At 44.4% G+C, this 223,835-nt stretch overlaps 1 protein-coding gene across 2 annotated transcripts; it reads right to left on the bottom strand.

Annotated features, from left to right (window-relative positions):
* Nucleotides 1-28,123: 28,123 nt before the first annotated feature.
* CYFIP2 (cytoplasmic FMR1 interacting protein 2) lies at nucleotides 28,124-219,586 on the bottom strand. Of its 2 annotated transcripts, none has more exons than XM_069199646.1 (31): nucleotides 219,454-219,586; nucleotides 204,554-204,718; nucleotides 198,829-198,918; nucleotides 183,878-183,955; nucleotides 182,818-182,919; nucleotides 182,407-182,588; nucleotides 181,094-181,190; nucleotides 180,528-180,656; nucleotides 133,575-133,679; nucleotides 128,562-128,653; nucleotides 124,527-124,644; nucleotides 123,419-123,538; nucleotides 118,733-118,858; nucleotides 115,713-115,879; nucleotides 113,567-113,714; nucleotides 105,907-106,060; nucleotides 105,663-105,819; nucleotides 105,237-105,333; nucleotides 103,573-103,649; nucleotides 99,639-99,747; nucleotides 99,353-99,472; nucleotides 97,540-97,739; nucleotides 88,563-88,650; nucleotides 77,389-77,532; nucleotides 72,439-72,529; nucleotides 66,194-66,324; nucleotides 64,615-64,687; nucleotides 59,168-59,262; nucleotides 54,439-54,677; nucleotides 53,604-53,751; nucleotides 28,124-29,183 (listed from the first exon to the last, which is right to left on the bottom strand). In XM_069199646.1, exons 2-31 carry the CDS (start codon nucleotides 204,668-204,670, stop codon nucleotides 29,016-29,018), a joined length of 3,762 nt encoding a protein of 1,253 aa, XP_069055747.1. In that variant the 5' UTR covers nucleotides 204,671-204,718; nucleotides 219,454-219,586; the 3' UTR covers nucleotides 28,124-29,015. The 2 variants fall into 2 exon arrangements, with proteins under 2 accessions (XP_069055747.1, XP_069055745.1); XM_069199644.1 differs by having other exon boundaries at nucleotides 28,880-29,183; nucleotides 54,439-54,707; nucleotides 219,454-219,570.
* Nucleotides 219,587-223,835: the final 4,249 nt, after the last annotated feature.

Raw genomic sequence — 223,835 nt, 5'->3', positions numbered from 1 at the left:
AGCAGCATGTTCTCTTTTTTGTGGCATACACTTGTAATAAAAAATGACAAAATGCACCCATCACAGCAGCTTACCAAGGCCAGACCTATTGGCTTTGCTAATACATATTTATTTACCCTACAAGCAAGGGAGTTCATACCTGGGATTGGTACTTTAGCTGGAAAGACAAAATGTGGTCAGGGAAGCGATGAGGCTGAACCATTGCAAAGCGTATTCGTACTTTGCAATAAGGGGGCGCCACTAAATTGAAAATAAACATTACATCTTTTTGCCCTATGGTTCAGAACAGTATGCATCACCCCACATGTACCCTCTCACCCAGTGACTTAATCTCTTTATCTTTATTGCTTTCAACCAGCAGCCCCAAATCATATAACTACCCACTTATACACAAGGCACACCCTCCTCCCTGTGACAACCTGAGTATCACGTTTTTGCCATTTCTTTGTGTTTAAAGCATCTTAGAGTGCTTTGAAACGGCAGTTATTGCTGGTACCTTGGGCTAAGAGATCATATTAATTCAGGAGGTGAGTCTTTCAGAGGATTTAGGAATTACTTGCACGCCATATCAAAGTTGCGCATACCTGGCACACAAAAGCTGGGTGACATTAGTTCCAATTCAAAGTTTGAGTTTGTCGCATGGAGACAACAGTGGGAGTTTCGAAACCGAAAGCCCTCTTGGCAGCATTGTTTGGAGATGAGCCCATGCACTCCACTCTGTACCGCTCCACTCTACCCCAGTGCACTCTACGCCAATCCACTCTATGTCACTCTAATCTACTCTGCACTTTATGCCACTGTACTCTACCATTCACCACTCCACTCTGCTCCACTCCCCTCTGCCATTCCATTCTACAAACACTGCACTCTACGTCCATGCACTCTGCTCTGTACCACTCCACTCTATGCCAGTACACTCTACACAAATCCACTCAACACCACTCTAAACTACTCTGTAGTCTATTCCACGCCACTTTACCGTATCTCACTCCACTCTAGTCTGAAACAATCTACTCTACACCACAGCACTGAGCACCACTGCACATGGCAACATTGCATTCTGCTCCACTCCACCATGTGCTACGCCACTCTACTCTGCACGCCTTGACTCTGTGCCAATGCACTCTACATCACTTTACTCAAAACCAATGCACTCTATGCCACTGCCCTCTGCGTCAATCTACTCTGCACCATTGCACTCTACTCTACTCTGCAACATTGTGTGCCACTACACTCTACACCATTGTACTTTACGACAATGCACTCTACTCCACTATCCTCTGCGCCACGCTGGTGATGTTTTATATAGATTGATACTAGCCATGGAATGCAGCGATGTCATGAGAAGCTGCATTCCATGTGTGTCAGTTACTCCCTGGGTCCCCTGCTGTATGGATGGTACCCAACGAAAATTAAGTGTGCGTTTACTTCAGCATTTTGGCGATGAGCGGTGAATAAGGGGCATGGGACAAGTGTATGCTGTTAGCAGGGGCCACAGGGCAACATATGGTGAACTACAGGGTCGGTGACGGAGGGCCAAGAATTGTAAAAAAAAAAAATTATTCAACACCGAACAGACCTTGAGACGACGGTACTCAACAGCATCTGGATAATTAGAGTCATACTTAGACTTTATATTGTAATACTATTTCATGGTATTTTGCAATGTCAGCGGCTGCCGGCGCACAATGCATGAAATCAACAGCTGCTGGTGCGCAGTGCGTGAGAGCCATGCATTTCTATCACAACACCGAGAAACTCCGTACTCGCCTAACATAAGGTATTGCACATGTGCAGCCGCCACGGTGCTGGCTTAATAGATTTTTGTGTAGGGAATAATGAGAGGAATACTTGTGATTTTAAGATACTTTGTACATGTTGGTCTAGAGAACTGCCTTTGTCCTCTCTGTGCTTTACAGGAACATAGAAGTAAGACTACAGTATTAAATAGGTTCAGAAGGAACATAGAAATAGGACCATGCTTGTCTCTGATTTGTGACTTCAATAATAAATGGAGAAAGAGATAGGAGACTCTCACAGTGTTCTGTGAGAACAGCATTTTGGCAACGTACTTCAAATAGTACAACACTAGTTGTCAGTCTGCTATTGGCAATTCTCCAGTCAACATTTTACACTTGGAGAAAGAAACTGACATAATAATGTAAATCTTCAACCAGAAGTTTGCACGCTTAAGTCCCCGCGTGATAACATTGTGCATATTTGCATTCCACAATTTGCATGCTTATATAATAACTGTCAAGTGCAAATCTATTTACAGCAATTCAAATGCTTTTAAAAGCTATTTGCACATTTAATTCCCTGGTGGCAAAATTGTGCAAGTTTGCGTTGAGCATGCTTTTATATTAACTGTACAGGTGCAAATCTATTTACTGTGATCTGCATGCTTATAAAATTGGGCATTTAAACTTATGCCAGCTTTTTGTGCATTTCACACACTTTTCTCATCTTGATGCACATTGTTGGTACATCATATACTTGTAGATAGTTCTATACCAACCTTCTCAGGGAAAAATGCAAAATGAATCACGCTCTACTCATTTTCTCCAAGAATCTGGTAATCCTCCTTTGGAGTGGAAAATGTGATTAATATCTTTTAAAGCATATTTAGTGCAATTGATGCACGAAAGTTCAGACCGGAAAGAAAAAAAAGTTGAATGTACTACTACTTGGGGGTTGAGGTTCATAATGTGTATGATAATCTACCTGAGTATGAACCCATAGGCGATGAGGATCTTGACGAGTTTGATACAGCTATGGCTCGATTAGACAAGTACTTTTCTAAAACAAAGCACATAGTAGTACCCAGCTTTACAATTTTCACAAGCGTGTAAAAACCCAGTGAAAGCATTGACACTTATGTCACCGCATTGAAAATGTTGGCAGCTAAATGCAAATTTGATATTTTCACATCAGAACTAAATAGAGATCAATCAGTGGTGAGGTGTAGTTCTAAGAAGATACAGGAGAGTTTATAAACATGTAAAAACCCTTCTTTAGATAAATCCATAAACATCGCTAAAGGTATTGTAGGAGCCTGTGCAGATAGAAAGCAGTTGGAGGAATCTTTTGAAAAACCTACTGTTTCAGGAGCTGTAGTTAGTAAATCAGTTTAAAAAATCTAATCAGAGAGAAGGTTCAGAAGGTCGGGCAAGCCACGTTTGTTGCATCAAATGCAAAAAGTAAGTTGTTTTAGACGTGGTTCCCCAGCACATATATCTTTATACAAGAACTGCCCAGCTCAGGGTCCACAATGCAAAAAAATTGGAAAGACTGACCATTTTTTCAGAGTTTGTAGAGGAGGAAAGAGCAGTAGTCTTCACTGCACAGTCAGTGTGGAGTACGAAGACAATGAGGATAACAAACAAGTGGAATGCAAAGAGTTAGTTTTATGAGTAGGATGTGAGGATGTTAAAGGAGAAAAACAAATTGCTGACCCTGAAATTGGGTCTAGCATTGAGGGAAAGATGATTAGGCTGCTAGATGACACAAGTGCACAAATCCCAATTGTGTCTCAAAATCAATTTGAAAAGATGTGTCCAGAAAAAAAATTCCTATCACCAGATATGCTAACAGTAGCTTTTGAGAGAAGCAAGGTGGACTTAAGAGGTTACTTTTTGGCTACCATTGACATGTTAGGGAAGTCCAGTAAAGGAAAGGTGTATGAAGTAGAGAAAGGTATCAACGTTTTGGGATGGGTACATCAAGCTGCATTTAAGATCACTATAAGACCAGGTATGAACAACCCCATCACAGTTTAGATCAGTGAAATCGGGTCTGTCTGTGACGCAAAAGAGTGTTGGGAAGAAATGTTCAATAAAGTATTTCAGGAAAGGTTAGTTAAAATAACAGACTTCACATATACCATACAAGTCAAGCAAAGTTTACCCCCTGTGATCCACACGTTATGTAACATTCCTTCAAGTGTAAGAAAAGACCTTTCTGAAATGTTAAAGGACATGTGTGCACAAAAGATTATTGAAAAGTAGAGGCAACTTTATGGTTGTCCCCATTTGTGTTACCTAAGAAAAAGTCAGGTGAACTCAGAATGTGAGTGGATTTAAGAAGTTTTAATGTAGCCATATGGGTGGATAACATTCCTTTGCCAAGAATCAAAGATTTAATCACAAAGATAGGACAATCTAGTTGGTTAACCAAACTGGACGTAAGGGCTGCATACTATCAAATGGAACTTTATAAAGATTTTAACTTCCTTAATAGCATTTAACTGCCTTCATTACACCTGAAGGTGTTTTTTTAGTTCTGTAAGATTTTTAGGATGCCGTTTGGCATAGCATCTGCTGTAGCAATGTTTCAAAGGTTAATGTCAAGTATGTTTGCTAACCTTCTACAAGTGGTGGTCTTCAAGATGATATTCTGATATTTGTAGACAGTGAAAGTAAGCATGACTGAGCATTGAGTGATGTGCGGAGAATACTAGAAAAGTAGGAAGCTGCATTGAGAAAAGACAAATGTTTAAAAAATAAAAAGAGAAATTGAGTACCTAGGTCATGTTTAATCAGAGCAAGGAGTGAAACGCAAACCTAGTTTGGTTAAGAGTATAATTGAAGTTTTTGAACCTAAGAAAAAGGAGCAATTGTTGTCCTTCCTAGGACTGTGCGAGTTCTATGCTAAATTCTTGCAAAACTTTGCAAATGTGACTGAATGCTTCAAAGCACTGCTAAAAAAAGGTGTAGAGTTTGTATGGTTTGAAGAATGTGAAAGTATCTGTAGAACAGTTAAGGAAGAAATTGTTAAAGCACCTGCACTACAACCATTTGTGGAAGGAAGAAGAACCATTGTGACCGTAGAAGCTTGTGAGTATGGACTGGGGGCAGTTCTATCTAAGTGGAATGCAGACATGAGAACACTATTGGTTTTGCTTCTAGATGGTGCGTCTAGAACACTACTCCAGGCAGAACAAAAATACTTTTCAATTGAAAAAGTATTACTGGTGTGTGTAGAGAAGTTTAAACTATATCTTTGGGGAAGGCCATTTGTATTAAAGACTGATCATTGCTCTTTGGTAGACATTTTGTCAGGAAGGAAACTGAAACACTCATCTGCTAGAATTGTCAGGCTATCAGCTAAATTATTAGAATTCACATACACGGTACAGTATAATCTATGTCTTTCAGTATTACCTATTGAAGACCTTGATTTTCAAGATTACCTATTGGAGACCTTGAAAATTATGAGTGGGAGACTGAAATAGAGGATTGTTTTGTAGCTCATATTGAAGATGTAAGTATTTGTAAGAGAGAAGAAGATTAAATAAAAGGCTATTAGTGAAGATAAAGCATTGAGTGATGGGATCTCACTTGTGAAAACTGGTTGCAAAAAGAAAACAAAATGTTTGAAGGTTTACAGATGTTTTGGAAAGTGGCAAATTAATTGTCTGTGGAAGATTATAAAATAGTGAGAGGAGACAAACTAATTCCACCATTATGTTTTTGTCAGAGCATTGTTGAACTGGTACATTCGGGACATTTGCGGTCAACAGTGAGAAAAAGGAAAGCAAGGTGTGATTTTTGGTGGCCAAAGATGGATGGTGACATCGAGAATTTTGTTAAGAATTGTATTACTTGCAAAGTGAGTGATAAGGATCTGATGACATAGTTGAGTCGGTTATGTACTAAGTAAAGCTTGCCAACCTGTGGTTCTAGATCTTTTGGGTCCATATCATATTTTGCCTCATTACTTTATAGTTATGAGTGATCATCTTTCAAGATGGGTTGAAGTTGAACTAGTTAGTGAACCTACCACAAAGAAATTGATTGAGTGTTTTCAGAAGGCATTTGCCAGAGAAGCCATGACGAATAATGATGTTCAGTTTACTTCGGTTGAAATGACGTCATTTTTTAACAGTTGTGCTGTCAAGCATTTTAGAACACCATTATATCACCACCAAAGCAATGGTAAGGTGGAGCGGTTCAACGGGGTCTTAGTTGAATGTGTGCAGTCTATCTATAGGTGCAATATGGTTTTGGCTAAAGCAGTCAAAGAGTTGGTATGGTCATTTCGTACCCCACCGCATAGTGTTACTGAGTAAACTCCTTTTGAACTCATGAGAGGAAGAAAAGCTGCAACAGAATTGTGTCCTTTCTGGATGGTTTGGCTATTTACAAAGGAAGGAGGTGTATGTGATTGGTAGAAACTAGCTGAAAGGAAGTAAAACATAGTTAATTTGTAAAGAATAAATGTTGAGAAGAAAAAGAAAGTTTGTAAGTTGAAAGTAGGAGACTGGGTGCATGTTAAAAATCCCAACTTGGTTGGAAAAGAGCTCTCAAAATACAAAGAGTCAGCATGAATAAGTGAACTGCAGAAAAATTCTGTGAAATTGTCAGATAGCAGTTGGTGTAGCACATCTCATCCTGCTTTAGATCCCAATGTACACAATGGTAGAACAGTGGATTACCAAGTGTTGAATGACAAATCAAGAATGGATAAGAATGATGGCTGTGTTTGAAGAAGTTCTCATTGTAAGTATGCAACTAAAAAGTAGTAAGATTTTGTCAAACAGTGAATACAAAAAAACAAGAATATTACTGTATTTTAATTTTGACTCTGAAATTTACTTTTTGTAGATAGTTATATTTCATATTATGTGTTAGTATTGGCGGGTATGGTGGTATCATTAGTTTTGAGTAAGAAAGAGTTCATAAGGCTTATAAGTAAAATGTTGTTTTTAAAAGGGGAGACGTGGTGAATGGTGATATATTAAGTAGATAGTTAATAAGGTTATTAATGCTTAAGTTTATTATGCTAACAATGTAAAAAGTTGCATTTTATTATAAGGAAAGGGAAGATGTGTGGTGATGTGTTATATAGATTGTTAGTAGCCGTGGAATGCAGCGATAAAATGAGAAGCTGCATTCCACGTCTGTCAGTTACTCCCTGCGTCCCTGCTGTATGGATGTTATCCAACATGATAAATAAAATATTAGATTGGAGAATTGAGTGTGAGTTTATTTCAACAGCTAATCTACTCTGTGCCACTGTACTCTGTACCGCTCTACTCTATGCCACTGCACTCTACGCCACTCTACTCTGCAAGACTGCACTCTCTGCCACTGAACTTAATGCCACTCTACTCTGCACCACTTCACTGTAATTCACTGCACACTCCTCCACTCTACAACTTTACACTCTGTCACTGCACTCTAGGTCATTGTATTCCACTCTGCACCACTTTACTCTACGTCACTTCTCTCTCCACTACTCTACTCGACACCACTCTACTCTGTAATGCTCTACTCTGTGCCTATGCACTCTATGCCATTGTTTTCTACGTCACTGCACCCTGCACCACTCTGCTCCACTCTGCACCCCTGCTTTGTACTTCTCTCTGCTCTGCACCACTCTGTGCCACTGCACTCCACGCCAGTGCATTCTGTGCCACTTTACTATACACCACTGCATTTAACATGAGTGTACTCTGCAACCCTGCACCCTCTACCACTGAACTCTCCACCACTGCACTCTTTGCTGCACCACTCTATGCCACTCTACTCTTCTCTATGCCATCGTCCTCCACGCCACTCTATGCCAATGCACTAAACACCACGTTAGTCAAAACCAATGCACTCTATTCTACTGTGCCACTCTATTCTGTGCCACTCTACTCTGCGCAACTCTACTCTGTGTCATTCTACTCTGCACCACTGCACTCTACAACACTTTACTCTGCAAGACTGCACTCTCTGCAGCTGAACTCAAAACCACTCTACTCTGCACCAATGCACTCTATGCCACTGCACACTATGCCACCCTATCACCCTATACCACTGTGCTCTACGTCACTGCACTCTACACCACTCTAATCTGCACCACTGTACTTTACGCCACTGCTCATTGCTCGACTCTACTCTACACTACTATACTCTGCACCACTCTACTCTATGCCACTGCACTTTACAACACTCTACTCTGCAAGACTGCACTGTCTGCCACTGAGCGCAATGTCACTCTACTGTGCACCACTGCACTTTGCGCCATTGCACTCTATGACACCATTGGGCTCAACGTCACTGCACTCTATGCTACTGTAGTCTACTGTGCACCACTGTAACCAATGCCATGGTTCTGTGCACCACTGTACTCTATGCCACTGCACTCTATGCCACACCACTCAACTCTACACTACTCTACTGCTCTCTACACCAATGCACTCTATGCCACTACACTCTGCATCACTCTACACCATTGTACTCTCTCACTGCACTCTATGCCACTCTATTCTACTCTGCATCACTGTACTCTACACTACAGCTGTCTACACCACTGTACTCTGCACCACTCTACACCACTGCACTCCACACCAATGCACCCTACGCTACTCTACTATACACTACTGCACTCTGAGAGTCTACTCTGCAACCCTGCACTCTCTGCCACAGAACTCTACATTCCCCCACTCTATGCACTTCTGCTCCACTTTGCTCTGTGCCACTGTCCTCTACACCACTCTACCATAAACTACTGCACTCTATGCCAGTGCACTAAACACCACTTTACTAAAAACCAATGCACTCTGTGCCACTGCACTCTATTCCACTATACTACACTCTGCAACTCTCTATGCCACTGCACGCTAATCCACTCAGTCCTACTCTGCAGCACTGTACTCTGGACCACTCTACTCTGTGCCACTCTACTCTGCGCCACTCTACTCTGCACCATTCTATTACACACCACTCCACGCCACTTTAATCTACAATACAGTACTCCCCATCACTGATTTCAACCCCTCTCAACTCTGCACCACTGCACTCTTAGCCACTGTTTAATACACCACTGGACTGTACTGCGGTCTACACCATTGCGTCCTATGTCACTGCTGTCTATGCCACTCTATTCTACTCTGCACCACTGTACTCTACCCCGCTGCTTTCTGCACCACTGTAATCTACACAACTCTACTCTGCATCACTCTAGTCAATGCCAGTGCACTCTGAAACACTCTACTCTGCAAGACTGCCCTCTCTGCAACTGAACTCAACACTGCTCTGCACCACTGCACTCTATGCCACTGCACGCTCTGCCACTCTACAAGATTCCTCTCTATGTCACTGCAGTATACAGCACTCTATTCTACTCTGCACCACTGCACTCTATGCAACTGCTTTCTGCACCACTCAACTCTGCACTATTCTATTCTGCACCACTCTTCTCTATGCCACTGCACTCTACAACACTCTGCTCTGTAAGACTGCAGTCTCCACCACTGAACTCAATGCCACTCTGCACCAAAGCACTGTACACCACTGCATGCTACACCACTCTACACCATTGTACTCTATGTCACTGCACTCTACACCACTCTAGTCTACTTTGCACTACTGTAATCTGTGCACTGCTCTCTGCACCACTCTACTCTGCATAACTCTACTCTATGCCATAGCAATCTATGCCACTGCACTCTACATCACTGTACTCTATGCCACACCACACAACTCTAGGCCACGCTAAAGCACTCTACACCAATATTCTCTACGTCACTACTCTCTACATCACTCTTCACCACTCTAATCTGTTCTGCACGACTGCAGTCCACTCCACTGCACTTTACACCCCTCTCCTCTATCCACTTTACTCTACAACTCTGCAGTCTAACGTGCAGCACTCCACTCTACCCTACTTCACTCTACTCTGAAAGAATCTAGTCTACACCACTGCACTCCAAGCCACTGCACTCACCACTCTACTCTATTGCACTGTACACCACTCTACTCTGTGCCACTCTACTCAGTGCCAATCTATTCTGTATTACTAATCTTTATGCTACTTCACTCTAGGTCACTCTGCTCCACTTTATGACACTAGGCTCTACACTTCTCCACTCTACGATACTCATCTCCATGACGCTCTACTCCATTAAATTCTACTCAACCTATGTCACTCTACTGCACTCTATGCCTCTCCACTCTACAACACTCTACTCCACTCTATGCCACTCTACAACACACTATGATGCTCTACACAACTCCCTCTATGACACTCCATGCCACTTTACTCCACTCTATGACAAACTACACCACTACACTCTGTGCCACTCCACTGTACGCCACTGGACTCTACAACATGCTAATCCACTCTATGCCATTCCACTTTCCTACTCCACTCCACTGTATGCCACTCCACTCTACAATAGTCTACACACATTCTATGCCATACTACTACATTCTACTACACTCTACAGAACACCCTCTACGCTACTCCATTCTTCTCTACACCACTACATGACAATCTATGCTACTTCACTGTACAACACTCTACTCCACTGTACACCCTTCCAACCTACAATACTCTACTCCCTCCACAACACTCTACACCACTCCACTCCACTCCACTCCAAGCCAGTCAAGCCTACTCTACACCACTCCACGAAACTTAATAAAACACCATTCTACAACACTCCACTCCATGCCACTCTCCTTCACCCCCCTAACATTAGCCATGCTAAACAGCAACCACTCTGGTGCACAACATGGCTAAAACATATTGACAAAGCCAATAGCTCTTGTATAGGCAAGACCTACTGACCTTGCCAATGCGTGTTTTATTGGCTCTTAATTGAATTGTTTGAGGATGCTTTCAAAGAGCTCTTCAATATATTTTGTTAGTTTGTTGCTGCAAATTTCCATAGATTGCTTTCGTATGGGAATATTGTTTGGTCTCCATTCTCTAGGTCATCACTTTTTTTCTGAATGATAATGTATTGTTCCTCGAGGGGGGCGACACGCTGTTGCAGGCATTCACAATCATTTACTTGTGTGTGAAGGCCTTTCTTCACATCATTCACATGGCCTCCAGGCTTTTTTGTTATGCAGCTTGTGTCTTGTATATCTCTTCGGAGATCTGCAATGATTGCTTGGATGTCCTGTTTAATCTCCCAAAAGGCCTGTAGAAGGTAGTCTCTGATGACCTCTTGGTGTGTTCTCTCTTGTGGTACCACATTCTCTTGAGGGTTCTTGTCAGGGGCACTTTTATTCTTGTTATTGGCACTTTGCCATTTAGCTTGGGTCGCATGTCTTTTATAAATGCTTTAGTTTTTCTCCTTTCCGTCTGTCATGTCCATGGTTGTTCCCTTCCAGTAAGCAGACTGGAGTTTCCCTGGGACTTTTAGTTTGTACTGTTGTAGAGCCTCCAGCTATAGTAATGAGACCACTGGATTTGGGCGGTAGCACCACTGAATGTGAGGCACTGAGTCGGATCCTGCGCTGTGTGACAGCTGTCGGCCTCATCCTTCTGGCCAGCCAGCAGCACCTCACCAGTACCCAAGAGTAAAAGGTGATTTGTGGCATCCCATCACATGACATCTGGATTTCTCAGGGAAATAGTGGAGGAACAGATCTTACCCATTTCTCTCAGTCATATACGTCTCATACATACAAAGGCAAAACAGAAGCAGGACTAGGTTCAATTTGTTTTATTAAATCAACTGCATTCTATGTAAAAAGGCATGTATTGCAATTATAAGGATAATAAAACATAAAAACATAACATAAATGCCCTCCCAGGGACCTTCTAGGCAGATTATTAAGTGCTTCTGGACTCCATATAGGTGGTTAAGCCAACTACGTCCCGTACCTAATACTCTCACAGTTAAATATCACCTTCATTGAATGTTACATATGTGAATCCGATGGCACCAATAATTACTCTGATGACAAAATTTGTTTTGTTATCACATGTGTGTAAATGTTTTGCTTCAAGCATGTCCTGCTGCAATGCTCTCAGAATGCGTGTGTGCTCGACTGTCCAATATTTACAGGAAAAGTCAGGGTGTACTAAATCATACAGTGGTTTTATGCGTGCATAGTCTGGAATGTAAATTCTGCCAAAGTTGAAAAAGCCCGATAGTGATTGCAGCTTTTTAATGATATTTGGTGATTGTAACTGTGCACATTTTTCTAGAAAGTGGGGCGCCAGGCTCTTTACTTCATCTGATAACTGTATCCCAGAAACAGGACACTGAGAAAGGCAATTCAAAGTGTTCCTGAAATTTATAGCCTATTTCGGCAAATCCCAAAACGATGTGGGATCCCCATCTTAAATGTTCCAAGAGATTATCACCCGTAAGGTATATATCATCTATATAGGACAATGCCTCTGGGTCAGTCTCATATAAAATTGATTTTACACGTGCTGAGACCAGTCCAGGACTGTTCGTATACCCCTGTGGGAGACTACTATATTTTCTTTGCAAGCCTAATGCGCTAAATGCTGTTAAATACCTGCTTTCAAGTGCTATATTTTGGCAGAAAAAACATTGGAGATATCCAGGGTTGTTTTGTATTTTTTGCACACTAAATTGTTAATCAGTGCTGTGTACATTTTGGATAGCAAATGTTTGACTATTTAAGTGCCTGTAATCTAAGACTATTCTATAAAAATGGTCCGGCTTAGATACAGGAAATAAGGGGTTATTCATCGGAGAGACACAGGTCTCAATTCCACCCTGTAACTCATGTTGTGTGAGTGTTTCTCCCACTGGTGCTTTAGCCTCATGTGTAATTGGATCTTGAGGATGAGGCTGTGGTTGTGATCTAATAGGTATTATGTGGTATGGAGAGTCTCTGTCCCACCCCACATGGTTGCTATGCAGCGCAGGAGCTTGTGCAAATGCTCAATCTACTCTGTAGGTTGTCCCCAATTTCCTAGGAATGAGAAGTGAGAAAGAAGGCACAATAACCTCTTCCCCAAACTGAAGATTGCAGGCAAATTCTGGTGGCCCATCCTTTTCTGCCAATAGGATATCATAGCACAGTGTAAATTTTTCCCAGAATATTACTTTAATTGTACGCTCAATGTCTCTGAGTTGCAATTTCAGTTTGTAAACTCTGCCGGGGGGGGGGGGTTGCGCATGTTTACAGTTTCGACTTCTAAATAGTCGTTAGTTGCTGTCACATTCAGTAGCTCTTGAAGATTCCGGCAAACTATTGTGACCTCTGCCGCGCTGCCTAGCAGAGTCAGTGCCCACTTTCTGCTCTTCATTAAAGTTCTCAACATGCGTGGCATTTCGGGTTGAAATAGCTGCCACCTTTTTATTTTTAAACTGTGCTTTCTGATGGGGAGGTTTCTCTTCCTTTTTTATGGATGTTTCAGCTGAATATTGGGAATCTTTTCTTGGTTTCACATACTCATTTTGTTGTTCGGAATGCCCATCTCTCTCACTGTGGTGAGTCCTGGAAGGAATGAGATTGGCATGTATCAATATATTGATATCTATTGGGAGTTTTCAAACTATTCCTATTTTGTTAATTGTATCATTTCTCAGAGGTCTCTGAACGTTGGGATTCTCCTCTCTGTTTTACATTGTCTTTATTTTGTTTTTGTCTATCCCAGCGTCTTTTAGAACCACCAGTTCCTTGCTTGGTAGAATTGTTATTGGATTCACCTTATAGTTGTTGTTTACTCAGTCTGGCTCCCAAACTACCCCGACATATACTAGAATAAGTCTTGTCGATAGTCTTTGGCAGCTCGCGCTCCTGATCCTGTACAAGAATATCCTGGAGCCGCATGTGGACTGCCAAAGGTACTGCTTCCCCTTTAAGGTTACTTAATATTATTGAGGATACTGTGGCAAAGTTGCCAATTAATAGCATCTCCAAGTCAAGGGAAGGGGCAGCCCCATATTCATCCTGAATCTGTTTCAACACTTTCAGAAGATTTGTAATTGTCGGTGTACCGTGTGTGGTAGTGTAGAGTGCAGCAAATAATGCACCCCATGTGGCACAGTTATCCACTGAGGTAACCATCCTGAATGGCAAAGCACATTGTGAGAATTCTTTGTTTATCTTAGGGTCTCCTATGGTGAAACACTGCTTCCAAAGTGCTTATTTTTTGTGCTAACCAAAACTAAATGTCTTCACGTTGAGGTTGCACCTTATCTATGATAGAATGCACTGTTGCAGGATTTATGCCTGCTGTGACAATATGTGGTTGCGCTGGAGCAGCACTTGCTGGGGCAGTATTTAATGTGTGCATTACAAATTGAATCAAAAGTCTATATTTTTGTAATTCATTACACAGGTGGCGCACTTCCGCTACCGCCATGGTGTTAGCATTAGGGTGTGGTGTAAATGTTGCCAGCTGTGGTCATGTATGACCTTTGTTACTCAAAGGACATAAGCCCTCATCACGACCCTGGTGGTGTGAAGACGGCCAGGGCTGCTGTGGCAGTGTCACTGCCGACTGGCCAACGGTGAATACCGCCAAATTAGAAGTCTGGCGGTTTGGCCAAAGCCAAACCCCTGAACCTCCACCCGACCTGCCACATTACCGTGTTCCCCCGGGCTGGAGGAGGGCACCGCGTTCCCCCGGGCTGGCGGAAGGCATGATACCGCTAGTGGTATCACGAGGCGGAAGACTGCCAGCATTTTTCTACCAGTCGCACCGCCAGAAAAAGCTGGCGGTCTTGCACCCTGCCAACAGGATACACTCGCGCACACATCCACATACCCGCACACATGCACTCACATACACCCACACACAAACAAACACACCCCCACTCACCCACACACTCACGTCATACACCGCATTCACACTGATATACATACACAAACACCACACTCATGCACACATTTACTCCCCTCTCCCTCAGAACATACATTCATTCACGCCCTTGTCCCCCTGCACCACATACACACACTCAACTGCTCTCCCCATTCTCTCACACAAACACTCACCCCCTCCCCATCCACTTACACAAACACTCACCCACTCCCCGTCCACTTACATACACATGCACACGCATACACGCACTCATCCCTTCCATCCGCTCAATGGCACTCACGCACTCAATTGCTCACAGACGCACTCACCCCCATCCACACTCACTCACCCCATTCACAATCACTCACTCACCCCATCCACAATCACTCACTCACCCCATCCACAATCACTCACTCTCCCATAATCCACAATCACTCACTCTCCCCATCCACAAACACTCACTCACCCTATCCACAATCACTCACTCACCCCTACCCCTATCCACAAACAACCCCCTTCCCCTCGCATTCACATTCACACATGCACTCACACACTCAGACACAAACACACCCTCCCCCTCATTAACAACATTCACACACGCACTCAAACACGCACACTTGCACACACCTCCTCCCCTGTCGGAGGATCCACTTATCTCGTTCAATGAGGAGGTCATCCGGGATGGGACGGGTCCTGGCGCTTCCACTGCTGGCAGCGCCTTGCCATCTGGACAGCGCCACCCCGTATTACAGGTTGTAATATGGTGTTCGGTCTCTTTTTGGCGTTGCAGTACAGGTGGCGGTACCGCCTCTGCACCACCGACTGCCAGCACGACTGGTCTCGATATTCCAAGTTGATTTTGGGTGGAATTCGGAGATCAGTCTTATTAGGGCCAGCACTGGTGGTATTTCAGTGCTAGCAGCTTTGGCAGTCTGTGGAAAAGACCGCTGAAGTCGTGATGAGGGCCATAGTCTAAAATTTTGTGCAATGTGTGGTAAGGTGCCATCAAGTCAATTTTGGTGTTCATGATAAGCTAGGGGTATTTCTAAGTATGCATATGCTCTGTATTTTGCGAGTGCGTTAGCAGGACTGGAATGATGAAAGGTGAGCGTATTCCCATCCACTGCTGGAAAAGTGACCCAAGAGTAGAAAGTTTCGGTTCTATTTGCTAGATTTGCCTTGACTACAAATGTAACTGTTCCTTCCTTCTCTGTGAGGCCATTATTTAATAAATGATTTGTGAGGGAGAGGCTCATGTTTGCTGGAATTACAACCCATTGGGGTTCCACCAGCTTTCAATATTTCAAAGTTGAATAGTTCAGAGATAGGGACACCAACTGGGGATTTAATCCTTTCAAAGGTTCAAGCTTGAACAACCTACAGTGAAATATAGGTACTACGTATCTTAGCTGAGCAGGATATCCCTAATAGCACAGATGTTTCCATACAAAGTAATTATGGTGTCGTTAGCATGCTGTGAGACAGCGATACTTGGGAGATCTGTAATTCAGTGTCTAGCCAATGTTGAAGGTACCATGACATAGAGACTATTGTTATAGTAACGAGACTGCTGGATTTGGGCGGCAGCACCACCTAGCAGGAGGGACTGAGTCTGATCCTGTGTGGTGTTACTGCTGTCGGCCTAACCCTTCTGGCCAGCTAGCAGCACCTCACCAGTACCCAAGAGTAAAAGGTGATTTGTGGCAGCCCTTCACATGATATCTGGATTTATTAGGGAAATTGTGGAGGAGCAGATTTGACCCCTTTCTCTCAGTTACATACATCTCACACACAAAAAAGGCAAAACAGAAGCAGGACTAGGTTCAATACGTTTTATTGAATCAACTGCATTCTATGTTAAAAGGCATGTGTTGTGATTATAAGGATGATAAAACATATTAAAAGCAAGGCAGTGTCAAGGAAAGTGAAACATAGGAAAAGTCCCACCGTTTGGTCACAGCAATAGTTCCAGAATACCTACCTGCACTACTAAGATTCTATACAAGAGCACTGCAGTGTAAGCCCTAATCTCCCATACCTTTGATTGTAGGTAAAGAAGAGGTCTGTTGGTCTACTGAGAATCCTCCCACATGAAGGGAGAGAAGGTGTCAGATCTCAGCAGAAACTGGAAAGGCAATGTGCAACTTGTTGGAATTCCTCTCTGTGGTGTAGGGGGCAGTGAGGTGTTTTATTATAAAACATCTGGTGTTCCGATAAAACTGCCCTGATGATGGTGACAACACGTATATTTCTGTCTATGAGAGTTGGGGACATGATGAATGCTTTGTGCCAGCAGTAACTCATAACTTATCACATTCAGCCCTCAGTGAAGCACAGAATGAAAATGTTGTGCAGCGAAAAGAATAACAAAATTCTGTGCAAGAGAACAAGCTGATAAAATAATAAAAACATATCCACTAAAATAAAGCTTTTGCTAAAGCAATAATAAGAATAACAATGCATGTCTCAGAGTGAAAGTGCACAAGCTGCAGCTCTAAGCTAAATTAACGTGCCTGTCTAATTTGCATAATAGATAAAGTAACCTGACAACAGTACCTCCCATAAATTACACTACATGGATGATCTCGCTGGCTGCTTTTTGTGAATTTTCTTGGGGGCATGATGGTTTCATGAGGCACTTCCTAGTTCATCCTCTTTGTCGCTTAGCTCAACCTTGCAGGGACCCTGGCGGTCTCTCTCTGCTGAGATCTTGGGGTCATGTCCCAGGCATATGCCCCAGAGTGTTGGTACCTCAGGGTGTCAAGGGAATCATACACCCATAGTGGGCCAAGGGATTTGTAAGCGTGGCTGAGGCTTTTAATTTTGGGAGGCGACCATCGTGGGTGCTGTTTATAGAATGTAGAGAAACTGCCTCTTGCTTTATCCCTTGAGCCTCCCAGGTGCCCGAGGTAGCTGATCCAGCTTGCAGGTAGCTCTTTCCTGAGGCTTTGGGCTATGTTTTGGGTACACCCAGGAGGTTTTGGGTCTAACACAAGCTCCTCCTCTGGGGGTTATACAGTGAGGCGCTGGGTGCTCATCTACATCTCTACTGTGTTTTCAGGTGCCCTGGCATGGATTCACATCCCACATGTGCACGATTTCCACACTTCTCAGTGCCACTGTAGGAAGTTGGCTCTGTATGCACTATTTCAAAGTAAGGAATAGTATGCACAGATTCCAAGGGTTCCCCTTAGAGGTAAGATAGTGGCAAAAAGAGATAATTCTAATGCTCTATTTTGTGGTAGTGTGGTCGAGCAGTAGGCTTATCAGAGGGTAGTGTTAAGCATTTGTTGTACACACATAGGCAATAAATGAGGAACACACACTCAAAGACAATTCCAGGCCAATAGGTTTTTGTATAGAAAAATATATTTTCTTAGTTTATTTTAAGAACCACAGGTTCAAGATTTACAAGCAATACTTTAAATGAAAGGTATTTCACTTAGGAACTTTAGGAACTTTGAATTAGCAAAATAGCATATACAATTTTCACACAAACGGCAATAAGCTATTTTAAAACTAGACTGCAATTTTCAACAGTTCCTGGGGGAGGTAAGTGTTTGTTAGTTTTTGCAGGTAAGTAAACCACCTACAGGGTTCAAGTTTGGGTCCAAGGTATCCCACCGTTGGGGGTTCAGAGCAACCCCAAAGTTACCACACCAGCAGCTCAGGGCCGGTGAGGGGCAGAGGTCAAAGTGGTGCCCAAAACGCATAGGCTTCAATGGAGAAGGGGGTGCCTCGGTTCCAGTCTGCCAGCAGGTAAGTACCCGCGTCTTCGGATGGCAGACCAGGGGGGTTTTGTAGGGCACCGGGGGGGACACAAGTCAGCACAGAAAGTACACCCTCAGCGGCACGGGGGCGGCCGGGTGCAGTGTGCAAACGAGCGTCGGGTTCGCAATAGGAATCAATGGGAGACCAAGGGGTCTCTTCAGCGATGCAGGCAGGCAAGGGGGGGGCTCCTCGGGGTAGCCACCACCTGGGCAAGGGAGAGGGCCACCTGGGGGTCGCTCCTGCACTGGAGGTCGGATCCTTCAGGTCCTGGGGGCTGCGGGTGCAGTCTTTACCAGGCATCGGGTCTTTGAAGCAGGCAGTCGCGGTCAGGGGGAGCCTCGGGATTCCCTCTGCAGGCGTTGTTCTGGGGATCAGGGGGGGTAAACTCTGGCTACTCACGGTCTCGTAGTCGCCGGGGAGTCCTCCCTGTGGTGTTTGTTCTCCACAAGTCGAGCCGGGGGCGTCGGGTGCAGAGTGCAAAGTCTCACGCTTCCGGCGGGAAACATGTGTTGTTTTAAAGTTGCTTCTTTGTTTTAAAGTTGCAGTCTTTGGGGAACAGAGCCGCTGTTCTCGGGAGTTCTTGGTCCTTCTAGATGCAGGGTAGTCCTCTGAGGCTTCAGAGGTTGCTGGACCCTGGGAACGCGTCGCTGGAGCAGTGTCTTTAGAAGTGGGGAGACAGGCCGGTAGAACTGGGGCCAAAGCAGTTGGTGTCTCCGTCTTCTCTGCGGGTTTTTCATCCCAGCAGTCCTCTTCTTTTTAGGTTGCAGGAATCTAGTTTCCTAGGTTCTGAGGAGCCCCTAAATACTCAATTTAGGGGTGTGTTTAGGTCTGGGGGGTTAGTAGCCAATGGCTACTAGCCCTGAGGGTGGCTACACCCTCTTTGTGCCTCCTCCCTGAGGGGAGGGGGGCACATCCCTATCCCTATCTAAAAGTCAGAGTCACCTCAGCTCAGGACACCTTAGGGGCTGTCCTGACTGGCCAGTGACTCCTCCTTGTTTTTCTCATTATCTCCTCCGGCCTTGCCGCCAAAAGTGGGGCCGTGGCCGGAGGGGGCGGGCAACTCCACTAGCTGGAGTGCCCTGGGGTGCTGTAACAAAGGGGGTGAGCCTTTGAGGCTCACCGCCAGGTGTTACAGTTCCTGCAGGGGGAGGTGAGAAGCACCTCCACCCAGTACAGGCTTTGTTACTAGCCACAGAGTGACAAAGGCACTCTCCCCATGTGGCCAGCAACATGTCTGGTGTGTGGCAGGCTGCTAAAACTAGTCAGCCTACATGGGTAGTCGGTTAAGGTTTCAGGGGGCACCTCTAAGGTGCCCTCTGGGGTGTATGTTACAATAAAATGTACACTGGCATAAGTGTGCATTTATTGTGCTGAGAAGTTTGATACCAAACTTCACAGTTTTCAGTGTAGCCATTATGGTGCTGTGGAGTTCGTGTATGACAGACTCCCAGACCATATACTCTTATGGCTACCCTGCACTTAAAATGTCTAAGGTTTTGCTTAGACACTGTAGGGGCATAGTGCGCATGCACTTATGCCCTCACCTATGGTATAGTGCACCCTGCCTTAGGGCTTTAAGGCCTGCTAGAGGGGTGACTTATCTATACCTATAGGCAGTGTGAGGTTAGCATGGCACCCTGAGGGGAGTGCCATGTCGACTTAGTCGTTTTATCCCCACTAGCACACACAAGCTGGCAAGCAGTGTGTCAGTGATGAGTGAGGGGTCCCCAGGGTGGCATAAGATATGCTGCAGCCCTTAGGGACCTTCCCTGGCATCAGGGCCCTTGGTACCAGGGGTACCAGTTACAAGGGACTTACCTGGATGCCAGGGTGTGCCAATTGTGGAACAAAAGTACAGGTTAGGGAAAGAACACTGGTGCTGGGGCCTGGTTAGCAGGCCTCCTCACACTTTCAAATCATAACTTAGCATGAGCAAAGGCAAAAAGTCAGGGGGTAACCATGCCAAGGAGGCATTTCCTTACAGCCACCATTCGCCTTTATGGGCCCATTAGAGTGTGTTATAGGAGGTCAGGGATGAGCTGTCTCCTTGGGTCACCAGCTCCTTTTCAGGAGTCAAGATTGTCTTGATCTCTTGTTGCTCCACAGTTATACATTTGCAGAGTGTTTTTTTTAAATTTGTTTTGCTTAATTGACATAAGGTTCTCTTATACCTAGCATCCCTTTCTTATTGTGTTCCTAGGGGCTCCAGACACAGAGTGCAGTCAGTTATGTTGCTTATTAACCCACAATGGTGTTTGGTGTATCCTTCAGTTGATGCACAGGGTCCTCTATTGAGTGATTGGTGAGGGAGAGGACCACCAGGCTCCTGCCCACCTCTTTGTCTGCTTACCATGCTGGCTGCTACAGTAGTGCACCTCCGCTCAATCTCCCCTTTCCTTGGTTACAGTGGTTCAGACACCATGGTTGTCTGCTCCTTCTGCATGTCTTCTCCTCCAGTTGTTCCTCCTCTGACCATCCTTCTAAACTCTGGTGGCAGACATCTTAAGAATACTGCATAGTTGTGATGTTTCATCATCACCGTGTTCTCAGGGTACCCCGGAGCTGATACCTTCTTCTCAGTGTCCTGGTCGTGTAAGGGATGCTCCCAACTCTCATTTGTGCCCCAAAAATCCCCACCTTATTGATGTTCGTCATCTTCTGCTCCTGGCCACGCTTCCCTGTACTTGTTATTATTGAATTTGCATGTGTACATGGTACATTTGTGTTTGGTGTCTTATTTCAGCTGCAGTCATTGCCATACCATTTTTTGTGTTGTTCCTACTTTTAAAGTCCCTAATTGTATACTTGCTAATGAATGACCTATTTATTTTGAAAGCTATAGCTTTGAGAGGCCATTGAGGTAATACGTTCTAAACCCTCTGCCACCTCCTTGTGTTTGCCTTGAGCACTTAAATTAATTCCTTTACACAGCCATTTGGACAAAGGGGTAACCTATTTATCTAATTAGAATGCAATATTGTCTAAGGCCCTGGGACGCCAGAGGAATACAACAGTACCCACCACAGATACTGTTGAGTAACCACCAACTGACAGAGAACCAGAAACAAAGGCTCACAACACAGGGGCGGCTCCTCCACTGGGATGTGAACGGAGGGGGAGTGCTCAGCACTCCCCCTCAGTGTGCAAGTATGTCTGGCCGGCCATCTGGGGCCGGCCAAACACACATGTGCACATGGCTCTCTCCAGCCCAGCAACATGGTTGCTGGGCTGAAGAGAGCCTGCACAGGCTTCCAGTCTGCCTGGAAGCACCGTGGCTGGGCGCTCCCCGCCAATCCTGACGCTGCTTTGAGTCAGGATTGGCCGCAGGGCAGGCTAGGAGCCTGTGCCTGCCTGCAGCCTGCGACGGAGAAGTAGAGCAGAGCTGCGCGCCGTGGGAAAAAAGGTAGGTTGAATTTTTATTAGTATTTTTTGGCCCCCCCACCCTCCCTGCCACACACCATGCTGCCCCGCCCATTCTTCCTCCCGCGAGCCACGACAGTCACAACAACTGATGAACATCATGAAAAAAAACGATTGCTGTTAACCTTATTGTTACTAATACCAACCCCTGAAAATTGCAACACCTTGGCTTCTACAATGCCATTTGCATACTGATTTGGTAAATCAATTTATATTATTTGAGCAACTTTAACTCCTAAGATTTTTTTGTTTGTCACCCTCTGATTACTGGGCTTCTCCTAAAGTTGTGAAGTAAGTGAAAGTATCACAATTGCGATGTTGTCTTCAGTTCCTCTGAGGTATCTTTCTTTTGTGCATTTATGTATACAACAGACACAATGTACGCTGTTGTTACATCATAATTACAATTGTAAAACAGAATCTTGATCTGTGGCTCCGGTCTGATGAATTTGTTCTTTGTCTAAATTAAGGAAAGGTGTACTTAAGAATAATCCTTAAAATAATTTCCATACCTGTCTTGTTGTTCCTTCAGATTTGCATATTTGTTTTTTGTTCCTTGTGCAATTCATCCTTGTAGTACTAGAGGGAACTGCATTTATGTACATTGTTAAGAAGCATTATTCATCGCCCTTGAAAAGTGAATTTTGGAATATTTGAGAGGTTACAGGTAATTTCTAACTTGGATCTAAGTGGATCCAATCCCCAGTCAATGAAATGCAGACTTTAGAGCAGCATTTCTCTGGCTATATTTCAATGATTTAAAAGGTTTAGGTTCATCAACTATTTTGAATATTTATTTTACACCGTGTTGATATTTTCTTGTTTAGTAAAACATTTTGATTATGTTTGAGAATTTACCGGATGTTTTATTAGAAACGTGGGAACCCAGGAGGAGACATCTGAATTTGAAATACACTAAATTGAATATTTTAGAATATAATTATTTTAAGCCAGCTTGTATCCGAAGCCTTGCAATATTCCATATATACTGACTGGGCCTCTCAAATGGCATGATCAGGAAGGACATTTATTAGTTTATATGATTTTTAAAATTTTACAATGTCTAAGGATTATTCCTGCTAGGTATGTGAACCTCTTTTGTTGTTAAAGAAGTAAAGTTTCCTGTCTAATTAATTGGCAGATAAAGTGTTTGTCAGTTTGAATAATCCTTCTATTTGTTATATACTTGATCCTAACTTTGATCATGATCATTTAGAGAGAGCTATTAGGGTTGCTCTGTTTCAAGTACAAGTTGACAGTCATTAAGGACACCCTTTTTCTTCTTCTCTAATAAGTGTCTATGAAATAAATGTTATTGGTGAAGAAGTTTGTGTGAATGCTTCCTGGTCTTAGTGGAGACATTTATTATTGGGAACCTTCTTTTCTTTTTATTTACAAAATACAGGACTTTGCAAGTGCTCTGCAGGTATCAGTGTCATGGAAGTCAAAAGACCTTTTTTGACATATTCTCCCCATTGTATTAATTTCCCACTGCCCAAACACCAGCAAACAGTAATGGTGTGAATATCTCAACTTTACTCTGAAGTGTCTCTTTTATTAATGAAAAGCCTTTGGTAAGTCCTGAGTTGTTTACTGTATCATGTGGTAGCACCTGAGGCTGTTATGTCAGAATTAATGTACCGCCTACTGTTTTTAAGATAAGGTATATATTATAAGGCAAAACCTTGAATACTTCTACTAAGGCATTTCACAAGCAAGCGTTGCCTGTTGTCAAGACTTCTTCCCAGCTGTTGTAGTCGATTTGTTTCGCATTAGTCCAAATTCTCCTTGGTGACCTGCTGCATGTGTGTATTTTAAATCTCACGTTCAGATTTGTCCAGGTTGTACAAAGCCAAAACCTTCTTATCAGCAAACAGTGGGTTTTCCTGAACCTATAACTGTACTTCCAGAACCATGGCAAAATATGTCTGCTGAATTGACTGTAGGTCCTCTACAGTCTGAGGAATGAACTACCATTCTGGTAAGTGTCAATACTTTTTATAATATGGCCATATTTTTCAGTTCAGCGATCCAGAGTGTTTCTTCAGTTCTAATTTTCATTTCTAATAGTTTTCATCTTAATGGGTTACCTCAAAAAATCATACTTTATCATAGATTGCAACACATATGTAGATTTGGAAACTTGTTTTTACTCAATATGTTATAGTATTAGTCTTAATATCACAAGCATCCTCAATCCAGTGGTCAAATGGACCTTTTGAGTCTGGTTTTGAAGAAGGATGTATAATCCTTTGTGAATGTCACATTAACAAAGTTTAAGTTACAGTTGCCTACGGGGATTTATGCCAGAAATGTGCTGTCAAACATATTGTCTGACATAAAAATGGTGTTCTAAATAGCAATTAAAATATATTAGGTGCCCATTTTCAATTATTACATCTAATATGAGGCGATATTTTTAGACATCATGGGTGCACATTTATCAATATGTGATGCAGTGCGGTGCAGCAAGCCACCTTGCTACTAAGCACTTTGTGACAGGGAAAGGGCAGTAATGTGCTGTATTTAATATAATAGGGCACATGTCTGCTTTTCCCAGCTCTGGCACACAATTTGCTGCCTAGCGCCAATGCAGAAACTCTTGAACATTAGTGCAAGGGTGCCTGCGTTGTATGCAGGATTGTTTTTGTGCAGAAGGGGCACCTTCCTGCACAAAAACAATCACCTGAGGCATTTTCGTCATTCTATGTGTGCTGCAGAATACAGAAACATATTTCTCCTTATTACACCTCCCCTGGGGAGGCGTAGCAGTTTTGGCTCATTCCCACGTCTACCACTTATGTTAAATCTGGGAATGCATTAAAGTGCATGGGTATTGCGTGAGAACACTCATGCACCACCCATGGTATGCCTCCCTGGGACAGAGTAACGCATTACAGCGATTTGCGTTGCGTTGCATTTCTCTGGATTTATCAAGACTCTTAGGGCCTTGCAAAGGTAGCCTTGTATGGCTTGATAAATCACACTTAAAAGTTGTGTCACATTTGCACCCCGTTGCGTGGTGCAAAAGCGGTGGAAAAATATATTGTGACAACAATACCATTGTACCATAGAAATTTGTATATAAAAATACTTTCGTCTCCAACACTTATTTTTCACCATTCCTTGACAGTACGCCATCAAGTGTGTTTCTGAACGTTGCCTACATACACTTTCACTGCACCCAAACCTGTTACTGACTTCAAAACTCAAACATGGTCTTTGACTGCCTATGCTGGTAGACTGTGAACCCATCTATAGCTATACTTACAGAGCACTTGTCTACTTATGTGTGGAGTTTATGTTGGATGCTTGGGCGGTGTTTGCCTCCAGTTCTGTTACCACGTGTTATTCGCACACAAGGTGCTGTCTTTCAATTCAGAATCCAGTACCTGTTCCTATATAGTCCTTATAGAAAATGAAGTTGTTGCAGTGGAACAAGAACAATCTATTATGCCTGCTGAGCAGCCTTCTTCTGCTAAGTGTTTCAATAACTGTGACTTCAGAGGTGAGTCTCAAATAGACCATCCCTTGTGTCACAACTCCTCAAGTTTGCTCCTCTGAGCCATCTATTGAACTCATCACTCCAGGTTAATTCTGAATGTATTTAGGTTTATAGCTATTGTTACAGCTCTAACCCTCGATACCGCTGAGTCGTCTGTTTCTGGTTCACTTTGTTCTGCCATTCGGGTGCAAGCCTGAAGACAATGGACATGGATTGGCACCCAGGAGTTTTTTTATCCCTTTGTGGCTTTGTTTTTTTTGTACACTTGGCATCACATTCCAAGGGGTGTCCTCATGTGACTTGTGTTACTATCTGGGCAAACAGTGTGGTCCCCTGTCCTTTTAAAAACACAGTTAACCGAGCCCACTGATCTATATATAGTGTGTGTGGAATATCACACTTAACTACATGCTTGTCTGCCCCACAACTGAGCCTTTACACAGAATCTGGGTCCCCGCTTACCAAGACCCCACTCAATTCCACAGCCACTGAAAACACTTTACACAGAGCAAAGTTTCATTTTTTATACAATAACAATAAAACAAACATATCTTTGTGGTTCAAGCACATATTATTTGGGGTCAAGGGGGAATCCTGAGGTCCCGCAGGGTCCCTCCATAACACTGAAAAACAGAAATAGGATCCTGAACAAACACAGTTTGCCAGGAAGCAGATTTCAAATAAATACTCATGAAATATACAAACTGAAATAATGGGCAGTGTCTGAACAGTACACTGGCTCTGGAACGGTGGGCTGGGACCAAACAGTGGCCTGGTTTCAAACTGTGGGGTGGAATGGAACAGTGGCCTGAAATAGGAGAGCTCGAATCCTATGGATAATGGATACCAACAGTAGGGAGGGACTGAAATAAAGAGCTGGATCTGAATGGTGGGCTGTAACCACATGGTGGTCTGGATCTAAATGCTGAGTAAGAATGTTGGCTTGAATCGAATTCAAAACAGTATGCAAATGGTGGCCTGGATCCAAAAGAGGGGCTTTGTTGTAACAGGGTGGCCATTGAAGGACATGATGGTTTGGGGATAGTGGATTGATCAGAATAGCGTACTGAACCCAAACGTTGGGCAGGTAATGAATCGTTGAATGGTTTTGGAAAAGAAGAATGAGTGTGATCAGGGTGTCAGGGCTGAACTGAGTGGTGGATTGGAGTGAATAATGCAGTAGACTTATACAGTGTGCTTGTCGGAGCAGTGTGATGTGCTCTATTGTTGTGAGTGGGTCGGTATTGTGCAGCAGATCTAGACTAGTACAGTGGGTCCGGTCCAAAGACCTATAACATTACTCTGAAATAACACACTGAGGGGCATATTTACACGCCCCGGGCGCCACCGGTGCGTCACTTTTTCCCTTATAAAGTGTGACGCACCGGCGGCGCGGGTGGCTGGTAACTAAGCCCCTGAGTTCTACGGTGTGCTGGGTTTGGAACACTGCACTGAATTTGAATAGTGAGTTGGATCTCAGTGATAGGCTGACTGTGATCAGTTAAGGAGTTGATATTGAAATAATTCCCATCTTCATGATGTTTCTCTCGAATACTTACCCCTTCCTCTGATACAGCTGGAGGGGGTTCTCCCGGTGCCACTGCTGCAGCATGCGCCACACCCACGGGATGAAGGTCAGAGGCAGGGAACAGGGGTAACTGTTAGCATGTGACTCTTGCTGACTCCCTGACACAAGAAATGCGAGGAGTTTACACTGCCAAGATAGTGGGGCAAATTTACTAAGAAGACACACCACACAGTACAACAACCAAAGTTGCTGCACAGCGTTGCAAGAAAGGGTGAGTGTGGGACAGCACCATATCTACTATGATATAGCGCTATTGCTCGATCCAATAGTACTGGTGCACTTCAGGCTGCTTTCCCCGCAGTATCGCTGTGACCACTGACTTCACTTCTCTTCGGCACTACAGCACACTACTGCTATGTCCTGGCACTCATACTGCCCTTACCTGACTGCTCATGCATGGCACAGCCTTATCTCACTCATGTACAATGCATGCACTTCTCTTGAATTCAGGGGCCTAGCCATCAATGGTGCAGCCAGTACAGTGGCACCGCGCCCAAAGGCCCAAGGGGGACACATAGCTCCTATCAGAGCTATATTTTCGTACTTAACCAGGGCCTGGATGGCTCAATTTCCTATCTCTCACTAAGGCTCTTGGCCCTTGCAACGCCACTGCTTGAATTCAATCTATATATGCATATTTTCTCATCTCCTCTGCCTCTCCACGCTCCTTACAACCCATCTCTGTCCCTGAGGAACCTTCATTGTTCCTCTCGTTCCTCAACCACTTTCTTCTTTTCAGTCCTTGTAGTCTTCCCCACTCCCGAAGGAACCTTCTTCACTGGCCTTCCACTCTCGCACATTCTATTCAACTCTGCCCCTGCACTCCACTTGCCACACGTATCTCTGTCTACTCACTCACGCGTACCTGCACACTAAGGGAGTCCTCGGCCAAGTGTCCTCTCAGCTCATTCTCCTTCTGCACCTGCTCCCTTCCAGCCAAATGTTGGAACACACTTTAAGAGATCCCACTTTCACACATTCTCACTCCACTCCCTTTCTGAAGCACAGCTGCTGCACCTCCTCTCTGCTCCAACCACCCTGAAAGCGTCACCCCAACATGCCCCCTCTCCAATACACTTGATACCCCTCCCCTTGATACTGCATTCCTTCTTGCATGTACACTCCCCTCAATACTTCTGCATTAACCACTGCAAAACCCCATTATGTACAGCGTTTTGAAATAAGGTTTGTACTAGATAAGTTTATATATATATATATATATATATATATATATATATACACACACACATAAATATATATATGTCTATATATACGTGTATATTTATGTGTGTGTGTGTGTGTATATATATATATTTTTTCTTCCAATAATTGTTGACTAAAACCACTCACTTCCCTCCTGCATGCCCATATCCACAATCCCCCTCCTATTGCCCCCCTCCCTGTATGACTGCACCCCTCCTCTTACTCCCCTCCTTTGGTCTTGTGCCACATCCCGCCCCTCATCCTCTCTAGGCCCCACTTGAAGCTTTTTGGTCACCTGACCCGCTCTGTAGTTGTGTTCCTATGTTCTTTACCTCTGTCAAATAATCATGGTAGTACTTACCTTTCAGAACAAACGCAACTTCCTAAATAGTAATTAATCATTAATTTTTCTGAGAAGCCATGATGTACATGGTGCAGTGAGGACAACATTTGAGACAACGGACCAGCCTGGTCTGCAGAAAGAACCCCGCTGGTCACTAGCACCGCCGACTGGCTGCTTTAAGCATCAAGTGTTCCAACTCAGAGGATGACACTGTTTCAGGTGGCTTTTTTGAGAGCTTTGAGTAATTTATCATTTAAATGACAGACCTATGAAGCTAATGAAAGCTGTAAGGAGCTTTCAAAGCTAGTTACACCTCATGGTCGGTGTAACTGAGCTTAACATGGGCAAAAGGGGAGGGCAAAGTCTAAATTGGGTGCTAGAGGAGGTGCTTGGTGTGATGAATATGCAAGTGATGTCAGAACTGGTACGTGGTGTAGGCAGGTTACAGTATACACCTGAATTTGCAGGCCACTCCTATCATACCACGTCAAATTTTCCAAGGGGTTGTAGATAACAAACAGAGCAAAGGCATAAGTGTTTGTGCTCCAGGCCTGGTCAGTAAAAGATATCTGCATTTTTGATCATGTGCATTTGATGCTGATGAACTCAAAGTCTAGCTCCTGTTGGTAAGTTCCAATGTGACACCAGCAGCAAGTGAAGGGGCCCCCTCAGCAGGTCGTAGCCAATGATTGGTGGATGGGAGGCTGGAAGCAGCGCACATGTTCCACAGTTGAGCTGTCCGTCTCCACAGACTTCATATACTTATTGAGAATGGCAAAGATCTCGTTATTGAGGATCTGGTACTTGCGGATGCGGTCAGCCATCTTCTTAAGGGGCTATAGGAGGAAAAAATTAGAAGGTGAGCGCACATTCTCTGCTCATAGGCCAAAATGGCATAACTCAGGCCGCCCTCCTCCAACTACCCAAACCACAGTCACAAATTCACTAAAACCGGGCATACATTAAAAGTAATTTCTATTATTTTTATAACTTTTAGAACGTACTCATTCTGGCAATAAGTCAGTTTGGTTGCACTTGAAATACAGTTTCTGCTTCTTTGTCTTCAACTACAAACGAAAAACCTTGATATTGAGGGTCCCTGGTGCACTCTAACTGAAAGGTCTTACCATGGAGGGACCCGCCAATGAAGATTCCTGCTACTGAGGCTCAGAGCTGCAGAAAGGTTCCTGCCACTGATGATCTATGCAATTCGGTGACCCTGCTGCTGACGGTTCTTGATGCTGAAGGCCCATACTTCCTAAAGCCTCTACCATTCAGGGTTCTATGCTGCTCAGGTTCACAGTCATTAAGTATCTCTGCTGCTGATAATTCCTATCACTGGTGGTCCATGCTCCTTGTTTACAATGCTGGGCTACCTATGTTGATGAGGATTCCTGACACTGAGGATCTGTGAGGTTTTTCAAGTGCTCCCTGTATTGTGAAGCCCATCTTGGCTCCACTGCACTTTGAGTCTATTTGAGCCTTATTTGTATTTATATGAAATGTTGCCCTTCGATCAAAGGCGTTGTACATAGTGTGGTATACAGAAGAAGGAGTTTAGGTGGTTACGTAGTGGTGAATGATTGGCACTAGCTTATTAACGCATGTTTACTTTTTGGGGAGCAGACTGTTTAGTATAAGATGTAGATCTAGGCAGTAAAATTACAAGTGATTGCCAACAATATCTACACATACTATATATTACATTTTGGATGCAGAGTGTGAAAGATGTGATTGATTGATTGAGTGATTCATTCATTTACCACCCTTATGTAGTGAACAATATAGTTAGAATGTCTCTTGGTGTCTAAAGGAAAATTGACTTTCCCTCTAACTATTGGTTCAGAGTGTGTACTGATGTGGATTCACATGCTCTGCATACTCCTTCCATCTAGTGTTGGGACATTTGTAACTTTTTTTTCTTCAATGAAGTTCGATTCACAACACCTGTTGTAACTCCACCCTCTGTCCACAATGCAACAGCACATTTGCTCCACCTCAGATTGTTTTTGATGCTGAACAGGTGAATTGTGTGCATGGAGTGCGAAGTTGAAAATATAGGGCCTGATTTAGATTTCAGTGGACAAGTTACTCCATCACAATGATGAAGGATATCCCGCCCACTGAAATATAAATCCCATAGGATATAATAGAATTTATATTTTGGTGGATACGATATCTGTCACCATTGAGACGGAGTAACTCATCCGTCAAAATATAAATCAGGCCCAGAGTGTGTTATACATAAGATGATGAATTGTAGATATGCATAGGAAAAAAGACAACATCTTTGATCATATATCATTTCCAGGAAGGAGGGAGTCGTATGTGACTCTAAAGCACTACACACTACAAACAGAGGGTTACAGGATAAGTATCATTTTCTGTTTGTAGCATGTTTGGCTGTATATACACATACTGTGCATTGACTATAAATCAGTGACTCCAAAGCGGTGGCTACTAAGTAGAAGATGCTGACATTAGAAAGATGTTCTTAAGATTAGTTGGCCGACTAAAGATAGCTGATCTTGGGGAACATTAACACAGTAAATGTAAATGTTGTACAAACCATGGTGCAGATTTACCTATATTAATTTAAGGGATGCTACCCAAAAAAGCTAACATGGCCCCCTTTTTGTGTGTAGAATCATTTCTAGGGGGGAACTGAAAGTACATTTAGTCGTAAAATAGCAAGTATGGATGCACTTAACTGTCTAACTGTCAATGCCAGCTTTAACAAGCATTGGCAAAGCCAATAGGTCTTGCATATGCAAGAGCTATTGGCTTTGCTAACATGTTTTAGCCATTTTGTACACCAGCATGGCTGCTGTTCAGCATGGCTAAAGGTTAGTGGGGCAAAGGAGAATGGCACGGAATAGAGTGTTGAAAAGTGAAGTAGAGTGTTATAGAGTGGTGTAGAATAGAGTTCAGTGGTGTGGTGTGGAGTGAAGTGGAGTTTCATGGAGTGAGTAGAGTGTCTTAGAGTGAAAGGGCCTAGAGCAGAGTGGTATTGAGTGGAGTAGAGTATGCAGGGTGGAGTGGCATAGAGTTTCGTGGAGTGGTGTAGAGTAGAGTGGAGGGTCATAGAGGATGCTGCCTAGTAAGTAGAGTGTTGTAGATTAGAGTGGCACAGAGGAGAGCAGATTGTTGTAGAGTGAATTGGCATAGAATGGAGTATTGCAGGAGAGTGGAATGGCATAGAGTGGAGTAGAATGTTGTAGAGTGGAGTGGCATAGAGTGGAGTAGTATAAAGTGGAATGCAATAGAGTAAAGTGGCATGGAGTGGAGTTTCATGAACTGGAGTAGAGTTGAGTAGTGTGTATGAATTGAGTAGAGTAAAGTAGCATGTAGTGGTATGGAGGGAGTTGCGTAGAGCGATGTAAAGTGGAGTAGTGTTGTAGAGTGGCATAGAGAGTATAGAGTGTTGTAGAGTGGAGTGTTATAGAGTGTCATAGAGTGGAGTAGAGTGTCATATAGTGGAGTAGAGTTTAATGGAGTAGAGCATTAGAGATTGGAGTATTCGAGAGTGTGGTGTTGTGGAGTGGCCTAGAGTGAAGAGGCGTAAAGTATATTGGTGCAGAGTAGATTAGCGTAGAGTGCAGTGGTGTAGAGTGCATAGGTGTAGAGTACAGTGACATAGAGTGTCGTGGCACAGAGTAGATTGTTTTAGAGTAGAGTGAACTGGTGTGGTGCAGTGTAGCGTGGAGAGTAGAATGGCTTAGAGTGCAGAGGCGTGGAGTGCAGTGCTGCAGAATAGATTAGAGTGGCATGGAGTGATGCAGAATGTAGTGACGTAGAGTACACTGGTGTAGAGTTCAATAGAGTGGAGTAGAGTTCAGCGGTGAAGTGTAGATTGCCAATGCTTAGAGTGCAGTGACATAGTGTAGAGTGGTGCAGAGTAGCAGCGGCATAGAGTAAAGTGGTGTAGAGTAGAATAGAGTGGCGTAGAATGCAGTGATGTAGAGCACAATGGTGTAGAGTGGCATAGCGCGCAGTGGTGTAGAGTGCAGTGGTGCACAGTAGAGTGTCATTGAGTTCAGTGGCAAGAGTGCAGTCTTGCAGAGTAGAGTGTCATAGAGTGCAGTGGCACATAACGTGCAGTGGCATAGAGCGCAATGCACAGAGAAGAGGGGTGCAGAGTAGAGTGGCATGGAGAGCAGTGGCACAGTGGCATAGAGCGCAGTGGTGCAGAGTAGAACAGAGTGGAGTAGTGTGCAGTGGCACAGCGTGAGTGGCTTAGAGTGCAGTGGGGTAGGGCATTGCAGAGTAGAGTATAGTGCCATAGTGTGCATTGGTTTTCGGTAAAGTGGTGTTTAGTACATTGGTGTAGAGTGCAGTGGTTTTGTGTACAGTGACGTAGAGGGCAGTGGTGTAAAGTACAATGGTGCAGAATAGACTGTTGTAGAGTGCAGTAGTGTATATTACAGTGGCATAGAGTGCATTGGTATGGAGTTAAGTGGCATAGAGTGGTGTAGGATAGCGTGGCCTACAGAGTAATGGTGCAGAGTACAGAGGTGCAGATTAGAACTAAGTGGAATAGAATGCAGTGACATAGAATACAATTGCATAGAGTTCAGTGGCATTAAGTGTTGCAGAGTAGTACATAGAGGTGTACAGTGCAGAGTAGATTGGCCTAGAGGGCACTGGCATAGAGTGCATTGGTTTTGAGTAAAGTAGTATAGAGTGCAGTGATGCAGAGTATAGTGCAGCGGTGCAGAGTAGTGTGCAGTGGCACAGAGTAGAGTGGAGTGTAGTTTCACTGAGTGGTGTGAAGTAGAGTAGCATAGGGAGCAGTGGAGTACAGTATAGTGGTGCATAGTAGAATACAGTGGCACAGAGCGCAGTGACTTAGAGTACAATTGCGTAGACTGCAGTGACATAAAGTGTTGCAGAGTAGAGTGCAGTGGTGCAGAGTAGATTGGCATAGAGTGCAGTGCTGTAGAGAGTGCATTGTTTTTGAGTTAAGTGGTGTAGAGTGCATTGGCGTAGACTGCAGTGACGCAAAGTAGTGTTCCAGTGGTGCAGAGTAGAGTGTAGTGGTGCAGAGTATATTGGACTTGAGTGGCGCTCAGTGCAGCTGCACCAAGTGCAGTGGCACAGACTGCATTAGCATAGAGTAGATTGTTTCAGAGTAGAGCGGAATGTTGCACGATAGAGTAAAATGGTATAGAGTACGGTGGTGTACAGTGCAGAGCAGATTAGAGTGGGGTAGAGTGGGCTGGCATAGAGTGCACTGGCATAGAGTGAAGTGGTACGGAGTAGAGAGCATTGGTGTAGAGTGCAGTGGCATAGAGTGTCATGGCACAGAGTAGATTGGAGTGAAGTGGTGCTGAATGCAGGAGCGCAGAGACAGTGGAGCAGAGTGCATTAGCATTAAGTAGCTTGTTTCAGAGTGTTGCATTGCAGAATAGAGTGGTTTTGAGTGCAGAGTAGATTAGAGTGGGGTAGAGTGGGCTGGCATAGAGTGCACTGGCATAGAGTGGCGTTGTACAGAGTAGAGTTCATTGGTGTAGAGTGCAGTGGCATAGAGTGGAGTGGTGCAGGGTGGAGTGATGTAGAGTGCAGAGGTGAAGAGTGCAGTGGTGCATAATAGAGTAGTGTGGGTTGGGGTGCAAAAGGAGTGAAGTGGCAAAGAGTGGAGTGATGCAGAGTAGAGTGCATTGACGCAGTTTGGAGTGGTGTGGAGTGGAGTGATGTAGTATGGAGTGGGGCAGCGTAGAGTTTAGTGGAATATGCATGATGTGGTAGCACACTGCATTACAGACAACAAATCTTCAATTGAAATATTCATTACATCTGCAAATACATACAGTTTTACTGATAAAAGTATACAGAACAAAAATGATAGTGTGTGGAAATGTCATCACCTAGTTTATTGATCGTATTAAAATATTTATTTCCACCATACTGCAGAATTACCAAAAATTAGCTTCATTTGTGCTTTTCTAATTCTGATATATCTGCACAGTTCCCCAATAGCCTGCATGATTGACACTTAAATCCGCTCACTTTGAAGTCACAGAAAGAAAACTAAACACCTAGACTGGAAGCACTATCATCCTCTTGTATAAAAAAATGGCATTGAATCTCACGTGCTAATTATCATCAAATTGCCCGGCTAGACACGGTGGGAAATGGGCTGAAAGTAGTATGATTATTCCTGTAGTGGAAACGGGCTTTTGGAAAAATCATGTCACACTGGACAATATTGCTGCCCTGCAGCTCATAAATGAAAAGTATGTTACCTTCAGCGGCTTCTCTGTTTATGCCGCGTTTGTTGAGTTCTCCACAGCTCTTGATAAAGTTGATCAACCAACTTTGTTGGGAAAGTTATCAAACCTCGGCATTCCTGGAACCTGCTGCACTTAATTATAGCCCAACACTCTTCAGCTTGGTGTAAAGTCTTGTTGCGTAGCGAGTGGGGGCTATCAATGGATATTCCAACTAAAAATGGTCAGAAGCAGGGATGCTTACTTGCTCACTTGCTGTTCCTATTGCACAGACACGATCTTCACAGTTTCACATCTAAAGGCCCGGGTTTCAACCCTAGTATCGGATAGTGTGCTTTAGCTTGCCTGCTTTATGCAGACATAATTCCTGATTTTACTCCAAAACGCTTAAATAGCCGCTTGGGGACCTCCAGCTATTTGTAGAGTCAGACTATTTAAAGATAAATACATCGAAAAGTAACATCTTACACTTTTAGGGAAGAAGGGGTGTAAAATGTTTCGCTTTACATGGCATTTGGGTTCTCAAAAACTGGAGTGGGTCAAATCGTATTGTTTTCTAGGCAAAATTTTAACTAACTCCCTCAGCAATAGGGAGCATGTTGCAACCAAGGTAAGTAAGGTGCAATCCCAGACCAAGGGATCAGGGGCCAGATGTAGGAAGCACTTTGCGAGTCGCAAACTGCAAAATTTGCCGTTTGCGACTCGCAAATGCGTGTTTCCTATGCAGAAATGCATTTTGCGAGTCGTTACCGACTCGCAAAATGCATTTCCGAATCGCAAATAGGAAGGGGTGTGCCCTTCCTATTTGCGATTCGCAATGGTATGCAATTCCATTTGTGACCGCTTATGCGGTCGCAAATGGAGTCGCAGTTACCATCCACTTGAAGTGGATGGTAACCCATTCGCAAACGGGAAGGGGTCCCCAGGGGACCCCTTCCCCTTTGTGAATGGACCCCAAAATATTTTTTCAGGGCAGGGAGTGATCCAAGGGACCACTCCCTGCCCTGAAAAAAACGAAACAAAAGGTTTCGGATATTTTGAAATGCAGCTCGTTTTCCCTTAGAGAAAACGGGCTACATTTAAAAAAAAAAAAACTGCTTTATTGAAAAGCAGGTCGCTAACATGGAGGCCTGCTGACTACAGCAGGCCTCCATGTTAGCGAGTGCCTATACTCGCTATGGGGCCGCAATTTGCGACCCACATCATTAATATTAATGAGGTGGGTCATTGCGACCCCATAGCGAGTTGCAGTCGGTGTCTGAGACACCGTACTGCATAGCAATTTGCGAGTTGCAAATTGCGAGTCGGAAGGACTCGCAATTTGCAACTCGCAAATTGCCACCTACCTACATCTGGCCCCAGGTGCTTTCTTCAACGCTGTTGGTAGAAGACATTTCTCTCACCTTCTTACGGTGTATCGGGGCTAAATTCCCCTTACTCTACTGTATGCGGTGGAGCTAATTGATGTGGCAAGGTGGGGCTTTCTAGATAAGACTGAAGACCACATTTTGAGACAATTATCCTCTTATAATACTTTAGCATCGGTTGCTGCTCTAAGGCTTGATCTAGGGATTAGAAGTGTATTTGTACAAGGCCTGGCGGGAGTGTTATGTTGGGCCTCTTGTTTGTTAAGAAGTGAAGCTTCGACATTAAGGTACTATTTATGTAAGGAAATCTTTGATTTAAAGAAACAACAGTCATTGTTTTTCAGAATGTTAGGTATGCACTTGATCAATTTAAGATGGATCAAATCACATTAACATTTCTATCTCCAATTCAATTAAAGGTCTGTTTAAAACATGCTTCAATAATGTTAAGTCAGCACTGGGATATTGATCCCTGCAGTGAAAAAAACAGAGATATAAAGTCTTAGTGAAAATTGCTATTTCGAAAAATTTGCAACCATATTTGACATGGAATTTCTTGCACAGGGTCAGGCGGTTTTGAACTCTATTGAGGTTAGACATTCTGCTTTAACCACTAGATTGTATGGTACCCCCAATATTTGTAATCTGTGTCAATATGATATCCAGGACTTGAAACATGTTTTGTTTGGCTGTCCTGCTTTATCGTTATAATGACATAATTTGTAACAACCTCTTTTTCTGAAGTTTAGTGTGCAAACAGCAGCTGAGGCACATCTCTTGTTGTATAATCTGCCAAATGAAAGGTTCTGTTTTCAAATGCGTAATTTTTTCAAATATTTTTTAAACTTATATTGATATTTCTCATATGTAATTTCTTGATTTTTTTTTTTTTTTATAGTTTTGGGAAAAAGTTGATCTTACAATAAGTTTTAATGTTTTCTTTTATATATCAATGAACCTGTATATTTGTATCTTTTTTATTCCGTGTGGATCTCTTTGGATTTCTGAAACATGAAATAAATCTTGAAGTAAACACCAAGCTCCCTCGAAGACTGAGCATGACATTTGACCTCTGTATTTGAATGCACAGCAAATGTGGCAACATAAGATTTAAAGGCCCGTTTACAGAAATCCAGTACTAGTGGAAGAGTACAGTAAAATAGGGTTTGGGCAAGGGAAGGAACAAACTCAAGCTGGACAGCCTAAAACAAATAGAGCCAAAAAATAGAAAGTAGGAAGAGGTGAATTACAAACCACAAAGCCAATGATAAGTGAGTGGAATCCATTCCTAGAGAAATACGTTTTCCGAATGTCCCCAAGATGTCATTAGCAAACCCGACTGCTGCACTGCTTCTGTATGTAAAGCATGGCTGTCATTATTTCTCTTTCAACAAAACAGTCTTTCCCTGAAATATATTTCCCTTACGATACAAAAGTACCCATTAATCAGAAGTAATGTCTTCCCACTGATGTAGGAAGTGCCTCAATCTTCCCTCGACAGGTGTTGTGTGATCGAAGGGAAGGGAAGGGGAATCAGTGCTTTAGAACAGAGCAGCCCCTAGAGGTACCTATTCTCGGTCTGCCACAGTGGTTCATGTGGCCTGTAAGAGGGCTTCCACTCAGACTACGAGAGAGGCTTCCCCATTCAGGAGGCTCTAATCAAAAGTCTTCTTACCAGACATATCAGCAGTCCTTTCAAGACCCACAACAGCTCAAATACCCTCACAGGGACTGCTGATGCGTTTGGTAAGAAACCTTTGATTAGAGTCTGCTTGCTGGGGAGGCATAGGGGGTAAGAAGCAGGTTGGATCTAGAGGAGGACCAATAGAGAGAGGTGAGGAATGTGATACCATGGATGGTTTTAGAAACTAGAAGAATTAATTTCTTTAAAGCCCTGTTTGTTTAAGATAGTCATCCAAATTGTCCCCTCTATGATGCACAGAGGTGGAGGGTTGGACACGGTGTATACTGTGTATTTGACAAAAAGAACGGTTTTGTCAAAAGGAGCAAAGGAGGTGTCAGGGGGAGTTCCATGAGCAGGTTCTGACACTAATGAAAGGTGCTCAAAAGCAATGCAGTTTGCACTTATTATGGGGAGAGGTCCACAAGCATTGTTTGAGACTGGTCGAGGTTGGTCATGACCAAGAGCTTTACTCATAGTGACGTCCCACAAGCATGTTGGCTGGTACAATAGTGAACGGTTGCTCATGACCAATCTATTTATTATGGTCTTGACTGTTTGAAAGCAAAAAAGCAGCAAGTTGTTTCTGATTATAAACTGCTGGCACCTAGAAGCCGTGGTTGTAGCACCCATGTGCTGTAATTAAATTGTACTTCAAGGTTTCAGTATGTAAAGGAGTGTAACAAGGGTTTCTATTGAAAAGGGGCTAGAGCAGATGAGGCTGAAAAAGTAGGTTATTTCAGTCTTAGATTAAATTAGCTTCAAACACTAGTCTGCCATTGAAAGTGGAACTGGGGCAGGTAGAGGTTTTTGTGTAGATGAGGCAGGCAAAGGAGAACATATTTGCATCATCACCATAAAAGTGGAATAAGAAAGGGATCTAACTGTGCACTGGAGTGCCTTCGGCAAGGGTGCATATGATACTACCAGTAAACAAGCAGGTGTTTTGCACATAAGGATAAGGATATTAAACTTTAAAGGGGTGTCCGATTCTTATGGCACTATTTTAAGACACAAAGGGCATACATAGGCACCACCCATTCACAGTGTACATTTCTATGTGGCTAAGGTACAATTTTCAGGGTGTATGAGGGCTAATAGTGGAATTACTGTTGTACAGGACATAGGGGGTCATTATGACCCCAGCGGTAGGTGGTAATGTGTCGGTAGTACTGCCAACAGGCTGGCGGTACATACCGCCAAATTATGACAACCTGCCAAATTATCATTCCTATCGCCATGGCGGTAGCAGCGGCCGGGGATAACAATCTCCAGCCCGGCATGCGCTATTGTACCACCGGCGGCATTTTGAGTCTGCCTAACGCCATGGTTTTCGTGGCGTTAGCAACGCCACAAAAAAACATGGTGGTAGGCCCTACCAGTGACAGGGAATTCCTTCCCTGTCACTGGTAGGAGGCTCACCCACCCCCCCAAAACACTCCCCAGATGCTCCCCATCCCCTCTCCATCCATGCTCCCCCCTTCCGATCCCCAACCCCCCATACACGCACACAGTCACAGACACACACTACGCTAACACCCACTCACTCACACTGGCATACATGCATTCATTCACGCATATTTCAACATATTTGCGTCATCACCATAAAAGTGAAATAAGAAAGGGATCTAATTGTGCACTGGAGTGCCTTTGGCAAGGGTGCATATGATAATACCAGTAAATAAGCAGGTATTTTGCACATAAGGGTAAGGTTATTAAACTTTAAAGGGGTGTCCGATTCTTATGGCACTATTTTAAGACACAAAGGGCATACATAGGCACCACCCATTCACAGTGTACATTTCCATGTGGCTAAGGTACAATTTTCAGGGTGTATGAGGGCTAATAGTGGAATTACTGTTGTACAGGACATAGGGGGTCATTATGACCCCAGCAGTAGGTGGTAATGTAGCGGTAGTACCGCCAACAGGCTGGCGGTACATACCGCCAAATTATGACAACCCGACAAATTATCATTCCTATCGCCATGGCGGTAGCAGTGGTCGGAGATAACAATCTCCAGCCCGGCATGCGCTATTGTACCACCGGCAGCATTTTGAGTCTGCCTACCGCCATGGTTTTTATGGCGTTAGCAACGCCACAAAAAAACATGGTGGTAGGCCCTACCAGTGAAAGGGAATTCCTTCCCTGTCACTGGTAGGAGGCTCACCCACCCCCCCAAAACACTCCCCAGATACTCCCCACCCCCTCTCCATCCATGCTCCCCCCTTCCGATCCTCCAACCCCCCATACACGCACACAGTCACAGACACACACTGCGCTAACACCCACTCACTCACACTGGCATACATGCATTCATTCACGCATAAATCTATTCATGCTTGCACACATCCGTACACACACTCACACTGACATGCAGACACACATTCACATTTCCGTTCTTGCACGCATTCACACACATGCATACACACACGCAAACAACACTACACATACAGACGCATCCACACACACACTCACACATTCATGCACACCCCCCCCCACACACACACAACACACAACACCCCTCTCCCCTGTCGGAAGCCCAACTTACCTGCATCCAGGTGGTCTTCCGGCAGGGAACGGGATGGGGCGCTACTACCGCCAGCAGCATCCTCCAGGAGAACACCGCCAAGCCGTATCATGGGTCATGATACAGCTGGTGGCGGTCTACTGGCATGGCGGTGCTGGTGGTAGCAGCGCCACCTTAACCATCATCCGCCAGTACAGCCACTGCCAGATTTCCGCCCTTCTTGTGGTCATAATCTGGCGAACAGATGGTAGCCGCGGTGACCGTCCTTTGGCGGCCTTCATTGAAACGGTAGGCAGGTTATACCGCTAATGTCTTAATGAGGGCCATAGTCTTATCAGGGCCCAGAGGGCCACCAAACTCTCAGAGCACAGTTCGTAAGGTGCACAAAAGAATCACATATATATTGAAAAATGAGTTTGGAGGTGCAAAGATTTAGTTCACTGGTCTTGGGGGTAATCAGTAATGAATAGCGAAGATTTGAGGGCATACATGGCTTAACAAATCTCAAGGTGAACTTGGGCATCAGATTTACAGGGCAATACCCACAGGACACTCAGAAACACTAATCACTAAGGGTATATATCTTGGGGAAGCAAGAAGTACCAATTTCTCAATAGGGTTTACCAGAGTCACAGATTTCTAAGGACACAGGTATCAGTATGTACAGGGCCATTCATTTGTCAGGGCACACCACTGAGGATGCTCACACCCACCAATTTTTCAGGTCAATGTCGCCAGAGGGCACTGGGGTATCAGCTTAACAGGACATAATTTACATTGAGATCAGGTGTACCAGTCACCGGGGGGCACAGTGCTAAGGAGGGCACTGTGGCACCAATCGCTCAGGGGAAACAGGAGAACTGAATTCTCAGGGTGCAGTTGTTGGTGGTGGACAGGGCAACAATGTCAACTGGAAACACATGGGCACCAACCATTCAGGGCATGGTTTATAAGATTTCAAAGGCTAAGTTATTCAATTTCTGAGTTTGGAATTTGGGAGTAAAACCGAATTTTTAATATATTTAAAAAGTCATTCTTATTTCCAGGCCATCATTACAAGTGGTTCAGTCTTGCATGTGATAATTATTGCATCCAATAGAATATGGGGTTTCACTCGTGTACTGCCCTTTCCAAGAATGCGCTTTATCGAGTGCAGTTATTAGCACATCTTACAATTTTAAATTAAATGAGACATAACATACAGATTTTAGTGCTTACAGCAGCAAACACTTCATGTCTCAGTATCTTCCGAGCTTTTTTCCTCTTTAAATTCTGACAGGTGTTTGCACAGCTATCATAATTTATCGAGCGGCAAGTGAAGCATTGTTAAGCAGGGAAAAATGGAATATACATTTGTATCTATTTTATGTAAAATATGCTTTATTGTTTGTACACAGCTTGTGATGTCACTGATCTAGATGTATTTCTAGAGTGGGGCAGGTGGAAATTTGGGGAGAGTTCTTTCTATTTGTTTCTCCTATTTTGTCTGGTGGGAGTGTCTGCCCAATCATTAGGAGCAAAACAGACCTTTATGTTGCTTATTCAGTGAGCTGGAGAGAACCAAATTCTATGGCCACAGTTCTTAGTACAGTTTGAGACCTATCGATAGAAGATATCCTGGATATTTAACAGTCTATATATTTTTATGATAGCAACCGCTTTCCATAAAAACTGACCTTCCCCTTGAAGTGCATTACACCCCTACAACATCATTCTTCTGTACAGTTTCTGACTTACAAATCTCCTGAGGAACTCTGGATCCCTCCTTGAAGAGCATGCTACCTTAACTTGATAGTTCTCAATTTCCTCTAAATCATATAATAATCACATAATAAGACTGCTGAGTACAATATCATTACTTATTGATCTGCTATAGATGCAGTCCTAGATTCATGTAGCATTTCACGAACTCAAGTATACTGAATTCAGTGCGCAGACAAAATGCACTGAAAACTCTGCAAGAAAGAACTCATTGCTTTGAAAATACAATGCATATCTAGGATGTGAATGATGAAAATGGTGGGGTGAGGAGAGTAGACTTGTGCTTCAATATATGGAGAATGAAAGTACCAAAAACTAAATGATAATTGGTGAAGAACTAGGTTACAGAAAGATGTCCTGTAAGTTTTGTTTGGTACACTGAGCTCATATTAGTTAATGGAGCATGTTGGAAATTGGGTTGTTAGTTGCGTGGCCAGCACTAGTAATAAATAGTTCCTCAGCTGTCCTCAGTGGGAGCCAAACTCCCCATTGTAGTGCTTGACTCTTATAGGATAGCGACGGCCTACTCAAGGGAATTGGTGTTGGCTAATAATCACCAAGCACTGGCACACAATAATAACACTCAATAAATGATTGTCCAGTCAGTACCTTTTCTTTAGAAAAAGCAGCACATTTGTTACGCACACTCTACTAAATAATACGCAATAATTTACAAATATACTTTGGCAGATCGATCATACCATAGATGACATTGTGTAAACACTGGGGGCCTAGAGGTGCCACCCAAACTTATTAAGTGGGTTTCAACAGTCATTGTGTAATAACCGTTTTACTTTGGCATGAATAATTGTCATAATTCGGATGAGGATGTATCAATAAAACCAGTGCAATTATTATGAAAACCCAATAAAACACTTAGGGCTTGATTTATGAAAAGTTTGCCCCACCTTTGCGTCATTTTGTGATGCAAAAGCAGCGCAAACTTACAAAATATAATTATATAATTAATGACGCAAAGGCAGCGATAACTTTTCATAAATCAGGCCCTTGTTGTCTGTGCATCCTTTCATATACATGGACATTAAACTGTAATGATCAGAACTGCCCCTAGAGGGAATCACAGTAAAACAGCATGATGAAAAAGCATTTTAGTGTAACCGTACAATCAGCCCCTAGAGCGCATAACCACATGGAAGCAGCATGGTGAAAAATATTGCACTGTATTCACACTTTCAGCCCCTAAAGAGGATAACCACATGAATTATACATTTTCAAGCCTTCCATGTCTTTTAAAAAGTTACCATACACAAGGCCTTTAGAGGGTAAACTACTGCAAGCTGTAGAACTGAAGCTCTAGCTATGGAAGAGCTTGAAAATGCATTCAAAAGCAGGGAAGGTGATGATTATGGCGTCTCCCATCTTCGAGTGAGGACACAGAAGATGATCCAAGGGAACAAGAGCACGTCACGCTGAGCAATTTGGTTGTGGTCCTATTGTCCTAGAACCACCACAAGTTGAGATATGGGCAAACTTGATTTTTAAAGAAAAGGCCCCACAAAGCATTATGGGTGAGTCTCCGAAGTGCAGTGAATATTATAGCCGTGGTTCTCCCGCCGTGCCAGGGAGAGCTGCAATGAGGTTTTCCTATATATTTTTTTTTTTAGGATGCAGTCTAACACAACGTTTGCCACTTTCTATTGTGGGATGCATGATCCTACCTGGGTACCCCAGACCTTGAACTGATTAGAGGGTGGCACAGGGAGCCCACACCCGGCTGCCCTTACTTGGTCCCCACGCAGCAGCATGGCCATGTGCTGCCACAGGAGCTGTCAGCCTTCCTTTGTGTGTGCCTGCTCCATTGGGCAGACTTGCACAGTTGGGTCAGCCTCCTGCTGCCATACCAGGGCCCAGGGATGGGGTCCTGGGCCCCCTTCTGTTTATTGACAGGGAAGCATGATGGCGCTTCCTCGCATCCTTGAGGTGTTGGGGGTCCGGAGAAGGTCCTGGCTTCTGCAGTATGAACGTGCCCAGGGGATGTGATCCCCTGGTGAGTTAGGAACACAGTGACGGTGCCCCATACATGCCTTCTCCTCAAACTGGGTAGATTTAGCTTTCTTGCACCATCCCCTGGGCCCAGGTCCACCCTCGGGGTAATTGAACAAACGGCGGTGGAGCCCTACTCACTCTGAGGACAATTACGTGCCATAACTCGGGCCCCGTTAGCCCGATTTGGATGATCCTGGGCTCATTTTACTCCTGGTGGTGAGAGCTATCCACCAGAGGCAGTATCAACAACCCTACTCACCTCCAAAGTCCTCCTTGCTCCCTGCACCAGTTCTCCTTTGTAGCTTTGCTGGTGGGCGCAGAAAAGTCCAGCGCTTCCCCCAACTGGTCCTCAGGAGGAGTAAGGGGGGCATCCTCACTGGCCCCTTGGGGAGACCCACTGGTGCAGGGGTCCACTAGACAGAGTCCTGGGTCCTGGGGAGGTGTCAGGATACATCCTTCCATTTCTCCATGGCAGTCCCAGGATCCAGCAGCGTGGTAGGTAGAAAATCCAAAGGCAAGAAGAGAGTCTTCCCCTTGTGCAACAGTTTATATAGGGGAGAGAAAGGTTCCAAAAGACAAGCACCCCTCACCAATCATAGGGTACCACATCATCTCTCCACCACTTCCCATTCTTCCTGCACAATGTGTTGGGACAATCCAAAATGGTGTCATCCAGGAGCCACTGGTCACATCAGCTCCTGGGGTCTCAGCTCCACCCCTCACTAACATCACTGCCAGGGACTTTCACAGTAGAATTTCAAAGGGGACCCCCCTGTGACTTGGCTCCAGTTGTCTAGGCACTCTCCTTTGTTCAGTGGACTTGGGCAGGCCCATCCCTGGGTGCAGTGTGACAACTCGGTGATTGATACAGATCACCCTACCCCATCCCTTTCCTCCTCAGGAATTAGGAGAAGTAGTACTAATTGCTCCTTTAGTGTGGGGGCAGCCTTTGACCCGGCTGCTGGAGCAAATGTAATTACTGGACACAGCAGGGTGACAAAAGGCCTGGGCTCTGATCTGAACTGAGCCAAGAAAATATGTAAACTCTGAATGACTCACAAGATCTGCAACTATAATTTTGAAAGTTAGAAATTTAATTTTCTTGCACAGGTTACACTCTAATTCAAGGCGTCAATGTTCTCTGTAGGCCAAGGAGAAAGGAAATTACACTATAAGGCAGTTCCCTCCCCATCTGTATAATGGAGTGTCACTAAAGTTAAAACAGTAAAGCACCCTGACTTTTCCTAAAAGTGTAAACTACCCTCCTGAGGCCTATCCCAGGTGAATACCTATCCCTGCAGAGTCCCCATTGCTCCGAGCTACCTGTACGCTGTCACCGGGATGCACACAACAGTCGTCTCCCAACGCAGCCCGCACACGTGTGCACACATGTTCATGTGTAACCAGAAAGTGTTGGTTATCCTTGCTGCATCAAAACGGCCTTATCTTAAAAGGCGGACACTGGCGATAAACATGTGCAGTCTGTTTACCATGTGATTACCTTGGGTGACACACCAGTATTGAGGCTCACCCACAGTGAAAAGTCCAGAAACTGGGTAATCAGAAAAGAAAAAAATCATGGTGTACTGCTAGCCAGAACCCAGTGTAACAGAGCACAAATGGCTAACCGAACGAAACCTATATTTTTATATGCAGTGCACATTGTGTGCACAGCTAGTTGACCGTCTGGGTAGTTGTTCACATTTTTTTTTTTTTAAACGCAGTGGGCATGTTCCCGAGGATTTATCTGTAACCAAAACCTTCTTTGGACATTTCGGTTTAGCACCACAAGACTCCTTTTAAGTGTCATTTTTAGATTGGTTTGGGTAACCACATAACAGCTTAACTGTCGGTAAACCACCTTATTGTCATTTTGGGTGAGTTGCAGATGAATAATCCATAATAGCAAAAGTAGTGGAAGTAGCTTTTTCTCTGAAGTATGAATCTTTTATAGAGTCCTAGGCTATGTGATGGGGATTCATGCATACTTTAGGACATTCGGAAAGGGAACGATTCTATCCTAAAAAAGGAATAGCCCCACTTCAGAGTTCATCCTTGACTCTTGACGGACACATTTCATTGAGAGTAGAGTTTTGTGAAAGCATGAAAGGAAATACAAGTTGTACATCAGCAAATTTACTGAAATTGTATTTTCTCCATAAATGCCACCATTGTCACCTGTTGGGAAGTGAATGGCTCAGAACCACTGATAATCGGATGAAAATATAACACATTCTACCTTAGGTCACAACTAAAGGGGCCGACAGAGCACAAGCTGAGGAAAACAATAAGGTCCAGCTGAACTGCCATTCCTGGTTCCCTCTGAACAGAAACACAAGCAATTTCAGATGTGTTTTGTCAGTGAGGTACATCTTGATTCCTGTGCCACAGTGAGCATGGATCTGATGTCAGGGTATATCGGTCATACGTAGGATGGCCCATTGAGGGAAACAGAAAGGTGATCAGTGAAATATTAGAAATAATACCTGCCTCTGGTAATTACTCTGGGCTGCATTCTAGGGACTTTTTTATTGCCCAATGTGCCACTCCAGATATCCTCCACCCTCTTGAAAATCAGGCTTCATCTGTCTGCAGAAGGAACAAACCAACACAACTGCCAGACCAAGTTGCCGATGAATGGGAAATAAGCAACTCCAAACCGGTGTCAGCCTACTGGTCCTCATTATTGATGTGTAGCTTGAATCCTTTGGCACAATGAGCATCAGACTCCCGTCTGTGTATACCCGTTGCAGTGTGCCATAGGGTTCAAACTACAGCTCACTGACAAGGCCTATGTAGGCCAAAACCAGTCTGTGGTTGCTTGTATTCTTAACTGCTTGAGAACCTGGTCTAGCAATTTGTGCAGTCCTAGCTGTTTTGTATACGACTGGTCTCTCTCTCTCTCTAGAGTGGTACGTTGGTTAAACAATGGACTGGAATGCAACATCACCCAGTTGTGGGGGGCTGAGATTAATACAAGCATTCCTTCCATCACTTGGTTGTTTTTGCATTAGTCAGATCAAAGGCATCTTTATTTTGAGGTAATTTGGATTGCAATTGGATTGCTTATCCAGATTAACACTACGAGGTCGGGATTGGCAAAGATAAATGTCCTCAGTTCTGGGTGTTTTTTTTTTGTTAAAAATATTCTGTTGTTTTCCATTTCCCTCATGTTTCCATTCTTTGAGGGATGCTTCCTTGTGGCTCTTCCTCCTGGATCTTTTTTGTCTTCACTTTAGAGACTGCACCAAGAATGTGTTTCTTCGTTTTTCAGACATAAGACATTTATCTGATTAACATATCTTTCCACTTGCCCCTGCTTTGGAGGTATCCAACATTCCATCAGGCCCAGGAGCTAGTTTAGCTGACTACTGCCAGGTGTAACTGTCAGACCTTACTGAAAAGCCATATCCTTTCCTCCGATTGTTTAGCCAGTGCTCTTAGATGTCTGAGATGTCACAACAATAGTAACTTTCTGCTACTTTCCCACGGTAATTTGAAAAGCTACTGGTTTCACAGCTGCATTATGACTTCTTCTGCCTGAACACAAGCTGCCCTTGTGCATTACTTTACCGGCCTTTCCTTAGGCATGGACTGACAGCTTTATTTCTTTGGACCTCCATCACTGAGAGGCACATTGTTACAGCTCCAGGCACTGGTGGTATAGTGAATGTCAGGAACACGAACACGGAATGTGTTCAGCCAGTAGCTAAACAGGAGTTTCTGGTCGCACTGGAATGAGGGTCTTTATTTCTCATATAATCAATTTGTTTTATGGGGGAGTTAAGCATTGCACTTTTAATGATCTGAGTGTGCCTTTCTGTATCCATTGCTCATCATTCAGATATGTCCTACCTGGTTCATTGTGATAGTTTCTTTAGGTGTCATAGTAACTATTCTGAATACATTAATTTTCCCTCCTGGAGTGTTGCCACTGGATGTAGGATGGATCTTCCTGTTAGTGTTTGGAATGGGATTGGTGGATTTCTTTCTTTCTTTTGCAGTTGGAAAAAGTGTTGCAGCTCTCAACATCAGAGATTTACTTTTCGAAAGAGCTTATAAGCAAAGTATTTTGTATAGTGTGAATCCAGTGGAGCGTAACGAAGATATCTTTCAGTATCATCGGTTGCACATCCCGAGTCAAATGTCAGTATGAACAATTCTGTTTTTAGATATTTTATGAACTGCACGTGGGTCGGCTCCGAACTTAGACAGAGCCTAGAGTCCAAGGTTTAGGGCAATTATTCTCATACACTTGCCTCCATTTTGTTTGCTTGAGAATTGGTAGTTGGGTGAAATGTGAGGTTTAACTTGAACAGGTGATCCACGATATGATCCGCATACATAAAAGCAACATTAGTTTGCTGTCGACAATTTAAATTGCATGTGTGCGTGTGGGAGGGAGCTTGGAGGGAAGTGGGGTGCATGTCTCTGTCTTCTGCGTAGAGCCCCTCACTACTCTGCTGCAATCTTCTGCTTCAGAGCTTCTCCCTGGAGCCTCTGGTAGTTTCAGCGGTCACCAGCGGCCACAGTGCCTGTAGAGGTGCCTGCTGGCCTTTACAGCTTCTAACTGACCATTCTTCCATATGTTTGCCTCAACAGCATTATTTTTATCCCAGGTCCTGTACTGTTTGTTCCCACCAAATGTTGCCCCCTCTGCTCCTCCCTGGTCCCTGCGGCATCGCTTGTTTGGTTGGCAGCTCTGCTTCATCATCTGGCCCATGCTACCATGTGTTCACCCCTGCTTGCTGTCTGCTGTCATTTATTTAGTTCTTTCTTTCTTTATTTGATTTTATATAGTTCGGACATTATCCAAAGGTGTCATAGCACTTTGCCCCCTCAATAGGGATCACCTCTACTGCTTTCTCCTGCCACCCTTCCGGGCACCCAGCTCACCTCCAGTGCTAGTAGCATACACCCCTTTCTGGTCCCAACTCACTCTGAAGACACCTAATGAACCACGATACCGCAAAATCCCTAATATTTGCTCTCTTTCTGTCATTACTAAAGGCTCATATTATGTGGCCATACCACTAGATGGCGGAAAACGCCACCTTTTAGGGTCGAGAGCACAAGCTCTTCATCCCTGTTGCAATCTCTCTTTGGGCTTTCAACCATGCCCATATCACAACTGTCACTTTCATTGGTTCGTGGGCTTGCCTTTTAAAATCCGCTTGATTTCATTAGTGAAAGGCATGCATATGTCATTCTTTTTCTGGTGTTTAGCCCTCCTCGAGTGCACCGGCCAACTACTGAAAACATATGAAGCTGCATGTTTTCAGCATGGTTTCTAGACTATATTATCTTTTTATTTTCCACACAGCAAGATCGTGCTGGGTTTTACATAGAACGATCACGCTCGTTTTTTTGTTTTTCAATTTCAGCACATCGTGCTGAGTTTTACATAACGCGATTGTGCTTGTTTTTTTCCTTTCAATTTGTGTGGCAAGAAAAGTCCGGTTAGGAGTTTACACCACTAATAGCTCTAACTCAAGCAAATGCAAGACCCGTTGCATTGCAAATGCTTGTTTAGGTTGAGCCTGCGAGAGCATGCGATGTCGCTTGCGAGATTCTTGTATTCACTAATGGGCTTGGAACCCGCCCCTACCTAACTATTAGTTTTTATTGTTGCTCTTCTTTGATGCCCTCTCATTGGACAGTGCTTGGCATACCTCACTTCCTTTTTGTTAGGTTGTGTATGCACGGACAAGGTACTGAGTAATTTGTTTTGATTAGTGCCCCTCTGCTGGCTATTTGCTGCTCGCGCTGTGAGTCATAGCTCTTTTTGGCTATGGTCTAATTTCCTGTCTGATAAGCATTGCTGCGCCTGCAGAGAGCTATGTGTCTCCCTGTCATTTTGTGGAACACAGTCAAGGAAATGTGACATATATTTAGCAGGACAGGTAGCAGTGCCTAAAAGTTTAAGATTGCCTCCTCACGTACCCTACTTGATAAGCGGTAACCACTCCTCACTGCTAGCCAGCCTCGGACAGATTAAATTTTATGCCGCTTGCCGCTCATTAGTGAGAACTGTCTGTGCGAGTGGATATTGCTGATGTTGAGCCGTGTTTACTTACTACAAGCAAATGATCTTTTTATATGTGTCAGTTCTGAGAGATCGGGAGCATTATGTATGCCCCTCTCGTACCACTCTCATGCCATCAGGGCAAGCTATGTGCAGCCATATACCAACAGGTTTATGCCTCGAGGGGCGGGGCCTGGAGATGCAGTGTAAAATGTTCGAAACATGGAGCCAGAAGAGTTACAGCTGGAAAATGATGTTCGAGGAATTGTATTCCTGATATGTAATTCGTATGTCCTCACTCTGACAGCACCTACTGCCATGAAATAGGGCTATTCAGCTGTTTTGACAGACAAATACACAAATTTCCACTGTGACCTTAGAAAATAAACCTGCTTATTTGTGTTATGGTAAATTTGGGAAACTTGCTGTCTTGTGTTTCAATGCCTTAGGTACAACACTGTATGTCCCAGTTCATCTCTAAGACTCCACAACCATATTGTGAAATTCAGAACTTTTCTCTGTTTTCGAGACCCACTGCCACATTACTGCACAGTGCAAATAGGACTCTCCAAGTTGGCACTCCTCTGGCAGCTTAAAAAAAACAGCTCTGCCACTGCCAATGGGGTTACTCCGTTGTCACCAGCATCTCACATGGCAGTCATTCTTCTTGCTGGGGGTGAGCTTTAAAGGTGGATGCAAGTAATGACTTCAGGTAAAGCATAACCCTATTTATTGGAATTTTAAAAAGATTTAAAGACATTGTATCAGAATAATTAGTTTTGATTAGTGCTCCTCTGCTGGCCATCTACTGCTCGCACTGTGAATCAAGTACTATTGCTGTTTTTAAAAATTATCGCCACCTCCCCGTTTTTTTCTTTGCTCGTTCTTTCTTCTTCTCCCCCACCATTGTTTCTTCTCTCTCTCTCCCCTCGCAGTCTCTTTTTATTTTAAAGTTTTCTCCACCCACTCCCTACTTCTTCCCTGCCCCTGTCTTCTCCCCCTCCCTGTGTCTTCTGCCCCTCCAACCTGCCTTGTCTCTGTTTCTTCTCTACCCCGTTAGCCACCCCCACCCGATTCTCAAAGCCAATAGCTCATCCATGGGCGAGACCTATTGGTTTTTTTGCTTGTTTCTTTTAAAGGCTCTAAAAAGGTACTTATACCACATGCTACAAATGGAAGATGGGCCCAAAGGGCACTGTATTGCTTTAATCCCCGGTCACAATAAATTCTGACAAGACTTCGATGTACAGTAAGGGTGCCTTGGATCTAGAATACATGGTTGACATTGTGGGGCGGAAGGACTGCGGTGGTATGAGGGGTATGATGGCGTGATCAGTGTTGTTGGGCCAGGGAAGGTGGTTTCCAACAGTTTTGTGGCTCACGCTTCCATGCACAGGCTGCAGGTCGGACTAGTGCATGAGACATATCCCATCTAGAGGTCCCCTGATTGGAGACTCTGGCTTTGGAAGACCTTGGGAGCAAAAACGAGGCTGTGTGGTGTGAGGCCCTGATCAAAGGTGGCCTCTCTCAGGCTGGAGGACTGGGGATGAGGGGTTATGCAAAAGGTTGCATAGGTGGTTCTGCTCTTGTTACTAACTGTGAATGTGAAGGGGTGTGAATAAGTGCACCCAGAAGAGTGAAAAGAGGGCTCTGCAGACGGAAGAAATGAGGTGTAAGATACACAGCTGGACGAGATGTGAAGAGAACAAGGGCGCAATTTCTGAGATAGAGTGAACATAATAGGAGTGTTACTCTCTGAAGACCACTAGCCCTCAGTAATGTTGAATACAGAGTCTCACAATTGCAGAATTGCAGTATTTTGATTATTATAGCGGAAAGCTCAGAGAGGAACCAACATACCAGTCAGGTGGCACACTCGGTAAATCACAGAAATGTAGTTTATCTTAATTACATAGGTGACACATCTTTTGCTTTTTCCATGCAGCTTAAAACCTGCCCATAAGCAAATGAACAAGACATGTGACCTCTCTGACATCTAAATCATACACCCATACTACAATGAACATCACACAGGGACCCTCTGATATCTAAATTATACACCCATACTACAATGAACATCACACAGGAACCCTCTGACATCTAAATCATACACCCATACTACAATGAACATCACACAGGAACCCTCTGACATCTAAATCATACACCCATACTACACTGAACAAGACATGTGACCCCCCTAACATCTAAATCATACACCCATACTACAATGAACATCACACAGGAACCCTCTGACATCTAAATCATACACCCATACTACAATGAACATCCCACAGGAACCCTCTGACATCTAAATCATACACCCATACTACAATGAACATCACACAGGAACCCTCTGACATCTAAATCATACACCCATACTACACTGAACAAGACATGTGACCCCCCTAACATCTAAATCATACACCCATACTACAATGAATATCACACAGGAACCCTCTGACATCTAAATCATACACCCATACTACAATGAACATCCCACAGGAACCCTCTGACATCTAAATCATACACCCATTCTACAATGAACATCACACAGGAACCCTCTGAAATCTAAATCAGACATTCATACTCAATGAACACCACACAGGAACCCTCTGACATCTAAATCATACACCCATACTACAATGAACATCCCACAGGAACCCTCTGACATCTAAATCATACACCCATACTACAATGAACATCCCACAGGAACCCTCTGACATCTAAATCATACACCCATACTACAATGAACATCACACAGGAACCCTCTGACATCTAAATCGTACACCCATACTACACTGAACAAGACATGTGACCCCCTAACATCTAAATCATACACCCATACTACAATGAACATCACACAGGAACCCTCTGACATCTAAATCATACACCCATACTACAATGAACATCCCACAGGAACCCTCTGACATCTAAATCATACACCCATTCTACAATGAACATCACACAGGAACCCTCTGAAATCTAAATCAGACATTCATACTCAATGAACACCACACAGGAACCCTCTGACATCTAAATCATACACCCATACTACAATGAACATCCCACAGGAACCCTCTGACATCTAAATCATACACCCATACTACAATGAACATCCCACAGGAACCCTCTGACATCTAAATCATACACACATACTACAATGAACATCACACAGGAACCCTCTGACATCTAAATCATACACCCATACTACACTGAACAAGACATGTGACCCCCCTAACATCTAAATCATACACCCATACTACAATGAACATCACACAGGAACCCTCTGACATCTAAATCATACACCCATACTACAATGAACATCCCACAGGAACCCTCTGACATCTAAATCATACACCCATTCTACAATGAACATCACACAGGAACCCTCTGAAATCTAAATCAGACATTCATACTCAATGAACACCACACAGGAACCCTCTGACATCTAAATCAGACATCCATAACTGAATGAAGAGGACAATGTGACTCAATTAGAGTTGTGCCACTGCCAGCCTATCCTTACAGGGAGACCCCGACTGGCCTCTGATGGAAACACTGGAACCGCACGCTGAGGAACTCTGAGACAAAAGACAACAGCACTGCAAGAGACTGTGAGCAATACTCGTGCAATAACCTAATGTAACAAACTTACCACATTCTTTATGATCTCGTCTTTGCCATCCTGGCGCTGCACCTTCAGCAGGTGATAACAGAAGTCAAACAGGTCGAAGCGGCGCTGCTGTCCCAGCAGGACAATGATGGCGCAGCCTGCCCAGTTCAGACCATCCCCAAAGCACTGCCTGCCAGAATAAGATGGAACACAATGGTGAACTATCTACCAGTGAAGGGCAGAGGATGGGTTTAAAGACAGCAGGTGCAGGAGAGCAGGATAATGAGTGAGGGAATGGTAACTGAGGAAAGAGACGGCCAGAATGGTGAAAAATGTGCAGGGCTAAAGTAGAACGCTCCCCTTGGCTCAATTAAAACCTCTCACTGAGGCGCTCGGGCCACCCGCCCCACTTATAGAAGAAGGCTCTGTGACAGGGTCAGGCGTCCTGCGCGAGGAAGAATGCAGGCCCTGCTCAGTGTGGCACTAACTCAGAATTTGCGTCCTGTGCATCACTGAGTGACAGATGTGGGCAATGATATGAAGTACTTGGTCAATGATGTTTGCCACTTATGGCAAGCGGTATACTTTACCCAAAGGTACTTTAAGGCCATACTTCACCGATAGCCCCTTTGAGTCCCCAGCTTGTACCACGTGACTGGACAAGGGGCGGGGCAACGAGGACTGCTGTGCAGTAATTTGTCTATGGTTTGGAACACGTGATAAATACCGAATGCAGTAAGTGTACAGAAACTAGGCCGTGCTGAGTGGCACATACCGCAGGCGGGCATGTTTACTTGGCAGCCCGCAGGGAAGCAGCGTGGGCAGAGAGAAGGTAAAGCAGTTAGGATTGGCAGATTCTGTGGTCTGACACACTTACTCGGCTGTGAACTCGTTGGTCCCCACTGGAATGCAATAGACAAACTGCATGGCACTCCAGAGGCGGTGGAACTCCACACACTCGTCCACGTGCATGACACCATTTGTGGGGGGTGGGCCCCTCCAGATGGCGTCCTGCAGGTAGCTGCGGATGCGGGTCAGGATCACCTCGAACATTGACAGCCCACAGCACAGGCGCTCCTTGGTCAGCAGGTCCCCTTCTCGTGCAATGGCGATTTGCTGAAATTGGGGTGACCGGGAAAAGAAAAACTGAGCTTTAAATCCAGACTGTTTCTGCCCTTGTGATGGTGCAGGCAAAGACCAGAACACTTGTACATTCATGCCACACCCTACCCCAACGCAAACACTAAATCATATACATGCATGCGTTCCCACCCTCTACACACACCCACAAACCCACCCACCCTCACAGAGGCGGTTGTGCTAGAAATGGATCTGTGTGGAAATGATGAATGCTATAATAAAGAACACCAGAATAACTGTCTTGTTATGAAAGAAACCACAGCGAAAAACTTGTATTTTTCATTTTGCAGCCTTAGTGAAAACGCAAAATCAAAGAAGACGTAATGACAGCAACGATGTCTCTTGCCGTTGTCCCTAGGCCTAACCTTGAATCTTAACCGTGTGCCTTGCTGCCTTCCATTTAACCTGCTGCGAACCTTAATCCTTGCCCTAATGTAACCCTTACCTGACATTAGCCCTTAATTCTTCTGTATTCCACGTCCACTTTAAACACTAATCCTAACCATACACCTCACATTTCTCCCCTAAACATTTTTTAATTGTTGCATTGTTTGCTTTTTAATTTCGAAAATTTACATTGCATTAATGGTCGTTTTTTCTTCATTATTGACTTTTTTTCATTTTGAATTCATATGTATTGTGTTTCTTTTGTTTCGGCACAAAGTGCATAAGAGGAAAGTGGGGCAAGGGCTCCGAGTCTGATTGTGCAAGAGACAGGCATGGCGCGAGTACTTTAATCATAAGAGACAGGCGGAGAGCGGACAACAGCATCTAAAGAGGCAGGGTGAGGTGGATTCACGGATGTCACAGGAGCATGCCAAGGTAAACATTGGATGACGTGTTTGTGCTGCCGGATCGTGCAGTCCACAGAGCCTGATCTGTAATAATCAACTACGAGTAAATAAAGAACACACGATAAAACCAGACAGAATCAAGCACTGCTCCTTGTAGCCCAGCTTGGGCATATCAGAAGGGAACCAGGCACCAAATTGAGAGAGATTGTGAGTCAAGCCGGAACCAGGCATCAGTTTCTCTGCTCCCTCGAATAACATACGATTGCTGTGCTATGTAATGCCAGCCCCAGGCCAGGACAGACACTCACATAGGACCAAACCAGGGATCAGCCGCTCATTTCAGAAACATGCAGCAGCTCTTAGGCACCCGCCGATGATATCAAACAGTGCAGCAGCTCTGTGCTGCTCTTAGACAATGCCTGAATCGGACTCCAAGCCCCTTGGCCTTCTCAGGCCATATTAAACACATCTTCTCGCCCTTCACCACATTCCAGATCATATAACTAAGAGGCACTAAATCCTTTGCATTAGACTCAGATCATGCCAGAACGAGAAAGTGCCTTAGCACAGGCAAATCCGAAGAGAAGCAAACACCCATTCCATAGTGTCCCAAAATATATAAGACTATATCAGAATCAGGCATCAACCCTTTTGTGGAATGAGATCATATTTTGAACCGGACCCAACCTATTAGTGATCTCAGTTTATGGCGACTCAGATACCAGCTACTCAGTGCCCTTAAGGTACGCCATGAATAGGTACCGGTCTCTAAATGCCATGGAACTATGCCAGGGTAAGGCACAACCTCTTAGAGTCTCACTTCTGGTTACAGTAAACTCACTGAACAGGCCTTTCTAACTCTACAGACCTGAGCTTAAGGTAACTATAAGTAGAAAAAGGTTTCAGATACACAAACCTGCCCCATCCATATATCCGTAAATCTCCAAGGTGACAGCAATTTTTAAACAAAAGACTCAGGAACTCAATTTAGAATTTGGCAGAGTGGAAGGAACACCGTGACCCCCCACTCTGTTTAGATCCAGGGGTAACACTGGGTTTCTGATGGAGGAGCTTCTTCTGGCTCCCCAGTTGGAAACAACACACCTGAGAGCTCATCCGCCTGAGAGCTGTCAGCTCATACTTACAGACTTACGTAGGCTGGGGTGATCATCGCCGGATTTCCATATGAGCCACGGCAGTCCATAGCAGGGAACTAACTGAGTGGCTCCCAAAAGCAGGAAGAAAACTCCCTGCATGTTGAGGTCATTGAATTTTTGTTTTTGAAGAATAAACTTCTGCTTTGGTAATTTATTTTTGAAAAACAAAACACTTTTCTGAGCATGCTTATCAAACATGGTGCCTACTCGGCAAAGCTTCACTGTCTTGATTTACTCCCCAGGAAGGATCCCTTCCTGCCTGGCAGGGATATCTAAGTATGATGTGTAGTGTTCTATGGACCATCTACCAGTCTTTGCATGCCCCCCTAACTCACTTGCTTCTAACCCTTAACGTTAGGGATGCTGTGGCACCCACCAAAGAGCTGTGGGTTCATTTTACCAGGGAGATGGTCTTTATAGTCTTGTACACAACACTGTCTAGGCTTTTCTAGGGTTAATCCGCTGCTGGTGCTACCCCACTCCCACAGCGCTGGAAGGATGGCAGTAGGATGGACAAGAGCACAACAGATACCCAAACTAAAGAATGAGTCCAAGTAGAGATCTGCAAATAGCTAAAGGCGTAATAAGCCGATCGGGCTCTGAAAGCCCTATCTTAGCAAACAAATGTTACAAATGGGCTAGAGAAGTGCAGATAACAATAAATAACATAAGATAAATACAACTAAAAGGAAAGTATTCACCATGTGATCAATAATCCATATAAACATAATTGATTTGATTCGTATGGGTCCGTATATTGAGAGCAAGATATATCAGTTATGGAGAGGAGCCGTACAACTCAATGCCTAACATGTTGGAAGTAGATTAACTTTATAAAAGTCCAAATATTTTTGTGTCTAAAAATATGTGTGCCAAAGACTTCCACAATAAACACATGGAAGGTAATAGTTTTAAGAGGTGGAGATTCGTCCTGATTCCACTTTTCCATTTCTGAAGGCTAAAGAGAAGGTGGACAGTCAACGGGATTTGTAGAAATCACTGTGTTGATAAATGGGATTGAGGAAGTGACCGTTCAAAAGTATTTTGGAGACTCCAAATATGGAACTCATTGAAACATAATACTATTGGCATAAGTGTTTTACAGGTCATATGTATGGTGTTTGCTGGACATTAGAATGCTCAAACATGCCTTAACTTAAGGAATGGTCATTAGAGTTTCAGTACATGCTCTCGCGGACCAACCAGAGCAGTGCTTTACTCTGCATGCATCCTGGATCTTTAAAAAACCTTGAACATCACAAATGCAAAACTAATTATCATACGCTTGTAATTTTAAAAGAAAAATATCTAGTATAACTGACAAGTCAGATAAATTGAGTATTATATTATTTAGAACCTGTATGTAGTTTGGGTTTCTAATATCCCTTATGTTATTTGGCTGCAACATATTATAATTTTATGAACAGATTTCATTCAGTACTCTCATACATAAATCACATATATTCCAATGTGTGCTACACTTTAATGGAAAGGGTGCTATTGGAAAATTATTTATGGAAATAAAATCAATAATGAGTAATATATTGTGTATTTGGGAAAAATCAAAATGTGCCTTTCTTATCTTGCCGACTCTTTTGGTTTTATTATGAACATATAATTTCTAATTTGATTTGGATATCTTTTTGTATGATTGCTAAATATTGGCTGATTACAATAACATATCCCAACATTTGATATAGTTCAAGAGGTTGAGTTGGTATAACATACGTTTTCCATTTGGTAAATATAGCAGACCACTTTCTTACAATTAAATTGTGTGCATTTTATCACGATACCAACAATTACATACAGTAATTGTATGGCTTAATGTAATCAATCAATCTATCTATGATATACACATATTTCTGAATTTGTAGAGCTAAGTTATTTACAAACATAATGACTTCACTTTCACAGATGAGTCAACTCATTAAGCTTATATCAACTGATTAATTTAATGTTATAAAACTTATGATTAAGTCATTGGTTAACACTTTCTTACTGCACAGCACTTTGAGAAACCATGGGATTTCTACAACCTTGGTGTTAGAGAACACATGAAGTAATGTGATGTCATTGTTTTGGCCTTTAATGTAGTTTGCGGTTACCCCAGGTCTAGTGCTACCTGCTGTCTCAGGAGGCCACAAGTACCTTGCATAGCAAAGAATAAGCAGAAACCTTTGCTGCTGGTAGCCCTAAGAATGATGTTTTTTCCAGTGTTCACAATTTATGGGAGGGGGGGAGCTCGAAGGAAGTAGGACATTATTTACCATTCTACTGGTATCACCGAAGTCAATTAGAGCTACTTCAACCCAGACCTTTCAAGGAAGATAGAAGAACATACACTACAGACTGCCCTAACCCAAACTATCGAGTTGTAGAGGACATAATGTGTGAGGGGGCACTGTATGCAAGTCTTACAGATGAATCTGCTTTCTAGTGTCAAATGCCTACAGCGTTTAGCATTTTAGGCCGTGGCAACACCCCTTTTGAGCCCCCACATCTCTTTTCTTACCTGTGGTGTTCCCAACCTCTCAATCAGTGGAACTAAGTGCAAAGGGGCATATTTTGCTTCCAAACGCTTCATCCGGACCTCTAGACGCTCACCTTCTACCAAGAGAAACAAGAATAACACAAAACATCAGAGGCAAAACTGTGGAGCACAACCAAACAATACACAAAATAGCACTGTCTAATATTCTATGAACTCAGGGGGTCTGCAGACCCAGGCACCAAAGAGCTACCATTTACTGACCGCCAACCTGCTTCTGCCAGGGGTTCTGTGGCCAGGAGCACCATGACCATGGGACTGTGGCCTACTGAACTAAGTGCTGCCCCTGATCAGTAAGTCTCCAGATAGATGCACAATTGGCAAAACTCTAGGACATACCAGCAACTTCTCAGTGGGTTCCATGGTATGGGAGCATCGGCCACAGATATAGGAGGTACCAGTCTGTACACTCGGGATATCTATGGACAGGAGCTCCACACCTAAAGGCCTAGAATCTAACAGACCACACACTTGGGGTTTAGGGACAGTGGACAGGAATGCTGTCAACAATGAACCTTAACTTGTGATGTGAGAACCTTCAGAAGGGACTCTATCAGTGAAAATCGTTGACAGACAATGAGGTGAAGTGAGTAGCTGTGAGAGGATATTAGAGGTATGGAAGCAGGTTAAGCCACTGAGTAAGTAGTAAGGTGTGGTCAGAGGTGTCAGCAGTTATCGCTTGCACTGATAAGTTGCAAGCTATTGAGACAATTGTTTAGAAGATGAAGTGAATGCCAAGGTAATATATTTGAAAGGAATTAGCAAACACCACTAACATTAGACTGGAACACAGTTTATTAAGGGGTTCACTTAAAGCATAGCAGATGGTTTGCCAAGTCGGAGGAAGCCATCGCCTCTGTCTTTCTAAAACTTAAACAGGCTTTCCCTGTAGTCCAACAAAGGACACAACATGAACACTTGAAGTTGCTACCCTAAATATAATAGACCTCCTGATATCGATTGGCACAGACCATCGTTGTCAACATGGGCATTTCTGCCAGCAGAGCAACCTGAGGGTCACTTGATCAACTTTAAATGGATTGGGCAAAACTCAGGTTCGGTTGATGGGGAACCCGCTGCTTTTTGGTAGAACCCCGTTATCTGCCAAATTCTTAATGATTCCCTAAGATAAGGCAACATTTCAGTGTTTCAAAGTGTCACAGATGAACCCTGTTCGGATATGTAATTAAGTTTCGTGGGGCTGACTGACAAGCAGAGAATTTACCCTGTCTTTTATTTTCTATTCATTAGTCTTGAAACTAATACACATCATTCATAAAAGAAGCACCATGCATTCTCTAAACCCTGTTTGTGTTTTACAGTCAGTATGTAGTATGTGAATCTGTAATGAAATACAAAATTTGTGTATTTATGTTGTATGTGGCACAGCCTGCTGACGTTCTATGGGACCACAGAGGAGTGTTGAATTACATGACTTTTGTTTATGTCTACAATGTTGTTAGTTGAAAGGTATAATCTTGCTTTGATGGATTGACGAATGTAGGAAGCTAGCTCTTTATATGGTATATCAAAATGAGATATACCATGCAAAGAATACAGAGGTACCCTTACTAGTGGACAGGGCTTTCTCTAGCAATCCCAAGGCGCTCTTTTAGGGGTAGTGTGTTTGAAACTTAAGGTCTTGGTCGGAGCCCAGGTAGAGGTCCTGGGATGTACCTGCTGCCTCAGTCATGGTTCTAAAGTAGTTGGGACCTTTTTAGAAGCCTAAAATACACTCTAAGAGTACTTCTAAGGGGCCTAACTTACAAAAAGTATTTTAAATTCTAAACAGTTTGAACTGGGAATCTCAACACAAGGCCCTAACACTTAATTTTTAAACAATTTAGAAAAATCGAAAATTGGAAAAAAAATCCCTAAACTAAGGACAATTTTGGATTTCTTAGTGGTATCACTTATCAACTGAATAGTATGGCAGATGTCAAGTCTTGTATCCCACCACTGCTCCACCAACGTAAGAAGCTGGCTATTTATATGGTATATCAAAATGAGATATACGGTGCAAACAGTGCAGGTGTTCCCTTACTAGCGGACAGGGCTTGCTCTAACAAACCCAAGGTGCTCCTTTACGGGCTAGTGTGGTGGAGTAGCCTGAGGCTCATCAGAGAGAAGTGTTAGACATCTGCAAATACACACACAGTTGATAAATGAGACAAACGGCTCAATAAGGAGATCCACACCAATTTACAAAAATAACATGTATCTTTATATAGGTTGTATAATGGACCAGAGCATTCCGGAACAATAAATGCCTTAACAACACGGTCAGAACCACGACATGTCGTTTTCATGAATGCCTTTACTACGCATGCCTTTACAACAAACTTTGTTGTAAAGGCATGCCTAGTAAAGGCATGTGTGGAAACACATGCGAAACGGCACGTGTGGTTCTGTCATGCAACACCCGCACCTGCCCTGAGGCCCAAAACTACCCCCACCCCTAATACCTAAACTACCCGACCCCACCAACCGCCCTGAGCTCTAACAAAATATTATCCCACCCACCCCTATAAACTAAAGTACCCTGACCCCCCCAGCCGCCCTGAACCCTAAAAAAAAACTACCCCGGCCCCCCACCCCTGCCACATAAAACTAAACTATCCTGACACCCCCACTCGCCCTGAACCCTAAAAAAAACTACCAACCCTCCACCCCTAAAAACGAAACTACCCCATTACCCCCACCCGCCCCGGGCCCTAAAACCTTCCCCCTCTTATAAATAAACTACCCCAAAAAACTCAACAAAAAAAAAACCTAGCCCGACCCCCCAGCCCTGCCTCTAAAAAGTAAATTACCCACCCACCCTGAGCCCTCAAGAAACAAAACCCATCCACCACCCCTGACCATACAAACTAAAGTACTCTGACACCTCCCACCCACACTAATCCCTAAATCCATCCCAAACACTAAAAACTACCCACCAACCCTACTTACCTCACAGCCTCCTCTCCCGATCCTTCCTCATCTTCTCTCCTCCCTCCTCCCGCCCTTCCTTAAAACTTCCCCCACCCCTTTAAAAATAAACTACCCGCCCCCAAGACCTAAATAAAAAAAATACCCACACCCGCCCCTAAAAAAAAAAAGAATTGTCCGACCCCCCCACCCTAAGCCCTTAAAAAATACCTAAACCCCACCACCCCTGCCCTTAAAAAAAATAGCCCGCCCCAACCAAATCAACCACTCACCACAATCCCTTAATCCACCCCCCAGCCCCACTTACCTCACCGCGTCGTCCGCATCCTCTCCCGAACAATGCATGGCTTTTTCTGTGCGTTAACCATGCATATGCATAGTTCAGGCAAATGTGGTTACGCTTGCATGGGAAACAGCTGCATCCTTAAGGACGCATTGTTAAGGATGTTTCCTCTTCATATGTGTTTTGGTACCAGAATCAATACAAACAGGTACGTTTTGCAAGAGAAATCTTTACAGTTGAGAAAAGTCGACAGTGCACTTCTTAAAAGCTGCAATGTTAACTTTTAGAGGAAAAGCAAAGACGGCATACAGGTACAGTACAGCAACGTACGGGACCAATCTCCTGGACTTAAGGTAGGTACAGGACAAGGTCTAAGGCCACACCAACATGTCACACCGGACGGCAATAGGGGGGAAGGGGCAGGTGCAGAGGTGCAGTACAGCTTTGGGTGCCCAATGCCAGTCTACGGGGATCAGTCTGGCAGAAAAGAGGATGCAGGTTAGGACCGAGGGGCCAGTCAGGATGAACTAGCAAGTGGGCTAATATCTTGCGATGCATGGGGATGAAGGGAAACCAACGTCCCTGGTCTTTGCTCCACTGTAAAGTCCTTTCCCTGCAGGAGATGGACCACCTCAACAGTTTGGGTTTTTACCATTCATTTGCATCAGCCATCTGAGAGGCCTGTGGTCAGTTTGAAAAAGGAAGTAAGAACCAAACAGGTATGGCCTCGACTTCTTCAGAGACCAGACCACAGCAGAGGCCTCTCTCTCAATGGCACTCCAATGCTGCTCTCTGGGGAGTAACCTCCTGCTAATGAAAGCAACAGGTTGGTCATGGCCATCATCAGGCCTAACAGATTACTAATTTTCCCCCCTGTCCAGGTGCCAAATTGGTCCTGGAATGTGGGTGGGGGGGTAGGGGGGGATGTCAGCATCCTCTCTCTTGAGGGAAGCCAGATTGACATTCAAGGACAGTGGGCTTCTTTGAAGCACCCTGCCTTTGAATGTAGATTTGCAGGTCATTCTGTTGGGTGGGTGTGCTAGCACCCCTGCCAGAACAGGCTTAGTTTCTGTCTGCCCAAGAGTAAAGGCTCTCCCCCTGGGGGTCAGAAACATATCTGATGGTGGCAGGCTTGTGGAAACTAGTCAGTCAGCAGATGCTAGGTTTTCAGGGTGTACCTCTAAAGTACCCTCCCGGTCCATGTATTAATAAATCCAACACTGGAATCGGTGAAGGTTTATTAATGCAAGATGTTTGATACCAGACATCCATATTTTCAGTGAAGCCATTGTGTAGCTGGGGAACTCACAGTGACCAGTGTCCAGCACATGTACTTAAAATGGCTTCCCTGTTCACTGACTATGTTTGAGAATCAACAAATTCATAACAGGGGCATATTTGCTCTTCCAGACATTCTCACATGTAATATTGTGCACCCCCTGCCGTCGGGGTGACTCACATATACTGCATGCAGTGCTAGGGGACATGGCACACATGCTGTGTGCCATGTCGTGTTTTCTCTTTTAGCTGCACCAAGACACGCAGTTTGCAATGGCAGTCTTTCTCTGCTAGCTGAGGGGTCCCAGAGGGTGGCTCTATACATGCTGCAGCCCTTGAGGACCCTCTTTGGTACCCAGGCCCAAGGCACTAGGGGTACCGTTTACTAGGGACTTACAGGGGTGCCCAAGGTATGGCCAGTTGGGGAACAATTGCACACTTTTTGGGAGGGAGATCTGGCACTGGGGACCTGGTTAGCAGGAACACAGAGCACTTTCAGTCAAAATTGCATCAATTACCGGGCAAAAAGTGTTGGTGAACATGTCAAAAAAAGCATTTTCCTACATAGAATCATCCATTAGTGTGGCTAAAAGGGTAACAGTAGCAATGTTTGTTGACAATGAAATGACTGACAGACCGTAATAGTTTTATGAAGTCACAGTGAAGCACCTCAGGAGAGATGTGGACTTTCTGGACTGTGTCTTGGTCAAAAGGGAAGTCTGATGATCCCAAGTATTTTATCAATGTGTGTAATGTTTTTGTGCATTAGCAAGTACATATTTTAGGGAGGAGGCTCACTTCAAAAGCTGAAGAATCTTTCTAATATATATGGTACTCTGTACAGAAGAGTAGGAAAGGGTAGTGGCAGTATGAGTTGTAGCTAGCATCAAACACCTTCTGTAATGATAGGAACTCTTACCTTTGATATAGACTCTGGGTAAAATGTTCTGGAAAGGAGCAGCGTGCAGCAGATCACAGACTTCCTCCTGGGACTATGCAAGGAGAAGAAAGGAGATTGTGTGTGGGTCACACAAGAAGAGCCTGTACAGCAATTCTATCAATACCCAGCACATAACATGAGTGGCAATCTACAGACTGCCCAAGGACTGTGCCCTGCATCAGATACCCTATCACTTCCTTTAGGAAAAGCAAGGCAACACATCATAGACCTATTGTTCACTTCAGGACTTGACGCATTACCCTGCTGAGAAGTCAGTAGGACCACTGCAACATGCCTGATAATTGAGGAGGTGGAAGCACCGCTACTACTCCCCTATGTGCTCTGTTAGGGTACACTTTGGTTGTACCCACGTTAGTACAGCTGAGACTGTACTGCCCAATGCAAAAACCATGGAGCACCACTGGTTGTCATGTCTACAAGAGTAAATCATAAGACAAGTCACATGAAAGGAGGAGCATAAAGTGACACAGTTTTTCCAATCAATGCTAATACTTGTGATCCTACAGAGCTACTTCTGGGTTGGCCATAGCACTCTGGGGTCTATAAATCATACTTATGGTTGTGGAGTAGAACGCTGAGCTGAAGTATGTGTGTCTGCCACCTTTAGTGCTTAGCTTATAGAATGAGTGCCGGTGTCCAAGGCTTTGCTCAGAAGCCTGCGGCTGTGATATTACATGTCAACGCACTGAAGACCAAGAGTGCTTAGCCATGAATCTGCCTCATGTCTCTTTAATCGACTACCAGGCACTTCCTGCCCCTTTATCTCACTTTAGCACAATCCTGTTTTGTCCCTTTGTGATGAGTTTCCTTTCTTTTTCTCCTTCATTCCTCTTTGCTTTTCCCTGTCTTTCCCTTGGTAAATGTCTGATCAGGAAAGTGATGGTCCCCAAACTGAGTGCGGGTGGGACCCACCAGTACCCAATGGCTCAAGTTAAGCACTGACTACCTTACTACCTCCATAACTCTGATACTAATCCATGCAGGATCTTCATAGCCAATTATCTGCATTTATCAAAAATTACTGAGTTCTAGTAATAAATCATTCTGTGGAATTTAAACAACAGTGTTCATGTGCACCAGTGACAAACAATCCTATACCCAACCAAGAAATGTACCTCTCCATCTCTGGTGCTGCCCCAATAATGCTTCTTAAGGTTAGCTAATAAAGGTGAGATTTTTTTGCCTTTGGTAGAGACCAGACCTGGTTTGTAGTTTCGCAAGTAACTAAGATGGAGCTTGTTAGGAAACACCCTTACTGAGGCGTCACAATATGAAGATGGTTGGATGTTGCATTGTCTTCATGGTGGCAAGAGGACAGCTCCACCAAGATGACAGGACAGCAGCTACACCATCCCTGTCTTATAAGAGATAAGGACGGTTGCACCATCTACGCTAGCATAAAGAAACATGAGGACCACAGACCCATAGCAACTGTGTAGGAATGCAGGACAAGCTTTGCATCCTGATGATCTCGGCACATGTGGGTTGATGCTCAGTGCCTGTTCTGTGAAAAGAGGGCATAAGAGGTTTTTCTTACCAGCGCTTGCTCAATGAGGAGGCAGAAGAGGACAGCATTACCCACTTCCCTCAGACTCTGGAACACATCTGTCTTTAGCTCTGCATATTCTATAATATCTTTCAGCTGGTGGTGGAAAAACTCCAGGATACCTGTGAGGAACCAATAGATAAAAAATGTGAGAGGAATCAGAACAGACATAAAAAACAAGAGGGACAAGAAAGAAGAGTGGAGATGAAGCAGATGCTAAAAACAGAGAGGAGGTGAAAAGAAGGAAACATAACATAGTACAAAAATCAGTAATTCCTTAGAGACAAGGCAGAGGAGGTGAGAGAAAGGAAATACAATAGACTACAACAGCCAACCATTAACTGAGAGACTAGACAGAGGCGATGAGAGGAAGGGCCATTAGAGACTGAAACAATCAATCAGCCCCTGATAGACAAGACTGGGGAGACTGGAGAAGAGATTACAGACTACCACTAGTCAGGCTATTTAAAGGAGACAGGAAAGAAACAATGGATTATTTCAAACTATACTGGTGTGGATTGGGGGAAGGGTATTGGAGAATCTGAGAGGAGACATCAAGACCTGACACAGCCCATACCAGGGGAAAATAGCTGAAGAAGTAACTAAAAGCTTCTAAACCATTGGTAGAGGACTGGAGAGAGAATGTAAGACAAAACAATTAGAGGTGCCTTGGGATAGGCCATTCAAGGAAGATAGAAAAGAGAACATCAAAAAGAGATACTACAGACCACTTTAACTAAAACTATCTTGGGATAGAGGGCAAACGTAAGAAGAGATACTAGAAGCTGTCAAACCTTAGACCACCCAGTGGATGTGAGAGGGGATAGTACAAACTAATGCTAAAAGTAAGATCATCAGACGTGGACAGGTCACAGAACATGAGGTAAGCCTCTACAGACTTCTACAACTCCATCCACTATAGGCATCTACAACTTTGACAATCTCACAGATCATAGAAAGTCCTTCTGTGTTGCAGCAGTCTTACAAGAGGGGCTGAGTGAGCATGGCACATGCATTTGGAGCCATCATTCACAAAGGCAGATTTCTGCACACTCATCCAAACACAACTTGCAGTGTGACATACGTGCAAGAAGCTGCACTCAGTCATACACCCTGTGATCCCACAGGTATACAGCCATGTATTATGTGATCCAGCACAAGTGCTGTCATTCGAACATTCACTCTTGTAACTTGAATCATGCAGTAGTGTGCAATCCCAACCACTCCGACAATATGCAAACCTGCACAAACACAGGCTCAATCTCCCTTACTCATAGAATCTGTGCCAAAACATAAGCAAATTCTTGCACACTCACTCATGCAGTCTACAATCCTACACTAATGCTGGTACATGTACACCTAGGGCCTCATTTACAAGAGACCTGCGCTGCCGGAGTGCCACTTTTCATGATGCTCCGGTGACGCAGGCCTCTCAATCATATCTATGTGGCAACGCAAAGCCACCCTGTGAGGCTTTGCATGGCCTCATAGATACGGAGTACGGCAAGGCAGCGCAAAGCACTACGTTGGCTTACTCTGCATCAAGGAGGTGTTCCATGGGCATTGCAGTGGGTTTTCTCACGGATCACCCATAGGTTTTGACACATTCCCAGATATTCAAGAATCTGTAAACCTGAGAATGCGTCAAAACTGTTCTCCTCCTCAGGGGAGGCGTAACAAGGAGAAATAACTTCCTTCCAGCACAAAAACAATCATGCCAACAATGCAGACACCCTTGCACCCTGGTGCGAGGGTGCCTGGGTTGGCGCTAGGCACCAATTTTGCCCTGCTGCAGGCAGAAAGGACAGGAATGCGCTGTGTCATTAATACAGCACAATCCTGCCCTTTCTTTTTGATGCAGAGCAGTGCAGCAATAAGGCCTGAACCAAAAAGTTGTAAATGGGGCCCTCAGTCAGGAAGTTGATGATCCAAGGCTTACATACACACACACACACACAAAACCTCTCACTCGCATACACACACACGCACATTGCTTCCATGCCGTCACTGATCATTCGCTTTTTAATTAAACATTTTCACTTCATTCCGATGTTAACAATTTTAATAAACAACTTTTTATTAATTCTATACTTACTATATTTGCAGATGCACAGAGCATAATTTGCTATTTATTAACATTGTTGAGTGTGGAGAGGGGCCATTACTTATGAGGGGTGAAGCCTCGAGTGAGCCAGGCTGCCCATCCCTGCTCTCAACAATGATATCTCAGCACGTGCAGGCTCCTTTCTCGGAGGAACAAGACGTGCATCAAAAATTGCCTATGGTAACATCTGATATCTGGGATGATCCTCTGGCATCATCAGAAAGTTGCACAGTGTTCTGAACATGGCGGTCTGGTCTGTTTTTTATCTCATTAAAATCAGCTTTGTTTCTGAACCCATTATCAAACTATACTAGATATTGTGGCACTGCACACTTACTTTAAGGCATTAACTTTAGTCCATCAAGCCTTTTTATGGGCTTAGACCGAAGTGCATCCCGGGGCAATTCCAGTGACGTGTATACTCATGCTCTTTTGGTTCAGGCCTTTTTACCATGTTCATTGTTTCCCATGACAGTCTTGCATGTCTTGGCGGGATTTTTTTTATTGTCAATATTCTACAGCTCTGGAACAACCTACTTCTCACACTTTGACGGATCTCCAAACGTGAAATATTTTGTAAAACCTTAAAGTCATGTCTTTTTTTGCTAAGTTTGTCAGGTTTGCTGATATGGTTAAGTCTTCCATTATCTCTATCTGCTAAGCCCTAGCACCAAGATTTCTTTGTATGAATGGTGCAGGACTCACTCACTCCCCTACTCACCGGAACATTATCAATCACTTTGTTTATAAAATGCTTGGAAGCATAAATATTTAATCACAACATCACTTTGCATGGGTCCTCATTCATAATCTAGCTACTAAAACAGTCACTAAATTTCATATTTGTTGTTTAATAAAGAAGGGACTGACAAAATATACAATAATTAGGATCTTTATTTTGTTTAAATTTTGTTATAGTAGAGTAAAACATGCATTCTTCAGTTAGAGCTATTGGCATTGTAAATCCATAATTGGACTTTTCTTGCCACATAAATTGATCAACCCTGCCTCATAATTCGGTCCTCTCTGCCACATAATTCTAGGGGCCCTGCACATAACTAATGCCCTTCCATTAAACTTCTTCCTCTATCTGCAGCAAAAAATATTTTTTTTGCCACTATTTGTTATATTTTTTATATTATTATTTGGGGTTCCCCCCAGCCTAGTGTGGGGACCAAGAGATGACCTTAACAGAAAGAGCATGTCATGCAGTGAGTTATGGGCAAAAATGTTTTGTAAAAGCAATGCCTCGCAAAGCATTATGGGTTGAGTTACCAAGTGCAGCAAACATTGTAGCATATTGGCTGTAATGCTCAGAACAGCCCCTAGAGGGCACCACTATAAAAATGACATTTGTATGAAACATGGTCATGTTATAATATAGTCGGGCCCTAGAGAGCATAACCACATGAGAACAAAATGACAGAACATAATGCAGTGTAACCATATATTTAGCCCTAAAGGGCGTAGTGCATTACACATTTTCAGGCCTACTAGCAGGCCTACTAGAATAATATTACAAACAGCCCTTAAAACACAAACTACTCCCAGCTGTAAAACAAATATTCCAGCCATGAGAGAACTTTTTGGGGTCTCCCAACCTAGTGAGGGGACCTAGAAATGCCCTACAGAGAAAAAGTGTGTCGTGCTGAACATTTCGATGGTGGGCCCATTGTCCGAGTACCACCACACTGTGAGTTATGGGCAAAAATATTTTGTCAAACGAATGCCCCACAAAGAATTATGGGGTGATTTTCTTAATGCGGCCAGTATTGTAGTACCTTGACTGTAATGGTTTGAACAGCCCCTAGAGGACACCATAATAAAAAAGCATTTGTAAGAAAAATGCTCATGTAGAGCATTTGTAAGAAACATGGTCATGTAGCCATATAGTCAGCCCCTAGAGGACATAACGATATGAAAACAGAATGGTAGAAAGTAATACAGTGTAACTATAAATGTAGCCTATAGGTGCGTAGTGCGTTACACATTTTCAGGCCTAGCAGGCCAACTGCAATACTATTACAAACAAGGCCCGTAAAACACAAACTAGTCCCAGCTGTAAAACAAAAGTTCCAGCCATGAGAGAGCGTAAAAAGACATTGAATGGTGGGAGGGGTTACTTTTTTGGGGTTCCCCTAACTTAGTGTGGGGAGCCAGACATGCCCCACACAGAAAGAGTGTGTCATGCTGAACATTTTGAAGGTGGTTCCGTAAGGTCACCACACTGTGAGTTATGGGCAAAAATGTTTTGTAAAAGGACTGCCCTGCAAAGCATTATGTGGTGATTTTCTGAGTGCGGTGAATATTGCAGTATCTTGACTGTAATGGTCAGAAGAGCCCTTATAGGACACCATAATAAAAATAGCATTTGTAAGAAACATGTCATGTAGCCGTACAATCAGACCCTAGAGGACATAATCACATGAAACAGAATGGCAGAAAGTAATACAGTGTAACCATAAATATAGCTCATAGAGGGCGTAGTGCCTTACACATTTTCAGGCCTGGCAGCCACATCGACTGCTATTACAAACAAAGCCTTTAAAACACAAACTACTCCCAGCTTTAAAACAAAAGTTCCAGCCATGAGAGAGCTAAAAAAGACATTGAATTGTGGAAGAGGTTACTATTTTGGGGACCCCAAACCTGGTGTAGGGACCCAGAGATGTCCTAGACAGAAAGTGTGCGTTGTGCTGAACGGTTTTGTGGTGGCCTCATTGTCTTAGGACCACCACAGACTGAGTTATAGGAAAACAAATTTAAAAAAAGAAATGCCCCGCAAATCATTATGGGGCGAGTTTTTTGAGTGCAGTGAATATTGTAGTATCAGCTCTTCCGCTGTGCCCTGAGAGCCGCTTTGAGGATTTCTGTGTTTTTTCTGTTTTAAATGCTCCAGTTTGTATATTTTTCAACTGCAAAACTTGTTTGTAAGTGGTTCTCATGTAAAGCTCTCCACAGATCGAGGTTGCGCAATATGAAACTTCTAGTTCTCATGTAAAGCGCTCCTCCGATTGAGTTCACGATATATGAAACTTCATGTCCCCCTGTACAGCGCTCTTCTGATCAAGTTTGTGTTTTTTGAACCTTTAAAAAAAAATCATTAAATAAAAAATAATCCCCTCCCTCCTCCAGCTTGCAGCCTTTGTGTGCAGACACTACAAAGAAACAGGGGCATGCCCAAAACAAGGAAGAGGAAAAAGTAACATTCGGCCATGCTCCGCAAAGCGGCAAGGCAAAAGAAAAAAGTAGTAGGCCACACTAAGGTATATGGGGCCTGATTACAGCTTTGGAGGAGGTGTTAATCCGTCCCAAAAGTGACGGTAAAGTGACGGATATACCACCAGCCGTATTACGAGTCCATTATATCCTATGGAACTCGTAATACGGCTGGTGGTATATCCGTCACATTTGGGACGGATTAACACCTCCTCCAAAGTTGTAATCAGGCCCATGGTCTCCAAGGCGGTAACAAAGCAGCGTCAAGGCAGGACAAACGTAAAGCTACGAAATCAAGGGAATTTTGAAAGGCAGACCAAGGAACAAATGAAAACAATGGGCATGAGATGGGCATGGTGCAAGCCCACAGATGTAGATTACAACATGTCGAGAGACAGCGCTTGCGCACTGCCTAGACTCGACCTAAAAATGATCATGTTAAAACATTTACTGTATTTTTAAGATACATTTTATAATAATATTTATGGGCGTTTTACTATAAGCAGGATCTTTATTTTGTTTAAAATTTGTTATACTAGAGTATAAAAATGATCCTGTTACTTCCTCTATAGTCGTACATAGTCATTATATGACAAGTTAGATTAACATTTTTTAAGGTTTTTAATCAAGGTCAGTAATTAGCAAAATCATTTATCGGGTTTTAAATTTACCAGTAACAAAAATATTTAAATTTTACTTCTTTCCTTTTGTACTTAAAGCAGGTATTTCTAGTTCCCCCAAAGCATGAGCATTTTTACCCTAACTCCTGCCTTATTACAGCTAGAACCCTAATAATTGTGCCAGGACCTCTTTTACTGTCTCTTAACTCTCATGGTTATAAACCAATATTATAATCCTCTAAACATTTTTCTGTTCATAATTGGTGCATTTGTACAGCCTCCTGTACACTCACCTGGAGAACCATACTCATGTCTGGGCAGACGGCAGATTTTCGGCATCACCTCAATTAATGTTTTCACATATTGTAGAACTGTTCCCTGCAGCTGGCGAAGGGAAAAGAGAATTATCATTCTGACCTGAATGCAACAACAGTAAAGCAGGTGGTTACAGACCACCACAGCCATACATCAAAGAAAGAGTAGAGAAACACCGCAAGATGTGTAAATATTAAAAACAATTCAGAGAGCAGCTAATGACTCACTCATACTGAAGCCAACATTACGATGGCATTTTGTAATAAAGATAGGCAGTAGAGGCACGCTAAGACCACCAGGCGATGGGTGTGCTCAGTCCAACCTCTGTATTAAAGTTAAAACACCTGTGGTTAAGGATCATTACAGCAACATAAGGGCATTCACATAATATTACAGGAGCCCAAAGGCAGGTGCTGAAGATGTTACTGTGACCCATGGCAGTATGTAGTAATTACATCATCACAACACAGTACAGAAGCCTCTTAGCTCATGTTACTTATACGAATGTTTGCATCCCCAATTTTCTCAGCTTTGTGCAGTAATAGGAACAGTGGTGAGCCAATATGCAAGTGATTTTAGTGAAAGGGTTACCACTTCTGACTGTGATGGAGGCAGGATGCCTCTTCGATATATTTCTTAGAAGACTATCATCATTATAAGGCGATATTTTCTTTTGCCTTTCGATGTACGGTGTGGATTTGGGCCAACACCTTGCCAGCACTGCACTCAAATCAATTCTATGTAGGGGATTCTGGACTAAACATAGGTTCTACCTATGAGGAGTGCTTTCACTTCATCACAGCAGAAGTCAGTTTAATGTAAAGAGAGGAAAGAAGAACACATAAACATTACTGATAAATAAACTTCAGCTGTTTCCTGTCCGGCGTTTATTTAAACTGCCTATGTGTCTAATTCCTTTGCCTAGGATCGAGAGGACGGGTTTAGAAAGGTCTGCTGGTGTTCAGATTCCAGACTTGGGCATTCCTACAAAAACACTGTCTATCGCAAACTTACCCCAATATTATAGAGGTAGGGCCAAGAATATTGTTTCATGTCTGCTTTGGTCTTTCCGTGTTGACAACGTCACACGGGAAGCTTGCTTTTAAGGCAAAACGTTCTCCGCAAAGGAGGAATCAATTTAAAAACACAGAGCTGGGGCATGCATGATCTACTTTCACTTTCTCTGTGTGTTATAGAGTAGGGGTTCTGTATATGTCCTACTGATCGGAAAGTTCAAAAGGCAGAATTAATTTTTTGCCTCCTCATTAAACCTAAAAAATAATATTTCTAGTAACAAATGAAACGCTTATCCTTTGCTGGGTATATAGAAGGCATTCCACACAGGTCCATATACACCAAATAAATCACCCTAACTTTCCTTCCCTGCCTATTATCGACAACTGTGTAGGGTGGATCCCCGCAGCCCTCGCGCCGACCTTCTTCAATTTGTGGCAGACTTGCCCATGCCCTGCCTGACACCGGAGGACCAGGAAGTGCTGGAGGCTGATGTTTCGTGGGATGAGTTGAGAGCAGCTTTGGCTCAGCTTCAAACAGGTAAAGCCCCAGGTCCCAACGGTTTCCCAGCCCAGTTCTGGCAGCTGGTTTGGCCACAGACAGGCCTGTTATTACTGGAGACCTTCCTTGAGGCCTTAGAGCGGGGGCAGTTATCCCCGATCTACAGACGGCAGAGATTGTGGTAATCCCAAAGTTGGGCACTAATGGAACGCATTGAGAGGCTTCAGATTGATCTCCCTCTTCAACTCAGAAGTGAAATTCTGGGCTAAAATGCTGGCCGTCTGTCTGGCTACTGTAATCACCCATCTTGTCCACCCCGACCAGTCTGGGTTTTTGCTCCATCTGGCTACCCGGCATAACTTGCGGAGAGTTAACAATGCCATAGCCCTGATTGTGGCCTTGGGGCGCCATAGAGAGCCCTCTTTTCCACTGATTTCCAGAAGGCCTTCGACTCAGTGGACTGTGTGTTTTTATTCATCCTCCATACTCAGCCCCAAATTTCTGAGCTATGTGCTTCTTCTTTATACAAACTTGGAGGCATGAGTGCGGGATGAAGGCATGACATCGGAATGGTTTCCAGTAGAGCAGGGCACAGACAAGGGTGTCTCTGTCGCCCCTGCTTTTTGCGCTGGTGATTTAGCTCTGGCAGCCTGGGTGCAGGTTGACATGCTCCTTAGGGGCTTTCGATGGTCGGAGGGGTGGACGACAGAATATTGTTGTATGCCAATGATGTCCTCTTATTTCGGGGTCACCCCGAAGCGTCAGGCTCTAGAGTGCTTCAGATTCTGGGAATCTTTGAATCATACTCAGGCCTCTGGATGAATGCCTAAAAATGTGCATTATACACTTTGCTCGGCGGATATGCCGTGGGCAGCAGGGTTACGGATCCCACCCCTAGGCTTCCAATACCTTGAGGTCTACGTCAATGGTGATGCAACTCCACCTTTTAATCGGAACTTGGCTCCACCGCTGGTTGCCCTATGAAGGGATGTCAAACGCTCCAGAGAGGGATCGCCGTGCCGGACTTACTTCTTTATTACCAGGCAGTGCAATTGCTGGTAGTGAATGAGTAGTGGTTTGGGGGCTTTACGGATCCAGCGTATGCAGCGGAGGGATGCATGATCGGCGGCAGAGACCTCTCACACTTATTGTACGGAGAGAAGATATTGATGGCTCTCCCCCGCCACGCATGTGGATTTTCAGGTGTGGAGGGCAGCCCTGAAACACATTAGGTGGGCTGATCGTATCACGCAGGTGGCCCTAAAGGGATTCTTGGCCTAGGTGTCTGTAGGCATTTCAGCGCTGGGCAATAGGCTTCATAATGGAATGCTTTAGTACTTTCAAAATCTACAAGAGGAATATGACATGGACCGCACTTAGTTCTTTAAGCACCTACAGCTTCATCACGCCCTCCCCTGCATTGTGCAAGTAGAGGAGGACATCCCTGAATCCTCCCTGATGGAGGCCAAAATACTCCATACAAACCTCAAGGATCGTAAATTGTCCAAAAATTATAAAATGCTTTTGTGTAATGCACCAAACCCCATAGGGGCGTGCATCAGGTGTGGGAGGAGAAGCTGGAATGACTAGAGAAGGTGATTGAAAAAAGGCGGTTGAAGCCCCCAGAGAAGCAGTGATAGCCGCCCAATTCAGAACAATTCAATTGAAACTACTTCACAGGGTATACCTCACCAGGTCCTGACTCCATCGCACTGGCCTGATTCCAGGTGGAAGTCAGGGCCAAGGGCATGGACCTTGAATATCCAACTTACTCATCACAGGCTATCCCCAGAAACATTTTAAGATTTGGAAGAACTGGGCGGAAATCAGGGGGCTATGGATAGAACTGTGCCCGTACAGGACAAGGTCAGAAGGCGGACCCACAGGAAGATGGGAAGTTGACATATGCACTGTACAAAGGGGTTGAATGGGATCTACCCAGAATATATGCGGTCTGTAGCTGAGGAAAGGTGGATTTGATGATGGTACCCTACCTATTTTAAGAATAGTAATGTGGTATTGTATTTTATGTTGGTATTACGCTCAAGTTGCTGCCTTTCATTGGTAACTGTAAAATCAATAAAATGCTTTAAAAAAAAAGATAGCCAACACAAACATGATCATTGTACTTCTCTGAATTATTTTTTATTATAATCTACGTTGACATTTTTCCTCAAAGAACTGTCTTTGGCCATTTGGTAGGAAGACCACACCTGCCCAAGCTCAGCTGGCACTGCCAGTCTTGTTGAGGGTGGCTTGTCTCTCCTTACACACATGGGGATGGAAGAGAGGTGCAGAACATTGTGGGCCTGCAGTTATAGTGCATGAATAACTAGTGTGTGCCCGGTAATACAATTACTGGCACTGCCCACTGTCTACAAAGGACTTTGTTCTTCCTTCTCCTTTTACTAAGTTCTGTGAGGCCCTCTTTCTTACTATCCTGGTGCCCACTGAAAACAGGAAAGAGAGTCCCTGCATAATGTATTGTTAAGTAATTGCGGCACTCTGAAGGGACTGAATTCGGCACTCGTAAGTTGTTATAACTTTATCAGCACTGAAAATGTCCCTGCTCAGCCTCAGGTGTGGGCGAATGCACACACATGCAGCTTAGACTTAACATAGCCTAGTCTATCATGACGCCCTACACTGTCCTATGAGGAGAGCACTACTTAAGCACAAAAACGTGTGGTACCATAGGTCTCAATGCTAAACTAAAGTATAGCACCTTGTGCTAATAAGCAGCAAACGCATTTGGGTCATTTTTTCAGCTCCGAGGGTGCTTGGCCCTTTTGGTTTTCAATAAATATCTCTTTTTAATTTAAATGTTTACTTATCTGAAAATGAATTATTTTTTCATTTATAAATAAAAAACTGACAGACCACCCAATTTATTAAGTTCCTGCCTATCCGAGCTACTTTAGGTGTGTAACCCATACGACATCTGGGAGTGCATTGATGGCTCGACCCCTCTACCAGGAGAAAGTCAAGTGCTAGAAGGCAATATCTGGTCATAGTGTTGGAGTGCAGCAGTATTGTGGTGTTCAAACCACAACAGAGGAAGTGCTTTATAGAAAAGTAAAAGTAAAAAAATAGGTGTGGTTGACAGCTCTGTGCCCAAACACATTTCAATTCCAGCAGCCCTTTCTAGGGTCCTTTGACAGTGCTTAGGCTCAGGCTCTTCTTGTTTAGGACAGCTTGGATTAAATGAGACAGGCCTGACCACAGTCACATGTCATCAACAACTGTAAGTCCAGAATGTGTTGGCTGGTCTATGCTTTACTTATACATCATTGGTCGGTGATTGCTGGCACCACTACATTAGGCAGAGCTGAAATGATAATGGGAAAACCATATTTGTAGTTCAGAAAATGCTGTGATGAATTAGTTAGAAAAAGGCATCTCTACTCCCATACCAGGCTCTTGACGATCTTCAGCAGCTCCTCCATCACCACAGCAATGCCCTGGTAGCCCAGGAGGCGGCAGATGGTCTTGAAGTGTGGCGGACCAACAAAGTTCCGATAGGAACTGTAGATGTGACTATAAGCAATATTCAGAGGCTAGAAAACAGAAAAATCAGAGTCACTGCATACAGAAGGAAGCTGAGATCAGTTTGTGCAGAACTAGATTTAGCCCCGCTGCCTGCATTAGTGAGTGGAGATTTGTGCGCACAGGCTTTCCCAGAGAGAGCTCCTACTTGCTGTGTGAGCAATCAATGCGGGTTCACCACAGGTTAAGGAGCTCAGTCCCTGGAAAGTTTACAGGGGATGCCACTGTGAACTTGTTATGTTGCGTACTCATGTTTCTCAATGGAAGATTTCCAGGAATAAAGGATCTACCCCACAAGTGAGATATTTTTCTTCTACCTCTGACTAAAATTCAAGTAGTCCGGTTTTGGTAAATCACTCGCCCTCATGTATGTAGCCTCCAGTGTTTGTGTGTTTGTGTGTGCATGCGTGTGTTTCTGAATTCAGATGGTACACTGTAGCGTTGTATTGCTAGCATACACTTCTTCATCCTAAACAATCATATTCGCTATGCATTGTCCAGCCATGAAACCTTTGGGTTTGCACTATTGTATAGCTATTTTAGCCATATTTTAGACACGTTATTTTAGCAGACTAGGCCTGCCGTTGTACACTTTAGCCCAGGTACATTTTATCAGCATCGCTTTATTTTTCTAGCATTAGCCACATTTGCGGTGTTGTCTTATTTTCTCTATCTATTTGTTCCTTTGCCTAGGAAAGCATCATGTTCTAAGCACTGCACTTTGTGCTTTCCTCAAGGATGCAGTTACATAGGGTTGCCAGCAAAAGTGGTACGCATTCACAGAAACATACATATCCTTGCGTGGGGGAATTTTTCCTAGAACATCCATTGTTTTATTATAAAAACACTTCTCTGTCCCATGCACATTAGAGAGAGATTCTAACCAGGTGACCACGACTGCATGCTGATTGCTGATTGCCTTCGCTACAGCTGCTTGCTTAGACTACCAAATCCCTGACTTATATGGGGATGGTGTCTTTCTAGACTAGAGGCTTCCTTGCTCAGGTATGGGGGATGATGTCTTTCCGGGGGGGGTCTGAAGGGCAGATTAGGGCTTATTATGCTGTGCTCAAACATAACTTAGGTAGGAAAGGTATATATCACTCCTTGTGACAGTATGGTGGGAATGTTTTTGTATTTCACTCTCCTTGTCACCCTTTTGCTTTTAGTGTGTTTTATCATCCTAGTTATTGCAATACATGTCATTTTATCTAAGATGCAGTTACTTCAATAAATCCTTATTGAACTATATTCTGCCTCTATTTGTCTTTGCCTGCGTGAGACTAATTTGACTGAGAGAAAAGGATATGATCTGACTGACCATGATTCCCCTGAGGAGTCTTTCTTGTCATGCGCCCAGTTGCCACAATCATCCCTGCTCTTGGGTAGAGATGAGGCACTGCTAGTTAGCCAGAAAACCCAGATTAGGCTGACAGGCGTCACAGGATGTGGAAATGTACTTAGTACCCCACAATTCAGGTGATTCTGTCGCCCAAATCCAGTAGCCTTATTAGGATAATGAGAACCTACGGAACATGGTGCCACCAACATTTGGTCAGGCACTAATTTCTGGATCCTCCTAAGGATCTATGTCTCACTAAAGGCTAAAGACACCTCAATACTATATTAGGAGACGCCCATGGTATTGAGGGTTTCCTTTTCAACTAAGTAGGTAGTACCTATCTAACGCTGTAGGTTGTTCAAGCTTGAACCTTAAAAGGATCAATCCCCACTTGGTGTCCTTATCTCTGAACAAACACCTTTTTACCATTACAATGGCGAACCCGCAACGGGTAGCAATTGCAGTAAATATGCAACCACCCCTTACTGCACACTTATTGGCAAATGGCATAACGGCCCGGGGGGAGGGGGATCAAGTTACATTCATTGTTGAGGCTCATCCAGCCTACAGAACAGATACATTTTATTCTTGGGTCACTTTTCCAGCAGTTGATGGGAACACAAACACATTTCATCACTACACACATGCAAACATACCAGCACAATACAGAGCCTATGCATATTTGGAAATACCACTATCTTATCAAGACCGTAATAATTGGCTTGAAGGCGGCCTACCACATACAATACTATACGTTAAGTTAGGTCCTCTGAGCAATGACGGCCGACCTGGCCTTTATTGGCCACATATACACTGCCCCCTGATGCAGCAACCTTGGCGGTAGCCGAAGTTTGCCGCTTATATATAGAGCTCACTGGAATATACAGACTGTTAGTACAGTTTGCAATGCACACATTAAATACAGACACAGCACGTATATAGAATCCTCACTATGTGGTTGCCATTTGGGATGGTTCCCACAGTAGATAACTGCAACACATGGGGCACGGTATTTGCCACGTTCTATACTACCGCACACGGTACACCAAACACTTGCCAATCTTCTGGAGGTGTTAAAACAAATTCAAGATGAATACGGGGTTGCCCTGGACCTGGGGATACAATTAATGGGCAATTTTGCCACTGTGTCTCTTAAATAATATTAAGTAACCTTAAAGGGGAAGCAGTTGCACTAGCAGTGCACATGCAGCTCCGGGACGTTCCTGCACAAGATCAAGAACGTGAGCTGCCAAAGATTATTGCTGAGACCTGCTCTAGTATTGGTTGAGATAGTCTGGGGGCCAGACCAATTAAACACAATTACAGGATAGATCCAATAAAGACTCTGCCAAGCAAGTGCCTGCAGGTTTTAAAAAGAGCTTTGAATAAAAAACAAAAAACACTTAAAAACGAATGGGGAGAATCTCAGCATTCGGAGACCCCTCAAAATAGATATAATCTTAGAAATAGAGACAATATAAAAACACCTGACAGATATCAATATACTGATACATGCCAATCTCGTTCCTTATAGGACTCACCAGAAAAATGTAGTGAGGGAGGTGGGCGGTCAGAGCAGCAAACAGAGTATGTGAAACTGAGAAAGGACTCACAACGCTCATCCGAAGTTTCTGTTAAGAAGGAAGAAAAACTTCCCCAACAAAAACCCCAGTTCAAAAAGAAAAAAGTGGCAGCAGTTGCAATACAACATGCCACTCAGGAAGAAGGCTTTACTGAAGAACAGGAAGTGGACACTGGCACTGCTAGACAGTGCGGCAGAGGTCACAAAGGTTTGCCGGGATCTTCAAGAGCATCTGGAGGTGAAAGCAACTGATGACTTCCTACAAGTTGAGACTGCATACATGCGTTTCTTCATGGCCGACAAGGTGTATAAAGTCACTGTACAATTAGAGGGAGACATTGAACGCACAATTGACGCTATCTTTTGGGACAGCGTCGTCACTATTTATGATATTTTAATGGCCGAAAAGGATTGGGCACCAGATTTTGTCCGTGATCTCTCCTATGGAGAAAAGGATATGGAGAAATCTTTCTCACCCCCTGTTCCCAGAAAGCTTGTAGAAATACACGCCATTGATTGGGCAGTGGCGCAGGCACCTGCGTTATATTGCAACCATATAGGGTGGGCTAAAGATTCCCCCATCATGTAATAAAAATTAAATCCCAACCTCAGTCTCAACCCTAATACCCAATAAAGCATGAAGCAAAAGCACCCGTAAGGGAAATCCTCACACAATTAGAGTACCAGGGCGTAACTGAACCCTGTATCTCATCAATGAACAATCCATTGTTCCCAGCAGCGGAACCCGACCATTCGTACAAACTAGTTTTAGACTACAGACATTTAAACAGTCACACACGCACATTTGCTATACAGAATGCACACAGCACAGCACTTATGAACAACATAGTGCACAAAAAATACAAAACAACCCTGGATATTTCCAACTGGGTTTTCTGCCGAAATATAGCACCTGGAAGTAGGGACTTATCAAGTTTTAGCACTTTAGGCTGCCAGAAAAAATCCTGTAGACTCCCACAAGGGTACAAGAACAGTCCAGGACTGTTTTCAGCTTGTGTTACATCTATTTTACACAACATTGGCACTAAGGCGTTGTTATACGTGGATGATATCTACCTTACAGACGACGACCTCATGCAACATATAAGACGAGTAGCCTACGCTGTTGTGGGATTTGCTGAATTCGGCTACAAATGTAATTTAAAAAAAACAAAAATAGCCTGTCCTATTCTTGAGGTATGAATTATCAGATGAAGGCCCTATTTCTAGAAAAAGTTTCACAACTACAACCTCCAAACACCATCAAAAAGCTCCAGTCTTTACTGGGCTTTTTTTATTTTGGCAGAACATATATTCCAGACTATGCACAACGCATTAAACCTTTATATGACTTGATACATCCTGACTTTTCCAGCAAATACTGGACAGTCAAACACACATGCGTTCTCAGAGCATTACACCAAGACATGCTTGCAGCAAAACACCTACATACAAGGGAGAACAAAAAACACCTGGTCATCAGAGTAATAGCTGAGTAATAGCTGATGCCATTGGACATTCAATGAGGGTGAGACCGTTCCAATAGAATACAAATCACCATTGTTGTATTCCCCATCCCAGCCCTTGAGGCTGTTACCAAAGCTAGCGTTCCTAACGCTAAAGCATTATATCTACATTGGATCCAATGGGGGCATGTCTCCGACAGCCACTGATGTTGACTTTATTTTTGAATCAAAATTACAAACTCAAGACTTTTTTGCAATATGAACTTGAATATCCAGTTCCAGCAAACACATTGCCCATTGAACAATATCAAACAATGATATATACTGATCGTTCAGCCCCACCAGCAATAGGCACAAAACAACAATACTCTGCTGCTTGTGCAGTCGTGAGTGGCTATATGAAGGATGGTGAATTCCCTCCACAACACACCTACACGCAGACCTTAGAGGACTGCACTGCACAACTAGTAGAGCTCAAGGCTCTGGTGATGGCATTGGAACACGCGGACCCTGAACAGCTGACGCTGATTGCCTGTGATTCGTATTACTGTGTCCAGTCCTTCAATGAATATCTGCATTACTGGCACCAGAATGGGTTCGGAGATTCAAAAGGAAACACCATTAAACACAGCCTTCTATGGGGGAAAAGTAGCGGATCTGAAGAAAACGCTACCTAATGTCCATGTTGTACATACACTAGGACATCAGGGTGTTGGAACACACATTTCAGGCAACGCCTTGGCTGATGAAGCAGCCGAATCAGCAGTAGCTACGGCTTCTGTTGCTGCAGTAGCTCATTCTAAAACAAAATTGGATGATGAAACACTGGCTGCTTTGAAATCTTTGGCTGACAGCTGTGAAAGCTTTGGCTGACGGCAAGCCCTTACCAAAAGCATATCCTGCTAAATATTCCTACTGCATATCATGCCTCAATACAGCCCTAGCAGTTATACCAGGGGTGGGTAATTGTGTGATTCCCAATAAAGATCAAAGACCAGAATTGATCAAAACAGCGCATGAGGGAGTTGCTTCTGCCCATGCTGGTGTGGTGGATACAATATCATTGCTACCAGCACGTTACTGGTGGCCAGGTCTTTACAAACAGACCAAGCAGTGTGTCCTTTGTTGTGACATCTGCCAGCAAATAAAAGGATCCACCGTCGAAATGCCCACCGCAGACACCTCTCCTCATATACAACAAACCATTACAATGTGTGTACTTGGACCACTGTGGTCCCCTGACACCTGATAGTGCATACAACTACATTTTAGTTGCTGCTGACTCATGCTCCAGATTTCTATGAGTTTGGCCACAATGCTCAGCTGACGCTCAAACTATTATTAAAGATTTGCAAGTCTTTATCAGCACATATGCTGTTGCGGCTTTTCACTCGGACCAGGGCCCTGCTTTTGCCTTAAGGGCTTTCATGGATGCTATGGCTTCATTAAGGGTCCAACTGCATTACTCATCTCCATTTCATCTCGAGGAAAATAGTGTTGTGGAGTGACGAAACCGAGATTTAAAGCAATCCTTAACAGCCAGGGTACTAGGCTCGGATTGTAATTGGCTTACACATTTGTATAGAGTCCAGAGAGGGCTTAACAATCTGCCCAGAAGGTCCCTGGGGGAGCCATACTTCATACAAATGCCTGTTTGGAACACAAATGTATGTTCCAGATCTTGATGGTCCTGGCGCGGAGGTGACAGATACACCTTTTGACATAAATGAACGTGCCACTGTCTTACAGGGCATACAACAGTTCACTGACGACAACGCATCTGCCAGTGCTGCCTCCTTGGAAATAAGGGATGTACCAATAACATCCACCGGCTAGATTCCAAAAGTTGGGGATCAAGTGTGTGAAAAGATTGCTGTGAAAAAGGAGTTTGGCCCTTCCTATCGTGCGCTTGTTCCACCAGTCCTGGAAATACACGGTAACAGAACTGTTATTCTGCCTGGTTCCAAAGAAAATCGATTTGTCTCCATCGACAATGTCAAGCTACACCATATGGCCGATCCTGCACAGCAGATCTAGGGGACTCCTGGGTAGTACCTGAATCCCTCTCACTACAGACCAGGATGTTCCTCTACAGGTTTTAAGCAGCAACGCTGACACCTCTCCGAGCTTGGGGAGGGTGGAAAATTAGCTTTCATTGGTTCCACTAACATCTACTACTACCTATAACACCAATAATATTGATTGGTTTTATTCAAATTCTACACAAATGGATGGCATAGTCTACTATGAATTACCGAGGGAGACTTCTGCAAGTTCTTCTCTTAAACACGGCTCCAGTTTTTGCACGAACTGCTTCTGGATATTTTACCCACATCAATGACACTTTCACTGACTCATCTGCCTCTACTGCAACAGAACTGTAAAGAGCACGTAAGCTGATAATTTGGCTAAAAATTAACTATTTCATTCTTCCAGGAATTATCTATGGCTCATATTAACTGTACTTGCCTTTGTTCTTTGGATTGGGGTTGTCATAGTTTTTTTCTTACTGATACATGGTCATTACCTTCCTGAACGCTCTACAGTTGAACTGGTGGATGAGGTCCTAAAACCACATTTTTCTTTACACAAAGTTCTCAGAGACTTGTCCCTAGTGGACATTTCTGCTATACCAATTCCTGATAAGATTGTTTGGGCTAAAGTAGTATTCAGTATATATGGCCTGATGGAGGTCATTCAAATTCCATATGTATTTAAACTTTCCATGAATTATGTAATTACTCCCGGAGTAGTTTCTGATGATTGGGATGTGAAAACAGTTGATTCTATGATGTCTGATTTGCAGTATTATAACACATTTGAAAATGAGGATGTTTATCAATCCAAAGAAAAATATGGAGCTATGTTCTGTTATAATTATTATGGACATAATTTCATTCACAGAGCAATTACCCCGAATTACACACAGTGGGAACACTGTCTAACTCCACCAGTGGAGAGTTCCAAATCATATACTGAAAAGTTTGCATATTTTAATGGGCACAACGTTAAAAATGCTGAGTCGTATTATTTTAAATTGCCATTAATGGAAAGTCAACATCTTTTATTGGCCGATACAAAATAAATTTATTCTGTTTCCATTGTTTCCCGGTTAGCTATTGAAGGCTATGAATATTGGTTGAAGTCAATAGACTTGAAAAGTGTGTGAGAAACAAAAATTGTCTGATAAGGTGAAAGGAAGCTTTATGTAGAGCATGCCTGATACCTGTTCAAATTATATTTTAAAATGAAACTGTACAACAAACAAGTTGTTTAGGCTTGGCAAAAATGAAGGAATTGAATGCGCCCAGTATTCCTGCCCCTGTAAAATTTTATAAATGGCAAAAGTATATAAATGCATCTGAAGATTAGCTTGATGAACAGGTCCAGAACGGAACATTTAACATATCACTTTCACGTCCAGGTGAGTGGTTATTGTAGCCAGTAGACACCAATGGGTGCCATACATGTTTTGCATACTCCACTGTTTTTTTTTAGAACAAATAGGCCAGACCCTTGCTATGTGTCCTCAGAACACTCGGATATAGTGACAACATATAGTGTAGGGAAATTATGCCAGCAGTGGTTGAAAAGTTCCTCACTAGATGATGTTAAAGAACACCTCAGTCTCCTGTTTAATGATACAGATTTACAGGACTTCCTGCTAGGCCCCAGAAGACAACGCAGAAAACAATGCTTAGATGCAGTATATAATGAGATTTGGAAAGTTTCCCAACAAGAAGTGGCTGCCCGGTTAAGGCAAATAGATCAGGAAAACAGAAAGCATTCACTGATGTAGATAATGGGATTAACACCTTGTCCGACCAGATATACACTTTAAATAACATTGTATCTATTGCAATAGACATAGTACAGAGTGACATGTCATCTTTACACCATGGACAGAGTCAGCTAGAGTCCATTATGCAGTTAGGTTGGATACTACAAACACTGAAAGCTGGTCGCGTTCCCTGGCAACACGCTGGCACAAGGGATATATTTTCAACATTTAATTTAACACAACAGCAACAAATAATGGCTAAGAAGGAAGCGACTTATGCCATGCTAAACATTGAGAAATTAGAAAAGTTGCCTTTTACTGTGGCTGAAATCCCATCTGCTGAACGGCTAATACACAGGGTTATAAATCTGCCTAGTTCAACACTTCAACTCACATCCTGCTTGAAACACATTCCAGTAGGCAGATATGAAAGGCTAGTTACACACATGAGGTGTGGGAGCTTCGCTTTATGTACAGATGTTTCAATGGCATGAAAGAGGTCTTTCTTAGCATTAATGAATGCAAGACTTCTGTGAGCCTTTCGATGGTTTGTAAACAGCTGTCCTTGCACGGGGCATGTAATGCCTCAGCAGCGAGCTTGGCTTGTTATCTGAAGGGAGTTCCAGTCCCCTTGATTGAACCTGCGTTCCAGGGGCTCTCAAATGGTAGCTATGTGCTCCTTAACAGTGAGATCTATTGTGGAAAGCGAGCTGGAATAGCTTCTGTCGTTTCGGTCTCCCAAATTGTCACATGTTGTGGGAATGTCCTTTTCCCCCCACACAACAACCAGAAGTAGATGAGATTTGGCCTCATATTTCTACTTCCGATGTGAATTTTGACTAGTTCAGCAGACTCAAGGCTTTATTGCTTCAAAACAATGTGGTGCTTACGTCTGCACGTGAGACCTTTGTGCGTCGTTGAGAGGTCATCTGCAGAGATTCAGTCACTTTTAGGTACAAACTTTCCGAGACACTTTGTTGAACTCGTGGAACGAATATTCAGCCGTTCAGTACTACTGGAATCACGCATTTCCTTAAGGCTGTTGATTCTGGTTTTGTTCACACCTTCTCCTCTATGTTTGGCTCAATACCTTCAGCCATACACTCAATATTTTTGAGTGTTTTCGTGGGATTTCTGATTACTTTGGTTATAATAGGTGGCATCTTGCTGTTGTTCCTTTTCTGCACAATGGCTATTCCTTTACAACAAGGAGGACTGAAAGCGATTCCACCAGCTCAACTGTGTCGTGAACGCATGATGCAGCATTTCGGAACACCACTCCTGGAACAACTGGAGTGTGACTGGTCTCTGTCATTCCGACCGGTTTTGGATTGTGTTTAATCGCCTTTGGTGTCTTTTCGAATGTGCACTGAAAGTCTGTCTTTCTAAGGGGCGCTTACTTTCATTGGATGCTGATCTGTTGATGTTCTCGATGAGGGCTCATTACCAGGCATGCACGTTTAGGGTGCATTTGCTACAGAAAGCCATCTATGAGGTGCCCTTTGTGGACAATGTGACTCTTAACATTTCGCACAACACAGAATGCTGCTGCCTCAACTGGGAGCTCAGGCTTTAGAACAAGAGTGCTCTATGGTTTTCCTTGGCAACAGTTTGGATATTTTACCACCTGCCGAAGTGGAACATTTCCTGGCTTCAGTTGTCCCTGACATAATTGTTAATTAAAAAAATTACAATGACTTTTCAATTTGGCTTTATTGGCGCCACTATTGAAGTCTTCTTTTTAACTCCTGCTCAAGCGCCTTTTAACGTGACATTCATGGTTATATGTTTTTATAAATAGATTTAGTGGCTTTTATTCATTTTAGGCTTTTGAACCACCTTTGAACTGGCAAGGGGAGGGTGTTGAATAGCTATTTTAGCCATGTTTTATTATTTTAGCAAACTAGGCCTGCTGTTGTGCACTTTAGCCCAGATACATTTTATTCAGCATCACTTTATTTTTCTAGCATTAGCCACATTTGTGGTGTTCTTTTATTTTCTCTATTTGTTCCGTCGCCTAGGAAAGCATCATGTTTTTAGCATTGCACTTTGTGCTTTCCTCAAAGCTGCAGTTAGATAGGTTTGCCGGCAAAAGTGGTACGCTGTGTCTCCGACATTCACAGAAACATACATAACCTTACGCGGGGACATTTTTCCTAGAACATCCATTGTTTTATTATAAGAAGACTTCTCCGTCCAATGCACGTTAGAGGGAGATTCCAGCCAGATGACCACGAGTGCATGCTGATTGCTTATCGCCTTCACTACAGCTGCTTGCTTAGACTCCCAAATCCCTGACATATATGGGGATGGTGTCTTTCTAGATTACAGGCTTTCTTTCTCAGGTATAGGGGATGATTTCTTACCAGGGGGGAAACCTGAAGGGCAGATTAGGGCATATTATGCTATGCTCTAACATAGCTTAGGTAGGAAAGATATATCTCACTCCTAGTGACAGTATGGTGGGACTGTTTTTGTGTTTCACACTCCTGTTTTATCATCTTAGTTATTGCAATACATGCCATTTTATCTAAGATGCAGTTAATTCAATAAATCCTTATTGAACTATATTCTGCCTCTGTTTGTCTATGCCTGTGTGAGACTAATGTGACTAACAGAAAAGGATGGGATCTGATCGACCACAATTCCCTTGAGGAGTCTTTTTTTGTCATGCACCCAGTTGCCACAATCATCCCCGCTCTTGGGTAGAATTGAGGCACTGCTAGTTAGCCGGAAAACCTGGATTAGGATGACAGGAGTCACGTAGTGTGTAATCGTATTTGGTATCCCACAGTTCAGGTGATTCTTCTGCCAAAATCCAGTAGGCTCATTAGGATAATGAGAACCTATGTGACAGCACTTTCACTGACCTTTGACCCGTACAGGTAGTAGGGTTGGACGTTAGCAGGTTTGTCCCGCTGTGGCTCTTGGGTGAACGGTATGGCAGTGCGGACAAACCTAGAAGGAGAAATAAGAATCTGGTTGTAAGATGAGAATGTGTTTGTACAGGTCATAAAGCAGAGTAAAAGCAGATAGAAGACAGGGGAGGACAAGTGGTTTCACAAATTCCAAGCAAAAAGCCAGAATGATGCATAATGGAAGCAGTGTCACCTACTACATGACATTGTCACATGCTTTTGCCTGACATTTCTGGAGCCAAAAAGTAGGCATTCTTCTCTAGGCCCATTTGTGATGCCACTTTTTATGCAGGATAAAATACCATTTGATTTGCAGCCATAACAAGAAACCGTTCAGTAGTGTACACCTTGTCATTAAAGGGCACATATAGCTTTCCTTCTTAGCTTGTCACATTATCAACCATTTAATTTAAACATTAATTAAATGTGCCCTATTTGAGAAAGAAATCAGAATGCATCACCGTATACATGGTTGTTAAATCTTATTCGCTTCGGGCCATCCATGAATTTATAATTAATTGTACTTTGCACTTCCATAAAAAATGAGAACATTGTTCCTCCAGTGTACCTATAAACAATTTATAAAAACTTAAAAATCCTTTGTTCTCAATTAAGTAAATAGAGACCCCATGGAACTATGTGGGCTGTTTACCTGACCCATGTACATGCTCCTGAATAATAAGAAGCTGTGATTCCCCACCCCACACTCACCGTATCCAAATCATACTACCGATCTACAACTCCCCCAAAACACAATTCATAACCCACTAACACTCACAAACCACTCTCCAACTAACCCCAATTTACCTTCCTCACACACGCTCATCTGTAATCACTATGTCCATGGTAGGCATCTTAAACAGATTACCTCACTAAAACACTCCAACCTTGACATACTCATAATCACCGAAATATGGCTCACACTTACCTCTGCTATGATATTCAACAAACACTTTGCTAACCATGGAAACACAATATTGGTGATGGCCTGTTGTTACTTATAAGCCAACAGTATATGTTACTGGGGTACCCAGGGCATGTAAGGTAAAATGTCCCACCAGGGCTGTAACACTTATTGTGTCGCCCTGGATGTGAAAATGTGAAAATATGTCTCAGCCACCGCAGATTGGCAAAGTAGTTTAAAACTGCTAACCAGACTTTGCCTTCTAAACTAATGGCAAATTCTAAATCTCCTGTTATCATATATATATATATATAAGTCAACCCGATAGTAGGCCTATCGAATCCTAAGGCAGGGTGCTGTATATTAAAAAGTATTTTAAATGTATTTTAAATGTCCTAACAGTAAAAGCCCCAAATTGTTGTTTTCACTGTTGAAAGGGTAGTAACCCATTGGCGAGTACAGGGTTACATGTTGACAACTCAGCTGTGTTAACTTCTGAATGATGTTACTTCAGGTTATCAAAATAATTGTTGCATTAAACCTGAATTGATGCCCAAGTTGACTTTAGTGTAACTTTTAAGTAAAAGCAATTTTTAGAAATTTGCCTCCCTGGTATCCAAGTTTTCCAGTGGACCATGATACTGAACCCTGACACCCAAAATTTGCACCGGAGTCTGCTGGACCTGTGAGAGTCATCAGAGTGTGATTTGGTCACCCAAGATGTACATTAGCCTTCACCAAAGGGAACTGCTAGTTTCGCTGTTATCGAAGACTAGTAGTCCAGTGACAATTAGAATTTTGCTGAACCAAAGAGGACTTGAGGGACAACAACCCCTGAGGTCAAAGTCACCCCACAAAGACCGTAGACCAAGGTGTAATCCCCCCCCCCATCGACTGCAGAGCATTCTTAGCATCTTACAGCATCCTCAGCATCATGCATCCCTTACGTCAGGACCACTCCATTGACGTCTACTGCAATTGACCCACAGAGCTTGGAACTGGACTTGGGAATTCTTTGATGACAAGGTAACTCCCCTCATCCCCCGCTGTAATTGGTCACCAAAACCAGGCAGAAGTAGACAAACACAACTTTATAATAGTTTTACAAAGTCTCCAAACTTTCTGCTTACCAATGTTGGAATTTTGTGCACAAAGCACTGATTTATGGTTTACTTAAAAGGAAAATGTTACTTACCAAGTAAGCATCTGTTTGTGGCATGCAGTGCTGTAGATTCACATGCTTTTCCTGCTCCTGCCACCTAAGTTTGGGTTCAGCGAGTTGCAAGTTCTTTTTCTTCGAAGAAGCATTTTCGGGATCAAGTGACTCCTCCTTCTCTGTGATACTGCGCCTGGGCATCGAGTCCTTTGATAGATTGTTTTCCCGCAGGCAGATTAGAAAAGGAGTGTAGATGAAGTATACAGAAAAGAGTTGTCCATGCAAATGTATCTACATTTGTACAACTATATACAAATATATAGCAACTGAAATGGTCACAGGTGTCCGGAGAGGAGAGGGGTGCATGTGAATCTACAGCACTTTATGCCACAAACAGATGCTTACTGGGTAAGTAACATTTTACGTTCAATGGCATGTATGGCTGTAGGTACACCTGCTCTGCATAGACTGTAAAGCAGTCCCTCCATGAAAGCGGTGGCTAGCCTGTGGGAGTTGCAGTTGATTGGAAAAGTGTTCTCAGTACTTCTTGGCTACACTAGCTTGCTGACGTGCAAATATATCTACACAATAATGTTTTGTAAATGTATGTGGTGTAGACCATGTAGCTGCTTTACAAATGTCAGCTATGGGTATCTTTCCAAGGAAAGCAATAGTGGCTCCCTTCTTCCTGGTAGAGTGTGCTCTGGGAGTGAAAGGAAGTTCTTGTTTTGCTTTAACATAAAAAGTCTGAATACATTTAACTACCCATCTAGCTTTGCTGCTTTCAGATATTGGATTGCCTTTGTGTGGTGATGAAAAAATTATAAACAGCTGTTTAGTTTTTCTGAACTCTTTTGTTCTATTAATGGAGAACAGTAATGCACGCTTAACGTCCAGAGTGTGAAGAGCTCTTTCAGCAACTGAGTCAGGCTGCAGAAAGAAGACTGGTAACTCAATGGATTGATTAATATGGAAGTGAGAGACTACCTTGGGAAGGAACTATGGATTGGTACAAAGAAGCAGTTTGTCTTTATGAATCTGAAAGAATGGTTCTACCAAGGTTAGTGCCTGGAGCTCACTAACATGCCTGAGAGATGTGATAGCAACCAAAAAGGCGACTTTCCAGGAGAGGTACTGAAGAGGACATGAGTGAAATAGCTTGAATTGAGGACTCATAAGCTTAGTGAGGACAATATTGAGGTTCCATGAGGGTGCAGGGTGCATTCTTGGTGAAGTCACCTGTTTAAGACCTTCCTTGAATGCTTTAATCACCAGAATCCTAAAGAGGGATTTGTGGTGTCTGTTTTGTAAGTATGCAGCTATAGTTGCGCGATGTAAGCGAATGGAAGTATAAGCTAAATTAACTTTTTGTAAATGAAGCAAGTAACAGATAATGGGGGTCATTACGACGTCGGGTACTGCCGTGCTGAAGACCGCCAGTGGGGGCGGTCTTCCGCGCCGCGTATTATGACCGCTGGCAGGCCGGTGTCCCTTTTCGTATGGAAAGCCGCCAGCAGCCATACTGGCGGACGACGGGAAAGTGGAGGTTACTCAACAGAACACCGCCACGTCAACAGAACACCGCCCACTGAATCACGTCCCATGATTCGGTGTGGCGGTGTTCTGGTGACGGTGTTCCCGTCCCCTCCCGGAGGATCAACGGACAAGGTAAGTTGATCGTCCATTAGGGAAGGGGGTGGGGGGGTGTTGTGTGTTGTGTGCGTGCATGGGGGTGTGCGTGTGAGAGTGTAGAGGGGGTGAGTGAGTGAGTGTATGCGTGCAGGGGGTGTTGTGTGTATGGGAAATGTGTGTGGGTCGAACGGTGTGCATGTCTGTTTGTATGTGTGCGGGTATGTGTTGTTGGGGTGTATGTGTGCGTGTAGGGGTGTGTATATGTGCATGTTGGGGGTGTGTGCATGTAGGGGTGTGTATATGTGCATGTTCGGGGTCGGAGTGGGGAGGGGGGTTGTGCCACCTTTGGGGGATGGCAGGGGGGTGGGAGGTGTGGGGGGAGGATTCGTGGGGGGCAGCGGGGGTGGGGGAGACCCCTATCAGTGCCAGGGAAGGAATTCCCTGGCACTGATAGTGCCTACCGCCATGGATCTCATGGCGGTTCCCAACCACCTGAGATCCATGGCAGTATGCAGGGTCCTGATACCGTCGGCAGTCTAGTGACGACCGCCGGGCTGGAGACCGCAATTTCCAGCCCAGCGGTCTGCACCGCCATGTCGGTCGGAATGGTGAAGTGGCAGATGACCGCCGCGGTCATAATGAAATTTTGTTTTCGCCCGTCTCTTTGCGGTCTTACCGGCGCTTTACCACCGACCGCCAGGGTTGTAATGACCACCAATGTCTTGGACAGTAGCTGTGATGGGATGAAAATGTTTGGGTTGACAGTAGTAAACAAAACATTTCCACTTTGCAGCATAACATGCTCTAGTAGTGGGTTTATGGGCTTCCCTTGTCCATGCACGCTGCAGGCAGATTTAGGTAAACAGACTCCATGACTTCAGAAGCCATATCCCAAGGTTGAGCGATTTGGGGTCTGGTTGTCTGACCCGACCTTAGTTTTGAGTGAGAAGGTCCAGTCTATTGGGAAATTTCACATGGGGGACTTCTGAGTGATCCAGTAGTGTGGCGAACCAGGGCTGGCGTGCCCACGATGGAGCTACAAGGATCATCTTGAGAGATGTTTGCCTGATCAGCTGAAGTAGAAATAGAATTAGAGGGAGAGAGCAAAAGCATAGGCAAACTTTCCTGACCAGTTCATCCATAGAACATTGCCTTTGGATTGAGGGTGTGGGTACCTGGAGGCGAAGTTTAGGAATTTTGTGTTTTCTGCTGTGGTGAAAATATCTATACGTGGTGTTCCCCATTTTCGAAAGTAACTTTTAAGGACTGGGTGGAGGTCTGCAAAGTTGTTGTCTGTTCCCAGGGGATACTCCACTACTATACGAACGCAATGGGGGAGAACCCATTTCCATATTGTCTGAGAGAGTTGTGACAGTTGGAGTGACCTTGCCCCCGTTTCTGAAGGTAATAGATTGCTGTCATATTGTCTGTGTGCACTAGGGCAACTTTGTGAGAGAGGTGATGAATAAATGCTTTCAGGGCTAGAAATACCGCCTGAAGCTCCAGGAAGTTCATGTGCAGTGATTGGTGATGAGAATCCCAATGGCCCTGGACTGACAGGTTCTGAAGGTGAGCGCCGGAGCCTGTGTGTGATGCACCTATTGTGAGAGTGATCTGAGGCACACGGTCCAGAAAAGGCCACCCCTTTACGAGATTGATGGTGTTCCTCCATTGTGGAGAGTGATGAGTATGGTGGTCTAACAACACTAGATATACCCCCTGACTCCCTGACTGAGTACACTGATGCGAAAGACATCGTTGAAGAGGACGCATGTGGAGTGTGGCATGGGGAACAATTGTAATGCATGAGGCCATCATCCTTAACAGGTGCAATATGATCCTGATGGCGTATGAACAATTCTCTCGAAACTGAGGAAGGAGAGACTGAAAGTTGCGAAAACGTTCTGGAATGGGGTTTGCATCCCTAATTCTGCATTGAGTATAGCTCCAAGACATGTCTGTATCTGGAGAGGTTGAAGGTGGGATTTGAGGAACTTGAGTGTAAAACCTAGGTTGTGCAAGAGGTTCCCTCTCATCTGAGTATGGTGTTGGCATCATGACAATGTGCTGGCTTTGATGAGCCAGTCGTCTACATAAGGGAATATGTGTACATTTTGTCTCTTGAGGTACGCTGCTATTACTGCTAAGCACTTTGTGAAAACCCTGCGAACTGTAGTGACTCCGAAGGGTAGAACCTTGAATTGATAGTGTTTTCCTGCAATCTGAGGTATTTGCAGTGTGTAGGGGGAATACAGGCGGGTGCAGACTTCTATTTTTCTGAACTCTAGGGGTGATAAATCTAGACGGAACTGGTTCCTTGAATATGTTGTTAGCATGACAAAGCATGCCAGGGAGCATGGGGAGGAATTGAAGATCCCTATGTGTTGATATTAGGGTGTCAAATATTAAGGGGGTCATTCTGACCCCGGCGGTCTAAGACCGCCGGGGCCAGGGTCGGCGGGAGCACCGCCGACAGTGCCCCGCAGGGCATTCTGACCGCGGCGGTTCGGCCGCGGTCAGAAGAGGCAAACCGGCAGTCTCCCGACGGTTTACCGCTGCCCTTAGAATCCCCCATGGTGGCGCAGCTTGCTGCGCCGCCATGGGGGATTCTGACACCCCCTACCGCCATCCTGTTCCTGGCGGTTCGCCCGCCAGGAACAGGATGGCAGTAGGGGGTGCCGCGGGGCCCCTGGGGGCCCCTGCCGTGCCCATGCCAATGGCATGGGCACGGCAGGGGCCCCCGTAAGAGGGCCCCGCAAAGTATTTCAGTGTCTGCTAAGCAGACACTGAAATACGCGACGGGTGCAACTGCACCCGTCGCACCCCTGCAACTCCGCCGGCTCAATTCTGAGCCGGCGTCCTCGTTGCAGGGGCATTTCCTCTGGGCCGACGGGCGCTCTTTTGGAGAGCGCCCGCCGGCCCAGAGGAAATGTCTAAATGGCCGCCGCGGTCTTTTGACCGCGGTGCGGTCATTCAGCGGCGGTACCTTGGCGGACGGCCTCCGCCGTCCGCCAGGGTCATAATCAGGCCCTAAGTCTTGTTCAGTGGGGTCCCTATGAAGGTCAACATTATGAAAGGCGGCTGCTCTAGCAATCACCTGCTAGTAGGATGTAGTATCCTTTGGCAGTGAAGGTCTTTTGGGGTATTGATCAGGATCCATAAAGATCATAGGATCCAGGTCATGTGTATCCCAAGGATCGGGGTCCTGGTGTGTGTCACCTAAGTCTCCCCAGTGAATAATGGTGAACCCTGTGGTGTAATGTCTGCTGCAGTAGGAGAGGTGGGTGAATGAGGAGGGGTTGAAGGTGAAGGAGAGGTAGGTGGAGGATGTACTGAAGAAGGAGGAGGAGGAAGAGGAAAAGGCATGTGAATGGAGGTAGCTATTTCCTTCTTTGGAGGTGGTGATATGTCCAGAGCCTCCTGGAAAGATAATTTTCTCTTGGATGCAACAGGGGGGAGGCAATGATGTGACCTGTACCCTCTTGGGTTTGTAGGTGATGCTGAAAAGTGTCCATAACCTGTAAATTGGGTTCAACTGGAGATTAGTGGCAAAGATTGACTAGAGCCTTTCGATGTTGAAGAAGTTGAATCCCTTGTTTTCAGCACTGAAGTTTTCAGTTGGTGCCTTTTGTCAGTACTAAGCTGAGGTGGTGGTTGTTCGGCTCAGTGCCAAAGTGGTTGTTGCTGAGGTTCAAGGTGGAAGGAGACCGCTGTCTCGAACCGAAGATGTAGCGGTCGATGCCAACGCCAAAGACATTGACTTTGTCTTGGGGATTTTCGGTGCTGAAGCCGTCAAGCGGGGCATCCGAGCCAGTTTTTCAGATCCAACCATGGCCCCACGGCAGTCCGGAGACCTCTGTAAAGGGTCTCTTGGAAGTCTCAGCACAACTTGTGAGTCATAGTACTCACAGGTTGTGCTGGCGTGACTTCTTGACTTTCAGTGTCCCACTGGACATCGGAGTCCGAGTCCTATATCGAGAAGGCCTTCTCTTGCGCCAGCTCCTCCTGGGCGTGCTCCTCCCTGAAGATGTCTGGAGTGTCTTCCGGAGACTTGTGCGCCATCTGTAGTCATCGAGCCCTCCAGTCCTGAAGCATCTTTTTCGACCGGAAGGATCTAGAGATGTCGAAGATGGCTTCTTGATGGTCGGGGGAGAGGCACAGGTTATACACCATATGTTAGTCGTGTGCGTGAATATAGAGTGGCACCGAGGACAGAATCCAAATGGTGTCAATTCAGTCAGCATGGTATGCTGGTCAGTGCCACACGGTGAAGTAGGCCTGAATGACTGAAGATGCCCCAAAGCATGGTCTATCGGTTCTCAGACTGACGGAGTGAGACAAACACAATAGTAAGAAATCGCAATCGAAAACAATACGGTCGATTTTAGGAAAGATGTAAGAAAGGTTTCAAAACTGGAGCAAAGGGAGAACGGAGCGAAGAGACAAATGTCCAAACCTGACGGCGGAGAGAAAACAATCTAAAAAAGGACTCAATGCCCATGCGCAGTGCAGTATCACCGAGAAGGAGGAGTCACTCGATCCTGTGACTCAAAAATGCTTCTTCGAAGAAAAACAGCTTGCAACACGCTGAACTCAACACTAGATGACAGGAGCATGCAGAGCATCTGTATCTACAGCCACACATGCCATTGAGCATCTATATTTCCAGAATGATCCGGTGGATTGTGTCAGTGTTGGTGTCTAAAACTTCATACAAATAAGATCTATTTTTGTGAATTGGTGTCGAATTTGTTTAGTGTTGTGTGATTTTCTTATTTCCTTATTGTGGTACTTCTAAATGCTTTACACATGTTCCTTTCTTTAAGCCTTGATGCTTGAAGCCACAGGGTTGAGTGAAAGGTTTTCAAACAAGCCTGAGTGGACCTAAGAAGGTTATTTCAGGGTACTACACGGTGAAGGCTCACAACCACACCATATAATACACCACATTTTCTCACACTCATCATCACCATGGGCACTGCAGAGTTTGTCTTTGTAGCCCTCCTGAAACATCTGCGTCATCTGCGTCTTGTGGCACTATTAAGTGAGTGACTGCTCTATGCCTGATTTCCACCAGTAGTCCTGTGTTTGGAGAACTAATCTCAGTAACAGGACTGAGGGCCTGTTTGGGGTACCACTGGCCTACACAGGAAGTCTTGAGCTTCGCTGGGGTCATGGGTCAGTGTTGAGTGGGTGTCTGCAGCACTGCTAGTCTTGGTGGGCAGCTCTACACCCACCTGTTGGTTGAGCCATTGTAGCAGTAGTTCGGCAGAAAGTCGAAGTTGAGCTCCCAGAAGACATGCAGGGTGTTGCGCCCATAGGGAGCAGAGACATTATGATTGGCTTCTCGGAACATGGCATCAAAGCTGTCCAAAGTGAGGTGTTTACAAAGAAGGCGGTGCGTCAGACGATTGATCTCCAGCAGCCACTCCAACTCCTGTGCATGAGTGAGAACCAATGCCATGTAAATCATGATAAACGTTTGACACTTTCAGCACCACATATAGAACTATTCCATCAACTACCCACAGACCTGCTTCCCACTACAGAGTCAAAAATCACCCACACCTTATATCCATATGGGTCTGTCCTCAATCAAGACACTGTGTCACCAATCTGTCCCAATTAGCTACGATACCAACAATAACTATCATCACTGAATAACATAACCACCGCTGAAAATGCAAACTGTGTTACAGGGCCAGATCTTACAAATGGAAATTTACAACTGTAGATCTCCTTGAACTGATTCAAGTTACTGAGGTTTGTATATACTGCACATTTTGCAATTAGTTGGCCTCTTAGCACTGTTCTATGCGGAGCCCATAAATGACTGTGGGTTTCCCAAATGGGTCTTCCAAGTGAGTGTCACAAAAAAACCTGGCCTTGTTGAGTAAGAGTGGTTTGGAGTGGGTGTTGTGTTTTACCTGTGGTTGAAGTCCATGGTGAGGCACGTGTCTTGCTGTGCTCATCGTAATATGAAGAGTGCCGTGATTGGTGTTTGTTGTGTTCCGGAGATCAAAGCTGTTCTATATTTTGTTCTGTGATGTTATACAGAAAACAGTCACCAGTTTTTTGTCCACTTAGTGCTTTTTGATGCAGAGGCATCTGGTTGTGAGTTTGCACACAAAAGGACTTCTGTGTGGGACGTATGATGGCTGAACCCGAATGAGTATGTGTGATTTAGGCAGGTTCACTGTGGGGGGATCAGATCTTTAGACCCTGAACCGAATATGTTTCAACTGTGGTCATGTCTTTTGGTTTGGAAATCCAAGTGGGTGCCCAATAAAAAGTTTGTCAGCTCTCTGTTAAGATATTGCGAGTGTGAATTAGACTAGTCATGCAGCTGTATTTTTTAATAAACTGATTTGCCTTTGTGTGTTAGGTATGTGAGCTTATGTCAGTGAGGACAATGCTGATCCTCAGGGACTTATCTGCTCCCGAAAGGTGGAGAAGATGCTTCTTCATAATTAATCTGGTGGTATAGAATTGATCCCACTGTTTTTTGAGGTGCGACCAGCCAATATAGCCATGACTAAGTGCCCTTAAAGTAGCCACCCACAAGACTTGTTGACCAGGTGGGGTACAGTGTTTGCAAATTAGTTTCAGCCTCATGATTAATTGGAGAGGTGGTTTGGTGCTTAAGGTGTCATATCCTGAGCATGTCTTGGATTGTGTTGTAAGGAGTAGTGTGAGCTGGTGTAGGAGTGTTTGGTGTTGTGCTGTGGTGGTAGGTGATATGAAATGGTGAGGGGTTGTTGTAGGGAGTAGTCCGGGGAGGCCTGTGGGTTAAGCTAGTGAGATGAGTGGTATTTGGTAGGGTGAATAGGGGGTGGTGTTCTGGTGTGATATTGTATTATGGATAGAATCACACCACCAAGAGGAACGTACCAGGTCTGACAGCTAATTCACTGAACCTTTTCAAGAACTATGCAATGTACTGGGCTAGCTGCTCCATCAAAGGGCCACGGTTAAAAAGCTAGTGAGACAGATATATGATCATGTTTCCTTGTGTTCATATGCCCAAGTGATATTCCCTGGCATTCATACCACAATAGATGTCAGATCTTCACTCTCAAAGCGGCTGATGGCCTGGTCCAGAGACTTGTACATGGCAGCAGAGATTCTCTGGGTGATGAGTCGGTTCAGGTCAATCGATCTACCCAGCAACTGTAGAAATGAATGTCAAGAAACAGACCAAAAGAAATTAAGGAAGACAGGTACAGCCGAAAGAGGGGACGATAGAAAGAAAGAAGGCAAAGTGAATGCGCAGAGACAGTGTGAAAGGTTAACACAAAGGCATGTTCAGTACCCTTGGGATGCTATCCTGCCATACCTGAACATGTCGCTGCTTCAGTAATGTCTCATAACGGTTGGATGGTGGGTAGGGGATGATCACTCCATAGTTTTTACACTCTGCTCGGAACCGTTTGTCCAGCAGGACACTGTGGTAAAAGGAGTGAGACAATCAACACCAGGATCCAGGCAAAGTCAGAGGGTCTTAATATACAGCTCATTCTTTTGAACACTCAGGCATGAACCACTAGGCCAAGGCTATCACACACTGCATTTCAATATAAGGCCTAGTGCCTTATTGCACACAGCCATTGTTACTATCATCCCCAGGGCTTAACATGTACAGCTTTCACCATCACCCCACAGTCTTTTTTTTAAAACAAAATTTTATTGTTTTTCAACCTTAGCATGTTCAGCAGACATTGTATAGATTAAGTACTTAACAGAAATGTAAACAAACGGTCCAATTCTCAAATGTTTAGGTGTGTCTGAGCATTCTTAAATTCTTGAACATTGGTGAAGTCCAACTAGACCCCTCCCTATCCCCCTCAACCCACTTCTGTCATCAATTATATGAGTAAAGCCATATGGATCGCAAGTATCAGTGAGCCTCTCGGGGTACATCTCCTAGAAGGTAGGGCCGACGTATGTAGTCCGCCCAAGAACAATACCACCCTTTATGATTCATATGTGGGGAAGGTAAGGATAAAAATCTCTTGGGTCAGAATTTGTCTAAACCTCAAGCTTTTTACTCTCTCTCTCTGGTCACAGCATCATTTTAGGGACGCTGCTAGCCTCAGTGCTGTTATTCTTGTGTCTCATTCTGTGCCCTAAACGCTTCCACTAGTGTGTCCCACTGTAGGGATATTGGTTTTCTTCTCATCTCTCTGTATTCTTCTTTCCTGAGTGCCAAACTTTCAGCCTGGCCCCAGCACAATACTTCTTCCCTCCACGAGGGAAAGGATGGGGCACGGGAGACTTCCAGCGCCTCATCAGCTGCTGTTTCGCCAAGAGCATAGCCAGGTCCATAATGCGTGGAGTTACCTTAGAGACTCCTGTTTTAGGGTGTAGCCCCAGGAGGAAATAAATGGGCTGTCTCCTCCGTGACCTCTATCAGAGTGGCTCCTATTGTGGCCCAGTACCGTGAGAGGGACGGACAAGTCCAGATCATATGAAGAAGGTCGGCGTCAATGGTATGACACCGAGGATATTGTGCTGTTGTCGTGTGATATCTCATATTGAGCCTCTGCGGAGTGAGGTATGCTAGTTGAAAAAGGTAAAATTGTATCAGTTTGAATCCAGTGTTGTGGGATACTTTTTTAGCATATTGTAATAGGAAGGTCCACTCTTCAGCAGTAATGTCTTAACCTATATCAGTTGCCCACTTAGTTTTTAGCGTATCCAAAGACGTGTGGAGATATGCTTGGATCCCTCAGTATAGCCATCTAATAAGATGCCTTCTGTGTTCCATTGTATGAAGAGCCTGAAGGGCTTCTTGTGTTACTGGTTCAGTGCCCTGTGGTGCCCAATGATTGCGTACATAGGTCAGTATTTTAGCATGGATTAAAAAGAGAGTTTCAGACAAAACATGTACTTGCACAAAATCTGAGTGCGTCATTAACATGCCATCTTCAAACAATCCCCTAGTGTAAGTGGTTCCTGCTGTTTCGATACTCTGAGCATAGCCACTGTGATAGTCCCTGAGGTGGTAGGGTGCCCGCACTGTGGTATGTTGGGTGCGTAGTGGGTTGATGAGGCTCTGTAACGTGTAGGAAGTTTCCAGTAAGCCAACGCCATACATATTTGCAAGGTAGCCTTGAGGGGTAATTTTGGGGACCCAGGATAAAGCAATCGATGAATGAAGCCTTTTTTTCCACCTCGCTACTGTACAATTTATCTCATCCAAATTATGGCTGGGTAGCCGGTACGACAGTCATTGGAGTTGGCACACTATACAGTAGGCTTTGGAGTCTGGAGCTCCCAGGCCGCCCATGTATGGGGGTAACTGTATTTTCATTAGGCCGACGTGACAGCAACCCTTCCTTCATATTAAATCAACCAGTAAGGAGTTCAATGCTCGAAATATACCAGGTGGAACCATTAGCGGCAGGTTCGCAAAATGGTATACGACACAAGGCAGCAGTACCATTTTTGCCAGTGCTACCCTCCCTGCCACCGAAAGAGGAAGAGGGATCCAGAAATCGACTTGGGACCGGAGCGATGTAATGGTCCGGTTTAAATTACCTTTTAGCAAATTTGCTTGGTCCCGGTATATATATGAATTCCAAGATAACAGAAGGATACAGGTGCTACTGCAATGGTCATGGGTCCAAATCGGATCGAAGGTTCCGAATAGTTGCCCTTGAAGGTGTATGCATAGGATTTATCGGGATGAATTTGAAGCCCTGATAGAAGTGCAAATCGAGAAAAAATATGCGCTGCTCTCTCTGTGCCCTACCGCAAATCCCTATAATAGAGTATCATATCATCTGCATATAAGGAGCAAGCGTGGGTAGTGGGATTAAGCACAATTCCCCAATCACTCTCGCTGTTGCGAAGGTGTTGTGCCAGGGGTTCCCATCCCAATACAAATAAAAAGGGGGGCAGAGGACAACCCTGCCTAGTTCCACAACATATAAGGTAAGAGGTGGAGATATGAGCACCGGTCTTGGCCCTAGCAGTTGGAGCCATGTATAAGAGCTTCACCCACTGAATAAAAGCTGGGGGTGTGCCATAGGCCTCCAGTGAGGCCAACATATAGTTCCAGCTGAAAGTATCGAATGGTTGTTGCATATCTAAAGAAATGCAGCCAGCATGTAGATATTAGTGTTTCGTCTCATCTATCAACTGTCATAGATGGCAGATATTCATCTATGTACCGTTGCGTGGAACAAATCCACATTGGTCCATGTGTACTAGCCTCGCTAGAAGTGGGAGGAGTCTGCGCGCTAACACTTTACAAAGGAGCTTATATTCTGTATTTAATATAGACAGGGGTCTATAAGAAGACATCTGTGTAGGAGATCTATCCGGTTTAAGAAGCAAAGTCACTACTGCTTCTTGAGTTGTGACCGGAAGCATTCCTTCTTCGAGAGACCTATTGGCGTATGTGGCATAAAATTCCACCGGCAGTCCATCTTATTACGGGCCATCTCCTTCAGTGCCTCGCGGATCTCAGTGATCACGATTGGAGCTCGCAGGCCTCTCTCTCTACTGCTGTCACCAGCGGAAGCGGATGTTGGTGCAGAAACATGTGTATGGTGTTGTGGTCTACAGGCATAGGCACGGCATAGAGGTCAGTATAGTGTTCACAGAAGGCGTTGTTGAATCTAGTCTGATTATTTACTATTCCCAGCAGTGGAGATTGTATCGTTAATATAGGTGTGGGAGATTGCTGTGGACTGATTTGTTTGGCAAGAAGGGTGTGAGGTTTGTCCACATCTGCATGTGCCCTTAGGGTATAGGATCTGTAATCCACAACTCGCAAGCGCTTTAGGAGTTCCACATGGCGTATCCGTGCTGTTTGTAATTGTGCTGCCTTGGTGTCATCTAGGGTGGCCTCTTGTTCCAAGACACCCAGATTATTTTCTAGGTGTGTGAGGTCCTTCAGAATTTCCGCCCGTGCTACCCCCGCATAGAGATGGAGGACCCGCGTATTGCCACCTAGAAAGCCTTCCCCTCGAACAGTGGGGAGGAGGCAGTATCTGTGTTTTCTGAAAAGAATGTGTCTATAGTAGTAGCTAGCGTGTCCCTACACCGCTGGGTCTTTAACACTATAACCCAGTTCATGGTCCACTCTATACTGTCTGGTGCCCTGTCCCTATTCACATAGTCTGGGCTCAGGACAACCCCTTCCCGATCCCCCATAGTGAGAAGGTTCACTAGTCCTGTGGTTCCCCTTACAAAAACAAACTGCACTTTCTCCCCACACTTTACTCATCTCTCTCATACACAAAACGCTAGGATAAACTTACCTGCCAGACATAGCTTTGTAGTAGGCAAAGATCTGATCTGACAACTTGTAAACAAACTGATCGAAGCACAGGTTTACCTATGAGATTAGCAATAAATAAAAATCAGTTGAAACAAGCAATACAACATTCTTTTCTTATGCTTTCCAGAGGGCTTGTAAAGTGCACCAACAAAGGGTCAAGGTCATAAGGTGCCATCAGACACATCTTTGAGCTTAGGAGAACAGTGGAGGAGATGTCACAATATACTGGGGAAAGATGAGAACAAAACTCACATAAAAAAGGGAATGGCACATCTTAGTAAATAAAGGAGGGGAGAATCACAATCCAGGAACCCTACAAAAGATTATGGTTAGATTAACCAAAGCATCGAAAAACTAGAGAAAAGGGCAATCAATAGGAACATACAACAACCTAATTACACATGAGTACTCGAAAGAAGATAAAAAAGCACTACCCTAGAATCCAAGAAATGGCAACGGAAATCCTGCAGTAGAATCAAAGAGAATGTGTAGGACACAGGGCCCTGAAGAAGAGAGAAGTATACAACACTAGTCCCTAGATGATGCTGAAACATACAGCCCACTACTACTAAATTACACACCACAAAACACTAGAAAAGCCATGTGAAACATCTCTAGTCATTAGAGGAGGCAGATGGGTGCAGTCCTTCAAGCTTTAAGAGAAGAGAAAATGACCTACTTGAGGACCTGGAAGGCTAAAGGACCAACCCATGAAATAAAGAAGTGTTAAGAAGACAAATGACAAGGAGAAGTTCAAGGAACACATCCACCAGTAGCTTGGAAAAAGTGATCCACCTCTCTGCAGGATCTAAGGAAGGCCTAAAAACACATCACAGGACCAAAAGAAGGCTAACATATTGAAGGACAGGGAGAAAACTGAAGAACATATTCTAGATCTGCAGAATTCTGTCAACATATTGGAGGACATGAAAAAGGCTAAATGACACATCTGAGCAGCTTGAAAAAGGTGCAAACATATCCCAGGACATAGAGAGGGCTAACACACATCCAGAAGCTAAAGAAGGCAAAAACAAATCAGTAAACATTGAAAAATCTGAAAGACATATCCCTTGGCCTACAGGAACCTAACACATCAGAGGACTTAACGAAGGACACGTCCCAGGGCCCGGGGAAGCCTGATAAACACCTCCAGGTACAGAGAGTTCTACTAAAACATCAGACGGCAAGGAGAATTTTTAAGGACCCAGCCCAGCAGGAATTATTCTGGGAAAAAGTGAGGAACTCACACAAACCTGGGTGAAGGAAAAAATGCAAAACACAAGAATTTGGCTTTGCATTAGGGAGCTAGCCCTGGAGCCAGGTGATCTAGATTGTGGCTGATGTCCAAGATGCTAAATAAGCACATAAAAACACTGGACATGGCTGTATAACACCAACCAGGGGAAAACATAAGGATGCACTCAATCCTAGAGCCAGCAGACAAACTTTCCTTTAAATTCATCAGATTAATTAATCTCTTTCTAAGGCTACATCACCAGACGTTTTCAACTTCTTTCTGTCTTTACTGTGTTCAAGAGTTTCCCATTCTGTCTTCCTCTTGTATCTACCCACTCTTACTCTGAAAACTAAACATCAGATATCTGTGGCTGGAATTTGGATTTTCTGCCATTGTGGCAGACATACCTCTGCCTCAATCTCATCGTAGAGGAATTGTTTCTTGAACTTGGTCAAAGCATAGTAGGCACTGTCATTGTACAGGTCCAAGGGGTACAAAACATACCTTTGAAAAGGAAAACATATTATTGAGAGCCTGTCATACAACAACATTCTGAACTTCATAAAGAATATCCAACCTGAACATCACAGTATTTTACACTTACTATCTATGCTATACCAAATGTCAGGACTACAACAGCAGTGTTGCATCGTGCTGCCCATAACTGCTACATTGATGACATATCCCCAATTACCAGAGAAGTCCCCATCAATAAACCAATAGCTTTGTCATCTTGTTTCAACTCTAAAAGATGCACCAACTATTAAAGAAGCAGGATCTCACTTGAGATCAAAGCCCCCTCATCCACCAGTCCTCAGCCCCGGAGAACATACTCCATCATAGAAGGCTCCTTGGTCTCCAGTATGTGATCGGTCAGAATCCAGGGCATGGACATCTCAATGGGAAACTGAATCCGCCGTCCCATAGTCAGCTCAAGGAAGAATTCTCGAAACCAAAGCTGCGAAAGGTCACAGCACTGCTGCAAGGCCTCTGAAAAGACACATAATAGTCATAGACTTGAAGAAAAACTTATAGAGGGGAACAGCTCTGAGGTAGCAAAAAATGCACCACACTTACCACTGCAGTTCAGCAGGTGTGTGAAGAAGAAGGAGTGCTTGTGGAACTCCTCAATAGCCAGAACGATGGGTCCATCAAGGCTGCTCCTCAGAGTCTTCTTGGAACCACTCTTGTCAGCGATGAGAGATTCCAGCATTGTCCTCACCATGTACAGCTAAAATTAAAAGTAATTGATTGCAATAGATCAGACATTAACCGAACTGTGAGTCAGACACAATCCACAGAGCTCTTCTCTAGTGGTAAGAACAGACGGCTCTAGGCACAATCTTCAGTACTCCAGGGAGTAAAAGCCACAGATTGAGGAGGCAGGCTTGGCACTAAAGGCCTGATTTAGAGTTAGGCAGATGGATTATTTATTACTCTTCGGGGTGATGGAGTACATTTCTCTATCACCATGATGGACACCCAATCCACAAAATTTTCAGTTGTTTGCCAGCCCTCCAGATGAAACTGTACATAGACAGGAAACACAGTCACATCGGTTCCTGTCAATGTATGAAACATTTGATGGAAGGTACCATCAACCATGACGACTGGCTGTCAAATTTCTCATAATTTTGTGTTAGAAAAATAAAAACGTTTTTTTTTTTTTATAAAGATATTTTTATTATTTTGAAGTACAAATAGAAAATACACAACGAACATACACTATAGCAATACCTGAGAAACACCGATTTCAATACTATAGCACTCTTATCATGATGTAACATCTGCCACCTTTGTCTCAATCTTCCTGTGGAGTCCGGGGACCTGTTAAATTTAGGTTTTCAAGGTTTGCGGGATTCCAGAGATTATGGTCCTGTCTTTATGACTTTAGAGTAAGTGACCGTCTCTCCCTGAAACTACTCCAAGGGAGTCGGTATGCTCTCCCCTTTTATGGCCAGTGTTCGGTCACCCCACACACAGAGCAAGGACTTCAGCCATATCTGCCCCATGGACCCTGGGTGACTTTTATTCGGGTGTGTATGGAGCTTCTTGTCGTCATAGTTTAATCAGTCAGTCAACAAACCCACCCATCTCCCCCATATTCTATTATATTTTTCAGGACACCCTCTCGCTTCATACACCAGTTTTTCACAACCTGCACACCAATCCACTCCTCTTCTCCACTTATTAAGGGACGGCGCTTTTACGGCCTTCCATGCCGACATAATGTCCCTTTTTGCAACTAAGCAGGCCACTCCCAGAAACGTACGGCTCGATCTATTTAGCCCTGTCTCGCCCAGTGCCCCCAGTAAAAGTGGTGTTGGGGATACCTCCATCGTAGACTGCATTACCTCGGAAATGTCTTTTATAACCGCCCTCCAGTATGACTCTATAATTGGGCAGGCCCAGACCATGTGGAAGAAATCAGCTCCTGGCTGAGAGCACCGGGGGCATTCGTCTGTGGTTCGAAGATTCGCCCGGTGGAGCCTCTTAGGCGTAAGGTAAGCTGCGTGTAAATAAAGGGACTGTAACAATTGAAACCGTGTGGATATGGCCAGTGTTCGGGGAGCCATTAGAGCCTCTCTCCAATCTAAATCCTCCATGGGACCCACCCATTCCTCCCATTTCCGGCGCAGTTCCCCAAGGGGAGGGGATGTATTAGTGAGGATGGAGCGGTATATTTGGGAGGTTCCCCCTTTATTTAGATGTCCCATCATAATCATAGCCTCAAGCGGGCTATACTCTGGGATGCTGTCTCCTGGTCGTACATGCACCCTTAGAGCATGCCTGAGCTGCAGATATTTGTGAAACTGGGTGTTGTGTAGAGAGTATGTTTTCTGGAGTTCTTCATATGATCGAATGTACGAGTTGCCCCAGATGTCGCCGATCGTAGTTATTCCAATATTGTCCCAATTTCGAAAGCCCTCCAGGGTGGAGACCTCCTTTAGCCATTTCCCCTGCCAAAGAGGCGTCTGGAGAGTTAGGCGGCCCCACCACCCCGTGGCCTTCTGTGCTGTGCGCCATCCCGTGAGGACCAGCTTGGTCACCTCTGGAGTGGATTTCGGAATCGCGCCTCCATACAGGGCGTTGAAAACCCCGTTGTAACCCATCTCATGAAGTTCCAGTCTGTATGCGGGATCGGTCCAACCCCCGGCTAGCCAGTCGTTAATCACTAGTAGATGCATAGCTAGGTAGTAGAAATAAATGTTAGACATCCCCAATCCCCCGTCATAGACGTTTCTTTGACTCGTGGCTAGAGCTAGTTTGGGGCGCGAGCCATGCCACAAAAATTGGTGTGCAATAGCCTCGACCTCGTTGAACCATTTCCGAGGGATTAGGTGCGGGAAGTTTTGTAGTTGGTATAGGAATCTGGGGAGTACCATCATTTTGTATAGAGCTATTCTCCCCAACGTGTTGAGTGGTAGATTCCGCCAGCGTTGGAGGTCCTTCCTAGAGTTTTTAAGAAGTGGTGTGATGTTCAGTTCCCAGGCTAGCTCTGGGAGCAGGGCTATGTGGACGCCCAGATATTTAAAACTATTGCGGCGGATTGGGATGTTGTCCTGCCAGCTAACACAGTCTCTCGAGGGGTGTAGTGGGATCAGTAGGGATTTGTTAGCGTTCAGGGTAAGCCCCGAGGCTTGTGAGAAGAGCTCTAGGAGTTCTAGGACCCGCGGGCCGCTCATTGTCGGGTTGGAGAGGTAAAGGAGGAGGTCATCAGCATACAATGCCACTCTGTCCTCTGGACCCGTAGGCCATACCCAGCCTGTTATCAGTGGGTCTTCTCTCAGCAATTTTGCCAGGGGCTCAATTGCCAGGGCGAAGAGTAACGGTGATAGGGGGCAACCCTGGCGGGTCCCGCGACGGATGGGGAATGGATCGGATGACACCCCGTTCACCTGAATACGAGCAGTCGGGTCGGAGTAAAGTAGTTTTACTAGGTTTCGGAACTTAGGTCCAAAACCGTTTTTCTTTAAGACGTGTTCTAGGTACGTCCAGTCCACAGTGTCAAAGGCTTTCTCAAAATCTATTAGCAGGAGCACAAGGGGGGACCTGGTCAAGGTGTCACGTCGAGCTAGGGCATTGTGCAACCTTCTAATGCAATGTCTAGTGCTGCGTGAGGGCATGAAGCCGCACTGGTCTGGATGTACTAGCGAGGGGAGCACTTCCCTTATCCTATTGGCCAGTAATGTTGAGAGCACTTTAATTTCCGCATTTATCAGGGAGATGGGCCTATAGGCTGATCGGTCGGGCGCCGGTGGGCTCGTCTTCGGAATCACCACTATTGTGGCCTGGTCTATTTCTGCGGGGAAGCGTCCTTTTTCTGTTGCTTCGATAAACATGTTAAGCAGATGAGGACCTAAAATGTCCCCACATTTGCTGTAGAGCTCGGCTGGAAAGCCATCCGGCCCAGGAGTTTTGCCCGATGCTAGCCTGGACATGGCCGTTGTTATTTCGGCCAGAGTTATGGGTTCCTCCAGGACCTCCTTGACTGTCTGCGGGATTTTAGGGAGGATTATGTCGTCTAGTAGGGGAGACTCCCTTTCAATTTGCGGGCGGGGGCGCTCAGCGTATAGCTGGGCGTAGTATGAGGCAAAGCTCTTAGCGATTTCCCAGGGGGTCCTCGCAATTGAGCCCGCCCCGTCCGCGACCTCCGGGATAACTCTGTCGGCTAGCGGCCGTGAGGCCAGCCAGTGCAGGAGTTTGCCATTTTTATCGCCCCATCCATACACACGAGCCGCCGACGCCCTCCATGTGTGTTTCGCGGCTTCGAACACCAGTTGTCTTATTTCTTCTCTAACCATTGTTAAACGCCTCAAGGCAGATGCTAATGCCACTGTAGTCCCTGACTGCTCCAGGGCCAGGGCTTTGGCTTCAAGGGTTGTCACTTGTAATTCTCGAGCTCGTTCGCGAGCGCGCACACGGTACTTGGCATAGCCTCTGAGTGTGGCTTTACAAGCCGCCCAAACTATGCCTGGGGATTGTACAGACCCCAGATTTTGCGCAAAGTACTGAGTGAGGTGGTCTCTTATTTCAAGAATGAATTTGTTATTCTGCAAGTACCATGCGTTCATGCGCCACATGGGATGCTGATTTGGGGCTATGTCCCCTATTCGGATTCTGACTGGAGAGTGATCCGAGACTCCCCGAGATAATACCTCAGCGCCAGTGACTCTAGGAACATCCAGGGCGGGCATGAGCACCAGATCAATTCTTGCCTGAGATTGGTGAGCCGCTGAAGTGTGTGTGTATTGTCGTGTTTTGGGGTGCCATGTCCTCCAAACGTCGCACAGGGCTAGACTCGTTGCCCAACCTTTTAATTTGGCTGCTCTCCCTACTCGGGTGGAAGAACTTGGTCCAGATACGTCTATCTTAGGATCTAGGACCGAATTAAAGTCCCCTCCAATAAGTGTGAGCCCCTGTGGGAGACCTACAATCGTCCGGCGGAGAGTTGATAGGAATATGTCAAAGCCAGTTGGGGGAGCGTACACACATATGAAATTTATTGGTGACCCATGTAGTATACCGGTTACTGTTACAAATCTACCCTGTGGGTCTGACTGTGTGGCTGTAATCACTATGGGTAATGAACGATGGAATAAGATGGCCACCCTTCTGGAACCTCTCGAGAAACCTGCATGGAAAGCTTTGTCAAACCCTCCCCGTGCTAGGATAGGGCATTTAGTTCCCAATAGGTGGGTTTCCTGCAAGAGGACCACTAAAGGGGCATACCTGCGCAGGGTGTTGAACACTGCAGATCTTTTGATTTTATCTAAGAGGCCATTAACATTCCATTAGAGAATCTGTGTCAGTGCGGGGACCATGTGTGCCATAGTTGCGTTACAGGGATTCGGAGAACTGACCAGAGGGCCAGAGATAGGCACCTTGAGTGGAAGGGATCTATGCGGTGGGTGTATGTATTGCTATAGTAACTTATCACAAACCATTCACTAAGCCCTAACGTGAGCTTTAAACTTCCCAACTCCCCCCCACCCATACTTCTACCCTTGAAGCATCTGTCGCCCTACTGCCCAACGGGGCCAACGCAGCCGTGCAGACTGCCATCGAGTGGAGTGGTGGACCCCTCCTGTGTCGGATCAATTGCAGTTGATTAATGAAAAGTCCCTGTCCGTAATAAAGTTGTTGGGGTGCTTGGCATAGTAACGCCGCGGGCGTGCAGCGCACCAATCACGTGGACACCATCTAGTTCTGTTAGTGTTGACCAATGCAGAAGAAGCTCAGTGCACGAAGATTAGAGTCAATCAAGTTCGGGAGACTGGCTCAAACGGTTCACTCGCTGCTCCTCCCTCGAGGTCTGGTCTCCAGGTTGAGCCGCTGGTCCCTCCCCCGGTGTGGGGGTCAGGATCGGATCATTATTCTCGACTGTTTGGGTATTAGAGCCTTCCTCCTCTGGATCTAGTTCGCTTTCGACCTTTCCGCTCGATCTCCTGCATGCTTGGACGTGCCGTCCGGAGGCTTCCAGACGGGTTAGTTGGACCCCTTTGGTTTCCGATACCTTCTTCCGTCAACCAGTCCCATGCCTCCTCAGGTGACTCGAAGAAGTGTGCTTTGCCGGCAAGGATTACTTTCAGGCGAGCTGGGAAGAGGAGCATATAAGAGAGCTGCATCGCTCTCAGTTTTTGTTTCACCTGTTCATACGATCGGCGTTTGGTTTGAACTTCTCGAGTGTAGTCCGGAAAGACCAAGATTTTCTGGTTGTCCCAGAGGAGGTCAGGGGAGCGCCTGGCTTCCCTGAGGATTGCATCACGGTCTTTAAAGTTAAGGAAGCGCGCAATCATGGGCCTTCGGGGGCCACCCGGGGGGGGGCGCGGGGCCAGGGCTCTATGCGCTCTCTCAATCGCGAACCAAGGTGAAAGAGTGTTCTCCGGCATCCAGGATTTAATCCAGTTTTCTAGAAACTCTGTAGCTTTGCCATCTTCCGCCCCCTCCGGGACACCCACGAAGCGTAAGTTGTTGCGTCTGGAGCGGTTCTCTGCGTCTTCCGCTCTGCGGTGGAGTTCGCCGGTCCTAGTCTGCAGCTGAGCTACCTTGGTTCTAAGGTCAGCCAAGTCATCCAGAAAAATAAAAAAACTTAATGGCCTCCACATTCTGGGAGTCTTCTCTCAGTGTGTGGAGGTCTTTTTGGCTCCTTTTTCCTGTCTCTTATTGGTAGGTGTTCCTGGATAATGACTGGCATAAAAAAAAATAAAAAACTTAACATCCACACCAAAAAGGATGGATGGTTTAAGTGCTTCCTACGACGGCCTCTGCTCCATCGGAGGAAGCATCTCATCAACATAGCTAATGGGGGCTCCATCGACGGAATACTTATGCTCCACCTGACTAAAGGAGGTGGGCGGACAGTCAGTTTTATAGACAGGGTATTCCATTGCGTTTGTGGTAGCCTGTCTGCCAAAATCAAATTCAGTCCCTAAGTTATTTCTGAGATTCCTCCTGTGGAATCACAGCATTAATTGATGCAGTTTGAACATGAGCAACCTATTTGATGTTTCTATTTATTTCTATTAAGATTTGACCTCAAGCAGGGGATCTGGAGTTTGTATGGCAGCACCATTCTATAGGACATTCACCTATGGTGGCAACTGACAGGGATGGAACAGCTCAAACAGAAATAATGCTCTGTAATTGATTTTGTCTGCTGTACCTCTGTGCCATTCTACATAGCGTTTGTAGATTTAGAGAGCGGGCTAGAACATGTTAGATGCAATCCTTAGCTAGCACCATAGGCTAGTAGAAAACCTTCATGAAAACCACTGTGCAAAACATCTCTCTTTTGTCTGCACTATAACTGCTGCTGGGGTGACTGTATGTCAGAATATCATTTACAGATAAACTCTCTGACATACATATTGTATCCTTAATATTGTTTACATACATATTGTCCCATTGGGGGTAATCTTGATATTATTAACACCAATGGAGCAATAATATTGCAAACAATATTAAGGACACAATATTCATTTCCGCCTTCATTCTGACACCGATATTCTGGTACCTTACTAACATCCATTCTGCCCACCTCTTTTTTCCTTGAATATCCTTTCTGTTGGCTTTGTCTTATCATTGTTGATGTCACTTTGTACTTGCCAGTGAGTGTGTGATCCCAAAATCTTTGGGGTATACATGCCCCTCTTTACTATTAACAAAAAATACCTTTGAAGGAAGAGTTTTTAAAGGGGTATTTAGTCGCCTGGGCTGCATTGTTGACAGTAAGAATGGCTCAGTGAGTTAAATACTTATGACTGAAAAATGTAGTAATCTGCAGAACAATGTAGTAATCTGCAGAACATTAATTTGAATCTAGGCAATTTAGTAAATAGTTTTTCATAAAATGCTGAATTCTTACTTTTCTGGTTAATGCTTTGTGTTTTTTCATTCTCTGAAAGATTTATTAACTATACTTGGATACCTGTATCTATCAGGATACGCTTTGCTTGTGCTACATTCTACCCGGTCGATAGAAGACAACAAAGCTTCAGATTCCACTCTTTACATCTTGCTCAGTTCCTCCTATATTTGTTTAGCTTCATAAGCGGAAACAGATTAACTCCGGAGTATGCAGTGATGAACCCCTTTATTATGATCACTGTTGACAAGGATTTAATTTATCAAGATAATTTCCACTGCACTTGTTACCACAGTACTTTGTTACCCACCTTTTCATTCAAAGTTGCTTACTCTGCTGAGGGCCCATCGATAGATGTAATGGTCATACCTGAGTGCTCGAGGGTCCCACTGCTCGCCGTGGGACCTTAATTTCAAATCCTCCCTTGGGGTCCTTCTCTCCTCTGAGGCATGGGTCATTGGAAGGCTCCCGACTCCCTTCCCAGTCACAGATTGTCTTCCGAATTGCTTGGAGGACACTATGGGAATGGCAGTTATTGCAAAGCTTTCAGTCACCACAAAAATAAGTTACAGAAAAGTATCAAGGCATTATTTTATAGCTTAAACATGTGTACCCTATCCTAGTATCTCATAACTTTGTTTAGTGGGACGTAATTCAAAACCCCAACGAAGCAAACCTGCCAATTCCTAGACACAAGGAATGTAATATCCTAACCTCTTCCAGTGTTTTGGGAACAACACCCACATTTAATTTCTAAACACTCTAACCTGTTTAATGAAAAATGTTAGTCTTCTTTAGCTGGAATTGCTGCTTTTAGTGCTTTCCAAGCAATGTGGATCCCTGCATTTCTGAATTAAGTCCTGTGTCCTCAATAACATCCACTCCAGTGTCATCCATAGAGGTAATTGTAATCCTTCATCATTTCCTATTTGATGCCTTCTACATTTTCACGTGTAATGTCACTCTGCCTTAGCCAACCCATCCAATTTGTCCCATTTGAATGCCACCACTTTGTCATCCTGTCCTGTTCAATGCACTTCACTTTTCTCTGTCTCCCATGAAAGTGTCACTCCACAACATTTAAGCGCATTTTGTGCCCTTCTGTCCAATGCTAATCTCTTCAAACATTGTTTCGTCCGATGTCCCTCTGACGTATCCAGCACACTGCCAATGCAATTCAGCTGGTCTTCAACCAGTTCTACACATCAAAAAAATAATTTTAGTCTCAATGAAACGTTTGACAGTCTTTCACACCAGAGATCATCAAGTCCTACAGGACACCCTCGAAACCTACATGGGCATTTCTGAAACAGTACTCCTCTTTTCTAAAAAATAAATAAATATAAGACATGAACATTTCAAAATCACCCCCCTCTCCACCAAAAATGGAGTCCCCTAAGGCTCAACTGTCACCCAGTGATAATTAACCTCTGGTCACAGCCCTTGGGGAAACTTCAGACTGAACAACACACCTGCTTACACCAGTACAGCTATGGCACACACATTTCTCAAAGTGTAATTGGCAACTGCCTACACAGCATGCAATCGTGTCTGTTGCCATTCTATCACTAAATCATAGAATTGCTCAACAACCTTCACAGAATAACTCTCCTACACAATCTTACATTTTGACCCATGCCTCACTTTCAAAGATCAGCTAAAAACATTCCCATACAGCATGAGACTGTGTGAGCAGTGAAGAACAACCATTCACACCAAAGCACACATCATATCCAATGTAGAAACTTTTGTTATCACTTATTGGTGTGAGTAATACCCTACTAAATTATCTCCCTGACATCACCCGTTCCACTCTATAAACTGACTTCCCTGAAGCCAAATGCTTGATCACCTGTCGGTAAAGTTTGAACAGCATCACCCCATACTCGGGATCTGAACTGGCTTTCTTGTCTAGTATGAATTAAATGTGTGTCTCTAAGTATTGTCTAAACACCTGTCCCACCCGTAGCTCAAACCTACTTTTACTAGAGAACCCCAAGAGTAGGAACGAGGAAACAAGTTTTCTTAATGCTGCCCTCACACTCTGGAAAGGTCTCTTCCTCCACCTGAGGCTGTCCCTCTCATACCTGACAACCAAATGCAAAGCTTAAGCCCCTTTTTCTCAGTTGCACAGGCAAATCAGTCAATCTTCACAGAATATGTGTACATATAGGTAACAGGAATGTAGGACCCACCCCTTGTTATTCTTGTGAATGTATGATTAATCTTCTAATGATCAAACTATAATATTTTAAATACTCACTTTTGTAAATGTCCATTATAGATATTTAACCGGCATGTGACATTGCACAGTGTCTGGGTCTAGTTCCCCACAATGTAGATACCCACTAGAAACAAAATAATTAACACCTGCATTCCATCATTGTGTCTGCCTAACTCCCAGTGATGGACTCTATCAGATGTAGTAGGAACTGTCACACTCTCTTGTTGGCCATTCCCCACCTTCAGATCCCAGGAACCCCATCTTTCTGCAATTCCCATTCCTTCTGTTCACCTGATCAGAACATTCTTCTTCTTCCGTACAGCTTGTCTGAGAGGCTCCCTCAGGGTCACCTGGGCAAAGTCCTGCAGTGCCGCGTAGATGGTGTTTCTGATGGCCTGGTTAAAGACACTTTCCATCCGACCCATGAGCACCTGCAAACCTTTGATCATGGCGATAACCTGGAATATGGAGAAATGGGGCCCAATGAGGGGGCACACCAGCAAACGAATAGCACAGGACCAAGGTCAAGAGACCATTAAGCACTCAGACGCCAAAGCATAACGTAGGACTTTGCAGACCACTCTTGCAGAAACTACAGACATTAAATAATTTACCTGCTGGGCACCTTGAGACATGACAGAGCTCAGAGTGGCAACTGAAAGACTGTTTATGGCAGAAACAGAAGAAGAACAAGGGGCTTGTAGGCCACCCAATGTAGGGAAGACTGAGGCTCATGAAAAAGTTAACAAAAAATGTCTGTAACAACCATTTTGCCACTACTATACTAGATTCACTGCACAAAGAAAACACAATACCAAACATGCAGAACAGAGAGACAACACAAAAGGGTGGGTTATCAGAGGAGGAGGAGAGACAGGAGAGAAACGTGAGACAGAAAATACTGGGAGTCACAGAAGGGAAGGAGTGAGGCAACAGAAAAAGGGAGAAGCAACAGTGGATGGAAGAGAAGAGAGATGTCATAGTGGGGAGATATCAGAGATTTGGAGCAACAGCAGAGAAAGAGAGAAAATACAGAGAATATGTGATTGTATAACAGGAGAGAATGCAGGGTAAGAGAAGCAGCGCAACAGAGAGACATCAGAAAATTTGAAAGACAATAAACAACAGGAGAGATAGAAGACAGCAGAATAGATTGCGAAGACATGAAAAAGCACATGGAAAATAGTAAAGGACTGAATGGACAGCTAAAAATAGGTGATGCAAAATTGTATACAGACATTAGAATAAAAAGGTATCAGAACAATATAAGGACAGCAACTGTATGCTATGGAGTGGAGATGCATAGGCACAGCAAATAGAAGACACTAAGGGCCAGATGTAGCAAAGGTTTTTACCCATTCTGTGCCTATGGGAAAAAGTGTTCGTACATATGGCCCTAGAAGACACAGCACGGAAAAGGTGTGGCACAGGGTTAAGATAAAAGAGAATGGTAGAGGCAGCCGAGAAAGCAAGAAATGACACACAAGGGGCAAGATAACCAGAGAAGGTGTCAGGCAGCAGAGAATGAAAGAGACCACAAGGAAACAAAAAGATAACAGTGAGGAGTATGGGCAGAAAAGACAGGGTGAGACAAAAAGAGGATGGGAGAGAAGGTAGAAATGTGTGACAGCAGAGAAGAGTAGAGGTGACAAAGAACAGATAGGAAAGCAGTTTTCAGATAACTAATGTAAGATGCAATACAGACCATGACAGACGTGATAACAACAAATCTAAGGGAACAATTGCCTTGTACATCCCAAAGTTGTGAGATAGGCTACAGAAGCTAGGCATGCAATCTGACTTCTGCACTAAAGATAGATTAATAGTCTGGCCCTTACACTATGGAACAAGGTGTAAAACATACCCTTTACATTTCAGAATCAATATGTAACGTGGCCCTTACTCAAAAGTACGTTGGCAAAAATAAGTTTGCAGTTTGCAGTTTGCACCTTGCACACCACAGCTAAGTGTGTCCTCCTTACACTACTTTGGTAAGTGTGTAATCCACACTTGCAGGCAGGCTATTGAATGTAGCCAAACATAACCCTAAGCTGAGCGTGGAAGCTGACCCAAAGATCAGAGAGTTAGGTTTGCAACCTTCTCTTTACACTCCAAAGTTAACTGTGTGCCCTACACTCTAGAGCTTAGTGTGTAACCTGTTCCTCACAATGTGCAGTCCTAAGTGTGTGATCCACTTATACACTTCATGGTTCAATTCCAAAATATCAAGCCCCAAAAACATGCTACAAAAATATCATATCCAAAATATCATCTTCTAAATTATTGTGAAGTTAAGTAGGTTTAGGTAAGTACAAATTTACTATTCTTAATTCACATCTACATACCGTAAAGATATATATCACCGAGGTACATATATGTGGAGTTAGGAGTAGGAAATCTATGCTTACCTATATATTTTAACCTTCACAATATTTTGGTAGTCTATAATTTGGGTACAAAATGTTTGTATTTTGCAGTGTGATATTTCAAACGTAGTATCCTGGTACTATACAATACTGCAGACCTTACAGTGTAACCCAGCCCCTATCGTTGAAAGCTGCAGGTCTGTAACACATCTATGAAAGCGTCCAAACAAAATGTTCAACCAAATCCTCCAACTACAGAGGTCAGTGTGGAAACCCCCCTTACACTTCTGCCTTATTGTGCTAAGAACCCTGTAGCATGATAGTTGTTCTCATTCATTCATTCATTCATTCATTCAGCCAACCTAGCCATTACACTCCAGAAACAGGGGTTCGGCTAAACCATTACACTCATGAAAAAACAGTGTAACCAAATCTCACACTTCACATCTTAATTTGCAACCCACATATTGCACTCCAGAATCAGGTGTTTAACCCATTCCTTTCACTCCAGACCTAAGCATGGAACCTGAACCTTAAATATAAGAGGCGGAGATGCAACATGGCCCTTACACCACAGAGGCCAGAGTAACCCATCTTTATATTCCAGAAGTTATGCTTAGCTTAGTGTGAAACATGATATTCATAAATCAATGCCACATATGTGAAACCAAACTCAAACCTGACATCAGCATTCCAGGCCAAAATGAGTAAACAGGACATTGCATTCCTGAGGTAATGCATATAAATTCCCTTCGAGCAGCATAATAAACATGTAACCTGCAGCTCTTAAACGATAACAATGATGGATATTCATATGAGGTACGCTAGAACTGGGATGAACTTTTATATGTGAACGTTCTTGTGTCCAATTTTTTCGAGGACACTCCTTGTCAATTCATTGTCTACAGGGTCATGACTGGGGCAAAGCAAGGGGCACACACCAACCTCTACAAACGCAAACTTCTCCTCGCTTGTGTAGTTGTAGCGTGTGGCTCTCTCGTACTCTTCGGCTGTCCCAGGACAGTCTTTGTTACAGAACTTATCCGTGGGATGGACAAGCTTCCAGGAATACTGCAAGGAGAAACACACACAAAGCAGCAAAGGAATTAGATATACCTACTGGGAAAGGGAATCACAAAACCTCACACACCCTACTGATATCCCTGGTAGAGAACAGGCTTTATTAAATGTTTGCCTAGGAACTTCCACACAGTTCTTCTTGCCAGCACTGCAGGACAAGAGAGGATCCCCACCTGCTGACAGTAATGAACTATGGGAAAGGCAGATAACTATTACTTCTTTCCATTGGTTGTCCCCAAAACATCAGCCATTAGGGTACCCATCCGTTGGCACCACTGAAGAGGTCTTTATGTTTTCATTTTGTGTACCATGTGAGTGTAACCCCATATTCCTTATCTGGATTTTATTTTTGCATACTGTGCATTTACTTCAATAATGTTATGTTATAAAACTTTCTTTAAACTGTTCTAGGTAAGTAAATTATAGGCAAGCACCAACATGCTTTGAAATGCACTGCATTCAGAATGGAGCTCATCGATGAATGGATAATGTAAATTATACATGTTCAATCAACTTAAAAATACAAGAACATATATTGATGATATCACAATCATTACATATTCTGAACAAGGGTCCCTCACTGTTTTCAGTCTGGTTTTCCTATTTTCACAGCTTTCTGAAGGTTCTGAATACACAGAAGGCTGAAGTTTGAGTCATGTTTTGAGCTTGCATTTTAGCTCATATAACACTAACACAGACAAATAAAAGCAAGAAACCATATCACACATTTGATACAACAATCTCCAGATACAATGTAAGACAGCTTGTGTTTTACTTAAATAGCTCACTAGCCATGGCAGCTGTGTGAAGAAGCAGAGCATTTTGATGGAGGACGACTGTTATGCGAGAAATAAGAGAACTGAGGCTTCAGAGAGAGGACAAGATGTTATATCCCTTCAGGAGACATGTGCAAACTTGACACCTCAATGTCATCACGGCCTGGGGCTGGTGATGTCATGTGTGATACTATAACTGATGTTTCAGGCCATGTGATTGGTGCATTTATCACAAGACGCAGCTGCAAACTGCACACATCAATAATGTGGGAGGCGATGTCATCTGTGGAACAATTTTTTGAGGTAAACTGTGAGGATTTTGTTTTCAATTAGGTCAGTAAATTAATGTAAGAAAGAACCACACTGAATGTTTACTGCTGTGACCTGTAGAACTGTGAGTAGCACCCATAGGGCCTACGACCATTCTCTCTGGTTAGTACAAGTGACCTTACTGCAAGGTGTATAAGCCCTGGGCATAGCAAACCTTCAAGTGCCAATTGCCTTCAGTGTGAAACTTCATACTGAATCCTCGAGACCAAAGGAAGTAGGTTTTGAGACACCCTAACTGAAACAATATGACCTAAAATGTGCTTAAGTGCACCTCGGGACTGTAACCCTGCAGAAAAATGTGGTATTCTGCAAAATGCCATTTTATGCACTTTTTGGATATTGCTTGTTCCAATCGGGGGCTGTGGTATGGCTGACGTGCATGAAGATAACAAAGTTACAGCATGTGGTTTAGTGCTGTAAAATTGCCTTCCTATCAAAAACTTTCAGACACTCACAGAGTATCAAAGAGCCAGTTTGGATTTAAAAAGGTAATTTTATAACATGCATTAGATTCATATATCTTTTTCATTTTTATTTTACATGTTCTTAGGAAAATTTAATCAGTTTCTTAAGAAATCACAAAAAGATCAAATGTTGAAGTTTTGCGGAACTACTCAGTGTTTTTGCTTTCCCAAAACAATTCCTATTTAAAGCTGAGTGGAAAACACAACTTCTGGAGTTCCCTATGACCTCTCCCCCCTGCAGCCTCTACTTCAATTATGTCCCGATAAAACCTAGTAGAACAAACATTTTCTTTGAAATAGTTTAAGCTGATTGGTCAACTAAAACAAAATTCTAAGTAATTCATAACGTCATTGCTAAAGCAAATAAACTTAAGCAATAGTTTCACTCTTAGCAACTCTGTGAAATGTACTTACAGGCATTTGTGTGTGAGTGCTTGTGTATATGCATATATGCAGCTGTCTATTGACCTTTAAAATTAAGAACATAAAGAAAAGTAGCAAGTGAAGAGTATTTAAAGTAAAAATACAAATGCTTAAAACGAGCAATGATCATTAGATGACCAATATCTGCTTCTGGAGTTGATAAGTTGATGTATGGTCTGTTAATCTGTTCAATGCACGGATCCTCATACATTTTGAGATTTCCATATTTTTACATATTCATGCTAAAGTCCCAGAGTACTGATAGAAATCTAAGCAAGTTGTAGAAGTCAATGAGTACTCCACCTTTGCTACAGGCACCACTGTGTACTGTCCAGCGACCAAGCAACCATCTGGATTGAGTGTGGTAAAAATGTGCTTTAGTACAGGTTAAATACATCTCGTGAAAATGTAGGAGTGTTTGTGTTCTTTTCCGTCCAATGTGCATACTTATTTATTAATGCAGTTTTTATACTAAAGAACTCACATGTGGTGAGAAGCGAATTGGAAAAGTGTAAGTATACCTAACAAGGTTATGGCATATTAGTTGTACACCACTTTCATAATGGCCACGTTAAGGATCACCCATGGTACCATCCTAACTAAGGATGGATGAACTTGCGGAGTTTCACTCTGCAGAATTCCACAGTTACAGAAAAACTCAGTGAGATTCCATGGAATTCCGCCAATGGGTGGAAAATATGCAGCTCAACTGCTTGCACTGCAATTTAATACCAGTAATGCGAGCAGGGCTGAAGATCAGTGCAAACGGCACAATGAGTTGTGCAACAGTGTGCGGCCATTTGGGTTGATTTTGCAGCAAATCTACTCGAACAGCAGCCCTCTGACTGCGACCACTCATGCACACTGGTCACTGCTCAAGTTACAAAATGACACTTGCGGATGCTAAATCTCGCTCTCGCTCACACTTGCCAGCTCGCATATTCTAAAGCCTTGCAGAAGAAAAATTTCGGCCTTCAGCGAACGACAAAATTTAGCCACAGCCTTCCGTTAAAGAGTAAAGTGAAGTGACTGAAATTCTTCCAATTTACGGGCGGAATGGAATATTTCACCTACTCCCACTCCTAATCCTAACCTAAACCTAATAGAATGGAAAATGTGTCCCACTGGCACACTTCTAAAGTACTAATGATGATTTAGGGTCAGACAAGTGCTTAAATATCTTCGCTGCTGTTACAGCGGTTCCTCTGAAAGCACAGAGATCACAGCTGGGCTGGCGATGATCTCTAGATTCGACGGGCGGTAGTCAGTCATGCTGGAGGATGAGATGTCCTCCGCCACCCTGATAGAGGGCGATCTGTCCACCAAACTTTTACCCGATCCTCTTGTCTTTTTCACTCCACCCAGTAAGGAGTAACCCGTGCCTTGAGAACAGTGCATTAATGAAAGGTGTAGCACTCTTTGAATCAGCCCCTCTGTCTTCCATAGTGCAGGAATGTACTGTAAGTCACTGCACCCAGGGCCGGTTTTAGGGTGCTGAATCGGGTGCAGTTGCACCCATCGCTGACTTTGCTGGGGGCAGTGTATCTAAAAATAACTTATGGGTTTAAAAGCATGCTAACTTCCTTGTACATCCAGCAGTTTTCAGACAACAATAAAAATGTCAAGGTAACTGTGGTGATTAATGTTCCTGCTGGTAAGACATCGGAATTTCATCAGGTGGCAGTTTTGACTCATCATAGTACCACAAATGGTTAATGTGCCTGCCACAAAGAATGTGTACCTCAGAACTGATTGTGAGTGAACTATGCGTAGCGCTATAAAAAATGAAATCTAAAGATGAAGGGAACTGCTGGTAGGTGGTAGTGAGGGAATTCGTGGAGAAGGAGGTTAATGGGGGGCTGCCAAGAAAGACTGTTGCACCGTGCTCCGTCAGTACTAAGCCAGCAGTGACTGCAACATCATGCAGGAGAAGGTCTGCCCATTTCAGAAGGTGCCCTCAGGTGGTGCATAGACTGTGCACCACCACTTTGTGGCACAGACAGTGCACCCTATGAAGGCCATTTTTCGCCTGCACCTGTGCCCATAATATGGTGTGGGTGCACAGGCAAAGTGTTTCAGTTTTTTGCATGAGGTCACACACACATGGAAATGAGGGAATGTCCCCTTCGGATTGCACAAGCACTACATGTGGGCCTACGCTATCTGCATTGCAGAAGCTGATGGGTCGGACTTTTTGGTTTCTTCTGTAATACCAAAGAACCCTGGGGGAGAAAATAGCAGGTGCAGGATTCTGTGAATCAAAATTTTAGAATTATGATCTATGTTTTTGCAGTTGTAAATGTAATTTGTGGCCACATGAACGTTTGTGATGAGTATGAAAAGTTTTAGTGTCATTCTAAGTAATAACACATTCTCCTCTAAATGTATACGTTTGTATATAACCCCTGATCCTACAATCCACACATTTTTAAATGCTCACTAGTTCCTTGCTATGAGGTCCACAGAAATGTGTAAGTAAAAGTTTCGAGGCCACACTACCTTCATCCTGCATATAATGAGGGTTCTCCCCACCCCACCGTCACATGCCTACTACTTACCACTTCCATGACATGGGCGCTCCACTTGGACAGTAGCTGAAGACCACGTAAGGCTAGGTCAAAGAGCTCTCTGTACTCTTCGTCTGACTTCTGGCTGTCAAGCCCAGAGCCAGTCACCACCTGTGAAACAATGACATAGGACAGGCCAAAGTGCAGAGCAAGAATTAATATTGAATTAGCACACATCTCCATTGCGGCTCACTTTTGGATGGACACATGTTGACCGCGGAGTTACACAAGGTCTAAGGGAAAAGGAAAAAAACTACACCTTATAACTCCAGGTTGGATAATTGTTCTCCTTTTATGGGACGTCATTAATTCACTGTTGTCCTCAGAATTCTTGCTACTATTGTCATTCTGTCTTCCCTAAATTGGCCATGGTTAGCTTTCCTTTGCCTACTGTTTATTATTTTTAATAGTTATATTACTGTGGCCCTTGTGCACCTCCTTACCGCCCTCATACTCCTTCCTATATGGGGGGCATCCTCGTGCCATTCTTCTCCCTGCCTCTTAACTGCCCTCTTAGTATCATCGCTTTAATATAGCTTTCTTCCACCCACTTGATTTCCCATCTTACTTGGAATTTCCTTTTCATAAAATAATCTTGCCCGTTTCTCAAGCATCTCCTTGTCTTTCCCCTTCTCTATACACACTCATTTCACCCACAGGACCCACTAAGCTCAATGTTGCTACAGAGCTCTCCTCTATGGGATCTGCTGTCATCTCACTGATACTGTCCCCCTTCCCTTTCAGCCCACCACTCACTTGCCACATACTGTCCCTACGTAACCCTTTCCTCACTGTTGCTTTATTACTTTTACTCTCGAGGCTCTCCCTTTCCCATGTTCTCCTCCCTTTAACTCCACTGTTACCTCACAAGAGCTGAAGGTCTTTCATCTCAAGACCCTTTTTTTCTTTAGTGTCAGCTTTACCTTTTGCTACTGTAGCCCCTCAATGGTTCCTCCTCCGCACCATGACTTGCTGGTGATGAGTCTCTTTTCATGGGCAATAAGTCATCTTTCAGTGCTGAGCCCTTCCAGACCATGGCTTATCACTGTCGATAAAATCCTTACCCCCATGCACCATTGTGTCCAGGGTTCAGTCTTACCTCACTGTTGCTGTAGCGAGCTAGCTCAGAGATGAATCGGATGTGGTCGTCTCGGATCTGCACCATCTGCTCACAGATGTTGTACTGGGGACTGATACTGCTCTGGGTGCAGGTCCACCTGGGCAGGAAAGCAAAACCTGTAAGAGAGGCTGAGAGGCATAGGGGCTGGGTGGGAGTCGCCTGCTAAAGGGAGAAGATGGTCCAAGGGAACAGCAGCCAGAATACCAAATTAAGGTTGGTCAGGAGATCTTTCAAGTGAAAGGGCAGAGGTATCGGACATGAAGTTCAGTAAGTTGAGGAAAGAAGTTATAGAGTAGAAAAAACACTTGATGGTAGGGAACACAAACTGAGATATGTTGAGGGGGCTCGGGGCAACTACCAAGATTAATTAGGAAGGCAGAGTTAAACCAGGTAATAAGTAGAGAGGGTGCTGTGGATCACTGGCGAAAGGTATGTAGAAGTCACTGGGCAAGGAGGGGGCCCAGAGGTACGTTTCGCCCCACAATGATTCCATGTAGGCAAGATGGTTGTCAAATAACCTTCCATGTTAAGACAGAAACCTCCTGGCCTACATCTAGTGATGACTCTGCCGTTTCACTATTTTTGGCCAGAACCTGCTGCACAGCTACATCACTGGTTGCATCTTGCCCACAATGTGAGTTAGCTGGTCATCGTGCCACATAGCAGACCAAATTCTACTGGAAATCACTCTTCCTTTAGTACACTACTCAAGATAGTGCTCCCAGCTATTATATCCACCCTCTCGAATAAACAGCATCCCCGCTTTAAAAATGTACCCCACCGCCCAAACCCCAGGGACGCCTTTCTGTCTTTAAAAGAGAATAAGAGTACTCACACCTTTACTAGATCCCCCATACCTCACCTCTCTCTAGAAACATCATCCAACCACTGTCCATGTGCTCACATATTAACATGATTATCACTCCTCTACAGTGTTTAGTAACACAATTAGTCAAGTCCCTTGACAAGCCATGCTCTGCCACCCCCTTCTTCTAAACAAATTCCCAGGAAAACAGTTCTGCCATGTGGAAGCTGCCTCTGGTCTCTGCTCTGAGCAGTGTCTTAACCAGGAGTAAATGGTGGAGAAGAAAAAACTCAAAGCAGTAACAAAGGCTTGGTATGTGTACACACAGATGCACGAATATGTACACACATATACAGGTATATACAGACACGAGCACGAATATGTACACACACACCCAAAGACGAATGAAGCGTAGTGTAGCAGTGACAATTTTATATATATATATATATATATATATATATATATATATATATATATATATACACACACATATATATACACATATATATACACATATATATACACACACACACACACATCATTATCTAAAGTCATGAGCACATACACTCAAGGATTATTTATGATGCAGACACATAAGAACAAACAGACATGGACACCCAAACACACACACACACATGCAAGCACATATACATTATACATACACCACACACAACACTTACACAAACACGTTCACTCTTGGAACAACAAGCATGTACTTTGTGGACACATATGCTAGCAAGCATACGTCTAAAACCTCACTCTAGATTTTGTGTCATTGTTGTATTCGCAGAACACAAGACACCTCTATTACTCACCTTCAGACAATTGTATTAGACCTGTACACAATCATAATGAAGCTGACGCCTCACAGAAACGTGTGTGCAAGTCATGTACAACCCTGCATCTCTGAAACAGATATTGTGCAGCATATGGTATTTCACTTGAGTAGATTCTCCAAAGTGCGATTCGAATATATTTTTCTTGTATTGCTCTCTACTCTGTTAATAGGGCTGATGTGTGTTGCAGCTGTTTCAGTTGTTGGGCTGCTAACATGGATAACTGTACTTGTGGGACATGACTGTTCATGTGTGTTGTATTTTCTCTGGCATTTTGTCTGTCTATGGATCACTTGGAATTGGCCTTGGAACCTTTTATAGATGCTGTCAGGCACTAGGTACCGATACCCCCTCAGGTGCAAAGTAAATCACGTTTACCAAATACCCTGCAAAACTGTTTTTTTCTTTTATTTCACACTATTACACAGTGCTTTAGTGCTTGAGGTGAGGACCACTGTATTTCTTCTGCCCCTCTCTTTTAATACACTGTATAGCCTGCTACCCATGTAGGCAAGCGCTTCAGCGCCCCAAATAGGGATAGTAAGTGCTATATAAACATTACAATACAATACAATACTGACAAACACCTCATTCCCCTTTTGGCTCTGCCTGGATATTTCTGAGCCTGCACTGTTTACACAGGTTTCCAGTGAGACACATTCAAAGTATTCAAGGGATGTTTATGGAGCTAGGCAGTTGCAGACTCTAAGGCCAGTCCCTTCCCTTCATGGTCCACTGCGTGTGTTTCTTCTCATGGGCCAGGGGTGATAGTCAGCCTGTAGAGGTGCTTCTCACCCCAACCCCTGAACCCCCATATATTAGTAACCAATTAGACTGCACTGTGTGCGAGTGTGTCAATTTGTAGTGAATTGTGATGCAGATCGTGCTGCTTTCATCTATATCAAAGCACTCTTAATGGTTCTTGAGACTTACAGCTTCATCACAAAAACACCTTGCATCAAAAGATACCCCTGAAAATACCTTGACTATTATTACTTAACACATGTATCTGGTTAATATTATTTGACTGGAGGTGTTCTCTATGGACCTGATTTATAATTTGGAAGTTAGGGTACTCAGTCACAAGTGTGATGGAATTCCCTGTCCACCAAATCCTCGATCAACTCAGTGTATTCTGAGTCAGGCAGGCTGTCATTTTTCGATGGCGGTGCCCTCACTAGCTCTACTGTCAGAAACCTTGCTATTAAGACCTGGCAGAGTAGGGGGCATACGAATAAGGGCATAAAACTGCCCATCCTATTTAGAGCAGACAGTCTGATGTATTGTTTTGTGTCCGTCACCATGTGGCAAAACATGGCATTCACAGACAGAAAAAAACAAAGGTCCCTCACACCCTGTGCGAAAACACCCAGGATGTGGAGTGGTTGGTTTTTGTGTTTTGTGTAAACAAACTCCCAGTTTGGGAGTTTTCTTCTGAAAAACCAAAAGGTTTGGTAAATGCCCCCTAATGGACAGCAGTTAGCCATCATACTTTTAGTATTGCAGTGGTTCCTCTGAAGGCTATCTCTAAATTTGGTGGGCAGTATTCAGTCAAGGTAGAGGCGGGACGCAGATGGGTAAGCTGCCCACTAAAATCTTACCTGATTCCCTAGTCTTGTTCCCTCCAACCAATAAGGCGTGACCTGTGCGTAGAGGGCGGCACATTAATAAAAGGTGGAACACTCTTTGAATCAGCCACTCGTCTTCCACAGTGCAGGTGGCACACAGCCTGCTTTTGAAAGTAATACAGGGATCCCTCTCTAGGAAGGTAAGTAAGTGACTGCACCAGCATGCAGGGGAATGTCTGGGGTTGGGTGTCTAAGGGATGCTCTTTTCCCCATTTCAGAAGATGCCCTTTGGTGGATCACTGACTGTGCACTGCTTTTTGTGGTGCACAGTCAGCGCACCCCATGACAGCCCCGTTTCGTCTGCACCCATGACCACATGACAGCATGGGTGCAGAGGCAAAGTTTTCCCATTATCTTCAAGGGGCTACACCTACATGCAAACCTATGCCATCTGTATTACAGAAGTAGCTGTGCAATCCACAGTGGCCCCTTCTGTAATACCAAAGTGCCCTGGGGGAGCAGAAAGTGGGTACACATGCCTGTTGAGTCCCCGGGTCACTTTATGTACATACCCTGGTCTTTTACACACCTTTATCTTACTCAGTTCCAGGCATCTCACACACTAACCACTTATCTCAACTCAGCCTTACACTCCACACCTGCAGGCACCTCACATACAAAACAAAGGGCTTGTGCACAGAAATGAGTCCTTCCACTCATGACACAGCTACTCACAGCGGGACATCCAATGGCTGCCCTCCCTGAGCTCCCAGAGAAGCCAAGAGACATTACGGCAGGCACTCACTTGGACTTGTTCTCCTCATAGTGAGCACTGGTCTTAATGTATCTGGCCAGCTCTATCTGCATATCCCCGAACAGAGGCACCACCTGCAACTGCTGCAAGAGAGAAGAAAAGCACCTGTCAGCACTGAAGTTCACCTGTGAGAAATAGGTGTTCCCTATCTCAGACATACTGGGATATGAAAATTCACTTAATTATGAAATTATCCATGCTCTAAAAATGTGATCCCCTTTTCAAACATAAAGCCTGATGAAGAGCAGAGCGATCACCATAACATCCAGCTGCACCTGGCAGTAAGCTTGAGATGCCCGACTCCATATCATACATTCTGGCTTCCCAAGGGCGAAGAGTGCCCCATTAGCCCAGAGATTTACCTGACAAGAAAAGAGAGAGCTTGACATCTTAGACACTGTCTTCCTCAGTGCTGAAAAATACCTTTTAATGCTGATTTCCTCCCGGTAGTAACTGGGAGTCCCCATTTCAGAAAATGCTTCCCCCAGTGCAGAACCACATCAATAGGTAGAAAGGGGTATACCCACATTTCTGACACAGTGCCTGCCTCCCTTAGAAGCTTTCATACTGAGGCATCCCCCTCTGTATGAAATGAAGGAGGTCCCCCTCTCCTGGACACAATACCTGACCAAGGGCACAGGGACTGCTTCTTAAAACAAACCTCCACTAAGGAGAAAGTGGGGGCCCTGTCGCAAGAATTCAGTACATTATGCATACATGAGGACTGTCTGGATTTGACTTAAATTTCTGAAAGCTGGGTCCAATGATTGGATATGTTTCTGACGAAATACATACCTAAAAGCGTGGTTCTGATGATTTTTTTTATCTAACCTTTTTTGACAATTTTGTCTTCATTAATGGTTTTCTCCAGTTTGACTGAACCAATTCATTTCTTATTTTTTTGTTTTTTAGAGGGGGTTACAACCTTCAACCTTGTTTTTTAAGGGCTTCCCTTCTTAACCCCTTTACCTTCCCTTCCTTTTTTTATACCATGCAGTCTTGCACCCTCCTGTTTTACTCCTTTTTTGCTATTACTTTTAGTACTTTACCCACCCCAGCTTTATCTATCCTATATACCATCCGCTATTACCTCCCTCCTTTCACTTTCTATTTGTTTACCGCCCCTTCCCTTTCTTTAATATCATATATCTTCTACTCTCCTGCTTTACTCCATTTTTGAATTTTTACTTTGATAATTTTCGTCTACTGCTTCTATGTTCACCATCCTATACTCACTGCCTAAGCTACTTCTATTTCTCTTTCTTTAATTCCCATCCGTTTTCTACTCTCCTTCTTTATTCCTTCTTTAATTTTACTTTTACTACTTCCTGTTACCCTATCTATGTTTCCTCCATCCTATACACCCTCCTCTCTTACCTTCTAACCTTTCTCTTGATGACTATTTTCTTTTCTTCATGTTGGCAAATTGTCAAAATGATGGCATTACTGGTCCAATCCCATGGCCTCAGAGACAGAAGCATCTTTCTCTGGATCCTCACATTTCCTCAGTACTCCAAAAACTAAACTATTAACTGTATTCTTCAGTTCATCTTTGTGACAATAGAAAGAGTGTTTAATGGAAACTACACATATGAATAAGCCATAACCTTTGCAATGACCTACATCAATGACTGACGTCACCGTTATTTGAGGATGAGAGGCCTATGTGTGAAAGCTGAATTAATTAATAATAAATCTGCATTGATTAGTAGCTAAAATTGGACATGAATCATACTAAAATAAAGAAATCGAGTGTTTGGATAATGTGCCCATCTAGGTGGCAACAATAACGTGTGCGACATTAGTAAAGAAATAATATTAAATGTTTTGAAATAATATGCACATATGTAGAATTAAAGGTATTATTGGACCATACTAACATGTTAAAGAAATGCGTTTGCTTAATTTTACTAGGCATAGAGTCGACAAAGCCTTGTGTTAAGCTTCATGGCATAAATAAATGTTCGTAAATGTTTTCTGTCGCAAGCAGAATTTACACTTGTTCTTTGTTCACACAGTGCTGACCAAATAGATCTGTAATGATGCAATGTTAAACTGGATGATGTCTTAAACTTTCTTGTGAGAACTGTTTGCTGTAATGTGATGTACTACTTCCAGATACATTTGTATCTTTGTTGCGTAAGAAGCTAACGTTCCCAGGACATGACAATGACTTCACTGACTGGAGTTATGAATTGCAACTAAAAGTTATCTGATGAAAAGTGGTGACAGGAGCCAGAAAAGAAGAGCCAATCATCGACGTGTGAAAGACTGTCTAACCATATCACAAAATTAAGAAATAATGTTTATTGGTTCTACTGTGAACATCCGATGTTCTGTCCAATGACGACATGAGAAATCACTTTATGGATTTGACTTATACCGACTTCACTTACCAGGAGCAGAGCAGTTACAGATTCTCTTTCTTTCTAAGTGTAGTTATTGCTTTATTGAACGTTAATGCTATTGATGCTGTTTCCTTAGTTTGATGCCCGTTCTAAGTTGGTTCAGTTAACCTAGAGCCCAATCGTGGCTGAGCCTGCCCCATTCACTTTCCCCCGACAATGCTGACCGGACTGATGTCCAACTGACGAAGAAGTCTCTGCTTGCTGATCCATTCAGGAGAGGTATAACAAAATGAAATTGTCTCTATTATAGATTTTTTACCTTTCTTTTAGGTACCAACTGCTATTTTTAGAGCCATAGCTAGATGTTTTTCAAATTAACTTTTGGCTAATTTTCTTTAGCATGAAAGCCAAACATGCCATTCAAATTAGAGGGATAGTTATGAGTCCATGTTTAAACAAATGTTATTATCAAATAATTGCTTTTATTCACCTGTCAAAGTCTAGATGTATGTCATTTCTACTGTTCAGTTATTGTTGTTTTTAATTTGTATGGTAACTCTTAAATGTTTAAGGTTAAATGCCTTGGTTAGATTGAGGTTTTTCTGCCGTTTTGGCCAACCTGTGTTGTTTGTATATGTTTATCAGCTGGTTTTAAGATTATTTTATGTGATATTAGCATTGTTAATCTAGGGAAATACATTTTGTAACTTTACCAAAAAGGTGTGGTTATTCATGGTCACATGGGCCATGGTGTGTAAAGTTTACTGACTCGGAGTTTCTGATAATGAGTTGTTAAGCCAAGTTGTACTCTTGTAAGTTTGGTCATGAGCAAATTTTTGTCCATGGTGGATCGCCCTTAAGCGAGTCAAAAGGCCCATTGAACCTCTAACGCGTCCTCTTATAAATAAATTGACAAAGACTAAATACGGTGAGACGCGCTCACATATGTGATGCCATTCCTCAACCAGCTCAGACCTGTGTCTATTCATGGCTGTGAAATAAACCCTCTGGCAGATCTCGGGGTGATAATACTTTAATATTTCCCAGTTATGGAAGTCTGCAGTGGTCAGTGTCATCATTGAAACCAATCCCTATCTCTTAAATATACTTTCCACTGAAAAACAGGCCTGGAGGAGAAGGGAGGGGGATACAACGGCATTCTCAAGACACATTTTATTTTGGGACGGGTAGGTTGTTAGTGAAAACATCTACTTTCCACATTCTGATAATTTCAGGACTTATACCACACTTTACTTCAATAGCTAATATCAGGTTTATCTGAAGATTAATGGGAATGGTGAGGGAGGGTCTCTCAGTTTTCTAGGCATCTGTTAAGCCTGAAGCTCAAAGGGTCAGATTAAAAGACAAAGTTCATGTGACTGCATTTATATTGTATTGGCACTTACATTGCTCTTTCCATAGTTCATATTAACCATTAGGTATGTATTCAATACAACGTGACATGAGGACCCTGCAATAGAAACATTTTACAACAGACCAATGGACATCTACTGACATTTATTTTGGCAAATTGTAGCATCTTAGCTTGAAAGTGGCATAACATCACATCATAGTCATTGTAGGGAGGCTTTCACTAAGCACCATAAAGGAAAGGGTGTACGCAAGCCATTGTCTCTTGGAACAAAAATGTGACATGCAAACATTAGACACTTCTGCAGGTTTCCATTCACGTTCTCATAACTGTTCATCATCTGGAATCATCTGGAATTGCAATCCATTAACTCCTGATAGCCTCTCTGTCTAAAGAAGGACTAGGCCAAGGCGATAGTTGGTAATCTACAACAAGAGTAATTTTTATCTCCCTAAGCCTGAGGGCCATGCCGTTTGTTCACTAAACATCCAAAAGAGATGCCAGCCATTTGGAATCTTCACCTAGGATGATATTAGAGCCAGCAATGGGACCTACAACTACCACCACTAAGGGGTCTTAAACATTCGGAGTGCTGTGAACTCAGAAGAGGCACAGACACAGAAGACGGTCTTTGCAATAAATGCACCACTGGAGAATTCGGATCAGAGGTCCATTGTCTATAGGGCGTGCAATTAAAACAGAGGCATAAAATGTTGTTGATCCTGGATTGCAGGCATGCACTGAACTCTGACATAAAGTGGGAACCACCAGGACTTAACCGTTCTGTCTGAAGGAAGAACACCCCTTTGTAAGACATAACCTTCATAGGGCTGAGACATATCGAAAGTATCAAAGCTCCTAAGCAAGAAAGATAAGCCCCCTTCCCCCAGACACATGGCCCACACTAGAGATCACAGGATAACTAGAACAGTGCATCACCTGCCAGAAAGACAAAAATTGCTTTCACAGATATATGTTCTGTCTATGCTCTGCCAGAGTGGAAAAAAACTGCCAGGAAGACAATGCCACTGACAAAACCTAACATTAATACACAACCCACACTGGGGCTTAATACTCAACAGCAGGAGTGGAGACAGGCAGTGAAGGGTCTGGAAAGGTTTGATGAAAAATTGCAGGAGTAGTGGAAGAGTCACGAAAAAGTGAAGGACGAAATATCAGAAAATACCAGCGGAAGAGAGAACAAAAACACAGGAAGCAGCTACAGCACAGTAAGAAGTGTTTTAAAACCTGGTTGGATATGAAATAGAGAATATCATGCCTGACCTTAAAGAATTTATCGATCTTGCTGAGATTAATGCGCTTCTTGGCATCCAATTTGTAGATATTACTGATGTTACCATCCATGAGATACAATCCGAAGCCCATCACCTGTAGAGGAAATGAGTGATCCATGAGAGTTTTCTTAAAAACCTTCACATTCACATAGAGTGATGACCTTACTTAGACATCTACTCACATTCACACAAAAATGAAGTGCATTTCTCAAATGGGGTTGCACTCAACCTCACGCTCAGACCATGCTTATTATTTCTTATGCTCACATGTGAAGACTCATCTTAAGAGAACCAATACTCACGGAAGCCCACTGGAAGAAATGCAGTTAAGCAGTGCTAAACTTACTCATAATAAATAACGTGCTAAAGTTCATATCACATAGGTTCACATTCACCTACAGAAAGCTAATTGAACAAGAATAGCCACACTCTCCATGAAAACACACACAGTGCTGAAATAGACTCATGCCCACAAGAAAATGAGTGAATGGCCACCCAATCTCACCTCATCTCAACACTGAATTTGAGTGAGCTAAATATATGCCAAGTGATTAACACTTATCTTCTCTTAGCACACACTTGAAGCTTGCACTCCTTTGAAATTAACTCACATTCAGCGTCAAAGAACCCAGAGTCACCTTAATGGTGTCCCACCTATAGATAACTACTATCATCACCTCAAAATGACTTCATCAAAATCATATGCTTGCAGAGGTCTTCAGTTAATGAAGGCTCCTGTATCAGAGACACATTCACCTTGAATGAAGTTACACCTCTCACTCTAAATCCTTGCATGCTCATCTCAAACGATCTACTGCTCACCCTGAGGGGAGTCACACTCAAAATGAATGAGATAATGCTCACCTAGAATGGGCTTACATCCATCGCTAATGGGAATTGCCTAACTTTCAATGTGCTTACACTCATATTTTAATGAATCTGCTTTCAGCTATGATAATTTCACACTCAAAATGCCAGGAAAACAGATGGACTTTTAATATCTAGAGCCAGAAATATCCTTCCATCCTGGGCTATCCTTCACACTCTGAGGCAGAAGAAATCCGCCCTTCCACCACACGTGTGCATTGATGGTTTGGCATCTATTTTTGGTGTATCATATGCATCCTGTTGTTGAATCCATCTGCATATTCTCTCTGAGTCTACAATTCTGGCTAGTTCTACACGAGGTTGTTCTGCAGGCTCAGATCAGGCTTGTAATCTTGCTCAGAAACTTATTTTGTTATCATCTGACAGACGGAGGAAATTGTACAGAGGTCACCTGGCATCTATTCCTTGTGCGTGATCAGACAGACTGTGTATTGTGAGCAGCTTGTTTCACTCAGGTGATATTGTATTTAGTGTTTGCATTTGTATTTAACAGTTGTTCCCAATGGGAATGTAATTGCCTTTGCTTTTCTTTCATCGCTGTGTGGGGTAACAATGTAGGCTGGGAGAGCACTGGGTTGAGTAGAAGGACAGAAAGAAGAGTACAGTGTGGGGGATTTGCTGTGTATCAGGTGCAAGAAGGGGGTGGGTGATGGTATTAGAGATGACAGGTGGATTAGCATAGGGAATGAGAGGTTGTGGGAACAGAAAGATGGGTTGAATGTCAGGGGCTACAAGGGAAAACATAGGCACAGATACATAATTCTTCTTGCTAAAAATCCTAAATCAAATCACACAGTTCCCTGTTAATATCTGGATATTATGTAGTGGACATGGAAAGGGAAAGAACTGGCGTATGATCCTAAACCATATCTTAGCATATGTAGATACCAAATCTTATTCAATTCACAGTCATCATTGTTCGTTTTGATTGGAGTATTCTATATCATGTGGAATGTATATTCCCTATACTCGTTTACATGTCTTCCATGCCCCACTGATGTTGAGGGCCATGTGGAGTGTTCAGTATGCACACTTACAACTCTGTTCCACTGTTGCAGTGCTCCTTGTTCTAGAGAGTTTGAGAGAGAGAGAGAGAGAGAGAGAGAGAGAGAGAGAGAGAGAGAGAGTGTGTGTGTGTGTGTGTGTGGCTGCGTGAGTGGGTGTGCATGTGGCTTCTTGTCCTATTGCTAGTTCTCATGCTTCCAGATCATTTTTAGCTCCTCCTTACTCTCTTGATTGTCTCCTCTGAGGTAGAATGTGTGTTGGTGCCCCTCGTGTGTTCTTGTGTAGGCATGAGTGCAAGATTATTGTGAGGGTGCCAGAGTACGTTCATAGTGATAGTTACCCGCCTTCATCAACAGCAGGGAATACAAATGACACTGAAGACTAAGTAGGTGAGGTAACCCTCTTTTTTTAGAGGAAATACACCCATGAGCTTCTTAGCACTATAGAAGTAGCTAGCATAATGGCTATGTTGCTTAAAGGAAACTAAAAAGGTCTTTACTGTTTTCCTGAATGTAAGGGGGCCATTTGCTGTCAATATGGATTCAGCTTTGTTTACCTGCCTAGTAGATTGAAATGAGGAGGGGAGGGGGTAAGGCAGAAAAGATGGGTGCAACATCTGACTTGAATGGCAAATGGAGAATTGCTGTATACAAGACGAGAAATTAGAATAAATAGCTTTATAGATCAGACTATGTACTTTGCTGACTCCTGCACAAGATTTGTCCAGATCCTTCTACTCCACCCTACCTCCACTCACTCTGAATTTCCAAATTCCTTCCACTGTGCCTTTTTATTACTGCTCCTACACTGTCCATCCCCAGCTACTCCCACTATGGCCTCCCTTCACTCAAAATGCTATGGATTTTGTGACTCCTCCTGATTTATCTTTCCAAGTGTACTGCTACACTCCTTTACACTTGCTCAGCCCATTCTCCCCTCTCCAACTCCTCTGACTCTGTACTTACCTGACCACTGTCACTGTCTCTCTCTGCCTTCTCTTGCTTTGTCCTTCATCAGCTACCTCCACTCTTCTTGTCTAGCACCTTCCACCCTGCCTATTTGTGACTCACGGCATTTACCTTTTTCCTAACTCTTTCCAGTTTGTCCACCCCATGCTCCTTGGCTATTGCCTTCCATGTCTGCTATTCCTACTGTGTATTTCCTTGACTCATATGACTATCCTACACTGTTGTGTCCCACTCTGGCTTTCATGGACTAACCCCACACAACGTAATTTCCTTATCCCTTCCCAGTTGGCCCTTCGTATGCCTCCTGTCCCTATTTAACTATTGCTTGGGTCAACCTATTTTATCTTTCCATTATGTTTTACCTTTCTAAGAGTTCTCTGACTTTGGCTTTCTGTGCTGCATTAGCTCCACCCTCCCCACCCACACTTTCCTTTCTACCCCTGTCAATCTATGCTCCTCCCAATATCTCACGTCTTGACTCCTTCCAGCCTGTTGTTCATGATTTTTAAATTTTCACCTAGCCACATTCTCCCACCTAGTCTTAAGGAAGTCCATTCGTTGTGTTTTTAAAGCCTGAGTTTCCCGGTATGTTTGACATTTTCTGCTTTATTACTTTCCACCAATTGACTTGAAGACCTGTGAGACTTCTGAAAGTGGTTTGCATTCTCTTCTGATGTGCAAGTGTAAAGCCTAGTGTCTCCTCAGTAATGAGTGCCCACAAAGTGCACCCACACCCACTGTCGATGGTAATTACTGCCAACTTGTGTCAGATTGATGAGTAGCAACATACGATTCTAGTTAAATTGGCACAGGCCTTTTTGCTTGTAACTATGGACAGGAGAGGAACGGACCAGCCTGTGTTTCCATCGTAAAACCCCTGCAGTCTCCTAAAATGGGGTTCTTGCGTTTCCTCTATGGTTTGGTGTGGAAAATTTGTACTTCACCAGTGTACAAGATTAGGTGAATGTGCAGTATGAATGGTATTCATGTCAAACACAGCAAACAGTTCTCCTGCTAATGGATGTTCCCCTGCACCTTCTCTCAATTGCTGTTTTTCTGTTGATGTGCTAGTCCCCACATTCTTTGTCTTGGATCCCTGCCTCAACACTCCAGAGGCATCTGCTGGCCTAAGAAAATCGACACTCTTTCCCGCACAACAAGTGTATGCCTCGTATATGCCTCAAATGCACCTAAAATTCCATCTTGACCTTGTGCATGGCTAAGGGAGTTAAATTGCAATCAGAGGGACCTGCCTGTGGTCCCTGGGAACAATCCACTAAACACCCTGACCAACTGAAATCAACTATTTCTCTGAACCCCAGCAAAAGCTAAGGGAAGAGAAAAAAACATGCCTTTTTTCTGATTCTTGATTAGAACACTCCTAGAAGCTTTGAGTAAGGGTGTTTTTTTATTTGGTTGAAGCTTCACAGAAAAACACTGGTCCCACTTGACCAGTATTTTTTATTTCATTCAGACCTAAGAGAATGCTTATGCATTCACCAAGACAAGAAAAGCTTGTCCGAAACACGTGATCTAGGAGCATGTTCTCACCAATCAAGGACAGAACTAGACTCCGAAAGAGGCACTAATTTGGAACCTCTACCCTAGAAAAAGAGGAAGATGGGATGCAATGGCCAAGAGAGGGGCAGGCCACTACAAAGGAGGCCCAAAAGCAATTTGCCATCCTGCTGAGTGAACGACACATCAAAACACTGGACCAACCAGGAGCCATGAGGGCACTGCTGCACAGTCAGATAGAATTGCCACAAGAAACAACAAACTGCAAGACCAGTGGTCATGGACCTGAAAAGATGCATTCCTATGCTGCAAGTCTGATCACCCTGCATTATCCCCATCCAGCCTGGGACCATCTTCTAACCTAGTGGAGGTCTTATCACAGCATCACCCAGTAGCAGAGGAACACAGAGGTACATCAGTTCACCTAAGATTTTGGGCATAGTATATTGCTGACTGAAGCCAGTCACCCGATTGCAGAATAGCTTCACAAATGCTCCAAGCCCTATCTGTTCCACAGATATCTAGCATGTTTAAGATGGCAGGTGATCATAGACTCTTTTTTCCCAGTTCACAGTCCATATGGATTATGCCTTTTAGTCCAGTTGGTGACCTGGTCTTGTAGGCGCTCTTGCCAAATGAAAATCTTTCCCACAACTAGCCAATTTGCAGGAAAGAGGCTGCTGAAGTATAGTCCACCAGGAGACATTGTTGCATCTAAGCAGCACCCAGACCGAAGTCAGATGAAGTCAGATTAATTTGAGTATCCAATTAGTGAAACAGAGCTTGTAGCCCTGGGGCACCAGAGTTTAAGGACAGTTCACACCAGGGATTTAGCCCAGGAAACGCTGATTGCTCTAGAGCTAAAAGAACAGGCCTTTCCTAAATCTTATCATTATGTTTTTTCCTGACTCCCCAATCAACCTTTCCTTGTTACTATACCTTGTCTTCTCTATGGATTGTCCCACAAACATATTTAGACTGCTCATACTATGTCAAAAACATTTCTAGAAGTTATTTCCTGTTTCCATAACCAATGTTATTGGAATTTGTGGACAATAGTAACATGCAAAATACAAAAAGTAAGCAGCTTAAATTACCAGCAACTTTAGGTAATACACATCTGCCACTTATACCCTTATCAACACCAAGTATCACTAAACATTTGCTGTAATAAGGCCTAGCCCTTAGTAATCCCCCATGTACCAAATATTTTGGATTGTTTCTGTTAGCATCCCCTTGCTGCGCATATGGGTTCCTCTTGTTGTGTGCACCAATCCACTCATTTGTGCCATGAGGTCAGGTGGGTGACTGAAAGCTGTTCCAAGTTCGAGCTATCTCTCTTTTCGCTTCCAGGGTAGGCATGCCCACCGTTATCCTTCCTCTCCTGTCTTGTTCCCTAGGTCCTCCAGGATGCCCTGTAGGGCTATCTTAGGTTTCAAACTGATCTGATATCCTAGTACTTGAGAGAGGGAGTCATCAGTCCAGTTCTAGACGTCCTCAATACGGGTCATTACCAGGTCACATGGTAGAAGTCAGCTTCTGGGTAGTTATTTGTGGACAGGCAGGGATTGCTATTCGTCCGGCATGCCATAGGCATTGGGGAGTAGGGGTGTGGAGGAAGTGGAACTGAATCTGCTGAAGACGGGAGGGAATTGCAAGTTTGCATGAGCCATACACGCTTCTTGCTAGTCAATGTCCTTGAGGGGACACATCCAGCTTTCCCTTTTCGGTCTGAGGGTTTCCAGGGGTCAAGGGCATTCAGCACTAGTGTCAAATAGATTTGAAAGACCTCTTCCTTGTTGATGTTCTCCATGAGTTTGGCATTTAGAGGATTATACTCGGGCAGGTCCACTGAGTCAATTTTATATTCTGCCAGGGCGTGTCAGAGTTGTAGGTATTTGCGGAACTGGATTTTGGAAAGGTTAAATTGTGCCTGCAGTTCCAGAAAGGTGCAAAGATGGCTTCTCCACCAGACGTCCCCTAGAGTTGAAATTCCGATCTTGTCCCAGTTGGCAAAACCCTTTCAGTTGCACTGTATGCTGGAGGTATCGGATGCGCCAAAGGGGGTCTGGCAGGTCAAACTGCCAGCCCAACCTGTGGAGTGCAGTGCTGCCCACCAAGATACGAGCATCATTCTTGTGCCCTCTGGAGGTCCCAGAGGATTGGGTCTTTGTGTAGCAGTCCCATCACCTTGTCCAACCCTAATAAGGAGAGTTATGAATGGGAGTCCGGGTTGCTCCAGCTTCCGCATAGCTAGTTGTTTAACAACAGGACATGGTAGTCCTTGTTAATCGAAATTATAACTGTATGTTGGCCATTACCATTCTTCCATCATATGGAGATAGTTGCCATTTGGTCATGATGATATGAGGGTGTTCATTAGCCCACAGGAAGCAATGGATGTTCTAGGATGGGGCAATGAACCAGGAGTCAGGGATCATCAGTGGAAAGTTTTAAAGGGTATACAGGAAATAAGAAAGGACTATCACTTTAAAGAAGGAGACTCACCCCGGGATGGTGAGTAGTAGAGATGCCCACTACAAAAGTATTTTTCTTTCTTGGTAAGGAGTGGCTTGAGGTTCTGGGTCACGTGAACTTGGGTTCCAGGGCTATAATGATGCCCAGGTAGCTAAAACTAAGGCACTGGATCGGTATAGCGCCCTGCCAGGAGACAGATTCTGTGTTGCTGCAGACTGGAACCAAAAGGGATTTAGCTTTATTCAGTTGGAGGCTCGATGCCTCTTCATAGAGCTCTAGCAGCCATAGGCATTTGGGTCCTGAGAGAGGGGGATTAGTTTCACTGGCGGCAGCCACATATGTCAAGGGGGGGTTGGTGGGGATGACACCGGGGATGGGGGAAACAGAAAAAAAGAAAACCCACTTACCTGTTCTCCTCATTGTCGTTGTCTCCCACAGCATCATCCTCGATGGTGTCCCAGCATTCACTGGGAGACCAGCACAGGTTCCCCATTAAACCTGGCACTGCTGTCATCCTAAACATAGCATGAAAGCATTGTCAGAATTGGTCTGCGCTGCACAAGCCTGGGGTATGTGTTGTTTCTCCAGCCCAGCTGTGTATACAGCCGGGATGGAGAAACCTAAGTGCGCATGTGTGTTTGGCCAGCCTGAGACGGCCAGAAAAACACATATGCGCACTTAGTGCTCTCTCCCCTCATTCCACCTTCTGTGGCCCAGCCCCACCCCGCTCCTCCCTGTACATGTCGCTGGCTGAGCCAGCAGATGAAAAATTATGGTAGCAAGCTATCATTTTATTAACCATCTGCTGGCTCAGCCAGAGGGGCAGTGCCCCTCTGCCACTGGGGAGGAGCCACCCCTGATTAGTTTGGAACATCAGAACATCATCAGGGAAAATTTCGTTTTTGTCATCAAAGCCTTTGTCTTTTCCAATCTCAGACAGAAATGTGGGTGTTGAGGTGCACCAGACTGGTCAACAATTCAATGGCGAGGGCAAAGAGGAGTGGAGAGAGTGGACACCCCTGGCGAGTTACCCTCTGGATAGGGAAGGGTTCTGACAGGACCCCTTTCATCTGGACCTGGGCTGTTGGGTAAATGTGGAGGACCTAAGACATAAGAGTAGAATCTCAGTTCAAACCCTACACGTTCTGGAACACCATCCAAGAAGGACCAGTCAATGGAGTTAAATGCCTTCTCAAAATGCAGATGTAGCAGGGCACATGGCTCTTCGGCACGAACAAATGCTATGTGTGCTTGTCTAATACAGTGCTGAGTGCAGCACCCAGCATAAAGCCGTGTTGGTCTGGGTGGACCAGAGGATCAATGACTTTGGTGAGTCTGAGAGCTAGGGGTGTTGCAAAAATATTAAGTTCCTCGTTTATCAAGATACGGGCTGGAATGCCTCACACTGAGGATATGGGCTATTTGAATTAGGAATGACCATGATGTTTGCTGAGTCCAGCTCCGGGGGAAAAGTTGGCCTCCTGGTATATATCCAAATGCTATGGAATAAGAGTGCCACAGTATTTGTGGTAATATTCAGAAGGGAATCCATCGGAGCCTAGCGCTTTCCCTGTGTTCAGTGCTAGGATAGCCTCATCTAGTTCCTCAAGATTTAAGGGTGGTCTCTGGGGCCTTCCTTGATGTCGCAGACAGCAAGAGTTCCTGGTTGCTGGAGTAGACCTCTGTATCTTGTTAGACAAAATTGGGTCTACCAGTGAAATTTCAGTGTACTAAATATTATGTTTTTAATTTTGTGGCAAGACATTTTATTCACCAATCTGAGCATCGACTTGGAAGAACAATAGAATTAGAACACTGAAGCAAATAGAACACTGCAGTCGCATATAAACCCTTTGACCACCTACTTCTTTCTCTTTTGTTTGCTGCTCTGATAACAGATAAATATAACTTTTTTCATTGAGCCATATAATTTAATAGTATTTAATTTACTGTTATAATTGTTATTCCTTCTACACGACTTATGGGATTCATTTTAGTGGTTTAAAATAAAATATTTTAAAGAAAGGTTTTAACTGTTATGGTGTTCTCTGGTACAAAATGACATTAAGTTAGAGAAAAAGATGGCTACTATAGTCTGTATAGTTCTAGCGTTTAATTAAAATTCTTTATGAAAATGTTTAAATACCTAGGATATATGAAGGAATTCTTTGGACGGTCGGTACTATGTGAGTGCTTGTGCACCTAATTAAGCGAAATACAGGGACATTCATCATTCAAGTTGCCAGGAGCATATATATATAGGAGAACAAAGGAAAGTGTAGAGTTTGAAGCACAAGTCGCAATTTTAGCTAATGGCATAGTGTAACCACCTTATGCAGAGACTCCCTAGTTTCTGCAACAGATAGGGCACAGTTGATAACTCTCTGCAGTGTACATCTCTTCAATGTAGGTTACGATTCTATCTCGATGTTCAAATAACTGGAGGTTTACTTGGTAAGATGGCTAACAAAAGCATATCTAAACCATTTTAAATAGTTAGTAAGGGAAATAACATCTATATATTTTGAATGTTTAATTTCTTCAAAAATGAATTAAGATTTTTTACTATTATGTCAGAGGAAGTTAGTAACAATGGACAAAAATTATTAGAACAGGACCCCCTGCTTTACTTTCCAGTTCCTGGTGCATGGCTAAACTATCATTAGAGACAGAGTCCCCCAGCAACCTTTTCTTCACCTACTAGCTTATCAGTCTCTCATTCACACGTGAATGTACAGCCCAAAGGGTTATGTTTCATCTTCATTTTATCCTTTTATTATCATCTTTCATCGTCTATTCTTAAAATCTTAAATCCTGGATTTGTAAAGAACAGAAAATCACCTGTGAGGGTCTCAAGGCGCTGAATTGTAGGCATGGGGAGATTAAGTGATTTGTCAGAATGACAGGATGCTGAGCCGATGCCGGGACTCGAAACTGGCTCCCGCAACTCCGAAGTTAGCAGCCCAGGCAATTACACCACACCCAAACATGGTTACCCCAACTCTGAAGTCAGCAGATCAGACTGTTACGCCACACCCTCTCCCCTATTTCATTCCTCAAAAATATATAGATTATTTATATAAACATCAGCATTAGACCCAAGTGTTTTCAAGACAGGTCTAAATTGGGAAACTTATTACTCTCTCTAAAAACATATACACACCATACTAACTCATCTCACTTATATCATACATCCCTCCACTCATCAATCATTCCTCTACATCCTAAAACCTTGATCTCAAGAATTTCTCAACATGTACTTTAGCATAAAATGATATAATATTTCAGCATTTCACACAATGGCCCTCATTCTGACCCTGGCGGTCGGCGGAGAGACGGCGGTCGGACCGCGAACAGACCGGCGGTATTAAAAATGGCATTCTGACCGCGGCGGTCCCCGCCGCGACCGACCGCCACTTCTCCACTCCGACCGCCACGGCGGTCATGACCGCGGGGCTGGAGTTTGCGCACTCCGGCCCGGCGGTCGTCCCAAGACCTCCAAGGGTATTATGACCCTGCCTACCGCCGCGGTTTCTTGCGGGCGGGAACCGTCGTGCGAACCATGGCGGTAAGCACTATCGGGGCCAGGGAATTCCTTCCCTGGCACTGATAGGGGTCTCCCCCACCCCCCACTACCCACCCGAGTCCTCCCCCCACACCCTCCACCCCCCTGCCACCCCCCAGAGGTGGTACGAACCCCCTCCCCACCCCCACCCCGACATGCACATACATGCACCCCGACATGCACACCCCCCCAACATGCACATATACACACCCCCTACACACACATACACAACGGGGACACATACCCGCACACATACATGCAGACATGCGCACCTGCCGAACAGCACACATTACCCATAGACACAGCAGCACCCCCCGCCCGCATACACGCACTCACACACCCCCTCTACACACTCACACGCACACCCCCATGCACGCCCACATCACACAACACCCCCCCACCCCCCCCCTCACGGACGGTCAACTTACCTTGTGCGTTGGTCCTCCGGGAGGCGACGGGAGCCATGGGGAGGTGACCGCCAACAGAAGACCGCCAACAGAAGACCGCCACACAGAAATGTGGGTCGTAATTCTGTGGGCGGTGTTCTGCTGGCGTGGCGGTGGAGGTTGACCAGTCTCCACTTTCCCGCCGACCGCCAGTGTGGCTGCTGGCGGTTTTCCGGCGGAACGCTCCCAGCGGTCAGAATGCGCACAGCGGCATACCGCCGCGGTCGGCGGTCTTCACCGCGGCGGTAACTCGGCGGTCTTGCGAAAAGACCGCCAAGGTCAGAATGAGGGCCAATATTTTGATACATCTTTTCCTTTATATGCATTTATATGTTTTTCCTCATTGTGGCTTAGATTCAGTCTCTTTGTACTTAAGTACTTTGCACAATATTTTAACACATCTTTTCCTTTGTATATATTTGTTTGTTTGTTCTGATTGTGGCTTAAGAACAATCTCTTCAACATGCGGTTCCTCAGGAATGTCACAACTCATAACCCAAATACACTTCCCATCGCCTGTAAAACAACATAATCCCTACATTGGCACTTGGCATTCCTGAAGAACGAGTTTCCAATTAAACACACATTGAAGAGATTGAACTTAAGCAACATTAAGAAATTAATTAGTCAAAGAGTGGGACAGCTGGCCAAAACACGGTATAGTGAGGCAGATAGGGACTCTTGTTTGGAAAAGGAATGGTAAAATCCCTTGGGAAATACATGACCACATTTACTACCTTGGATAGAGCACAAACATCTGTGTGGAAGGTATTTGCAAGAAAGTGACTGTAAAAGAATGAAAATAAAATATATATTTTTTAGAGATGACAGCATGTTATTTTGCATTTCACAATTTCAAGAATCAGGTAGGGCACCTATAGACGTGGATTAGCTTTCCATTTGACTTTCAGTTAGAGAATTTCATCAGTTGTCACCCAGGTACGGGCTTTGGCAGTGGATGCTTTCAGTCAGAACTGAAAAGGGATGAAAGGCTGTGCATTTCCACCTTTCTCCATGATTCAGAGAGTCTTATTGCAAATGAGAAGGCAGACTTGTACGACAGTTCTAGTGACCCCGTTTTGGATAACCCAGGCATGGTCCTTCAGCTGTGAAACTGGTAGTGGAAACTCCTTTTCTGAATCCACCTCGCAAGTGGTTGTTAGTCAGCATACAAGAGGAGGAACATCCACTAATATAGTGAGGTGTGCTCAGCCTTCTAGTCTGGAAAATTTCAGAAATTCATGAAGACTCACAGTTCTTTCTAGAGAGGCTTCAGAACCCCTCAATGAATCTTAGGCTCAGGGGGAAAAGAAGAGATACCAGTGTGCATGGAATGTCTGGTTACGTTGGTGCTTGGAAACAGATTTGGATTTTGTGGAGGTGGATGAAGTAAAAATAGCACTTTTTTGGCAGAGTTATTTGGGAAAGCTTTGAGCTACTGGACAGTTAATTGTTATCAGTCGGCAGTAGCAAAAGGGAACTCTTTGTTAAATGGTTATCTGTAGGTAGAAGTCCTTTGATTTACAGTGCTCTGAAAGGAATTTGTCTGAAAAGACCACCAACAGCCAGGTATGACTGTCTTTAGAATGGTGAATTGATTTTCAAGTTATTCGAATGGTGGCAATTAAATAAGTTTTTAGCTCTAAGAGACCATATGTGAATCACTTTGGTATCCTAAATTTGACACCTATCCTAATTTACATGTGGTGAGATGTATTAAGGAACATGGGAACAAGGTTTAAGAGAAATAAAGGACAGGAGTGGACTAGTTGTTAATTTTGTTTGTGAAACCTTATGGTCCAGTGGCAGCTATTACAAAAATGGATTAAGGCAGTTGTGCAGGAGGTTGGAGTGAAGTTGTCTATATATCAAGCACATTGTGTGAGGGGTTCTATGGCCTCCAATGTTTACAGTACATGGCGTACATTGGAAGGGATTCTGGAAGCAACAGATCAGTCAAATGCTGTTTTTTTTACTGTTTTATTTTAAAACCAGTGGGCACGTGTAAGCTTTGATTTGAAAGGCTTTGAACATACGTAATGTTTGACTCATATTGAGACATAAAGGCCCATATTTATACTTTATCAGCACAACATTTGCGTCATTTTTTGACGCAAACGTGGCGCAAACTTACAAAATAAAATTAGATTTTGTAAGTTTGCGCCGCTTTTGCATAAAAAAATGATGCAAATGCGGCACTAAAAAAGTATAAATATGGGCTCAAATGCCTATTCTCAGAGCTACTGTGTACAGAGAATCATGATTTTAGTAGAGACCATGGGCCAGATGTACAAAGCCATTTCGCATTTCTTAATGGACCAAATCGCTATTTCGGCCCATTAAGAAATGCTAAACTGGCTTTTCATATGTACAAAGCCCTTTAAGTGGTCGCAAATTGCGATTTCTACCCAGTAGAAACCGCAATATGTGATTCCCTAAATAGGAATTTGTAATTAGGGATTCCCTATTTGTGATTTCCTATGCAGATGTACAAAGCATTTCCTAAATGTGAATTTGGCATTTAGGAAATGCAATTGCCATCAGATCCGGTCCGATGGTAACCATGTGCAAATTAATTTTTAAAAGTGCAATAGAGCGTGCACATGCCTCAAGGGCACATGTGTGCTCTACATGGGCACCACTATTATTGGAGTGTATCATAGCCATCCTTGGTTTAACATTTCTAAATTAGCGATTTCCTATTAAGGAATTGCTATTTTGGAAATGCTAAACCAGCCCATTGGAATGAATGTGGGAATGCAGAAATTGAATATTTCATACATATCACTCTGCATTTCCTAAATATTGATTTTTATGGAATCATGGAATCGCTATTTAGGAAGCGCAAAATAATAATTTTGTACTTCAACTATTGTGGTTATCAGTGGATTAAATACATTTATGTGGCACTCTAAGTCTGCAAGGGGTTTGTTTTGATATATATATATATATATATATATATATATATATATATATATATATGGAAAATGTCAGTTACCCAGTGTACATCTGTTCGTGGCATGAGACGCTGCAGATTCACATGCTGTGCATTATCCTGCCATCTTGTGTTGGGCTCGGAGTATTACAAGTTGTTTTTCTTCTAAGAAGTCTTTTCGAGTCACGAGACCGAGTGACTCCTCCCTTTCGGCTCCATTGCGCATGGGCGTCGACTCCATCTTAGATTGTTTTCCCCGCAGAGGGCGAGGTAGGAGTTGTGAGTATACTAGCGGTGCCCATGCAATGGATTAGTTATGTATGTACTTAATGTGTATTAAAAATAATATTTATTTACATATTTACAATTTTCATTCAACTAAGAACGGCTACAGACTACCGGGGAGGTGGGAGGGCGCATGTGAATCTGCAGCGTCTCATGCCAGGAACAGATGTACACTGGGTAAGTGACATTTTCCGTTCAGTGGCATGTGTAGCTGCAGATACACATGCTGTGCATAGACTAACAAGCAGTAATCTCCCCAGAAAGCGGTGGTTTAGCCTGTAGGAGTTGAAGTTGTCTGAAATAATGTTCTTAGTACAGCCTGTCCTACTGTGGCTTGTTGCGTTGCTAACACATCTACACAGTAATGCTTAGTAAATGTATGAGGCGTAGACCATGTGGCTGTCTTACAAATTTCAGTCATAGGTATATTCCCAAGAAAAGCCATTGTGGTGCATTTTTTCCTAGTGGAATGTGCTCTTGGTATAATTGGTAAATCTCTTTTTGCTTTAATATAGCAAGTTTGAATACATTTAACTATCTATCTGGCGATGCCTTGTTTGGATATAGGATTACCTGCATGAGGTACAAACTAAGGCTACAAACAATTGTTTTGTTTTACGAAATTGTTTTGTTCTGTTAATGTAATACATTAGTGCTCTTTTTATGTCTAATGTATGTAATGCTCTTTCGGCTACTGAGTCTGGTTGCGGAAAGAAGACTGGGAGTTCCACAGTTTGGTTTAGGTGGAATGGTGATATGACTTTTGGTAAGAATTTTGGATTTGTACGGAGAACCACTTTATGTTTATGTATTTGTATAAAGGGTTCTTGAATAGTAAATGCTTGTATCTCACTTACTCTTCTAAGTGATGTGATAGCTGTTAGAAAGGCAACTTTCCAAGTCAGATATTGCATTTCACAAGAATGCATGGGTTCGAATGTTGGGCCCATGAGTCGTGTTAATACAGTATTAAGGTTCCATGAAGGTACTGGTGGGTATGATTCTTTTTAGTCCCTCCATAAATGCTTTAATGACTGGGATTCTAAAAAGCGATGTTGTATGTGTAATCTGCAGATAGGCAGATATTGCAGTGAGATGTATTTTAATGGAAGAGAATGCTAGATTAGACTTCTGTAACTGTAACAAGTAGCTTACAATGTCCTTTGTGGAGGCATATAGTGGTTGGATCTGGTTAGTTTGGCAGTAGCAAACAAATCTTTTCCATTTGTTTGTGTAACAATGCCTTGTTGTTGGTTTTCTTGCTTGTTTAATGACCTCCATACACTCTTGTGTAAGATTTAAATGTCCGAATTCTAAGACTTCAGGAGCCAGATCGCTAGATTGAGCGATGCTGGATTCGGGTGTCTGATCTGTTGTTTGTGTTGTGTTAACAAATCTGGTATGTTTGGTAGTTTGATGTGGGGTACTACCGATAAGTCCAACAGTGTTGTGTACCATGGTTGGCGAGCCCAGGTTGCGGCTATGAGTATTAGTTTGAGTTTGTTTTGACTTAGTTTGTTGACCAGATAAAGAATGAGTGGGAGAGGGGGGAAAGCGTAAGCAAATATCCCTGACCAACTCACCCTTGGATTGAGGGTATGGGTACCTGGACGCGAAGTTTTGGCATTTCGCGTTTTCTTTTGTTGCGAATAGGTCTATGTTTGGTGTTCCCCAGTGACGGAAGTGATCCTGTAGGATCTGGGGATGAATTTCCCATTCGTGAGTTTGCTGGTGGTCTCTACTGAGATTGTCGGCTAACTGATTCTGAATGCCTGGTATGTATTGTGCTATCAGACAAATGTGATTGTGAATTGCCTAATGCCAAATCCTTTGTGCTAAGAGACACAATTGTGACGAGTGTGTCCCCTTGTTTGTTGAGATAATACATTGTTGTCATGTTGTCGGTTTTGGCAAGGATGTGTTTGTGGGCTACCAGTGGTTGAAATGCTTTTAATCCTAGAAACACCGCTAGCAGCTCCAAATGATGTATGTGAAGTTGTTTTTGCTGATTGTCCCATTGGCCCTGCATGCTGTGCTTTTTGAGGTGTGCTCCCCACCCTATCATGGAAGCATCTGTTGTGATAACAGCTTGAGGCATTGGGTCTTGGAATGGCCACCCTTTGTTTAAATTTATAGGGTTCCACCATTGAAGTGAGAAGTGTGTTTGGCGGTCTATCAACACTAGATCTTGAAGTTGACCCTGTGCTTGTGCCCATTGTTTTGCTAGGCATTGTTGCAAGGGCCTCATGTGTAACCTTGCATTTGGGACAATGGCTATGCATGAAGACATCATGCCTAGAAGTTTCATTACAAACCTTACTGGGTAGTGTTGGTTTGCCTGTATGCTTGATGTTACATTTTGGAACGCTTGGACCCTTTGTGGACTTGGAGTGGCAATTGCTCTTTGTGTGTTGAGTGTTGCTCCCAAGTATTGTTGTATCTGGGATGGTTTCAGATTTGATTTCTGGTAATTTATAGAGAAACCTAGTTTGTGTAGTGTTTCTATGACGTATTGCGTGTGAAGAAGACACTGTTGTTGAGTGTTGGTTTTTATTAGCCAGTCTTCCAAATATGGGAATACGTGCATGTGCTGTCTCCTTATGTGAGCGGCTACTACTGCTAGGCATTTTGTGAATGCTCTCGGGCCGTTGTTATCCTGAACGGTAGCACTTTGAATTGATAGTGTACGCCCTGCATTACAAATCTTAAGTATTTTCTGTGAGAAGGATGGATGGGTATGTGGAAATATGCATCCTTGAGATCTAATGTTGACATGTAGTCCTCCTTTTTTAGTAAGGGAACCACGTCTTGAAGTGTTACCATGTGAAAGTGGTCTGATTTGATGAAGAGATTCAGTGTTCTGAGATCTAAGATAGGTCTTAACGTTTTGTCCTTTTTGGAATTAGGAAATATAGTGAGTAGACGCCTGTTCCTTTCTGATTCTTGGGTACTAGCTCTATTGCTTGTTTTTGTAATAGTGCTTGGACTTCTATTTGTAATAGGTCTAAGTGTTGTTTGGACAGATTGTGTGTTCTTGGTGGCACATCTGGCGGGAATTTTGTGAATTCTATGCAATAACCATGTTGGATAATTGATAGGACCCATGCGTCTGTGGCAATATGTGTCCAATTTTGATAATATGCGGTTAGCCTCCCCCCCACTGGTGATAAGTGTTGGGGTTTTGTGACATTGAAGTCACTGTTCGGTCTGGCTTGGTTTGGTTGCCTAGAACTTTCCCCTTCCTCTTGGGAATTGTCCTCTATAGGAACCACAAAACCCTCCCCTTTGATATTGTGCCTGATAGGTGGGTCTGGTTTGAGAGATGGATGGCTCTGATGTTTGCTGTTGAAAACCCCCTCTGAATTGTGGTTTCCTAAAGGTGCCTCTGACTTGTGGGGAGTAGAGCGCGCCCATGGCTTTGGCCGTGTCCGTGTCTTTCTTTAACTTTTCAATTGCTGTGTCGACTTCCGGCCCAAACAATTGTTCCTGGTTAAATGGCATGTTCAACACAGCTTGTTGGATCTCTGGCTTGAATCCAGAGCTTCTTAACCATGCATGCCTGCGCATGGTTACTGCCGTGTTGACCGTTCGTGCTGCTGTGTCTGCCGAGTCTAGTGCGGACCTTATCTGGTTGTTGGATATGGCCTGTCCTTCTTCCACAACCTGTTGGGCACGTTTCTGGTGTTCTTTGGGCAAGTGCTGTATGATGTGTTGCATCTCGTTCCAGTGTGCCCTGTCGTAGCGAGCAAGTAGGGCTTGCGAATTAGCAATCCGCCATTGATTGGCTGCTTGTGCTGCCACTTGTTTGCCCGCTGCGTCAAACTTCCTGCTCTCTTTGTCAGGAAGTGGAGCGTCTCCTGACGATTGAGAGTTTGCTCTCTTTCTTGCTGCTCCTACAACCAATGAGTCCGGTGTAAGTTGTTGTGTTATGAACACAGGATCTGTTGGGGGAGGCTTGTACTTCTTCTCAACCCTAGGCGTGATAGCCCTTCCTTTAACTGGCTCCTGGAATACTTGTTTTGCGTGTTTGAGCATACCCGGGAGCATTGGCAGACTCTGATAGGAAGCGTGGGTGGATGCTAAGGTGTTAAACAGGAAATCATCCTCTATTGGCTCTGAATGCATTGCTACGTTGTGGAACATAGCCGCCCTGGATAGTACCTGCGTATATGCAGTACTGTCTTCTGGAGGTGACGGCTTAGTTGGATAACAGTCCGGACTGTTATCCGATACTGGTGCATCATATAAGTCCCATGCATCAGCATCATCCTGTGTCATCCCTGTATGTGTGGGTGACTGCATTGGAGGTGTTCCCACTGGTGACAGTTGTGGTGAGTGCGGTGGAGACGGTTGTGGTGAAAACCTTGGTGGTGGTGATTTGTCTCTAACCACCTTTGCCTTAGGCTGCATTTCTGTCTCCTGAAATGCAAGTTTCCTTTTAGATTTGATTGGAGGTAGAGTTTGTATTTTTCCAGTCTCTTTCTGGATATGTAACCCCCTTTGTGTATGGTCCGGTTCTTCCATACATAATTCCTGCTCAAATCTATGTCTTTCCTTCATTTGCTGGAAAGTCCTTGCTCTTCTGTGTAAGAGCTTCTTTTCGGCTCCGAAGCCGCCTTTTTCGGTACTGAGGTTTCAGATATAGGGCCTCATTCCTACTCTGGCAGGCGGCGGTCGCCGCCCGCCAGGCGGGAACCGCCAATTGCCCGCTACGCAGTCAAAAGACCGCTGACGGCATTCAGACCTTCCCGCTGGGCCGGCGGGCGCTAACTATGTTAGCGCCCGCCGGCCCAGCGGGAAGGAGGGCTGCAACACAGGAGCCGGCTCCGAATGGAGCCGGCGGTGTTGCGGCCGTGCGACGGGTGCAGTTGCACCCGTTGCGCTTTTCACTGTCTGCTAGGCAGACAGTGAAAAGCTGGCTGGGGCCCTGTTAGGGGGCAGTGGCATGGGCAGTGCAGGGGCCCCCAGGGGCCCCAGGACACCCGTTCCCGCCAGCCTCTTCCTGGCGGTAACAACCCCCAGAAACAGGCTGGCGGGAAGGGGGTCAGAATCCACATGGAAGCGCTGCTTGCAGCGCTGCCATGGCGGATTCGCCCAACCGGGGCTAAATCGGCGGGAAACCGCCGGCCCCGGTTTTCTGACCACGGCTTTACCGCCGCAGTCAGAATGGGCAAGGAAGCACCGCCAGCCTGTTGGCGGTGCTTCCGTCATTCGTGGCCAGAATGACCCCCATAGTCTTTTTCGGTTCTGAAGATATTTTTCTCACTTTGGGTGAGTCGAACTCTCGGTGTCGAGAGCGTTCGGTGCCGGAATCTCGACCGGAGTCTTCGGCAAATCCCTGGCCTTTTTCGGTGCCGATGTTTGGTCACCTTCTTTTCGATGGGTTAAGCCATGGCCTGTTGGCGGTGGCGTCCCCTTGGCCTTAAATATCTTTGTGTGAGTTTTGGACGGGGCAGGTTTACTCACTGTTCGCTGCACCATCGAGGTTCGCTCACTTTCGGATTCGTCCGAGTCCGATCCCTGGATGGAAATGCTTTCCTCTTCCCCGACGTCGAGTTGCTCTCTCGGTGTCGACGCCATTTGCAGCCGTCTTGCTCGTCGATCTCGTAGGGTCTTTTTCTATCAAAACGCTCGACAAGCCTCGCAAGTATCCTCCCTGTGTTCAGGTGATAAACACAGATTACAGACCAGGTGCTGGTCTGTATAGGGATACTTCGAATGACACTTAGGACAGAAGCGGAAAGGGGTCCGGTCCATTCGTCTTCGACGACGGGTGTGGTCAGGCCGACCAGGCCTCGGTGAAGAACGGAAGCCCCGAAGGGCCGCCGGAGCGCTCTTGATGTCGGTGCCGATACAATAACAATAACCCGGTACCGAACGATAACAATACCGTTGAATTTTCGATAATTTAGCTAACTTTCCCGATTCGAAATACGGAGCGAAGAGGAACACGTCCGAACCCGATGGCGGAAAGAAAACAATCTAAGATGGAGTCGACGCCCATGCGCAATGGAGCCGGAAGGGAGGAGTCACTCGGTCTCGTGACTCGAAAAGACTTCTTCGAAGAAAAACAACTTGTAACACTCCGAGCCCAACACTAGATGGCAGGATAATGCACAGCATGTGTATCTGCAGCGACACATGCCACCGAACATATATATATATATATGTTTATAGTAGGAAAAGAAGATGTCCATGTAATGTACTTACATATTTACATAAAGAAAGTACTACAACAGCTAGAGACTTCTGGGGAGGACGCATGTGAATCTGCAGCACTACATGCCACGAACAGATGTCTACTGGGTAAGTGACATTTTCCGTTCAATGGCATGTGTAGCTGCAGATACAAATGCTTTGCATAGACTGAAAAGCAGTCCCCTCCTAAAGAAAGTGGTGGCTAGACTGTAGGAGTTTGAGTAGCTTGAAATAGTGTTTTAAGCACTGCTTGACCAACATTTGCCTGTTGGCGAGATAACACATCCACACAGTAGTGTTTAGTAAATGTGTGTGGTGTGGACCATGTGGCTGCTTTGCGTATGTCTGCCATTGGTATATTTCCTAAGAATGCCATTGAAGCTCCTTTCTTTCTAGTAGAATGTGCTTTAGGAGTTACTAACAGCTGTCTTTTAGCTTTAAGAAAGCAAATGTGAATACACTTTACTATCTATCTAGCTAATCCCTGTTTTGAAATAGGATTACAAAGATACAAAAAGTTGCTTAGATTTTCTGAAGTCTTTTGTTTTATCTATGTCATACATGAGAGCTCGTTTGACATCAAGAGTGTGAAGAGCTCTTTCGGCAACTGAATCTGGCAGTGGAAAGAAGACTGACAATTCCACTGACTGATTGATGTGAAATGGTGAAACCACTTTGGGTAGGAATTTTGGGTTTGTCCTAAGTACTATTTTATTTTTGTGAATTTGGAAGAAAGGTTCTTCTAAGGTGAATGCTTGGATTTCACTAACGCTCCTTAAGGAAGTAATTGCTACTAGAAAAGCAACCTTCCATGAGAGAAATTGGAGAGCGCAAGAATTCATGGGTTCAAATGGTGGACCCATAAGTCTTCTGAGCACAATGTTAAGATTCCAGGCAGGAGCTGGTGGAACTCGAGGTACAATAACTCTTTTAAGGCCTTCGATAAAAGATTTTATGGCATGTCTTCTAAACAGAAGTATGCTATCTGTTTTGGAGGTAAGCTGATATTGCTGTCCAATGAATTTTAATAGACGAGTATGCCAGATTTGCTTTTTGTAAGTGAAGCAAATAACAAACAATATCCTGTACTGATGGTTTAAGTGGATCAATATTTTTGGGTTGACAGTAGTATACAAAATGTTTCCATTTAGCTGCAAAGCACTCTCTGGTTGTAGGTTTGCGTGTTTCCTTTAGAATGTCCATACATTCTGATGGAAGCTGTAGATATCCAAACTCTATGATCTCGGGAGCCAAATTGCCAGGTTGAGCATACTGGGATTGGGGTGTCTGATTTGACCTTTGTCTTGAGTCAACAGGTCTGGTCTGTTTGGGAGCTTGTGATGTGGTACTACAGATAGATCCAATAGTGTTGTGTACCAGTGCTGACGTCCCTCGTGGGAGCTATGAGTATTATAGTGAGGGTGGTGTGATGGATCTTGTTGACCAGAAATGGAATTAGTGGAAGAGGGGCAAAAAAGGTAATCAAATATCCCTGACCAATTGATCCATAGAGCAATACCCTTGGATTGAGGGTGTGGGTACCTGGCTGCAATGTTTGTGCATTTTGTGTTTTCGCTTGTTGCGAAGAGGTCTATGTCTGGTGTTCCCCACATGTGAAAGTACTGTTGAATCACTTGTGGGTGAATCTCCCATTTGTGTATTTGTTGCTGCGTCCTGCTTAAGAGGTCGGCTAGTTGGTTGTGTATCCCTGGGATATACTCCGCTAGTATCTGAATGTGATTGTGAATTGCCCATTTCCAAATTGTCTGTGTTAGAAGGGACATTTTAGATGAGTGACTCCCCCCGTTTTTGCAGATAATACATTGTTGTCATGTTGCCTGTTCTTATCAACACTGTTGTGTGCATGATCTGTGGTTGGAATACTTTGAGTGCTAGGAACACTCCTAGCAAAACCTGTAATTGATGCATCAGTGGTGATTATGGTCTGTGGCACAGGGTCCTGAAATGGCCGCCCTTTTGATAAGTTGGTGTGATTCCACCATTGCAGAGAGTTGTAAGTTTGGCGGTCCAACCACACTAGATCGTGAAGTGGACCCTGTGCCTGAGACCATTGTTGCGGGAGACACTGTTGTAGGGGTCTCATGTTTAGACGTGCATTGGGTACTATTTGTAAGGAAATGCCTCCTTGGCATGGTTACCCCCTGGCTTTTTGCCTTTGCTGATGCCAAATTATGATTTGAAAGTGTGCTGAGGCCTGCTAACCAGGCCCCAGCACCAGTGTTCTTTCCCTAACCTGTACCTTTGTCTCCACAATTGGCACACCCTGGCATCCAGGTAAGTCCCTTGTAACTGGTACCCCTGGTACCAAGGGCCCTGATGCCAGGAAAGGTCTCTAAGGGCTGCAGCATGTCTTATTCCACCCTGGGGACCCCTCACTCAGCACAGACACACTGCTTGCCAGCTTGTGTGTGCTGGTGCGGAGAAAATGACTAAGTCGACATGGCACTCCCCTCAGGGTGCCATGCCAACCTCACACTGCCCATGGCATAGATAAGTCACCCCTCTAGCAGGCCTTACAGCCCTAAGGCAGGGTGCACTATACCATAGGTGAGGGCATAGGTGCATGAGCACTATGCCCCTACAGTGTCTAAGCAAAACCTTAGACATTGTAAGTGCAGGGTAGCCATAAGAGTATATGGTCTGGGAGTCTGTCATACACGAACTCCACAGCACCATAATGGCTACACTGAAAACTGGGAAGTTTGGTATCAAACTTCTCAGCACAATAAATGCACACTGATGCCAGTGTACATTTTATTGTGAAATACACCCCAGAGGGCATCTTAGAGATGCCCCCTGAAAACATACCCGACTTCCAGTGTGGGCTGACTAGTTTTGCCAGCCTGCCACACACCAGACATGTTGCTTGCCACATGGGGAGAGTGCCTTTGTCACTCTGTGGCTAGTAACAAAGCCTGTACTGGGTGGATGTGCTTCTCACCTCCCCCTGCAGGAACTGTAACACTTGGCGGTGAGCCAAAGGCTCACCCCCTTTGTTACAGCGCCACAGGGCATTCCAGCTAGTGGAGGTGCACGCCCCCTCCGGCCGCGGCCCCACTTTTGGCGGCAAGGCCGGAGGAGATAATGAGACAAACAAGGAGGAGTCACTGGCCAGTCAGGACAACCCCTAAGGTGTCCTGAGCTGAGGTGACTCTGACTTTTAGAAATCCTCCATCTTGCAGATGGAGGATTCCCCCAATAAGATTAGGGATTTGCCCCCCTCCCCTCAGGGAGGAGGCACAAAGAGGGTGTAGCCACCCTCAGGGCTAGTAGCCATTGGCTACTAACCCCCCAGACCTAAACACACCCCTAAATTAGTATTTAGGCGCGCCCAGAACCTAGGAAAATAGATTCCTGCAACCTAAGACGAAGAAGGACTACTGACCTGAAGCCCTGCAGAGAAGATGGAGACACCAACTGCTTTGGCCCCAGCCCTACCGGCCTGTCTCCCCACTTCAAGAGAAACTGCAACAGCGACGCGCTCCCCAGGGTCCAGCGACCTCTGAAGCCTCAGAGGACTAGCCTGCATCTAAAAGGACCAAGAACTCCTGAGGACAGCGGCCCTGTTCCAAAGAAACCAAAACTTGCAACAAAGAAACAACTTTAAAAGGACTCCACGTTTCCCGCCGGAAGCGTGAGACTTTCCACTCTGCACCCGACGCCCCCGGCTCGACCTGCGGAGAAACAACACTACAGGGAGGACTCCCCAGTGACTGCGACCCTGTGAGTAGCCATAGTTGACCCCCCTGAGCCCCCTCCCAGCGACGCCTGCAGAGGGAATCCAGAGGCTCCCCCTGACCGCGACTGCCTGCTTCCAAGAACCCGACGCCAGGTAAAGACACTGCACCCACAGCCCCCAGGACCTGAAGGATCCGACCTCCAGTGCAGGAGCTACTCCCAGGTGGCCCTCTCCCTTGCCCAGGTGGTGGCTACCCCGAGGAGCCCCCTCCTTGCCTGCTTGCTTCGCTGAAGAGACCCTGGGTCTCCCATTGAAACCTATTGCAAAACCGACGCCTGTTTGCACTCTGCACTCGGCCGCCCCCGTGCTGCTGAAGGTGTACTTTTTGTGCTGACTTGTGTCCCCCCCCGGTGCCCTACAAAACCCCCCTGGTCTGCCCTCCGAAGACGCGGGTACTTACCTGCTGGGAGACTGGAACCGGGGCACCCCCTTCTCCATTGAAGCCTATGTGTTTTGGGCACCACTTTGACCTCTGCACCTGACCGGCCCTGAGCTGCTGGTGTGGTAACTTTGGGGTTGTCCTGAACCCCCAACGGTAGGCTACCTTGGACCCAACTTTGAACCCTGTAGGTGGTTTACTTACCTGCAAAACTAACAATTACTTACCTCCCCCAGGAACTGTTGAAATTTGCACTGTCTAGTTTTAAAATAGGTGATTGCCATTTTTGCCAAAACTGTACATGCTATTTTGCTGATTCAAAGTTCCTATGATACCTGAGTGAAGTACCTTTCATTTGAAGTATTGATTGTAAATCTTGAACCTGTGGTTCTTAAAATAAACTAAGAAAATATATTTTCCTATATAAAGACCTATTGGCCTGGAATTGTCTTTGAGTGTGTGTTCCTCATTTATTGCTTGCGTGTGTACAACAAATGCTTAACACTACCCTCTGATAAGCCTACTGCTCGACCACACTACCACAAAATAGAGCATTAGAATTATCTCTTTTTGCCACTATCTTACCTCTAAGGGGAACCCCTGGACTCTGTGCATGCTATTTCTTACTTTGAAATAGTACATACAGAGCCATCTTCCTACACTATTGCTATGCATGATGCCATCATTGCCAACAGTTTCATGATACACTTTACTGTGTAAGTTTGATTGTATAGTAGTTGAGATATAAGATTGTGGAAAGCTTGAATTCTCTGTGGGTTTGGGTACCCTAATGCTGACTGAGTATTCTGAATTGCTCCCAGATACGGTTGTATTTGTGCAGGTTGGAGATGAGATGTTTGGTAAGTGATTGTGAACCCTAGACTGTGTAAGGTGTCGATAGTGTATCATCAGCTCTATCATATTGGGCTAAAAGAGCATGGGAGTTGGCAATTCTCCAGTGATTTGCTGCTTGAGTTGCCACTCTCTTCCCTACTACATCAAACTTGCAGCTTTCTTTATCGGGGGAGGAGCATCCCCGGCGGACTGACTATTTGCCCTTTTTCTTGCTGCACTAACAACAATAGAGTCAGGTGACAATTGTTGTGTGATAAAGAGTGGATCTGATGGTGCAGCCTTGTATTTTTTGTCCACCCTTGGTGTAAGTACCCTAGCTTTCACTGGCTCTTTAAAAATGTCATCTGCATGCTTAAGCATGCCTGGGAGCATTGGCAGGCATTGATACTCCTTGTGCGTAGAGGATAATGTGTTAAATAAAAAATCATCTTCTATAGGATCTGAAAGCAACTGCACATTGTGATATGCAGCTGCCCTAGCAATAACCTGATTATAGGCAATGGTGTCTTTAGGTGGAGATGGCCTAGAGGGATATAAATCAGGATCATTAGATGGAATAAGGTCTGGGTCATACAAATCCTACGGGTCTACATTGTAAGGAGAGTCACCCAACTCATCCCAATGTGAAGAAACAGGGGATTGCAGAGACAATTGTGAAGGTGAGGGTGGTGGTGGTGGAGTATCAGGTGGTGGAGAAGTGGGAAGCAAAGGAGAATGTGGTGGTGAATGCTGATGTACTGCCTTTGGTTTCTCCTTGTGCTTGAATATTTTCGCAGGTGAAGGCCCAGCTTCTAAAGTCTCTTAGAAAGATAATTTCCTCTTAGTTGTAGAAGGAGGAGAAGCAATAATCCTTCCAGTATCTTTATGGATTTGGATTTTGCACTGTTTATCATCCATCACTTCAAGTATGGGCCTTATCTCTGAAGATTCTTCTGCAGTTGGAGCATATTTCTTCCCCACATGTTTTAGCTCTGAAAGCTTGGAGACCGAGTGTTTTAATCAGGCCGAGAATGTCGGCTCCGAAATAGATGGTAGCTTTTTTGGCTCCGAAATGGATGTTGGGTGTTTCGGCTCCAAGGTGGAAGATGGATGTTTCGGCTCTGATGTGGAAGCCTCCAGTCTTCGAGTCGATTCCGAAACAGGTGTTGAGCGCTGTTCGGTCAACGCCAAATGCATCTTGAACTTTTTTCGTGCCGAACCCGAGGGTTGGTCATCGAGATGTATCTTTCGGGTCCGACCATGGCCGACAAGCAGTGGTGGACCTAAGACCACTTGTGATGTCTTTTTGGGTGGTTTTTGGTAATGGGAAGGGGCTGGTGTACTCACCTAATGCGCCGCTGGCAACTGGCTCTCCCCATCGGAATCTCAGTTGGAATCAGAATCTGCGATGAAAACTGCAGTATGCGATTGCTTCTCTCCAAAAATGTCGGGCGTTTGTTCCAACGACTTGGATGCCATCTATAACCGATGCGTTCTTTGATCCTGCAGAGTTTTCTTGGACTGGAAGGATAGACACGCCTCACAGGTTTCCTCCTTGTGATCTGGAGAGAAGCAGAGGTTGCACACTGAGTGTTGTTCAGTGTATGGGAACTTGGCGTGGCACCGAGGGCAAAAGCAAAACAGAGTCCGATCCATCGGCCTGTGTTGAAGTAAGCCAGAGAAGGGTGCGGTCGCCCGAAATGGTGTTTAATTGACCCTGATGATTCAATCGGATCGAATATAGTTAGAAAATGTGTTAGAAAAACAATACCGACGTTTAGAGAAAGAATAGAAAAGTTCAGAGAGTACTGAACCGAGATCTACCGGAGTGCGAGAAAACATGTCCGAAACCCGATGGTGGAAAGAAAACAATCTAACAAAGGACTCGATGCCCATGCACACTATCACCAAGAGGAGGAGTCACTCGATCTCTTGACTTCGGAAAACATTCTTAGAAGAAAAACAACTTGTAACACTCCAAGCCTAACACTAGATGGCGGACTTATGCAGAGCGTGTGTATCTGCAGCCACACATGCCATCGAACATATATATATATGCACACACACATATACATACATACATATAGATATATATATATATATATATATACACATATACGCACACACATGTATATATACACATATATATACAAATATATATAGATAGATATATATATAGATGTATATCGATAAACATAAATATATGTTTAGGTAGAGTGTAAAGATAATAGGGAGAAATAAACATAAGTGTATTAAGTGTTTCATAGTGAATGTTATGTTTTGAAATTTAAAAAGTATACATTTTACATGTTAACTTTATTTTTGTATACAGCCAATGAACAATTGATTGGAATGTGACATAGCGACCGAGCGGGATAAGGATTCTATATTTCTCTTACTTACAAGTAGCACCACACACTTTATATGGGAGTGCAGAGTTCTATTTACTTTATGTGTTCATTTAGTGTAGGAAAGTGCCACTGTTGGCATGGTTACCCCCCCCCCCACTTTCTGCCTACTGTTGATGCCAACTGTGATTGAAAGTGACCTGGGACCCTGCTAACCAGGCCCCAGACCCAGTGTTCTTTCCCTAAAACTGTATCTTTGTTTCCATAATTGGCACAACCCTAGCACACAGTTAAGTCCCTTGTAAAAGGTACCCATGGTACCAAGGGCCCTGTGGCCAGGGAAGGTCTGTAAGGGCTGCAGCATGTATCATGCCACTCTATGGGACCCCTCACCCAGCACTTGTACACTGCCTTGCAGCCTGTGAGTACTGGTAGGGAGAAAAAGACAAAGTCGACATGGCACCCCTCTCAGGGTGCCATGCCTACAGACCACTGCCTGTAGCATAGGTAAGTCAAACCTCTAGCAGGCCTTACTGCCCTAAGGCAGGGTGCACTATACCACAGGTGAGGGCATAGCTGCATGAGCAATATGCCCCTACAGAGTCTAAGTCAATTCTTGGATATTGTAAGCACAGTGCAGCCATATTGAGAATATGGTCTGGGAGTTTGTCATTACGAACTCCACAGCTCCATAATGGCTTCACTGAAAACTAGGAAGTTTGGTATCAAACTTCTCAGCACAATAAACCCACACTGATGCCAGTGTGGGATTTATTGAAAAATGCACACAGAGGGCATCTTCAAGATACCCCCTGTATATTATCCAAACTGCTAGTGTAGGACTGACTGGTCTGTGCTAGCCTGCCACTTTCAGACAAGTTTCTGACCACATGGGGTGAGTGCCTTTGTGCACTCTGTGGTCAGAAACAAAGCCTGTCCTTGGGTGGAGGTGCTTCACACCTCCCCACTACAGGAATTGTAATACCTGGCGGTAAGCCTCAAAGGCTCAAGCCTTGGATTACAATGCCCCAGGGAACTCCAGCTAGTGCCCCGGACAAAGACAAAGATGCCCATCCCCCGGACAAAGCCCCACTTCTGGTGGCAAGTCCAGCGGGAAAATTAGGGAAAACCGAGAGGAGTGACCACTTCAGCCAGGACCACCCCTAAGGTGTCCAGAGCTGAAGTGACCACCTCCCTGCAGAATCCTCCATCTTGGTTTGGAGGACAGGGACCAATTAGGTTTGTGCCCTCTTCCCAAAGGGAGTGGGCATAAGGAGGGTGTAGCCACCCTCAGGGACAGTAGCCATTGACTACTGCCCTCTGACCCCTAAAACGCCCCTAAATCTAGGATTAAAGGCCTCCCTGAACCCAGCTCACCAGATTCCTGGCAACCTACAAGAAGAAGGACTGCTAAGCTGAAACCCCCAGCAGAGCCAGGGAGCTCCCAGGCAGACTGGGAGCCTGTGCAAGCTCTCTCCAGCCCAGCAACCTTGTTGCTGGGCTGGAGAGAGCCCTGTGCGCATGTGTGCTTGGCCGACCCAAGACGGCTGGCCAAACATACATGCGCTCTGAGGGGAAGTGACCACTTCAGCCAGGACCACCCCTAAGGTGTCCAGAGATGAAGTGACCACCTCCCTGCAGAATCCTCCATCTTGGTTTGGAGGACAGGGACCAATTAGGTTTGTGCCCCCCTTCCCAAAGGGAGTGGGCACAAGGAGGGTGTAGCCACCCTCAGGGACAGTAGCCATTGGCTACTGCCCTCTGACCCCTAAAACGCCCCTAAATCTAGGATTTAAAGGCCTCCCTGAACCCAGCTCACCAGATTCCTGGCGACCTACAAGAAGAAGGACTGCTAAGCTGAAACCCCCAGCAAAGCCAGGGTGCTACCAGGCAGACTGGGAGCCTGTGCAGGCTCTCTCCAGCCCAGCAACCTTGTTGCTAAGCTGGAGAGAGTCCTGTGCGCATGTGTGCTTGGCCGGCCCAAGACGGCTGGCCAAACATACATGCGCTCTGAGGAGGAGTGCTGTGCACTCCCCCTCATTGCTCGTCACCCCTGTGGCCCCACCCCTTTTCCCAAAAAACAATCATAAACACAGTTTATGATAGTTTTTTGGGAAAAGGTTTGCAGCTGCTGCTGCTGGCAGGGGAGTGAGGGGGGAGGGGTGACGCTCCTCTGCCCTTACGGAGGAGCCACCCCTGCAGCTCACCCTGTGCTCACCGTGTATATTGACTTTTCCCAGCTGAGCGTGGGAAGATATCTATGGCACCGAGAGTTGGCAGCTCTGTTCTCAGAATTATGTGAAAAGGGAAATCGTTATGTTTGTATCTTGGGAAAGAGTATAAAAATACAGCACTGTTGCTGGACATGTACTGCAAACAGTGGAAGGATAAGGATCCTTGCCATTTACAACAATATCTGTTGCCACAGGTGACATAAGAGATGCTCAGTGGCAGAAGATATTTTTGTGAATATTGTCTGGCCTTTCACTATTCCAGCTTCTACTGGAACAAGCATATTTTTTCAGAAGTGGTGATGACTGATACTGTAGAAGTGCATCTCAATACATAACACCTTTGTGAGTATAACACTTTTGGAAATTCCAGAGATTTCAATTTATGCACATTTACATTTTTACACACAGAAATTAAGTTTTACGGTGAATGAACTGCTTTTCATTTTGACTTTGCTATTTGCCATTAACTTTCCTGAAGATAATTGCTAATATGCTAATATGTATTATAAAGCGTTATGGGCCCTAGTAGTGCTCAGTAGCTCTGTGCAGTTCGCTTTGGTTGGCAAACACTGCTATCTAGTGGGCAATATGGGCAATGCAGTCTATTACCATAAAAATACATGCAGGTCAGAACAGGGAGATACATTAGCAGAGTTGTTAATGGTCCCTTCTGTTTGAAAAGTGTCGGTGTGTTGTTGTTTGCGTCCCTTGAAAAAGAGAAACATTTCTGTGTTTGTGGGATTGAGGTGTTTCAGCAGAACTGGTTGTGGTTTTCTATAAAGAAATGTAACGACAAAGTCAGATCAGATGAAAAGTGTTCTTTCACCAAGTATGTGTGGTCTTTACTAAGGAAGAGTATTGGTATTACAGACTGAGGAGCTGAGGTCAAGACTGCGATGCGCTGTCGAGCTGCAGGATGCTCTGTGCCGTGAAAATGCTACGTTGGATACAAGATGTTGCCAAATTTGTGGATGCCTAGGTTATTTTCATGCTTCCTACTCTGTGATAGACGATATTACTTTTTTTTATTTTCCTGTCATGCCTCAGGGTGAGGTGTGTGAACTGTATAGCTTGAAAAAACAAAAGGGTTGTTAAAATTGAAAAGAACAGTTAACATGAACGAAGAGACGGGCTGCAAAGCTCAGTCACCATTGCCTCAGAGAAACTGGCACTAGCCTCAAGGAATGTTTATGTGAGTGCCAAGAGGTGGGAGGTATTTAGAGGTGGCAGGCCTCAACCTCCTCAGTTGTGTATAGCATGATGAGTGTCTGTGAGTTGGAGCAAAAGTCAGCCTGACAAGCGCCATGTCAAGGTCAGGCAGGTGGTTACATGCCCTAAATGAGCAGGTGCCTGGCAGCCTTAGCCTAGCTTTACCGGGCTAAAGATCTCACAGCCCTGAGGGCATAACCAGTCAAAGTCTTGGGAGAGCCTCACCCTCATGATGAGGAGGAGTGTTTCCAATAAACTCAGACCTGGGTGCTGCAGGTTTAAACCCTGAAGAGCCCATGACTGACTATCACTGACACCTTGTCACAAAGTGTTATGTTGATTTGTATAGCAGACTAATCACCAGAGAGGGCATCCAGGTGCTGTGTGGTCCCCAAGGTGCTTATATCAAGAGCAAGGTCTTCAGCTTCTTGCAGAGCTTAAGAAGTGAGGAGGAGGCTCTGATGTGTTGAGGAAGGTTGGTCCATGTCTTGGGTGCAATGTAAGAGAACGCGCAACCCCTAGTTTTGATTTTGCGGATGCAGGTAATGTGTGCAAGTGAGGCAGAGTGTAGGTGTACAGTGGGTTGGTGAAAGTGTATGTGGCTGTTCAGGGATCTTTCGAGGCATGCGTAGGTTGTGGAAGCAGAGTGGGGTGGGTTCAGGAGCTTTCAATGAACCCATCCCAATCTGTGTCAAGTTAGGGAAGGTCCTCCTCTCATTGGCTAGCCCATGACCAGGTCAGCCAATGAGAGGAGGAAGCGGGATCCTTCTAGTTATCCTTTCCCTCTGCAAAGTGACCAGCTCCTACTGGTGCCTTCTGCTTTCCCTCCCACAATTCAGTGTACCTGCTACCACCACCACGTCCTGGTAAGTACTTTTTTTTGTAATGTCTGGGTGTGTGCATGCATGTATGTGTATTAGCGTATGTCGATGCATGTTGGTGTGTATGTGCTTGTGCATGGTGGGTGTGAGTATGTGTGTGTGCTTGTGAGAGTATGGGTGTGTTCAGGGCCGGCTTTAGCACTGGTGGCGCCGTGTGCGACAGTCTTTTTTGGCACCCCCCACCCCAAGACCACCTCCTCGGATTCCCTCACTACCACCTGGCAAATGTGCCCATCATCTCTCCATAGCCCCCCTCTCACATACATTTTAATTGTTTTAAATCACTTGTAAAGGCTGGCTTTACTAATCCATTCAGCTATCCACATAAAACACAGGCACTGATTTAAGAAAAGTGGTGCTGCACATTTTTCTTGCGCACCTCCCTTAGCACCTATCTAGGATATGGAGCACCATGGCGGTAGTAAGGGGAATTAGCGTAAAAAAAATGTATGCTAGTTCAGAGCTTTCCTGGATTAGTGCAAAAAATGTGGACGCTAATCCTGCAAAGCCCATTGAGGCCCATTGAAAACAATGGCATGCTTCCTTTTAACGCCTGCTCTGCGCAGATGTTAAAAGTGCTGAAATACATGGCACCATTGCAGTGTGCCATTTCTTGCCCCCCCCCAAACGGGGGAATGCCCCTTTGTATACATTATGCCTTGCAAAGGATTACAAAGTGGTGCAATGCATGCATTGCGCCACTTTGTTTATTTGCTGCAGCGATTTTTGCATTGTTGGGCCACACTAATGTAAAAAAAAGACACTAATGTGGCGCAAGGAGGAGCTGGGGGCTCTTAAAGCAGTCCCATAGTTCTGTTCTTTGCAGCAGGCACATTAACCCTGTATGCTACTTTATGGCAAGTCAAAGCTGGCACTAGACAAAACTTCCATCTCTCTCCCTAGCAGGAACATTAATCACAAGAGGTACCTTGACATTTTAATTGCTTCCTGAAGGCTGGACGCACAAGGAACGTTTCAGCAGGTGCTTTTAAACCGCTAGTTTTGCAAGTTATTGCTAAACACAGCGCCCCCCTGAGGTCAGTGCCTCTGAATCCAGGTCAGCACCCAGTGCGTCCGCACAGCTCGCTCCGCCCTAAAGCGGGCCCTGGGTGCACATGTGTATGCCCACTATTGTTAATAATTATGAGCCGCCACTGCGAATTCCTTTATGGAAGCAGGTTCAATTGGTGTCTTACTAGCTCCATCCGCATGCACTCTCACCTCTCAGTAAGGACAGGCATTTCTGGGAAGTTCTCAGTTTGGTTTAGTGACGAACGGAACCTACGTCCTACACTTGCCTTGGCATGCAGCAGCGGCTGCTGATTTTTTTCAGACTCAGGCACATGCCCACATCAAGAAATCCGGCCTCATTATGAAAAGGGGAACTACTTCAGCAAGTATTCAAGTAGATGCTGTTTGCAGGGAAGGCATTACATTTCCAAGCAGTCTAAAGTGGCGTCTACCATCCACCGGTCTAATCCACGTCAATCCGCTACAATATCCGACCCATGTGGCAGCCAAGCCTAATACTTGAAGGCTGCGGCACACGGGGAAACTGAAAAACTGTCTTTATTGCCCCTAAGAGACACTGACCGGAGATCAAGGGGAAGCCTTCATGGTGGGGTGGAGCTGTGACCTGGAGTTGGGGACTGACGGCTACTGAGGGTGTGAGTGAAGGAGCATGATCGGAAGAAGCGCCCTCTCTCCCCGGCACGAGGGACCTGAACTGCGGCCTATGGCAATCCTCCTGGCTCACCACTTAAAAGGTAGGGGGTGTTGGAGTGTAGTTATTATAATCAAAATTAACATGAAATATTTGCAAATTAATGCCTAATGATGCCGCATAGAAATTGTATTGCTGTGTTTTACTAAATGCATGTTTGAAATGTGCCCACGGGGAGTGGCCACCAATGTATACGATGGTAAATGAATTGACTAATGATGAATTATTAATGTACTAATGTATGATTTTATGTTAGCATTAAGAATTATATGTTAAGGTTTTGCCAAATTAATTTCTAGGCTTAGTGAGCATGATTCGGGGCCTAGCTGCCGGTCTCATATTTTTCTAACGTGCAATGTGCTGACTTGCTGGAGGACATGTAGCTGTACTTTTCCAGAAGCTAGAAGATGTGTGTAACCGTAGTAAATTTTTTCTCATGAGACTCGACTTGCTCAAGGAGACATTCTTGCTGAATGCAACAGTGTAAACTTGCAACAGGTACAAGGTCGCCTGAACTGGTAAAGACAATGGAGCTACTGACTGAGCCTGAAAGACTAAACATTTGTACCTGACATTCTACCCGTTGGAGACGTCAATTACAGGAGCCAATAAACTACGTGAGAACTGTTCTAAACGGACAATTCTAATGAGGTGATTACCCGATTATTGGATGGAGATAATGATGCACCAAAGTTTGCCCAAGTGGAAATTAGGGGACTGTACAACAAGTTTGATATAATCCTGTGACACGAGGAGAAATCAGACATTACGTGCCTTTGTTATTACCTAGACACTGTCGCTCGGTCTTAAAGACTTTGCGGTTTAATTCTTCGAACCATCCTTTTCTTTGTCCTGCCTAATTCATACTTTTCCTCCTCATGAGGGAGGTGTCCCTTATTGCCCGGTCTTGCTGAACTTTGCTGTGTTTCCTGGCTGATGGCGAATCAACTGATGACCTGAGGACGAAGACTGACTCTGTATGCTGACCCATTACGGAGGGTAACTATATGATAATGAAATTGTAATTGTCTGTTTGCCTTTCCTTTCTAGGTACCAACTGCTACCTTTTGATAGAGCCCATAGTTAGATGTTTTCTAAATTTGTGTTGCTAAACTGTTTTGCATGAAGCCCAACATGCTAATGCTAATTCGAGGTTAGTTAAGGAGTTCACTAAAATGGACGCAAATAGACAAATGACTGAATCAATGCTTTGTTGAATAATGCGCTAATGATACTCTGATAAAATTAATCCATGTTGACGTCGTGCTTTGTTCTGATGTTTATGATCTTTGCCTTGATGAAATCTTGCTCTAGTTGCCACATTGTGACATTGCTGATGTGTCTTCTGGTTTTGAGACTAATAAACTTGCTAGTAGAGTGTAATCAATAGGGAATAAAATAACGTAAATCTTACTAATTGTGTGTGGTCATTCATGGTTGAAAGGTCATGGTGTGATCAGACTTTATTGATGCATTTATCTAGATTGGTTTACTTTTACATATTGAATATTGAGAAAATTATTGACCTAGTGATTTATATGCTGATTAGTTGTCTCGTCCTAAGGTATCTTCAGTCAGGGTCAAAAGATTCATTGGCCTAAAACGAGTCCCAGACAAGTAAATTATCTACGACGGGACGCATTATCAGGGGCAGAAGTGCTCCGCGAAGAACGGCAAGAGAGACGCAGCAGTCCGCTGCTCTGCCCGGGCCAATATGAAATCCTCATCAACAGCTGAGGCCGACCGCCATCATCTTTGATCAGCACAGGCAGACGCTGGCACAAATCCAGAACGGGCAGCCCACTTCCTTCCTCCCCTGCACCTGCGGCACCCTCCGGTACCTGCAGGAGATGACTGAGGCTCTGCCTGGTAGGTGAGGGGCTGAGAGAACCGTGCTGCATCAACGGCTTCCGTCCACATTGTCAGGGTGGGAGAGAGACACATGTGACCAGGACTACTTTATACAACATGCCCTGATTGGAGCTGGAGCGGGACCCCTGGCTTGTCTCCGAGAGCACCAGGGAGACCCATCTCTCCTCGTGGCTCCTACCGCCTCCAGCCATGGGCCTCGTGATACTGTTTAGAATCAGTGATCCAGTGTCAGGGCATCTATACCTCCTTAAAGGCCTTCTGGTTTTGGCAAACTACAAAATCATTCCATCCTGCATTGTGGCCCTCCAGGTTCATGGTAGGATCTGTTGGGCATTATTGTTAGATGTCCGTCCTCCCTAGTGGAGCCTTGAGTGCGGCCCTCACTGATAGACATACTCCCCACTACCAAAACCTGCGCAGATTGGGGGTCTGAGAGGGAAAACCGACAGGCCACAGGGTAAACTTTTACTATCCCCTGGCAGGCAGTGGCAGTTACAAAGGTGCCCCCCTCTTTCCCACTGCTACTTTACCTTGCAGCTGGTTGCTAAATACATGCACCCAAAGATAATGACTAGAGGTAAAAGGGCCCACAATATGCACCAAACCAGACTTGAAAAATATGTGCTGCCTAAAGACTCCTCCTCTATGACTGGGACCCAAAAAACGCAGACTCCTACAGATCTGAGGGAGAGCCATTCACTCTCCATGACATTATGGAGGCAATTCAAGGGGTACATACCTCTTTGAAACACAGAATTGACTCAGTATCTACGGAGGTTACACTAGTAAGGGCGGACCTCCGCAACATGGGGGCCCAGATGATGGAGGTAGAGGACTCAATTGCCACCCTAAAGACAGACAATATGACTTTGAAAACAGGACGGCAAACTTTGTGCTACCACAAAGGCCTTGGAGGGTCAAGTGAACTTTGGGGGCTGCTGAAGGTGCAATAATGTTCATATTATTGAAGTCCCAGAATGATCAGAAGAGCCTGCAGTGGATTTTTTTGTGGAAGACCTATACTCAAAATGTTGCAACCAAGGGGCCTCTCAAATTACTTTTTAATGGAACGTGCCTATCGGGTCCCATGCACTCCACCCAATCCGGGTGCACCTCCTTGCCCTGTTATAGCTAGTATTTTTAACTACTGGGACCATGATGCCATCTTACAAGCGGCTCAAAGTTCTCCAGCATTTGCCTATGAAAACACCAGCATTACCTTTTTTCTGAACTTCACACTTGAAGTCCAAAAATGAAGGTGCAGCTTTCTGGAGCTCAAGAGGGCCTTGAGAGAACGGGAGATAAAATACTTCATGATTTTCCCAGCGAAGAATAGCGACAGATGGTAAAACCTGGTATTTTACTAATTCTGGAGATGCATGGGTTTGGCTGGAGGACAGTTAGAGGCTCCAAGCCATGTCCTAGATTGGGACAGAGACGGCGACAAATCGAGGCATCTGAGAACCGATGTGAACCCGAAGTTCTGCAACAGCGTACCAGATCCCAACAAGAACAGACATCCTGATCTGCAGTGGCCTATGATCCCATTAAGTGCAACAGCAGGAGGACTGTTCATTGTCGACAAGCAGACCTTCAACATCACTGGACTGAAATGTTTTCAATGTACTGTCAGTTGTTCATAAACCCACCACTGAACTGCAGATGACATGGGTGCAGAGAAGTAGTCTATGAGATTAAACTTAGGGCCAGATGTAGCAAAGGTTTTTACCCATTCTGTGTCTATGGGAAAAAGTGTTCGTACATATGGCCTTTAATTTCGGTAAAATTACTCCTTTCTTGGGGGAGGAGTTTGGGTGATAACTTAGCAATGGTCACAACCACTTAAGAGTTTGAACAATGTTATGGGATGATAGCCGCTCTGCAGAGTTGGGGAGGTGGGCAGTTTGAGGTCTGCCAAACTGGGAGGCAGGGAGAGGGGTTCGAATTGGGGTTTCTGTTGTGTAGACCATCTCCCTGACATCCACTCCACCCCCCAACTAGACATTTACACACTACCCCATACTCACATGCTCCCATCGCCAACTCGGTAGTGGAATTAACTATTAAACTGCTTTCCTGGAATGTAAGTGACTTAGGAGGCAAAATTATACGTGGGTTTGCACTACATTACATTAAGAGACACTCCTTTGAAGTAGTCCTCCTCCAGGAGACATATGTCAAAGAGAACACATATCATGCCCTAGACCGGTAGGGATACAAAATAGTGGCCCACACGGGTTACACCTCCGGCTCAAGAGGAGTACGCTTCCTAGTGCGCAAAGCATTACCACTTATTGTGCAACGCATTTGGCCTGATACCTAACAGTGTTACGTTGTGATCTCTGGAATATGGGAGGATAAACCAATGAACATAATTTCCGCATACGCTTCTCCACGATTACATGACAATGTGTTCTCTGACTTAAGTGCCTTGCTCCTCCACCTTCCAGAGGGCTTCTTACTGATGGCTGGTGACTTTAATATCGCACTCAGTGACGAGATTGATTGCTTTCCTTTCAGACTGGCGAGGGCCTCCCATTGTCCATTGGCTGACTTTTTAGCAGCCCTTGAACTTATGGATGTATGGTGCTCCCATAGTAACCTAATGACAAAACAATGTACATTTCACTTGGAGGCACACAGGAGTCTTTCCCGCATTGACTATATCCTCACCATGGCACATTATGTCCCCCACTTCAGTGAGGTTTGCCACTTGGCTAGAGGTATCTCAGACCAGTTCCCAGTATGGACGGTATACAGCTTTCCAAATTAGCAAGAACACTTACTTCTTGGTATCCTAAACCCTGCATATGAGAGAGTTTTCGTGAGGCCACAGTGTATTACTTCACTGAAAACGAGTTGTCGGTGCCATGGACTCTGCAGAGACACTCTGGGAGGCATACAAGATGGAGATAAAGGGACAGGGCCTCTCACTAATCACAGAGCACAAAAAGGATAAAGGAGCACAACTGGAGACACTAGAATATGAAATAATTGAGTTGTAATCCAAATTTGTGACTAAGACACAACAGGACATCCACCACGCAATAAGCCTAATGCAAAGGGAATAGAAGGACTCTGTATCCAACGTGGCCAAGACTAGTGACCATTCAGCCCAACCCCGCCTCAATGAAGGGGGAGACAGACCTGGGAAGCTCCTGCTGTTGCCTGACAAAAGAGAGAGGGTGAACCGCTGGGTCCTAGACATACAAACTGACAATAGTGAGCGAGTGAGGGGGGGCAAGAGGTGGCAAATGCCTTCTCCACTTATTATGCCCATTTATATTCCCCAGCTGCTGCCGCTACAGTGGAAGAATCTAGGTAATTGCTAGCCAATCTGCAGCTCCCAAGCCTATCACATACAGACAGGGCACTTTTAGAGGAAGAGCTCACTGAAGGAGAAATAGTGAGGGCAATCTGTGAGTTAAACTCTGGCAAAGCAATGGGTGACAACGGAATCCCTATTGAACTCTACAAACTAATGGTCATACAGATTGCCCCTTACAGTCTCTGAATGTTCAAGGAGAGTCATGACTGGGGATCACACCCCAAAGATTAATGGCTGGCCAATATAGTGGTCATACGTAAAGATGGTAAACCGCCAGAGAAGTGCACCTTCTAAATGCCAATCTCCTTGTTGAATGCTGTAGTTAAAATAACGGCTACAATTCTGGCCTCTGACCTAGTACAGGTAATCCCAAGTCTCATCAAGCTGGCTTCATGCCAGGGAGGAGCACAACCCGTAACCTGCGGTGACTCCACGGTGTCTTGGGCCAAACTGCAGACCTACAGGAAGATGCCTTTGTGCTTTAATTTGATGCTAGTATGGCCTTTCATATGGTTGAGTGGCCTTACATATTTGAGGTGTTGAACAAGATGGGCTTCAGGCTGTGATATATGAGTTGGATAAAGCTCCTTTATACGGATCCTTTGGCCCAAGTGACAGTCAGTGGACATGTGTCCTCTACATTTTGGCTCTAACGTGGTACCCGACATGGTGGCCATTCTCGCCCTTAATAATATTTTCCCTTATTTTGGAACCCCTTGTTGCCTGGATCAGAGATGAATGGAAGATAAAATCTCACTTTACGCTGATGACATTCTGCTCTCCATCACAGCCTTTACGCTCAATAGGATCATACAGCTACTTACCCAATTTGGTAGATATTTGGACTACACCATCAACTGGAAGAAGTCCCTGATATATATCCTCCATGGAGACGTGCCACGTTTGCCCAGTGACTGTGAGGCTACGGTGGTCCGAGACTGGTTCCGATATTTAGGAATGTACATTACCACTGATCCCAAAAGGTTCTATGTTAACAGTCTATTGCCACCTCTTGCACGCCTCGGCATGATGTTCAGCAATGAAGGGCATGGCCCCTGTCATTGCTTGGCAGGGCAGCTCTTTTCCAAAATGATGGCACAGCCTTGTTTTCTTTACGTGCTACAGAGTACACCATACCCAGTTGCAACCTCATGCTTCAATGAAATTTAAAACAAAACGTGTGCGCTGCTCTGGAATGGAGCTCCTCAATAGATTCCCATCCAAAATCTGACAAGAGGTTGGTATGACAGTGGTATTGCCCTCACAGACATTCAAAAATACAATAGGGCCGTGCAATTAACTGCAGGTAATTACCGGGCGCACCTCCCGATAAGTAAACCTGCATATCATATGGATAGATTTGCAATGCACCCAGGGGCTATCTTAGGGCCATAGACGGTGGATTACACCAAAGAGATTTCAAAGGCCCAACAGCAGTGACAGTGAACATCAGGCACGCAACTCTCCAGATGCTTGGATGGAGAGACAAAATAACTCAGGCCACCCACCCCCTTGAGACACAGCTAGTATGAGTACACTAGGGACACAGCCTGGCTTTGATAAGTGGGACCTCATTGGCCTATCAAGGGTGGGAGACCTCAGTGCAAAAGAGGTGTTGTCCCTTACATAGAATTGCAAAATGAGTATCAACTATAATATACTGAAAAATACCATCACCAGCAGATACAACATGCACTGCAGATGGCAATACCAGCAGGTACGATGTTCCCCGTAGCTTCCCCTCTGAAAGATAGACTACTCTTTCACAGCCATATGCCCAGTAAGGCAATTTCACTTACCTATCAGAAGATAATAAACAACTCACCTGATGCCCTAAAACATTTACAGGCACAATGGGAGCAGGATCTGGAAGGTCTTGAAAATGACATCCTCTAGGAAAGCAGCCATATAGTCCAGACTCTGTCTGGTACAACTAAAAATATGAGATAGGTCCTACTACTCGTGTGTTACCTTAGTAAAAAGGGCAGAGCCGTAGATCCACACTGTTTAAGACACAGCAGTCAGATAGGTACAGTCTTTTTTATTATATGAACCTGTCCCAATACACAAAGCTGGACAGCTGTGGTCAACTTTATGAATAATGTATGTGGATGTGGCATTGAAACTATTGTAAAGTGGTGCCTCCTCAATATCTGGGAAGCATTGGATCTAACCTGCATCGACTGAATTTGGATAACATTGGGAGTGATGGTAGCGAAGCACGACATTGCACATTTGTAGGGGGTGGAGTAAATGCCCCAATTGAGAGACCGGAAAAACAACATGGACTTGTGCATGCTTGCAGAGAAGGTGGTGCATGAAGGAAAGAGATGTCCCCAAAAATGGGTGAAGATATGGGGGAAATGGAATGAACACAGAGGCAACCCCTGTACACCTATTGCTGGACTGATGTCGATTTTCCTGCTTGCCACTCAACCTGATTCAATTGTGACCACTGGATGGGCGGAGAGGGGAATGGGTTGGGGCACAGAGATGGTTGTGGGATGATGGATAACTGGCTCTATCAGATTAAGTCAATACATGGCAGTGTATTGTTTTCTTCATTTTTTATGTTTTGTTGTTTACAATAAACAGAACTGTAAAAAAGGGCATACTCACTGTGCAGAAATGTGCTTATCTGACAGACCAAATAGTAATCTAGTTTAGTTTAGTTTAAGAATTTATAAAGCGCGTAGTGACCCGAAGGCATCCCAGCGCTAACCTAACCTGACCGGTGCTGTCACTAGGAGAGTTGAGAGCGCTACCTACAGAAAAGAATGGTCTTGAGTTTTTTCCTAAAAAGTAGTTCTGAATGTTCCTGACGTAGATCGGAAGGAAGATCATTCCAAAGACGGGCGGCCTTGGTAAGGAAGGAGTTGGCCCCCCAAGCTCTCTTGGACCTCAAGATGGTCACAAGACGAGAGGAGGAGGACCTCAGACTTCGAGAAGGAACATAAAGACATAGCCGCTTTCTAAAGAACATTGGGCCCTTATGTTGAAGAGCTCTATGAACAATGCATAGGGCCTTAAAATAGGTACGTTGCTTGAAAGGGAGCCAATGAAGCGAGGAAAGAGCAGGTTTAGCGGATACATGTCTGGGAAGATTGACAAGAAGCCGGGCGGCTGCGTTCTGGACTGTTTGTAGCCTTTTTATAACATAAGCCGGGGCGCTGAGAAAAAGTGAGTTCCCATAATCCAACCGGGAGAGGATAAGAGTTTGAACGAGGATTCTTCTGGCCATTGGGGGAAGAAGAATCGAGATTTTCCTAAGAACTCTTAAGATGCCAAAGCATATAGAGGAGACTCTTTTTGCTTGATAATCCATGGTCAGACGAGAATCCACCCAGAAACCAAGGCTTTTTACCTGGTCCTTAGGGGGAGGAAGATTATTGAAAGCCTCAGAGTACAGCGGAAGCGAAAGAGCTGGGGGGGAATTGCCTAGTACGATGACTTCTGACTTTCTGTCATTGAATTTGAGCTTAGACTGGACCATCCAAGCTCCAATGTCTTTCATACAGCACGAGAGGTTAGCTGCCGACGAGTTCCCGGAGCTGGATAGGGACACCACAAGTTGAGTATCGTCGGCGTAGGTGACCAAAGACAAATTGTAGGGAGCGATCACCTTAGCCAGCGGGGATAAATAGACATTAAAAAGAGTTGGGCTCAAAGAAGAGCCCTAAGGAACTCCACAAGTCAAAGGAAAAATGTCAGAGAAGTAGGCTCGATCCAGGACTTGAAAAGATCTGCCTTTGACAAAAGCGGACAGCCAGGACAATGCCAGGCCTCCTATCCCCAATTCTGAGAGCCTGCGGCAGAGAAGGTTGTGGTCCACTGTATCAAAAGCAGCGCTGAGATCAAGCAGAATCATGGCCACATGGGACCCTTGGTCCAAAAGCTGCCTGGCTGACTCAGTCACTGCAAGGAGAGCTGACTCCGTGCTATGATGGGCTCTAAAACCCATTTGGGTGGGGTGGAGGAGTTCATGGGTCTCTAAGTAGCTGGTTAATTGGTGATTAACGTGTTTCTCCAAAAATTTTGTTGAAATAGGGAGAAGAGCAATGGGTCTATAATTCTCCAGCAGAGATGGGTCCAGTTTCGGTTTTTTTAACAGAGGCTTAATAATGGCATGCTTAAAAAGAGGGGGGAGAAGACCTAACGATAGGGAACGATTCAGTATTTCTGTGAGGGGAGGTACAACAATATCTGAAACTCGCGAGAGGATGGGGGGAGGAGCGGGGTCCAGGGGGGAGCCCGATTTAATCTGAAGAAGAAGTTAGTGGCAACAGTATCAGTAAGAGGTGTGAAGACAGTTAATGTGGTTCCGGAGAGGGAGGGATCCATCATTTGGTGCTCTACTGTACCTGGGGGAGGAGGAGAAGGGAACCCAGAGTATATCTTAATGACTTTGTCATTAAAATGAGATGCCAAAAGATTACTATATTCAGTGGAGGGTTCTGTGGGAGGAGAGGGCATAGGGGTTATAGTTAATTCCTTAAAAATCTGAAAAATTTCCTTTTGTGAGCAGGAGGAGCTTTCTATTCTTAATCCATAGTAGGAGGACTGGGCGGCTTTGATGTTTTGATGGCAGAGTCTGACAGATTGCCTATATATTTCTCTATCAATGAGACTGTAATTCTTTCTCCAGGCTCTTTCTAGCCTTTTGCACATTTTTTTTAGTTCTAGCAGACAAGGTGAAAACCAGGGTTTGGCCTTATGGGGGGGCTTGTTAGATCTCAATTTGATGGGCAGAATACTATCCAAAGAGGAGGAAATCCATTTATTAAATGAATCTGCAGAAATGGAGGGGGTGCTGGCCCCCAAGGAGGTCTGGAGAGCCGCCCGCCACTCCACAAGGGCCAGTTTTGACCAAATGCGACCAAAAGTTGGGGGGGTAGACTGCACAACTGGAGTAACATTGCAGGGGGAAAAAAAAGATAGAAGGCAATGATCCGTCCAGGTTAGAGGCTGGGATGGCAGAGTAGTGAGGACAGGGAGATTACTGAATAAAAGGTCCAGCGTATGGCCTTTGGTATGGGTAGGTCCTATTACGTGTTGATTTAAATCAAGCGCAGAGAGAGACGCAAGTAGAGACCTTGTGTGTGGACAATTTCCATTATCAAGATGGATGTTGAAATCCCCAAGGATAGTAAAGTTAGGGGATTTACAGATAAGACTCGCTGCCACTTCCGGCAGGGAATCTAAAAAACAGGTGCAAGGTCCTGGGGGTCGGTAGAGAAGCAAACCTGAGAAAGTAAAGGTAGGGGAGAGGTGGAGGGAGAAAATTAAGCTTTCACACTCCGGGATATCAGAGGGGAGGGTGGTACACCGAAGGTTATTTTTGTAGATAATAGCTAAGCCGCCACCTCTTCCATGGAGACGATCTACATGCACCATAGAGTAGGTGGAGGGTAAAGAATTGCAGATATCTGCTGCTGAGTCATTGCCCAACCAGGTTTCGGTGAGGAACAGGGCGTCAGGGGACAGATCTTCTATAAGGGTATATATGTGAAGGGAATGAGCTGGTAAAGACCGAGAGTTAAGGAGCAGAAATTTACAGGTTACGGATGGGAGAGAAGCGGGGGGTGAGACAGCCTTACAGGTGCTGGGGCAGGTCGGGCAGAAAGAAGAGGCAGAGGACCCAGGGGATACTAAAGGAGGTAGTCCAGGTTGTGCCCCTCTAAGTGCGTGGAGCTGCAGGGGAGAATAAACTAACCTGTCTGTGATAAAAGGAACAGCATTTCTGGGCTCTGGGCCCTTCAGGGCGCGGACGGGCGCAGACGGGCGCAGACGTCTATCGTCATCGACGATCTATCATTAAGACATACTGCCACGTTTTATAATTTATTGGCTAATGAACTATAAAGTCAACACACTACTCAGTGCACACCATTTCTAGAGAGAGAGAGAGAGAGACATGTTACATAATTTAGGTTAGGTATTTACAGAACATGGTGTGCCACAAGTCACTACAACCAAAACTATATAGGCTACATCACAAAAGAAACTGATGGTGATCTCCCGGGCAAATCCATCATCCAACAAAGAGAGACTCCAAATTCTCTCAATCACAGAATAGTTATATTTTGCACTGTGCACTAGGATTATAGGAGACAATACTGCATGTACTGAGCATATGCAACGTATAGTGAAGTAACAGAAAATGATGGGTCACCCTGCAGAATGTGGTGAGGGGACCCTTAGAATCTTATATAGAGATTCAGATAAATTGTGCAAAAAGGGGACCGGAATGGTGGTGGCCTTCTTGCTATGGAGGGGCTTACACACCTTGTATTACACACCTTGATACGTCATGAGGGCTACTGTAGCCCTCAGCTAACACAAAATAGCCCTGTACACTACTTTACATCAAGGAGGTGTACCATGGGTGGAATGTGGACAGTCCCATGCATTCACCAATAGATTTTGAGGTGAATTCCTATCTACTAACTTTGCCATCAAAAGATACACCTCCTTGAAGTAGGCATAAAGTTGGAGAAAAACCCTTTTTTCTTTTTACAGTTCCAAATTTGCATGTCTGCCTCACTATACATCACACATACAAAGTGGTAAAGTATTACACTTTGTCAAAGCATTGAAGATTGAGCTGGAAGGGTACTCTTCCAGTATAAAACCTAAGTCTGATCTCACGCAAACAGCTTTGCACTGTGATGCACGGGTAAGTGTATTGGGGCAAGGCAGCCTAAGGTACGGCAGTACTAGACGAGAGAGCAACAGCACCATAGCTAAGTAGATATGGTGCTGTTGTGCTTTCTCCTTTTCACACAATGCAGAGCGGCAACTTTGGTTACTGTGTTTCGTAAAAACATAGATAATCTGTCTCTTTCTGTCTCCAGATCAAGCACTCTTAACATACAATGCCCATCAATATGGATGCCATGTGACTCCTACATCTTGTAGTCCTCATTGTCGTAAGTAACATTTCCTATTCACCGGTTTACACAATTGTATGACTCATTGTTTCTGTATAATGTTGGTGATGTAAAGTGCTCTGACAATCTACACTGGGATACGTAGGGCTAGCAATTAAATAAATGTGAGAGAGGGGCCAAGAAGAGGGCCATATTGGTGGGTCGTAGAGTGGGAATATGTGAAGGAGTTCGTTGGGGGAGAAGGGTGCCAACAAAGACAGTAGCACCAGGCGCCACCAACGCAAAAGCCGTCTCTGCTAATGCATTATAATTATGGAGGTTTACAATCTATTCCCTGTTGACGGCTAGGGCATTTGTTTATGGCAGACACATTGAAGTTGTTAATTCCTTAAAAGAGCAAGTAAAGAGTTAAAGAACACGTTTTCCATTGAGAAAGCTCCTGAGAGTAAAGAAGCTCAACCATAAAGATGACTTGGCACTATGTTGGCATTGTATGCATTCTTAAAGGGCACATTTGCCATGCCACCCTAATGACTACTAATCTACTGAGACTACTCATCATCCAGCTATTAGCATTTTTCTGCCAGTACTAGCAGTTTTGAGTGTTTACTGCCTATAATGACCCTCCAGATAGCAGTACACATTGGCCATCCTGGGTTTTGGATTCTAAATGCCAGCGGTCCCATTCTCACTTATTTCTATTTCTATTTTATTCGCTTTTATATAATTGTATGCGATGTATATCAACAATGAATAAGCCATTGTGTACTTTTTTGTGTGTTTATCTAGTATGCCATGTATCACAGATTTGTGCCCTGTTCTTGCAGAGTGCGGAGCAGGGGAAATTATTTAATAACACGCTGTATTAGGGTATTGAGACTGCAATAGCAGCTCTTCCCCTCTGTGAACAGGCCATTCATGGAGAAGAGAGAGGTTGGGTGACAGTGAACATCTGCACCTCGCAAACTCAGAATCAAAGGCGGTGATCCAAGTTGAAAATTAAGATGTATCAGAAGAGCTTTTGTGGTGATATTAGTACTGGAGATGCAGTAAGTGTTTTAGGTAAGCAGTGTGGTGAACGGGAAAACCGGTATGTTTTTTTGACACTAGGTCTCTAGTTATTGTTTTCATAAACACCTACTTCCCAGGAAAACATACACAATGTTAGCATGATCAATATAAGTATTTTGAACTTTACCTTTAGGAGCATGTGCTTCTCACTGGGGGTCAGATACATCTTGTTCTCATAGTAATCCACACAAATATTGACTATGTCAGCCAAGAGCTCCTCATAGCCAGCAATCACTTCAAGCTGCTGGTGTAGACACTGGAAAAACAAAACAGTTCAAAACAACTCCTTTAACTCTGTGAAATAGGTCAATCACTGTGTGTGCAGAGAAAGAAAAAAACAGAGAGTAATATAGAGTGCTTAAAGAAAGATCTGATCCTTAATAGGATAGTGCAAGGCCTGATTCTGTAATATTTTTATATAGATTGTGCAAAGATAGCAGAATCTTGCAAAAGATTTGCAAATGGGTGGCAGGTCCTTAAAAAGAGAGCTGAGAGAGAGATACTTGCACAGGTGTGTGCAAAGAGAGACAAAGTAGGCCTATATACAGTGTATTGCAAGACGGCAGAATCTTACAAAGGTTGAGTATATCATTACAAAGGGCTACAGAGGGAGATTAGATCCTTACATGAGCATGCACAAAGATCAAGTATAGTCTCACAACGAGGGTGGGGAACTCCTAATTGCACACTGACCTGGGTGATCCGGTTATGGTTTGCCAGAAACATGGAAAGATTCTGAGATTCCTGGATGGACTGGGGGTCGGCCATCTTTCTCAAGAATTGTGCTGCTCTACAGGCAGAGAAATCACATTAAACAACACAGTCGTCACAAAGGTGAATCAGAAATCTTATTATTTTAGGGTGAGATACCAAATCAACGCAGAATGGGGAGGCAATTTTCGAAAGCAGTTCCATTTTCACTTTACCTCTGGTCTCTGGGGTTCCAAAAGTTAGGTTCTTGTTCTTCTCTTTAACATCTAGGACGTTTTTCTCTATTGCACCCACTCAGCCACCACTAACTAGATAGATCATGCATCTAGATACAGTCAAATCTGCCTGAACGTTGTGAGAATTTCTCTTCCAATCCATGATAATGGGCGCCCCATGTAATAACAACACCGGAGTGATATCAAAGGGCAGTCCAGTGATCTGGAGCTCATCTTCCCCAGTACAACTTCGGTGACCTTTGCAAATATCACACTTGAGCATCAACATCATATATTAGTGTGAACAAGGCCCATTTTGCAGCACAGTGCTTCTTTGAGTTGCACACATGGAAAGGTACTGCTCCCCATCCCACAGAGTCCTCTCTTTCTGGTATTTCTCCACATAGGTCGTCTTAAATGGTGTCCTTCCTACTGTATCCTTTCTCTTCTAAGTCTCTGTAAAATCACCCTCTCCATCTCAGGTTTCCAAATCCCTATCCTTCCAACAAGACAAGACCCTAGGGTCTCATCTCCCTTCAAGTTAGAGATATTCAACCAGTACTCGTTTGTTGGCCAGTACTCATATGTCGGTCACAGTACTTTGCATTCTGGTTCTTTTAGCCCTACTCTTACAAAAGGAAAATAAAATCTACAAATTATAGATCTGGCTCCTGGCCCCCCCTTGTCCGCTGGTTAAAATATCAGCAAATCACCATGGTTTTCCTCTGAAGAGGCGTACCCATTCACTAGTGTCTCTCCTCCAACCACATATATCCTTTTGCCTCATGTATTCCATTCATCTGATTTACATCTAGTTAGGCCGCTCTTATCCAAGGCCTTATTCTTCACTTATTTCTCTTGTCCCAGGATTCCCTCTCCCTGTGGTTCACTTCTTTATATTCTCTTCACCTCAGCCCTCCCTCTACCCCAGATCTGCCTTTCTCTAGGGATTTCTCTCTGCTGGACCTTCCCCCAAGCCCCTCTCAGTCTAACCCTGTGTAGTATGTATTCCCCTTGAGTCTCCCACTTTCCTACTCCCAATCGCTCTGGCTCAAACAGGTCTACCTCTTCTGACCTTACCTCTTGTACGCTGAGTGATCATTCTTCACACTGCACTTCATGTTCTTCAGTTCATCTAGCACTGCAAACATGTTGATGAATTTACCCAGAGTTAGCAAATAGGCCTCAGAGACAAAGTCCTTCCTGCGCTCAGCATGACAGAGCCGCTTTACTTCATTACAGAAGCGTTCGATCGCCTTTCGCTGCAAAAAGAGAAGGAACAGTTGTGGGCCTTAGGGAGGCTATGGGCCAAATGCTTCCTTCAGCTTGATGCCACTCATCTGCTATTCACTCTTCTCCGTACACCATGACTTATCAGTCTTTTATCCTTACCTGCCTTCTTTAATTCATTCTCACCTCTGCTTACAGTCACCCTTCTCTTTCCCCATACCTTCTACCGTAGGGCTTGTTTTTGCCCCTCACAATACTGACCTGGAAGTACATGAACCTCATCAGCTTATTCACTTCCGGCTCCAGCACTTCCACTGTCTTCTCATAGATCTCAACACGATTCGGCTGTTCATTGCACTTCACCTGAAAAGAGGACCGCAGGGGTGTCACTCATGACAACAGGAGTGACTTTATTCTTAGGCAATGGTTATGTCACTCAGTGGTATTGGAAACACTCCTCATGGTCATTAGAGCCTTTATGAATTGGTAAAGGGATGTCATTGAATTATAAAAGGGTCGACAATTAACCAGATCACGCTCATTAGCAAAAGGACCATCACTCAAGAATGCAGTTCATGGGAAACAGGGTTGCCACACAACAGCAACAGGGATATACCATTCAAGGACAACAGGATATATACTCATAAGGAGGTGAGCTGTCACTCATAGATGAGAACATTATTGGAAAAGTGGACATCACTAATGTTTAAAGCGGATATTATGAAAAGGCAACAGGGATATCATTCATAGTGATCATAGGACAGAATAAAAAATGAGATTGTCCTTCATAGGCAGTCTGTAACTCACAGGCATCAGGGGCAGGACTTACAGGCAACTGAACATTTATTTTCATTGATTTTCATCAGTAATATTCAATTGTACAGTTATAGTGTTATTCACAGTACACCATTTACAGGCTGTTCTGACATTAATCACCATATGTCCCCTAAGCAGCTTCCACACCATCTATTTAATATAAAGACAAATGGGGGTTACATTAGCAACATTCCTGATGAAACATTTTCCTATATGTACACATATCAATCAAGGTGGTCTATTATTTGTGGGATCAATCAATTTAATTAACATTTCAGCTCATTAAGCTGGGCCTTCTGTCATTTTGTCATCTTTCTGTGTGCTCTTCTTGTGATGTTCGTCCGCCACGGCCCAATCAATTAAATCTTTTTTGCACCAGGTTAAACCTGGACCAGCGGGACTTGCCCGGTGAGACAATGAATGTTGATGAACAATATAAAAATAGCAGATAATTTCAAGCATTTCTTGATACACCAGTATCTGTGACTGTGGGCCTCCCTCATACCTGTGGGATGGCTCGAGAGCAGCTCCTCCAGGTGTATAACATCACTGCATACTCGTGACCTTCCTCCAGCATCTCATTCTGAAAAAGACACAGAAAACAAATCTGTGAAAAAACTCTTTCCTGCAGATTTCGTACAAAAGGGATTCACACCTGTGATAAACAGCACAGTTATGGGGGATCCTGTGGCTGCACACAAATCTGCAGAGCCATGATAGCTCTTTTATTAATATCCTCAACACACGTAGAAGAAATAGCAAACAGCTGGAGATCACTATTGCCAGCAGGTACACTTCTCATAACAGACAGCGCTCCAGGTGTGAAAAAATCACCTTTTAATAGAAACCTCTGCCATTCAGACACACACAGCACCTGTAGCGCTGAAAAAATACCAACGCCCATAATAATATTCGGCGAAACCTAACTCCATATTTATATTTTGACGTTAGACATGTCTAGCATCACAATATTGGAGTTAGCACCATTTTTTGGATGCGTGCACCTACCTTGCGTCAATGAGGTGCAAGGTACGCGTTCGCATCTAAAAAATGGTGCTAACCCCATAGCCCCATATTTATCCCCGTGCTAAAATGATGCACAGGTGGAGGAGGGGCTAAATAATGGTGCAAAACTTGCTTTGCACCATTATTTAACGCCTGGGTCACACCAGGCATTGGGGGACCTGTGGACCCATTTCCATGGTTAAAATCCATGGAATGGGCCCACAGGTGCCCACCCCAAGACCCAGGAACACTCCCACCCACATCAGAGGGACACCAGAGGATGGGGGAACCCATCCCGGGTAAGTATAGGTAAGTATTTAAAAAAACAAACATGTAAGTGCCATTGGGGGTCCTGAAATGGGCTTCCCTGCATGGCAATTGGTGCAATTTGTATTTGTATTTGTATTGAGTATTTATAAAGCGCCTTCCGGCCCAAAGGGCATCGAAGCGCTAACTGGGCGAGGCGGAGGAACTAAGCCGGAGAACTCCCGAACTTATTGGGGAAACAGCCAGGTCTTGACCAGTTTCCTAAATGTTAAATAATTATGTTCTTGCCTTATGTTCAGTGGTAGGGAGTTCCAGATTTTAGCAGCTGCAATAGTAAATGCTCTGTCTCCCCATTTTACTTTCTTAGTGCGGGCTGTTTGAATTTGATAGGCACTAGCAGAGCGCAACAGCCGATTAGGCCTATGCCATTGCAACTTAGTGGTAAGTATTGCAGGCCCAATCCCATGGACAGCCTTGTGAGTGATGCAAAGAGCCTTAAAAGAAAGCCGATGAATAACCGGAAGCCAGTGTAGGTCTTTAAGGCACCTCTTAACAGAGGCCCCACGAGGCAATTTTAATAACAGCCTGGCAGCAGTGTTCTGCATCAACTGGAGTCTGTGCAGAGAATCTTTGTCCAAATTGAGTAAGAGCGCATTTCCATAATCCAATCTGGAAATGACTAGGGCCAAAATGACGGTAGCTCTGCAGGTCTGTGGAATAAAAGGAAGTATTTTTTTAAATTTCTTCATAGTCCACAGACAGGACTTGATTGTCAGATTGACCTGAGGTTTGAATGACAATTGCTCATCAAATACTACTCCCAAATTTCTTGAGGTAGACCGTGGAACAGGAAGCGTCCCACACTCTTCAGGCCACCAGCTAGAGGACCAATGAACCCTTTCAATTCCAAAGCACAGAATCTCAGTTTTTTCACAGTTGAGTTTCAACCAGTTGGACTTCATCCAGTGATTGACTGCTGTCATACAGGCGTTGAAACAAATAGCCACTTCTTCAAGATCTTTGTCAATAGGGATAATGATTTGAGTGTCATCAGCATATGAAGTGGGAAAAAAGCCAAAAGAACGAACCAGCTCTGCCAGTGGCGCCACGTACACATTAAATAGCGTCGGGCTTAAAGAGGAGCCCTGAGGGACCCCACACGGCAAAAGGTAGGAAAAAGATCTGAAATCACCACTGCTGACTGTGGCCCACCTGTCAGATAAAAAAGATTCGATCAATTTGAGAGCCTGGTCTCTAATGCCAGCCTGATATAGGCGGTCTAGCAGAATATGGGGAGCAATGGTGTCAAAAGCTGCCGACAAGTCCAATAACACCAAAAAGACCCCCTGCCCCTTAGCCACCAATCTACGTATGGTGTCAGATGAAGCAATGAGAGCTGATTCCGTACTGTGGGATTTCCGAAAACCATGTTGCGAGCTGTCCAAGCCTTTGGAGACAGACAGAAAATCAACCACTTCCTTATTAAGATGTTTTTCTAGAATTTTAGCCGCAAAAGGAAGAAGGGCTATAGGACGTAAGTTCGTCAAATCATCCGGTTTGCCAGCTACCTTCTTTTTTAGTGGAATAATAGTCGATTCTTTCCAGACCCTAGGATAAGAGCCCGATGCTAGCACTTCCTGAAAAATGGGGGCCAGCATAGAAGCCACTAGCTCTGGTACTAAATGAAGAATAACCAAGGGGCAAGGATCCATAGGGGAGCCGGATTTGCCTTCCAGGAGCATTTTGCACAGGGCCTCAAGAGAGGGCATCATAAACTTTGAAAGAAAAAGTGACTGGTCTGGTGACCCACTAGTAGTTACCTCAGAGTGCAAATGAACAGTCGGCCGGGGGGCCGGGCTAGCTAGTGTCTTATCCAGCCTAAAGCTGGAGTAAATGTCAAGCACCTTACCTTCAAAATATTTAGCAACTTTATTACAGAAATCTTGAGAATTTTCTACTTTGGGAGAGCCTAACGGAGTAGTGAGAGTGTTAACCGTTCTAAATAATTCTTTGGAAGAGTTAGCTGCTTCATTGATTTTACATGTAAAATAGTCAGATTTGGCTACCCGACAGGCTTTTTTATAAGTGTTAAGTGCGAGCTTAAGATCCATCCTTTCTGCCGGTATTTCCTTTGTAGGATTTTGAGGGCTTGAGAGAACCAGGGTTGATTGGGTTTCTTCCTAGTATGGGAAGCAGAAATTCTTCTTACCGGTGCTAGCGTGTCCATTGCTTGTTTAATGCCCAAATTAAATCGAGCAAGCGGCGATAGCCTGGACACCTTTGAGTCATTCCAATTGTGTAAAAGTGTAGCTTTCAATGGTTCTGCTTCAATTTTTCTCCAGGGTCTTATCAATTTTTTCTGGGAAATTGATATTATGGACTGCTGTTGGGTAAGAAATTTAAACGTCAACAGGGCATGATCTGTCCACTCTAATGGGGTGGTAGATAGATTTGATGCTACCTCCGGACGGGTAAAAATCCCATCTAGGGTATGACCCGCTCTATGAGTGGCCATCCCCTCCTTTAGGACCCAGTCTAGAGCCACCATAAGGTTGAGGAATTCCGCCACCAGCAAGTCACATGTATTATCAAAATGAATGTTAAAATCTCCCAAGATGATGGCTTTAGGGGCCATGATTAAAGGTTCCAATACTGAGGGCCATATCGAGAGGAACTTAGAAACAGGGCCGGGGGGGGCGATAAATTAGCAGGCCTTCCCAGACTAAAAATTTGTCTTGGAGCAATTTAAAGGCCATAGCTTCGCAGACCTCTGGAAGGTGACTAGCACTATACCAGGTACAAGTAAGCTCAGACCAACAAATGATGGCCAGGCCTCCCCCTCTGCCTGTATTTCTATCTACCCTGTAAAAGGAATAGCCGGTAGGGGTTGCCTCAATAAAATCGGGGTCCGAATAAGGCCTTGGCCAGGTTTCCGTTATGAACAGGCAGTCTATATTAAGAGCGAGGATAAGCTCATTAATTTCAAATTTGTGTTTAGGGAGGGATCTAACATTTATAAGAGCAAAAAGGCCCCCCGCTCTACCCTCCATTACCCTTCTGCCCAACGCATGTTCAAGATTATTCTCTCCTGCAGCCCCAACTCCCTGGATTACCTGCTTTCCCTTCCAAGATGGCAAAGGCACCGTCCAATTACACTGCGCACACCTCCAGGTACAAGCAGTGTCCGGGCTCAGGGTGTGAGTGCACCGGGGGCCTGCCAACCTCTTAAGTTCTACAGTGGTATAACTAATTTTTCCTGAACCAGAAAGAAGGTACTTGGCCCTCTGGCCCGTTCTGGCGCGGACGGGCGCAGACGGGCTTGCCTTTGGTGCGCCTTTGGCGCGCCAGCGGCGCACCCGCTGCGCGCATCCGCTGCGCGGCCGTGTCTGCGCCAGCATTTATCCCCCCTTGACCAAACCACCGAACCACTAGACCGCGCGCCGCGGTTAGGCCCCGAAAACCGGAAGTGGCCTCTAACCGGCCCAACTTCCTGCCCCAAAGATGGTCGGAGTGTCAGAACTCCGAATTGACGAGAGCCTTTCCTCAATCCAGTTATCTACCGGTAAGGAGGGGCATTAATTATCCCAATCCTTCCCGTTAAGGTATATTGAATAAAATCCGACGTAAACAGCTTTTATAAACTTCATACACTTTTTTAAAAAACATGCAAGCAGTGATTTCAATTTTATGATAAAAGATCGAATAAATTATTCAGTGCAGATTCAGATTCAAGCAAAACAGCAAAACAGTTAAAACACCAAGGATAGCAAAAAGCTGGTCCCCTATGCTGGCCATGGGGGTGGCGGGCATGACTCCTGTCTTTTACAAGACAGGAGTCATGTGGTATGTATGGTTTTGCATCAGGAAATGACGCTAGGCTGGTGAGAGGCATTTTATTTGCCTCTAACGAGCCTAGCGTCATTTTTTGAGGCAAACCCTCCTTCACTTGTACCCCCACCCAGCTAACGTCATTTTTGTTGACGCTAGCCCAAGCTAAGCACCGGCTTGCACCATTCCATAAATATGGCACCCAGCTGGCGCTCAGGAATGGCGCAAGCCAATGCTAAACTTTTTGATGCAAAACTGCATTAGAGCAGTTTTGCATCAAAATGTATACATTTGCCCCCAAGTGTTACACTAGAAAGGACAATACCTCAGATACACACATCACAAACAGGCCCTGGTGCAAAGCTGTGTCTAACACCAAAGACGAATACCACACAGACACTTCCTGATCAACAAACACAAAGACCAACGATTACAGTTTTCAGAAATGACATTAAGGCCTTCTTGTTTTGTAAACACTCTGTTTGAAAAAACTTCATTCCTCCTCATATCAACTCTTGTTCTTCTAAAGCCTTTCCTCTGCACATCTCGGAGCTGCTTTCTGTATTTTTTATTCATGTATTCCCCTTAACTACCTACTCTACTTTAGGGTATCACCCCCCTACTCTCCTTTTTCACTACCTCATTTGTCTCCTTGCTGAAACCTGATTGTTAACATATACCGTCACAAGAATCATCATTATACCATCCTAAATCTCAACTATATTGTCTAGTATATATACACACACACACACACACATATATATATATATATATATATATATATATATATATATATATATATATATATATATGATGCTTTTTCATATGTCCCTGCGTGAACATATTTAAAAAAAAATCTGTAAAGCACCGATAAAACGCTCCAGAAAAATCACAAAATATAACCCTAAAAATGAATTAGTGCATGACATAAAATCCCCTTGTTACCAGTTTCCCATAAGTGGGTCTGGTAATTCTGATCCCTGGAGGTACTCTTACTGTCTGGAATGTTACCATTAAGGGTCTAAAAACTGGCCCACTAAGAATTAGATCCTGAGGGACAACATAGGGATGGCAATAAATGGGGGAATCCAATTTAATACATTCAGTTCTTCATATTTTCCTCATTGCTAAATAGATTTTCACTTGGGGATCTCAGCTGCTTTGATCAGCAGCCGTCCTAGAGTGAACTGCGTGCACCTGTGGTGTTTCTGAGTTTCTCATAACGATGGCGAGGTCAGGGACTCATTTTAATGGACCTATCGGAGATGGTAGGCAACAGATAATGAGGGTCAATGAGATGAAATTATGCCTCGTATAGGTCGTTGGATTTGTTTCACACATACCTCTGGAAAAACATATTGTTTATATAAATTCAATAAAACAGTGAAAACTTGGAGCAGAGGGCATTGCGAATGTCATCTGTGAGAGATATGTATTAAATATTGATTTAGCCACAGGGTTTCTTTCATGAAAGGAAGGACAGTTCATTCAAATGACAGGTTGCTAAGTACTACCCAGTCAAGACACTATAGTTATACATGGCATAGTCATCGACCACCATCGATACAAAATCCATGACATGACCACAGATGTGACATAGATATCTTATCAAAAACAGATAATGAGTTTAAAAATATTGTTTCTTTCCAGACACACATTTCATTCTTTATTTGGACACAAACTCGGTATAGTCACGAATGAGTGGCTAATCAGATGGACCTTTTTGTCATCCCATCAGGACTTTAAAAACAAGGTGCCAACCCCCTCACTCTCACCCATCACTCGATATTCGGGGTCACATGTTAGGGAATAAAGTTAGTGTGTTCTTGAAAGAAGGATCGTAACAATACCATAGGTAGAAAGCCCGAGTCAGTACAGTATATATTTACAGATGTGTTCACGGATATATTCAGTCCAGGTGCGACTGAAGGTAAACATGGGTCCTTATAAGGTTTTAGGACTTTAACTGTATGCATTGGCTGCCAGGTACTGTACCCACAAATTACTATGTTAAAATTGACACTAGGACTTCAAAGGGCTTGCTAAAAACTTAGAGACCTTGGTTAGAACCCTTGTTTTGGTAGTGTTTTTGTTTGAGTTGACTCAACTTTTGGGACCTTTTGGTTGGTATACTCAGTCATAAAGGATCAAGATCTCTGAGCTACCCGGACTTGCACCCAGAGCGACCAAGACAACAGAGCAGAGGGCCAGATATATCATTTACAAGCAAATTATGGTGCCTCTACCGCACTAACTGAGGCCATGGAAAACAGATCGTATCATCGCATGAGCCATGCATGTTTCAGATAACACCTGAAAACTGTTCCATGGGTTTACATTGGTCATATGACTCAATATAAAATAAAATGTAGCACTGAGATGAAAATACGAGAAATGTGTTTGAAACTACGATATGCCTGTTGACTGCTTTCTTTGAAGTGTTGCTACTGGGACAAAAGTCCTCTTAATTGCTTGGAAAAGCTTGCTGCTATGACCTATTCATTTAAGTATCCCCCCTGTGCTCTGCTGAAGGGGGCTACACTTAAAGTGTACTTGCAAGTATAGTAAGGGTGGCGAATCCTTACCTCCCTTTAATACCAGATGCAGTGCTGACAACAGATCAGAGTGAGAGCGTGAGAGAGATAGGGAGACAGAGTGCAAGAGAGCGACAGAGAGACAGTGCTTGTGTGTGTTTGGCCAGGCTAGTGTTGTTAACATTGTAACCCCTCCCCACACACACACAGAACATTATATCGCCACCTTTCACATCCTGGTGAGGTCCTGAGAGCACCAGGGAGTCTCTACATGTTGATGGGAGCGAACCAGGTGATCGGTTTGATTTTGAGGACTCAGACATTTTCTCTGGGCGGATTACAGTTTTACTCTAGGCCCCTGGTTCATGGAGGACTACTGAACGACTTAACCTCAGTGAGAAGTTGTGCACTGACAGAAAAAGGAGAACTGTACTTATCACATAGGTCGGTGAGGCATGTGGATGAATGAAATTGGCTATAAAGATTCTGGAAGGGGAAAGCTTCCATAACCTGCATTGATTCTTACTTTACAGGGACAGGAAGTGCACATTGCCTTTGGAGTGCTTCCTGTCCTCCCTGAAAGGCAATGATGTCATACAACTTGGATCCGCCTTCTTCTGTTTCTGTCAGCTGGCCAGAGAAGAAGACACCCGAGCAATTGCCTTCATCAGAGCCATAGATCACCATGCTGCCCTTAAACTTGTGGCCACTCCATAGTGCTTTTCTGCAAATCTGTTCACTGGCAAGCCTCTATAGCACTAAAGGCTGTTCCATTAACCCGTCACAAAGGATAGGCAAGAGGGGGGCATATTACCAAAACTTGGGTTTATCCATTTATCCCCCCCCCCCCGCCTATACCCCCATCACTCCCCTTACCCCTTCCCCATTGATGTGGACCCAGTGGCTCGTCTCCTTATTGTCATCCATTTTCACAAATGTTGTCACTTAGTCTGTTCATCCATTTGTGTACAGACACGTTTCTTTTTTCCCTATACATTGTGCCCCTAAGCTGCAACACCAATCAGTTTCTATCTGACCAGGCTCTAGAGCACTGAGGGCAAAGACATGCATGATGTACGTAGCTGTACATTTACTTACTGTTTGTGCTACTCCTAATATTCTAGATGGAGGGTAAGGTGCACTTGGTGCTGGTTTCCGCTTGGCCAGCTTGCCATTATTGGTATATATATTGGACCAAGATCATGTTTTTGCACCACTCCAAGTTGCCATGCATCGCCAATCTCTGTCCGCCCCCCCTTTTCTGGTGTAGGGGAAAGGCACACTCATCCAAAAATGCCACACTAGTAGAGTGCCTGTCTTTCACCGGGACCCATGTCACACCCAGGAGCAAGAATGGGCAGAATCCACTACTTACCATCTGTCTATTCATTAGCAGTATCTCTCACACGTCACTACATTTCACAGTTGTGTGGGTGAGACCTGTGTATTTCCACTAGTGTCCATTTGGGACACTATGCATGAATTGCACAAGATGGTGGTTTTCATACATGTAGGGACAGAGCACAGAGATTGGAGATTTGGAGTGGCATTCAAATGATTGTGTGAGAACTTTGGTGGGACCCTGCTTTTGTGTTTTTTGATATATTGCTTTGGGTAAATTAGTTTTAGGATTGTTTTGGCAATTCATATGCAGGGTAGTTGTCCAGCTGCTCACCCAGACTCAGAAATACCATGTTACGGGACTACACATTATTTACAATAGTGTATGTTGTTACTTTCTTTTTACCACATTTGCCACATTTTTTGCAGTGTTTGACAACAATGAAGACGTATTCATTCAACCAGACCTTGATCCTCAAGCCACTTACTTTGCTGTATAAAGCGATTCAGTGTCGCCAGAGAGGATGACATTGGCAGCAGGGCATAAGGTTATTGTAAAACACAGTGCCTGCATCTGTTTATAAACAGATTTAGGTTTATAACCAGAGCCCAAGATGCAGTATCACCTATTAGTTTTATATTTGGGTCATATTGTTAATTGTTCTACTTCACTAACCTGCTAAAGGAGTCATGTACGCCTTAGACTTTATAGCAGCTACTGGACATTCAGTTAAACGGTAAATGTGTGCTATTTAACTGTGTTATGTTATATCTTGATTTCTAAACCCTACTGCCCACCACAGAAGGCTTCGAAAACTCTTCTTTGCTATGCATGTGGAGCCAAGTGTCCAAAGGGAGGACACTGTCATTCATTTAGAGCACAACAGCATTGATGGCTCTGGGACACCAATGGTTTATGCCTACACAAGATGCCACCCAGTAATCAAAAACTATCCCAGAACCCAAGAAATGGCAGTGCATGTATGCTGCAGATAACTTCGAAAGAAACATACATTTAAAATCAGCCAACGCAGGAGTATCTTTTATGTGTATGTTAAATGATTTCTGTAGTGATACTTGACATTTGAAGCCCTGTATGAACAGTGACAAGTATTACAAATATTCACAAATCCACGGTTCCTTGTTGTAACTTTTGGAAATTTCCCTTGACATATGAAAGTTGTGTTTCTTGGAAGAGAAAAAAAACTGTAAATATTCACCTGTGGTTTGAAAGGGCTAGACCGAGTGTTATCTCTGTTTCTAGGAAGGCAGAAAGGAAATTAAGAAATGCATTTAAAGAGAGGAAATTGTCAAACCAATTGACAAACCCATTTGAAGTGAAGCAATGATGGCTCGCTTTTGATGAGAAGGTTTTATATCTCCCTAATTCCTAGGAGTTGTACCCTGATAAATATCTTAGATAGAGAGATGGCTAGGGGTTCATTAACTTTAATGGGCATACTGCAGTGTCAGAATTTGGTAAAACCCTGTAACACCTGTTAATTTGTATGACTATTAAAACTTTGCACTCTAACGTCGTAATCTAAAATTCAAGGCCATGAATCAGATTGTGCTGCCGTCAACATGCTAATGCTTAGCTATTTATTAAACATGTCTCTTATGCGTGACCTTTCTATTTTGATCAAATAGACTGTTTCTTTCCACGCTGTAAAAAATCCCCTGTTGGGGACAGTTTGATGATGTAATGCCTGCCCCTGTGGGGAATGCCTGGTAACCAATTTGCTCATTTTAAATTAGCGAGAAACTCCAAAAGAAACGTTGTGGGTGAGGTTGTCTCGGTTTCTTTTAAAATACAAGGGAAGAAACTAGCTGTCAGTGAATGCAATCACAGGGAGCCGTTGCTCTAACCGTGAAGGTTCCCCAGCCCTGTCTCTGGGACGTGGCCATATTTCTATGATTCCCCTGAAAATCAACAGGACAGGCAAAGAAATATGCCGAAATATTCACTGGGGAAAGTGTATTTTCAGATGCCTTGCCAAACTCTTGGCAAACAACAAGAGTGAACATGCAGGTATGCCTGTGGGAACTATTTTTGCATGCGCCCTAGGGGTGGGAGAGCATGGGAAGATGGGTACCTGCAACACATAGAACACCTCCTAGCAGTGTGGAATTGTGTATTGGTGGGAGCAGCAGGGTGGCGAGACGAGGGGTGTAGCAAAGCTGTGTGTGACTTACCTATCATTGCTACAATACATACAATGGTCCCATGGATCAAACTCCTCCACAGATCTACCCACCTATGCACACACACATTCCACTCTGGAGGGCTTGGATACACTGTCACGTACTGCGTCAGGCGGCCCCTAGACCGACATAGGCTGTGTGAGATTCCCCTTAAGATCTGCACCAGAAGTAGCTCATGGTGTTTTGGACAAGCTTAGAGGCATAAATCTTCATCTCGCTAGACAGATGGTGTTCATTCTAATAGGGCTGAAACATCAACATATCCTCAGGGTGTTTTTTTAACTTGTATCAAACTCGGATTCAAAAGGTGGTCATTGAATGAGTATGGTGTACAACAGTATGGCACCCCAAGTTGGTTCAGTGTACATGTGAATATGTATCATGCACCATGCACTTTGTGTACTTTGCGCCACCTGAACTAGGCTGTGATATACATCTTATTATGATGGCTGAATAATACTCTGCATTTCAATTTGATGAGCGCCCTACTGACTCATTAAATGGCATACTACTACAGCCCAATGTGATTGATGGACTTGGGTGGATACATTTGACCCACAGGACCACTGTATTTGTTTGTGGTAGTTGACCTGCATTCCGGTCTGGGTATAAGTGCCCATCCTTGCTGATGTATATGTTTCGAACATTGCTGCAGTGGCATTTGTATGCATACACAATGTTTACATGTGATGGAACTCCATGGTGCATTGCACATCCTACAGTGCTGCTACTGCAGGTAATTAAAGAGACCCTGAACCCCGTGGTTTGGACATTGATGGCATGGTAAACACAACACATGAGATGTAGAGGATGACATGGCAGCCAAAGATAAAGACCGAGGGCCAGTTTTATATTCTTGCGGAGGGAGTATTTCCCTTTGGCCTGGCAGAGGACTTTATGTCTGCCAGGCTGAGAGTACTTTGTCTGCTAGATGTTAAAAATTACAAGCAGGCGGTCATTTGATTTATTATAAAGGCATTAGCAGGAACTGCCATCACTGTGCTTCCTTTCAATGCATGTTACTGTTTGCAGCAGGGCAAACAGTATACTGTTTTAAAAAAAAAAAAAAAATCCTGAAACGGGATTTTATTTTTGAAAAAAAAAATAGTGCTCCCCTTGCCATGGGAGTCTCCTCCCATGTCTCGAGGGGAGCATTGGAATGCTTTTACTGTTCCTTACCACCAGGTTTTACCTTACCTGGCGATAAGGAACAGCAAAACATGACTACATGTCTACTCATATAAATTGGTTAGGCAGACATGTTGCAATTTCTTTGATGGCTCTTACTTCCTAGGGTTGTCAGAGAAGTTTTCCATGGCGGAGACAGAGTAGTCTCCACCGTGGCCAAATGTAAGGTCTGTCTGCAATTAAATTTGGCAGGTGGCCCACTGTATTGGCGGGGAGGTGAACTTCAATGCCACTGGGATAGAATACCCTCTCTACAATATATAAATCAGGCCCTGAGAGCCATCAGAGGTGAAGAGACTAAAGTGTGGAAGAGGACAAAGTGCTCGAGAGAGCCACAGAGATACAAGGGGAGTACAGTTGGCCTCCTGATCCCTGAAGTTTGTTGCTTGCTGCAACGCTATTTCTGTTTGCAGTTATGTTGCTCACTCTGCAACAGTCATTGTGGACATCAAAATCAGGTTTCTTTACCCTCTGCACCATCATTTTTAATCATGCTTATTTTTTTCTAGAGTAGTGCGCCTCTTGCAGTGGCCACTTGGGTTTCATGGCCTATACCACACTACCATTTGTACTTTTTGTACTCATGGTCATGTTTCTTCAGTGCAAACCTTCAGGAGACCTGAAGCTAGGGTTTTTGGGCCTTTAGGACACATATGTATCATGATTTCATTTTTCCCCTTAACACTTGATATTTTTGTTTACATTTGGAAAGGTAGGGCTGGCACCCTATGCAAGCCACCTCTGCAGGCTTCTCTGGATTTGGGACCACATCTTATTCTTGGGACTGGGTCCTAAGTGGTGTGACGATGATGGTGGCACATAGTATCTTTAAAAAAGAATAGGACAAGGGGATGTGTATACAGAATAGAATACTCCCCGGGTGTTTATTTTTAATAGAATACTCCCGAAGGGTGAGCAGAAGAGGAGTCTTTTGAGATCACGTACCACTCAGATCAGCACAGCAGCTTAAATAGTGATAAGAATCAAAACGTGGTGGACAGGAGCTGAGAGCTTTTATAGCTGCTGGCGGGAGAAAAGCAAAGGAAGGGAAGATGCAGGAGAAACATGGTACTGTGCCATGGGTTGTGTGGGGTTTGGAATCTTCCAGTACAATCAAAATCAGGCCCTTAAACAAAGTAAAATAATTCCAAAGGACATCACAATGGTTGGTACATGGATAATTTAGCAGTAGAAAAACTGCACTTTGAGGAAAAATTTTAAATGATCTACAATTAAAAAACATACCTGCTCAAATTAATAAACTATTTTGAATCAGAAAAAAACACATGAAAAGGTTTTCCACTGAAGGAACTTTTTATGCTCCCAACATCCTTTACAAAGTGAATGAGAAACCAGCAGTAACCCTTTCTATTTTTCTACAGTGCCATCATTAGAATACTGCTTTCTCCCCAAAAATTCAGGTGAAAGTTTTATATTGTTTCCCAATAAAAGTGAAAAACCTATAGTTGAACTTGAGGCACACAACTTCAGGAAACCTTCTGACCTCAGGTGACTATCTCAAAGTCTACGCTAATTGCATAGTTGATTGGAAACTGCACTGAGGTTAGAGATCGAAGGTATCTGCCCTTGGATATATAACTTTGCAGAACTTGTAGCAGACTGGTGTGTGGTCAACTGATACAGCACACATGAGCACATTGAAGGTTTATGCTGGCAAGGTGTGCAATGAGGAGTCAATGTTTGGAAGACAATGTGAGCAATATGTTGCTTTAAAACATAAAGCCATTAGGTATTACATGTGAGCTAAGGACAGATAGCTTTTTTAAAACACATTTCCTGTACTGATTCTTTTAAAGAGAGTCACACATTCATGCTGCATTACAACATAGAATTTTTCTTCTGCCTAGCTATTTAATCCATCCCAGTGAATGCATCATCTGCAGTAATCTAGTGCGGAAAGTTGTGGTGGTCTGAAGGTATGTATAAGTATGTAAAGACACTTTTATCTTTAGGATGTGCTCCTTCTGTTGAAGCATTGTAGATTGATATCAGCCTCTTGAGAATTTATGGTTATCCTCTTGTTCTTGGTCATAGTACATGATGTGTGTTGTGCATCTGGTGCCATAGATGTTGAAAGTGGTAGTACTTTTTTTTGTTTGTTTTGCAGCAAGTATCCTCCTGGGGCATAAGGTCCCAAAACTTTAACAAACTTTCTTACAGCTAGTTCTATATCCTACTAATAGGCCTAGCATGACTTGTCACCAGTATTATCAACATTCACGTAATTCAGAACATGACAAAGTACTGGTTGATCCTTGTATTCTCCACCCTCCACGGGTTTCTTGCCCCTTGCCTTCCTTACAAAGGTGCGATAGATGGAGGCATCTTTTCACACTGCAAGATCTGAATGCCATATATATAGAGTTTGACGGATGGGTTACTACATCACAAACATGAAGGATATCTTGCACTCCTTATTACAAGTGCATTATATCCAATGGCACTTGTAATATGGCAGAAGGGATATCCATCATGTTTGTGATGAAGTAACCCGTCCTCCGAACTCTAAATCAGGCCCTGAGTGTCCTCATTCAAAAAATAGACTTCCTGCTTTAGAAAGAGCCAATAATTACATCTAGTCCAAAAGGCTAGATGTGGCCTTTGTGATGCTATGAGTTTCATCAAGCCTCAAAGGTATTCCAATCTCCTGCATCTGCAAATAATGTTGAAAGACATACGATTCCACTTCCCTCTGACACCTACACAGAAGTACACAGCACACTTAGCCGTCAAGCATTGAATCCCATAACATGATTGCTACATCTCTGGGGCGATCACGCACAACATGGACACACAGAATCAAAGCAAAGGCTACACAGAGCTAACTATACACCCACATCATGTAGTGTGCTCAATGAATGGACAGGTGCTTTAGTGCCCACAGATGGGTAGTCAAAGCTATACAAATGCTACAGTGCAAAACAATAGTGAGGGCTGCTCAGTGTATTTATTACCAGTGATAGCCACCAATTGTGAATGCACCATGGCCTCTTCAGTGTGGAGCTGATGACTGGCTGACCTTGGAGAGTGATGTGATCTGTTCACCGTTCCTAAGTAAAATACTCACCATACTGGAGTGCACCGTAGCCTGCTCGATGTATCTGGCTATTCCTGTTACAAACGCATTCCTATCTTCAAAGTTGGTGTCAAAATTAGCCTGCAAGTGAAGAAGAATTCAGATAATGTATTTCACTTTTTAAAATAGAAACACCACGGCAAAGAAGAGTTATACACAGGCAGAAGCCCTAACAGGTAGTACTTTTCCATATATTTATTCATGAAAGGGTTTTGTGAAGTGACGGGCAAATTGTCCTGTGCCAAATGAAAATACTGTAAGAAAGAGTAGGGAGTCCAAAGAACGGCACTGAGTCCAATTTAAAGGTGAAGTGAGAACCCACATTCAGTATTACCATGTTCTGCTCCTGCCAATGTAAAGGAATAGGTGAATGACAGTCCAAAGAGCATCAGCACCGATTGTGGTATCCCTCAAATAAGGTTTTCCACCAAGGCAACAGGGACCAAAATACTGATGCCTAAATACTGACAACCAAAATCTAAGGGTATATATTAAATTAGAACATTGGAATGCTGGGGGCTCCATTGAAAACAATGGAGTGCTGCGGGCTTTTACTGGCCGGTAAAAGCCCGCAGCGCCAACATTCCAAGGTTCACTTTGTTCACAGCAACAGCTGTGAACAAAACCTCACGGAGCCCGAGGGGATTTTAATCCCCTCGGGCTCCGTGAACATTTTTTTTTTTAATAGAACATTCTGCCCTGTGTGGCAGAATGTTCTAATAGCCTTAGAACCCGCCGTAGCGGGCTCTACCGGCTATTAAAGTCCCTCTCCCTTGTTAAATGACCTCGCCTTCGGCTCGGGCATTTAACGCGGGGAGCGGGACTTTAATAGCCGGTAGAGCCCGCTACGGCGGGTTCTAAGGCTATAGTATATGTTTTTCTATATTTAATTGCACATATGTGTACCTCAAAGATATACATATGTTCTAGTTATTATGCAGATGTAAAGTTAAGAAAATATCAATCCATATTTACCTCTATGCACTTATCTTCAAGATATTTTGGTTCTTGTTTACTAGCCTTTGATATTTTAGAGGCATGATATTTTGACATACAAGCAAAGCAGCACAGTGCTTTGCACAGTTTTTGTGTTCCTGTAAGGCCCCATAACTTTATGGTAGGTGTGATCCTTGGATCTTTCATTTCATTTTCATTCTTTATTTGAGAGTTAAATACTGATTCATTTTCAATGCTGTAGTCTTGCTTAATTTAAAAAGGTACATTTCCACTAAAGTACTTTCCTGAAATCATGATGTTTCTGTTCCACTACAGCTCTTCAGTGAAAGTCAGTCTTGTTATGTGGTGCTGACAATGAGTGCTGCAAAACAATTCAAAACGTAAAATATCCAGATACTTCTTCTGTCAGTGAGCAGCCCCTTGGCACAGACCACAAACCTCAAACCCCAAGTTTCAAAACCACAAACCCATATTGCGGTAGTGTTCAAACTGGAGAGTTTAGTCCTCAAGGGCCACATGTACGAATATTAGGTTTTGCGACTCGCAAATTGTGAATCTTAGAAACTCGCAATTTGGCGAGTCAGAAAACCTCAAGTATAACAGTGTCAATGACACTGTTTGCGATTCCCAATCTGGTCGCAAATGACCTACCTCATAAATATTCAGGAGGTAGGTCGCAATTTGCAACCCCATTGGGAATGGCCGCCCTCATAGGGATAGTGGCCTTAGAGGAAAACAGGATGCATTTCAAAAACAAAAATAAAAATGATTTTTTTTCATTTTTTCAGAGCAGGCCGTGGGACCACAGCCTGCTCTGAAAATATATTTTCGCTACCATTCACAAAAATATTTTCGCTATCATTCACAAAGGGGAAGGGGTCTCATGAGGACCCCTTCCCATTTGCGAATGAGTTAGCACCAACTGCGATTGGTTTGTGACCGCATTCACAGTCGCAAAACGATCTTACATCGCACTGCGACTCGCAATTAGGAAGGGAACCCCCCTTCCTAATTGCTACTCACAAACCTATTTTGCTATTCAGTAAATAGATTACCGAATCGCAAAATAGTATTTGTACATACCAAAATGCTTTTTTCTTGTTGCAAACGGAAGAAAAAAGGTACGTACATCTGGCCATAAGTGTTTTCTCAACTGGAGGTTACTATGCTCTGCTTTTAAGTTGTGGTTCAAGGTATTCCACAGTTTGGGCCCTAGAGACCTGCCTACTCATGTTAATTGTTTGGCGGTTCGCTGCCAGATAAGGTGTATGTTAGTTAGTCAAATGCTCCTACCTGGAATGTAAAGTAGGACCAGGTTGTCAAGGTATGCCTTTGTACCAAGAAGTCATGCGAATTGTGCAAATCATTTTAAATATGATCCTGGAAGCCACATGAAGCTAGTGAAGGGTCTCCAAAGTTGGCTTTAGATGGCCGTGTTTCTCGAGGTTGAATTGTTTGTCTCTATAATTATGTGCTGGTATAAATGTTCACAGAGTTTTATTATAATGATAAAAAGGCTAATATGTTGATGCCTTTCAGGGTTCTTTCCATGGGCACCATTCCTACGAATGCCAACCTACTTCCCCAAATCATCTCAGTTCCTTTTAAGGTCTGGCATTGGCCAAAACATTTTGATTTTATGAAAGTTAACTTATATGCATAATATACTTACTTGTAGGGGCTTACACCCAGCCCTTATCATCTTTTGGCCTACTATTACTGCATTCACATTGGTCTTCTGCCAACTAAAGCATATGGCAGTGGGCAGCCCACTTCAGCAATTGGTCAACTCCTCAGTGATTGACAGCATTCTGCCTTTTCACAAGAAGCATCTCGACATACAAAGTAGCTTGATTAAGTGCCAGGGCTACTATGGCAATGTGCTTTGGTAACCGAAAAATATTTTAGCTTTCAGCAAATGTTTTTTTAGATTTCTGAGAGCCCAGCAGGTTTCCCAACACGAACATTTCAAAAACCCATGACAAAACAAAACCCACATTGACAATGCCAAACAGCTGATGGCCAATACCAGCCTTATTGCCTTTGCCATTGCTTGTTTAACTTTGTGTTGGCTGGTCTAACCAGTTGATGCTCAGTCTTTTCAGATTTCTACCTAGATTGCAGTACGAGTACCGCTGGGAGTTGTCTTGTGCGAACTATTCTCTGAGGATATCCATCATTGCCAGGATGTCACCTCGAGGGTTCTACATACCGTCCTGATCTTTTTAGTGGTCATCAATATAGCCCCCTTTCTGGATACTTCCTTTTTAGGGTTTCCTCGTGTCATACAGTCAGATGCACCTCCCAATTGTTGTATATCCCAGAGGTCCTCGTCTATACAGTCAGATAGGCCTGACAAATGCTAGAGTTACTGCTATGCACTGAAATAAATGCTAACACATCACACTGTCACACTGAACACACAATGCCTGCACACGCTCACACAAACACTTTCACACTAAACTGAAACAAATGCTGGCACGCCTCACTGAATGCAAATGGTACTGCTATATTGGTACAAAGAAGGGCATTCCCTGAGGCAAACTGTGAGGCATCATACTCTTAAAGAAGCAAACACAGTCGAGCAATACTTAAGACACAGTTACACACATTTTGAGACAATGCTGTCATCCACTAGTACACATACTGACGCGCGTAATTTTATCCAATAATAATTTACTTGTTAACGTACGGGTTGCAAGACAAAACTGATATGACTAATGAGCATTTTATTATTCCTGTGCAATAAGCAAGCAGTTTCTACTGTTGACCTATGTGTTTTTTCTGAGACGAAACATTGCTAAAACCACATAGGAACAGGAAGTCTATGCGAGGAACACAATAGCCCCACCTGACTCCATGCTTAGCAGTGTCAGGGCTCAGAAAACTCTGATCGGTTCAAAATCGTGCTTTATGGCCACCTCAGATTTGGCTGATGAGCCATGTCGGAGGACTAACATGGAGGGAGGGAGAAAACAAGAACTGAAACCCTACAGGCCACCTGGAAGGTTCAGAACCTCACCCTAAGGGACAGAAAGCAACAACGACAACCATGCTTCCTATTCAAAAGACATTTAGGGTTCAGATATGCTACCCAGTCACTGCACCCGGTCCCCTAGAGCGGTACACTGAAGCACTCTCGGCGCTCCTCGTATGTATCATAGCACTTTACACACAGGGTGCAAGGCATTTATGAAGGCTAATCACGGGCCACTTTCCATGCTAATAACAGCAAAATATGACAATATCTTCAATGAAAACCAACCAGTCATCAGACAATCAGGAGTCTATAAAGAGACATCTGTAAATAATACAGATAGGTAGTCAGGCACGCCTCCCACGTGAACAGGAATGGCGCAGGGAGGTATGACGGTTGCTATAAACATGTGTACATATCACTCGGAGTTTCCCAGGAATTCAGACTTAAAGACAAACTAACATGGCAGCTGCTGGCATCAACAAATGCTTCTACGGTCCAGGAGGGATACTGACATCCAGAGGTGGTACTGGCAGGTATTTGAGAGTCCTCACTCAGAGGTACGTAGACACACAATTTATAGGTACCCATGAGTGTTACTTAAAGACATGGAACTCGGGAGCATCGAGGTGTGGTACTCGGGCACTGAGGAGTGCTAGTCACAGACATCTAGGTCAATGCTTAATTTGTAAAAGAATAAGTTAATAGATCCAAATTTATGATTAGAAGCCCGCCCCCACCACTGAAGAATCTTAGGGTTGATAAATACGAAGGCTGCTTAGTCTTCACTCCACCTAATGCTTCTGTCATCCCAAACCATACACTCTCTGCCTCTTTATTTCACGCTTGCAGATTATTTTTCATCCCTGCTTTCTCTTTTGTTGCTGTATTTTTTGTATGTCTCGCTCTCCTTCTTTTTCCAATTTCTGCCTTTCTCTCTCTCTTGCTCAAAGTCGGATGAGGAGTAATAAGCCCGGACCTAAAAAATGGGTCCCAGTAGGCCTCACTTGCAACAACCGGCTCAAATTTCGTACACATCAGGAGGACATGCTAACCAGTGGCATTAAGGATTGCTACTCACAGACACCGGGGAATACTATATACAGCCAACAACAAATGATACAGGGTGGCATTGCTTATTACTCACAGAATCTAGGCTGCGATGTGTCCAACCCACCAATCACGTAGTGCTATTTCTGCAGCTCCCCTCCCAAGCTCCCATGACACAGAGGAGTTAACAGACGTGCCCATCCATTCAATGGGTAGGTGGGTCCAAACAGAAGGAGCGTCAGGGCACTTCAACTCTTTCAATAAAAAGGAGCCCTGGCTTTCTGAGGGACCCCCTTCCCCATTATGAAGAGAGCTTGGTGCCTGCAGCTTCTGCTAGAACAAGGCATACAGCATTCGAAATATACCTTGTTCCCCACTCCAGGTGCTACTAATGTTGCGGCTTATTTATATTGTCTTTTGTAGTTTTTGTTTTCATGCTATATAATTTTATTGCTATTGCGTGGCCCATTCCTGTCCTTGGAAGGTGGCCCAAACATGTTTAAAGGGGAGAAATGAATTATTCTGAAAAGGGCCCCTATATAACCTCAGCCGGCCCTGACTGAATTGATGTGTCTTGATCATGGTGAGTTGCATGAACCGCACAGGGACTGAGAGGGCACCAAGAGAGCAGCACATGGCTGCCAAATGGCATGCCGTTGTGGGTACATTGCAAGAATCAAAGTGTTCTGTACATACTGAACCACCCGCATGGAACCACATACCCATCCTTACCTGGTACATAATGGAGGAGGGCGGCGGCTCGATGCATGGTTGCTGGTCTGGTAGCGGCAGCTCCTCCAAGAGGTCCACATTGGACAGCGCATCTTCCAAGGTCACGTGGGTAGTCATGACTCCTGCGTGTGCTTCTGCACGTCCAGCCACCCAGGCAGCAAGAGTCTGGAACACATAGATAGGTCAAGTCTAACACTGAGCATGAACGTGATGATGCACCCCCACCTGAGAGGCAGGCCCACCCTTGAGTCTGAGAGTGATGCCACAGGTTGCATTTCTGAGGTCACCTCACCTGGGCACTGAAAGCAATGACATACATCCTACGTCAGAGACTCACATCATTCATACAGTGGTACAAACAACACCGCAGAGGCTGATGGGAATACCACAGGACACACCCCAGAGACAGACTGTGATATAACAAACTTTCTCGCACAGTCAGGCTCATCTCAAGGGCTAAACATGACCAAATACCCTCCCAAAAAAATGGCCCTACCGCAGTGACTGAGGGCAAAGTCACGGAATCTAACCAGCCTCTCTCTGGGATGCAACAGACCTTCCCCCAGGGAGTGAAAGACTGTTTAGCGTTTGGCTCGCAGATTTTGTACTTGAGTTCTTTGCCATGACGGCAGCGGTATTTCAACCAAAGTGGGTTTCACCATCTTGCGAAGAGTCATTTTAAGGAAGTAGCGTAAATTCTCTTTGAAATTTTACCATTATTATTGTTGTAAGAAGAAAATATGCAAACACCAAATTTGGACACTGAAACTGTACCCATAAAATGGGCACAGATTGTAGCTAGTCTCCATTATATATGTAGGCTAAGGTCATGTTTCCCAGCACGTTAGGGACACTGTCCTTCACTAGAACTCCATCACCTGTTCCACGGCAGAGTTAACTTTACAATACATGGTTGTGGATTATTCAAAGTACAACCTTCATTGTGATAAACCTGAAACCTTGATTTAGCCGCAAAAGGGAATTTATGGCGAAATCAGAATTATGTGTTGTGCAAAAACCCACACTTCTGGCACTCCTCTGACATATTTCACCAGTGAAAAGCAGGTGGAATCTATCTGGGGAGAAGGATGGATAAACATGCGAAAATGTATGCACAAACACAGATATCCAGTTATTCCATAGTCCAATGGTCAAACTCATAATTGTGTGGTAATGCCCAGTAATTACCATAACACCTAATATCGGCAGTTTGTACATCTTTCGACCCCCAACATTGATGTTCTAATGGATGTGTTGAGTCCAAGGCTTCAGCCCTATTGCGTTATTCAAGCCCTCAGGCCAGTTTCTATGTCAATAGGGTCCTCAAAGCCTTCAGCTCCCAGTGTCAGCATTCCATCCCACAGTCTGTATGGTGTCAAAGCCCTCAACTTCCAGTTTCTGGGCCCCTATGCCTGTTGAAACCCTAAGCCCTAAACATATAAACCCTGAACCTTCAATGCATTGCTTCAAGTCCTGTGCAGCATCAAGACTCCTTTCATTTTGAAAACTTGTGGTCCCAAACCAAATACGATATTGGAGACTTTTGCTTCCTCTATTGTGGTGTCAAAGCCCTCATTCTTCATTCTGGCTATTCAAGAGCCTTCTAAGTCCAGGGTCTATCTGACCTCGCAGCTGTTAGCACCCAAGCCTTGTAGTCGTCGTGGTATCCTTAGCTTTTGCTTTCACTACTGAGGAAACATGCCTCTTAACGTCTGCAGCCACTGCATAAGAGGAGGTTCAATCTCCCTCAGAGGCATGAAAGGATTTGGCTCACAGCTCTATACACAGACTATTGTGCAAAATACTTTGAAAACAACTCCTCTTGACCACATGAGCTATTCGTGTGTGCTAGTTTGTCACTGCTTGTGTATCTGTCTATGTATGACTGCATTATAATTTATGAATATCTATGCTGCTGGCTTTTGATTGCTTGTGGGACTCCACTGTGATCACCTATGTGTGAATGCATGTGTGCGTGTCTATGTTTGTACATGCATTGTCCTGGGACTATCTGCGTGCTACTATTACAGCACAGGCAATTTCCGTGATTAACTCTGTGACTCCCCAGGCTGGACGTGTACTAGTTTACTCACATGCTTCTTCTAGCCCTCCCAAGTTTGGAAATTGATCTAATGGACGCCGGTGTCTCAAAGGGTTTCAATCTTATCTACTTAAGCTATTCCACCCAGAACCAATTGTGCACTCTCCGCAGTTATTCAGATTTAGGATAGTATCCATTTCAGGAGTTGGAGCTGGGTTTTAATTTCACAAGATCAATGGTATTGTATCCATTAAAGGGACAGTTATGCCAAAGATTGGCAAGAGGGAGACGCTGACCCACTTGAAGCTTAAGAGGCTTGTGTGGTTTGTGTGCAGTGGCACACTGTATGGAGTCTAAGATCCCAACATAAATGCATTTCTCTAGATCCATTTTCCACCTCCTACTTGTGATTTCAGCAGTGATAGTCCTTTCCATGCAGTTGAACTCAGAAAATTCTCTCTTCCCGTTTTCACTGTTTGCTTTCTGGCCAGACACCATAGGTCAGAGAGAGAAAAAAACTATCCTAGGGCCCAATTTAAATATAGGTGGCTGTCTGTTTCTCCTCCAGGGCATTGAAGTAGGGGCCAGATGCAGGAAACGTTTAGCGAGTCGCAAACGGCAAAAATTGCCGTTTGCGACTCGCTAAACGCATTTCCCTATGCAGAAATGCATATTGCGAGTCGGTACTGACTCGCAATATGCATTTCAGAATCGCAAATAGGAAGGGGTGTTCCCTTCCTATTTGCGATTCGGAGTGGAATGCAATACCATTTGCGACCGCATATGCGGTCGCAAAGGGTATCGTAGTTACCATCCACTTCAAGTGGATGGTAACCCACTCGCAAATTGGAAGGGGTCCCCATGGGACCCGTTCCACTTTGTGAATGGACCCAAAATTATTTTTTCAGGGCAGGTAGTGGTCCAAGGGACCACTACCTGCCCTGAAAAAATACCGAAACTAAAGGTTTCGGTTTTTTTTTTTAAGTGCAGCTCGTTTTCCTTTAAGGAAAACGGGCTACACTTAAAAAAAAAAAAAGTGCTTTATTGATAAAGCAGTCACGAACATGGAGGTCTGCTGACGTCAGCAGGCCTCCATGTTTGCGAGTGCCTAGACTCGCTATGGGGCCGCAATTTGCGACCCACCTCATGAATATTAATGAGGTGGGTCATTGCGACCCCATAGCGAGTCGCAGACGGTGTCTGAGACACCGTTCTGCATTGGAAATTGCGACTTGCAATTTGCGAGTCGCTCCGACTCGCAAATTGCAAGTCGCAATTTCCAAATTTGCTACATCTGGCCCTAAATTACTCTGTCATCCTGATGGAGGTGCCGCCTGCCAAATTTAGAAATGTCCGGCAGCCCAGCGGACATTTCTCGTATTGGCAGGAACCACTGTCATAGCAGTTCTTGTCAGCGCATCACAAGTTTGATGGATGGCTCCATCAACATGATGAAGCATACTGCAAACTTACAATGTTTTTTTAGTTTTCAAAAAGAAAATTCCAAAGCGGGAAGCGCTCAGGACTTCTTCCAAAGACAGTGCTCATCTTTTTGTGAGGTTGTATTTCAATGTGTCCTCGTAGCGCAATTTCATCTCCCTGCACTACTTCTTTCTGCTTCTGTGCATGTGGGCACTGATGGAAGGGACTGTCCTGCATGCATTCAGAGATGCATACCAGGCTGTCAAAGCTACACTTCATGTTTAGGATACGTGCCCATTTTAAAAGTCTACAATGGGATTAGGGTTCATTTTTTAGGGGCTGATATTCACGCAGCCATGATTGCAAAGCTGGGCAGGAATCGTTCCAGCTAGGAATCGTTCCAGCTCACGTGGCACTGTGACGGAGTGGTTGCAGGAAAGAACCTTCTAGAACTTCCAAGCAACCATGTCACTGATTGAAAGGTGGGCACTGGCACTCTGGCGGCGACTGGAGTTAACACAAATAAAGAGGAGCACGCACACTGGGGCTCGAGGATCGGCATGTGGAGGAGGGGCTGAGACACAGCTCCTGTGGCCTGGCCTGCCTGCTGGGGAGCTGGCAAGCAGCACCCATGGATTGGAATGACAATGCGCAAGACCATCACAACAACCTCACTTGTGTACAAATGCTTCGGAACAGCGCATTAATTAAGCAATCTACTTTCCTTTCTTCCTGTATTCTAATCTCTGAGCTTTAATTGTCCAAACTGAGCAGTATTAGTGGAGGACACGCTCGGTTACCAAAGCCACAAGTACTTTTACACTCCACTTAAATAACCAGGGTGCGCCCTTCAGACACCAACCCTTCACGGCAGTCAGATCTTTCTCGAGGAGGCGACGGTCGAGAGCTAGAAACGTAGATAGATATACAGAACGGTGCAGTAAATACTCAGGGTCCAGGAAGTGATATCCCATTTATGACGAGCAGGTCTTTATTAAGAGCTTGATCAAATATATCTGTTGCAATGAATATTCACACAGAAAATCAGACGGTAGTATCACCTTCTGGAGACTCAGGCCTTCATTATGACATTGGTGGTAAGTACCGCTTACCGCCATGCTGACTGCTGCCAAAATACTGCCACCGCAGCGGATTACTGCTACTCATATTATGACACACACATAGCAATCCGTCACTCTACAGCCACACACACAAGTCCGCCAGCCCAAAGGTCAATGATAAACTGGCGGTAGCAAAACCAACACCGTTACGCCAACAGTACTACGCCCACAACAGTATGACCCACGAATCACCGTGGCAGACATTCAATGGCGCTAAATCATTGGAGGTACATACCGCTGCACTCAAAATACACACAACCTAACAAAACAACACCACATTGGACAATTTGAATAACACACACCTGACACACATACATACACCACACCCACACACCCACACCACTATAAAACACACACCCACATTACCCACAACCCTTTACCATTACAAACAAGTGCCACAAGAGAGATAGCAAGACCACAGACAAGACCACAGCCACACACCACCATCACCTATACACCATCCACGCAACTTACATCACACACCCAAGACATCACCCCACACACCCACACCACTCACACTACACCCATGGCACCACAACGACACCCCAGGTTCTCAGAAGAGGAGCTAAGGGTCATGGTGGAGGAAATCATCCGGGTAGAGCCACAGCTATTCGGATCACTTGTGCAGCAGACCTCCATTGCTAGGAAGATGGAGCTATGGTGGAGAATCGTGGACAGGGTCAACGCCGTGAGACAGCACTCCAGAACAAGGGATGACACCAGGAAGAGGTGGAACGACCTACAGGGGAAGGTGCGTTCCGTTGCAGTAAGACACCAAATAGCTGTACAGAGGGCTGGTGGTGGACTCCCACCTCCTCCCCCACAACTAACAACATGGGAGGAGCAAGTCTTGGCAATCATGCCTGGCAGGCGTAGGAGGAGGACTGGACTCTGGTAAGTCATATCTCTATTACTATGACCCCCCCTACCTGCATGCCATCACAAACCCCCACCCTTACCCTCACTCCCATCACTCCACCACCTAACACACACCCCACCATCACAACCCACCCCTCCCAATACCAAGCCCAATGCACTGACCCCCATCACAGACCTGCATGGACACCCATCACTAAAGCATGCACACAAGAGAGAATCACCTAGCCCACAAAATAACTACTCACACAAGGCAAAGCTGCCAAGGCAATAACAACCATAGAGGGCAACACACCCATGCACAAGATGACACACACAGAAACAATAACACTGCATTTACATCCCCACATGTCCCCCACCCAACGTCACCAGAGAGGAGGTGCCTGCAACATCCAGTCCACCTCCAAAAGAGGCCCACAGTGATGACAGCAGCTCTGGACGCCTGGATCTGGATGACCAACCTGGCCCATCAGGGATCTCCGGACAGTCGGTAACCCAGGCACAGTCCCATACCACCACAGAGCCTCCCCCCTCAGGAAACACAAGCACAGTATCCACCCAGCGGGCCCATACCTCTGTCCCCAGGACACGTCAATCAGCAATGTGTCCACCACTACAGGGACCCCAGGACACACCACAAACACAGGACGATCAGGGACCCGGGGTCAGTAGCAGTGGGCACACGGTTCAGGGGACAGAGGCACAGAACAACAGGGAAGCTGGGAGGACTGCTGTGCGACAAGGGGAGGACAGGCCCAGGGAACCGACTCTCCAGGAGGCACTCACCAACATCCTGGGAGCATACCACCATTCCCAGGAGACGATGGGCCAGACACTGGACAAGTTGCAGGAGACCCAGCGGCTGCAGGAGGGACAGTACCAGGGGATCAGGGAGGACTTGAAGGACATCAACACCACCCTGGTCACCATTGCAGGGGTGCTGGCAGACATGGCAAACACCATGAGGGAGGCAGTGGCACACCAGCGGGCACCTGACACTAGCCAAACCGACGAACAGCCTTCCACCTCCGCTGCAGGCACCAACACCAGCCCCGCCACTGCCACCACTGAGCAGCCGTCACTGCCAGCGGACAGTGTGTAGTCCTGCCTCCATGGGCTGTTGTGTGTCCTGGCCCCTGCAAATCCTGTGGGTCCGACACCCAGGTGAGAGACTGTGACCTTGCACTCCCCAAGATCTGCATCACAGGGCACAATGCCCCCTCCGGAACCAGTGGATGAATCCATCCACTCACCCCATCTTTCCCAGGATGAAGCACACTGGGCACAAGGCCCCCTCCAGAACCAGTGGAGATGCAATCCACTCACCCCATCCTTCCCAGGATGAAGCACACTGGGCACAAAGCCCCCTCCAGAACCAGTGGAAGAAGCCATCCATTCACCCCATCCTTTCCAGGATGAAGCACACAGGGCACAAGGCCCCCTCCAGAACCAGTGGAGATGCCATCCACTCACCCCATCCTTCCCAGGATGAAGCACAATGGGCACAAGGCCCCCTCCAGAACCAGTGGAAGAAGCCATCCACTCACCCCATCCTTCCCAGGATGAAGCACACTGGGCACAAGGCCCCCTCCAGAACCAGTGGAGAAGCCATCCACTAGAGAGCCTGTTGCCTTGCACTCCCAAGGACCAAGCAGTGGGCAAACCACCCACTTGAGAGACTGTGGCCTTGAACTCCCCAGGACCAAGCAGTGGGCAAACCACCCACTTGAGAGACTGTGGCCTTGCACTCCCCAGGACCAAGCAGTGGGCAGACCACCCACTTGAGAGACTGTGGACTTGCACTCCTCAGGACCAAGGAGTGGGCAAACCACCCACTTGAGAGACTGTGGCCTTGCACTCCCCAGGACATCGCACAGGGCATGTTGCCCCCTCCAGGACCAGTGGTGTTGTACCATCTTCCGGCTGAGGTGCCCCCCCATTCCCCGTCCCCCTGATGAGCCTGTGTATTTTTGAATTGATGCCACTGCAGTGTTATCTCCGTGCTGTTGCAGCAGTGAGGTGGGGCCTTGACCTATGTGATGTGGCCCTGTGGCCCACGGACATTGAGGACTGGGCAGTGTCCCTACATTTGTAAATATGTATATATGTTTGTATTTTGATGCACTTATTCATGTTATTTTATCGTATCACCCTCACTTTCACCAAATCATTTTGTCCTTGCCTTATTCCTGAGGAATTCGGGGTGGATATGTAATGTTTGTGAATCTGATTGTGTGTACGGTGTTGGGGGTGGGGGTGTTCATAATGCAGAAAAAGGTAGACGAGCATTGGAAATATGTGCAGCTCGGGCTCCATGGCGTCGTGGTTGTTCCCTGAGTCTCCACAGGTGAGTCCTTTGACTTCTGTGTTCTTTTTTTTGCTGTGCTTTTGATGTCATTGGTACCGCCCCGGAAAAGGTGGCGGACAGGCCTGTCATAATAGTGTGGGCAGTACATTGTCTTCCGCCTGTCTGTTGGCGGTTACCGCCGTGGTTCTTGTTGATACCGCTGTGGCGGTCGGTGTGTTAAAGTGGCTGTCTGTCTGAGCGTTTTCCGCCGGGGTCATAATTCCATTTTGGTTACCGCCGGCCTGTTGGCGGTATTACCGCCGCTTTATCACCGACCGCCACGGTTGTAATGAGGGCCTTAATTACTAGGCCAAACAATGTTAACATTTACGAACCAGGTGATTTTTTTAATAACATTTGGCCCTGGAGCCAATGTCCACCTCTGAGTGAAACTTGTCTGGTGTCTGTGTTTCCTAGGGGCCAGACGTACGTACCTTTTCACTTGTAGCAAACGGCCCGATTCTGTGAATCAGGCCCTCTGCGACAAGAAAAAAGCATTTTGGTATGTACAGACCCTATTTTGCGATTCTGTAATCTATTTACTGAATCGCAAAATAGGTTTGTGAGTCGCAATTAGGAAGGGGTGATCCCTTCCTAATTGAGAGTCGCAGTACGATGTAGGATTGTTTTATGACCATGAATGCGGTCACAAAACAATCGCAGTTAGCACCAATTTCAAATTGGTGCCAACCCATTCGCAAACGGGAAGGGATCCAATGGGACCTCTTCCCCTTTGCGAATGGTAGCAAAAATATTTTTTCAGAGCAGGCAGTGGTCCCACAGACCACTGCCTGCTCTGAAAAAAATGAAAAGAAAACTTTTCATTTTCGTTTTTGAAATGAATCCTGTTTTCCTTTAAGGAAAACGGGCTGAATTTTTTTTAAAAACTGCTTTATTTGAAAACAGTCACAGACATGGTAGTCTGCTGTTCCAGCAGACCACCATTCCTGTGAGGGCGGCCATTCCCAATGGGGTCGCAAAATGGGACCTACTTCATGAATATTTATGAGGTAGGTCATTTGCGACCGCATTGGGAATCGCATTGACACTGTTCTACATCAGGTTTTGCGTCTCGCAAATTGGAAGTCGCAAAACCTGATATTTGTACATGTGGCCCCTACTTGTGTTTATTCACATCCCATAGGTCAGTGATGCAAAGGTGTCAAAATGAATGCAGCAAGTTTGCAATGATACATATTCCCTCTGCCTTGTTTTTTGGGAGCCTTTGGTACACGATGGGGAAATGTACCGGGTTTGAGCCTCTATGATGTAGATACCCAAACTGAAAGGGGATTTTACACAGGCCCCAAAATATAGCAGATGCCAATGGCAAATGCTCAAATGTGTTGGTGGCCAAATGTAATGGAGTTACAATCAGTTTGGCATTCAGATGTTCCAGAATACCTAGAACAGTTGCTGGAATGGGGAACCAGTCAAGGTCCAAGCGGTCCAACATCCAACAACCTAAATCAAAGTCCCCGGCGGGTAGTGGCTCAGGAGCCACTGTTTCAGAACGGGCAAGTAGTGGTCAAGTTTCATTTAACAGGGGGAAGCACCGGAACTAGGGCCACCCACTAGACCTACCATTACCACCATTTGGTACTGGGTTTAGGGCCAGTTGCATAGTGTCAAATTAATGGATGAACCCCCTGAAATGTATGACTACCAAGATCGTTCAGACAATTTCTGAATCTGGGCTACCCCAAGGGAGACCTTTCAAAGGGGGAGAATGGGGCCTCATGGACACCCCTGAGAGTCCCCACTGGATTTAGGGCCAAATGTCCAAAGCATTTTTCTAGACGCAAACAGGCCGATTCTGCGAATCGGCCCATTTGCGACTAGAAAAACGCTTTTTGGGATGTACAAAGCCCAAACTGCGATTCGGTAACTTGTTACCGAATCGCAATTTTGGTTTTGTGATTCGGTATTAGGAAGGGGTGTGTCCAGGGCGTCCCTTCCTAATACCGAATCTAAATGATATGTATGATTGTTTTATGACCATGAATGCAGCCCCAGAACAATTGCAGTCAGCACCAATTTAACATTGGTGCTAACCCATTCGCAAAGGAGCAGGAAGTGGTTCCACGCACCACTGCCTACTCTTAAAAAATGAAACTGAAACGTTTCATTTTTTTCTTTTTAAATGCAGCCTGTTTTCCTTTAAGGAAAACGGGCTGCGTTTAAAAAAGAAGATTGCTTTATTTAAAAGCAATCACAGACATGGTGGTCTGCTGACACCAGCAGGCCACTATCCCTGTGATTTTTGCGATTCCAACTAGGTTGCAAATTGCGACCTACCTCATTAATATTAATGAGGTAAGTCTATTTGCAACCCACCGGGAATCGCAAAATAAACTCAGTGGAGTTTCTTACATTTGGAATTGCGATCTCCTAATTGCGATTTGCATGAAATCGCTATTAGAAAATCGCAATTCCAAATATTTGTACATGTGGCCCATAGTCACTGCACCCATTAGCAGGAGAATCTCTGCCGCCTTTTCAAATGCTGCCTGGTCGTTGTTGCCGTTCACTAATGTGCTTCTCCCGGACCAGATGAAGTGTGACGCAAATTTGCACCTGCATTCGGGGTAGAGCACTACGGGGCATATTTATACTTTTTGCACCGCATTTGCATAATTTTTTGATGCAAAAGTGGCGCAAACTTACAAAATCGAATTGTAAAAAAGTATAAATATGGGCCTAACTGTAATAGAGTGACCTGACACATCTGTGCCTGGCTCACCCATTTAAAGGTGCACAGTGACGCAGACCAGGGCAGTGTGCCCTATACGTAATGTGGACCCAGATTTCGGCAGTTTATTTTTGGTGTATTTCAGACGAGATGGAGTGCAAGGTCCTTATAGCTCCAAAGACCTTCAGTCAGCTAAGTGTGATGCTTGCCTTCCTCATGATCAGGGTCTGCTCCACTCTTCTCTTTTTATCGAGAGTTCAGCTGCCCCTTCATTCCAGTAGTTTTTAACAGGAAAGCTTGTCTGGAATCTAGGCCTAGCTCTGGTCTTGAGGTGGATAAACAGTTACTAGCAAGGTTGTGTCCCAGGCACATGGCCTTTCTGGGCCCGTGCTCCTAGTAGTCCAAATAAGTGGTTTAACTACCAATAATGCAGCAGGTGCAGCGGCATACGGGCCCCTAGTCTTCAGGGGTCATGTGGAATCCAATTATGGCTGTCTTTGACTACCAAATTGTTGGTAAGGGGCCTATTTTCCCTATTGATATGAGGGCAAATGGCAACATGGTTATGCAACTGGTCCAGGTGTATGCCTAAGTGCTGGCTGATGGAGCAGGAACTTTTTCCAATTTTGAAGATTGTCAGGAAGTCAGAACCAATAGCTAGTTGCCTAATCTGTGAAGCCACTGGACAACTGAAGAAACCTTTGCACATTCTAACCAGAGAACTGTGCCAATCACCGCGGGAGAGAGTCCATGCGAAGCTCTACAGCTTTGGAGATGACCAACAGGTACTTGCCTTAATGGGTGGACTTTATGGCTAGATCGAAGGCTAGCATTATGCATTCACTTTTATTCACAACTTCTGATCAGCAAACACTTTAAAGTTCCAAGTTGTAGAACATTAAATAACTATACAATGAAATTAGAACTCTTCAGTCCCATAAAAGCCCCTGGCCTCCATCTTCCACTTTTGTTTGCTGCTTCTGACCAGATAAGTGCTCTTTTAATTTGTATTTTCAATATTATTAATGTTTGTTACCTCATACATTGTAAAAAATCATCCAAATCAGGGAAGAGCCGACATAAGCCAGAAACCGACATTATCTGATTTCCTATGAATCTCATCCCCGTGCATCAACAAGCTGTTCGCTGGTCTCTTTGCGGATAAGCCTCTCTTTGACAAGTACCATCACATTGCAACGCATCATGGGCCCCACTGTCAGTCCCAGAAGTGGTGAGAAAAGGAGAAGGGGAAACAACACTATGAGCAAAACAAAGCTCCCCCCACCTCTGACATCCGAGTGAGATACTTAGTTATTTAGACTTGAACGTTTATCACAAAGAAAAAAAACAGGTACCAGGGTGGTTGTGATGTGAGGTGATGTCATTGTCCGTTCCCAGCTCTAGCCACTCAACTTGTTCAAAGGAAGAGCTGCAGGAGGACATGGAGTACGCTATGGATAGGAACTCATCAGGGAAGGGGGAGGGTCACTACATCAGAGGATCTTGCATTAGGTAAAGGAGAAATGTGGAAGAGTAATAAGGTTCAGCAGTAGTAGGCATAGGGTAAAGATAATGACAGGGAAATATAATACCTGATATATCATTCTAACAAATAGCTCACTGTGGCGCCGGTGACAATTAGTAACCTAAGAGAGCCAGGGGATGGATGTAGTGGGGCTGGATGGGCATATTGGTCAGTGGTGAGGTGTCAAGATGGAAACTGCAGAGGTGTGGCACACATTGATTCATAGTGGGGAATCAAAACTATCAAAACTCTTTGAAAAGGATGGGACCCTATGCCTTCTGTGGCGTGATTCCTTACGGGTGGGAGAAAAATTGAGACAATGAGCTGCTAGTCTTCTGGATTATTGGAGTTGAGAGATTGGGTTTGGTCTCTCAACATGAACATTATCTGGTAACGAGCTTTCTTTGTATGGCTCCTAGGATAGCTACTTGGCAACCATTATTGGTGCATGGTGTCTCGTTGTGCAGGTGGGAGTGTGTTGTGGAAAGCAGCAGTCAGATTCTGTTTCTAGAGAGCAAGCTGAGCTGCCAGGAGGACAGGGTCTGGAATGGAGACCATCTACTAGGACCCTGTGTTGATCAAGCGGACCACAAAAAAGCACATGCAGAAACAACAATAAAAAGACCACAGGTCTCAACAACACCACTGCGAAAGACTAGATCCTAGAAGCAATGGATGAACACAGAGACACTCAACTGAACTCTCATAGAGACCAAAGGGCCAAACATCTGCTAGATCCCACCTACAACAATATATAATATTGAGAAACCATATGGCCAGACCTCACTGGTTCCAATTACCTTTTAACTAGGTCATAATTTTCTAAGACTCAGTGTCAACTGTTACTGTGGTTTAGGATGAATGATATGGCTTTTTGTGAAACACATATTGACTTGCACGTCACACGAGCGATTCTGCTCCTGGCAGAAAGGGCTTTTCCATGCTCAGACAGGGATCTCACAGCTACAAACTGTGTGCACCAGTCTCTAGTTCCTTTCACTGCTGCACTTCTGTGCTCTCCAGTCCCTAGACTCATCATAAGAAGTTCCTGGTGCCTGTCTTTGAGTGCTCCTCAAGTCCTCCCCTCCCCCCATGTGCTGAAGCACAGAAGATGTGACTCCATACAGACACGTAATCTTGAAGGTTCCTGAGCTCTTCCCATCTCTCTCTGGTATATAAGTGACATGCCCTTTCTCATATGATAGAAATCATGTTTTCCCATTCCCCACCGTGGTGAAAGCTCCCTTTCTTGACTTCCATCGCTCACTTGCTCATTGCCATAATGTGTCAATAAGCTTGTCAATAGGATTATTGGATAACCGGGAGTTCTTGCTTCTAGTTCTCAAACTTGATATTACTCAGTTAGTCCTTCTAGGAGGAAAAAGCAACAAGCAGGGAATCTAAGGAGACAAATCCAGACTGGCCCTGGATAAGAACTTGTCAGACTGGAAAAGAAGAACATCAGTAAAAAGAAGAAAAAAACACCAAGCAACAGCAACCCTGGAGCAACAGATTCTAGGCTTGAAGCAAATATCTCTGGACAGAGGAGAAAAAGTCCACCTCACCAGAAGAAAGAAGTCGAGGTTACAAGAGGAACTGAATAGTCCCCAGTTCAAGATAGAAGAATAACCTCAGGAGAAGGGGTGGATATGGAACCCCTGATCCCTCCGTATCGCCCTGTTGTGGTGCCAATGCTACTCGGGGTCCATCCTCACTCTCCCTGCCTCAGTGGTGTGGAGGCTTCTACTGGCTATAAGGGCGCCAGAGGGGGATGACACTTTTACACTGTAAATGTGTGGGAGGCAAGGATACATGGATGGCACAGTGGTGCTATAGGTGGGCAACAAAGCAAAGTGGCACAGGGGGTGAGTGGTGGAGCGGGAGTGTTGGGGTGGGTTGGTGGCATCATTTGACAGGGTGAGTGAGCTGGTAGAACAGTTCGGTTGGACTATGGCAGAGATTAATGATGGGTGAGTTGAATGACGGGTGGGTTGAATGATGGAGGGTGGATAACAGGCCGGGGTGATTGTTGGATGATTGGTTGGAGGAAAGGTATGTCGAAGTTTGTTTTAAGTGGAGGACATAATGGCAGTAGGATTGTGAGTGGGCGGGTGGATGGGTATGGTGGAAAGGATTAGGGCAGCTGGGTGGTACGAGGATCAGGATGCGGAGGAGCACCAGAGGAGTAGATATGGGTCGGTAATGCAGAAGGTGCCCAGATAGTGGTCGGTTTGTTGGGTCATGGCTGGTTGACTGGTGGGTGTGGCAAGATTCGCGGACCGAGGGTGATGGGATGAGAATGAGTGTGATAGTGGACGAATTGTTAAACAATTAGCAGGTGGATAAAATGTTTAAATTATTGCCGCAGTGAAGAGAAAGCTAGACAGGGCGGCAGATGCCCAGTACAGATGGCAGGTGCGCACAGCAGTAGGGACAGAGCCCTCCTCTTCCAGTGGGGGCAGGGAGGAGGGACGCTGTTCCTTGCAACAGATATTTCCCATGTGCTCATCTCGGGATTTTAATGTTCAGAAATCAACCAAGCGAGAGAATATACACAGCTGCGGGAGCTGGGGGTGGGGAGGGGGGTGGGGTGAGGGCTAGGGACGTTGAGGGGGAGGAAAATGGTATAGGTGGGTGTGAGCGGAGGTCGAGAAGGTGACGTGAGAAGGGACGAGTAATAAACGACGAACTGGTGGGTAACTAGATCGGAAGGGTGGGCTTAACGGCACAGACCCTGCATTCGCCATCATAAAATGCAGCCATGGAAAAACAACGCACCTCCGCCCACCTCCGCGGAGATGAGTCGGAAACGTTGGATGATTCAAGATGGGGACAGCCCCGGCCAGTGATCGAGGCACGCCAGGCCTCGCGCTTACCTGGGCCCAGATCCGGGTGGGGGCAGAGGATGGAGGATGCTGCTCGGTCCCCGGCTCTCTCCTGCAGCCTCCGAGCGCTGCCCTACCAACTCCGCCTTTCCCCTGCTGCCTCCCTCGCTCCTCCCCCTTCCTGTGACACAAAGAGCGGATCAGGCTGCAGCCTATACAACCCTCACGTTGAGGAAACAGAAACCTGTCACACGGCCGCCAGTAAACGCAGAAAACCCTGCCGGAGTCTGAAAACACATGAGGGTCCGACCTGCTGTCTGAACCTCACAGGGCATCCAATACACCCTATTTTAAAAAGAGATTGTTCATCAAATCAGCTTCATAATGAACGCACCGCACGCAGAATATCCGAACTGCTTCATGGGGAACATACATACCATCTAACTTGCTCCCATAATAAACACACAGAGCGTCCAAACTGCCCTTGAAATAAACACTCACGGACGGCCCAACCTTGCATTTAATGAACTCTTGTAGAGCCCCCGATCACTTCTCTTTAGAAATACCTACGCACAGAGCAAGTCCGATAACGTCCTGACGGTGTTCATAGCACCAGAAAGCCCATTCAAGCATCAACCTAGCTATCCTTGGAGCGTGAACCTTCAATATACATTTTTCGCTGGTCATGTCGTTTTCTAACAAATGATGATTTGGAAAAGCATCCCTGATACCAGCTACTGGTACCACAAAGGACCCCTCACTGGCTCCTTGCGGGTGGATTTATGAACAATTAGAAAGGTACTGTCTTTGGACCTCAGACTGCTTTCTGGTATGCAAAGGTCGATCCGGAGTTTGTTGCTTATAAGGGTAGGTCTCTGAATATCAAAACAAATCAAATAATAATTTATAGAGCGCTACTACTCACCCGTATGGGTATCAAGGCGCTGAGGGGGTCGATCCTCTGTGCTTCGAGCAATAGACAGAGTCTTAACTGTTCCTTTTTGCCTTATTGCGACCCAGATGCGCTCCTAAGGGTTGGGGATTTGTATCACACTGGGGTGCATTTGGAATTGTTCTTGCCACTGAATTTTGCTGGACCTGCAAAGTTTCTGCAGGATTTTTTTTGTGGAATCCCGACCAACAAAGAATTCCAATTCAATTTTTGTAGTTTTGATCTTACTTCCATAAGAATAGATCTGATAGCCCAATGTCAAATAAAAAACGAGCAAATTGCCCACTAGGCATGTAGGTGCAGGACATTATCGGACCATAGTAACACCTCGTATTTCGACTTTAGGTTGCAGAGCAGTAGTTTTGTGTAAGGCTGGCATCTGAATGAAGACCTTGGCTCAATTCAGTGGGAGGCGGTCCTCTGCGACTCCGCGGAAATGACCATGCTGTTGGTGCTATACCTTAAACCGTTAATGTGCATGCATAATAATGAGCTTAAAATAACCAGGAACTTGACTTTGTCGCCTCAGATTGTTTTGTGGGTGTTCTACTATTTTTTCAGATAAGGGCCTTTAGGAACATCTTGCTATTTTTAATAGTTAGCAACCTGGGGACCAAAGTCATTCACTGATGTGCTCGCCCATTGACCAACTTCATACCCTATATTTAGAAATACCAGAGATTAGTTAGGCAAACCGAAAGTGTAACAAATACCAAAATAAAGCAGCTCGCTTGGTAAAGGAGCTGAAAAAAACATGATCATATCTCTGGTTTGATTCCATTTAGACTGGCTGTCAGGCACGGACACATTTATTTCAAGTTTCTGTGCACATTGCACGGGGGTACGGATTTATAAAGCACTTTTCAATGAGAAGTTTAAACTTACTCCTGCAAATTCAGGAGAAAGAACGGTCACCCATATCCCAAGAAGCAGCCACAGGAATGCGTGGCTGAGTGTGTTTTTTAAGGCTAATAATAACAATGACTATATAACAACAACAACAATAACAATAATAATAATAACAATAATATCAATAATAATAATAATAATAATAATAATAATAATAATAATAACAACAACACAAATAGTACTTATTATTATCTTTATTATTATTATTATTATCTTTATTATTATTATTATCTTTATTATTATTATTATTATTATTATTATTATTATTATTATTAATAATAATAATAATAATAATAATCTTAACTAGTAATCAAAAATAGACTCAATTTCCAGCTATACTACATTGTCCAGAATTTCAAATTATTATTTAGATGCTGAATAATACTGGACCTAATGCAGTCATGAAATTTAATCTATTGGATGTTAAGGTTTTCGTCTTGAAAGAAGCAGTGCTTCAAATGAAGACTATGAATACTTGTGAAAGTTTGAAAGACAAGCACTGAAAAAGAAACACAAATGTACCATTGCTTAATTTGCGAAGATGCATTAAGACCAACATGTAATGGCAGGGTTTAAGAGATATGGCTTGCTGCAGAAAGAATATATTTAGTTCTCACAATATTGTTATATATTTAATTGATTTGCATAGGCGCTTCATAAGTGTAGCCACTCACAAGCTCATGATACAGCTCACATATTAATGATATTGTTCCGATAAATTCACACAAACACACAATTTGAGCACCACTTGTTAAAAAAGTGTCTATATTGCTCCAGGCAGGATGCTAAGGAAAGAAAAAGGACACTATCTTGCCATAAGACTACCCAGTAGGCACAACAGCTGCAATAGTAGTAAACTGTCACTGATCAGACCAGTCCTCGAGAATATTAAAGCAGGCACAAGACTAATGAATTGCAAAGATTACATTTCTCTGCTTTCCGGCAGACTAGATCTGGTTGTGTTCCCCGTCTCAGGATGTTTGAGCCCTGAAAGTGCCAGAGAAACTACATTTAAATACAATAGCAAAAGTACTGTCAGTGTCAGCCTTGGCTGTGCACGGCACTGCGATTGGGTGCAGGGTCTGGTCTTTGTTAAAGGGCCAGAACAAAAAAATATGAAAAGCTGGCCTATTGGCTTTTTCGGGGGGTCAGCACCTCAACATATATAAAGCAGACCTATTGTCTTTGTCAAAAAGTCACCAATAAGTATAAATGAATGCATATTTTATAAATTCACACATTGCAATGTTTAGTAAAGGTGAATGTCCTAAAATCGTTTAAGAAAGCCATATTGAGAAAAAAATCAACACATCTTTGAGTCTTTTTATAGCATTTTCAGGCCACAAAATGCAACCCTGGAAACCACCACAAGAGGTCCTTTAATTCTGCCTGAGGAGCATATAGGTGCAGGGCACAGCGCTTTAAAAACATATGATAAGCTCTCCTGGGGTCATGGATTCAATGACCCAGGATAATCACTATGTTTTTTTTAATGCTGCTGGGGCACTGCTGCACTCTCTGCAGCCTCCAACAACATTAAAAAAGGGGCACCCCAGGGTTGAAAAGTGTAGTTGAAATAAGCCCTTGGGTATTATGGGACACTGTGACAGGGCAGTAACCATAGGATCAGAGAAAATGCACGCTACCCTAGTAACGGAGAACGCGGCTATGGAAATCCGTAGACCTGCATAGTACCACCGGGGAACGACCGAGAGTTGGCAAGTGGGACCAGCAAGTGCACGGGACAATCACTTCCGGGTCGCACAAATTCCTACAAAAGAAGCGGAACCGCTATGGAGGTGCGTCGGAGCCAGGCAAGAAGGAGCGAGAGAGCCAAGAGTGAAACAGACGGGAACCACTGGAGCAATACAGGATGTCACAGCGAGAGAAGTTGTGGATTAGAGAGGGGAATCACAGGACAAATCTACCCGCCACTTTCCAGGAGGAACATGGCTATCACAGCTATTCGCTTGTATATGGGGGACCCTGGGGAAAGTGGGAGGATGAAGAGCTGAGCGGGACGAGGTGAAGGAATGAGATGGGTGGTGCATGCGGTGGGCATTGTTTCCTTTGCGCACACTCTAGTTTAAACAGTACCTACATATCCTAGTGGTAAACAGGGAGCGCTTACCAAGCACCCATTAAAGCGGAAGGCTGTCAAGGAGAGTTTCTTTTGAGAACAGCCTACTGTTTATAAAAGAGTGACAGGCCCACAAGGCACCCTTTTGATGATCCCTGACTCCCCACACCAGAACATCCCCGTCCCTCTCCAGTTCCCTTTTCTGAGACCTTGCCTGAATACCTGTTTTTCCTCTTTGCTTCGTGAAGGCCCACATTCGACAGAGGGAGGTCCAAGGCACCAGGAAAATGAAAACCCAAAAGGAGGCAAAAGAGAAGAGACTGATAAGACTGGGTAAAAACAGAGTGTGACTAACACCCTAGCAGAGCACCAAAATAATCCAAGAAATACAAACCGCTCATTTTTTTATTTTTTTTAAATATTTTAGTTTTTAGTTTTTTACTCCTAAAATAGGTGTACCACATCTTTGGCAGCCAATCAGGTCATTTCTTT

Source organism: Pleurodeles waltl, chromosome 7 (assembly GCF_031143425.1).
Source record: "Pleurodeles waltl isolate 20211129_DDA chromosome 7, aPleWal1.hap1.20221129, whole genome shotgun sequence".
Classification (NCBI taxonomy): domain Eukaryota; kingdom Metazoa; phylum Chordata; class Amphibia; order Caudata; family Salamandridae; genus Pleurodeles; species Pleurodeles waltl.
This window is presented reverse-complemented; position numbering and strand designations above follow the sequence as displayed.

Excerpts from the sequence above, each read along its gene's own strand:
- CYFIP2 (XM_069199644.1), bottom strand. The coding sequence starts at position 204,670 with ATGACTACCCACGTGACCTTGGAAGATGCGCTGTCCAATGTGGACCTC. Across the intron at positions 128,654-133,574 it reads AGATCGATAAATTCTTTAAG|CAGTTGCAGGTGGTGCCTCT; the intron begins GTCAGGCATGAT and ends TCTCTCTTGCAG. Across the intron at positions 29,184-53,603 it reads ACGAGATCATAAAGAATGTG|CCCCTTAAGAAGATGGCTGA; the intron begins GTAAGTTTGTTA and ends TTCCTCCTATAG.